Source organism: Desmodus rotundus, chromosome 12, assembly GCF_022682495.2.
Source record: "Desmodus rotundus isolate HL8 chromosome 12, HLdesRot8A.1, whole genome shotgun sequence".
NCBI lineage: Eukaryota > Metazoa > Chordata > Mammalia > Chiroptera > Phyllostomidae > Desmodus > Desmodus rotundus.
The window spans coordinates 78,278,808-78,519,757 of record NC_071398.1 but is presented as its reverse complement, the minus strand read 5'-3'; the positions used below and the strand labels follow the sequence as shown (position 1 = coordinate 78,519,757).

At 49.0% G+C, this 240,950-nt stretch overlaps 12 protein-coding genes across 23 annotated transcripts; 7 read left to right on the top strand and 5 right to left on the bottom strand.

Annotated features, from left to right (window-relative positions):
* The first annotated feature begins 17,760 nt into the window (after positions 1-17,760).
* On the top strand, positions 17,761-36,812 carry LMNA (lamin A/C). 2 transcript variants are annotated; one of them, XM_071220022.1, is made up of 13 exons: positions 17,771-18,359; positions 29,598-29,754; positions 31,079-31,204; positions 31,472-31,642; positions 31,828-31,953; positions 32,733-32,953; positions 33,045-33,267; positions 33,692-33,799; positions 33,895-34,014; positions 34,417-34,506; positions 35,282-35,551; positions 35,843-35,865; positions 36,495-36,812. In XM_071220022.1, the coding sequence occupies exons 1-13, from the start codon at positions 18,004-18,006 to the stop codon at positions 36,598-36,600; spliced, it is 2,097 nt and encodes a 698-aa protein (XP_071076123.1). In that variant the 5' UTR covers positions 17,771-18,003; the 3' UTR covers positions 36,601-36,812. The 2 variants fall into 2 exon arrangements, with proteins under 2 accessions (XP_045060597.2, XP_071076123.1); XM_045204662.2 differs by having other exon boundaries at positions 17,761-18,359; positions 35,843-36,812.
* A 10,569-nt stretch (positions 36,813-47,381) lies between these two features.
* Positions 47,382-68,408, top strand: SEMA4A (semaphorin 4A). 2 transcript variants are annotated; one of them, XM_024571009.4, is made up of 15 exons: positions 47,382-47,589; positions 48,389-48,556; positions 50,266-50,426; positions 51,683-51,742; positions 51,985-52,083; positions 52,316-52,421; positions 53,226-53,342; positions 53,700-53,824; positions 53,987-54,153; positions 55,187-55,340; positions 62,081-62,261; positions 63,931-64,049; positions 64,143-64,300; positions 66,561-66,661; positions 67,051-68,408. In XM_024571009.4, exons 1-15 carry the CDS (start codon positions 47,532-47,534, stop codon positions 67,641-67,643), a joined length of 2,367 nt encoding a protein of 788 aa, XP_024426777.2. In that variant the 5' UTR covers positions 47,382-47,531; the 3' UTR covers positions 67,644-68,408. The 2 variants fall into 2 exon arrangements, with proteins under 2 accessions (XP_024426777.2, XP_045060630.2); XM_045204695.3 differs by lacking the exons at positions 47,382-47,589; positions 48,389-48,556; positions 50,266-50,426; positions 51,683-51,742 and having other exon boundaries at positions 52,270-52,421.
* An 8,595-nt stretch (positions 68,409-77,003) lies between these two features.
* On the top strand, positions 77,004-95,002 carry SLC25A44 (solute carrier family 25 member 44). Of its 3 annotated transcripts, XM_024574173.3 has the most exons (5): positions 77,004-77,153; positions 82,994-83,631; positions 89,290-89,417; positions 91,463-91,563; positions 92,397-92,532. In XM_024574173.3, the coding sequence occupies exons 2-4, from the start codon at positions 83,007-83,009 to the stop codon at positions 91,541-91,543; spliced, it is 834 nt and encodes a 277-aa protein (XP_024429941.1). In that variant the 5' UTR covers positions 77,004-77,153; positions 82,994-83,006; the 3' UTR covers positions 91,544-91,563; positions 92,397-92,532. The 3 variants fall into 3 exon arrangements, with proteins under 3 accessions (XP_024429941.1, XP_024429919.1, XP_045060661.1); XM_024574151.3 differs by lacking the exon at positions 91,463-91,563 and having other exon boundaries at positions 92,397-95,002; XM_045204726.3 differs by lacking the exons at positions 77,004-77,153; positions 91,463-91,563 and adding an exon at positions 81,403-81,500 and having other exon boundaries at positions 92,397-95,002.
* A 183-nt stretch (positions 95,003-95,185) lies between these two features.
* Positions 95,186-115,494, top strand: PMF1 (polyamine modulated factor 1). Of its 2 annotated transcripts, none has more exons than XM_024574195.3 (5): positions 95,186-95,376; positions 112,035-112,140; positions 113,075-113,175; positions 114,556-114,690; positions 115,008-115,494. In XM_024574195.3, the coding sequence occupies exons 1-5, from the start codon at positions 95,216-95,218 to the stop codon at positions 115,045-115,047; spliced, it is 543 nt and encodes a 180-aa protein (XP_024429963.2). In that variant the 5' UTR covers positions 95,186-95,215; the 3' UTR covers positions 115,048-115,494. The 2 variants fall into 2 exon arrangements, with proteins under 2 accessions (XP_024429963.2, XP_024429954.2); XM_024574186.3 differs by having other exon boundaries at positions 114,495-114,690.
* Positions 115,495-115,590: 96 nt separating this feature from the next.
* Positions 115,591-117,948, top strand: BGLAP (bone gamma-carboxyglutamate protein). Its single transcript, XM_024574207.3, has 4 exons — positions 115,591-117,154; positions 117,391-117,429; positions 117,616-117,685; positions 117,810-117,948. Exons 1-4 carry the CDS (start codon positions 117,091-117,093, stop codon positions 117,937-117,939), a joined length of 303 nt encoding a protein of 100 aa, XP_024429975.1. The 5' UTR covers positions 115,591-117,090; the 3' UTR covers positions 117,940-117,948.
* A 119-nt stretch (positions 117,949-118,067) lies between these two features.
* Positions 118,068-122,748, bottom strand: PAQR6 (progestin and adipoQ receptor family member 6). 4 transcript variants are annotated; one of them, XM_053915568.1, is made up of 8 exons: positions 122,650-122,748; positions 121,386-121,461; positions 120,859-120,986; positions 120,572-120,777; positions 120,304-120,430; positions 119,821-119,917; positions 119,476-119,626; positions 118,068-119,132 (listed from the first exon to the last, which is right to left on the bottom strand). In XM_053915568.1, the coding sequence occupies exons 2-8, from the start codon at positions 121,434-121,436 to the stop codon at positions 118,858-118,860; spliced, it is 1,035 nt and encodes a 344-aa protein (XP_053771543.1). In that variant the 5' UTR covers positions 121,437-121,461; positions 122,650-122,748; the 3' UTR covers positions 118,068-118,857. The 4 variants fall into 4 exon arrangements, with proteins under 4 accessions (XP_053771543.1, XP_045060636.2, XP_071075863.1 ...); XM_045204701.2 differs by having other exon boundaries at positions 120,596-120,777; XM_071219762.1 differs by lacking the exon at positions 119,821-119,917 and having other exon boundaries at positions 120,572-120,685.
* A 795-nt stretch (positions 122,749-123,543) lies between these two features.
* SMG5 (SMG5 nonsense mediated mRNA decay factor) lies at positions 123,544-156,653 on the bottom strand. Of its 4 annotated transcripts, none has more exons than XM_024574228.3 (23): positions 156,422-156,653; positions 149,159-149,299; positions 145,250-145,348; positions 144,620-144,743; positions 144,090-144,246; positions 142,056-142,145; positions 141,006-141,095; positions 140,255-140,333; positions 137,978-138,103; positions 137,803-137,871; positions 137,133-137,341; positions 136,358-136,495; positions 135,615-136,202; positions 134,102-134,277; positions 132,936-133,011; positions 132,106-132,281; positions 131,009-131,167; positions 127,594-127,653; positions 127,003-127,162; positions 126,518-126,608; positions 125,608-125,682; positions 125,062-125,200; positions 123,544-124,894 (listed from the first exon to the last, which is right to left on the bottom strand). In XM_024574228.3, the coding sequence occupies exons 4-23, from the start codon at positions 144,716-144,718 to the stop codon at positions 124,811-124,813; spliced, it is 2,841 nt and encodes a 946-aa protein (XP_024429996.2). In that variant the 5' UTR covers positions 144,719-144,743; positions 145,250-145,348; positions 149,159-149,299; positions 156,422-156,653; the 3' UTR covers positions 123,544-124,810. The 4 variants fall into 4 exon arrangements, with proteins under 4 accessions (XP_024429996.2, XP_071076119.1, XP_024429987.2 ...); XM_071220018.1 differs by having other exon boundaries at positions 149,259-149,299; XM_024574219.3 differs by lacking the exon at positions 149,159-149,299.
* Positions 156,654-158,199: 1,546 nt separating this feature from the next.
* TMEM79 (transmembrane protein 79) lies at positions 158,200-163,723 on the top strand. The gene is made up of 4 exons (XM_024574253.3): positions 158,200-158,333; positions 159,012-159,934; positions 160,201-160,414; positions 162,682-163,723. The coding sequence occupies exons 2-4, from the start codon at positions 159,175-159,177 to the stop codon at positions 162,887-162,889; spliced, it is 1,182 nt and encodes a 393-aa protein (XP_024430021.2). The 5' UTR covers positions 158,200-158,333; positions 159,012-159,174; the 3' UTR covers positions 162,890-163,723.
* A 226-nt stretch (positions 163,724-163,949) lies between these two features.
* Positions 163,950-166,879, bottom strand: GLMP (glycosylated lysosomal membrane protein). The gene is made up of 6 exons (XM_024574241.4): positions 166,720-166,879; positions 166,014-166,271; positions 165,621-165,821; positions 165,277-165,495; positions 164,564-164,820; positions 163,950-164,453 (listed from the first exon to the last, which is right to left on the bottom strand). Exons 1-6 carry the CDS (start codon positions 166,834-166,836, stop codon positions 164,288-164,290), a joined length of 1,218 nt encoding a protein of 405 aa, XP_024430009.2. The 5' UTR covers positions 166,837-166,879; the 3' UTR covers positions 163,950-164,287.
* Positions 166,880-172,378: 5,499 nt separating this feature from the next.
* CCT3 (chaperonin containing TCP1 subunit 3) lies at positions 172,379-190,654 on the bottom strand. The gene is made up of 14 exons (XM_024574265.3): positions 190,499-190,654; positions 188,477-188,538; positions 187,744-187,794; positions 187,591-187,653; positions 186,770-186,866; positions 183,027-183,144; positions 181,297-181,483; positions 180,454-180,603; positions 176,740-176,872; positions 176,488-176,569; positions 174,254-174,434; positions 173,432-173,677; positions 173,031-173,162; positions 172,379-172,711 (listed from the first exon to the last, which is right to left on the bottom strand). Exons 1-14 carry the CDS (start codon positions 190,527-190,529, stop codon positions 172,607-172,609), a joined length of 1,638 nt encoding a protein of 545 aa, XP_024430033.2. The 5' UTR covers positions 190,530-190,654; the 3' UTR covers positions 172,379-172,606.
* Positions 190,655-194,031: 3,377 nt separating this feature from the next.
* On the bottom strand, positions 194,032-195,327 carry TSACC (TSSK6 activating cochaperone). Its single transcript, XM_053915898.2, is given in 4 exon segments — positions 194,032-194,102; positions 194,104-194,167; positions 194,170-194,256; positions 195,174-195,327. Coding segments are annotated over 4 exon segments (351 nt in total). The 3' UTR covers positions 194,032-194,056.
* Positions 195,328-229,207: 33,880 nt separating this feature from the next.
* Positions 229,208-240,596, top strand: RHBG (Rh family B glycoprotein). The gene is made up of 10 exons (XM_024571043.4): positions 229,208-229,453; positions 234,723-234,909; positions 235,387-235,537; positions 235,680-235,827; positions 237,459-237,625; positions 237,920-238,057; positions 238,156-238,289; positions 238,783-238,904; positions 239,907-239,980; positions 240,167-240,596. Exons 1-10 carry the CDS (start codon positions 229,267-229,269, stop codon positions 240,233-240,235), a joined length of 1,377 nt encoding a protein of 458 aa, XP_024426811.2. The 5' UTR covers positions 229,208-229,266; the 3' UTR covers positions 240,236-240,596.
* Positions 240,597-240,950: the final 354 nt, after the last annotated feature.

Here is a 240,950-nt window from a genome sequence, read left to right as displayed (position 1 = left end):
CCAGCTTCCCCAGCTTCTGGTAAAGGACCACCATCCACGTGGTTGCTCCGGTCAGGAATCTGGAGCCATCTATGATTCCTGCCTTTTCTGGAACTCCTCCCATCCAGTCCATCAGTCAGTCCTCTCAACTATACCTCAGAGCATTTTCCAAACCCACCAACTTCTCACCGCCACTGCTGCCTTCCTGACCCAAGCCATCATGCCTCCTGCCTGCAGTAGCCCCTAACTGGTCTCCCTCCTCTGCTCTTGTCTCCCCTGCCCGCTGCAATCAACTCTCCACACAGTGGCCAGAGAGGTCACTTTTAAAAATACATGCACGAAACTCTCTTCTTTAAACCCTTGTATTAGCTCCCCATTGCCATTAGATTCACAAGCAAACTCCTCCGTATGGTTTAGAACGCCCTTCATGTTCTGGGATCTGCACACCTGTCCGGCTGACCCTGCCCTCCTCCCACTTTCCACTCCGGCCACATGCATCTTCTTTCAGGGCTTCGAGCACACCATGGGAATAAAGGACATCAGGTCCTGGAACCGGATACAAGAGATAATCAAAGGTGCTAGGGAGGCCATGAGAGTGGGGAGCAGCCTAACCTCCGATCCTCGGGCTCCTGGGAGGGGATCTTGAGCTACAAAGTGCCGTGGAGGCCCTCTGGCCCAAGCCACCCCACATGTGGTGGTGAGCTAGGGGTGCCTTGCACCTGCTGGTGAGAGCTCGTTCAACTTGAAATCAGCCACGGTGAGAGAATTTACACTGTGGAAACTGGCAACTGCCACAAGCCAGGGCTCCCCCCTCCCCCATAGTTATTAAACATGTATAAGCACATCGCTGTTCCACACTCTCCTGCCCCAACTTTACAGAAGAGGAAACTGAGGCCCAAAGATGGAGAGTGACTTGTCCAATATCACACAGTAATTTTCTTCCTTTCACTCATTCAATTAATCTTTCACTCAAAAAATTTTTTGAGTGCCTCCCCTTTGATGGATTTTGGAGGGACTGTCCTGGGGGAGCTTCCAGTATGGTGTAGCATGCAGAACATGTAAACTGGCTTTGACAGCACTGTGGGCTGAGTATTTGCAAAAGGTAAATACGGGGTGCCGCGGCAGGTGCAGGAGGAGCACCAAAGGCCGTCGGCACGGTCAACGGCCTCCCAGAGGACAGACTCCTCAGCTCCCCTCTGAAGGATGACGAGGAGATAGCCAAGAGGAGTGGAGCAGAGAGGGTTCTTGGCAGAAGAAACAGCACCTGCAAAGGCCTAGGGGGCCTGGCAGGAGCAACTGACCTGTGTGTATCTGCTCCTTCTCCCTCTCAAGGGCGTACTGCGTGTAAGACTCCAGTTACCAGTGGTGATTCGGGGTTCGCGTGGTAGAGCTCCCTCCTGAGCCATCAGAAGTCCTGTCAGTGATTCGCACCAGTACCGAGTTCCTGCTGTGAACGAGTTCAGACTAGGTGCTAAAGAGAGGAGGGACACTATATGCCAGGCTGCCTGGTGCCCAGGCTTTCCCAGTACCCCTTATTGCCAGTTTTCTAGAAGTACCTCCGTGTCTTCCAGGTGGGTAACTCTTCTCCCAGGCAGCCTTGGCGGATTATTCAAGGCCTGTTGGCTGGCCCGAGCCCTGACATCAGACCTGTGCGGAGGGACTGTCTACTCCCTGTGCTTCTGTGTCCCACCTTCCTATACTAACCAAGGCTCTTCAGAGCAGGGGCTGTGTCCAGTCTCAGGTTTTTTTTTTTTTTTAATTGACCTCTGACCTCTGACCCTGCTGGCTCCTCTCACCTTCTCCAAACTATTTCTTCCCTGGCGTTTCTTCTACCTCCCTGGGTGCTCCTTTGCAGTCTCCTTGGCCCTTCTCTCCTCTGTCCATGTGGACTGTGGTGCCCATGCCTGTAGTTTATTCTGCAGAGACCACACTGTCTTGTCCCTGTCTGCAGCAGTGTGGGCACCCTCCACACCTGGGCTACAGGGGCGTGGTGGTGCTCTGCCTACTACCTGTGCAAGTTACGCAATGACTCTGGACGTGTTTTCCCATTAATAAAATGAAGATAATAGTAGCAATTACCTCACAGGATTGTTGTCTAATTAGCGGAAGGAGGCATGTAAAGTACTGGTGTAGCACCGACTACACAGAAAGTGCCTAACAGATGTCGTCATCGCTATTCAGGACTTAGTCACCCCTCCCTCAGGGAGGCCTGCTCCAGAGCCAGAGCCTGGGTTAGGTGGTTGGTCGCTCCTCCTGGGCATCCTGGGCTGCCCCTTTTGAGGCACTCACTGTAATTTAATGGCTTGTGCCACGAGAAAGAGGACCGTTTTGGGCACACAGATGGTAAATATCTGTGAGAAGATGAATGAACAAATGGTGTGGATGCCTGTCTCTCCTGAGACGGGCAGAGCCAGGGCCTTCTGCCGCTCAGGGCTAGCCTGGACATGGCCACCAGGAGAAGGTGGGGCTGGTCCCCCCCAGGCCAGCAGATGGCGCCAGCGCCTGTCAGTCTCAGCTGGTGGCCACCTCCCTTGCCCTTGCTGGTCTCACATCCCAGAGCTGAGGAGTCAAGTGGGCGGGAGAGCTGGGCTCCTGAGGCCTGAGGGGGCTCCAGGCCCCAGGCAGCCGGAGCTGATGTGTGCTCAACAATCATGGACAGATGTTTTCCTAGGGAGTGCCCAAGCTAACTTGGCAGGGAAGGGAGTGTGAGGCCTCTGGGGAAAGGCCCTGGCCGAGGGGCTGTGGGGGCACAGATCATGGAGTGGCAGTGAGGCTGACAGAATCTTGGGGACATGAAGTAAGAGACAGTTCAATCAATGAGTCAAAAGCTGAGATCTAGGAACCAGACACAGTGTGGGGGACAGTGTGCAGAAATCAATCAGCGGGAAAGGAAGGGGAGGTTTGGTTTCTATGGCAATGGTAGTGTTTGTGGCAAGCCGGGGACTCCCGCATCCCCAGGGCCTGTGGACCGTGATTCACCACAGGAAAGGGAAGGCTGCTGAGGGACTGGGTGCTGGGGACCGGATGCCCTGGGGCTCCTTCTCTGTGCTCAGCACGTGTTCCTCCAGCCTCAGCCCCTGGGCCTGTGCTCTACCAGATGCTAGGAGGGGCCTGCGCTGTCTGCTCTCGCTGTATTTGCACGTCTCACTTCTTGCTCACAACGGCCTTGTAGAATTACTGTTACCCCCTTTCATAGAAGAGGAAACTGTCGCCCTAGCCCCGGGGTGACACAGATAGGACAGGACATGGATGGCAGAGCCAGGATTAGAACCCAGGCTAGTCTGACTCTAACCATGCTTGTGAGGACCCAGAAAACAGAAAAGTAAGAATAGGGGCGTGGAAGTTAGAGTGTGGTTAAGACTCTGGAGTAGATGGGCAGGGACCATCTCCCTCCCCACCCTCCCTGCTTGCCCTGCCCTGTGTGCCCAGCACTGATGGGGAGGAAGGCTGGCAAAATGCATGGCCTGATATGGACCAGAAACTGAGATCCTCCTTGCCTGTCACTCTCCTCCAGTTCTAGTCCTGGAAGCAGGAGTGTGTGTGTGAGTGTGTGTGTGTGTGTGTGTGCGCGCACACACGCACGTGTGCAGCTGTGAGCGTCACATCTGCCCTGCTCACCCATCCTCCACTCCCCACTCCCAGCCCTTCAAGAGCCTGGGAGTTCCCCATCTACCCCAGTCACCCGCAGGACAGTTTCATTCTTGTTTAGCTGTGGGGCCCCCACAGTTTCAGTATGAAAGAGGTATCCCCATTCCACCCCTGGACCTTGATGGCCTGTAAGAGGGAAACCCAGCCCTTCACCTTCTCTCGCTCTGCAGCAGAGGGATGGAGGTTTGAAGGGCCTTGGAAGTCTTCCAGTTCAGTCTACTTGTTTTGTAGGTAAAGAAGTTGAGGCCCATAAAAGAACGGCAATTTCTCCAAGGTTACCGGGTGAATTAGTGGAAGAGAGAACTAGATCCCTTGTCTCCTGGCTCTTGAATTTGGCACTGGATTCTTGGGAACAGTCAGCAGACGGACAGAGGGAGACAGCAAATTAAATGGGATCACCTAGCACAGTGTAGCAGTAGAAAGAAGGTATGCGATTCCTGTTCCACCTATATCAGGTTACAGCAGGAATAATGGAGGTGAGGTCATCGGAAAGACTTATCACAAACGTGCATCAGGAATACAAGATCTGGGGTCAGAGTGGACTGATTTCAGCAGATCACTTACCCTCTCTGGGCCCCAGTGATAAAGAGGGGTCCCCTACCTCCAGGAGTGTGGGGAGGAGAGATGGGATGATGGGCAACACGTGTGAATTATGGTTTGACGTGAATGTCCTTGTCTAGTGAGACTGGGAGACAGAGCTGCCTCTCAGTGCAAAGGTGGGGGACCAACCGAAGTGCTTGACCCTTGATCCCTGGAAGAGCAAGGAAGGAATTTGAACGTAGGGTCTGGCGTGGTCAGCACAAGCAGCAATTCTCTTCCCTGGGGGTGGGGGAAGACGGGCAGCAGTTTCCTGCAGACCCAGAGGCCAGGGAAGCTGAGCACTAATTAGCTCTGCTCCCTAATTGGATGTAATTGCCTCCTTGTGATCAGCAATTAGGAGGCTGCATCAGCACTGGGCGGGGCACAGCTCTGCGGGGGGGGGGGGGGGGGGGGGGGGCAGAGGGTGTCAAGGCCCCTTCAGGAGGGGGGGCGGCAGGCTGATGGGACTCAGGAGAGGTTGCTGTGCTGCCCGGCCCCTCTCCACGCAGCCCCTCAAGACCCTCCCAGCCTCCCACCTGGACCGTGGTTTCTCTGACCTCAGTTTACCCACTCTCACCAGCCTCTGGGCTTTTCTGCCCAGACTTGTGGGATCTGGGCCTGGCTCCTCCGTGGGCTCCTTCGCCACTTTGGAGTGGACAGCTGTGGGGTCAAGGTTGAGTGAAGGCTTCAAAGCCAGCTCGAGCACTTATTGTTTGTGTGACCTTGGGGACCCACTGTGCCTTGTTTTCTCACTGCAGAATGGAACTGGTAATAACAGTCCCTTCTGTGCAGGGTATGGTGAGGACCAGGTGGGTGACATACCCGCGCTCTTCAGAACGGTGTCTGGCATTGTAAGCTCTCAGCGTGTACTAGCTGTTATTACAGTTCTCACTCCAAACCTCTGCTTCTTCATCTGGAAAATGACAGTCTGAAGTGGTATTTGCTGAAAAACGCCCAGGTCCCACCCTAGACCAATTAATGAATCAAGATATCTGAGACTTTGGGCATTGGCGGTTTGAAAGCTCCCTCCCCCCAAGCTGTTATGATTTCCAATGAGGGTTGAGACCACTGGATATGTGGTCTCCAAGGTTCCCCCCAGCCGTGAGCCCTGAAAGCTCCACTAATCCACCCCCTGGCACAGTGGCTCCCTGTCCCACACCACGTGGCACTCTGCATCGCCCTGAAGGTGCTAGAATTTGAGAGCCCATTACTATGGTATGGCTGGAAGTAGGTCCCTCCTCACTCACCTGAACTGAGTGGGCCCTCCTTTATAAAATTAGAATAATGTACTTGCTATGCTCACTTCCCAGGGCTGCCTGGAGATGTTTCAGTAGTGATAGGACCTGCTCTAAAGGCAGGCAATTGTATTGTTCATTTCCTCAATAAACACTTATTAAGTGCCTAGTATATACCCTATCTCCTTTACACACAGTGACTACTGAGATGTAAGCTCCTGGAGAGATCTGTCCTGAACCGGCAGACAAGTCAAATTCTCGGGCCAACCTGTTTGGCTCCTGCTGGGCATCAAATGAGCCAATGACTGGAAAGAACCGAGAACAGGCCCGGACACAGAGTGAGCCTCTATGAACAGTGGCTGCTGTTACTACAGGCAGTATTGTGACTACGCCCGTGGGTGGGTGTGGGGAGAAGCCTAGTTGCAGGCCACGCAGGGAGCTCTGATGAAGGGAGGCGGTGAGGGGCGCATGGAAGGAAAGTAAGGCTAGAATTGGGCATTAAAGAGTAGGGTGTGTGGGGAAAGTAAAGGGAGAAGTCGAGCACTTTGAGAGTGCTGGTTCGTGATGGAACTATGGTGGGATTGTCAGCTCAAGTGTGAACAGAGCCCCTTCCATGTCCCAGGCACTGTGCTGGGGGCTGGGCATACAGGAGAGGACCAGACCCCCCCACCCCACCCCCAGCATCTACCCTCAAGGATTTTCCCTAATGGGGGAAGACAGGTGTGCAGACAGTGTCACTACCGTATGACAAGAGATGTTGGGGGCTTAGCGGTTACACCTAGCCCCTTCTCACTGGCACTTGTAGCTGGAGAATGAGTATGAGTTGGTCAGAGAGCAAAGCATGTGCCAACTTCGAGCAGGTTACTTTAGGTGGAAGAAGAGAGGCCGGGATTGCTAGAACCTAGAGTGCAAACCATGAGGCTGGAGATACAAGCGGAGGTCATGGAGGGCTTCTAAGCCCGCTCGAGGTGTTTGGACTTTATCCCTAATACGATGGGATGCACGGTTAGTTTGAAGTCTTGTGCGAACGTGTCAAGGTTGACATTTTTGGAAAGATGACTGTGGTCCAGTGAGGAGACAGGATCCGAATGGAGGCAAGCGTGGGGGCAGGGAAGCTGGCTGGGGGAGGCCTGCTTGTTACCCTGGCCAGGGGTGAGGGTGATCAGGACGGGGAACTGGAAGCAGCGCTCAGAATGGAGGCAGATTTGGGGGTAGGATCCACACGACTTGGGGACTCACTGGGCAAAAGGAAATCGGGGCAGAGGAGGATGAGGAAGGAGGGGCAGAGCAGGGCTGTGCGTGCTGAGGGGACATGGAGAGCGTCTGAGGCTTTGGAGGAGGGGTGGCAAGTGCAGAAGCTCAGAGATCAGCCCTGACCTAGGAGTGCTTGGAGTCCTCTTCCAGGAACTCTCTGAAAGGGCCACTCACCCTTGGCCAAGCGCCATGCTCCCCATCTTCGGGACAGGCTGGGAATTCCTGGCTCAGAGACACCATCAGGAGTGGGACCCTCTCCAGCCCAAAGGGAGGATGCTCCGGGACACATGTTTTGGAGGGAAGGAGCAGTGGAGGCAGGTGAGTTCAGGGGGCTCCCCACCCCCACCTCCTAGCCTCTGGTCTCGGTTGTGGCCTTGGGAAAGGTTCCAAAGGGGGCCAGAAGCCAAGTCTCTGGTCCTGGGGTACACAGGGCAATAGGGTATGGTGGTCACACCATAGTTTCGGAGGTGCTGGTGGGAATGAGTCCCTGCCCCGCAAGGTGACAGTAGTGGACAGTCACTGGAGCCTTGTCTGCCCAGCCCAGCACATCTCCATCTCCAGCCCCTCCCTTGGCGCCTACTTGCCTCCTTCAGCAGCTCTTTGCCTTCCCTCGTTGAAGTTGGTTTCTGTGAGAATGTGATTTGAATTAACTCTTGGGAGAAAAATCACAGAAACCAGGAAAGGGGGGCCATGGGGGGGGCAGTGAGTCATGTTTCCATGCTTATTTTTCAAACTTTCCGATGGGACTTTGGAAAACAACACTCTTTTGGTTGCCAGCTTGGGTCTGGCTCTCCCAGGGTCCCTTGTTCTCTTTCTGGAGGTCTTGCCTTAACGGCTGTGTCCTGGCCCACCCTTTGGGTCTGCTTTGTTTCCTGGGGTTCCCCCTCTGGACCAGCTCATGCTATTGTGGGGCCCCAAAAAGCCCCTCCTGGGGCAGAATCTCAGTCTCTCCTTGGCGCCATCTCGCAGTGGCCGCCCTGCACTCACCCTCTCAGGGTGAACCCATGGGGCCTGCAGCCGCTCTGGCTGCCGTGGGAACTTTAAGAACTTCCATGAGCACCAAGGACCTCCTCTTGGCCCCGGCAGCGCCCTCTCTGGGACCTTCCCTCCCATTCCTATACCCCAGTTTCCAGAGGGCCTGTGGCAGAGGGAGCCCCAGGGAGAAGCCCTGCAGAACATAAGCCTCACCCTAGGAGGTAGATAAGAAAGAGAACCACTATCTGTCCATCCGTGTGATGGACACATCTCGGGCCCTGGGAGGGGGTATCATTCTGCATATGGAAACTGAGTATCAGGTGGGGGAATAGATGGGAACCTTGAGGGCGGTGGTGGGATGCGGAGGGCAGCCTTGCCCCTAGCTGCCTCCTCCTTGCAGGCTGTGGGCTTTTCCACCCTCCCCCAAGCTACCATCTGCTTCCTTGGGGGTCCCGGACTAGCTGTCCTTCTCCTCTGCCCCCTCCCAGCTTCTGACTAATCCTTCCTGGCAACAGTGGTGTGTCCTGTCGCTACTGTGCCCATGCCAGCAACAGCCCACATCACATGGGCCACATCTGGCTCCATTTGAGCACACCCTCCCTTCTTTTGTCTCCCCCACCCCTGCCCAGGGGCCAAAGCAGGGAGCGCTGAGAACCCTTCTTTGGGCCCATCAACATCCCCCACCTGTACCTTCACAGCCTCTGATGAAGTCACTCCTCTCCCACTCTTCAGCCCCCTCATCCCCTCTTCCAGTTTGCCTCCCCTGGACATCTTGTCTCCGTTCTTCAGCATCTCCTTCCTCACTGTGTCCTGACTCCTTCCAGCCCCTACTGTACAGCAGGCTGGGAACAGGGCATTTTCTAAGGTTTGAGTCCCCAGAGCTGCCCCAGGGGCGGGGGAAGGCCTGGCAGCCCAGGGATTAAATTCCCCCTAGCCCAGCCCTCTGGCCTGTTGCCAGGTTGGGGTTGGGGGGTGGGTAGAGGTGACCCCAAGATATGTGTGTTCGGAGGGATATAGCAGAGCCTTCAGGCTGGGTGAACAGTGTGGCTCACTCTCTCTAAGCTGTCTTTCGTGAGGGATGGGGTGGAGCCTCAAAGGCCCTCTGGCTACTGGCCTCCCTCCTCCTTCCCCTGCTTAGCAACTGTTGCTGGGTAAATATTTGCCCCACTAGGATCTGGGGCTGGAGCTGTGGCGACAGCCTGGGCAGCTGCCCCTCTCCTCAATTCCTAGGCCTCTCCTCTGCCCTGCTCCCCAAATCCTGGCCCAGCCTCCAGATGTGATTCCCACCCCTCTCACTTCAAAACTCAGTTCTTCCTCCCTCACAGTAGACTTTCCCCCCAGCCGCCTCCTTTTACCTGTTCATCTCTCCCTTCATCCTGCTGACACTCTTTGCTCAGCTCTCTCTGGTCCACCCTCCACCCCTGACCCACGAAGGTGCCTGAGTGAGACCTCACCCATGAACCAGAGGGGTCGCCTGCCTCTCCCGGACCACATCCCACTGGGACTCAGCCTAGCTATCGATCTGGATAATCATTGGTACTCATTGCGCCCCAGGACCTCACCTCTCTGTTCCAAGAGGAAATATGCCCCCACCTAAGCCTTACCTCAGCTCCCTGAAGCTCCAGGAGAGAGGTGAGGGGATGTGGGATGTTTTGATGGACACCCTATCCGTCCAGGAAGCTCTGCTTCAGGAAACCAGCACCATTTTTACCTCCTCTCGGGGTAGGATTGAGGGAAACATGGCCAAGAGGAAACAGATGCCCCCGTGGCCTCTCCATGGGCAGCCTGAGAGCAGACAGCCTCAGCCTGTGCATCCTGTCCCTCCCAGCCAGGTCCCTGCTGCACACCCCCCTCCAGTGGGTCCCCATTACCTGTCAGGGGTGGAGGGCCAAAGTCAGGGGGGCTCTCTGTGTGCCCAGTAAGCTTTAGACTTACTGGGCAAAGATGACTAATGGGGTGCCGCCCCAGGGCAGGCCTTTGGGCTGTCTTGGGGCCAGTGGGACAGAGGATCTGGGGAGCCGGGCTGAGGCAGGTTTGGAAATGAAGGGGTTGGCCAGCACGATGCCCTCAGACTCCTCCTGGCTCGGAAGTTCTGGCTTCTAGGCAATTGATGATGAAACTCTGGCCCAAGATAGTCCCTTCCCCATCCCACAGGCCCTCCCTCCAGAAGCTCCTGACCTGGCAGAGACCCAGCCCATCCCCCCACCCCATCTGGCATCCTCTGCCACTTCTCCAGAAAGTGCCCCTTGCCCCAACTCTGCCCCCCAACAAGGACACCAGCTGATTAACCACCATCCTCTTCGTGAGGGTTCACTTTCCCAGTTGACTTCAGTGGCTTGAGTCCCGGGGAGACTCTGAGGAGCTTGGGGGCTTCGGGGGCTTCAGGCGTTGGGGACAGGGTGAGATGTATTATGAAGCTAACCAAGGTGAAGCTTCGGAGCCCCTCAGTTGCACAGGCCCTTTCCAGACGGTGCGAGGAGCCTGCCTACGTTTCCACATGGTCGTGTATCTGTGTAACATTTGTAAAAAGATATTCTCATATTTTTTAAAGAGAGCCTCCCTACAAAAATTGGACGAACTTGCAGGGAGACCAACTGCTAGGGTTCGCCAGGGACTGTCCCGGTTGTAGCACGCAAACCTAGGGACCTCCTCAGCACTCTGCAAACCCGGGCAGTGGGCCGCACTCGTTCCAGGCCCCACAAACGGTAGGTGAGCACCTGGACGACGGGAGGATGAAAGGGAGTCCCTCTCTGCCTCACTTCCTGCAAGTGTGTAGGGGCGTGGAACTTGGGGGCCCTTTCCTCCAGCTCCTTTCCAAGAGTTGTGGCGTTTCTGTTTGTTTCCTTGGCAACAGGGAGAGGAAATCCCTATTTAGGAGGCCAGGCAGGCCCCAGCAACCACACACACAGACACACACAGACTAGCAGGCAGCCGCCCACACGCAGAAGCCTGCGTCAGCAACCGCGGCAGCGCCGCCCGCCTGCGGCTGGGGCGGGACAACCCCGCCCGGGCCGAGGTTCTGAGCGACTCCCAGCTGCTGCGCCCCGGGATCCGCCTGTCCTCAGGCCCCGCCCCTAACCACGCCTACCTCCCCTCCCCCACCCGCCCCAGGTGAGACAGGGCCAAAGCCGGGGGATGGAAGGGGAGAAGGGGTATCACTGCTGAATTTCCGTCCCACTGGCTGTGGCCTGGTGTGTATTATGGAGGTATTGTGCACTGTGACAGTTCCGAGCCTGCGCCTCAGGGGGCGGGGGGCCGCTGTCTCGGCCCAGCCTACCTAGCGCTGAAAAACAGCAGGTGGGGGAGGTTTGAAACGTTGGGAGGGAGCTCCGGGGCAGACTCCAGGATTCTGCTATTGGATTGGTCTCCTTGAGGTCCAGGCGGAAGAGCGGTGGGGTGTAGTTAATCTGGAGGCCCACATAGAGGTTGGGACTTGCTGCTGTCACTGGTCAGCTACGGGGCCTTGGGCAAATCAGTTAACCTGCCCAAGCCTCAGTCTCCTCATCTGTATGATGGGCGTAATGGTGCTTCCTCTGTGCACCTCATACAGACTTCAGAGGATCAAGGTAGTAATCTTGATTGTGAAAGGGCTGTCACCAAGGAGACCTACCCAACCATTTCCGGTCTGACTGGAGCAGTGAGGGAAGATAGCCAGCTCGGGCTGAGCAGCCGGCCTCTGAGTACTGTAGAGACGTTAGTGCCGGTCCCTTAAGGTGGATCGGCCCCTTCAGATCTGTGCGGAGAGACGTCCTGTGTCTTGTGATAGAGTGAGATGGGGGTTAAAGCACTGTTTGGGGATTCTGAGCGGGCCTGGCTGTGTGACTTTAAGCAAATCTTTCCTCCCCTGGCCTCAGAGGCCCACTTGTAAAGAGAGGGTGGGGCTTATTCCCCCTGGGAGCCGTCTGGGTGGGGGTGGGGGGTAAAATATCACCAGGCAGGAGCCCCCAAACTCCCCTATTAGAGACCCTTTGCCTCTTTAGTACATTGGGCTTTATGAGTGAGATTTCATTCAAATGAGAGGTTCTCTGGGTTTACTAATGGCTGTCAATCACTCCTCCTAAGAGCCTTACTCAATACCAGGGGTGTCCAACCTGCGGCTTGTGGGCCACATGCAGCCCAGGATGGCTATGAGTGCGGCCCAGCACAAAGTCGTAAATTTACTTAAAACATTATGAGTTGTTTCTTTTTGTGTGTGATTACATGTCACAATGTATTTAATGTGTGGCCCAAAACAACTCTTCTTCCAGTGTGGCTCAGAGATGCCAAAAGGTTGGACGTCCTGCAACTAAACTGAGCTAATCCTCTCTGAACCTGCATCATGTCTCCCCCTGAGCCTGGGTGGAAAGAAAGCAGTCTACTCAGCTGTGCTACCTCAGGCCAATTACTCAACCTCGCGGAGTTTTGGGTTCTCGGAACACAAAATGTAGTTACTACCTACCTCATAAGACTGAAGTGATAAATGGGATCACTTTCAGACAGCCCCTAGTCGGGGGTGTCCAACCTTTTGGCATCTCTGGGCCACACTGGAAGAAGAAGAGTTGTCTTGGGCCACACATTAAATACACAAACACTAATGAAAACAAAAAATCTCATAATGTTTTAAGTAAGTTTACAGTTTTGTGTTGGGCCGCATTCACAGCCATCCTGGGCCGTGGGTTGGACACCCTGTGCCGCTGCCTGGGACATGGCAACCAGTTAGAGAACAAGCGCGTTCTTATGTCTCAAGGTTAAAGCAATCACCTATGCGTGAAGCATGAGTGACTCGGCAGTTTAACAGTTGCGCCGTGTTGTATCAGACCACCCTGATCAAAGGGCGGGCGGGACAGGCACCCTTCAAGAACTCGCTGAAGAGGGATTTCCAAACCATGGCCTTGCCTCTCAAAATCGCCCCCCTACCCTAGACCCTCCTCCAAAGAGTGGCCTCTCTCCACCCCTATGGGGAAAAAGAAGTGTCTCCCCAACAGCCTGGGATGCATTTGAATTCTCCCTCCTGCCCCACCTGTCCAGGGTTATAGGCTGTTGAGATCTTGGCATTGAGTCAGGCCAGCCTGTCTTAAAATTCCAGTTCTGCTGCTAACCTGTGATCTTAGACAAGTGGTTCTCAGCTGGGGAAGGTTTTGCCTCACAGGGGTGAGTTGGCAATGTCTGAACATTTTCCATTGTCACAACCTAGGGGCGGAGGTGTTACAGGCATTTAATGGGTAAAGATGTTTCCTCATCTGCAGAATACGGCTTAGTATCTATCTTGTAGAGTTATTGTGTAGGTTCAACAAGGTAATGTGTATACCTAGTGCCTAATAACAGTAGGTCCTTACAAATACTCCCTACACAAACCATCATTAGGCTTTGGAATCCCTCCTGGTTTCATCCTTCTAGGCCCACTCTGTTTGCCTGTTGCCAGGCCAGTGCCTCTGACTCCTTACTTGCTGGTCTCCATGCTTCCCTCCTCTGCATCTTCACCCGCTTTATCCATCAGCCGGATCCTGTCCCTCAGACCCCATGGCAGCACCAGGTCCTGCCTCCTCTCCCACTTCTCCCAGCCTGCACCTCCTCCTGCACTTTCCCACCTCTGCACAGACTTCTGCCCTGCCCTACTCTACCCATCTCCTCCCACACCTCTCTCCACCGTGGCATAAGATAGTGGAGCACATCTCAGATTTGGACCGGGATGCTCTCCAGTTTTGGGAAGGTCAGCCTCACCTGTAAAATAGCAAAATAAACTCTAGCCCATACAGTGGTTTTGTGGACCAAGTTGAGAATGCAGGTGAAAACATACAACTGTAAAAAGTATAAAAGTGTAAGTTACTTCATTTGCTGAGCATTGTCCTGCATTATATTTTTATTTTCATAGTGTTTACCATCTTCTTTTTTTTAAGTGGAAAAATGTTAATTAATGTTAAGTAACAAAATCTGGTAATAGGCACAGTGTATACAGTCTGACAAAATTTTATATGAATAAAATACTACAAAAGATATAATATACCAAAATATTAACAGTTTATTTTTCTTCTTAAAGTGTTATAGTTTATGTTTTACATGTAGGTCTGTGGCTCATTTTGCGTTCTCTTTAGTGTCCGGTGTGAGGTGTGGGTCGGACTCATCTTTTCTCATCAGGGCACAATCACCCCGGGGCCGCTCAGCTGCTTGCGCACCTTTGTCAGTACCCTGTCGGCCACGTTTACGCAGGTCTGTTTCTGGACTCCCTATCCTAATTCGTTACTCTGTTTGCTCACCTTCAGGCCAATACCACACTGTCCTTTTTCTTTTTCTCTTTTTTGTGATTTGAAAACATTTTATTAGCATAATATGAAAATTTTTGTTTTTTAAATTTCTCTAACGAGCTATAATTTTGTCTTTTATTGATTGACTGTCTCCCTCTGCTAGTATGTAGGCTCCATGAGGGCAGAGACTTTGTCTGTTTTATTCACTGCTGTAGCCCTAGCGTCTAGAGCAGTAGGTGTTCAAACACGTGTTGGGTGAGTGAATTCTCTATCTGTGTGTAACGCGCTTCTGTAAAGCCCCTAACTTTGCCTCCTCCAAGAAGCCCCCCTTCAAGTGCTTGTATTGCGATAACTTAATCATTACAGTATCCCCATTTTCTAGGTAAGGAGACTTGCCCAGAGTGAATCACCTGAAAGTGGCAGGGCCAGATGCATTTGTTCATTTTAATTTTTTTTTTTTGTCCTCACCCAAGGACATTTTTTCATTGCTTTTAGAGAGAGAGGAGGGGGAGAGAGAGAAAGAAACAGAGACATCGATTGGTTGTCCTGACCTGGGATCGAACTCAAAACAACGCTCCAACCAACTGAGCCTCAAGGCCAGGGCCATTTGTTTATTTTAAAACACTAGCACCTCCTGTGCTCCAGGCGCTATACCAGGTGCCAGGGACACAGGTAGACAAGCCTTGGTCCTGCCTGTTCCTCACAGCACTTTTGAGGAGAAGGGTCATAGAGGGAAGCCCAGGATGCTATGGGAACAGAGAAGGGCCCCCTCCAAGGTCATTGGTCTTCAAGACAAGTGCCCCTTCAGTGCCCAAACTACCCCTTGGACTCAACCACTATATTCTTTTTTTTTTTTTTAACAGAACATAATTATAGTTTAATACAACCAAAAAAATAAAACACCACTAGTATTTTTATATCACTCATAAGTGCTTCAGCTCCCAGGGTTCTGGGACGCACTCAGAGCTCACCCATTTCAGGGTCCTGCGCTGCCCTTGAACCTCTGTGCTTGGTCCCACCTCTCCCCATTTTCCCTCCCAGTGGGCAGCTCCCTTGAGAGAAAGCACAGTAGCTCAATCCCCGTATCTTTTTTTTTAAAGATTTTATTTATTTTTATTTTCAGATAGAGGGGAAATGACAGAGAAAGAGAGGGGGAGAAACATCAATTTGTTGCCTCGCTCTGACCAGGAATTGAACTGGCAACCTTTCAGTTCACAGGCCAGTACTTAGTCCCCTGAGCTGCCCCAGCCAGGGCTCAATCCCTGTATCTTGATAGCTACTCAGCCCAGATCAGGAAACTTGAGGCCCAGATAATTTGTTAGATCTGTTGACACATAGCAAATGAGAAGCAGGACTGGAACCTGGTCTCCAACCTGTCACAACACTGCCCACCCTAACCCCCAGCAGGCTGTGCTCCTCGGCACCTGGCTGGCCTCCCCTGCTTTCTCCTGTTTCTTCCAAGACTGGGGATCTGTGTGTGCCCTGGCAGGGGGAGAGCAGACTGATAGCACCTGGGGTCCAGAGTGGGGATCGAATATTTAGGATAAAAACCCACTTTGGAGTTCAGATTTAGGATTGAGGTCATTTTAGTGATCGTGAGGCAGGGGGTTCTTTGGAAAGAGCCTAGAATGAAATTTGGGGTGAGGTTCCTCCCTTCTTTCTCCTGCCTCTTTTCCCCAAAGATAGGGAGGTCCAGGATAGGAAGAGTTAAGTGTGGTTTTGCTTCCCCAGTCAGGAGGGGAAGCCAGACAGTTGGGGGGGGACTGGGTGGGGCAGAGGGGGTGCTCAGTGCCAGGGGTTGCTGAGGCAGTGGGAACAGCACAAGCCCCATCCCTCATGTTTCATTGGCTCACCCACCCTTCCTCCATTCCTGGTTTGGGGAACAGAAGAGGGAGAAGCAGAACAAGACTTTTTGTTTTGTCTGGGAAGCCAAGGGTGGGTCCTGTACCCTGGGAGGAGGGGACTGCCCGGAGGGGAAGCCATATCCTGGGTCCCTCACTTGGACGCACCCTGGATGCTCACCACACTGTCCAGCACTCTCCTAGAGGTGGGAGCCAGAGCAGCCCCACCCTCCCACATGACCTCTCTGAGCACTTAGAGTCCTGCAGTAGTCCCACTCCAGCCCCATGTCTGTTGGAGGCCAGCTCTAGAGCCCAGAACAGAGGGCCTGTCCAGCTCTCCTTCCTTTGCATATTACAGAAACCCTGATGTCCTGGAGGTGTAGGAGTTAGCAACATCGTTTCATTTCCTGGGTTCCTCATCAGAATAAACTGTGGGAGGTGCAGGGTCAGGGCACCCATGGGTTCCAAAGCTTTACCACCTCTTAGAGAGGATTAGGTGACTGGTGGGGTTAGGGCCGGGATTAGGGGACAAGAGTGGAAGGACTGATCAAAAGGGTCCTTGGTGCCCTGGCTGGTGTGGCTCAGTGGACTGAGTGCCAGGCCTGCGAACCAAAGGGTCGCCATTCAATTCCCAGTCAGGGCACATGCCTGGGTTGGGGGCCAGGTCTCCAGTGTGTGCGAGGCAACCACACGCTGATGTTTCCTTCTCTTCCTCCCTTCCCCTCTCTCTAAAAATAAATAAATAAAATCTTAAAAAAGAAAAAAAGAGTCCTTGGTGAGGCCCGAGGATGGAGGCTCTAGAGCTGGGGTGGGAAGCCTGGGGACCTGGATGGTCCTGTTTTATTAGAGGGCCTGGCCCTTCCCCAGAGCCAGCTGCAAAGCAGACCTGGCTAAAGAGGAATGTGCTGGCTACTGGTTATGGGGTCTTTGCTGTCACTGCCCCCCATTACCCCTTTCTGGCTGCAGCCAGGATGGAGATCTGTTGTACCACTGGCTGTCCAGCCCCATGCTCTGCTCCCCTTTTCAGGCCCCTTTGGGAACCACAAAAATCTGGGACCTGGTGTCCTGGCAACATGATGAGTGCACACACAGCTTTGGTATCTGTTTTAAATTATCCATTAAAATAAGTACAATGCTGGCAGTGGGGCGGAACCCTGTACAGTCCTACAGTTGATAGGGTGGGGTAAGCAGTAGGAAGGGACTGAAGAGGGGAGGAACCTAGGCAGCCTCTTTTTCCAACTGCTTGGGTCAAAAGGAAGGGGGCAGGGGATGGAGAGAGCAGTGCCTGAGTCCTACTCATGGCCTTCTCTGGGGGCCTGTGGCTTGTTTTTTAGGTCTAAGACCCCAATAGTTGGTTTTGAAGGAAGATTAAGTCTAAAGCCATACCACCCTGAATGTTCCCGATCTCATCTGAAGGAAGATTAATTGGTGCAGAAGCTAGGAAAATAGGGACCCCAAACTCCTGGTCTCCACCCCAAAACTGAGGATGTAAAAGGAACTCAGAATCTAGAACCTTTTGTGCTCCCCTGACTCCCCCGAGGCATACCTCGCCCCCACCCCCCCATCCTGGCTTACTGAGATGTAACTTTGAATGGGCTGCCCACGTGTGTGGGGGGATGGGTGGGTAGGGGTGACTCATTATTGCCATGGGGAGCCAGTGGTGGACTGAGAGTGAGTCACCCCGAAGGGCACTAGCCTCCGTCCCCCTACCGCCTTTCCTGGATCTGCCTGCCTGGCATTCTCACTTGCTTTGCACTTTCCCTCTCCCCACTGCCCTTCACCCACCCACTCTCGCCCCTTGGCTCTGCCCTCTACCCCTGAGGCGTGAGACAGTAGGAGGGCTAAGCGCCCAAGAACAGCGACGCGAGCTTCAGCGAAGCTCCAGGCAGTGTGGGGTGCGCGGGAGAGGGTGGGGCCCGACTCCTCCAAGGCTGGGCGGTCCTCTTCCCTTGCTCACCACTCCCACCCCCACCCCAGTGGGTATGCGACGGCTCCTTTAAGGACAGTGGCCCCTCCTCCCATTCCCAGGACCTATTAGAGCCTTTGCCCGGACTCCGGTGACTCAGTGTTCGCGGGAGTGCCGCAGCCACACCAGCCAACCCCGATCCCAGGTCTGACAGCGCCCAGCCCAGATCTCCACGTCTGCCAGGAGCAAGTCGACAGCCAGCCGGCCGGCGCGCTCCAACTCCGAGCCATCTGTGTCCTTCGGCCCGAGCCCAGCGCCCTTCCCGGGACCCCTGCCCTGCGGGCAGCGCTGCCACCCTGCCGGCCATGGAGACCCCGTCCCAGCGGCGCGCCACCCGCAGCGGGGCGCAGGCCAGCTCCACTCCGCTGTCGCCTACCCGAATCACCCGGCTGCAGGAGAAGGAGGACCTGCAGGAGCTCAACGACCGCTTGGCGGTATACATCGACCGTGTGCGCTCGCTGGAGACGGAGAACGCTGGTCTGCGCCTTCGCATCACCGAGTCTGAGGAGGTGATCAGCCGCGAAGTGTCCGGCATCAAGGCCGCCTATGAGGCCGAGCTCGGTGATGCCCGCAAAACCCTTGACTCGGTGGCCAAGGAGCGCGCCCGCCTGCAGCTGGAGCTGAGCAAAGTGCGCGAGGAGTTTAAGGAGCTTAAAGCGCGGTGAGTGCGCCCAGGTGGCGGCGTGCGGGCAGACTGGTCACACCTGCCCGGCCCCAGGCTTCTGATAACTTTGCCATATAGTCTCCTCCCTCCCCGGAACTGCCCCCAGCGGGTGACTGATAGTGCCAAGGGAAATAATCTGGACAGGACAGATAAGGGAGCGGTCTCTGGGAGAGGGTGGGGTACATAAAGAATGGCGGGGGCTTCAGAGCCAAATAGGGGCAGGTGGCAGGCCCACATTCAGTCAGGGTAAGGTTTGCCGGCCACTTGGAGCCTGGGGGAGGAACTTGAGCGAAGCAGAACTAACCCTGTCTGGTCGAAGAAATCTGGGCACTCCAGGGCGTATTGGAATGGGTGAAAGGGTCCTGTTAGAACTTTTCTTGGCAGGCTTGGCACAGAGCCAGTTTTGCCCAGACTGGCTCTGAACACATGATATTCATTAAGACAGAGCTTCCAAACTGGCAGATGTCCAGTGGTGCTGGAGAGAGGTCACAAGGCAGGGCGACCCTTTGTCCCCTGTCGGGGCCTGTAGCTGGCCCTCCTGGCACAGCCCTTTCTGGGGTTTTAAGACCTGGGAGGCTGACCTCCTCTCCCTGCTTGTCTGGGACCTTCCCCGGGTCTCGACAGGCCCACCATACAGCTCCAGGAGATCTGCTCCTCTTCCCCCGCAACTCCCACAGCCCTTGGCCTGCTTGGCCCAGGAATGCAAGGGAGGGAGGGAGACAGAGGGCAGAGGCTCCACCTCAGGAAGTTGTGTTATACCCAGGTCTGGTGGCCCCCCCAGCCTCCTAGGGGCTCCTCTGCCTGGTGCCTAGCAAGGTTTAGGGCTGTGTGCCTCCCTCCTTGGGGTGAGCCACTTTCATTTTCCCAGCCAAGCCTAGCTGTCTTTGCTCTGGCCAATCCTCTCAGCCACTGCCTTCCCCCCGCCTCCCCGCCCCTTAATAATTTGCTGGAATACAGTGACATTTTTGAAATCCAGCAGTTGGAAGCTCCAGGCCTCTTTTACCTCACCCACCCCTGCCCCACCCCACCACACCCTACTTGACTCCACCCTCTTTTCTAAAAAGACCTTTGGAGCCTGGAAGTTTAGGCCCTCTTTCAGTCCCCCAAGAAGTTGGTTTCCTTCTCTCTCTTGCCCTTTTCTCTATGAAGACCCAAGCCAAAAAGCTCTAAATGTGCTCGAAGATCCCTGGGCATGGGTGGGGGCGGGGTGTAGACTATGGTTTGAGTTCCCCTCTTTCTCATTTCTTAAAAGAAAGATTGATTTGAGAGAGAAAGAAACATCAATTTTGTTGTTCCACTTACTCATGCATTTCTTAGTCGATTCTTGTATATGTCCTGCCAGTGATCAAACCTACAACCTTGGCTTATCAGGACGCTGTTCTAACCAACCGAGCTACGGGGCCAGGGCTGCGCTCTCTCTATCATTACCAAACTCTTGCTCTTAGAGCCTGCCCGCACACATTCTGTATTCTTTCCACCCCTTCACTAGCTCCAGCCCCAGGCATGGTGGGTATGGCAGATCCATCCGCTTGTAAAGAGTAGGTGGAAGTTGTGTGGGCAGATAGGCTGACTTTATTTCTGCTGAAAGGGAGCACTCCTGACTTTTTCACTGGAGATTTGAACAATTTAGTTAGTAGGACTGACGGGAGGCAAGCTAGGAGAACCCCAGAGAATGTTAGTGTTCTAAACTGGTCCACTCAACCACCAAAGCCCCCATGGCAGATCCCTGTGAAGGGCATTCTCTGCAGTTTTCTTTCTGGGTAGACACTGATCAGGACACAGGACAGTGGAGTCTGTGGTCTCATGCTAACCCAGCCACACCAGTCTGTCTCCTCTGTCTGCTGGTGCAGCTGTCCAGGCCTGGAACACCAGAGAGGGGTGTGCACACGTAGGTCAGGGGCGGGGGTGGTGTATGTACTTGTTATATTTAGCCACCTGACTCTCTTCTCCCCCACTGATCCTGGCTGGGGAGGCTGGGCTTCCGGAAAAGGGGGGGTGGGTTTGCACATCTGGGTCCCAGGCTGATGGACATCAGGTTGAGACAAAGAGGGGCTCCGACTGGGGTGACAGTCCTCCTCTATGTCCCTAGTAGGAGGAGCTAGGATTTGTTGCTCCCTTTTTTGTCTACTGTACTCAGGGTGAGGTGAAGAGTAGAATGAAAGATTTGGGAGAGGAGGAAAGGCATTGTCCTAGCTTCTCCCACTAAAGTTGAAAGAGAAGGTGTTGTCTGGTTTAATGTTTAATTAGAGCTCAGAGTTCAGGACCAGGCTTTGGTTTGAGATGCAGAGCCGCCTGTCAGACCTCGTGGCCCAGCCTGGGTACCTCGACCACACCCAGGGGTTTGGGACGCCCTCTTGTTGAACTGGGATATAGGCTCGAAGCAGAAACACTCTCTGTACCCCCAACACACATACACACATTCTTCCTATTCTGGAGCCTAAGTGCAGGGAGAATGAGATTGAAAGCGGCAGGGAAGGCCCGCCTTGGGGTCCAGGTTTGGGCCGGGCCCCACCCCGGGCAGGACAGCTGGGTGGGTGACTCAGATGCTGCCCCTCTCCCTCCCATCCTGGTGGCTTTACAAGAGACAGCAGGTGTCTTAAAGGGAGGAATGGGGGCCTGAATGTCTGTATCTCCATCCCAGACTCCTGCTCCCCACTCACCACAGCACCCTGGGATTCTTTCCTGCCTCCTTCCTTAGGATCTCTGGTGGTGGCCTGGAACCAGGGCTGGGGACAGGCAGTGCGCACAAGTAGTTCTGGAGTTGAGGCCAGAGTTATGGGCTTGGGCTGCAGGACAGTGCCAGGGTCTGTGTCTTCCCATGGGGAACTGGTGGAGGAAGGATGAGTCAGAAGTGGGGAGATCCCTGGCCCACAAAGCAGAAGCGCCTCTTCCCTCCGGACGAGGCCTGTGTACTCGACAACTTCCTGGATTGCCTGCCTCATGCAGCCTCAGTGGGGACAGGCAGGGAGGTGCAGGCCCAGGTTCATCCAAACTCTTATCAGGATAAGAATAGCAAAGGTCAGAGAGGTTCCATGTCACACAGCAAGGGAGTGACAAGTCAGGGCTTGAGCACAGGTCCACTTCTGACTTCCGGTTGAGTGATCATACCATTAAACCTTACTCCTCTAGCTTAGGGAACAGGTTGGAGGCCCAGGAGGGAGAGATGAGGTTATCGAGGCTCACTCCTGCGGTCTGGAGATTCTGCTTTGGGACCAATGATACCTCAATGCTCTGCTATTTTGCCAGGGCCTGTTAACACTTAACAGTAGCCTTTGCCCCAGCCCCAGGACCCTGCCGGGCGGTGGATCAGGAGGCTGGTGATTCCTATCTTGGGACTTGTCATGGGAATTGTCCGCCTGGATCCGAAGGAAGCTGTGCCCTTTGCATGGAGGCCTTTGAGGACACCTGAGCCCCAGTCCTCACTTGAGGAAGCCTACTGATGTTATCTCTGCCCTACCCCCAACTTCCACTGAAGTCTACATTTTTGTTAAATTCATTATTTTTTTTTAGAGAGAGAAACATTTGTTGTTCCACTTATTTATGTATTCATTGGTTGATTCTCGTATGTACCCTGACTGGGATCGAACCCACAAACCTTGGTGCACCTGAATGATGCTCTAACCAGCTACGCTGCCAGGGCTTTAAGATTTTATTTATTTATTTTTAGAGAGAGGGGAAAGGAGGGAGAAAGAGAGGGAGAGAAACATCAGTGTGTGGTTGCCTCTCCAGCGCCCCCTTCTGGGGATCCGGCCCACAACCCAGGCATGTGCCCTGACTGGAAATCTAATCAGTGACTCTTTGGTTTGCAGACCCACTGAGCCACACCAGCCAGGGCCAAGTCCACATTTCTGATTCAAAAGGAAAGAAGAAGGTGCAGCTAAACCCTGGGACTGAGCACCACTTGAGGAGCCTAAGAGAAATAAGAGATATTAATTCCTACTACGGCCCCCGATTGCCTTCCCACAATCAGTGCCTCTGGTTGGCACTCCCCCTGGCCTTTAGGAGTCTGCGACTTACTCTTGTTTGGGCTGTGCCCACTGTCCCCACTCCCAGTCCCATCGTAGTGTTTCAGTAGCTTGGTGTCAGGGCTGAAGCCAGGGACAGCTGGGAAGACAACTGGTGAGAGACACCTTCACCTACCAACTGCTCCCTCTGCTCTCCTTCCCCTCGCCAGCCCCACCCCCCTCAGCCCCTTACCATCTCTAGCAGCTGTAGCAGCCAAGACCAGGTTTGGCTCAGAGGCCCAGACACGAGAGCAGTTCGTCCATTTCCTACTGCCTTGGGCCCCCAGTGGACTGAAGGTGACACAGGCTGAGGGCAAATCTTCCTGGAGCTGTCTTTGGGGAGGTTGCAGAGTCTCATCCTTCACCCCTTAATGGGAGGCATGGTGGTCCACCAACAAAACAACAGATTGAGTGAGGGACTTGAAACAGCCCTGGCCCTTGGTGTCCTTAGTCCTAGGCCTTGCCACTGAATTGCTGTGTGACCTTAGGCAAATCACCTCCCCTCTCTGGATTTCCTTAGCTATTAAAGAAAGTGGTCAGAGTAGGTCTCCAGAGGTCCCTCAGGTTCCAAAGTAATAGTACAATGACCCACAAAGGGAAAAAACGTCCTTCTGAATACCAAGCTATAAACATTAAAATCAATTATAATAAACAAATAAATAAATATAAATATTAAAATCAAATGCCATTAATGTGAATATAATTAATAGCCAGGGCTATTCTCAATAGAAATATTTCCCATAAGCTATGAAATTAAAAGTCCTAACACCCTCTTTCTCTCTCAAAAAAAGTTCGTTAGGAACGATTAATTATGACATCATACCCTTGGCTCATGCTTTGTTTTTACTGCTAGTAGGACAGGGCACTTCACCTTCAAGGCCTCTCCCTTCAGGACTACGGAAAGGGCCGCATCGTGTGGGGGAGAGGGCCAGGCTCATGGACCTGTGTTGGGGGTAGGAGGGAGGCCCTGGGCAGGCAGCACTGTTCCTGCAGAGCTTGCCAGGATTAGATGGCCTGTGCCTGGAGCCAGAGGGAGGTGCGTTGTGGTCTTGAGATGCCCACCTACTATACCCTCCCTGCACCCATTTTTTCTCCCCCAACCCGAGGCTGTGAGGAGGTCTTGGCCCTAAACAATCCTTCAAAGGAGGGGACAGTTTGGGAAGGAGGTGCGGCTGAGGGTGCTCCTCATCCCTTTGTGGGAGAGGAAGCCTGAATCCTGCCTGTGGAAGCCAGGAATAATTCTGGCTGGGATCCCAGGCCCAGCAGAGGAGCTGAGTCACAGTAGAGGGCAGAGTGGAGCATGGACAGGAGACCCCGAGCTTTCCCAGTCAAAGGAAAGGCTGAGGGGTAACTTTTTCGAGAACTACCATGGATGTTCTTGCTGAGGAGCAGCGAGAGGGATGAGTCTGAATCAGATGGGAGACACATGGAGGTGGGCAGGACCTATGAGTTTTTTTCAGGCTGGCTCAGGGGAGCCAGAGACTCCTCATTTTGAGGAGCCCAGTTCTGGGGAGTTGAGAAGAGGCAGTTTGTGATCCCCAGTGCCCTCTTCCTCCCCAGCACTAATGCTGCCACCCCCTGCTGGCTGTGAGAGAGAGCTGCATCTGCCTAGACTGGAGCTGGAATGCAATGTGATCAGAACTCCTAGGTCCTCTGGACCGCCCCCCCATTTCTTGAACTTGGGGTGCGGCTCCCGTGCCCTCCCACTATTGTCAGGGTTAATAACCAGGGGCCTGCTGAGTCACCTTCTTGTGGGGATCTCCTAACTGTCCCTTCCTTTGGCCAGGGGCCTCCCTTCCTCCCACTGCCCAAGATGTTCTATCTCTTCCTAGGCCATCGCTCCTCCCTCCATGCCCCCACTTCTTCCGGTCTGTTCCCAGGCCTCACCCCTGCATTTTTGTGACAACACAGGAGTGATTTCTGTAGAGAAAGGCCAGGAAGAAGGAAAGTGAAGTTTGGCAGGGGACCTTATGCGAGCGGTTGGTCAGGAAGCCAGCCTCCTGCTGTCCAGGACCCCAGTGCCCTGGCCTGTGGCTGTGGGCTTCCCTTGCTGCTGTACAATGCCACGCTGATATACTCAGCAGCTGTGACTCAGGCTGGGCCCCTGCCAGACCCAGTGTCTGAACATGTCAACAGGTCTCCTATCCCCCTTCTCAGCACAAGTTCTCCCATCCCAGCCCTCCCTCTGAAATTAAGACCCGGCTTTGTTCGGAGGGAGGACAGCTGAGAGCCTGGCGGCTCTGGAAGGAGATCTGATGGGCCTCAGATACAGAGCATGTGTAGCCGTGTCACACCCAAGGGAGAGGCACGTGGCAGCAGAGCTGTGCCTGCTGCGGGCGCATGTGCCTGTGTGGGGAGGTCAGGAGTGGGAGGTCCATCCTGGAGGGCCTACCATATGCTTTCTGGGTACAAGACACTTGGAACTCACAAGGTGGAGTTTGAGGAAGCCTCTAGGGGTTTCTACATCCCGGGAACACTTTTCCCCTCCGTTCCTGTCTTTTATGGTCTCCTCTCCAGAGAGGATGGTGCCTTGAGTGCTAGAGTAGGGAAGCCGGATGTCCCACCCACACCCTGCCATTACCTGAAAGTGAGGCCAGACCCACAGGCCAGCCAGGAAACCAAGCAGTGCTGCCTTTTGAAGGTGGAGGATGTCAAACCTCGTGGCTTTGCACACAGTGGAAGTGTGTGACGTTTGATGGCCTGTTTACTAGGCCTCTGTCTCCCTCTCTGACTGGAGTGTCTCCCAGGCTCTCTCCCTTGAGTGTCTCTGCCACGCTCTGTGCCCCCTGCATGCATCACACCACTGTCTGTGTTCTGTCCTGTCTGCTATTAGGGTCCTCAGGTGACCAGGTGGACAGGTTTTTTTTTTGTCTGAGACTGCCCTTCTCCTTTCCCCATGTGTAAAAGTGCAGGAGTTGGTCCCGGAGAAGGTCCCTCTAGCAGTCTTGAGCAAATGAACCTCCTAGTGTCAGGGCATCAGGGGACATACAGAAAAAGCCCCAGAGACTGCAGTGTGCGTGGAAAGAGATAAAACCAGCAGGTAAAACAATAGCTTAACACATTTGGGGTGGGGCTGGGGCCTCAGCCCCACAGGCAAGGCTAAGGCGGGCTGGAGGTGGGGGTGGATTTGGATAGGTGGAGGGAGGAAGGGAAGAGGGATATATTGCAGTGGGAGGAGTTGCTGGAACAAAGGGAGGAGTGGTAGGAGCGGGCAGGCAGGCTTGGGGTGACCCTAGGAGCTGTCCAGGAAGGAAATCAGCCAGCCCACAGGTTTAGACACCTGGGAGGACAGGAGAGAACTGTTCCTAAGCCAGGACCCTCTGCCCAGCAGCTCTGCCCAGCCACAGGGGGCGCCCTTTCCTGTGAGGCAGGAAATGCCCAGGGGACCTTCACTCTCCTACCCCTCTCCCCTCCCCTCCCCACTCCTCCAGGTCTCCATTTGTTCGACCATGGGGAACTCCATTGCCTGGTGAGGCTGAGGGGCTGAAGGGTGGCCTTCAAGGGGCCTGGGGTGGGGCTGAGGGAGCCCTCTTGACCATCTTCCCCTCCTATTTCTTATTTTAGCCCCAGCCCTTGTCTCCCCTTGTCTCTTCCTCAGCCCAGGGGAGGAAATGGGGGCCCTCCCTCAGGGCCTGGCAAGTTGCTCCCAGCAACCAGGCCCAAACCGGCCTGCGGCAGGCCCTGGCTTCCATATCTGGCATCCAAGCTGGGCCCAGGAGGGTGACTCAGCGGGTGACTGGCTTTGTGCCCACCAGCCCCTTTGCCGTGCTGGGCGCCTTTCTTCCCCAAAAGCAGTTCCAGAGCCCCGATCCGCAGAGAGGCCTGGATCTGGGCTTCCGCCCCTGGCCAGCCTCAGCCCAGCAGGCCCCCAGCCTTGGGCCAGGCCAGCCAGCTTCCTGCCACCCTCTCTACCTTTTCTTCTCCTCACTGCTGTGCTGTCCTTCCCTCTACCCCACTCTCTTCCCTCCTGCAGAGACCAGGTTTACCAGCTGTGGAGGAGTTAGCAACAGGATGCCCAGCCCTTCTTGCCTCATGAGGCTCCTGGGATGGAGCCACTCCTGTGCTTGAGGAACCTGGCGGGTGCAAGGGAAGGAGCCACCCCTGTACGGGCATGGCGTGCAGCCTGGGGCAGGACGCAGGCAAAGCCAGGGTCTCCCCTGTGAGCACTAGAGGATTTCCCGACCCCTGCCCGGGTATTGTCTGCCTGAGGATGAGTCACCTGTGGAGCCCCTGGTTCCCACCCTTCCCAGCAACCCTTGCCTGCCCCACCCTGTCCCCCTGCCAACTCAGTGTGGGACAGCAGTCAGCACGTGCCCAGTTCTGCCACTGCCAGCCCACAGTGCACTTGGACACAGGCAGCGCCACTGCTCCAGGGCTGAGCCCCTGGCCAGTGTCTGTTTGGGGTCTGCGCTAGCTCTGAAGACCCCAACTAGCTAGGAAGTAGCTTTGGGGCTGGTGAACAGGCAAGCCTGGGGAGGAGGTAGGAGAGCCGTCTCAGGGAGTGCGTGTGGCTGCCCGGCCGCAGAGCTCCGAGGTCTGAGTCATGGGCCGTGAGTGATAGTGGCTTCTTCCCCACAGATGGGAGCTCCCCGAACCTGGTTGAGAAAACCGCAGAGGCGCTTCCTCACTTCTCTCTCTGCTCATGGCTTCCCAGTCTGCAGGGTGTGTCTTGGTTCTTTAATGGGGTCTGTTTCAGGAGACAATCTAATCCTCCAGGAGGCAAAGGAAAACAGCCCCCTTAGCTTCTTTGGAGCCACTGTACCACCGCAGGTGTTGAAGCAGCGCTGCTACCGGCTGTGCACACACCTGCGGCAGGACCTGGACTCGGTGCTCCGTGCCTCAGTTTCCTCAGTCTCATAGTAACAGCATCTATCTTGCAGGGAAGCTGTGACGATTGAGTTAACAGTGTAATATTGAGAGCTGCACCTGGTGCATAATAAGTGTCTGCCGTTATTGTATCGCTGTTACTATTACCGCCCCACTTTTGGGAGCAGTAGGAAGAGATTAGACTGAAGGGAAAGTTCCTATAGTCATTCACCTGTAAGCTGCCAGAGGGCAGGGACCATGAACCTCTGTTTTCCTAGGTCAGTGACTGCCACGGAAAGGTCATTTCCAAGGGGAATTCCTAGAGCGCCTCTTCTGGGGTCTGAGGCAGCCCGGGAGCAGGACTAGGGAAGAGACACCCTTTCTCTGTCTTCTGAAAGCATTGCCCGTTCCTGCTTCTCCCGGCTCAGGCTGTCTGGGTCGTTCTGCTGGCTCTCCACCCCCTCTAGGCCTATGGCTTAGACAGCAGTGAGGTGGAGGAGGAGTCCTGTGACCCCATCCCTGCTGCTGTTAGCAGTGCTTGACACTGGGCCCTTGATCTTCCTCTGTGCCTCAGTTTCCTTATCTGTAAAAGGAGGGGGTTGAGCTGAACCTGCTCTAAGCTCCATCTAGTTCTCTAAAATTCTGAGAGCCTCCCAGTGCAGCAGCTGTGACTGTTAGCCCGCAGGGCAGAGAGGCCGCTTCTGGGAAGCCCTTGCCAGCCTTGGAGTCGATTCAAGGCTCTCGGAATCTATGTCTGCCACGTCGCTTTACTTTACCAGCGGTTTTTCTTCTTTCTCCCTCCTCCCCCTACAGCTGCCTCAGCTTCGGAAAAGTTCTGAAGTCATGGAAAGTTGGGGCTGTGCTCCCAGCCAGGGGCAGGGCCAGATAGCAGCCAGAACCTGAGCTGGGTTTTGACTTTATTTTTAGCTTTTTTGGGCCGAGACGGAGGAGGGGAGACATCCTCTAGTTCTGGAAGAGCTTCTTTCACAGGAGACAGACACTGTTGCATTAAACAGTTTGTTTTGAGGTGTGGCCAGAGGCCGAGACAGGAGCAAGCATGCAGGCTGGAGGTGCTCATATCCTTCCAGGGCCTGTCTGAGCGTCGCCCTGTCCCCCTCCCAGGAGAGCTCAGTTGAAGGGGAGGTGACTCCTGTTTGAAATATGCTAAGGTCGCAGGAGAACACTGCTTCAGTCTTGGCCTCTCCCTTCTGCTTCACAGTGAATTGTTGGGGCTCTTGCAGCTTAACGTTTTTGCGGCAGGAGAAAATGTTGGCAGGGCCACTCTTTCCCTGTCTAGGATAGAATATTTTCCCCCTGCCCACGTTTGTTTTCTCTTTTCCATCTGCTGTGGTGGGCTCGTGCTGAAGGACAGATGTGTTACAGATGGCAGCTGGGACCAGGCCCTTTGACTCTCCCTCACCCCCTGGGTCTAATCCTTTTTTCTCACCAGACACTGGTGAAGGGATCACAACAGCTGGACAGTTCTTGGATTCCCCAGAGGTTTTTAAGAAAATAGGACCCCTCTATTTCTCCAGCTCACTATCCAGCAAAAATAATCAGGGGCCCAAATAGAGGAGGCAGTGGCAGAGGCAACCTCTGTTTGCTTGGTTCTAGCTAAAGCTTTACCCAGTTTGAGGAGTGGGGTGGTTCAAGGCTGGAGCCCAGATGGGCCTGGAGGCCATATCTGGAGCCAGATGCTGAGGCTTGTGGTTGATGGGTAGGGATCAGCATGCTCTCAGGCTCTGAGGAGGCTGGAACCCCGTGCTCTGCCCAGATCATGGGACCCAGACTGGGTCTGAGAAAGGGAAGGGCTCCTACCACACCTGGGAGACCATCCCAGGTCTCCCTGAGCTCCAACCAGACTTTCTCTCCCCACAGTCCCTAGAGTATAAAAGGGACTAGGGGGAGGTGAGCAACACCTTTGGGGCACAAACTGAGAAACATTAGGGATGTGTAGACCTCAGAGCTGGGAGTCTGGTTGGTTGTCTGGGTCCCAGAAGCGGGGAGAATTGGCTGAATGGAAGGTGGGTGGAGTCAGGGAGCAGAAGGTTCAGGCACTGCGTGGGAAGGGGTGGGAGACAAAGGTGGCCCTGTCTCTGGGAAGGAATGGGAGGGAGAAAGGGAAAAGCATTCATCTCACGGGATCAGCCTTTGCCCTTGGTCCCCGAGCACGTTCCAGAGCACTGAGTCATAGGAAGGGTGGAGAAGCAGGAAAGGGGTTTGGGGGACTTTGGGGGAAGTGGGAGTCCAGCCCCAGAGGCAGGCAGATGCCAACAAACCAAAACCCAGGGTGCCCTCTCCTGGCATTTGGAGGGACAGCAGAGCGAGGTCCCACAGAAGTGACTTCTTTTTCTCCCTGGGGAACGAGGTGCTCCCCAGGGACACAGACCCCTCCTCTAAGCCCGTTCTTCCCTTGCTTCCTTAGCAACTCCAAGAAGGAGGGAGACCTGATGGCTGCGCAGGCCCGGCTCAAGGACCTGGAGGCTCTGCTCAACTCCAAGGAGGCTGCCCTGAGCACTGCGCTCAGTGAGAAGCGCACGATGGAGGGCGAGCTGCACGACCTGCGGGGGCAGGTGGCCAAGGTGAGGCCTGCCCACGGCACCTACCCCCCTCAAAAAAACACACACTCACTCTTCTACCCCAGTTGCTCTCGGGAGGTGCCTGATCTGACCTGTCTGCCAGCCTCGGAGCCATTGCCTATCCTAGCATCATTTCACCCCTCCAGGCCATATTCCATTCTTTGCTGCACATGGTATCTAGCACAGTGAATTTAAAATAACCCACAAGCCATGGCCATTCAATGATTCAATGACTTTTGGTCGACCCTGGATTCTCTCCTCGTTTGGCCCCCCTATAGAGAGCTGCAGCCTCATTGGGAGACAGGGGAGGGGTGTAGACACAGAGCCCAGAGTCGGGCACTGACTGTTAATCACATGTAGGACACTTGTTATTAACAATTGACGTGTATATGTGGTGGTCTTTACTTTCAAAACACTTTGCTGTCTATTCTCTCCTCTAATCTCTTATGTCACAAGCTGAGAAAGAGAATTTAAAAAGCTGGTTTATTCCCAGTTCCACAGCCCATCTGCTCAGAGCAGAGCCAGGACTAGTCAGTCGCCAAGATTCTGTCCTGGGCACTCTGCCCTCCAGGCCCTGCCACCACAATACACCACAGAGGGACCAGGACATACTAACAGGCCCACGACAACACCAAGCCTGAGCCGATCTCCTCTGGGGTCTCTTGCCCCCCACTTTACTCTGTCTCTCGGCCCTTCCCAGCCCTTCCCAGCCCTGAGGCCAGCCCGTGCTTTCTAAGATGAAAATCTAAGAAAGGTGCTTCCCTGCTTAAACTTCAGAGGGTCTTTCTGTGGCAGATAAGGGTGCATCTCTTCGTGATCCAGCCCTGCCTCCGAGCCCAGCCACTTCTGCCATTCTTCCACCCCTGACCCCCACCCTTTAGGCATCAGCAGTACGGACCCTCCTGAAGATCCCGAAGTACACGTGGGCCTGCGTCCCTCTGTGCCTTTGCACGTGCCCTTCTCTGCCCTGCAGTCACAGCAGTGTCCCTGCTCAGGTCCCACTAACCTGTCCCTCATGTCTCCGCCCTTCCCAGACCCTCTTCTACCACCCCAGATTCCTTTTCTCATGTTCCCTCTAGACTTTGGGCGTACTTCTTTTGTAGCGGCTGCTGTGTTATGCCAGAGAGGGGAGTTGCTATCTCTTATTTCTTCACTCGTTACTCCGAGTAAGGAGATATCATTACCTTGGTGAGTCTTCAAGGTGCTCACTCCCCTGGACCTGCTTCACACATATACAGGGATGCATTGGGAGCAGCCCACTTCTCAGCCTCATTCCAGCTCTGCCGTTCTATGACCCTCTCTCTGACCTTTGCCCCCTTCCTCTCAGCTTGAGGCAGCCCTAAGTGAGGCCAAGAAGCAACTTCAGGATGAGATGCTGCGGCGGGTAGATGCTGAGAACAGGCTGCAGACCCTGAAGGAGGAGTTGGACTTCCAGAAGAACATCTACAGTGAGGTGGGCGTTGTGCTCTGCAGGCAAGAGGACCAGGGCGGGCAGTGACAGACACCAGAGTTGGGGCTGGAGCATCAGCTGTGTGCAGGGTCCACCTGCTTGCCTTGCACTAGTGAATACGGGGTGGAGGGGTGGCCAGCATCTAGCTCCCAGGTTAAAGTGGGGCTGACAATGACTCACAGGCTTAGAACTGGGCAGAGAGCTTGGCCACTTGGGTCTTAGCCTTAAGGACCTAGTTCTGATTTTGGTTTCGGCGTCCAACCCTTCCAGGAGCTGCGTGAGACCAAACGCCGCCATGAGACCCGGCTGGTGGAGATTGATAATGGGAAACAGCTCGAGTTTGAGAGCCGGCTGGCAGATGCCCTGCAGGAGCTGAGGGCCCAACATGAGGAGCAGGTGGAACAGTACAAGAAGGAGCTGGAGAAGACCTACTCTGCTAAGGTGCTGCCCCTGCCCCTGCCCCAGCAGCCCTACCCTGCCCATTGTCCACCTGCGCAGGGGTCAGATGGATGGTGGTGGGAGCTCAGGGTGCCCAGGATGTGCGGCTGCAGAGGTGGTACCCTTCTCCGATTCCTCCTCCCTCCCTCCTGTTCTCTGCAGCCCTAACCCTGTGTCCTCCCTTGCAGCTGGATAATGCCAGGCAGTCAGCTGAGAGGAACAGCAACCTAGTGGGGGCCGCCCACGAGGAGCTGCAGCAATCCCGAATTCGCCTCGACAGCTTCTCGGCGCAGCTCAGCCAGCTGCAGAAGCAGGTGATGCCCCCACCTCACCCCTTTCCCTGTCAGCCAATAGTCTGGGTGGGATATAGGGTAGAAGTCCAGGGGGATTTCCTGAGGGGAAGGGAACTGCAGTGACAAAGGGCCTAGGATTTGGAGTCACATGACCTGCGTGCCCTGCCAGGACTACCCCTTATGTCACCTGTAGGACCTGCACTTCTCAGAGCCTCGGTTTCCTACTTGCAAATGGGAACCATTCGGCTCTTCCTAAATGCACAGATCTGCCAGGAGACTTAGTGTGATGTGTTAAAAGCATCATTATTGTTCTTGTGGCTGCACCACTGTGACAGGAAGAAATAGGTTCTAGTCTCAGAATGAGAGATTGCAGTTAGATACTGGGAACGGCTTCCGAGTCACCAGCCCAGGCCCTGTTAGAGCCCATGATAGTTTCTTCTTCTTTTTTTTTTTTTTTAAAAAAAAAAAAGGTTTTTACTTATTTATTTATAGAGAAAGGGAGGGAGAAAGGGAGGGAGAGAAACATCAATGTGTGGTTGCCTCTCGCTCACTCCCAGCTGGGGACCTGGCCCACAACCCAAGCACTTGCCCTGCCAGGGAATCGAACTGGTGACCCTTTGCTTCACAGGCTGGTGCTCAACCCACTGAGCCACACCAGCCAGGGCCCATGATAGTTTCTTATAGGAGCCTGGAGATCCTAAGGAGTGTGGCTGGGCTAAGGGTAGGGGTGTCCCCTACCCCTTACCTCTTCATACTTGGGATCCTTGGGAGCTCACCAGCCCCCCACCTTCCTCACCCAGCTGGCAGCCAAGGAAGCAAAGCTGCGAGACTTGGAGGATTCACTTGCCCGTGAGCGGGACACCAGCCGGCGGCTGCTGGCTGAGAAGGAGCGGGAGATGGCAGATATGCGAGCAAGGATGCAGCAGCAACTGGACGAGTACCAGGAGCTGCTGGACATCAAGCTGGCACTGGACATGGAGATCCACGCCTATCGCAAGCTCCTGGAGGGCGAGGAGGAGAGGTGGGTTGGGGAGGAGTCAGGAGGTGCTCAAAGCCTCTCTGGCCTGTGACAGGCCTTGACTAGGCCCCCAACTTGGTCTCCCCCTCTCCAGGCTACGCCTGTCCCCCAGCCCCAGCTCGCAGCGCAGCCGTGGCCGTGCCTCCTCCCACTCGTCCCAGACACAGGGTGGGGGGAGCATCACCAAGAAACGCAAGTTGGAGTCAGCTGAGAGCCGCAGCAGCTTCTCACAGCATGCTCGCACCAGTGGGCGTGTGGCTGTGGAAGAGGTGGATGAGGAAGGCAAGTTCGTGCGGCTGCGCAACAAGTCCAATGAGGTAGGTGCCCAGGCCAGGTGTGAGGGAACACAGCTGGGTAAGGGAGACACGGGACGGTGAAGGGGTGAAGTTTGGGGAGAGGTGGACCCCGTGAGTGTGCGTGTCTCTCCCACACTCTAGTTCCCATCCTGGCTGCAGGATTCATCATTGTCTGCAAGGCCTTAGGCAAGTTGTTTAACCTGTCAGAGCGTCAGTCTCTTCACCTGTAAGATGGGGGTGAACAGTAGTCCCTAACTCTTTGAGTTATAGAGAAGGTGAAAGTATCGTGTGGCATAGCATAAGTGCCCACAGGTCACAGCTAGTACCCTCGAGGGAGAGGGTAGCGTGCAGGGATGGAGGGAGAGGCCTCCAGTTGTGCCTGCCTGAGCGAGATAAATCCAGGAGCTGGACAAGCATCCCCACCATCCCCTCCCCTCCCTGGCAGGACCAGTCCATGGGCAACTGGCAGATCAAGCGCCAGAATGGAGACGATCCCTTGCTGACCTACCGCTTCCCACCAAAGTTCACCCTAAAGGCTGGGCAGGTGGTGACGGTGAGTGGCAGGGTGTTGGGACTCTGGGGTGGGGCTGGTTGGCCTGAGGACAGGTGCGCTGGAGTGAGTGCCCTTTTCTAACCCTCCCTCTCCAGATCTGGGCCGCAGGAGCTGGGGCCACCCATAGTCCCCCTACCGACTTGGTATGGAAGGCGCAAAACACCTGGGGCTGTGGAAATAGCCTGCGCACGGCTCTCATCAACTCCACTGGGGAGGTGAGTATGCTGAGGCTGGCCTCTTCCCGGGCCAGGCTCCCCTAGGGGCAGCTGCCCCCAACCCAAGGAAGCCTATTCGGGGCCACCTTTCTTTTATCTCTGTGGTGCAGTCCTGGGCCCTAAACTCTCCACCCAGTGGGCAACCCAAAAGATGGTGCCCCACAGCCCGAGTGGTGGAGGTTACGCAGTGAAGATTGAGCCACACTCCTGCCTAGACAGTTTGGCAGTGTTCCTCTGGGGTAGAGACCAGTCCCTTAGCTCCAGCACCACGGAGGACAAGTCAGCAGCAGGCCAGACCACGGGCAGACCACGAGAAAGGTTTTTAGGTGCTCACTGTGGGCAAGTACGCCACACAGACCTTCCCTGACCCTAACGCTTGACTTGGTCCCGGGTCCCTGGCAGGAGGTAGCCATGCGCAAGCTGGTGCGCTCAGTGACTGTGGTCGAGGATGATGACGATGAGGATGGAGATGACCTGATCCATCACCACCACGTGAGTGGTAGCCGCCGCCGCTGAGGCTGAGCCCACACGGGGCACCCAGCCAGGCCTGGGGGCAGCCTCTCCCTGGCCTTTCCATGCCAAAAATCTTTTCATTAAAGAATATTTTGGAACTTTACTTGCTGCCCTGGCTTTTCTTCTCTCTCCTCCCTATACCTTGAACAGGGAACCCAGGTGTCTGGGTGCCCTACTCTGGTAAGGAAGGGAGTGGGGACTCTTTGATGCCATGGAGTATTCCCATGGGAGCAGTGGACAAGGGTCTGGATTTGACTCCTGGGGAGGGAACGGGAGGACAGATGTGGGGCACCCAGCCCTGCCTCTCTCCCTCCCATTTCTGTTGCATGCATTTCCTTTCTTGTCCCTCCCCATTCCTGTTGCATGCATGTCCTCTCTTCCCCATTTTCCTGCAAGAACATTCTCTCTCATTCCCGCCCTCTCCAATTTATTTTGCATGCCTGCTGCCCTGACCAGCTTGCTTGCTCTCTCCTTTCCCTGTTAAGCTTAGAGTAGCCGGAACAGAGTCAAAACCACAACTCCAGTTCCTTGTCCCCAAGTCTTCCTGATTGACCCTTCTCCCTTTTCATGTCTTCCCTCCCCCTCCTCTCAGCCCAGTCTCCCAAGCCCTATTGCCTGCCCTCTGGTCCTTGAGGACAGAACCCCACCTTCCTGCCTGGTGGCTGGGAGCCTGCAGGAGCGTGGAGCTGGGTGTTAGTCCTAAGCAGTCAGTCCCAGACTCGCCGTCCCGCCTGAGCCTTGTCTCCCTCCTCAGGGATCCCACTGCAGCAGCTCGGGGGACCCAGCTGAGTACAACCTGCGCTCTCGCACGGTGCTGTGCGGGACTTGTGGGCAGCCTGCCGATAAGGCGTCTGCCAGCAGCTCGGGAGCCCAGGTGGGCGGATCCATCTCCTCTGGCTCTTCTGCCTCCAGTGTCACAGTCACTCGCAGCTACCGCAGTGTGGGGGGCAGTGGGGGTGGCAGCTTCGGGGACAACCTGGTCACCCGCTCCTACCTTCTGGGCAACTCCAGTCCCCGAACCCAGGTGAGTTGTCCCTTTGCTTCCAAACCCCACAGGCAGAGGACCCTGGTCCTTGAGGGTTAGGACAAGGTGGCCCTGTGAGGGCGAGAGCCTTCTCTTCCGCGGCCCGGGGGAGTGGGAGCCTCCCCACCACCACCCAAGATCTAGACAGTCCATGCTGCATCCTGCCCCTCCTGTCTGAGCCCCAGACTGGAGGGCAGGGGCAGGGCTGAGGGAGGGGGGAGGGTACAGGTGGGGTGGGGTGGGGGGCAGGCAAGGCGGCTCACACCTTTCTCCTTCTCTCTTCTCTCTTAGAACCCCCAGAACTGCAGCATCATGTAATCTGGGACCTGCCAGGCAGAAGTGGGGACGCAGGCCTCCTGCTTTCTCCTCACCTCATGCCCACCCCCTCCCTGCACGACATGGGAGGGGGCTTGAAGCCAAAGAAAAATACCCCTTTGGTTTTTTCTTCTATATTTTTTTTCTAAGAGAAGTTATTTTCTACAGTGTTTTGATACTGAAGGAAAAACACAAGCCAAAAAAAAAAAAAAAAAGGCATCTATCTCAATTTGCTCTTCATTTTCCCTGCTTCCAGGAAACTCCGTATCTGCCTTAAACCAAAGAGGGCTCCTCCAGGAGCCAAGGGTAGGGGTGCTTTTACAGAGCTGAGTTTCTGCTTTTCTGCCCTGCCGCAGCACACCTTCCCCCCCGCCGCCCCCCCCCCCCGCCCCCGTTCCCTCCCCCTTCCCCGTGAACATGGTGCCTGAGAGGCAGGTATGGAGTCTTCTTTGCCACCCTCCCAGGGAAGAGGGCTGAGCCAGGGCCCTGGGCCGGCCCTCATCCTTCCCGTGTACCTGGCTGAGGCTCCTCTGCCTGCCCACTCCCAGTCCCACTCCTGCCCCCAGCACTGGGGTGACTTGATTCTCCCAGGTACCAGCTGCACTTGCTTTTTCTGTATTTTATGTAGACAAGAGATGGGAATGAGGTGGAAGGTAAAAGAAGGGCAAAGAAAGGTTAGTTTGAGCCTGCTTTTACCCAGCTTTAGAGCCAGGTGGTGTCTGCCCAGTCACTGAAGGCCAAAGTCAAGTGGGTGTAGAGGTGGAGGGAGAGGGAGGCTTACTAGAAAGGGTGAGAGCCTGTGGGGACCCACCCCAGAGGTGGAAGGTGAGAAGGGGTGGAGGGTATGTCGCAGTGGTTTTTGGCAAACACTAAGGACCCCCTTGCCTCCCCATTTCCCATCTGCACCCCTTCTCTCCTCCTTGAAGCAATACACTAGTTGTTTCTATCCCTGTCTGCTGTGGTGTCTTTGTTGGTGGGCGTCACCGTGTGTTCTGAGGGGCAGACACACAAATGTCATACAGTCACCAGCATCCTCATGCTCACTGCTGCCTCGCCTTACCCCTGCTCTAGGGGGAGGGACAAGAGGCACCCCAGGCGCACATTTGGATGGTGTACATCAGTGGTGGCTAGTGGGCCCCCCCTCATCCTCCCAGCATTGCCCCAGCACCTCCCACATACTGGGCACCTTGTGTGGACCCAATCTGAAGGTGATGACTTCTTAGAGCTCGTGAAGGCCACAGGACAGGAGTAGGATTGACTGCAAACACGCAGATAATGTCCCTTTGTGCCACACTTTGTGCTCAGCTTGGGAACAGGGATGAATAAAACATGTCCAGCCCTGGCTGGGTGGTTCAGTTAGTTGGAGCATTGGCCCAAAATGCCAAGGTTACAGGTTCAATTCTCAGTCAGGGTATGTACAAGAACCAAGTAATGAATGCATAAATAAGTGAAACAATAGATTGATGTTTTTTTTCTCTCCTTGTCCCACACAAAAAAAATCAATTTAAAAAACATGTTCTTTGCCCTCAGGGAACTTATACTCCAGTGGGAGTCAGAACACATGGGCCACTGTGGAAAAAGGGAGGTGTCAGGCAGAGCCAGGGTCTCAGGAGGGCAGTGGCGTGGGATCTCGGGGCACAAGGAGCCGGGACTGAGGGAAGGGCCCCCGGAAAGGGAAATGAGCTATGGTAACCAAACTTTCTGCAGCCCTTTGTGGACTGCAAAGCACCTCTGCACTGCTTCATTCGGCCCTACTGTTATCTTGAGAGGCAGTCATTGTCCCCTTTGTCCCTGGAAACAGGGACTCAAGAATTAATTTGCCCAAGGCCACATAGATGGGAGACGCAGGATCCCAAAAGTTCTGGCTGCAGACCCCTGCTCCTGACCCCGCCAACAGAAAATAGTGATAATAAAAGATAAGTTTACATTCCCTGGCACAGAGGAGTTGAGGCTGCTTTCAAGTCAGTGAGGAAAAGCATGTCTGGGATTATGGGAAAGCATTGGGAAAAGCAAAATGAATAAAAGGAAAAGAGCCTCTGAGTTCAGGCTGGAAACCTCTCATTCCCCACAGGCTTGGAAAGGGGTTCTGAGAGGGAGGGGTCCCTGCCTGAGGGGGCAGCTTAGAAGAAGGAAACCCCTCTCCCAACCGTGGGAGAAGACCCCAGGTTCCCCACTGGGTCTTGGACGTCAGCGAAGGAATCGCCGTCTGGGGGCGTTCGCATGCACTTCCAGGTCCAGGCACTCCGGGGCGCCAGAGCAACACCCATGGACGGGAAAGGGCCGCTCATCCAGGGCTCTCTCTGGTGAGCCTGGTGGATGGATCCGGCTCTGAATTACAGGGACCTGGGACCACTGACCACTGTGGGCTGGAGAACACCAGAACTAGCAGGCGAGGTCCGGGTTCTTGAGAAGGGCTGTGGGGATAAGGCAAGCCCGCAAAGAGTGCCGCAAGCTGGTCACCACACGCGATGACATAATTCGACCCTCAGTAGGCCACATGTGATTATTTAAACATTTTTTGGTGCTGTAAGAATGTAACATATACTGTGTAGTAAAACTGAAAACACAGGTAAGTACAAAGAAGTAGGGGGAAAATGTCATCCCTTTTCAACCGCCTAGAGGCAACCACTGATGGATTTCCTTCCAGGCGCTTCTTTCCTGAGCACGTGTACTTTACAGAGTTAAGATCTCACTTTGGCTTAAAATTTCATTTTGATTTTTCTCAGTTAACATGCATAAGTACTTTCCCATGTTATTTCAAAGTTTATCAACTTTTTTTTTAGCATTTTTATGTATTTATTTTTAGAGAGAGGGGCAGTGAGGGAGGAGAGAAACACCCATCAGTTGCCTCTCGCACGCCCCCAACTGGACACCTGGCCTGCAACCCAGGCGGGTGCCCTCCCAGCCAGCAACCCCTCCTTTCCCAGGCCGGTGCTCAGTCCACTAAGCCTGCACAGCCAGGGCATACACATTATTTTTAAATAATTGATTTTTTTCTGTTTCATGTATGTAATACTTTGTCATTATAGAGAGGATAGAAAAGGAGCAGGAAAAAAAGTTACCTCGGCGACAGTCATCATGAATGTTATGGTGGGAGGCCGTGAGCATTTCATTTTGTTTTTTCAGTTTTGAAACCTATGCAACATTTACAGTTCTTTGCTGGCTGTTGTAAATAATGCTTCCTGGAATGCACATCTTTGCACGTATCTCTGGGAATTTCCACGAAATAAGTTCCAAAAAGGGGACTGGCTGCCTCAAAGGTATACGTAGTGTAAAGGCCCTTGCTAATATTCCCACGTGCCTTCCAGAGGGATGGGACCCTTGTCACTCTCACCTGTGGCAGAGCTCGCCTGCCCCCACCCTCCTCCCAACACCACAAGTTTTGTCAGTTTTAATCTTTGCCAACTCGATAGGAAAACAATTAATTTTCATTATTGTTTCATATGACATTTCTTTGAAGAGAAGTTGAAAATTTTAAATTAATGTGCATTGGTTATTTGCATTTTCTTCTGATGTAACATGTTTCTATCCCTTCTGCTCATTTTTCATTGTCAAGACTATCTCTTTCATGTTGGTTCTTAAGATCATATGCTTTGAAAATATTTCATAAAGGATATTTACCACATAAACATACTTTTCCGTGGCTGAGTGTTTATACAACACTTCATTTAACCAGTCCCCTCTGCACATTTCATTCATTCCCAGTTTTGTATTGTAGATAATGCTATAGTGAATGCCTTTCCTTTAAATATTTCAGATCATTTCTTAGGATGCAACCCTAATGATTCCCCTGATGACTGGGGAATCCCTTTAAATACATAACCACACACCCTTGGTACTGCCTTCCCTGCTCCTGTCCCTAGCCCAGGGTCCCTTTTCTCCAGGTAGTCTCTCTTCAAACTTCTCCTCCTCATGCTCAGCTGCTGACCTGTTTCCTTCTTCATTGCAAGAAGATTGTCCTTGTCAAGGTCCCCATGCCCTGCACATCGCTCACCCGGTGGTGACTTCTCAGAACTCGTCTTTCTCGACCTTGATTGTCACAGATGATTACTCTACGGCCCTTCTTAGCCCACACCGCTGATTCTCCCTCCTCTCCCTGACCTCTACCAGATGGCGCGCCCCAGGGATCAATTCTTCTCTGTGCGCACTAGGCCCTGAGACACCCCCTCCAGCCCCATGGCTTTAAACATTGTCCACACACTGAAGACTCCCAAGTGTACAATTCAGCCCCCTCCTTTGCCCTGAACCCTAGTCACGAATGCCCATTCAATGGTCTAATGGCCTCTCAAAGTTAACATGTCCGGAACTGATATCCAGGGGTCTTCCCACCCCACAGCTCTACTCCGACCAAGAGTTAAGAAATAGTATCCTCCTCTGCATCCTACGCTCTATTGCTTTCAGCCTCTCTCCCTGCTTTATTTTTTCCAGGACACTTCACACCACTGAATATAGCTCCTTTTTTAATATTTCATTTTTAATAAAGTCTTCTTTTTCCTTCTTTTTTAAAAAAGTTGATCTTGGCGGGGTGAGGGAAGAAACATCAATTTGTTGTTCCACTTATTTATTCATTGGTTGATTTTTTTAAAAAAGATTTTATCTATTTATTTTTAGAGAGAGGAGAAGGGAAGGAAAAAGAGAGGGAGAGAAACATTAATGTGTGGTTGCCTCTCATGCAACCCCTACTGGGGACCTGGCCTGCAACCCAGGCATGTGCCCTGACTAGGAATCAAACCAGTGACCCTTTGGTTTGCAGGCCCGCGCTCAATCCACTGAGCCACACCAGCCAGGGCTCATTGGTTGATTTTTGTATGTGCTCTGACCAGGGCTCAAACTCACAACTTTTGCACATCAGGACAATTCTCTAACCAACTGAGCTACTTGGCCAGGGCTGGACATATTTCATGTGGATATTTGTTCATTTTTTGCTTTGCGTACCAGAGCACAGTCACATGAGGGCAGGTATTTTTCTCTGTTTTATTCATTCTGTGTCCCCAGGACCTGGTGTAACACCCGACAGCACAGTAAGAACTTTGTGAGTATTGTAAATGTATAGACTCAGAAATGGAGTCACTCACTGTGAGCACTTTCACCTGTTGCCAAATTACTTTCACCACCAGTGGGCAGACTATTAGCACAATATAACAAGATGTTTGGTTTTTTTAAATTTTGTTTATTTTCAGAGAGAGATAAGAAGAAGGGAAGGAGAAAGAGGGAGAGAAACATTGGCATGCAGTTGGTTGCCTCTCACAAGCCCCCAACAGGGGACCTGACCTGCAATCCAGGCATGTGCCCTGATTGGGAATCGAACCAGTGACCTTTTAATTCGCAGGTTGACACTCAGTCCACTGAGCCACATCAGCCAGGGCAATATTCCCATTTCAAGTGGGGCAACTGAGACCCAGTAAAGATAGCCTGTTGGTGGTGGAGCCCAGGACTCCTGACTGCCAGAAAATACTTTGGCAACTTAGAATACTGCAGAAAAATCCAGGAGGGCTTTATGGAGGAAGGGGTTCTTTTACAGTGGGCACAGAATAGCAACAATTCTGTTAGGTAAAAATGAGAAGAAATTCTAGGTATTTCCACACTGCTACACTCCAGCCAGGAGATGCAATACACATATAAACTGAAACTTAAGGATAGTCAGGGTCCATGTGGGCTGGGGAAGGGCCTGCACACTGCAGAGGTGGGAGGGGCCAAGAACACCAGCCAAGCAGTCTGAAGTCAATGCCATGGGCACTGGGGAGCCAGGGAAGGGGGGGGGGCGGTCGAGCAAAGGAGTGACACGAGAACTTAAGTTTTACTCTGGGTCACCATCTGTCTGTCTGCCATCTTTTAGTTTCCATTCCTTTGTCCCTCTCTTTATCTGTGTATTTCTCTCAGCTGTCCTCAGCCCTTCCATGGCCAGAAGTAACTAAGTCATTTTTCTTTGCCATGTCACCACCCTGACAACCTACCAGGGAGTAGTCAAGGGCGGGCATGAGCCAGGACCCTGTGTCTCTTAGCGTCCCCAGCACCTCAGTGCCCCTTCTACAGTCCCCGGAGGAATAGAGGAAAACGAGACTTGGAGAGGTCGTTGGGAGCGGAAGGTGCCTTTTGCTCCTACACCCCTGAGTGACTCTGAGGTGCCGGCCTCCCCTCCCCCTCCAGGGCAAGGCCTCAGACTCTTACAATCCTTGGGCCGATTCTCCGGGCTTAGTACCAGTCAGTGCCAGCTGGCAGCTCCTGCTGGAGACTGAGGTGGCATGAATATAGGGGTGGGAGGGGCAAGTGGGCTAGGGCCCAAGGGACCAGGATAGAGGAGGTGGTACTCAGAAGCTGGGTAACCAACATGGGGGGTCACATGGGATGAGTGAAAGTCTAGAGTGAGGAGTCTGAGGCTTCCAGGGGACTAGAGGAGGTGTCAGGCCCCCCACTCTGGCCCTCATGCTCCTGGCAAACCTAATCATACCCCACCACCCACATTCTTCTGCACCCACTCCCTTAAGCTCCCTTTAACTAATTCGTCTTGGGCCCTTTAAAAGCTGCCTGGGAACTGGGGCACTGGAGGGGGCTGGCAGAGCCCCCACTGCTCACCCTGCCATGCTCTCTTCTGCTCCTCCCCCTGCCTGGTACAGACTCTGCGGGAAGTCTGGACGCCTGGGTTAGGGTCTCCACTGCTGGGCTGGGGGTAAGGCTTGAAAGTGGTGGGGAAGGGGGACCGTGGTCACTGGGTTGGGATGGGGGGCATGGGATGCCAGTTTCCTAGCTCTGTGGACCTGGAGTGTCTGTGTGCCAACCTCAGTGGATAACGTAGGGGGCTGGCCTCAGACTGGGGGGAGGGCAGAAGATATTGAGGGGCAGAGCCTAGAAGGGCAGGATGTGCGGGTCTCCTCACCCTCCACTCCCCCATGTCATTTTCCTAGGACCCTCATTTGCTAAACTCCATCAGCCAGGTCCTGTCCCTCTTGTAATAAGAGACATAGGGCCCTGACACCCCACCTTCCCACAGGTGGGGAAACCGAGGCACAGCAAACCGAAGGAAATGGAACTGTGTGTGAGGCAGCAGGAGAAATGGAGATTAGACTGCAGAAAGCGTCTTCCTCCTTTTCCACCTCAGAGAACTGGACACAGGGAACCTGGGTGCCCAGCTTACCCCAGCAAATTTCTAACTGTGCCCGTGGCCACCACCTGGACTAGGTCCCTGCTCCATCATCAGGGCAGTCAAGGCCAGGAGAGACTCCCAGGAGCCCAACTGTGTTACCAGGGATGAAGTGGAGCCAGGGGAAGCTTGTAGGCTTCCTTACTTTACTCCCTCGGATTATTCAGAAATGCAGCCCTTTTCAGTTCTGCCAGAGACTAGGTCCAATTCCCGTAAAAGGGAAGGAAACAGGGGTGAGGGGTGCGAGGACCCAAGGACATCCACTGGGTGTGAAGTCTTCCTTCCTATTACAACACCAGTTTCCTCTAGCCCCTGTCGTCTTGATTCCAAGGGATTTCTTCCCCTCCTACCATGTGGCCCAGGCCTAGGGGAGAAGAACCTGAAGAAACAGGTACCTCCGAGTCCCCAAGGCCTCGGTGCTGAGGGCAGTAAGGATGGAGTCAGGAGTGGTGGGGGATGTGACAGCCGCTCTGCTTAGGGTCCACTTCTGCTTTCAACACATGCCATGTCCTCCTTGCCCCGCCCGAGGCAGAAATGCTCACCCACCACCCCAACCTAGACCTAAAAAGGAACCAAATGGCACTGTGAAACCCTCTGCCTGGGGCTGGAACCAGAACACTCACTTCCTTCTTTCTAAAAAATACTACTACGTTTAGAAATGAGCCAAGCTGCTCCCAGATAGACTGCAAAGACATCATTTTGCCTGTGTGAGTCAGAGTGGGCAAGCCCTCTGCCCCATCACACAGCAAGTAAGAGGCTGTCAGGCCCGGGACCCCGGGCTCTTGCTCTCCTGTCCCATAGTGTCTCTTTCACAGTCTTCCTGCAAGCTGATAGAGGCCAGCCTGCAAGGGGCTTTTCCAACTCCTCTGTTACGGGTAAAGAAGTCCAGTGAAGGCAGGAGAGATGTCTGTTAACTAGGGCTCCTCGGGATCAGCGGTGGGAAAGGACACATGGCCCAGCTCCCGAAGTTCCCACCTGGACCTCTTTGGCCTCTGCTCCTGTGCAGATGGGAAAGGACCCACATCAGGCTTGTCTGTTTTTTTACTCTTATCTCGTCTAGATCTTTGGAAAGTCAATCCTGAAGCCTTCTTACAGCATAAACCTTCCCCTCCTAATAGGTCTCAGGAGGCAGTCAAAGGCTTCCGGAGAAGTCATCTTCCTGGGAAGGTGGCTGACCCGGAACTTGGAGCTGTTCCCCTTCCACAGAGGTCAGGATGATATTACTAGAAGAGGGCTTCTTAGGCTTTCCGACAGAGACGAGACCCTGTGTCTTGGCTCAATTTTCACAGGGTCAGGCTGGCTGGCATCCAGGTATGACCACCCTGCATATATACATTAGGAAGATGGAAAACTAGAGGCACTGACCATAATGGGAATTGACCCCAGCTGACCCTGAACCCAGCTTGGGGACATCTGTGCTGTGGTGCCTGCCTAACAATGGGCAAGGGAGCTGAACAATGACCCCCAGGGGATCATTGTTCACCTCCCCCCACGTCCAGAGCCCTGCCTCCTCCACATGTGGATCCAGAAGCTGCAGAAGGTGGGGTGCAGGGGGACACGGGTAGGAGGAGGAAGAATATGGGGAGATTCTAGTCCCTCCCACTTAGAGATGTGGTCGCCATGGTGACTGAGGACCAGTGAGGTGGGATGGGGTTGGGGATGGGGGGTGGGGGTGTGGCAGGACTAAGCACTGGGAGACAGAGAGCCTGGCATTCCAGGGGGAGGGAGACGCGGCAGCATCCCCGAGCTCCAGGTAAGGAAGCAGGAGGACTGGCAGTTCCGAAAGGAGAGGGCGGGCCATTGTCTGGCTCTGGCTCTGCCCTGAGAAGGGGGCAGGCAGAGGGGTCTGGCCATTGTGTGTGATATTCAGCTCAGCCTTCCAGCACTAGTCAGACTGGAGGGGGAAACCTAGGAGGTGTTGGGTGGGTAAGGGATTGGAGGGGTTGGGCTGGGCGGGTGGCAAGAAAGCTGAGAGATAGCAGGGGGGAAGCAGTGGGGGGATCCTGAGGGCGTAGAGGCTTGGGGACAACCCTAGTGCTTTTCACACAGAAGGCGCTTAAGAAATATAAGTTCCTTTGACTAGCCTGTGATTATAAAATGAGGGCAACGAGGGGCAGGGCAGGTGGGGCTAAGGAAGGGGAAGCAGGAAGCTGATGTTCTCTAGGACTGTGCTCTTCTGGGGCTGCCCCTGAGGCTGGAAGGGAGACGGGGGAGGGGACACTGGGCCTGCTGGGTGAAGCCCGGAGTGGCTTCTCTCCTGGCTCCAGGAGCCCCTCCTTCAGTGAGGTATCCATGCTCCAGGGGTGCAGAAGAGACAGAGCTCTGGGGTGAGCATGGGGTAGGGGTGAAGAGTGACATCGAATCTCCCCTCCCACCCCCACATCTGGATCTCTACCCTGGGCCAGAAACCCCGGCAGGAAGAGTCTACTGTTTGATGTGGTCTAGGGGCTGTGTGGGAGGAGTCCCTAGAAGAGCTGGACACTGGGGTAGGGGGGTGGGGTTGAACTCAGCATTGTTGTCAAGGGGGTCCCCATGCTGGGCTAGAGCTTGCCGCCCCCCTCCCACTTGTTTCCTCCACCCAAGAGGCTGAGTGAGTTTCCTGGACTAAAGCAGGAGTAGGACTCTGGAGAGACAGTGTAGCTAAGGAATTAGTTGTTGTTTTTAAAGATTATTTATTTATTTATTTTTAGAGGGAGGAGAAGGGAGGGAGAAAGAAAGAGAGAGAAACATTGATATGCGAGAGAAACATCAATATGTTGCCTCTTACTTGTCCCCAACCAGGGACCTGGCCTGCAACCCAGGCATGTGCCCTGACCAGGAATCAAACTGGCGACCCAACCCACTGAGCCACACTAGTCAGGGCACTAAGGAATTCGTTTTGAATGAGGCTGGTCTGAGTTGAACTTGGCTTTCAGTTGTGTAACTTCCTGGAATCACCTTCCTCATCTGTAAAATGGGATCTTGGTGGTACCTATCTGCTAAAATTGTTGGGTAGACCGCAACCTGATAATGCAAATGCTTGCTGTTGGCTGGAGGGGCTGGGGTAAAGGAGGCCTAGGACTAGAAGAAGAATTCCTGGGTTTCTGGAGAAGAAGGAACTAGGAGAAGGGAATTAATCTAACTCTTCCAGAGAGGCCAGAACAGGGCATCAGGCTGAGATGGGGGGGCTGGGACCTTCTCTCCCACCTCACCACCCCCCAACAGAACTTCTCCCAGCAACCCAGATAAGCCAGTCTGTTCAAGCAGGGAGGCCCAGGGGCAGGGTAGTTTCCCAACTTGGAGCTAGGGTCTGAGTGGGAGTTTCCCTTGACTCTGAGAATCAGGAAGACTTTCTCTGGGGGCTTGGTTCATAGCCTCTCCCAAGGACCTGGCAACCAGCCTCTGGGAGAGTCTGAGGGAGTCTTTTGCAAGTCTTGACAGAAACAATTGTCAGGAGGGGTCTGGCTGAGACCACGCTTCAGGGAAATTGAGGGAAAATGAGAGCAGAAGGAAAGAAGGCCGAACAGCCTTTGACAAGAAATTCTTCTAAGGAATAGCTCAGGCTGTACCATCACCCTGCAGGCTGATGCTGTGGCGAGAGGGATGGAAGTTACACTACAGGAAGGACTTCCTGACTGTGTGGAATGTGCACTTAAGAAGGAGGTGGGTTATTTATTGGAGTCGATTTGCCCTGGATGGCTGTGCTCTTTAACTAGCAGCCGGCTGTCTGGGGCTGAGTGGGCAGGAACTACTCCCTTTGTAGGTCGAGGAGCCCTTGGTGCTGGATGCATCATTAACCCTGCATTACGAGGCTCCCCCGGAGCTGTCAGGGAGGGGTGAGCAGCTACCATGGCGGGGGGGGCGGGGGTTGGGTGCCTCAGAAGTATGTTCAGAAGTATAAGCTCACATGGGAAATTTTCTGGGCCTCCTACTAGCCTGATGCTGCCCTAGGAGTGATGGAGATTAGACTGCAGGGGAGATTTTCTCATCGAAGCCATAGATAAGAGCCCAATGCAACTGTTTTATTTTTAAAAGACTATGGCTCAGCTGGAAGTGGGAGGTTTGAAGGTTAGATCACTGCAGGGACTTCCCAGGAGGTAGGAGTGGAGAGACCCTACCTTGTGGATAAGTGTAAAAAGGAAAATGAAACAGAGTGTGGCTCTCCTGTCTGGGAAATCTTGAGCAAGAGGAGAAACCACTACTAGGCTGGCTAGACTACATGTGACATAATAGAGGGACAAGAAAATGGCTGCAATGATTTAGAAACCTTCACACCTTTTGAACTCTCTAGATAGGCAGAGGCGAAAGGAGGGGGAAAGAGAGAGAGGTGTGTCTTCTTTTATTCCCCTCCCAATTTACCAACTTCCGCCCAAGCCTGGGATCTGTCACAACTCGAGAGGTGGAAATTCTGGTTTCCCTTGCCCAGAACTCCCAGTGCTAGCTTTGGCAAGATGGGTAGCTGGAGGGTCTCACTCCTGGCCCAGCCGGGCTGAGCCTCTGTCTCCTGCCTCTGGGGCCTGGAACCCCCACTCACCTTCTTGCTCTTGGATGGCACCTCCACCCGAGAGTCCAGACACCTGGGTTCTACACTGTGGCTGGCTCAAGGGTAGGTGAGATAAGACGGGTGGCTAGGGGTCGGCGGTCCTGGGGAGAAGTTTATGCGGAGACCTGAGGAGACAGACAGCAGCAGCAGAGTCCAGGGAGAGGGTGGGCAGCTGGAGAGGCTGGGAGACAGCTAGCCACTGTCTGCACTGGGCCACTTCCCAGGCAATGCTCTCAGCCAGGCTTGGTGGGCTGTACTCTTATTGCCCCCCTACAAGAAGAAGGCTGGGTAGGCCTGAGCATCAAAGATCCAAGCCCAGCTGGGGGTGGGGCAAGGTCAGAGCAGCTGATTCAGACCTATGCCTGCTTGGGTCATCACAGGAGAGGGGTAAACTTGAGAGACAGGGCACCAACAGATCTGAAAGAGCCAGGACAGTCAGGTCTGAGGAATTCATATTTTGAGCATAGGAATATGTTTCCCAGAAAATCTCCTGCCTGGGGCCAGGCAATGGTTTGGGCTCTTGGCGATGGAAAGAAGGCAGACAAAGAGTAGATAGCAAGTAGGACTTCCCTGAGAGTAAGGTGAGAAAAGGCAGAGCTGGGCTATTGGTGAAAAGAGATCAGAAGGGCAGGATGGGGAACAGCCAGACTCTTACCCAGAGGGGAGAGTGAGGCAGCAGGCTGAGGCCTGTGAGGATGATGGAAGTGAGACTCCCCAGAGCCCTCTGGAGAGGAAACTGTACCCTTCCCTAACACTCTCGCCTTTCGTACTTCTGCTGCCTGGGGCTCTCTGATTGGTCCCTAGTGGGGGGATGTGGTAAAGACTGTTAACTCAGAGAGTGCCCCTGTGCCTGTTTTCTCAGAGCCATCTGGTGACAGCCTCTGGCTGAGCATGGCCCTACCAGCCCTGGGCTTGGACCCATGGAGCCTTCTCGGCCTTTTCCTCTTCCAAGTGCTCCTCCTGCTGCTGCCGACAGCGACAACGGGGGGTGGCGGGCAGGGGCCCGTGCCCAGGGTCAGATACTACGCAGGTAAGTGTTTGATGGCCAGGAAGTGCGGGGATGGCGACAGCGAGCTGGAGGGGTGTGGAGGAAGGAGAGAAGAATGAGGAAAGGGGGAGAAAAACAGACTTGGAGAAACAGATATGTTAAGGAAAGATAGACGGCCTTGGAGAGAGACAGACAGACAGACAGAAATAGAAGTTCAGACTGAGACAGAGAGAAGTGAGAGATGAAACCACTTGGGGTGAAGATTAAGGAAAGAGTCAAGAGGGGCCAGGGGCATCACTCCTTCTGGTTCTCCAAAATTGGTGGGTTTTCTTTCTCTCATTAAATGTCACCAACGTCACGCTGGGCACCTCAAACCTGAAACTGCTTTCATGCCCCTAGGTGCCCCCAAAGCCAAGGCCCATGCTAGAAGATCATGTGTGGACCTGGCGACTCAGGACACTCAGGGCTATGACCACAGAGATTATGCTGGACTGTGCTGTCTAGTACCATGGACACCATGGACACCAGGGATATGAGAACTTAGGGTGGCCCAATGGGTTGTAGGCCCCAGGACCCTGTGGGCACAGTTCAGCTGCTTTCTTACTGAGGCTGCGGGACTGCTGGCCCTCTCACCTCCAGGGAGAAGATTCAAGGAAGGACATGGACCCTGTGGGAGTAGTAGGGGCAGGGGATCTGGGGCACTTAGCATCTTTCTGGGGCACTGTGGTAAAGGAAATGCATGTTGCCCATTGATGGAGAGGTCTGCTCCGTGTTGGGTGCTGAGATTACCAACGTAATCAAGACCCAGCTCCTGTGCTCCAGGTGCTCGTAGTCCTGAGGGGAAGCCAATGAGCAATCAGACAGGCATGCTACAGGGTGGTCCTTCCATAACGGAGGGGTTTACACAGTTATGGAGGAGGCCGGCCCTTCCAATGCTTTGCCACACACTCTCCCCCAACTCCTCCTGTTGGTCTTGTCTAACTCTCTGAGACTTCAAAGGTAACAATTAGCTATCAGTCCTCTAACTAGTGCAAACGTGCAAGTGTGCCCATGAGAGAGGGCTTGAGGAGCTCCTTCCCCCTCGCTGATGGCCAGTGGGGCAGGAAAACACACATACCCCATCACCGCACCAAGGTGATGAAGAGGACCTGGACGAGCCACCTAGGCTCATGTGTCCTGTCCAGGTGACATCCAGGCATGCCCATGGGTCCTTTGAAGAAAGATCTTTTCTTTCTGTTCAGCCTATGGCAGTGATTCTAGAGGTGGAAATTTCCTGCCGTAGAGGAGAGGAAGGAAGTGGGGTTGGTGAGGGACCCTACAACCCACAGCTACTCTGACACAGTTTTGCCTGTGTCTAGCTGTCCTGCCTGTGGCTGCCAACACCTTCCTATCTGTCTATAAGCCTTCCGCTCCCCCTGCCAGGGAGGACCACCATTTCTTCCCCTACCGCAACCCCCATGCCTGGAAGAGCATTCCTTGTGCCTCCCTTTATATCCTGTTCCTTCATCTGTCTCTTGGGTATGGTCCACCTTCCCCTGGCCCCAGGCTGTGGCTGCCTCTCTTCTCTTCTGTGGGCTCAACACACAAGGGTGGGAGTGAAGGGGTGCCTTGCTGAAGAAGAATGGGTCCAGCTGCCAGGGCCTGGGGAGCACACTCTGCCAACCCTTTCCCTTTCCCCACTTTTATCTCAGTAATCAGCTGCCTTCCCACCAGCTCCTCCTCACTCACACCTTCTCACCACCTCCCAACAGGGGATGGACGCAGGGCTCTCAGCCTCTTCCACCAGAAGAACCTCCAGGATTTTGACACTCTGCTCTTGAGTGGTGATGGAGGCACTCTCTATGTGGGGGCCCGAGAAGCCATTCTGGCCTTGAATATCCAGGATCCAGGTGTGCCAAAGCTAAAGAGCATGGTGAGGAGGCCAGGGATAAAGGGCACGGGCTGAAAGCAAGGAGGGGGCCAGCAGCATCCTGTGCCTGAGCAGCCTATGGGGGAATAATTGCCCAATTTCTGTTATCTATGCAGTTGACCTTTGAACAACATGGGCTTGGACTAAGTGGGTCCCCTCTTATGCAGATTTTTTTCAATAAATATACAGCTGGCCCTTTGTATCCCAGACTTCCCCATCTGCGAATTCAACCAGCATTTTCAGTCTGTAGTTGGGGACCCTGGATGCAGAAGGAGGACGGTATGCGCTGTCCTGCCCCTCTTTACTGTATGTAGGGACCTGAGCGTCCACGGGAGTCCTGGAGCCAGTGCCCCGTGGATACTAAGGGACAACTATAGTGAAGTTTGGGGGAGTCAAAACTTATATGTGGATTTTTCACTGTGCAGAGGGGTTGGTGCCCCTAACCCCCATGTTGTTCAAGGGTCAACTGCCTTCAGCAATAATCAGCAACTCTTTTTATGTGTATCTGGTTCGTGTCACAGACCAGAAACACTATAGGGGCCTCACTGTTCATTGGTATCTTGATTACTGGTTGAATAATGTTAATTGCTAAAATGGCTGAGATGGAAAACATTGACACATGAGAGAAACATTGACTCAAATTGTATCAATAATGTGATATCCACCCACTGGTAGAAATCACTGAAGCTTCACTAAATTTTAGTCACCCGGCTAATGGCAGCAATGTGAGGGAGAAAGGGAGAAGGAAAAAGGGGAGGGAGGGAGCGTCTCCACAGTCCGTGTTCATCAGTGCGGTCCGTGGGCCCCGCACACATGGATACTAGTTACAGATGCGTGTTCTCTGAGGTGTGGCGCAAGAACCGGTGTTTAACCGGTTCCGTAGGAAACGTGTGGCCTGACAACTGCTGCTCTGTATGCCGCACATTGCCGTAGGTGCTGTATGTATGCCGCCTAGTTGTGCCTCCAGAAGCCTGTGGCATTGACCAAGACCACGTAATTGGTAAATGTCTGAGCCTAGACTGAAACTCAGGTCTGATTCTATAGGCCATGTTCTGGCATGGAGCTGATCCTAATGAATGACAGTATCATCAAAGGCATAGTTTTGGTTACCAACTGATGTTATTATAGCCCATTGGTAGGTCACTAACCACCATGCATGCTGGTGATGTCACACCAGAGCCAAGGAGGGGGTGGCAAGTCAAACCTAGAGCTGAATACCTCATATCCTTTCATTTCCCTCCTCCTACTTCCCCCTTCAGATATTCTGGCCGGCCAGTGACAAAAAAAAGAATGAATGTGCCTTTAAGAAGAGCAATGAGGTAAGCAGAGGTGGGGATATAAGGGCCCTGAGTAGAGAACCCTGGTGTCCCCAGACCATCACCTCCAGTGAGGCAAGCAGCCGCATGATTATTGCCTGCATCATGTTCTATGACGACATATGCAGACAGCCTTGGCATTGCCTAGCTCTTCTCCCCACTAGGAAGTAAGGGAGCATTGGAGTTTGGGGGCACAGGAGTTTGGGGCAAGTGACCTGGAGGCCTGAATTCTCTTTCTCTTTCAGACACAGTGTTTCAACTATATTCGTGTCCTGGTATCTCTCAATGCCACCCACCTCTATGCCTGCGGCACCTTCGCCTTCAGCCCTGCCTGTACCTTCATTGTGAGTTACCTGGCACCCTGCTGTCAGGCCCCCAGCCTCCCTCTTCATGTTGACCCCCAGCCCATCTTCTGCAGCTCTGGAAACCTCTGGTCTTTCAGATGCAGAACCCTTTTGAGCTTCCTGGCCCCAGACCAATTTCCTTCTATGTCCCTTTCCCTTCCTCCCTCAATACCCCTTGTTTTCCAGACATGAGACTCTGGCATTCTAGCCTCCCATCCTCTCCCTGCCATAGGAACTCCAAAACTCCTACCTGTTGCCAATCTTGGAGGACAAGGTTATGGAGGGGAAAGGCCAAAGCCCCTTTGGCCCTTCCCATAAGCACACGGCTGTCTTGGTAGGTAAGTATCAGGTTCCCTGGTCCATCTCAACATCTGCTTTCCCAGGTCACTCTGTGACATATGGGATCTGACAGTTTTCTGAAAGGCAGGGGGACTGAGGGAGGGAAAGCCAGGGGCCTCAGAGCACAAGATCAGAAGGAGAATCAGGCACCCCAACCACCAGCTCCTGCTGAAGCTGCTGCAAAGTAGGTGAAGAGAAATGGCTGTGGAGAGACTCATAGAGTCAGGAGGGTCAGGAAAAGATTCATTCAATTGTTCAACAAAGAGGCACTATGTGAACACTTCCTGAGGCATGCCAGGCATTGTGCTAACAACTCATAGGGGTTACAGAGAAGAAATCACAGCCCTGTGCCCTCCCAGACACAAACCATGACAGACTTGCCATCCAGGCTTCTTGGAGGAGGTGGCCTTTGGCTTTTGAGTGGGGCCTTGAAAGATAGGTAGATGGGCGGGGAAGGTGTTCCAGGAAGAGAAGGGTGGGACCCAAAGTGTGGAAGCAGAAAACACAGCCACCTTCTGGGAACAGTGAGTGATTCTTCTTGGCAAGTGGTTCAGCTGGGTGTGCAGGAGAGTAGCCAGAAAAAGACTGGGAAAGTGCCCAAGCACAGGCCAGGAGGGTTGGCCATTTCCTATGGGCAGAAGGACCTAAAAATGGTGCTCAGTGGGGACTGTGAGCTGGGCTTTGAGGGTCCACAGGAAGATGTAGAACAAATGAGACTGATGTGAATGCTGGCCCCAGACAGGCAGGTCTGAGGGGGCAGGGCACCTTCCAACTGATTAAGTCTACGACTCCTTCCCCATCAGACGGGATGCTCTATTCTGGCACCATGAACAACTTCCTGGGCAGTGAGTCCATCCTGATCCGCACGCTAGGATCCCAGCCTGTCCTCAAGACGGACAATTTCCTCCGCTGGCTGCAATGTAAGAACTTGAGCCCCACCCAGCACAGGTCTGGCCCTCTTCTCTTCCCTCGTGTCCCGGAGACCTGGCAATTCAACTCTCATGTACTGCAGGCAAACTGCGTTCAAGGCAGTGCTGTTAGTTGGTGGGGGTAGAGCAGGGAAGGAGAAAAAGCTCCCGTTCTCATGAAGGTTTCGTCTTACTTAAAGAAGTACCAGTCCCTTTCCCCCCACGGCTACCCTCGATCAGCTGTGGGACCCGACACATTGTGTCTCTTGGCCTCCATAGCCAACTCAAGGGTTTTCACCAAGGGAAACCCAGGGCATCCAGGTGCTCAATCCTTAAGCCTATCTGCCTCCCCCCCAAACCCCGCCGCAGCGGACGCCTCCTTTGTGGCAGCCATCCCTTCTACTCAGGTCGTCTACTTCTTCTTTGAGGAGACAGCCAGCGAATTTGAGTTCTTTGACAAGCTCCACACCTCCAGGGTGGCCAGAGTCTGCAAGGTAGGTCGCCTGTGGGGGGAGGCGGGGGTGACCGTGGAGGAGCCAATAGGGAGATGGCAGAGGCGGGGCTGAGAGCCTAGAGCCCAATGGGAGAGGAAAAGGCGGGTTAGGGGGCGGGGACACCTGGAGTAGAACAAGCCGCTGACTCGGCCTCGTTCCTAGAATGACAAGGGCGGTGAAAAGCTTCTGCAGAAGAAGTGGACCACCTTTCTAAAGGCCCAGTTGCTATGCTCCCAGCGTGGTCAGCTGCCCTTCAACGTCATCCGCCACGCCGTCATGCTGCCGGACTCCACCGATCCCCACGTCTACGCAGTCTTTACCTCTCAGTGGTGAGCCCCTGGGCGGGGACTTGGGGGCTGAAAGCGGGATCTGAGACCAGCACCTGTCGCTGCCCTGGCTCGCCACGGGGGGGGGGGGGGGGGGGGGGTAGGAAATGATGTGAGTGGAGCACAGATCGTCACCACCTCCCAGGAATTTGATTTATGCTCCTCATATAGCTGGGAAAAATAAAGCTCAGAAGTTCTTAATAGTTTATATCCTGCCTGGTTCCAAAAAGGATAGGAGGCAGCTTACAAAACACAACCATTTTTAAAACAAAAAAAAACAAAATAAAATAATACCAATAAAGAAATGGGAATAAAAGAGGTATAAGAGAAGCCAAGGATACTATCAACACATTACAAATGCTTGTCACTTACACAGTCCCTGGATGCCGGCCACTTATTTAGCTCTGAACTTACTTCCTAATGGCCAGAGCAAGGAGGGAAACACCATCAGCATCGTAAGATAAAAAGTATAGTCATTACTTGGAGGCTGAGAAAGGCTAACTGATTTGCTGTGGTCTGGCCCACGGCGTGTTAGACACATGCTGAAAGTGTGTCAGCCCAAAGACCTGGTGTAAGCAGGGTCTGGTATCTACGGTGTCCAGAGCTCAGGTTAAAGAGAACAGGGAAGGCACACCTGTCTCCACAGGCCAGGGCTGAAGGAATTAAAAATACTCTTGTAGTCAGGCTCTGGTTCATTCTCTGAGGACCAGGGATCCATGGGACCTAAAGCAGGAGGGCTTCTTCTGGAGGCTGCCAGGAACTGGTACACTGCCCCTCCCATAGCTATAACCTCGGGGCCTGAGCCCCAGTTAATTCTCTTTTAAATATAATCACACTTCAGACTCTAAGGTGGGCCAGTCCCGGGCCCTCCTAGCCCCAACCACCACAGCTAGAGGAAGGAGAGGCAGCTGGAGGCTGGCCCAGCCCTCCACATTCCTGCCCTCCTGGGGTTTTTCACCAAGGGTGGGCCAGGGCTAGAGGAGTAGCTTCCTGATATAGTGAAGGAGATCACATTGCCCCTGCTGGCTGTCTCCAGGCAGATTGGAGGGACCAGGAGCTCCGCTGTCTGTGCCTTCTCTCTCAAGGACATCAAGCGTGTCTTTGAGGGAAACTACAAGGAGCTGAACAAAGAGACTTCACGGTGGACTACTCGTGGGGTCCCTGATGATATCAGTCCTCGTCCAGGCAGTGTGAGTACCACCCCCCACATTGAGCAAAGCCCTTCCTCCCCCACAGAGACACACACATGATGCATTTATCAAAATACTTATCGTGGCACAATAAATGCCCAGTAATGTTAATGCTCCCCTCCACCACCACCAGTCCCATCTGCTCAGATACACATCTGGTCCAGCTACCCACATTCCACAGGTGTCCGGCCCCATCCTACACATACAGCAGCCCCTTCCACCCCAGCTAAGTACACACAAAACACCTGGGTATCTCACTGTGGAAACAAGGGGGTGTGGGCTGTGCCAAGGACTGTACTGGACATCTTCACCTGCGTTTGTTATTTCACTTTTGTTTTTCGATCAGAGTTGTATATGTACACCGTTTAAAGAACCATACAGATTTACATTGTTGGTTACAATAAGAACAGCCCTATTCCCTACCCTCCACTTTTCCCTTTCTAGAGAGAACCAGCTTCAGTTCTTTTAGCAATCCTAAATAATATACGTTTATTGTTACATCTTTTTATTTATTTATTTAAAAAAAAGATTTTATTTACTTTTAGAGAGAAGGGAAGGGAGGGAGGGAAACATCAATGTGTGGTTGCCACTCATGTACCCCCTAGTAGGGACCTGGCCCACATCCCAGGCATGTGCCCTGACTGGGAATCGAACCAGCAACCTTTTGCTTCATAGTAGGGTCCTCAGTCCACTGAGCCACACCAGCCAGGGCTATTGTTACATCTTGATGTTTCATTTTCAGGCAGTATCTACTGAATTCCCATTCTGGAAGGCAAGGATTTAACTGTGTTCCCCCACCCAGTGGTATGCTAGAGCTGGCTTACAGCAACTAGCAAGAACTCTTTGCACATCTTTCCAAATTCATGTCCAGTAACATTACATTTGTAACTTGAAATTGACCATGTGAGAGCATAAACCATGGAATTCAGCAAACACTGCAAATCAGGGCTTCCTCCAACCCTTCACTCCAAAGCGGCCTTACCAACATACTAGTGCACCCACCCAGCACAGCTTTATAGTAATTTTGTTAGATCAATATTTATATTATGAGTCTTATTATTCACAGATCAGCCAAGTAGTGAAGCCATGATTACTTTTCCTTTTGCATAAATTTTTATTTTCCCTGGGGTTAGTAATTATGTTGATGTTTCTTTGCTCGCTTTGTATTCTAAGCTCTTATCTTTAATTTAACCCTAAATGTTTTCTTTTCTTTTTTAGTGAAAGAGAGCTTATTAGTGAAACAGTGAGACAGAGAGTGGCTACTCCACAGACAGAGCAGCCAACCCCAAACTCTTACCAGATTACCTGAATCTCTTCTAAAGATAATTCCATCTTCCTGGAATCCCTTCCAGTCTCCTGCAGCCTAGATGGGGCTGGGGGCGGGGGTGGGGGGAGGGGCCTCTACATCCGTGCTCAGCTGCCACTGTGGAATCTCCCTTTCTCATCATAATGGGCATTCCCTTTGCCTCTTTCTTGTGCTGATCTCGTGTTTCTTGCACCTCATGACTTCTTCTTTTTTTCTTTTTTTAGTGGAGGATAGCCTCTGTAGATTCCTAGGTAGAGATACTTGGTGGTAAAATCTTTTGAGAACTTGAATGTCTGAAAATGTCTTTATTCTATAATACTTTCACATTTGGGGAAAGTATTATTCTAGACTAGAAATCATCTTCCTTAAAAATGTTTGAAGGCTTGCCCTTACTGGTGTGGTTCAGTGGGTTGGGCATCATCCCACAAACTGAAAGTTCTCCAGTTTGATTCCTGGTCAAGACACATGCCTGGGTTGTAGACCAGGCCCCCCGTGGGGGGCATGTGAGAGGCAACCACACATTGATGTTTCTCTCCCTGTCTTTCTCCCTCCCTTCCCCTCTCTCTACAAATAAATAAATAAAATTTTAAACAAACAAACAAACAAAACTTTGAAGGCATGCTCTATTATCTTCTGGTTTCCGGTGCTGCTGTTGAGAAGTCCAATGCTATTCTGGTCCCTTACTCTTTGGATGTCACCTGGTTTTCTCCCACAGAAGTCTAGGGCCTTTTTTTTTTTTTTTTTTTTTGGTGTCTGGCTGTTCTGAAATTTCACACTATTGCACTTTGGTGAGTCTCTGTTCACTTATTGTGCTGGACATTCAATTTGCCCCTTCAGACTGGAAATTTAGTTCCTTCAGTTCTAAGAAGTTTTCTTGAACTACTTCCTCCTATTTCATCCAACAAATATTTTTTGAGGCCACTTACTGGTCTGGGCACTGAGGATAGAGCAGTGAATAAAACAAGTCCCTTCCCTCATGGAGCGCCATTCTAATGGCAGAATGTTTTTTCTCTTCTTTCTGGACCTCCTGGATGGCCCTCTAACTTTTAAAGCCCTTTCCTATTTTCTAAGGCTTTAATTTTGTTCTACTTCTTGGGAGAGCATCTCAATTTTATCTTCTGATCCTTCTATCAGATTTTTTATTTTGGCTACAATATATAATTTCCTAGATTTTTTGAGCTTTAATGTCTCTTTCATAAAAAGTTTGTATTATGGAGCAGTTCAAAGATGTCCAAAGTAGACAGAATAGTATATTAGACCTCCATACACCCGTCAGTCAGCTTCAACTCATAGCCAATTAAACTTGTTTCACCCACTTTCTCCGTTATTATTTTGAAGCAAATTCTGGACATCGTGTCATTTCACTGTAGTCTCCTGTGGCCACACAGCAAAAACTTGTTCTCTCTTACAGTTCTGGAGGCAGGAGTTCAAAAGCAAAGGGTCAGCAAGGTTTGTTCCTCCTGCAGGCTCTGAGGGAGGATTTGTGTCCTGCCTCTCTCCTACCTCCTGGAGGCAGGCTGCTTGGTGCTCCTTGGTTTGCAGGCTCATCACCCCAGTCTCTGCCTCTGTCAGCACTTCGCCTTCTTCTCTGTGTGTTTCCTCCACATCTCTTATAAGGACCCTTGTCACTTGACTTAGAGCTCATCATAGTCCAGAATGAGGTCATCTTGAGATTTTAAATTACATCTACAAAGACCCTTTTTGCAAATAAAATCATATAGGTTTTATTTTACTCATTTATTTACTTATTTATTTGGCAAAAAGCTTAGACATTTATTTATTTGTTAGTATACAGAGATTTTAGAAATAGGTGATTTGGGGCAGTGTATGAATATTTAAACATGTAATTTTGACACGTATTTTAATTTCACATCTTTATTTGACCTGTGTACTTCTTGGAAGACAACATTTGTTCTCTTGGATAAGAAGCAACCATTTTATCAGATTTTGTAAAAGTTATTGACATGCAAGAGATCAGACCTACAATGTTCTGTGATACCAGTTTACTAGAGCTAGATGACAGAGGACCTGCAGGTTAGGGCTCCTCAGAGAGCTCCACAGCATCGCTGGGTCTGGAGACGTGGACAAACTGGCAATCTTGGTAGACTTCTTGGTGGACCGTGGCTACAGAGATGTCTGCTTCCACCTGCCATCTGACTGTGAATGAGACTGGAGGGAGGAGCAGGGGCAGGCCACCCAGGGCCTGTTGCCATGCTGAAGACTTTCCTTCAGCCTGATACCTCAGGCAGTGGCAACTCAGGCCATCGGCACCACCGTGTACTAAGATGTAACTAGTAGTTACAGGAGCTGATGGTGTCTCTTCTTCATACTTAAATATTGATGACATGATAGAAGCAGAAGCAGAGGTTGTGCGAGGATAAAGAGTGGAACACAGTAAGGTTCTAGGTGTTTCCTTCACTCTAAAGTCGCCTTTGGCCAGCGTGGCCCTCCACTGTGTATGAATGATACCTAGGAATCCCACGGATAGGTCATCTTTAAGCGTGAGCAATGATCACAGTGTTGGAGGAGGACATCGAGAAGACGTGACCTCTGGGTGACCCAAGAGCTGGACCTGGACAATCACATTCACAGGTTTTAGATGGACATGTTTTTTTTTGGGGGGGGGGCAGAGCATCATTCAACCTACTACATCATCCATAAATATTTTAGTATGTATCTCCAAAATAGAGGGCTTTAAAAACTACCCATAGTACCATTATCATAGCAAAAATTAATAACTCCTGAATATAATATGCATTTAATTTTCAAATTTCTAATAACCTCATAAAATATCATAAGAGTTTTTAAAATACAGTTTGTTTACTTGAGTCAAAATCTAAATAAGATCTGTAAATTTGGATTTGTTATTTTTTAATTTTTTTAATATATACATATTTTTAAAGATTTTATTTATTTCTAGAGAGAGGGGAAGGGAGGGAGAAAGAGAGGGAGAGAAACATCAGTGTGTGGTTGCTTCTTGTGTGGTCCCCCCTGGGGACCTGGCTCACAACCCAGGCATGTCCCCTGACTAGGAATCAAACCGGAGACCCCCTGGTTCACAGCCCATGCTCAATCCACTGAGCCACACCAACCAGGGCTTGGATTTGTTATTCTTTTAAGTCTCTTTTAATCTACATGTTTCCTTTCTAGCTTCATTTTTTTCTCTTGAAGTTTATTTGTCATGTAGCGTTTTCCGCAGTCTGGATCTTGATGATTTTGCATCTCAGCGGTGGGATGCGAGCGTTCTCTGTAAACTGGTGACGGGATCTAGGACTTGATCGGATCGCAGTGTGAGCGGGGCGGGGAAGACTGCTTCTTCATGACAGTGTGTTCTTCCCTAAGGACATATGCGAAGTCCCGTTGTCCTCTTGACATAAGATCTCCTCTTTTTGTAGCATTATGCTCTTGTTTCATGGGTACACTGTCTTCACTTATCTTTCTTAGGGTAGTAATGATACTTGGGTGCAAAGTTTTCTTTTCTCCAAATCACTTCTGTGCCTCTTAGATTTTTGTTGTTGTTGTTCATTTTCCCTATTTGTTTGGTTCTCTTTCATGATCATGGATGTACTCACATGTGCGGTAATCCTTGGCTATCTCCTCATATTTAAGAGCAGGGGACCAGGAAGCTGTTCGGAAACTCTGTGCCCATGGCTATGACTTGGCCACTGGAGCTCCATGGTGGCTTTACTGCGGATGGTGTAGCTGGGCTGTTTTGTGGGGGACCTTCAATGTTAGTATCTTTAAGTCTTTCCTCTGGGACCTCTAGTCAGTGTCCCCAGAGCAGACTCTTCCAGTCTTCTGCTTGGAGGGAGATGGTCTGGTTCCTGGTGTCAGAGGTGTCAGAAGAGGACTGGGTATGGGGAAAAGTCTCAGCTTGTACTGTGCCTACCCACCCTTAATCCCCCGCTTTCATGTGGTGTCCCTCCCCAGCTGTGCCTGCTGCCCTCCATCCAGGGAATAAACCTCCAGTCTGAGCCAGGGCATGGAGCGGATAACCACTCAGGTGGATGGGGCTGGGAGGAGATCTGCCTGCTTTTTAAGCGGACTTTCTTTTTCTTTTTCTCTTTTTCAGAGAGAGGGGACGGGAGGGAGAAAGGGAGAGAAACATTGGTGTGTAAAGAGAGACACTGATTGGTTGCCTCTCGCACACTCCCAGCTGAGGACCTGGCCTGCAGCCCAGGCATGTGCCCTGACCAGGAATCAAACCAGCAACCTTCTGGTTTACAGGCCAGCACTCAGTCCTCTGAGCCACACTGGCCAGAGATTATTTTTCGAATAATTCTCTTTATTCAGCTCCCCTTTTACCCCACTTCCAGAGGTGACTCGGGCCACTAATTCATGAACTTTAGAAACTGCCTTGTGAATCAGATAGTTTGGGGCAACTCAGGGCCATCTTAAGAGGACTATTTTTCCTGCTAAGTGTTTTACTATTTGTTCACTTGTTTTCCAGCTTCCAAAATGTGGGGCTTTTGCCTCCTCTCCTGTTCTCCCATCCCTGTAGGTTTGCCTTACAAAAAAAATCCCTTTGGGAGGAAGCAAGAGCAGGTGCATATGCTTATTCTGGCACCAAAAATGAGACATAGATGTTATTACCTCACTTTACAGGTGAAGAAATTGAAGCTCATAGGGGTGGGGTGACTTGTCTGAGGACACAGCTTGTAGGTGACAGTGTTGGGGCTGGCCCTAAGACAGTGTTCTTGGGCCTGAAGGGCAAGGATCCTGACTGAAGATCATAAGACAGGTGTCCCAGGAGCCCCGGCACGCTGGTGTTGGCAGGGCCTTAGAGAACAGCCAGTTCAACCCCTCTTGCTATGTATGAGAAAAGGAAGCCCGGAATGGAGAAGAAGCTCTCCCAGAGTCATGCAGCAAGTTCATGCAAAACCTTGATGAGCAACACTCCCTGCCACACCACTCCTTTATGTGACATCTTTCATTTAATCACTGACTCAGTAAACATTTATTGGGCACCAACTGTGTGCCATGTCCTGGTTAGCGCTAAGCCTGGGGCTACATACATGAGTAAAACAGGGCCCTGGCCTGCAAAGGGCCCTCACCCTGCTTCCTGCTGGCCGCCAGGCATCCTTGATGAAGGCGAGGAGAAGAAGGAAAGTCAGAATAGCTAACATTTATTGAGTCCTTAATTCATGCCAATCACTGTTCTAGTTGTCATGTATTTTACTGTTCACCCTCACAGCAAGCCTATCACGTATTGGTAATATGCCCACTTCACTGTTAAGGAATCTCAGGCACACAGAGGCTGGAAGTCAAAGCCGGGCAGCTCCAGAGTCTGAACTTTAACCACCCTCTGGAGAAGAGGGCTGCCTTCAAGGAGGGAGGCAAAGGAGATCAGCAGAGGGGAAGAAGGCAGGGAAGAGGCAATGGGCAAGCTTACAGGAAGGGGAAAGCTGACCTGGTCTGCCTTCTTCCCCTTCAGTGCTCGGTGGGCCCCTCCTCCGATAAAGCCTTGACCTTCATGAAGGACCACTTCCTGATGGATGAACAGGTGGTGGGAACGCCCCTGCTGGTGAAGTCCGGTGTGGAGTACACACGGCTTGCCGTGGAGGCAATCAAGGGCCTGGATGGGAAGAGCCATGTGGTCATGTACCTGGGTACCAGTGAGTAAAGGACTTCAGGACATCCCTCAGGGAACTAGAGCAGAGGAGGGAAATCTTTGAGTTCATTTACTCATGCATTTATTCAACAAGTGTTTTTGAGCACCTACCATGTGCCTCTGTGCCTGGCACCCTGCTAAGCTCTGAAAATACAGTGGGGAAACAAAACAGCCCGTCACTACCTTTTCTGAGCCTTCAGTCTGGTTGGGAAGACACACAGAAGGACTTTGGTGGCCTTAGCAAGAGCTGTTTATCTTTTGGGGGAAGCCATGTTAGAGAGGTGAAGAGTGAATGTGTAGAGGGGAGCTGGACACAGCAAGTGCAGAGATCATTTCTTCAGGAGGCTTGGCTGAGGAGGGGAAGAGAGGAGGAAGGAGGGTGACCGGAGAACAGTATGGGGTCCAGCTAGTATTCTCTTTTTAAATATGGAAAAGAGTGTCAGGATCCAGTAGAGGGGGAGACGGTGAGAGATGGGCAGGCAAGGGGATGATTGGCAGGTGAAGTTGCAGAGGGAGCAAGACGCCACAGTCCAGGACACAGGTGGAGGGACTGGCTGTGAACAGAGGAGGGCCAGCACCTCTGCAGGGGTGGGAGTCAGGAGTAGAAGAGGGGTAAGACTGGGGAGGGGTATAGCCTGGAGGGTGGGCAGGAAGTAGGAGGAGCTTTTATGTGATGGCTTTTGTGTTCTTTATGAAGTAGGAGAACACAGGTTGTGAGCTGGGAATAGGGGTGGAAAAGGTGGGAGGTTTGAGGAGAGATGGGTGGATGCAATAGTCATGTGGAAAGAAGGAGAGGGCCACAGGAGAATGTAGAAGGTCGCCCAGGGTATATATTGAGCGCCTGATGAGGTGGATGACTTTGAGCTTTAGTGGAAGAAACCTCCCAGGTTCATTCGTTCTTTTAGGACCTGTTACTAGGCACCCTATCAGCCGTGCATTTACAGGGTATGCAGTAGAGAACAAAAGAGACAGAAAACTCGTCCTTGTGGAGTGCAGGGAGATAGACATTACACATACCGAGTCAATAATGTCAGATGTTATGAGATTAGAAAACTAGTTGAACATGAGTGGGGATCAGGAATGCCAGTCAGGGTGGCTGAAAAAAATTTGTAATGTTTTATTTATTTTTAGAGAGAGAGTAAGGGAGGGAAGAAAGAGTGGAAGAGAAATATCGATCAGCTGCCTCTCACATGCCCCCAACTAGGGGGATCTGGCCAGCAACCCAGGCATGCACCCTGACCTTTGCAGGCCGGCGCTCAGTCCACAGAGCCACACCAGCCAGGGTGAAATTTTTAAAAGGGTAGTCAGAATAGAACTCAATGAAATGCTCTGAGTAGAAACACTTGATGGAAGTGAGGGAGGCTGGTGATGGGATTTTCCACAGGAGTACTCACCTTTCCACTGCCCCATGTCCACGGAGAATGTGGACAGCTCGGTCCCTTCAGGGACAGAGTTTTATCAGGTGGTGTAGAGGAAGGACAGAGGGGTGGCTATTTGCGAGAGCACTCCCTCTCCCTGGCACAGAAGAAAACGGTCTGACAGATGTGCATCCAGTGTGTGTGGTACTTCAGAAAGAACTTCCTGACCCCTGGGAGGCCGTGTGGAGTCAGGGAGGCAGAAAGGAGCTGTCTGTGGAAGAGGTGAGGTGATTTCAGCTCTCTGTCTCTCCGCAGCCACAGGGTTCCTGCACAAGGCCGTGGTGAGTGGGGACAGCAGAGCTTATCTGGTAGAGGAGATCCAGCTGTTCCCTGACCCTGAACCTGTTCGAAACCTGGAGCTGGCCCCAACCCAGGTGAGAAGAGACCTTCTAATGGAGCAGGCCTAGGGTGCTGGGTTCTTGCTGGGTGTGGTGGGAGCGCCCCGACACTCTCCATCTCTCTTCCAGGGTGCACTATTTGCAGGATTTTCAGGAGGTGTCTTGAGGATTCCTCGAGCCAACTGTAGTGTCTATGGGAGCTGTGTGGACTGTGTCCTTGCCCGGGACCCGCACTGTGCCTGGGACCCTAAGTCTGGAACCTGCCGCCTCCTGCCCACTTCCATCCCGTGAGTGCCGGTCCTGGATGTTGCCAGGGCCCTTTCTACCTGGCTTCTGCTCCTGTAATTCCTTTCTCTAGGGGCTACTGAAACATTCCTTTCTTTTTTAAAATTTATTTATTATTATTACTATTTTTAAAATATATTTTATTGATTATGCTATTACAGTTGTCCCATTTCCCCCTCTTTATTCACTCTGCCCTGCACACCCCCTCCTACCCGCATTCTTCCCCATTTAGTTCATATCCATGGGTTGTACATATAAGTTCTTTGGCTTCTACATTTCCTATACTAACCTCCTTAACCTCCCCTGTCTATGCTGTACCTACCATTTATACTTCTAATTCCCTGTACCCTTCCCCTCAGTCACCCCCTTCCCTTCCTTGCTGATAACCCTCCATGTGATCTCCATTTCTGTGATTCTGTTCCTGTTCTAGTTGCTTGCTTAGTTTTTTTGTTTGTTTGTTTTTTTCAGGTTCGGTTGTTGATGATTGTGAATTTGTTGCCATTTTACTATTCATATTCTTGATTTTTTTCTTAGATAAGTCCCTCTAACATTTCATATAATAAGGGCTTGGTGATGATGAACTCCTTTAACTTGACCTTATCTGGGAAGCACTTTACCTGCCCTCCCATTCTAAATGATAGCTTTGCTGGATAGAGTGATCTTGGATGTAGGTCCTTGCCTTTCATGACTTTGAATACTTCTTTCCAGCCCCTTCTTGCCTGCAAGAATTCTTTTGAGAAATCAGCTGATAGTCTAGTGGGAACTCCTTTGTAGGTAACTGTCTCCTTTTCTCTTGCTGCTTTTAAGATTCTCTCCTTCTCTTTAATCTTGGCTAATGTAATTATGATGTGCCTTGGTGTGTGCTTCCTTGGTGTGTGCTTTGGGTCTCTCTGAGCTTTCTGGACTTCCGGGAAGTCTACTTCCTTTGTCAGATTGGGGAAGTTCTCCTTCATTATTGTTTCAAATAAATTTTCAGTTTCTTGGTCTTCCTCTTCTCCTTCTGGCACCCCTATGATTTGGATGTTGGAACTTTTAAAGTTGTCCTGTAGGTTCCTAAGCCGCTCCTCATTTTTTTTTGAATTCTTCTTTCTTCATTCTTCTCTGGTTGAATGTTTCTTTCTTCCTTCTGGTCCACACCGTTGATTTGAGTCCCAGTTTCCTTCCCTTCACTCTTGGTTCCCTGTACATTTTCCTTTATTTCACTTTTCATAGCCTTCACTTTTTCCTCTATTTTGCGACCGTACTCAGTCATTTCTGAGCATCCTGATTACTACTGTTTTGAACTCTGCGTCTGATAGGTTGTCTGTCTCTTTATTGCTTAGTTGTATTTTTTCTGGAGCTTTGATCTGTTCTTTCATTTGGGCCATTTTTTTTTTGTCTTGGTGCACCTGCTATGTAGTAAGGGGCGGAACCTTAGGTATTCACCAGGGTGGGGCAATCCACTCCCTGCTCCCTGCATTGTGGGGAAGGGATCCAAGAGGGGACAATGCCTCTCGTTCAGCTCTCTGCCAGCTTTCAGTCACTTCCACTACTACCCACAAGCAAATTGGGCCCTTCTGGTGCTGATTCCCTGGTGGGTGTGTTTGTGTATGATCTAGAACCCTAGGGTCTCTCCAACAAACTCTCCTGTGAAGCTGGGAGTTTATCCTGCTTCCTCGACCCCCACAGGTTTTTTTAGTCAGAGGTTTTGAGGCTTTATTTCCCCACACTGGAACCCTGGGTTGCACGGTCTGTCTTGCTCCCCAGTTGTTCCTCCCAGTTTATCTGCACATGAATGTAGGATCACCTCATCCGCCAGCCACTGCCTTGCCACGAGTCCTCTCCCCCTGACTGTCTGTCTCCACCCCTCCTACTGGTCTGGATGCATGTTTTTTCTTTAACTACTTGGTTGTCAGACTTACATACAGTTGGATTTTCTGTCAGTTCTGGTTGTTTTTTCTTTTTAAATTTGTTGTTGTCCTTCTTTTGGTTGTACGAGGAGGCACACAGTGTGTCTACCTATGCCTCCATCTTGGTCAGAAGTCTGAAACATTCCTTTCAACATCCCTACTCCTTTGGTGAGCTCCTCCACGGATGGGGTTTCACCCAGCACTTTAGAAGCTGGCCCAGCATCCTGGATCTCTCCTCCTCTTTGTTCTACCTGGTGACCCCGTCTCCATTCCCCCTGCCCACTCTGCCCACCTTCTTCCCCACTGCTTCCTCCCTGCTCTTCCCACTTTTGTCTGTTTGAAGGGATGATTTTTTATTTCCTTGCCTTCTCAGGGACTCCTGGGGGCAGGACCTGGAGAAAGGGAACCCACAGTGGGCGTGTGCCAATGGCCCCATTGGCAGGAGCCTCCGGCCTCAGAGCCGCCCCCAAATCAGTGAGTGTGGGACCAAGGGAAGTGCAAAAACTCAGGAGGCTTCTGGGCAGGGGTAGGCATTCTTGCCTCAATTTCTTCCCCCAGCACCTGCCTGGCTTGAAACCTGAACACCCAGAGTTGGGGTGGATTTGGGTCCTGGCTTTCAGGAGAGGGGTAGGAGTTCTAAGGTGGGATTCCAGATTGAGGGTAAAGTTGGTTTTAGTGTCAGAGTTGGAGTCAGATGGGCTGGAAGTTAGTCTGTGGTCCAGAATGGAGATAGAGGAGGGGTCAGAGTTGAGTTTGAGAGTTGAAATGGAGACTGGAGATGTTCACTAGGAGTCTAAATGTAGGGTCCTGCCTTCCTTCTCTCCCACATCCTTTAACCTTTCCCCGTTTTTCTTCATCTACAGTTAAAGAGGTCCTGGCTGTCCCCAACTCTATCCTGGAGCTCCCCTGCCCCCACCTCTCAGCACTGGCCTCTTACCGCTGGAGTCACGGGACAGCAACAGTCCCAGAAGCCTCTTCCATGGTCTGCAATGGCTCCCTCTTGTTGCTACTGCGGGATGGGGTAGGGGGTCTCTACCAGTGCTGGGCTACTGAGAATGGCTTCTCATACCCTGTGGTCTCGTACTGGGTGGACAACCAGGATCATCCCCTGGCCCTTGACCCTGAACTTGCAGGCATTCCCAGAGAGCGAGTGGAGGCCCCGCTGATCAGGATTGGTGGCGGGGCTGCCATGGCTGCCCAGCGGTCCTACTGGCCCCACTTCCTCACCGTCACTGTGCTGCTTGCCTTAGTGCTTTCAGGAGCCCTCATCATCCTCCTCATCTCCCCACTGGGGGCACTCCGAGGCCGGGGCAAGGTCCAGGGCTATGAGACCAAGCCCCCTGGAGAGAAGGCTCCATTGAGCCGGGAGCAGCACCTCCAATTTCCCAAGGAACGCAGGACCTCTGCCAGTGATGTGGATGCTGACAACAACCACCTGGGCACTGAGGTGGCTTAAACTCTGGACACACACTGGGGCTGTGGGGAAGGACATGGCACCTGGCCGTGCTGACTGGGAAGCCTGGAGCACTGCAGACCTGACCAGTGTGGAAGTAGCACAAAAGATCACCTTCCTCCAGTGAGAGTAGCTTCACTGCTACTCTGTGCCACCAATAGCACTCAGCAGGCCTGGGCACAGCGGCTGGCTGCCCTATGGGATGCCCTTCTACCAAGCACATGGGCTCTGAAAGGGAGCTGCTCCAGACCTGGACGGAGGCTATGTATGATAAGACCTAGCGAGGATCCTTCAGTTCTGGCCATTCCTGGACCTCCAGAAACACACTGCTCCAGGAGACCCTAAAACTGAGTGCACCAGGACCCCCATGGTAATAAACACCAAACTTCTAAACAACCATAAGATAGTGCGCTGCTCCTGGAGAGTCCACTCTGATAGCAACTACCACCTTGGACACCAACATTCCCATCTCCCAGGGGTCTTTAGGGCTCTGCAGGGAGCTTCCCTTTTCTGCTTCCATTATCAGCTGTGTACCACTGACTCCCAGGGAGGTTTTCCTGAAGTCTGACCACCTTCCTTTTTGCTTCAGTTGGTGGAGGTTGTGATCCCTTCTGGCCCAACTGGAAGGACAGGGGTAATCTGAGCCTTGTTCATGCCTTTACCCTGGCTGACCCTTTGACCTCTGTCCTCTCCCCTTTCCATTGCTTTGGGAGTCAGAAAACTGTTTGTCACAGATGGTTTATTTTTTATTAAAAAGACAAAGCTTAAGACTGGTGCTGTTTTGTCAGAGCAGAGTTCTCCAGCAGAGGACTGCAAGATTTAAGGGGAGCGGGCATGGAGGACATCGGCGGGAGGAGGGCCAAGTTTGTGAGCTGATTGTTCCCTAGAATTCTTCTGCCCTGCCAGCTCCACCCAGAACCAGCCCGACAGCCCTTTCCTCCACTCTGGCAGTTGCTAGAGAGTGTCTCAGACTTTGCCTTTCAGGCCAGTGCTCTGCGCTGACCAGCTTCAGCTTGTGTCTGCTGGCCAGGCAGCACCTTACCCATCTCTGGGCGATGATTTGGTAGGTGTCCCTGCTGCAGCCCTGCAGTTGCTGTTCCTAGCTCTCCCACATTCCTTGTGATTTCCAACTCTGCCCTCCTTCCCCACTGCAGCTGTTGGTTTCAACTCTTGGTGGACTGAATTTATAGAAAGGCCATGCAACAGCCCCCATCCTGGCCACAGCCTTCCAATATTTGACAAACAGGGCTCTCTCCACCTCCCACCACCTCCCCTCACCCTCCTTTCACACAGGCACACGTCCCTCTCCCAACCACGGCTACCAGCGCCTTTCCCCTTTCTCTGCAATGCTTTCCCAGCATTGCCCCTTGCTTTACCACTCCCTCAGCGTACTCTCCCCTCTCCCACCCTCAGCTGTGCCAGGTGTTCTCTGTAGGAAAAAAACAAAACAATAACCTTCCCCAACTCCAATCATTGAATCTGTGCCCTCCACCCCTACTTGCTCTCTCTTTCCTGGTACCACCAAACACCAGAGACGGTCTGTGCTGGCTGCCTCCCCACCTCACCTCGCCCTACCCCGCTCCCAATGTCACCCTCACCCTCTCTAATCCTCTGTGATCTAACTTCTCCCTCACATCTCTGCTCAAATGACTCTCCACAGTTACCCATAAACCCTAACTGACCTTGACTTCTATGCAGACTTCATACCTCGGCCACCCAAATCTCCTCACAACTCTCTTCTACTATGGTTCTTTCTTTTGTTTTTGTTTTTTTCAATTTTTAATTGTGATAAAAAGCACCTACTATGAAATGTATCCTCCTAACCACTTTAAGTGTACAGTTCAGTAGCGTTAACTACATCCACATTGTTGTCGAATGAATCTCTGGAACTTTTCCATCTTGCAGAGCTGAAAGTCTGCGTCCACCAAACAACAGCTCCCCAGGCCCCTTCCTCCCAGCCCCTGACAACCAACACTCTGCTCTGTCCATGGTTGCACTACTTGAGGTACTCCATATAAGTGCAATCAGACCCTATTTGCCCTTCTGTGACTGGCCTATTTCACTCACCGTAATGTCCTCAAGGTTTATCCACGTCGTAGCATGTGACAGGATTTTGTTGCCTTTTGAGGCTGAATTTGAGGTTTCCCTTGTATATTCACCACAATTTTTAAAATCCATTAATCTGCTGGTGAGCTTTGGGGTTGTTTCAGGTTTTTGCTGCTGTGAATATGCTGCAGTGAACGTGGGTGTGCAGATTTCTCTTCCACACTGTCTGCTATGGCTCCTTTATTGGAGCTATTTGGCTCCTCTAGTTCTTTCTTTCTCCCCTGCTAGATTTTACCCTGAGGCCTGGTCTTCACTTTTCAAGTATCCTTTCCGACTTCCTCTCCAGTGGCTCCCCTGCTGACCTCGAAGCCAAGGGCAGCGGGGCAGCGTGGGGCACTAGACTCAGACAGACAGCCTTCCCAGTCTGTACCTTAACTTCTTCACCTCTTGGAAGGCAGGAATGCACAGGAAGCTCTTTAAAAAAAAGAATTTACCCTGGATGGTGTGGCTCAGCGGACTGTGTGCTGGCTTGCAAACCAAAGGGTTGCTGGTTCAATTCCCAGTCAGGGCACATGCCTGGGTTGCTTGCCAGGTCCCCTGTAGGGGGTGTGTGAGAGGCAACCACATATTGATGTTTCTCTCCCTCTCTCTCTTCCTTCCCCTCTCTCTAAAAGTGAATAAATAAAATCTTTAAAAATCTTTTTACTTTATTTTAGAGAGAGCGGAAGGGAGGGAGAAAGAGAAGGAGGGAGAGAAACATCAACGTGAAGGAGAAACACTGGTTGGTTGTCTTCCGCCTTCTGCAAGTGCCCCGATGGAGACAGATCTTGTAATCCAGGCATGTGCCCTGACTGGTAATTGAACCAGTGACCTTTTGCTTTTCAGGGTGACACCCAACCAGCTGAGCCATGCTGGCCAGGGAAGTAAGCTCTTTCTGATTTAATCATTGTGGATCTCTCACTGCCCAGTGTAGAGCTCTTCCTCTTCTCTGCCTTCTCCCAGCATCGCTCTGGAATGTACTTTTTCCTCATTTCTCTCTCAGATATGATTTAGAGACTGCTTCCTCTGTGGCGTCGTCCCAGCCTGCCCCAGTGCTGACTGATTACTCTTCTCTAACATTTCATTTCCCTAGCACTCACTGTCTGTAGCACTCATGAGGCACTGAGACCCAACCATATATGAATGTAAGACACAGAGTGGATGGCACATGTGAAGAGAGAACCCCTGCCAGACTGTTAGCAATCTGGGGACAGGAGGTATAACAACCTCGTCTCCACAGCCTTCAGTGTGGGGCACTCTGCTGTCGCAGAAGGAGGCCTTAGGAAGTGCTTACCTTTTATGAGAGGAAAACCTTGGTCAGTCTCATGTGACCTCTCTGCGGGCTTTAAAATTGGTGACAATTTTTCCTGGTCACTCTTTTCCTTTGGCCTCTGGTTTCAGTGCTCTTTGCTACCTTCCTACCTTGCTGGCCATTGCTTTTCATTTCTTCCAAGGGCTCCCTGTTCCCCATGCTAGTCAATCACACTGCCCTGAAGCGGGGTGGGGCTCATCCCACATTTCTTCTCTCACCCCCTTCACATTTAGTGGACCACCAGTCCCATCTCCTCCTCCTCCCTCTCCCTGACATTTCTGGGCATCTCTCTTGTCCCATCAGGCTCAGGCCACCTCACTAAGACAACCATAGCCAAACCCCACCGTTCCCACTCCCATTCATGCACCTTCTCTGGTCAGGGCCAAGGGGAGCTTACTGAGAAAACTCCAAATGGCTTTTCATTATTCAAAATAAAAAAGTAAAACCCCTTGGGATAGCATGCCTTGCCTCCATCTCCTCCATACACACCTTGGCAATGCTTGCAGTTCCTGAGCCCCTCTATACAATGTCCTAGAAACCTTACTATGTATCTAGCATTATTCCAGGTCTTGGTTACACAGAGATGAATACCACACGGCCTAAAGGAACTGACAATGAGGTTCCTTTGGGCTTGCTATTTCTGCCACCTAGACCATCATCCTTTGTGGATTCTCCTCTAATCTCCCAATCAGAGTTGGTGCCCTAAGCACACCTCAGTATAACTTTTGTTATACAAGGTTGCTGCTTCGCCGTGTTTTCACGTGCCTAGTGTATGATAAGTACTCCCTCAAAGCTGAAATCCATTCATTTACTCAACAAATATTAACTGACCATCTTCTACGAGACAGGCACTGTTAGGTGCTGAGGGCACATCAGCGAACAAAAAGACACGGTCCTTGCTGCCGTGAGCACGCATGCTAGTGTGGCAGACGGATTATGTGCTGAACTGAGTAAAACAGGCGGGGTGCGTTAGAAGGTGATGTGCTATGGAGAAAAAAATTGAGTTGGAAGATTGAGAGCAGGAGGGGTGCCTACAGTTTGAAACATGGAATTTAGAATAGGTCTCACTGATAAAGCAAAGTTTGAACAATGGACTGAACAAAGAAACAAAATAAATGAAAATATGAGCTATGCGTCTGCCTGCAGCAAGAGTCCCCAGAACCAAGCAGCTGCCAATGCAGAGGCCTTGGGGCAGGAGTGAGAGCGGTAGATGACGTGCGAAAGATGATGGGAGCATGTGGGGTAGTCGTGGGCCATGACAAAGATTTTGGCTTTTACTCTGCATAAATGGAGAACCAGCCATTGGGGGATTTAAACAGAAGAAGGATGTGATCTGACTTAGAGTTTCAAAGTATCACTCTGGCTGCTTTATTGTGATTAGAATGCAGCAGAAGCAAGGGCGAAGCTAAGAAACCAGTGGGAAGCTACTGCAATAATCCAGGTGAGAGATGATGGTGGTGGAGACCAGGGTTGGTGGTATGGAGGGGGTAGGAAGTGGTGAAGCTCTGGACATATATTTTTAAATATTTTATTTATTTTTTAAAAGATTTTATTTATTTATTTTTAGAGAGAAGGGAAGGGAGAAAGAGAGGAGGAGAAACACCGATGTGAGAGAGGTACGTCGATTGGTTGTCTCTCACATGCCCGCAGCCGGGAACCTGGCCCACAACCCAGGCAGGTGCCTGACTGGGAACTGAACTGGCAACCTTTTGGTTCTCAGGCCAGGACTCAATCCACTGAACCACACCAGCCAGGGCAGATTTTATTTATTTTTAGAGAGAAGTAGAGAGGAAGAGAAACATCAATTGGTTGCCTCCTGCACATGCCCTGACTGGGGACCTATCCTGCAACCCAGGCATGTGCCCTGACTAGGAACTGAACCGGTCATCTTTCACTTGTGGGACAACACCCAACCAACTGAGCCACACTGGTCAAGGCTGGACGTATTTTTAAGATAATGTTAATGGTATTTGATGATGGATTCTATGGTATGTGTGAGAAAAAGAGAACAGTCAAAGATGGTTCCCAGATTTTCGGTCTCAACAGAGGGAAGGATAGATTTGCTAGTGACCTGAGATGAGGAAGACAGCAGGTAGCCCACATTTGGGTGAAGAAATAGTTCTATTCTTTACATACTAAGTGTAAGTCAGGGTTCTCCAATATATATCCTTTGAGGAATTGGTTATGCCATTGTGGAGGCTGGCGCACCTGGAATCTGTAGGGCAGGTGTACAGTCTGGAAACTCTGGGGGCAGGAGCTGAGGCTGAAGTCTTTCTCTTTCTTTTTTCTTTTTGGTGGAGAGGGGAAGAGAGGGAGAAACATGGATCCATTGCCTTCTGTACATGCTCTGCCCTAGGAACAACCAGCAACCCAGGCATGTGCCTCAACTGGGAATCAAATAGGAGAACTTTCACTTTGCAGGATGTTGCCCAACCAACTAAGCCACACCAGTAAGGGCTTTTTTTTAGTTTTTTTGTGGGTTTTTGTTAATGAACATTCAGCAATTTCCATCTGAAAACTTTGAGACACTTCCTCATATGGGCTGATTCAGTGTTTCACACAGCCTTATGCATCCCTTAGACCTACACCTTTTTTCTATATCTCTAGGGAACAACATGGGCCTGGTATGTAGTAGATGCTCAATAAGTAATATCTCCCATTTTTTTGTTCAAATATGATACTCCATTTCTTTTCACACACTTCCGCCCCTTCTTGAGAAACCTATCCCCCCCTTTTAAAAAAAGATTTTATTCATTTATTTTTAGAGGGAGGAGAAAGGGGCAGAGAAACATCAATGTAATTTGAAGAAACATCGATTAGATCGGGTTGGCTCTCGCAAGCCCCCAATGGGGGACCTGGTCTGCAACCCAGGCGCATGCCCTGACTAGGAATTGAACCAGCGACCTTTTGGTTTGCAGGCCAGCACTCAATCCACTGAGTCACACTAGCTAGGGCAACCTGTTCCCTTTATTTACTCTCAGGTTGCCAGATCCCACCTAGGTTCTTGAATTTCCCTGTTCTGTGTCTCATGCCCTTCGGTGACCTACGCCCTTGTCTGTGAACCAAGATGACAGCAGCCAATGTGCTGCCCTCGACTGTCATGCTGGGGCGTCCTGACCCCACCCAGGGATCAGATGCCAGCCTGATGGCCCTTGGAGGGTGGCTCCCAGTGCTGGCCCTTTCCTATGCTTTAGATCATACTTCCATCATTTTCCATCCCGGCACCCCATCTCAATTTCTGCCGGTGTTCATTTTGTCACTGTTCAAAATCATCTTTATTTATTTAGTTGTTTAACTTTCTTCCCTCCCCTCCTTCCACCCATCCCCCACTCCGAGAATATAAGTTCCACGAAAGCTGTGGTGTTCTCCCTGGCATCTTGCAGACCCTGGCAAAGAGGCAGTGAGCCCTGGGAACGGCAGCCCCTGGACACTTGAGCCTGGCCTGCCAACCCCCTCCTCCCATGGTCAGGCCCGCGACTGTTCCCCAAGCCAAGACCTTGTGGGCACCGTTTTCAAAGGGCTCCCCTTGGCTTCAGAAGTGTCCTGGGGGCAGAGTGTGCTGACTGGGGAGGAAGATGGGCAAGGTGCCCACCCTCCTGACCCAGGGCTGCTTGAGTCAGATGGGGCTGTCTGTTCCCACAGAACAAGATGTAGGAATTTATCAGAAGGGTGACAGGTCTTAGGTTGGGACTAGAGGCTTGGGGAGGCACCTGGGATGCTGCCAGGGAGAGCTGTTTCCCACGAGCACATTAGATAATGAAAGTTAGGTGAGCTGTGGGGATGGCCTTTTGATGGTGGGCAGCTTCCCACCTGAACTGGTATCTATATCTATCTCAAGGCCCATGCCTTTGGAGCAGGCTCTCTGGTCCCTGGGGCCTTCTGATGAGGGCCATTGCTGCTGCCACGGCATCTGGTCTAGCCTGGTTGAGTGTTGGCAGGAGGAACAGTTTTCCTCAGCCTCTTCCAGGATGTAGCTTTGATGCTGAAGTCTTGATGTAGAATTTCCTCCTCATAGAAAACTTAATTTGCCTAAAGTTCTTTCAACTGATTAGATGAGGCCCACCTGCAATATCAAGGTAATCTCTTTTACTTAAAAGGTGAAAGATTTATTCGATCTGAGGAGAAACCAGAGTATAATCTCTTTTATTTAAAGCGAACTGATTGTAGGTGCTAACCACACCTACAAAACACCTCACAGCAACAGCATTAGTGTTTGAGTGAATAACTAGGTACTACAGCCTAGTAGCCAAATTGACATAAAACTAACCATCACACTAAGTTTGAAATCTCCATTAGGCATTTTGAATATCTAATCTAGTGTTCGGGAGGGATCTATCCTAGATGTATCAATTTTTTTTATTGTAGTAAAATACATGTAACATAAAACTTACCATTAGTGACGTTCAGTCATTCACCATGTTGTGCAATCATCACCATTCTCTACTTCCAGCACATTACTATCACCCAAAAATGAAACTCTGTAGTAATGAAGCAGTCATTCCCCATTCTTCCTTCCCCCAGCCCCTGGCAACCACCACCCTGCTTTATGTCTCCATAGATTTGTCTCTTCTGCACATTTCACTTAAATGGAATTACACAGTATGTGACTTCTATGTCTGGATTATTTCACTTAATATAATGGTTTCAAGATTCATCCATGTTGTAGTATGTATCGACATTTCATTACTTTTTATAGCTGAATAATATTCCATTGTATGAATATACCACGGTTTGTTTCTACTTTTTTGCTACTGTGAATAGGGCTGCTATGAACATTCCTGTACAAGTTTTTTTTTGAACAGTTATTTCCAATTTTTTAGGGTATATATTCAAGTGAAATTGCTCGGTCATATGGTAATTTTGTTTAACTTATTGAGGAAACACCAAACTGTTTTCCACAGCAGGTGCCCCATTGTACATTCCCACCAGCAATGTCTGAGGGTTCCAGTTTCTCCACATCCTTGCTAATGTGTGTTATTATCTGGATTTTTGTTTAATTATTGCCATCCTAGTGTGAAGTAGGATCTCATGGTTTTGATTTGTATTTCCCTAATGCCTAATGATATTGACCACCTTTTCATGGGCTTGTTGGCCATTTGTATATTTTCTTTGGAGAAGTATCTATTCAAATCCTTTGCCCATTTTTAAAATTTTATTTATTTATTTTTAGAGAGAGGGGAAGGGGGGGAGAAAGAGAAGAGAGAAACATCCATCAGCTGCCTCCTGCACACCTCCATCCAGGGCCTGGCCAGCTTCAACCCAGGTGTGTGCTCTGACCAGGAATCAAAACGGTGACCTTTCAGTCTGCAGAATGACACCCAACCCACTGAGCCACGCCAATCAGGGATGCCCATTTTAAAAATTGGGTTGTTTGTCTTCTTGTCGCTGAGTTATAGAAACATCTATGTATTTTGAAATAAATTAACTCTCCACTCCAGGCCTCCCAGTCCCGCATTTAAAGAGCTGTTCCTCTTGTTAAATCCATGCATAGGTAAATAGTTTCAGCGTTGAAGAGACCCTGAATGTCATTTACCTCAACCCCAGGATGTTCCCTATTTCTGCACTTTTTTGTTTCCAAGCTTCTAAATTGATTGTGAACCCTTAGTCCTTCCTGCTGCACATTGGCCTCTACTGTTTTGGTTCCACAGATGAGAAAAGTTACATAAAAGTTAAAGATTAGATTTTAATTTAAGAATTCCAATAGACCACAAACACCAGGTGACACATTTTGATCTGTATCTTCGAGAAGCACCGGATTATTCGATTTAGCGAATTAAGAAATACGCATGCGCCGTACAGCTGAGGGCATCGTGAAGCTAATACAGGCGTGGCTTCTGACCAAATTCAAGATGGCCATCAGGACCGTCCACCCTCGCTCCGGATTCAGAACACCATTGGTGGAGTTTCCCAGCGTTCATTCACGTCTCCCGGAGGGGGCGGGAATGACAGCTACTGAATTTCCGGTTCCTGTAGTACCGGGAGCCGGGTCAAGATGGGGGGAAATGTACCCCGAAGCTGGCAGTCGCCAAGAACCGCGGGTAGAGTGGGAGCTTCCGCCTAGCGGTCCGGGCTTGGAGTTCGCCTCAGACGCGGCGGGACCGCCCTGATCTGAGAAGGTAAGAAACCATCGGTTTGGTGTGCCTACAGTCTAAGATCTCCGAGGATCTGGACCTGTCAAGGAGGCGACGGGTGTCTGCAGTGCCCGGCTGCAGTTCCGTGGGAGCCAGGACAGAAGTGTATAAGGGGGTGCCATGTGCAGTAGGTGGAGAAGATTGTCACGTGGTGTCTGTGATGAGGGATCACATGGGTACCTATTGAAGAGCAAAGGAGGGCTTGATGGGAATCTCACGTAATCCAAGGGAGATCTTCTGGAGGGAGGGGTCGGAGATACCACCAAGGAATTCCTCAAAGGAAATGCATATTCATTAACACAGATGAGCAAGCGTGTAAAGGTATTCACGTTCATGTGGATAGCTCGCAGGATGCAGAGCGTTGATGCAGATGCAGTAGGGAGAACAGAGGAATAGAAGGAGGAAGCAAAGATCTTGTTTCCAGCTGAGTAGTGGGGACCAAACTCCATGGGTGTCTTCTCAGGAGTTACAGAAGGTGATTTAATTTGGTGGGGGTGGTTGCCTGAAAAGATCTGAATGAGTCTAGTAGACATTATTGGCCAAGTTCCAGTGACAAGTCAGGATGGAGTCAGGGTTCCTAACCTAGTCACAGTGGTCCTGGGCTTTTAGAGTAGTGGTTATCATTGTTATAGTACTGACAGTCCTTAATATTTACAGTAGTGTCTCTCAAACTGTGACATACACGTTAATCGCTCCAGATCTTGTTAAAATGTTGGCTGTTAAAACGCAGATCTAGGGTGCATTCTGAGGTTCCGTATTTGTCACAAGCTCCCAGGTGATGTCCATGCTGCTGGTCTGTATACCACTTTGAACAGCTGGGGTTTAGAGCAGCACTGTCCAAAAGAGCTTTCTGCAATGATGGAAATGCTTTGCTGTAGCAAAATGCTATACACATGTTAGTTCATAGGAGTTGCACCACACCACACTGTTACATAATCATGCTTCACATAATGACATGTCAGTCAGTCACGGACTGCATACACAATGGTGGTCCCATAAGGTTATAATGGAGCTGAAAACTTCCTATTGTCTAGTGATGTTGCAGTTATCATAATTTAATGTCGTAGCGTAACACTTTACTCATGGGTTTGTGGTGATGCTGGTATAAAACACCTGCACTGCCAGTTGTATAAAAGTACAGCACATACACTTATGTACAATACATAATAGTTGATAATTGTTACTATTACTGTGTTACTGGTTTACGTATTTACTATGAACATTTTAAATTTTTATTAAATTATTTTTATTTATTTATTTTTAGAAAGAGGAGACGGAGGGGGGAGAAAGAGAGGAAGAGAAATATTGATGTGCGAGAGAAACATCGACTGGCTGCCTCTTGTAGGTACCCTGACCAGGAACCGAACCCACAACCCAGGCATGTGCCTGCACTGAGAATGGAACCAGTGACCCTTTGCTCTGTAGGATAACACCCAGCCAACTGAGCCACACTGGTCAGGGCTAAACATTATTGTAGAGTGTACTCTTTCTACTTAGAAAAAAAAGTTTGCTGCAAAGAGTATGCCATATTACACAGACAGCGGCCTCACCCATCTCATATTTACCAAGTCTCTCGATTGAATCATTTTCTCTTGTGCTTGATTTAATCTCATGTTGTTTTATAAATTTAGTGTAGCCTGAGCGCACAGTGTTTACAAAGTCCACAGCAGTGTGCAGTAATGTCCTAGGCCCTCACACTCACTCACCACGCACTGACTCACCCAGAGCACCTGCCAGTCCTGCAAGCTCCATTCACAGTCAGTGCCCTGTACAGGTGCACCATTTTTTACATTTTATACTGCATTTGCACTGTGCCTTTTCTATGTTTAGATACAGACATACTTACCATTGTGTTACAGTTGCCTACTGTATTCAGTATAGTAATAATGCTGTAAGTGTTTGTAGCCCAGGAGCAATAGGTTGTACCATCCAGCCAGATGTAGTAGGTTATACAGTCTAGGTTTGTGTAAGTGAGCTTTACGATGTTTGAACAAAATCACCTAATGACCCACTTCTCAGAACGTGTCCCTGTTGTTAAGTGGCACATGACTGTATAGCTGTAGCAGGCTTTAGTATCCCCATTGCACAGATGAGGAAACCGAATTTCAGTGAAGTGACTTGGTTCCAGTCCTGCTAGTAAGTAATGGGATCGGAGCTCATACTTGGATCTCCTGATTACTAGTGTCCTTTCCACTGCCTTACCTTGCCTTCCAGGTGACACTGTCTGGTCCTGAACCAGAGTCTTACCTCAGAATCTAGTGAATAGTCTAGTGTGCTTTTCCTGGCACAAGGAAGGTAGAAGTGGAGACAAGGTGCACTGAGCCCATCAGTTTGCCCCTTTCCACTGGTGGGCTTGGTCACGGGGGTTCTGCCTCTGACATCTTGTCTGATAACTTCAGAACATCTTGGGTTATCTGTCGGGTCTCCGTAGGAAGCACTTCAGCCTTTGTACCCGAGCAGTGTTAAAAGATGGGGAAAATTTGGAATTGGAGTTATGTATACAAATAAGGGTCTGGGAAGAGCCCTGATGAAGTTGGGCTGATTGCGTTGGGGGAAGGGAAGCTGAAGGAAGTTTATATGCAGCTATCTGCAAGGAGTATTTTCCAAAGGGTAAAACAAGAAGAACTAGTTTTGATATTTCAACAGGAAGTTTGGAGGTTACATAATCAAGAGTAGGTTGAGATTCCACCTTTTAGGCACAATCCTACTTTTTGAAGGGAAGAGGGGAGGGGATGCAATGCCCCTCTCCTTCAAGTATAGAGGCTTATCTCTCTGAGACATGACTCTTAGTGGCTTCTTCTGTTACCATAGCAATAGTAGAAGTTACCTGCTTCAGCTTTGGAGAGTCCCCACTTCCTTCTTGGAATTTAAAATAGACTGGCACAGCCCTGACCCAGTGGCTCAGCTGCTTGGAGCATCATCCTGTACACCAAAAGGTTGCGGGTTCGATTGCCCAGGTCAGGGCACATACCCAGGTTGCAGGTTTGATGCCTGGTTGGAGTGGTACAGGAGGCAACTGATCAATGCTTCTCTCTCTCTCCTCTTTCCTCTCTCTCTAAAATTAATAAACATATCCTTGGGTGAAGATTTTTAAAAAGATTAAAATAGACTGGCACGTGTCAGAGATGGAGAAAAGCAGGCACTGTGTCCTGCCTTAGGATTTCTCATCAGGATACGTTGATACTGTGTGATTCAGCCTGACGGTGCCCACAAAGCCAGGTCCTGGAACAGAATCTTTTGTTGCTCTGCCTCTCTGCCCTGCTTAGGACACGATTTGCATGAGCCCTATAGGGAGGCCCTCCTCCCTGAGCCCTCCTGTATCTGTCCTGTGACAACAGTGTGACTAGCCTCTCAGCTTGATCACTCCACGAGCACCCTGAGAGAGCAGGAGCAGCTCTTGGTTTCTCTAGACTAGGGCTCTCAAACTCATTTTCACCGGGGGCCACATCAGCCTCACGGTTGCCTTCAGAGGGCCGAATGTAATTTCAACTCCTTAACAGTTAAGGAGTAGTTACATTTATACAGTCCTAAAATTATTTCGGCTCTTTGAAGGCAACCAGGAGACTGATGTGGCCCTGGTTTGGCACCCCTGAGTTTGACACCCCTGCTGTCGACCAACGCTCTGAGAAATCCCCGGGCATCTGCAGGACCAGGAGCTTGTGCCTAACCCTTGGGTGACTGGCAGTCAAGAGCATTCATTCTACCCTCCATGGTGAGAATGACTTGGCTTTAGACCAAACAGTGATTCGTGTTGGAGCTCAGCTTCCAGGGTGGTAGAAGGCATGGTGGAGTGGAGAAGAAACCTTGGCTCATATCCTTTCTCTCCCACCGACCAGCGTGTGACTATATCTGACCCTTTATTTACTCATTTAGCAGAAGTGTCCGACTGTGTGCAGGTTAGGTTGTAAGGGTTGCTTCGGATACTAGGTATTTAGTAAATCCTAGTGTCTTTCTTCAACTCTCAGTGGTAATGGAAACATGACCTTGGGACCCTGGATGACAGGCACCCTGGGGCAAGTGAGACTGTCACCACCTTCTCTTAAACGGCCTCAAAAGAGAAGATTGCCCTGCTGGACTCGGTGGGGAGGAAGGACCACTTTTGCCCACAGCAAAATTTAAGCACAGGACACATCAGTTTTTTGAGTTCTCCTAGAACCCCACCTCTAGCTTACTTTTTACAGCCCAGATTCTCCATTCTGGCCAACCCAGTTGTTCCAAGCTATTCTTTCCGTTTTACTGTCTGTATGTATTCCTCTTTCACTCAGACTGCTTTGTCCTCCTCCAGGAAGCCTGTCTTGGTTACATGTACCTCACCTATGACTCATCCTGAAGGTGAGGTTTTCCCTCGGCTCCCAGGTACTCAGTGTGCACTGCAGGTAGTCTGTACTCTATGAAAGCGATACAGTCCAGCTGAGGGAACACCGAAAGCTAACCTCGCTTCCCCACTGACCTCCGCATTAGCACTGGGACTGCTAGTGTAGACATTTCAGCCCTCTGGAGTTGTCCCTTTGATGGGGCCACCTCCTTTCCCAGCCCTCAGGGATTTCTGTCAAACCCCAGGGAGCCCCCTGACTTTTCACTCCTGGAATTGAACTCACTTTCCCCTTCTGGCTGAAAATGTCCAATACCCCACACAGGAGCATATTACACTGTTTCTAAGAATATGTCCAATATATGATGTCCTCTCATTTGACAGTTATTCAGTTGGAAGGTCCTGACTTTATGCAATTATTACATTATTAAACTCTTTAGTTTTGTTTCTTTAGGCAGTGGGTACACTTAACTAGAGGGTCACATGTGCATTCATTTGCACCGGATTCTTTACCCCTACATCTGACATCCATTTCCCAGAGCGATACTGTATCTCTTGAACACACTGTGAGCTTCTTGAAGGCAGAGCCTATACTGTGAAGAGATTACTCGAATCTCTTCATTATCTGGAACTGATAATGAAGTTCCATAATTTTAATGATTTATATACTTAGGAACCAAAGGGGTCAAACGTTCTTTACCCTGTAGTTCTCAAGACTCTTCAGGGGGTTCTTTTCTTTCTCTAGAGTGAGTTATCTAATAACCAGAGAGGACTCTGACCTTTGCCTTGTCCCTAACATTCTACTCTCATTGGAGGGAGGGGAGGTGTGTGTGGGGGGGATGCCCTGTGGTATGAAAGCCCCACTTAGCTTCTTTACCTCACTTTCTTCTAATGTAAACTGAAGAAAATTTAAGTGTAGTGAGTGCTGGCCAGGAGAGCTCCGAGGGGCCAGCATGGGACCCAGAAATAAAGCCAGGTGAGTCAGCTGGTAAATGTGATAAAAGGGGCACCCTGCCGAGGATGCAAGGCCAGACAAAGGCAGTGCCTCCTCAGTGAGCCTGGAGCATCAAAAATGGAGCTCTTCCCTCCTGCCTTTCGGAACCTCCTAAATGCCACTCAGTGACATCTCATTAGCCCACTGAAAGGACTTGCATCCTGCCAGGTGGTTGGTTTGTCCCCAGCATCCTGAACTCTGCCCAGGTGAGCCAGAGAAGGAGAATGGGACATGACAGAGGCAGAAAGACCAAATAGCTGATACGTGCAGGGTAGGGAGCTGAGGGGGGCGTGAAACCAGGGTTTCTGGAATTGAGGAGCACTGAAAAAGGAGAGAGAACTGGGCCATCTCCCGAGCTGGGAAGGAAGACCCAGAACAAGACTGGGTGAAGTGGAAGCTTTGGGTAGGTGAGTACCCTGGGAGATGAAGCCTGAGAATGAGGTTTCAGAGCCTAGCTGGAAGGGGAGAGTGAAGTTCTGACCTTCTTCCTCACGTCCCCCCACCTGTTCAAATCCCCAGGACTTCAGGCACAATGGAGGACAAACGCAACATCCAGATCATCGAGTGGGAACACCTGGACAAGAAAAAGTTCTATGTGTTTGGCGTGGCAATGACAATGATGATCCGTGTCAGCGTCTATCCGTTCACCCTCATCCGCACTCGGTTGCAGGTTCAGAAAGGCAAGAGCCTCTACCACGGGACCTTTGACGCCTTCATCAAGATCCTGCGAGCAGATGGTGTGACTGGCCTCTACCGGGGGTTCCTGGTCAACACCTTCACCCTCATCTCGGGCCAGTGCTATGTCACCACTTATGAGCTCACACGGAAGTTTGTAGCTGACTACAGCCAGAGCAATACAGTCAAGTCGCTGGTGGCCGGTGGCTCAGCCTCTCTTGTGGCCCAGAGCATCACAGTGCCCATTGATGTGGTCTCCCAGCACCTGATGATGCAGCGTAAGGGTGAGAAAATGGGCCGCTTCCAAGTGCAAGGGAACCCAGAGGGACAAGGGCTAGTCGCCTTTGGCCAAACCAAGGACATCATCAAGCAGATCCTGCGGGCTGATGGTCTTCGAGGCTTCTACCGAGGCTATGTGGCTTCACTGCTTACCTACATCCCAAACAGTGCTGTCTGGTGGCCCTTCTATCACTTCTATGCAGGTAAGCGGGGCCCAGGAGAGTGGGGTGGAGGGTGGGTTTACTAATCTGGCTAAGATACCATTGTTCTATATACGTGATAATAGGAGATTTAATGGGAGAATGGCCCATTCATTCAGAAAACATTTGATTCAAGAGGATTCAAAGATGAATAATACATAGTAACTGCCCTGGCTTCTGTGGCTCAGTGGATTGATCACTGGCCTATGAACCGAAAGGTTTCTGGTTCAATTCCCAATCAGGGCACATGCCTGGGTTACAGGCCAGGTCCCTAGTTGGGGGTTTGCGAGAGGCAACTGATTGATGTTTCTCTCTCTCTTTCTCCCTCCCTTGCCCGCTTTAAATAAATAAAGTCTTTTTAAAAACTGTAAAACAAAACAAAACAAAACATAGTTCTTGCCCTCAAGGAGCTTATATTAGAGTGGGGGGGAATCAGACAAGTAAACTAAATGATTGTAGAACACAGAGTGTGTTCTGAGTACACTGGAGTCAACTGGGGCTAGTGGAATATTGGCAGAGAATTGGAAGATAGGAAAGGACAAAATTAAGGGGTATTTGGCACTTGAAGATAAAATTAATGAATAATAGAAAGTTTTTGGGTTGGATGCCTTTTTCCGGAATTGTTAAATTCAAGATGTGATATAACCATGAACTTCTCCATTCCTATAATGTATTTTTTTACTTTAATTTTTTAATTTTTTATTTTTTTAAAGATTTTATTTGTAGACAGAGGGGAAGTGGGAGAGAAAGAGAAGGAGAGAAACATCAATGTGTGCTTGCCTCTCATGTGCTCCCTACTGGAGACTTGGCCTGCAACCCAGGCATGTGCCCTGACTGGGAATTGAACTAGTGACCCTGTGGTTCGTAGGCCAGCACTCAGTCCACTGAGCCACATCAGCCAGGGCATATTTTTTTACTTTTATTTATTGATTTTTAGAGAGGGGAAGGGAGGGAGAAAGAGAGGGAGAGAAACATCGATTGGTTGTCTCTCTCATACCCCCAACTGGGGACCTGGCCCACAACCCAGGCATGTGCCCTGACTGGGAATCAAACCTGCAACCCCTTGATTCACAGGCCGGCACTCAATCCACCGAGCCACACCAGCCAGGGCTATAATGTAGTTTTGTTCATAACACATTTTACTTCTTTTTAAGTATTTCCCAAAAGTGGGATCACTGTGTCAAAAGATAAGATTTTGGGGGGCCTCGATAAACATATTGCCAGATTGCCTTCTGAAAAGACAGAACACTTTGCCAAGAGCAGGATCAGAGTGTGCCCACTACCCCGTGGCACCCACAGCTTTGGGTAACTACCAAATTCTAGTCAGGGCAGTATAAGCTTGCAGCCTCCCTAATCCTGCTGCCGCCGCCTTCTCACCCTTGTCAGTGGACGTTCTGTCTCATCCCATCTGGGACTTTTCTAACCATATTGTGTAAGAACTTCCTAACCTATTGTCATTGTGTTTCCATGGCACCGTACTCATCTAGTTCTCCTGTTCTACTGATTGCACCTCTTCTTCCTGCTCCTCCCCTTCTCCCCTTCTTTCCTCCCTTCCTCCTTCCTCCTCCTCCTTTTTTGCTAGCTCTGTTTCTTTTTTCTTCTGTTTAATACAATATTTCATCTATTTACTATTTATAGTATTTCAGTAGTTACTCTATTTAACACAATAGAATATTTGGTAAAATTCACATACCTGGACTCTAACTCTGATACTTTGTATCAGATCTTTAGGATTGAATCCTAGCAATCTTTTTATTTTTATTTTTAAGATTTTATTTATTTATTTTGAGAGAAAGGGGAAGGGAGGGGTAAAAAGAGAAACATCAATGTGTGAGAGAAACAGATGGGTTGCCTCTGGTACATCCCCAGCTGGGGACCTGGCCCACAACCCAGGCCTGTGGCCTGACCGGGAACTGGACCTGTGACCTTTCAGTTTGCAGGACGACGCCCACCCCGCTGAGCCACACCAGCCAGGGTGATCCTAGCAATCTTAATGTTAGAAACAACTTTCTAGGAAATATGAGTATTTTCTCTGGAGTCTCTCTTTGCCCTTTTTTCCTCATCCGATTTCATTTACAATTGAGTTGTACTTTTCTAATATGTCCAAAAATCTCTATTTCCATTCCCTGACTAACCTGTACAGAGCTTCCGACAAACATTCTGACGGACCTCAACCTGGACGCGTGTATTTTCATGTGCAACTTTGTTCAATGAACTATTCTTCCTTCCCTTCTGACTTATTTTTATCCGTCAGTAGTCCAAGTCACTGAGACTGAAGCCTGGGGGTTGGGCTTGGCCACTCCCTTTTCCTTGTTACCACATGTAGTCCTTGTGGCCCAGATATCTTTCCCAACGTTCTCTCTATTCCTGCTGCCTTTGCTGGAAACCATGCCACTGCTAACACCCTCCCGGACGGCAGCGTTGGCCTGTTCTAAGTCTGTGCCTTTCTATGCCTCACTCGCCTCTTAAATCAATTGACTTTTTAAACCCTGTTGTGATATTCAATGGATCCACTGCTTGCTGAGTAAAAACCCAAACTTGTCAGCCTGGCTTCAGCCTCCCTTTACAGCGGAACCTCCTGCTGTTCCCCTTTGTATGGTCCCTGCTGCACCCGGGCCAGCTAACACACAGTTCTCCAACCATGCATCATTCCTCCTATCTTTGCTTGTTATGTCACTCTTCTGCCCGGATGCCTTCCAGGGACACTTCCCTGGGTAAAATCGTGACTTAACCGCTTCTTATTGTCTCTCCCATCCTCTCCATGTAGCCCTTAACCCAGAAGTGATCTCTCCTTCCTTTCAGCCTCCATGGTAATTGCTTGTATCTTGCTTCAGGCAGTTACAACATTTGCCTTCATGTTATTTGTGTGTGCCTTATCTCTTCTGCAATGTCGAAAGGTTCTTTTATTTTTTAATGCATATTTTCCCAGCTATTTTGAGATACAACTGACTGGAAATTTTCTTGAAAGGGGGAGGAAACTAACACTTGTTGAATACCCAGTACATGCCGGGCTCTGTGAGCACTGTGTGTCTCAGGGCCCAGGCAGTCGAAGTGCTCAGTAAATATTTGTTGAATGGGTAAATGGGTTCTCGTCACTCTCTTTTGCTTAAAATCTACCAATGCTGACTTATGGGCATGTAGAATAAAATCTAGTGCTTCTCCTTGTCAACACAGGTCTACGTGATCTGGCTCCTGTCTGCGTCTTCAGCCCCATCTTGTGCTTCTCCCCTTCCTCACTCTGGTCCGTCCTCGCCGCCTTTCTCTCAGTTCCTGAAACACACCAAGCTCTGGTGTCACCTCAAAGCTCTTGCAGATGACGTTCTTACTGCTTGGAATACCCTTTCCCCTATTCTTTGTGTGGCTGGTCCTTCTCATGCTCCAGGCCTTAACTTCCATGCCACCTTTGCAAAGTGAACTTCCTTAACTACCCAGTTGGAAAGAGGACTCTTTTCTTCTTCAGCACCTTGTTTCCATAAGAGCACTTGTTATAATTTGCAGTAATTTTATTTCCAACTCCTAGCTCCTTAATTAGACCATGAGTTCCATGAAGGCATTTCTCTGTTCATTTCTGTTTTATGTCTCGTGCTTATTTCAATGCCAGACATCTAGTAAGCATTAAATAAATATTTATCCATATTACTTGTCCAAAGTCATTTAGCCAGGAGGGACTTAAGCCAAGTTAGATAATAGGTGCCCAGTAAACACTTGCTGAATGAATAATGGAGGAAAGACATGGGGCTCTTTCCCCCACCCTCTTGCCTTTGACTTTCCATCTTCTTCCCTAAGCCCCAGGAAAATGGCACGTATACATGACTCGAATTGGAATCTGGGTCCCACTGCAGCTCACAGGCTTGGGGCCAGTGCAGACAGGCCTAAGGAAGCTGGCAGTGCCAGTCCAGAGGCTCCCTTCTAATGGTTATGAAACGCTTTCTTCTCAAGAGAAACAGGACACCCATGAGGTGGAGCCACCGGTTTACTCTGTTTCTGTTTGTATGCTGACCCTGGGGAGGAAAGCGATCAGAAACCAGGTTCTGGTAGGGCTTAAGGAGTTCTGCCTGCTGCCAGGGATTCGAGGCTCTCACTTCTGCCCTGCCAGCACCCACCATCTTACTTGCCCCCTAATATTTAGTTGCCCGGCCACAAATTACCCACATTCGGAGCCTCAGAAAAAATTCTTAAAGGTATTATGATGATGGAATTGTAGAGAGAAAACTAAGAGTGGATCTTTGAAATGGTGAATCTATTTTACATCCAGTCTCACTTAAATGCCAAAGTCTTGCAATGGCTTCGAGGTCCTAAATGACTTACCACTTGGACCTCACCTACTGTCATTTCCCTCATTCTGCTGCAGGCACACTGGCCTTGCTGCCCTTCGAAGACTTCAGGTGTGCTCCTGCCTCAGTGCCTTTACATAGGATGTTACTTCTGCTTGGAGAGTTCTTCCCACAGCGCCATGTGGCTTGCACGCTCCTTTAGGACTCTGCTCAAACGTCACCTTGATGAGGGCTTCCATGACTGCCTTGTTTAGAATGACAACTCCTTCACCCCCTACCCTTGGCATTTCCTATCTTCCTTTCCTGCTTTATTATTACTATTATTTTTTTTTTAGATTTTTAAAATTATTTATTTATTTTTAGAGAGAAGGGAAGGGAGGGAGCGAGGGAGAGAAACATCAATGTGTGGTTGCCTCTTACATGCCCCAAACCAGGGACCTGGCCAGCAACCCTTTGATTCACAGGCCTGTCTTTCCTGCTTTATTTTTATCAATCGCTAGCACACATCACCTTCTCATAAAGCTATGTATTTTGTTTTTTATTTGTTTATTGTCTGTCTCGCCCCATTAAAATGTAACTCTCTTAGGGGCAGGGATTTTGAGGCACTTTTATTCACTGTTATATCCTCAGAACCCAGGGTGACTGGCCCATGGTAGCCACTCAGCATGTCTTTGTGGAGTAAGTGCATGAACTCTCGTCCTTCACCTCCAGAGAGGGTAACGCAAACAATTCAGTTGCAGATAAACTTCCCAGTGGTACTGGACATGGGTGAATCTGGGTATTATTCAATCTTCTTCATTAGCATTTCGGAAAATGAATTTTTCTTTCTTGATATAGGCTGAAGAAAAGTTCTCACTGTAGGATATGACTTTTTTAACTGTAATTGTTGTTATATGTACAAACATTTACATGCTTCAAAATTCAAAAGGGAAGAAGGGGTATACTGTGAAAAGGCCCCTGACCCACCATAGTCAGCATTACCAGTTTTTAATGTATCCTACCAGTTATTCAGTGCATATGATGGAAAATACGTAGTGTGTGCTTTTCTAGCCTATGAGTTGGGTGGAGCAGAGCACAGGCATAACATTTTTATATCAGGAAAGATTTCATTAGACAAAAGGAATAAATAACCAAAAGAAGAAGTTTTGAAATTTCCTTCTCCAGAGGATATAACCAAGATGACTTCTGGAAAGAGCCTGAGATTTATCATTTCTTGTTGGTGCAGAAGGACGCAAAGAGGAAAAAAAAGATGGGAGTTATAGAGGTGGGGCAGGGATCGGTCTGAGGTGGCTAAGGATGGAGGGTTTGGGCCAACTGCTAGAAGCAGTGTGCGGGCAGGTGGGGTGGTGCCTCGTGTCTTAAGGCATTGTCTTGCCCTCCATTCCAGAGCAGCTCTCATACCTCTGTCCTAAGGAGTGCCCTCACATTGTCTTTCAAGCCATCTCAGGGCCGCTGGCTGCAGCTACTGCTTCCATCCTCACCAATCCCATGGATGTCATCCGAACCCGAGTGCAGGTAAGACCAGCCTCCTCCTCCACCCTCCTCCCACATGAGCCACTAGGTGTGTTTAACAATTTTTTTCACCTCCATTTACCCCCCTATCCCCTCTTCCACCTCCACCCACCTCCCTCCCCTCAACAATTACCACACTGTTGTCCATGTCCATAAGTTCTTTTTTTTTCTTTTTTTGCTCAATCCCTCCAATATTTTTTAATTTTATTTATTGATTTTTAGAGAGAGTATTCCTCTCTAAAAATTGATTTTGTGTTCTACTTATTTATGCATTTATGGTTATTTTTTTCTTTTTAAGATTTTATTTATTTATTTTAGAGAGGGAGAAAGAGGAGAGAAACATTGATGTGCTCGAGAAACATCTATAGGTTGCCTCTCATGTGCCCCAACTGGGGACCGAACCCACAACCCAGGCATGCGCCCTGACTGGGAATCAAACCAGCAACCTTGGTGTATCAGGACGGCCCTCTAACCCAGCAGTCCCCAGCCTTTTTGGCACCAGCAGCCATTTTCGTGGAAGACAATTTTTCCACAGACCGGGGTGGAGTAAGGGGAGACAGGAGGCTGAACTCAGGTGGTAATGCAAGTGGTGTCCGCGTACCGGGAGGAGGGAGGTTGAGGACTCCTGCTCTAACCAACTGGGCTACCCAGCCAGGCTCAATCTAGGTATCGTTTTTAAATAATATTTTTATTTTTCAATTATAGTTGATATGCAATAAGGTGCACAACATAATGATTAGTCATTTATATGAATTACTAAGTGATCACCCTGATAATTAATCTAGTGCCCGGCTGACGCCATTCATAGTTATTAGTGTATTCCCTATGCTGTACCTTACATCCCTGGCACTGTTTTTCTAACCAGCAATTGGCATATCTTAATTCCTTCTCCCTTTTTTTTAGAGAGTAAAGATTTTATTCACTCTCCAAGAAAGGAGAGGGGCATGGTGTGGAGAGACACACCAGCCTCCTTCCCCTTTTTCACTCAACCCCCTCCAACCTCCTCTCATCTGCTAACCATCAAAATGTTCTCTGTATCACTGAGTCTGTTTCTGTTTTGTTTGTTCATTTATTTTTTTATATTCCACATATAAGTGAAATCATATGATATTTGTCTTTCTCTGGCTTATTTCATTTAGCTTAATTACCTCTAGGTCCGTCCATGTTGTTGCAAATGGCCAAGTTCAATTCTCTCTTTTTTTTGTTTTTTTATTTTTAATCCTCAATATAGTTATTAATTTGAGAGAGAGAAAGAGAGGTTGATCAGTTGCCTCCCATACATGCCCTGACTAGGGATTGAACCTGCAGCCCTTTGGTGTATGGGACAACGCTCCAACCAACTGAGCCTCCTGGCCGTTCTTTTTTATGGCTGAGTAATATTCCATTGTATATGGAATATTAGATTCCATATCTTAGACTGCTTCCATATTTTGGTTATAGTAAATAATGCTGCAATGAATATAGGGATACATATGTCTTTTTGAACTAGTGTTTTGGGTCCCGTCAAATAAATACCCAGAAATGGAATTGCTGGGTCCTTTTTTGTCTCTTGTTATAGGTTTGTTTTAAAGTCTACTTTGTCTGATGTAAGTGTTGCTACCTCAGCTTCTTTTCCCATTTCCATCTGCATGAAATATCTTTTTCCATCCCTTCACTTTCAGTCTGTGTCTTTCTATCTGAAATGGGTCTCTTGTAGGCAGCATATGTGTGGGTCTTGTTTTCTTATCCATTTAAGCCACCCAATGTCTTTTGATTGGAGCATTTAGTCCATTTACCTTTAAAGTAATTATGTATTTAGTTAGTGCCATTGTATTTACATATTTTTAATCTTTTTTTTCCTTCTTCTTTTTAAAGAAGTCCCTTTAACATTTCTTGTGATATTGGTTTGGTGGTGATGATTTCCTTTAACTTCTTCCTGTCTGGGAAAATCTAGGTACTTTTGTCTCAAGAATGTCCTTCCCCTACCACACACATTTGAAAATCAGTAAATTGGCATCTGATTGGTTTGCAAATAAGGTACATAGGTTCCATCTTTATTCTCTCCTGAGCCTTATCCTAGGTGTTCCACAAGGAGATCCAGGGAAAGGACAGGTCTCTACTGTGAGGTGCTCCCAGGCCGGAGGAGATGAAGTGCATATGAGGGCCAGAGGTATAGCTGTATCCTTGACATGGCCGTGGATAAGTGTGAGGGTTAGAGACGCAGAGGTGGTCGGATGAGAGGACTGATGAGAGGAGTGTGGGAGAGGCATGGCGAGTAGGGAGAGGTTCACAGCCGTGGGTGAGATCACCTTGTGAAGGTCACACAGTACAGCGGGGTGTGTATAACAAGGAGTGTATCTTTCCTGCCTTGAGCGAGGGTCTGAGTGGGCAGCCTCTAAAGGTGTGGTTTGGTGGCAGGGTGTGGGGGTGGGGGGAGGGGGACAGGACTGTGGAGAAAGAAAAGAGATTCCTGCCTTAGCCAGGCTTCCAATGTGATAGGTTAGATAGGTGCCTGGGAGACACCAGAGTCAGAGGGGAGGACTCTAGCCAGGGGGGTTCAGAGGGATTGAGATGGTCAGAGTCAAAATCACAGACAGGCAGAGTTGCAGAGGACCTTAGAGGTGATTTAATCCAGCCTCCCTGAGACCAGAGAGAAGCACCCAGTCCAAAGACTCATAGCTGTGTAGCTCATCTAATGATATTAAGTAATGGCTAATGTTTATTGAACACTTACTGTCTGCCAGGCCCTGTTCTCAACATTTACTAGTATTCTTTTGTATACTGCTCAGAACAACCACATGGCATAGGAACAATTATCACTGTTTTATATTCAAGGAAACTAAGGTGCAAAGAGTTAAGTAAATTACCTGAAGATAATTATGTGTTAGTAAACTGGGGAGCAAAATTCCAACCCAGAATTCAAATTCACCCTAAGGCAGAGGAGGAATGAGCAGAGGAACTTTGACTGCAGACCATGACCCTCCACTGTGTTGACTTTTCTAGGTGGAGGGCAAGAACTCCATCATCCTGACCTTCAGACAGCTGATGGCAGAAGAGGGGCCTTGGGGCCTCATGAAGGGCCTCTCAGCTAGAATCATCTCAGCCACACCCTCTACCATTGTCATTGTGGTGGGCTACGAGAGCCTCAAGAAACTCAGCCTCCGACCTGAGCTGGTGGACTCGAGACACTGGTAACCAGTGATGGGAGAGAAGCCTGCTGTTTCCCACACTACTCTGGGTCCAGGGCAGAGTACGGAGGATAGCACACTCTCCAAGTGCCCCTGACACATACTTAGCCCTGCCCTGGGCCAGGTGCCCTGTCTGGGACAGGGGCAGAGACTCTGAACTGCTCTGCCTGAAGAGGCTCCACACCTGTATCTCCTGCGCCGATTATTTTTAGTTTTCTTGCCAAACTGGGCTCCCTCACCTAGTCCTGGTACTCAATCCTGCCCTAAGGAAACCCTCCCTCTCCGCTAGTCCCACTTCACCCCTCCCCTGCTAACCCTTCTTCTGGCTTCCCCTTCCATCTCTGTCCCTGAGATCCTGGTAAGAGCTGTGCATAGAGCTTACTTACTACTACTGGTTCTTTTACTTGGGGCTTCAGCCCAGATTCCAAGCAGCTGCCACCAACGCTTTCCTGCTTCATCTCTTAGGCTTGCTTATTTTTATTTTGGGACTGATTTGTCCACCAGACTACTATGCTTTTTCCTGCCACTGGGGGCAAGGTGCCAGGCACTTTTGCACAGGGAGGAGAAACAGCAAAAGACCTCAGAGTACTCGTCCTCTCTTTGGAGTTACTAGGTTGGGGAGAAATGTTAATACTTTATTTCATGTGTTTATATTTTTTAACATCTGTGAACCAGGTACTGTCTTTGTCCTGCTAAAGCACCAATGCAGTCCTGTAGTCAGTGCTCACCCCTCCCACAGACAGGTAGAAAAATGTAATGTAACTTTTCCCCCAATCTCAGTTCCCTATCCCTTCCATGTCCCTTCAGTCTCTGTAGCCCCAGGACATATAAGCTGTTGGCTTCCCCTGACCCAAATGACTCATGGTAGGCACAATTCTAAGTAGATCAGGCTGTCTGGGACACACAGAACTTGGAGCACTACCCTGAAAGTCAGGTTGAGAGGGTAGCTGGTTTGGAAAACAGCAAGAGGGTATGTGTGCCCCAGCCCATCTCCCTAGACCAGCTGGGCCAGGCCTAGGAGAGGGCAGTGTAGGTTCTCAGCCCTGAGCAATTATAACATAACTCATATACACCCCAGTCGCTTGGACTCGTGGAAACAGTTGTTGTCTCATAATGGGAATCTCTGATACGTAGAACTGTTTATGTTTTCTTCTCCCCAATGTGAACTCATGCCAGTCACGGTACCCTTTAGAGGGATGCTTGGAAGAGAGTAAAGAGCAGGTCAGGAAATCACCCAATGCCAGGACCACTGCATACCAGCCTGATACTGCCGAGATTATTTGTTGATGCTCTCAGGAGCTAGATGATGAATGCTGCTTCCCTGCCTCATCCTCCCCACCTTGTCTCCCAAGCCTGTGTTGCAGGTGAAGAGAGATGCAGGAAACGGGATGAGAAGAAAGCATATCAAACCCTGCACTTCTACTTGAGACATTTGGCCAGGATGATTCTTCAAACCTTCTTATTGGTCCCACCCCCTGGGAAGGGCCATGGTGCCAATTTGAAAGGTGCTAGCTACCTTCTGAAGCCTTTCTATTTCTTATGGCTGCCCCACATTCTATCACCCTGGCCAGATTCAGATCAGAATCTGAAAACCACATTTTTCTACCTTCACCACCACCATCCATCCTGGTCTTTTATCTTTGAGGGTTATCTTCCCTTTAACTTATCTTTATTTTTATTTGCCTTTTCTTGCACTTTGTCAAGAATTCAATTTCTGTCTACAAATGGTCATCCAAAGGGTTGGGCCCACAGATCATTCTGAATTTTCCTGCCCCGCAGCCGCCCCTTTACCTTAGAACCCCCAATGTAATATTGGCTAGCCTTCTCTCTCTTTAAACTCGACACCTTTGGAGATTGTTTTCCAGCTCCACTCCTTCCCCTTCCTAGAAACTTGTCCCCACTGTGGCAAAGTGGGGAAAGTATGGTCAGGACGTAGTCTCCTGCCTCTCATGCCTTAGGATGTTTCTCCTTTCCAGACTCCTTTCCTTCTATTTTCTTGTACAGTATTTCATAGCCTTTCAGCCATTCTTTTTCTCTCACTGTCACACACACACACACACATGAGTTTCAAAGGATGATGAGCTTATTTTTTTATAATGAAAGGAACCCCTGGCCCCTACTTCCCCATCTAATCGGGTTCAATGAAAACATGACTTGGTGGGAATGGGACAGTGGACTTCCGTTTCCCAGGACCATAGACAGCAGTTTTAATGTACTGGTCCATAGCCAAAACTGGAAGAAACTCGGGAGACCGAGCAAGGCAGGAAACCTGCTACGAGCTGAGGGACAGAGGGACGAAATTACAGGTGCGGTAACATTTGATAAAGTGGACTCTTGTGAATATTAACTGCAAACATTCATTCACTGTTGCACTGTACCAAGTCTGTGAAGTGTAATTAAAAGTTTGTATTAAGCCCCTGAGCGTTGGCTGGCGCTTATTTTGCCGGCTGGCGGACGAATTACTCAAGTGCACCACAGCGCTACTTTTATCGGCGGACAACCGTCAGCCCCCAGCAGCTCGGTGAGAGACAGTCAGCTGCTTCCAATCGGAGGCAGCCGTGCCGAGAGCGGCCAATCGGAGGCCTCGGTGGGTGGGGCAGCCGGGCCTGTTAGATTTGGCGGTTCGACCTCAACATGGCTGAAGCAAGCACTGCCAGCGTAGACAGCAGCTGTGAGGAAAAAGGGCCTGATGGGTCGTCTGCCGAATCCGTGCCCCACGGCACTACCATTTCCAGGCTGAAGCTCCTCGACACCACAGTGGATACTTTTCTCCAGAAGCTAGTCGCCGTCGGGAGGTACGGCGGAGGGAGCGGGGACGAGAACACATCTCGCAGTTGCCAAGAGGACGGAGTTTAGTCCGTCAGTGTAAATCCCGCGATACCGTGGTGGTAAAACGGTAAAAAGGCCCGTCACGTGGGTGCCGGGGTGCGAGGCGGTATTGACTGACAGTCTAATCGGCCACTGTCCGTTCCTCAGCCGGCGCGTCAAGTGACGCGTGCTCACGCAGGTTACGGAGCAAACGGAGCGACCGGTTACTGCGTCCTCCAGCGAGTCTGGTGCTGAGAGGAGGTTCAGGTGGTGGGGAGGGGAGACGCGGGGCTTTGGGGTTAGATCGCGGTTGGAATCGGGCTCAGCGCAGTGTGAGCAGGCCTTAACCGGTCTGCGCCTCGCCCCGGGCCAGTGAAGCGGCAACAACAGGGTCTTTCTCAAAGGGTCTTTTTGGGATCTAAATGAGTAGATGCAGGAAAGGCGTTTAGGCAGTGCCTGCCGCAAAGAAAGCATTAGATTTTAGTTAGTTTGGGAATAATAATGCCTTCACTGGGTGGTTGCGAGGGCTTAGTGCATTACCATAGAAACACTTCTGATTTTTATGTTACGTGGACAGTTTTGGAACAGTATTGGACACTCTAAAGGAAGAGTTTTGCCCATGATCCCACCACCCAGAATGTTAATGCTGAAACACTGTTCCCAGAACTTCAAGGGCTTTGACCACAGCTTGTTTTCCCTCCAGCCCCGTCTGTCCCCACACCTGTTCTTTGACCGCATCGGGACTCCCATTCTCTCCCAGTCTTCCTCCCTCCCTCCTTTCCGGCAGAGGCGTTATGATTATCTCTTCTCTCATTGATTCGCACAGCAATTATTTGAATACCTGCTTCGCCAGGCACTGTGTCAGGTGCTGGAGATAAGACCAAGCAGATGGAGCCGCCACCTTGGAGCTTATATTCAATGGGTAGAGACGTTCAGTAAACAAAATAATAACAGCTCGGTAAGAAAATGAAGAGGTGATGTGGTAAGAGCAGTTTGGAGGAAAGGAAAACACCAGCTAGGATGATTAGGAGAGCTCACTCTGAGGAAGTGATATTAAGCTGAAACTTGAAGAATGAGAGAAAGAACTAGAAAAAAAGCGTATAGGCAAAGTGTACAGCTTGTGCAAAGGCGCAGACCCAGTGAGCACATTCTAGGAACTGGCAGAGGGAGGTCTGCTTGGCTACAACATAGTGAGCAGAGAGTAAAATCAGAGGAAGCTGGACAGCCAGGTGCCAGCCTTATCATGCGGGGTCTAATTTCCGTAGTAATGAATTTGATAAAATAATTGTAATTATTTTTATGGACCATTCATGACACACTATTATACATCCCTTCTTTGATTGGTTGATTTTCCCCTACTCATCCTTGCCCTCCTTGCCCCTCCCCATAGGCCCTGCTTTCTGTTGGCTCTAGTCCACCATTTATTCATTTATTCAGGTACAAATATTTATCAACCATCTACAATGTCCCAGACTCTGTTCTAGGAGCTGGAGATACAACAGTGATCAAGACTGGAAGGTACTGTTCTCATGGAGTAGACATTCTGGTGCCATAAAGAAAAGTAGCCCTGACCAGTGTGACTCAGTGGATCAAGCGTTGGCCTCGAACGAACCAAAGGGTTGCTGGTTTGATTCCCAGTTAGGCCACATGGCTGGGTTGCGGGCTGGGTCCCCGGTTTGGGGTGTGCGAGAGGCAGTGGATAGGTGTTTCTCTTGCATATTGATGTTTCTCTCCCTCTCTTTTTCCCTCCCTTCCCCTCTCTCTAAAAAATAAATAAAATCTTTAAATTTTTTTTTAAAAAAGGACAAGAAATCAAGGTAAAGGAATGGAAAGGAATAGGAGAGGGGTCTGGGTTAGTGTGAGTACAAGGAAGTGACGTTTTAATATGTTTGTTTTCTTGTAAAACATGTTTTGTGTGTGTTTTGAGTTTATATAAATGATAATTGTATTACATATCTTTTTTCACTCAACACCTTTTTTTTCACTGTTCAAGGTTTATTTGGTGTTTTAGTTGGTATGACACTTGGATAGTTGGCTGCATGGTTAACATGTAGACTTTTTTTTACATTATATGTCAGTGTACACTATTCTGATACATAAGTACACTAAATAAGATCCTTTAGAATAGTTATGCACTAGACATGCAATATTGGATTTATATATTGGATCCCAGGATGTGATTGATTGGAGGAAAAAGTTGAACTAGGCATGTTGAGTAAAGGGACCACAAATTATGTAACGCACACTGAACACACATCTAGTTTAAGAGGCACTGTCGCGTCAACACCGTTTTTTTTAAAAAGATCTCACCGTGTCTGGCAAGTGCATGTGGTTCAGAGCTGCTTGTCATTTCATGTAAGCGTCCAGCTCTTACCCATTGTCTTTCATGGACACCTTCTTGCCTCCAACTCCTGCCTCCACAGATTTTGTCAGGGTGAACGTCCTTGTACATCCCCTCCTGGAGTAGTGCTAGAATTTCTGAGTCTATAATGGGAGGGATCACTGGGCCTAAGGGTTCTGTCAGATTGCTTTCCAGAAAAGCTGTTCCTATCTCCTACAGCCTCACCATCACTGGGTGTCCACCATTCTAGTATTTGCTATTCTGAAGTTGTGAAAGGGGTATCTCATTATTGTTTGTGTTTGCATGTTATTGATTTCCTCATAGATTTGAGCATTTCCTCATATACCTGTTTGTTATTTGGCTTCCTCTTCTGCAAACTGCCTACTCATTTCCTCCAGGGTGGTTTTTTCAGAGCCATTTTTTTAATTGGAGGGTTTTATCTTGATTTGATGCAGTTCCTGGTAGAGTGTAGAAATCGATCTATCAGTTTTAGACCAAAGATATCTTTGTCTGTTAATTGCTAACTTTGTCTATAATGCCCTTTGAGAAACAGAAATCTTTTTTTAAATATTTTATTTATTCATTTTTAGAGAGAGGGGAAGGGAGGGAGAAAGTGAGGGAGAGAAACATCAATGTGTGGTTGCTTCTCGCATGCCCCCAACTGGGGACCTGGCCCACCACCTAGGCATGTGCCCTGACTGGGAATTGAACTGGCGATCCCTTGGTTTGTGGGCCCGTGCTTAATCCACTGAGCCACACCAGCCAGGGCAGGAACAGAAATCTTCAATCAAATAAAAAAACAACAGATTATATTACTTTGCAGTTTACCCCAGGAGAATAAAGCAGAGAAATGCAGTAATCCCAGTGGACACCTTCCACAGGCTGTTTGGATCTTTATGACTCTCCTTTCTCAGCCTCCAGACTAACTCAGCAACCCGCAGTCATGATAAATTGTTAAGTACAGCCTAACCTATTTTTTAAACTCTTAATTTTCATGTGATTACATTTCCCCCGCTATGGTTTTGTGCTTTGGGGGTCTTGTTTATAGAGGCTGTGCTCACACCTAGGTCACAAAAAGCAGTCTCCAATGGTTTCTTCTGTTAGCTGTTTTATCATTTTACTCTCTACTTAAAATCTTTCATCTTGGATTAAGGTGAAAGTGGTGATCTTAGCCAGTTTCATTTTTCTTGTTTTCCCAGTCATTGTCAACTAAACAGTTCATTCATCCTCACTGCTTTATGGAGCCCCCTTATCATACGGCAAATCCCTTTGCCTAGTGTGCCCCTCGGCTTCTCTTCTGCACCACCGATGTATTGGCCAGCTTTGTGCCTATGCATATGGGTTCCTAACACCAGGCCTTCATAGGAAACCTTAAGTTTGGTACAAATAAATCCCCTTCTCTTTAAAGATTTTTCCCTGTAAACCTTGATTTTTCCTTGTAAACTTTAAAGTGAATTTTTCTCATTCCTCAAAACATTCAGCTGCTATTTTGGTTGGGATTGTAAAGCATTTATAGATCAGTTTGGGAGAACTGGCTGTCTCTGCAATGTACAATGAAGTTCCAAAGGTCTTTAGAGAACTCTTGCATTCTCTATTAGGTACTGCCTAATACTTTATAGTTTTGTTACTATTGTGAATGCTCTTATTTTCTATTTTCTTTTAAAATTAGTTGCTGATGACTTAGAGAAATTATTGATTTTTGTAAGATTATTTTGTATCTAGCAATCTTGCTCCAGTATTATTAAAGTTTAACCTCCCTCAAAGTACCCAAATCATAGGTGCTCAGCTTGATAACATTTTACAAAATGAGCACACCCATGAAACCAGCACGCCAATCAAGAATCAGAGCCCTACGAGATACTCATGTGCTCCATTCCCGCTTTACCTTGAGGTGAAAGGGCAACCATTTTCCTGACTTCTGTTTCCATGGATTAGTTTTGCCTGTTTTTTTTAACTTTATTAAGTGAAATCATATAGTATGTTATCTTTTTAAAAAAATTCTTTTGGATTTTATTTATTTATTGTTGGAGAGAAGGGAGGGAGAGAGAAAGGGAGAAAAACATCGATGTGTGAGAGAAACATCGACGCGTTGCCTCTTGCACTCCCTTAACTGGGCACCTGCCCGGCAATCCAGGCATGTGCCCTGACTGGGAATCAAACCAGTGACCTTTCAATTCATAGGCCAAGGCTCAATCCACTGAGCCACACCAGCCAGGGTGTCATTTTAGTTTTTTCATTGAGACATAATTTATATATTACAAAATTCACCCTTTAAAGCACATAATTAGTATGTTCACAGAGTTGTGCACCCATCACCACTACCTAATTCCAGAACATTGTCATCACCCCAGAAGGAAATCTTGTATTCACTGGCAGTCACTGGACATTCCTCACCCCCATCTCCCAGTTGGTAGTAACCCCTAATCTATTTTCTGTCTCTATGGATTTGTCTCTTCTGGATACTTCATATAAATGGAACCATACAATATGTGGTATTATCTACCTAGCTTCTTATACTTGGCATAATGATTATTTCATGGTTCATCCATGTTTTAGCATGGATCAGTACTTCACTGTTTTCTGTAATTGAGTAATTTTCCATTGTATGGATAATACCACATTTTTATCCATTCATCATTAGATAGATTTTTGGGGTTGTTTTCACTTTTTTGTCTTTATAATAATGCTGCTATGAACTCTGTGAACCAGTGCTTTCAGTGCTCTTGGGGATATACCTATGAGTGAAATTGTGTTTAATTCTTTGAGGAATATCCAAACTGTTTTCTAAAGCAGCTATACCATTTTACAGTCCCATCAGCAGTTTATGATGGTTCTGATTTGTCCATATCCTCACCAACACTTGTTATTGTCTGTCTTTTATTTTTTTAATCTTTCTTTTTTATTTTTATTTGTTAAAAAATTTTTTTTATCCTCACCTGAGGACATTTTTCATTGCTTTCAGAGAGAGAGGAAGGGAGAGAGAGAAACATTGATGCAAGAGAGAAGCATCTATTGGTGCCTCCTGTATGTGCCCAGACTGGGGATCGTACACACTCGGAACCGCCATTGAACTGCAACCTAGGCATGTGCCCTGAGTGGGAATCGAACCTGCAACCCTTTGGCTATGGGACAATGGTCCATCCAGCTGAGCCACACTCCTCAGAGCTAGTCTGTCTTTTTTTTGAGTGGAAGGAAAAAGAGAGGGAGAGAAAGATGATGTGAGAGAGGAAAAAAAAAATCAATTGTCTCGTGTACCCTGACTGGGGAACAGGACCGAACCTGTGACCTAGACATGTGCCTTGACTGGGAATCTAATCAGCAACTATTTGCTTTGAGCGACGATGTCCAACCAACTGAGCCATACTGGTCAGGGCTTGTCTTTTTTTTTATTATAGTCCATAGCCATCCTACTGGGTATAAAGTGGTGTCTCACAGTGGCTCGTACTTACATTTTCCTAATGACTAATGATGCAGAGCATATTTCATATGCTCATTGACCATTTGTTTATCTTCTTTGGAGAAATGTGTATTCAAATACTTGGCTCATTTTTAATTGGCTTATTTGTCTTTATTGTTAACTTGTAAGAGTTTTAATTTTGAGAAGTCCAAATTAGATTTTATTATTTAGATAAAAATTGCAAAGAATTTTTTCTTTGGTTGCTTGTGCTTTTAGTGTTGTATCTAAGAACTCATCTAATTCAAAGTCACTAAGATTTAAACCTGTGTTTTCTAATATGAGTGTTATAGTTTTAGCTCTTACATTTAGGTGTTTGATTCATTTTGAGTTAGTTTTTGTATATAGTATGGAAAAAGGGTCCAGTGCTGGCTGGGTGGCTCATTTGGTTGGAGCATCATCCCAACATGCCAAGATTGTGGGTTCAGTCCCCTGGTCAGGGCACATAGAGTAATCAACCAATGAGTGCATAAATAAGTGGAACAACAAATTGATGTTTCTCTTTCTCTCTCCCTTCCTCTCTCTCTCTAAAAAAAAATCAATAAATAAAAATTAAAAAAAGAAAAGAAAAAGGGGTCCAACTTCATTCTTTTACATGTGAATGTAGTCACTTAATTTTATGTACTTTGTAATTTTCCTTATGATTTTCTCTTTAACTCAATGGTTATTTAGTAGTATGTTATTTTTTTCTAGACATGTAATTTTTAAAAATTGATCCTTTTGTTGTGATTTCTAATTTTATTGCCTTATGGTCAGATAACACAGTCTGTATGATGTTGATTTTTTTTGGAATTTTGCAGTTTGACACTATAGTGTAAGAATATGGGCAATGTTTGTGAATGTTACATATGTACTTGAAAAGAATGTAGTTGCTGTTTCTTTTTTAAAAATTATTTTTAAAGCTCTATTGTTACAGAACCCAAGTATGTTATCAGTTTCCTACTGTGCATAGCTAGATAATGGGCTTTTTAAAAGATTTTATTTATTTATTTTTAGAGATAGGGGAAGGGAAGGAGAAAGAGAGGGAGGGAAACATTGATGTGCGAGAGATACATCAGTTGGTTGCCTCTTGCATGCCTCTAATTCAGGACCTGGCCCACAACCCAGGTATGTGCCCTGACTGGGAATTGAACCAGTGACCTTTCAGTTTGCAGGCTGGCACTCAATCCACTGAGCCACACCAGCCAGAGTTAAAAAATTTTTTTTTTAATTTTGTTTATAGAGGGGAAGGGAGGAAGAAAGAGAGGGAGAGAAACATCAATAGGGTGCCTCTCATATGCGCCCCAACTGGGGACCGAACCCACAGTCTAGGCATGTGCCCTAACCGTGAATCAAGCTGGTGACCTTTGGCTTTGCAGGATGATGCCCAACGACTGAGCTACACCAGTCAGGGCTGCAATTTCTGTTTCTTGAGTGTAAAATTCTGTACTTACTTCTTAGTTTGAACTTTTAAATATTACTGAAATTTTTTAAATCCTCATTTTTATTTTATTATTTGCTTAATCCTCACTCAAGGATATGTTTACTGATTTAGAGAAAGAAACATTGATGTGAGAGAGAAACATGGATGAGTTGCCTCCCTTACATGCAGGACCAAGCATCAAACCTGCACCCTAGTATGTGCCCTAACCGAGAACAATGCTCCAACTGACTGAGCGCCCCCTGGGCCAGGGCTCATTTTTAAAATCTCGATTGCGTCATCCATTTCTATTTTAAAATCTCTGATCATAGTTGCTTATATTTATTTCTTTTCATAGTCTATCTGTGTTGCATTAAATATGTAGGGGTTATTATTTTTCTTAGGAGCAAGGGAATTTATTATTCTAAGAGAAATGGAAAGCCATTGTTTTATAATGTTGGATAAATGGCCCTCTCTACTTGCTTAAAAACCTTTATGTATTTGCAGTGCACTGAATACAGGGACAGGTCTCTAAAAAGTACTCTGCTGTGCAGAGAATAGATTGTTGACCAGACTATCTAAGGTCTTCCTAGGCTCTAGACTCTGATTTTTGTGAGACCCCAGCACACATCACGTCAAATACATTTGGAGAGCACCCAGTGTCTTGACTGAAGTGGTGGTCGTGCGCGGTCACACACCGTAAAATTGCAAAGGTGCGCGCGCACACGCGTGTCTGTGTGACTGTTGAAATCTGAATGATCCTGGGCTACGCCAAAGTCAGTTTCTTGGTTTGATGTTGTACTCTACTCGTATAAGATGTTAAAACTGGGGAGAGTATAGTTCTTTGCCACTTCATATAATCTCTAATTACATCAGAATAAAAAGTTCTTGTACAAAAGGTATCACAGTAGAAAATGATTGAAAACCACCTAAAATGTTCAATGTTTGAGGAATGGTGGTTACATAAGTATAACAACTTTATCTAATAAAATATTATGTAGGTATTTAAAATTCCTAAAAATTCCATTTTGACTAATACTGGCACATGGAAAAATGATCATGTTATAATGGCAAATTTTAAAATTAGGTTATGGAGAGAAAAACATCCATATCTCATATTAAATATAATTTTTATCTAATATTAAAATTGCATTGACATTTTACATTTTATATTTGTATATTCATTTACAGTAATAATTATTCAATTTGAGCTTTTATTTTTAAAGCCATTTAATTGTTGTAAGTCTAAAGTTTTGTTTGTCCTTGAAAAGCTGGTCAGCCAAAAGTTTTGTGCCTGGGGTACTAACCCCGTGGTGGGGCCACAGAGGCCCAGGTAAGAGACATGGTGCAGCAGGGAGATGTGGGCGGATGTGAGCCGATTGGAGGTAGGATGGTTTGGAGGGGAAGATGAGGGAAAGGGGAACTCCAGGAGGATGCCAACTCTTCATGATGCTGATTGGGTGGGGGATGGTGCCATCTACTGAGATGGGGAAGAAACCATGCCCACCGAGTGTTTAGGGAGAGACAGGTCTGGGGTTAGGAATCAAGACATCTGTTTGAGCAGGTTCCGTTGGAGTTGCAAGGCAGCCACACTTCTGTTTCTTAGCTCCTTGGCTACCTCATCCTTGCAACCACTGGCAAAACCCCAAGTTCAGTGTTCTGTCTGTACTCCTCTGTCCCTACACCCAGCTTGCTGAGCAGCGCTGCTGAGTCTCACCTGTGGTGGAAAATGGTGCTTCCACAAAGTCATGGTCTTGGGCTTCAGCTGGGCCCTCAGTGAACCCATGAGTCTCATAATCCAAGCCAGTTCTGTTTCCCTGCCACCTGTACTCTGTCAGTGAAAATGACTCCAACAGCTAGTTAAAAGTCCTCAATCTCAAAGGCCAAATACTTATACCCAGGGCAGAAGTCTCTAAATAGTAAAAGCTAGTTTATTCACATGTCAGTGATCTGAAGGGGTATTCTAAACCCCAGACTGACTTTCCCCAGAACTTAGTCTATTTTTCACATACATTGTAGCTTGACTAGGAGGACAAATATATGATGCACCTCGGCTTGACAGCGATAATCGACCTCACTGAGCTCTCAGATCCCACAGACCCTGTGCCTTCCATTGGGGCTTCTTCTTGCAGTTGGACCAGCTGAGGCAAAGATCCTGGCATCTGTCCTCTCAGGCTTCAGGACTTAGAAATGTGGCCCTGATGGAGCTTACCATTTGTGACCTCTGCCTTGTCCTTTGAAAGTGAAGGGATCCTTTCTGCTCTCACAGCCTCCTGGACCTTCTGAGAAACCACCATTCTTTTTAGCTAAAGCAAGCAGTGAGGCTCTCCTCTTTCTGTGTTTTGTTACAGATCAGGGCCCTCCAAAAGAGGCTGTTGGTCAGAGGTGGTATTGGCGGGGCCCTAGCTGCAGACCAGTTAGCACTGTTTAGAGGAAAGATAGGTCTGCTATAGGTACCCACAGCCCCCCAGCAGCTGTGCCTCAGGTGGTGTCAGTTTATGGGGCTCAGGGAGCCAGAGGTGATTGACAGTTCTTAGGTTCTTGGATGCCAGACTTTGTCCATACCTGTCCTGGTCCAGAATTCCAGCCTGGAATGTGCTGTGCAGAGTATGATTTGTATAATAAGCTGCTTAAAGCCTACATCTAACAGCAACAGAGGAAAGAGAACTAACTGTTTGTACATGAACTGGTTGGTAGTTTTAAACCAGCGGCAAAACACTATTGGTGTTCACAGGAAACAGTTCTTTACAGGAAAGAGAGAGTGGTTTAATATATAAAATATTCTGGATAAATGCCTCAGAAATACAATATCTCACCCTTTTTGAGTCTGCTGCTGATGTGTGCAGCTGACAGTGATTTGTTTCTGAAGTGTGGGTATGACTCATCAGACTGTGGTTTGCGGCTTCAGCCCCATCAAACTGATTCTGTTCTTCATGTTTCCAGTCCATCCCATACCCCGGTCTCTGCCCCCACTGTTTCTGCTTTGCATGAGTCTGCCATCTTCTCAGCTGTGCCTCTTGAGTCCATTTTCACACAGCAGCCTGAGGGAGCTCTCGAAAGTTCCATTCCTGCTTAAAACCCTTCTAGCTCCTTTCGTCACGACCCAGTCCAGCCTCTGTGTCTGGCCCTTCCCTGCTTGCCTCGCCAACCCACGGGCTATGTGCCATGGAGGCCTAGAGTGCCTGACCCAGAGCCAGATGGCTCCACCATCTATCCCTCAGCTGTGTGGCCTTGGGCAAGCTTTTCTCTGCCTCAGCTTTCTCTTCTGAAAATGGGAATGATGATAGTAGAACCTACCTTGTAATTGTGAGGATTAAATGAGTTCCTCTATGTAGAGTCATTAGAATAGTGCCTGGTTCTACCACAGGGTTGATAGTCATTTCCTGTTTGTACATCTTTACACATGGGCGTGCATATGCACACCACTCTTCAGCTATGCAGCCTGGACCTCTCCTGTCCTCCAGCTGACTCCTACTTCTCTCTTACATTTCCGATGTTTCTTTCTCCAGGGAGTCTTTCCTGAGCCCCCAGCTAGGCCCCCCATGGTATTCCATCCTCATTTTCTGGTAATTGATGCTTTCCTTGCAAACTGTACCAACCCCCTTTGAAGGCAGGAATTGTACTTGGGTTTGTACCACTGAGCTAGGTCAGTGCTCAGTGTTTGTCAAATGAATAAGTGAATATAGTTATCATGATGGTATTTTTTAAAAGATTTTATTTATTTTTAGAGATGGAGAAAGAGAGGGAGAGAAACATCAACGTGTGGTTGCCTTTCACACGACCCCTACTGGGGACCTGTCCTGCAACCCAGGCATGTGCCCTGACTGGGAATCAAACCAGTGACCCTTTGGTTCACAGGCCGGTGCTCAATCCACTGAGCCACACCAGCCAGAGCTTGTGATTGTATTTTTATCTCTATGCTAATATTTATCAAATCCAAAGTTTTTTTCTTCTTTCTTTTTCAGAAAAAGTATCCCAATTTCAAAGTCTCAATAAGTTTCTAGCAGTTTCCAAAGAAGCTTAAATTAGCCCAAGAGCCTTAATAACCTGAAGACATAATTGAGATTAATTTTTAAAAGACCTTTTTAAAAATATTGTATTTATTTTTAGAGGGGAAGGGAGAGAGAAAGAGAGAGAAACATCAATGTGTGGTTGCCTCTGGCATGCCCCTAACTGGGAATCTGGGGCTCAGCCCAGGCATGTGCCCTGACTGGGAATTGAACCAGTGCCCCTTTGGTTAGCAGGCCAGTGCTCAATCCAGTGAGCCACACCAGCCAGGGCTAAAAGACATTTTTTAATACAGTCTTCATCATAAATCACTGACCTCTTATTTTCATCAAGAGACATTTCTATTTCTTTTTTTCCCCCCTTTCTCAGTCCTGGGGCTGCCTAGTGTACACAGAATGAGAAGAAGAGCTGGAAGAAGACCAGAGAAACATTTCTTAATGAAAAGGGCAGGGTTTGGGTGGTGGGTGAGGGGCAGAGAGCATCAATTTCTTTCACAAGGATCCCTGTCTTCTCCATCCCCAGCTAGTCTTGATCTCACTGAAGTGCCAGTCCCTGCCTGCCCTCTGGTGGACAGTCTGTGAAATAGGCCTTCAGTTGGGCAACAAGCAAGTTACTGTGGCAGAGGAAGGCAAGCTGGGGCTCCCTAGCCAAACTACTGCCAAATCGCACGTTTACCTGTCTGTGCCTCTCATCTTTCCATTCTTTGCACAGTCTGTTTGTGTATGTAAACTGACAGACTGCCACATCACCAGGACTTGATTCTGGGCTTAAATATTTTGAAGTAAAATTTTAAAAAGTTAGCCCTGCTGGTGTGGCTCAGTGGATTGAGCACTGGCCTGCTATCTGAAAGGTTGCTGGTTCGATTCCCAGTCAGGGCACATGCCTGGGTTGCCAGCCTGGTCCCCAGTTGGGGGTGTGTGAGAGGCAACCAATTGATGTATTTTTCACATTAATGTTTCTCTCTCTTTTTCCCTTCCTTCCCCTCTGTCTAAAAAGTAAAGAAATAAAATCTTAAAAAAAAGAAAAGTTAAACTTAGCCCTAGCCCATGTGGCTCAGTTGGTTGGAGTGTCCATCCTCCCACACACTGAAAGGTTGCAGGTTTGATTCCCAGTCAGGGCACATACCTAAGTTGCAGGGTTCAATCCCCAGGTGAGGTGCATATGGGAGGCAATCAATCAATATTTCTTTCTCATATTGATGTTTCTCTCTTAAATCAATAAATTATTTTAAATTTAAAGTTAAACGTATATAAAAACTCACTTTATAATGAGCTTTTAAGTACAGTAAATGAAATGCTGGTAAAGTGAGTTTAAAAACAATGAAGCCATCTCAAATATTGCATAATTAATTAAGAGGAAAAATAGTTAAAAATTCAGTTAACGTAATCATTTCTGTTTTGAAACTCGATAAATGCAGTTTTTAAAAGTTACTTTCATTGATGATAAATGTAGCATTTTAATTTTATTTACTTACTTTTAGAGAGGGGGAAGGGAGAAAGAGAGGGAGAGAAACATCAATGCATGAGAGATGCATTGATCGGGTTGCCTCTCACACACCCCTAACTGGGGACCAGGCCTGCAACCCAGGCATGTGCCCTGACCGGGAATCAAACTGACAACCTTTCAGTCTGTAGGCTGGCATTCAGTCCACTGAGCCACACCAGCCAGGGCAAATGTAGCATTTTTAGGGATGGAACACAATTTCATCTTTTCTCTCTATTGGGGGCTAGTCTGTTCTTCCTACAGGTGGGTACTGTTCTGTTAAGACTAGTAATAGTAACTGTGGCTAACATGGAGCATTTCAATATGCTGTGAACTGTATTTATATAGGTAGCCCCATTTAATCCTCATAGTAATTTCATGAGTTATAGACAGTTGTTACCCCATTTGACAAAGAGGAACTGAAGCTTACAGAGGTAAAGAAGTTGTCCAAGGTCATTCAACTGATGAGTGGTAGAGGTAGGGTTTGAACCCAGGCAGTCTGACCTCAGAGCCAGTGTACTTCCCCAGTGCCTAGCTGGGTGACCCCTTATGTACTCCTGGAAGGCCAAGTCTGGAAGACTATTCCAGCAGAGGACGAAGGGGTGCTTGGCAGATAGTCCTCTGAGGATGCTCTTGGGGGAGTATTCCTCTACCCAAGTAACTCAGGCCTTGGTGTACTGGGGGTCCAGGGTAAGGGAGATGGCCGGGAGTGGGACCGGCCTGAGGCCATGCAGCCCAGGCCTCACCTCAGTCCCAGTCGCCTGGTCTACAGCATGTTTTGTGTGCTGTTCTGCATCCAACACTGTTCTGGAAACCCTGGAGATGACAGTGACGTTGTAGATGGCATCCCTATTCACAAGGCTATTGCAGGTTACATGAGAGGATAGATGAGCAGTTCTGGGGTGGGGGTGGATGGTCGTGAATGTTTTCTAAAACGCTTCACTTTTTCTGTGCTTCCCTGATTATATTCTTCCAGGAAGTTCACAGGGGCATTCAAACCATTCCCAAGTCTGAATTGGCTCTCAAAAAAGGAATTGCTGTGGGGCTGGGAGGAGGGGAAATTGAATGAAGGTGGTCAAATGTACAAGCTTCCAGTTATAAGATAAATAAGTTGAAGGGATGTGATTCCCGGCGGGATGACTTTGGTTAACACTGCTGTGTGGTGTATTTGAAAGCTATTAAAATTAGATCCTAAGAGTTCTCATCCTTCCCAATAACACAAACTTTTTTTCTTTTTTCTTTTTTTGTATTTACAAAAGACGATGGGAGTTAGCTAAACTTACTGTGGTAATCATTTCTTAATACATGTAAGTCCGATCATTATGCTGTACACCTTAAACTTACAGTGCTGAATGTCAGTGACATCTCAGTAAAGCTGGAAAAGGAGAGGAATCACTTTCCTTACCGGCGCTGGCCTCCAGTTTGGCTGCCTTCCCTCTTAGTGTTTGCAGTGGCATTCCCCATCGTACATGAATGTGCATGTTTCCGGGGTCTTTCACTTTCACAGAATTCTCAGACCCCAAAGGGGCACTAGAAGAGTTGATGAGCAGCACTGGGGTGCAGAACTTGCCTCGCCTGCCCTGGGCCCTCTCTACCGCTCGCTGCCTGGACTGAGGAGACATGTGTCCAGCTCAGACCCTGGGCCTGCCGAGTGGGCTGGGAGGAGGAGCAGGATCTCCCGTGTCCCAGCCAAACCCGTTTCCAGCCACAATTACCTGGTTTCGATTCCAGCCCCGCTTGGCCAGGCGTCATGTGTCCCCCCACATCCTCCGTGTAGCCGCAGACCGCGTGGCTGGTGGGGCCGGCAGCAAAACAACAGGGCGTCTGGGACTCTGACCGTCATCTGGTCTTTGTATTGTCCTTTTGTGACTAGGTTACTGTCCAACGGGTGCTAACATCGAATGCGTATTGCCGGAAAGGTGAGAGATGTGTCACCTTTCCCCAGAGGTGTGCTACTGGACGCTTACCACCAGCTCTCATGATAAAGCCCCGGCTTCCCGTGTTTGTCAGTGTCTGAGGTGTGAGCACTCCTGACCGTAGGCACACAGTGTGGCTGTGCGCAGAGCTGAGAAGAAGGACAGCAGCACACCCTTCCGTCAGACGGCAGGCGCCAACAACCCCAAGGGCAGAGCAAAATGTGTCAGAATAAGTAGGAAGCTGTATGTTTTGACTAGTTTAGTAGTACCTTTGTTTTTAATGTAATTTATTGTAAGTTTATAAAATTTAACTTTCAATAATTGTTGTATTTAACAACTGGCTCACAGATTTCCTGAAAATGTAACGATTATTTCTGGCAAGCTGCTGTGAGCTGACTCCATCCAGCCCATTACTGCTCTTACTCTTCACCTGTTTCAGAACACATTGTTATGGGGACGGAATTTTTGTGTAGGGTGGGGAGGCCTTAGAGAGCCACGGGAAAGGGAAGACCCAGCAGTAACTCCCTGTGTGGGGAAGAAAGTGGGGGCTACGCACTGGGCTCCAGGTACCTAGCCCCGTTTGTCCGGTGGTCTGCCAGCCTGCTGCACACTGCTGGGCAGTGTCCAGATCCCGGCAAAGCATAGCCGTAAGCTTCGGTGCCTTCGAGGACTCCCCCTTTCTGCAGGTCACTTGAACATTGCCTCATCAGAGAGGTCTTCACTGTGTCCCCAACATATCAAGATGATCCCCATGATACACTCAGTCCTGCAATCCCAGAGGCAGTCTCCACAAGTGGTCACCACCACATTCAAGTGTGGCTTTCGTTGTTTGCTGCCATCTCTCGCAGGGGTGTCCAACCCGTGGGCCACATGTGGCCCAGGATGGCCATGAATGCGGCCCAACACAAAATCGTCAGTTTACTCAACCCCCCCCCCGCTTTTTTTTTTTTGGCTCATCAGTCTTCGTTAGTGTTGTGTATTTAATGTGTAGCCCAAGACAACTCTTCTTCCATTGTGGCCCAGAGACACCAAAAGGTTGGACAGCCCTAGGGGGGATGGAAGCTCCAGGGGCGACACGGCCTAGTGCCTGGTGGGTGACCAGCACCCAGCGGGCACTCAGTCAAAGTCCTGAGAGAGTGGAGAGAAGGGAGAAGATGGATGGGGGAATCCATCTAACTCACTTGATTTCTTTGTCCAAGAGGAACAGCCACTGGGAGTGTCCTGGGTGCCTTTGGATCCAAGGGATGTATCAGTGAGGTGCTCTCAGCTGCCAGGAACAGAGACCTATTTTAAATGACTTGAACCATAAGAGAAATCCATTTCTTCACTAACAGGAAGCCCCAAGATAGGATGGCTTCAGGTGCTGTTTTCAGCAGTTTGACAGTATCTTCAGAGACCCCAGGTCTTCCCTCTTTCTGCTTATCCTCCTTAGGGATAAACTCTGCCCTCGGCCAGACCCCCCACGGTTGTGAGGACTTGGCCTCACCTGGACGTAGTCCCGTCCTATGGGAAGGCATCAGTTCCTTCCTGTGTTGCTCTTTGGGAACGAGGGAAGTTCTCACAGAGGCCACATGCCCTGTCCTAACCCAGCCTTAAAAGGGGGCTGGAATGACCAAGGTTCTCACGGTATGGTACCCAGCCCAGCCCAGCAAAATAGGCATCACTGGGGAGCTTGTTAGACACCGTTGGGGTGAGGCCCAGCAACCGGAGGTTTAAAAAGCCCTCCTGGTGATCTGATGCTCAGTGAAGTTATAGGAACCACAAAATGTGGCAGGACTAATTGTGACACCCTTAGGGGGAAACGCCTGAACTCAGCTGGGACTCTGCCGAGGGGAAGCGGGGAGACTGGTGAAGACCAGCGAGGGTGAGCCATCAGCAGTGACTGACGGGCATTACAGATGGCACTGTTTCTGACCAGGGCGATGAAGACAAGGCCTGGAGTCCTGTGATGACGGGCAGGGGTGCCCAAGCAAAAGTTGATGACTGATGACTGGCCATGTGATTGAACCCCCCCCCCCACCTTTGCCTTCTCTCCTTCCCATCAGCTACCAGAGATTCACTGACTGTTACAAGTGCTTTTACCAGCTGCAACCTGAGATGACACAGCGAATCTATGACAAGTTTATAACTCAGTTGCAGACATCTGTCCGGGTGAGTGGCAAGAAGCCCAGCAGGTACTGTTGGCTTGGGTCCTGTCTCCATGCCGTCACCCCCTTCTATCCTCAGGCCCTATAACTGTCCTTTGTGTGCCAGGCTGCGGTGGCAATTGTCCCTCCCTTCAACAACGTGGCTGTCTTAAATGCCCCTTGTTCTGTATTGTAATTTTGTGTTTATACGTTGTCTGCCCACCAGACCTATGAGTTCATCGAGGGCACATCTGGGTCTTACTCCTCTGTATTTTCAGCACCCGGTGCAGTGCTTGGCCCAGAGGGGAGGAATTAACAGATTGTAGAATCTATCGGAACTGTGCTAGAGGGAATACAGAAAAAGATAGTATTCCCTTCATGATCTCCATTGAGAATTAAACTGCGCTGCTGTTACACTTCAGGATGGGCCCCCTAAGCACCCAAGTGTGGTACCAGCAAGGCTGTGGGGGTAACAGCAAAGCCTCTGGGCTCGGATGATGGGCAGAAGGAAAGGCTTGCTGCAGGCTCTTTTGGAAAATATTTTATTTTTGATTGCTTCAAGCTCTTTTTCTTTTTTTTTTTTTTTAAGATTTTATCTATCTTTACAGAGGGGAGGGGAGGGAGGAAGAGAGGGATAGAAATATTGATGTGAGAGAAACATCGATTAGTTGCCTTTTGTATGCACCCTAACTGGGAATCGAACTGGCGACCTTTCGCTTTGCTGGATGATAACTAACCAGCTGAGTCACACTCGTCAGGGCACTGTAGGCTCTTTTAAATGTCTCCCATTTTATCCTTTATTTTCTTCATGTAAAAGTCACATGTAGAGAAACTGGAATGTTTGTGTAAAGACACAATAGAATTTAGCCCAAATCTTACTAAGTACTGTTAGCAATTTAGCATATTTCCACTATAGGCTTGCCTAGTATCATTATAGCTCTCCCCTCTTTCCTCTTCAGGAGGAGATCTCTGACATCAAAGCAGAGGGGAACCTGGAGGCTGTCTTGAATGCTTTGGATACAATTGTGGAGGAAGGCAAAGACCGAAAGGAGCCTGCCTGGTGAGAAAGGGCCACAGGAGGGCTCACGGAGGAACAGGAAGCATTTTAGGATCTTGAAGGAGCTTTTGTGAGAGACCCATATGCATGAGACTCTGGGCTCACGGAGAGGACCCTGTGACAGGGACAGGTGGAAAGGGCAGGCACCAGATAGCAACCCAAAACAGTGAAACGCATAGCCGTCTTTGGGGGGAGAGAGTGCTGGGGCAGGTGCGTGTTGTCCTGGGTTTGTGACGGGCCAAGAGAAACCTTCCTGGCAGGTTTCAGGATTCATCTAGCCTGTGGGGGAAAGAGGAGGGGAGGAGGAGGAGGCAGAATAGTATGCTTGGAGTCTTATGTCCATTAGGCTGGCCCAGACATCTGGTTTATATTCATTCTTTCATTCAACAAATATTTAGGGAGCACGGACTATACCCAGTACTGTTTTAGATGCCCGAGAGTTAACAGTGAACAAGACACAGAAGACCTGCTCCCCCTGGAGCTGGCATTTCAGTGGGTAGCCCTGCCTCCTGCCTCCTGGAGTACCCTGTGCAGGACAGAGAAGAGGCCCTGAGACAAGAGGAGAGTTGAGGCCACCAAGACCACAAGTGGCCTGAGCTCCTGCCACCCTCTCCTGCCTGAGTAGGAAGCTAGGCCAGAGGGAATAAAAACCTTTTTTGTGCTTTCCATTCTTTTTTTAATGCTTTGTGACCTTAATACTTAAAAGAATTAAGTTTTTAAAGTGAAAAAGAAATTTTAAAAGAACCTACAGTGGCTTCCACCCCAGTGCCTATCAGAACTGACCCATCTCCTCTCTGGACACTCAGAAGCCCCTATAATCTTGCCTCCCCAGACCTGTCTTTCCTTATACTTCCGTGTTAGCTCATACCAGGGCCTCCTCAGGTCTGGGCCCACTCTCAGGCAGCCACTCCTTCAGGGAGGACTCCTCTGCCACCACCACCCCCACACCTCTCCAGCTCATCAATAGGACAGACGCAAAAGCTGAAAAGTCACCTCTAGTCCTGGAGTGTTAGAGACGGGGAGTGTATGTGGACGGGAGGAGGACAGTGTGAGTACGGCCAGGAAGGTGAGGCTACTGGCAGAGTGAGAGTGGGGAGGTGGATTCCTGGGCACTGAAGCTGAGGGACAGGAGGTTAGCGTTTTTATCAGGAGCACAAGCCATGCAGTTGGGTCTTAGGAGGTGAGAGGGACCCAAGGAGAGACCTTGAAAGCCAGTCCAACTTGAGATTGGAGATGGGAATATCACTGATTGGAGTTGCAAATAGAGCCCTCACCCCACACCATCCTCCGCCTCCCATCCCGTGCTCCCTGCCGCCCTCCAGGCGCCCTAGTGGGATACCAGAGAAAGACCTGTGCAGCACCTTGGTGCCCTACTTCCTACAGCAGCGGGACGCCCTGCGGCGCCGTGTGCAGAAACAGGAGGCTGAGAACAGGCAGCTGGCAGATGCTGTCCTGGCCGGGCGCAGGCAGGTGGAGGAGCTGCAGCTGCAGGGCCAGGCCCAGTGGCAGGCCTGGCAGGTGAGTGCCTTGGCCCTGCCACAGCTGAGCAAACAGACCGAGAGAGGTCAGAGGATGAGGGGGACCCTTTGGGGCCCTTATTGGAGATGGGTCCTACTCTGGAAAAGCCCAGCCTAGTTTGCCAAGGAACCCAGCCTGCCATAAGCACCTGCTAAGTGGGGTGGGGGGACTTCTGCACGTGCCCTTCTGAGTCTGCGACGTGAGCCACAGACCCATACCGTTCTGGGGGAACCCTGGCCTGGGGGCAAGGACAGTAGATAGAAAGGGTTTGGATTTTCTCCTCTCCGAATGTGTCTCTTCTCTCCCACTGATGGCAGGCTCTACACCGAGGACAGAAGGAACTGGTGGCCGTGCTGAGGGAGTCTGAGTAAGGGGAAGATGGCCAGGCCCAGGAGCAGAAGGTGGTCAAGGTCATCCTGTGGCAAGCTGCCCCTGAGAACAGCTGAAATGTTGCCCCACCCCTAAGCAGTGATGGAATTTGCTGGGGGACAATGTCTGAGCAGTCCCCACTGCCACTGTGCCTTGGGACTCCTTTGAGGTCACACACACACACACACACACCCCCTTCAGATTCCTCTCTGTTTCCTTATAACCTGAGGATTCTTGGCCAGGCCCCACCTGGGAATCAGTCACCATGCCTTCTCTTCTTTCGGTTCTGGCCAGTACCTACCTCCACCCACCCCACACACCCCTGCCTGTGCCTGAGCCCTCTTTAGGACCTGGCTTGAGGAATCTGTTTTCAATCTCCACTGATTGCCATGTTCTCTCCACATCCGTAAATAAACTTCCTCCACTACACTGTAATCTGTGAGGTTGCTTCCTCTGCCTGGGGCACTCGTGGGCCAAGACCCTTCCTGGCTCCTGAGTTTGGGCTGCTCGAGGCCTCCGTTGCAGCCCACTGAGAGCCGCCTGTCGTGGCTGGGTCGGCAGGTGTGTTTCTGACCACCATGTGCAGAAGGGCAACGAAGGCCCTTGTCACAGAAACCAGGCCTCCTGGGTTCCTTGAGACCAGGACAAGCTTTCAGGGGAGAAGAGCCTACTCTTCTCTTTGCTAGTTTGGGTTAATTCTGAGAAAGGGCCCATGGCAGGCCTCCATGTGCGCCTCTCGTGAGTGCACACACAGAGCACTCCACATAGCGGGGCACTTAGTCCTCGGGTCTCACACCTCACGCAGCCAGGGCCAGCAGAGCACCAGCAGGGGCTCAGCAAGAGCGGGGTGGGTGCTTCCTCCAGACCACAAGGTGAAGAGGAAAGAATGAGCGGGTCAGACTTTTTCCCTGGTGAGGGTCTCACCCTAACTCTGTGGAGAGAGGTATGGTTGGGCCTGTTTGGGAGTACTGGGACACTCAGGAAGGTACCAGGTGGCCCCTGCTTGCACCCCCGCCCCAACCCCTAAATTGAGCCCATGGCCCTTTCTCTGCCCCTGGAGCTGCAGCCGTCAACCTGCCCAGCCACTGGGGACTGGGGTCACCCTACCCTCCTCTCCAGACTGATCTGAGGCAGAGGCAGAGCTCAGGTGTGAGATGGGGTTTTCAGGCTGGATGTTCTGTCCCTTGGAGGACAGGTCTCCCAGGCTTTCCATACTGGGGAGGCTGCAAGGGCAGGAAGAGAGGGTCATGAGCCCAGAGGTGCTCTCCATCTTCCTGCTCCTCAAAGGCACAGGGGAGGGTGTCCCTACCACATCGACTGCCTGGCCTGCCCCAGACAAAGGGTTGTCCTTAATCTCATGCCCAGCCAGCCCTACCTGTGTTGGCTTTTGGCTCTTGGCCCTGTGCTGCCTGACCATTTCTCCTGTCTCAACACAGAGGGCCTGACCAGAGTCAAGCCAGCCCACACCATGCCTGCCTCTGGTGTTTTTCGGGGGTGAATGAGGCCATCGCTGGGCACTCCTCCCTGGGGTTTGGCTCCTGCCCACGGCTGACAGTGGAAATCACAATCTGCAGAACTGTAGCCCAGCTCTGCTCCAATCTATTTTGGATCTCTGGGTCCCCCTATACCCCTCCTGGTCTGTTCAGATGGTGCTTAAACTGAGGCTGAGGTTGGGTCTCCAAGAGGGAGTGAGTAGGGGCTGGGGGACTGTGGGTGGCCCCCTTAGGGAGGGGTAGGGGACACCCAGAGGCTGGCAGTCCCAGTTACCACCCCCCACCCTTCACTCCCAGGGCCTGCCTAGGCTGCCCCAGCTCCAACCACAACATCCTTTGGGGTTTGGCCTATAGATCTTGGGCGGATGACCCCCAAATAGCTCTGGCAGATTCCCCTGTGACCCACCCGCACCATGACCAGGCGTCCCCACCCTGGCCTCCAGGGCACAGCCCAGAGAGTATAAATGGTGCTGGAGGCTGATGGAAACAGGCCAGCTGAGTCCCAGCAGCAGACCGAACGCAGACTCTGCGACACACCATGAAGCCCCTTGCGCTCCTCGCCCTCCTGGCCCTGGCCGCACTCTGCCTCGTTGCCCAGGCAGGTGAGTGTCCCCACTCCACCCCAGCCAGTGAGGAAGGGAGCACCAAGGCCTCGCTTCCCTTCACCCCTCCACTGGCAGTCCCTTTGGTGGTCTAACCACCCTCCCATAGGCTCAGTCCATTTGCCCCCAATCCTGTCTTTGTGGAGGGAGAAGGGAAAAAGCAAGCTGCCAGAGAGGGAGGGGAGGAGGGGGGCCTAGGGGTGAGCAGGGGTGAACCTGGCTTCTTTACTTTGCAGATGCAAAGCCCCGCGGTGCAGAGTCTGGCAGAGGTGCAGGTAGGAGGCAGGCCTGTTGGGGGCTGTGTGCCCCATCACTCAGCTGCCCAGCACTCCCTCACCCCGGTCCCCTCGGTCTCATTCCCCCTACCCTGCTGGCTTCTGCCTGGTGGTCAAGCCAGCCTGCTCTCCACCTCATCCCCCCAAAACTTACAGCCACCTGAGCCCTGCCCCTGTGCTCCACAGCCTTCGTGTCCAAGCAGGAGGGCAGTGAGGTAGTGAAGAGACTCCGGCGCTACCTGGATCACGGGTTGGGGTGAGAGAAAAGAGGTGCCGGGAGGACAGGGTGGGCCCTTGGTGAGGAGTCCGGAGCCCTACGTGCAGTGGGAGGGGAGGGGGCATTTCATGTGGAGGCTGATGCCACTGTGTTGGATTCTCAGAGTCCCAGCCCCCTACCCAGATCCCCTGGAGTCCAAGAGGGAGGTGTGTGAGCTCAACCCGGATTGTGACGAGCTGGCTGACCACATTGGCTTCCAAGAGGCCTACTGGCGTTTCTACGGCACAGCCTAGAGCTTGCACCCCAGCTGGCCGGCTGGCCCCGCAACCCACTTCCCACTCTGGCTCCTTCCCCTCCCCTCGCCCTGACCTCCCTGCCCTACCAGTGTGGGGTCACCATCCACCCAGCTGCTCCAGAATAAACTCCAGAAGAGGAATTGGTGGGTTCTGACTCTTTGTACATCTATGGAGTTGGGGGGTGGAGGTTTATTGGGAGGATGGGGTGTGGCAAGTCCCAAAAAGTGCTTTCCAAAGTCTGTTGATTTTTATTTGTACCTGCCTCAGAAGCACTGAAGGTGGCTTTCTAAAGTCTAACCAGGGTTCCCCTCTAACCCAGCACCCTCCCCTCACCCTAACCCACTGCACCATCCATGATGCACCCAAATAGACCCAGACCCCAAAGGCCTGGGCATCTTGAGTACATGACTGTGGCCCGGATAGACTCGTCGCTACAGGCAAGGAGAGCAGAAGGCACTGCCTGGTTTGGGGGCGGGGGGCAGTAGTGGGCCTCCTGGCCTGGCTGACAAGAGTTCGGGGTAGGCCTAGGCTGGTCATGTTAGTTCTTCCTTGGGCTGGGCAGAGACTTCCAGGAGCACCAGAAATAGAGCCAGATGAAAGGGCCCCAACACCCCCACCCACCCCAGCCTCTACTGGGTTGGGGGGCTGTCCAGCCTGGATACAGTCACCTCTACTCTCAGACCCTCAGCACTTCCTCAAGCCCCATCTAGAGCACCCCCACGGACCCCATCCTCCACAGCCCCACCAGCTCCTCCCCCTCCTCTGCCTTTTACCCTCTGCACTCTCCCCTCAGTCCCTCCTGGTTCCAGGCTCCGATGTGCTCTCCCTTTTTCAGCTCTGGGTCTGGGCTGCTCCCCAACACCAAGGACTGGCCTTTACCTCTCTCCAGGGACAGGCTCAGTGATGAGGCCTCACTCACTGTTGTTTGGCATTCGTACCCCCCTCCAGCGGGCCTCCCTGCAGCAGGGGGCAAGTACTAGGGGCCTGAAATAGGGAGGCTGTGAAGGCAGCAATGATGAGCAGATTCCCAGCCACTGCCAAGCCGAGCGTGGCCACCGTGGCTGCCAGACCCAGGTGGGGGTCCTGCGTGGCCAGCCAGGCTTGGCGAGATCCCATATCAGCCAGCACCGCCTCCAGCTGGAAGTGGGTGCCCAGCACTGCACAGATGTGGAATAGCTGGTGACTGTGACCTGTGGGGAGGGTGGGGAGGTCAGGGCACATCCCCATTCCCAGGGCTGCCCCAATTCACCTTCTGACCCATGGCGAGTCACCCCACCCTCTGGGCCTGCTACTATGCTAAAATTAGGAGTAAGAAAACCTGATTCTTGGAAGGAGTGAGTGAGCTGGTATACATAAAACATAATGCCCTGGCATACATGCTACTAGTTTTGCTGCTATCTGAGAAGTGGGGGTGGGCCTGGACTCTGGGCACCCTCCAGTCCTCTGGCTGTAATACGCCATTTACTCAGTTCACTCTGTGCTCTGGGAAGCTGTCCCCCCTTGCCCCTTCCGGCCAGGTGAGCCCGCTCTCACCGATGTAGTCAAAGCGTCCTGGTGCCAGCCGCTCGGGCAGGTGAGAGGTGAAGAGAAAACCAGTGAGCAGTGCGCACAAGAGGTGGTAGCCATGGTTGGTGCTCAGTGCCTCCTGCCCGCAGCTGTGGCCCCTGTCCCAGCACAGTCCCAGCTGGCAAAGGAAAAGCAGGGCGGAGCGGGAAGGGTTTGTCTGGAATCTAGTGAGAATGGGGGATGGGGAGGGGCACAGCGAGGGTGGGTGCTGGGCCTGGAGGGAAGGATTGAGGTGAAGGATTGAGGCGGCAGGACTGGAGGGCGCACTGTGAGGCCCAGGACAGGAAAATAGGGGGCCCCAGGCCCCCTTACCCGATAGAAGAGTGGGAGGTTGTCAAACAGGAAGGGGTAGGCGAAGGCGCCTGTACGGAGGATCTTACTAAGCCTGGGGCTTTCCAGCTCAGGGAACCTGGGAGGCAGGAAAGAAAAGGTGGTCACCATCCTGGTGGTAGGGTGGGGGGTCAGAGGAAGGCAGGGGCCACTGACCAGCATGGAATGTCAGCTTAGTGACACATGACCCCTCTCTAGGGGTCATTAGCTTAAAGACCCCTCTCTAAATGACCACATCTGCCTCTTAGGTGGCTGGGAGAATTAAAGGAGACAGTGTAGGTATGCTGCTAGCACATAGGCCCTGGCACACAGTCAGTCTCAATAAATAGTCCTGTTGCTCTTAATGTTGTCCCGGAGCACTGAAGCACAGGCACAGGATTGCTGGCCTCCCTGTGTGTCAAGCGTGGTTGTGGGAGCCCTGTTCTGTCCCTCCGTCATCCCCTTCAACACAGACCAAGAACGCACCGGGAGTAGCAGGACAGGCCGGTGCACAGGAAGGAATTGAGCGCGGCGGCAGGCACAAAGAGCCGGTGCAGGCGGCTGTGCAGCCAGGAGGCCGGCATGGAGTAGGCGGCATAGGGGAAGGCGCAGCCTGAGGGGCGCAGGGCAGGTGCTGAGGCCCGAAGGGCGTGCTTCGGCTTGAATGCCCCACCCCCTTCCAGGGCACGTCCCACCCTCCCCTCCCCCGCCCTAGCACCCGCCGTCCCGCGTCCCCGCCTCCCGTGGGGTTCACCTAGGCTGTAGAGGCTGAGCGCACCGTAGTCCAGGAAGTAGCAGATGTGCCGCGCGCGGGGCGACATGGAACTGAAGGTGTGCGCACAACACGAGGCGAAAGGGTACAGACAGGCTGGCAGCAGGAAGACGAGCAGCGGCCAGTGGTAGGGCTCGGCCCAGAAGCCCGGGCCCCCCGCGAGCGCCAGTAGGCGCCACAGGAAATACCTGCGGTGGCACGTGCTCAGGGGGCCGCGGGGGTGTGGGGGGGGTCTCATTTCCCACCACAGCGGGGACAGCCTCCCTCACCAGGTGGGCAGAAAGTGAGTCCAGATATTGACAGTCTCGTTGGTCATCTGGAAGGAGCTGAGGACACAGTCCAAGGCCGAGCTGGTGGGACAGCGGTAGCCAGACATGATGCCGTCTTCCCAGAACACCTGGGGTAGTGGTGGGTGGGAGGGCGGTCACTACGCTGGACCGTCTCTCCCCACGAGAGAGCTGTGGAAGCAGGATTAAAGAGAACCGGCTGGAGGTTGCAATGGCCCCAAAGCCAAACTAAACCTGACTTCCCTCTTGGCACAGGTTCCAATACCCCCAAAGCAGAAGAGAAACAGAAGAGTCAGCAGAAGGGGCGAAGACAGGGCGCTCTGGGGAAGGGGACTGAAGGAGAATTCTGGGCCTAGGGAGTGGGGTCACAAGCCTGTCCTCAGAGAGTCTCACACTGGAATGGGAGAGATAAGAGTTAGCTTGCAGGAGGGACTTCCCCACTGCTAAGAGAAAACCTCAGCCCCAGTCAGTCCCCTGGGGAGTAGGAGTTGGAGAGTGTAGCTCCTCACCCGAGGGACCTGGTGGACACGAAGGAGTTGGGGTAGCTTGAGACTGAGCATGGTGGCTGGGCACCTCCACGTTGACCTAGAGACAGAGTGGGGGTGGGGGGGAAATCAGGTGTCTGCCCCCATCCATCAACTCCTTTTCCCCAGGTCCAGGCTACACCTGGTCACTGAGTGCCCCTGTGGGCTGTGTGCATGGGTGCTGGGGTAGCTGGTAGCTGGCCACCAAGCTGCTTCCCTCAGGCCAGGGGAGGCTGGCCCAGCTTCCCTGACTGCTCCCCGTCCTAGCCTGGGGGCATTCAGTCTCCCCATTGGGTGGCTGGTCAGCCTTATCCCAGCATAGAGTGGAGGAGCTTCTTCCCCAGCAGGAATGCTGCCTCAGTTAGTAACCCCAGACTCTTGGTACAGGTCCCCAGCCCCCCAGTTCTGTCTCAGGAGAAGCCTAACTCATGGAGGTCAGCGCACAGAGACTCCAAGCCCACCCCACCCCATTGAAAGCCCTTGACCCATAGTGTGCAGGCTGAGCACAGAAACTCCTGGCCCCCGGAGGGAGAATTCCTGAAGAGGCCAGATGCCAGGGCCAAGGAACTAGGAAGATGCCTGGCTCTTCTCTGAGGAGTCATGTGCCCTTGGGGATGTTCCGGGTCCCTGACCCTCCTGAGCCCCATGCCCCTCTGCCCCAGACCTGTGTGCTGTCTCCGAGTGGCTCTGCTGCCCTCGCCCACCCCAGGCCACCTCTCTCAGGCACATTCCTTGGCACAAGTGGTGGGGCTGGGCCAGCTAGGCGGGTGGAAACGCCCCAGGAGGGAGAATAGGACACTTGCGCCATCTCCCAGGGCCAAACCTTCACTGCAACCCTAGAGCCTAGCCCCGCCCCTCTTCCTGCTACCAGCTTCACTGGTGTACAGTGGCCTCACACCACCAGTCAGTTGGTCCCCAGTTTGGGGGCTCTGTGCACCTGAGCTGGGCTGGCCACCACACAGCCCTGGTCCCTAGTCCCTGCACCTTGGTCGAGCTGTAAGATAAGAGCCTCAAAGGGAGGAACAGGAGCAGGGTGGTCTGACCCATCCCAAGTGCTGCCCAGAGGGGTGGGAAAGATGCCGCTGCCTGGGGCTCCAGCTCCCCTCAGGATTCCTTCACTTAGCACAAGGTTTAGAGGTCTGTGTAGTGTGTGTTGTAGCCTTGGAGATGGGGGGGTGGGGGACGGGGTGGCTGGAGCCAGTCCTAATTCCCCAGAATGGGTGGCAGAGCCCCAGGTGAGCTTCCTTACCCAGAGCTTGACTGGTGCTCCTAAGCAGGTGGGTCAGCAGGCGTGGGGTACTCCTGCCAGCCAGGCCAAGAGGAGGGAAAGGAGAGTGGCAGGCCAGCAGGCCGGGCCTGGGCGGGGAGTGGGAGACAAAGGGGAGCCAGGAACAATCCCAGCCTTGTGCAGCCTCCAGGGAGCAGGGGAGGGTGGCCCAACCCCATTAGCAGGCAGCTCACTGGGCCTTCTGCACACAGCTGCCCCTCCAGCTGCCTCAAACCCACTGAGATCAGACTGGCCAGAACAGGCTGTGGCCCAGCCAGGATGCAGCTAGGGTATTGCAAGCCCCCTTCAGAACAGGCCCTACCACCATTCTGGTTCAACCAGGAGCTGACAGTGGGCTCTGTCCAGGCTGGGCAGAGAATTCTGAATCCTGGGTTTGAACTTCAGAAACCACCTCACTGTGCTTCACTGCCTCCTAGCACCTGGTACTCAGCAGTGTCCGGAGCAAATGCCTTTAGCAAATATGTTGGTTCAAGCACAAGGGATTTGCCAAGCTTACCCTCCAGAGACACACTTGAGGTGCCAGTCCTTGCAGAGAGATAAGGATTAAGGCTCATCCCTTCCTCCCCCCTGAGGAAGAATTTATCTGATTCAGAGGACCCAGCTGGAGACAGCCAACCAGACCCAGGAAGCACTTCAAAATATTGGTTTCACCCATCACCCTTGCGAAGGCACTAGCTCAATTCACAAGATCAATGAACTTGACAATGTCACAAAACCATCTCTGGAGCTTTTGCTGGAATTGCCAACATCTTGCTTCAATGAGTCCACCTTGAAGAAACCTTTCCAAAATGCCATTTTTTGCATACCATCTCCAACATCCCAATAAAACTACATAAAGGCACCAGGAGACAGGTGTGGGCATCAGGAATCTTTATTTAAAGTGATGCTTTAGTCTCTGTCAGAGATTGGGAATGGGGTGACCCTACTCCCCACCCCAGGTTGTTCCAGACTTGCCATCTTGGAGGAAGGAAGCAGGAACCTGCTTTCCTCTGAGAACAGCCTGGGAAGCTAGGCTAGCCTGGGGGTGAGGGACTGCAGAGCTGAGATTCCTCACCCTCCACCCCCTAGGGGGAGGGGCCAAGACAATCCGGGCTAGGGCTAAAGCCACTCCCAACAGCCCAGTTCTGGCTGCTCCATTCACTGCTCCGAGCTCTTCATGATCTCTGCTCACACAGTCACCTCCACACTCCAACACTAGCTCCATGCTCCGCCCCACCAGGCCTTTGGGCCTGGGGAAGGGCACAGTAGGAAGCCCATCAGGACAAGGACTCCCGACTAAGCAGCTTCAGGAGGCCTCTCCTTTCTCCAATCTGAGGCCAGCACCCCATCCTTACTGGCACCCCACTCTGTCCCAGCACAGCAGCCAAGAGCACAAAGCATGGTGACTGTAGATCTGGTGGGCACAGGAACCCTCACTGGCATAAAGGCCTGACTGCTGGCAGCCACTGGCGGGGCCTGACCCCACCCTGGAAGCTAGACAGAGGGAGACAGGAAGCAGAAGCAGGGCAACTGGGTGTGCAGCCCCAGCTGTGTGAGGTGGGGTACAAGCCCAGGCCCTGCTATGAGTGCAGCCAGCTCCATGCCACTCCTCTCTTGAGTCTCCGAAGTTCCGGAGCTGCCCAGCCTGCACGAGGGGAAATGAGCCAGTGGGTGGTCTTTGAGAAGGGTCTGCAGAGAACCACTCAGATAGCTGTTACCCACTCTTCCCTCAGGCTGGAGGGTCCAAACTCCTACCCCTAACCACCCTGTGTCTTGGGCGAGGAAGAAGGGCCTTTTCTGCCATCCCTTCCCCTTGGACGTCCAGGAATCACTCCAGTGAAATGCAGACACCCATGCCTGCCACCTGCCTCTGGGGACAGCGGGAGGGTTGAGGCAGAAAGGCTGACTAGGGGCCCACAGGCCTCTCCTGCTCCAAGCACTTTCCTGACTTCGTCTTGGCAACAGGGGGACCCCACCCTCCCAGCTGGCTCCTGGGCCCTCCCTCAGCTCTTGTGCAGCTGGGCTTCCTTCCTGAATGCGTGCGTGAGTCTGCGTGTGGTGGGGTGACTACAGGTGGTCCTGGCAGCCAGGGAGGGCAGGAGAGATCTGGAGTCAGCCCCACTGCAGGGCTTGGGGGTCAATCTCAACCAATCTCCTTCCACTGCTTGTAGAAGTCCAGAACATTCTTGATGTCCACACTGGCATGTGCAGCGGCCTGCAGGGCTGCCTGTGGAAGGAGGCAGGACAGATGGGCGAGAGTCCAATCTCCTGAACTACGGGCCAAGTCACTGAGGGGCTGGACGGGCAAAGGGTAGCTGCCTGGGAGATCTGAGGAAGAGTCTGCTCTGGTACCTCCTCCCCATTACAGTCCCCTCACCTCACCCCATAACCCACCTGCATAGGGCCCGAGAGCACGCCGGGGTTGTCCAGTGGAAGGCCTGTGATGATGGTCACCATGCCACTTGGGTCCTCCTCACCTGCCCCCTGGGCCAGAGTCAGCTGTTTGCAGCTGTCCAGGATCTTATAGAGAGCCCTGGTTAAGGAGGAGAGGGAAGGCAGGCCAAGCAAGGCCCAGCATTAGCACAGCCTGAACACAGCATTTCTAGGGCACAGGGAAACTAGGGATGGGGAAGGGGGCAGCAGGGAGCAAAAGAAGGCAGGCAGCCGAGACAGCGGGTCCTGGACGCTGGCACTGGAGGCTGTGCTACAGGGAGTGGGCAGGGGCACATGGAGGACACCAAGCCTGAGTATCTCAAGGCCTCAGGGACTCGGGTGCTGAAGCAGCTTCTTCCTCCAAGGTGAGACTTGCAGGAGGCCCCAGGCTGGTCCAGCCACCTGTTTCAGTGTTCCTTGGCCCTGCCCTGCTCTCTCAGGGGGTGGCACAGAGGAGTGAGGCAGGCAGCCTATCTGAGGTTCTAGGGGTGGGGGCTGAAACTTTACCAGGCATCTGCATCCTGTCTCTTCAGCTTATGTCGCTCAAAGCTCTTCCCTACCTCTTTCTGGCAGCGAATGTACCTGCAAAGGACACAGGAGAGTGGAGGTGGGGGGGGGGGGGGGCAAAGGGAGGGCACCGCATACAAAGCAGACTATTGTGGCTCATAGGCCCGGTTCTATAGCAGTAGGCGGGCCCATCTCTCCCATCGCAGGTCTACTGGGAGTCATTCTGAAGTTTCCTGGCCGGCTGGCTTTTCTTCCTGATAACATCAATTCCTGGGTTCCTCCCAAGGGGAGGAGCTGGGAGGGGAGGGCAGCAGATGCTTTTCAAGTCAGGGCTTCTGGAGACAAGGTCCAAACAAGTAGGCTTTGTGCAGCTTCCTGGGCAGGTGAGGGGAGACGTGGAAGTGGGGTGGGGCATGAGGGGTGTCTGCTAGCAGGGAGGTCAGAAGGAAAGGCCTGTGTGGGGCTGAGCACCGACATGCTTCAGGCTGCTCATTGCGGCTTCAGCGGGAGATGGGAAGCCCCAGGCAGCGCCACGGAAAGCGCTCCCACCCTAACAAACCTGATCACTAGTCCTAACCCCAAAGCAGGAGAAACTCTAGCAAAGGTACCCACAGCCTGCAGCTGGGGGGATTTGCTCCCCTCTCCCCGTGAGGCTGATTTCCTGTTTGCCCCATAGGCAAATGGACAGCAGGTAAGTGCTCCCTTGCAGGGCTCTTGGCTCCTCCGATCACCCTCTATTTCAGCACCTAAGACCTTGACTTATTATGTCTTTGGGTGTCCTCCCCAGCAGTGAGCAAACTGCGAGCAGGGCCTGCAACTGTGTCACAGGTAACGAGTAACACGGAAGCGCTTGCTGTCTGGAGGACAAGTACGGGCTCAGCACAGGTCTGACAGGCCCCCACTCACTCACCTGTTTCCTTTTTTAAACTCTGCCTCTAGGTATCGAATCCCATCCCGGGCCCCTGGGTGTTCCTTCTTCAACAAATCCAGGCCATCGATCACTAGTGGGCAAGGTGGGGACGGGGAAGGACAAAACAGAAGGACTCAAGAGTGCTGTGACATGGGGCTCTGCAGGGAATGTCTGAGTCCCCGTGGGTCCGACAGGACCCCTGAAGTCTTTTCAAAGTATGACCTTCCGCCAGCCATGCACCTGGCAGTTTACCAAGTGCTTTCACTTACACATTCTCAACTGTCTCTCCCAGCTGTCCTGTGAGCCAGGGTTTACCAGGGATCATCATGCCCATTTCACAGACGGAATGACTGGGGTTCAGAAGTGCTAGGACTTGACTAAGGCCACTGCGTATAAAAACTGGACCCCAAGTAAGTCTCTCTCAATCCCAAGCCCAGAGTGTCTTTCAATCACACTTTGTCCTCCCACATCCTCGGTATGCTCACCTGTCCTTGGGATGATGACAATGAAGCGGCCACTGGTGGCCAGCTGGCGGATGATGGGGAGGTGTTGGCAGAGGGCCTGGGTGTCAGGGACGAGGTAGGGTGACATTGCTGACTGGGCCTTGGGCTGCTGTAGGCTTCCTTCCAGCTGAGAGACCTCGAGCTGGTGAGAGAAGGCAGAGTGGGTGGAGTTGTGTGGGACCCACAGCCTGGGCCGGGGCGGCAGTGGGGGTTGGGGGGGGCGTGTGGAAATGGTACTCAAGGGGGCTCTTGGGCTCTTAAGAGATTCCTCTTAATGTCCCAGGGACAGGGGATTCCTTCAACCCATGGCCTTGGAAGAAAAGTAAACAGAAACAAAGGTTAAAGTAGACAGGAAGAGAAGGGAAAGAGACAGAAGTGGAAGCAGCAAGTCATCAAAGCTCTGTGACGAACGGGCTTCAGGAGGTGACCTGGGAGGCCAGGAAGGTACTCTGGGCAAAGTGGGGGCTGCAGGTGAGCAGGGTGGATGCTAAGCTGGAGGATGAGGGTCTGCCAGAGGGCTTTAGGGGACAGCCAGACCAAGAGCAGGAGGAGGGCCTGGGCTCCGGCTCCCACCTGAAGCCGTAGCTGCGCCATGTCCCTCATCAGCCTGTTCCGTCGAGCTTCTTCCTGTGCCTGTGGGGAAAACCAGTGCTGAGCCTGGGGAGCGGGTTGGGGCCGTATCCCTTTCTGCAGAGATCAAGAAGACCAGGAAGTATTCTGAGGCCTGAAGTAGGTATGGCCTCATTCAAAGTCAGGTCTCCATCAATCCTGCTAAGTGAAAAGGCACACGGGAGAAACACATTCCTCTCTCTGTTCTAGTACCCAGGAGTGGGGAGCAGACAGCACAGCACCGGCTGTGCCTCAGGGTCTGAGCTCTGCCCCTCTGCTCTTCTCAATCTGTTCTCCTTCCCCGGGGAAGCCATCCGCACACTCCCCTCGCCTTCTATCGCCGTCCACTTGCCAACTTCTTCCGAATCTGCAGACCTGACCACCCCTGACCCACATATCCAACTGCCTGCTTGGCGGCCTCCTCTACTCCTCAGTACTTACTCCTCTCCCTCTAGCGCTCCCCGACACGGTAAATGAACCACCATCTGCCAGAGTCAGAAAGTGGAGCTGGCTCTGACTTTTCCTTCTCTCTCAGCCCCATCAGTTACCGGCTTCCCAGTCAACTGTGCCTCCCAAAAATCATTCATTCACATCCTTCCACACCCCTCCATCTCCACTGCACGAGCCTCATTTAAGCCAGCACCTCCCACCTGGACTATTGTAACCACCTCCTTACTGTCTCTGCCTCTAACCCAATCCATTTCTCCCACCTATAACCAAGGCATCTTCTAAAGACCACCCGGTGTCCGTCATGGCCCTGACTAAAAATCCTTTGTTGGTTTTCCTTTGTCTTCTGGATGAAGTCCAAATTTCTTAATATGGTCTGAAAGACGAGGCTGTGGATGGGGACTTACCCTAAAAAGATATGGGGAGCCCCTGAAGGCTCTGTGGGGAATGAAGTGGCAGCATCAGAGTGATGCTTTGAAACATGAGTCTAGGATGAGCCAAAGTGAGGGACACTCTGCAGAATAACTGACTGATACTCTTCAGAAGTGGCATGGTTGTGAAAGACAGACAGACAGAAACCGACAGACTGCAGGGGACTAAGACAGAACCACCAATGCAACGTGGGACCCTTGGAGAGAAAATAGACAGTAGTGGAAAACAGTGAAATCTGAATAAACTGTACCTTTAGTGGTATGTACCATTCCTTACTTTCTTAGTGTTGATAATTACACTAAGGTCATGAAAGATCCACCCCACTTCCATCCCCCCGCAGAGTCCTGCATCACAGAATGGTCCTGCCCAACACGCCAAGAATGTCCCCTTCGAGGAATGCTGGCGGAAGAAGGAAAGAAGACTGGAGCCTAAGTGAGAGCCGTTTCCTAACAGGCCCCGCTGGCCAACCACTAAGGGAGTGGAGCGCTGTGGACAAACTACCCCTCTTCTCACTGCAGAAATCAAGCCCAGGAATCTTACTTTTAGGCTAAAGTTCAAGTTGTGAAACTCCACGTTCCAGGGAAGGGAATGTGGGCACTGGGGTCAGTCTCCCCCAGAGAACCAGTGCAGGTGAGTGGGGATCCACCTGGGCCCAGGGAGAGGAGAACTGCATGAATCTCAGGCTCTGCAGGACGTGCTCCTCAGGGGAAACCCAAGGTCCCATCAGGAAAGAGGGGTCCCTAAACCAGACAGCTGCTGGAACCCAGAAAGTAGAAGCGGCTTCTGGTACCCACATGGCCTGTAAAAAAGCTGAGCCCCACATTAGGTTAGAACAAGGACAAGAGCCTGGATTGTCCAATTTCAGAGCCCTGACACTTCCTCATCTATAAAACGAGGGTCCAGCACCCACCTCACAGGACTGCTGTAAGGGTTGAGATGTCACATGCAAACCAGGCTTTGCACACAGAGAGCTCTCAATAAATGACAGGAGATGGCATGGCAATATGATGATGACCACGCTGCTGCTAGGGCATAAACCCCATGGGCGCAAACCTGTGACTCAGGCACAGCAGGAGGCAGCCCCAGCAGGCAATGCGGCCCATACCCACAGGTACTACCTGCCCCCAGGAGGAGTCTTCAAGAATTTCAGGCTATACCCGGCTGGTGTGGCTCAGTGGATTGAGCGCTGCCTGCGAACCAAAGGGTTACCAGTTTGATTCCCAGTCAAGGCACATGCCTGCATTGCAGGCCAGGTCCCCAGTAGGGGGCGCGTGGGAGGCAACCACACATTGATGTTTTTCTCCCTCTTTTTCTCCCTCCCACCCCCTCTGCCTAAAAATAAATAAATAAAAGCCTTAAAGAAAAAATTTCAGGCTGGAAGAAATGTCTGCAAAAACTTTAGTATTTTTTGAAGCTGTATAACTTCCCCATGTCCCTTTTGTTTTCCCCTGTGGAACAGTAATAAAAGCCTTAACAGGAAGGGTTTGTTTTAAACAAAATGTCTTTGCATTTAAGACAGCAAGGAAGGGAGTGTCTGGGGAGCCCGTGCCCCTTCCCACAGACTGTCCACAGAAGACTGTCTGCCCGCAGGGAGAGGACAGTCGGAGAGATGGGGAAGCCTGGGGCTAAAGAAGGAAGAACACGGGGGAGGGGACTAGCTTAGGATGAAGAAGAACGGAGGCATGGTGAGCCACGTGGGCCACGCCTCTTGTGCCAGACACTCCCCCAACCCCCAAATGTGCTGGTGCCACTCAACTCGAGGAGGACGGCACGCCCCAGAGCTGTGCAGGCCCCCTGCGGGACCTACACTCTTGTTCACAGTGTCAGCCGGCATGGGAGAAAGATCTGCCTTGTTCGGGGCTGTAAGCCCAGTGCCTAGAATGCTGACACAGAGTAGACTCTCATAAACATTTATGGAATGAATTACTGAATGGAAAAGAGGGTAGCACAGGCCATTTCCTCCTGTTCGGGGCCTCTGTGGGATGGTGTCAAGTCTGGGATGGGAGGGTTCCTGCACAGTGTCTGATACCAAGGTCCCTCTACTCCCTTCCATTACTCAGTCCTCATCCCTCTGAAAGGGAAGGGAAGGGAGCATTTGCTGTGATAATACGCAAGGTGCCTCACAGGTACTATCATTCTATCATTACGCAACCCCTAAAAGTTAATTCTTTTATTCCCACATAACTGATAAGGCAACAGGTTTAGCAAGGGTAAGTGACTCGCTCAATTAACAGACAAGGAGGTGACAGAGATGGCCCTCAACCTTCAGGCAGCCTGGCAACTGGTGCAGTGCCATGCTGCCTTTGCTCAAAGCCACTCTCATTCCTGTCCATCAACTCATTCCTTAGTTCTCGTCCTTTCCTCCTGTTTCCCTAAGCTTGGTTTCCCCAAACCCCCTCACCATGTTCTTCAGTCACGGGCCACCAGTTTGAGCCTCTTACCCTGGTTCCTCAATGAGCCCAATGGGAGCAGAGTGGACCTGGGGAGGGGACCGACTCACCATGCGGAACTGGGCCTGGGCCTGCTGCAGCAGGCTCTCCTGCTCCGACTGGGCAGTACTAACAAAGATGCCGACCTCCGGGCTGAACTGCAGGATGCTGCCTTGCAGGCGGGCGACAAAGTGGCCAAAGCTGCGGATGCAGCAGATTCGCACGACAGACTGTGAAGAGACACAGGAGCCCAGCCCAGATGAGCAGGACTGCCCGCCAGCGCTCCTGCCCACCAGGGCTCCCACCCTCCTGCCTCCCTGTCATACCAGGCCCCTCAGCCACAGTGCTCCTTGGAGAGACCTGTAGTCTGCAGGGAGAGAGACGAGCACCAAGGCCCAAAGGCTCTAGCTGCCAGGAAAGGAGTAAGAAGGGCAAGGAGACTCACAGGACCAGAGAACCAGGACTGGGGCTGAGACAAGCAAGCCAGGGGCACTGGGGCTGGGACTGAGGAGACCTGGCTTCTACTGCATCTCTCTCCTCCGAGTCTCAGCACCTCAGGTGTACAATGAGGGACTGGACTAGACCAACATTTCCAACTTATATTTTTTGTCAACAGAACCCTTCTTCCCCATCAAACAGAAATCTTATCTAGAACCCAGAAATATTAAAGACTAAAACCAAGCTACTCTGGCCAGACAGGGAGCAAACAAAAGGTGTGTGTTGGGGGGGTGGTGGGGGAGGAAGCCTGGGAGAGCCCTCGACTTAGCTTCCCTCTGCTGCCCCTAGATGGCCCATGTAGTCACACGACGGTGAAGGTCACTGGACTAAGGCAGCACATGCCCTTCCAGCTCTAACTCTCCCTAACTGTTTGATTATCAGCTCAGATGAGCCTGGGCCCACAGTAAAGAAAGCCCGATAAAAGATTTCGAAGCCCTAACAATCCATCTGCTCTGCCCTCTACAAAAGGTGGATGCAGGGAGGAAGGCGCGTTCTACAGCAGGAGACACCACCCACAGCAGGACACCCTGCCAAGGAAAGAAGGCTCCAGCGGTTCAATGACTAAGAAGAGACCACAGCCTGCCCCCTGCCCCCTCCGACTCTCAGTCCCTACTTTGCTGCTGTGTCTGACTAACAGCAGAGCTTGTGGCCTAAGAAATGATGTCCTCACCTCCTCTAAGGTGCTGAGCAGGGGCCGGTCCGTGTCAAAGTTAAAACGTCTGTGAGCAGCCCGGAGGGGAGGCAGGCTGCGAAGGGCCATGTCCTCTGGGAGCAGCAGGGTAGAGGGGAGGTCAGGCAGTTCACAACTTTCAAGAAGATCATGGACCTCGGCAGACAAGGCCAAGCCTGGGGAGAAAGAAGACCCGTGAGACCACCTGCCCTGCCCTTTGAGAATTCTCAAGCTAATGGGACATTCCCCTGCGACAGAATCGGTGGAGATGAAGGGAAGAAAGGGATATGCATGGGGCTGTGCGGCAGAGCAGGTGCGGACAACGGGACAGATCAGACTAAGGCTCCCTGACCACAGGGCAATTACATGAGGGTGAGTGAGAGGAGGGCTCTGGAGGAAGGAATGAACAGCCTTTGGGCGAGCCCAGAGGTAGGAGAAGGTAGAGATTTCCAGTTGGAAGGTGGCAGGAGGGAGTAAGCCAGGCAGATGAGTACCAGAGGTCAAGATCGATTCTCAATGACCAACGCACCAGTGTGACCCCAGCGACTGGGGGGTGGCTTCCAGGCTCCCCTCACTCTGCCCTTGCCCACTCCACTGCTATCCCCAGGGAGCACACTCCCTGGCAGACCAGGCGCTCACCCAGTGGGGCAGTGCTGGGGTGAGAAACCAGAGAGGCCAAGGCCACAATGACTGCTGTGTGTGAGGCAGGCTTGGCGGTGAATCCCATTAACCTCCTTACCCAAAGGGCCAGGTTACCAGGAAGGGGGGATGGGCTTCATGGGACCAATGAGGGAGAGGGGAAAGGAGAGTAATGCCAGGGACTCACTCACCAGACTCCTGGAGTTCGCCAGCAGCTGGCAACAGATTCAGCAACACAGATAAGCGGTTCCACAGACTCTGAGAGCTCTGGGGAGAGAGGGCAGAGGCGGCCCTCAGCCAGGGCAGTGTAGGGGGACAGCAATGAGCAAGAAATGCACTACACTTGGGAGGCCTGAGGGCTGCAGTCACAAGCCCGGAGGGATTTGATAGAAAATGAACAGAGGTCAAGGGGGTCTTGTGGAGGACTTGGAAATAGGGAGCTGGCCCCACGGGGAAGGAAAGGGGCCATGGAACTTTGATGAACTTCACCATCAACTGAAGGCTTCACAAAAAGAGAAGGCACGAGACCACAGGAAGGGCATTCTGGATATTAGTGGTGGGAAAAACCAGAACACTGGAGGTGGCTTCCCTCCATCTTGCACAAACTCTCACCATGCCCGCAAGGGAACATTTCTCAGGGATGTGACACCATATGTCCATCTTACCACACCTCCCTCAATGACTAACAGTGACCGAGTAACTAAGCTGTCATCAGACGTAAGCACACACCCAAGGGGGTGCCTGGCCCTGACCACTCTCTCGTCTAGGGCAACCTGCAGGAAGGGACCTCCACACAGGGTAGGTGTGCTATACATGGTACAGCATCACTGAAAAAAAAAGCCTCAGGGCACCAGAGGCTCAAGACTGAGACTCGGAACCTGAGAAGGGAGCCATCACCCCAGCCAGCTTCCTGGGCTGTCAGTCTCCGACACCATTAGCTGTGACTGCAGGACTAAGCTATTCCCTAGGCTGTTCCCCTTGCCCAGAGCACCTTCACAGCCCTTGTCTGAAAATCCCATCATTCCCTAGATCCCATCTCCTCCTGTCACCACTTAGTATGCTCTCCTTTCAGCAGAGACTCTGCACATACACTCTCATCAACACTAATCTTAATGCAGGCACCACACCCGACACTCTCTCACTTTCCCATCCACACAATTTGTATTCCAGGACACAGCCTCTTCCAGGACAAAGGTCAGGCCTAATCTTCCTGTAGAAAGTGTAAGAGCCTGGCACAGAGTTGGCACTTGGCAACAATTCTTATCTTCATCAGACCGTCAATGGGAATCCTAGGTCCCATCCTGGCCAACGCCCGCCCCCAGCTTTGAGACCTGACTAGGGCGGTGGAGCAACAGACCTGCGCGCACACGACGATGAGGTCGGGGTTGGTCCGCAGCCAGTCCAGGAAGACCTTCACGGCGGGAAGCAGGCCTTCAGCCATCAGGACTTGCAGCTTCTCCTGGATGCTGCGCTCATTCCGACAGGAGCGCCCACTGGACTCACTGCCCTCTGACTCAGAACCCTCCTCAGAGGCTGGGGGTGGGTGAAGAGAACTGGGATGAACTAACAGGCATTCAGCAACAGGTTTCAGCTCTGTGGGGGTGGCATGCCCCACCCTCTCTGGATCCTTCTGAAGAATTTTGGTATGAAAGATAGGGAATTTACTTACAGACCTCTGCCTAATTTTCCCAGGCCTACTAACTTTTAACTGGGTGCTTTTAAACCAAGAGCCTGGTACACTTTAAAATATGATTCTTTTTCATTCAAGTTAATTTGTGAGGCTGGTCTACAGTCACACTCAACTGGTATTTATGAAGTGCTACTCTGCGCTAGAAGGCAGGGCAGAGATAAGGGATCTGTAGGGAGGGAGAAAAGGGCACAGAATTAAAAAAACTACTTCCAGCTCCTAGCTCTTCAACGTTGCAGGTCAGAACACTGAGCAGGTTGTTCCCCCTGAGCACCAGCCTCCACATTTCTCTTATTCAGCCAGTATGTCCTAAGCCCACCCGTATGCCAGGTACTGTGTTAGACACTGAGGATAACACATGGACCATCCTGCCCTCAAGAGGCTCACAGGCTAGTCGGACAGACAGACAAGTCAACAGACCATTTCACTTGAGTGGGACAGGGCTGGAAGCTGAGGAAGTGCAGAGGCTGTAGGAGCCCAGAGGAAGAAAATCTAACCTAACCTTGGCAGTCCCAGACCACATGACTTTTAAGCTAAAATCTACACAGCCAGTAAGAATTAGTCAAGCGACAGGGACAAGAGATGAAAAATATACTCCAGACCAAGGGAGCACCATGCACAGCAGCTTAGAGGGAAAGGACAGCATTAAGATCAGGGATGGTAACTACTCCACCATCAGATTGCTGTGGAAGTTAAGGAAGACAACGCCCCAAAAAAGTCCAGCCTAGTGCTTGGCAGAAAGTAGACTCAAGCAGTGCTCACTGCTGATGCTGACTGGGCGGCCCCTCTGCAGGGAAGACTCTCAGGAGATAATCTCGCTCTAATCCACCTGCCCTGGTGGTGCTGGTTTTCCTAACTTCCAGGAGACGTGGTGAGACCTGGGATGGTGCCAGGGGAAAAAACTGTAGATGCACTTGTCACATGGAGAGGAAAGCCCCAAATCCACAAGACAGGGTGAAGGCAGAGAGAAATAAAACCATTAAGTAGGCTGGGAGTTGGGAATGAGAAAGTGAGCAGAAGGAGGGTTGTCAGGAAAAAAACTACTGGCCATGCAGAGGGCCAAAGGTCAGGCAGCGAGGGCCAGGGTGAGAGGTGCTCACATAGTGAGGTGGCCTCTCTCGGGTAAGTGCTGATGGCATGGAGGTGGGGACCAGAGCAGGATGATCAACAGAGGCTCAAATACCTGGCTCTGAGGGCTTATCCACATCTCCATTGACACAGGGCCTGTGGCTGGCCAAGGCGTGAGGTTCAGTGGTGGGGTGGAGGAGCAGGTTGCTGAAGGTGGGGGCCAGTCGGAAGCAGCGCTTGGTCTGGAACATCTGGGTGGACATGGCTTGTAGATTGCTTGCAAGGCTAGCCTCACTGGGGCCCAGAGGGCCATTGAGGGACTCAGGAGCCTCTGACCTGGTCCGAGGAGGTTCCAGGGCTGGAGACCGTGTCCCCTCCTCATCCTCCATATCTTCCAGGTCTGATCGGGACTCTTGGCTGTTCATTTCTGAGTCTGTCTCAGCATCAAAGGCTGTTCCCCCACCTTCAAGGCTCTTGTCAGAACCACTGTCCGAGCCCTCACTAGCCCGGGCTGAGTCGTGGCTTGAGTCAGATTCAAAACCTTCACTCAGGTCACTGTCATCACCAACTTTAGGCAGGTGGCGACGGCGGCGGCGGAGGCAGGAGAGGCGGGAGAACTTCCGGCTCTTTCGGACCTCGCCTACTTGAGGTTCTGTAGGAGGAAGCTCCTCCTTCTCCAAGGGTTCCTTGGACTCTGGTTCATCTGTGGAAAGAGGATGGTCAGGTGGGGCCTAGGGAGAAATTGGAGGCTAGAAGCAGGAAGGTACCCTTAGACACTGCCACCCTGTCACGCCCGCGCTCCCCCTTCCTTGATCTGCATGCTCACATTTCCAGCCACATCCTCCCCCATTCTTGCACCTGTGCCATCGCTCTGGAATGCCGGGACGGGATTCTCCCCCTCTTCCAGCTCAGCCTGCAGCCTTATGTTGACATGATTGACGAGGTGGGAGAACAGGGCCAGGGTGAAGGCAATGGCCGCACTGTACTGCTTGGATCCTAAAGCCAGGAAAAGCCAGGTAGGTATTAGGGGTCTGGGGCCCAGGACCCTGAGGAGGAGGAGGCACCAGTAATTCCAATCCCATCTCTCCTATTTTCAACCCTTCCAAGGATCGAACTTCCTTCCTCTCAAAGTTTCTTCTAAAGTAAAAAAAAATTCCCCAGGTCCCTGCGCTGTTATTCTGTAATCCAGAGTGTGCCGGCTCACGCAGTGCTTCCTCATGTAAGCGTACCCTCTCGTCCTAACTCATCCTCCCGGCTTTGATGCCTTCACACAGCCTTCTCAAACCCCGGGCACCTTCACATCCAGTCCTGCCACTCCCTTCTTTCCTTCCAACCTTGCTCTATACACATCTCTGCCAGGGAAGTTTACAGAACTGACCGTGTGTCTGCCTGGGTCCTGGCCAAGGGTATGTGTGTTTGTAGGAGGGAGCGAGGAGAAAGGGAATATGCTTTCTTCATTGCCTTGTTCGTTTTTCAGCAGCCCATTTAGGGCAAGGCACCCTGTTCCATACTTTCCCACAGCCAAGCAATGACACAGTAGCTAAGGAGCTGCTTGTGGAAGGAAGTTTATGAATAAGAAGCTGCAGAAAAGGGTAGCCAGTGGGGGAGAAAAGAGGAACCCAGGAAGAGTTACCTGCTCTCTTCAAGCTGTGCACACCCATAAGGCAGATGACGATCATTTGAAAGATGAGAAGATCCGGGAGGAAAGCATATCCACTCTCATACTCCTCCTCATCCTCACTGGCCAGGCTGAGGTTGGGTGAGGAGGGAAGGTAGAAGAGACAGAGGTTGAAGTCCTCCAAGACGGATTGGCAAAGTGATGTCAGCTCCGAGTCCACAGAGCTATGGAAGGCAGGAGTAACAGGGGAGGTTAGTGATGGAGGCTAGGGAGGCAAAAAGAACTGGGAACAGAAGATTCAGAAAAAGACTAAGGGGTCCTGCAGGGAAGACTTCAGAGAGCACAGCAGGGGGACTTGGTGCTGGGCTGGTCTCTAAAAAGACAAAATACAGGAAGGGCAGGCACTAAGAGGAAGGGGTATGAGTGGGCTTTCCATTCGGGTGTTCCTTCAACATCTAGTTAAGAGCCCATTTTGTGCTAGAGGAAGAGCTGCCCAGGAGAAGAATGGGCACAGAACCCTTGGTCAAAACAGTTAGGGATGCCAAGAAAAGGCTAACTAGCTAGAAAATTTCCATCTGAGCAGAATTCGGCAGCCTATCCCCTCTTCTCCAAGCATCCTCCGTAAAGGAGCTCTCACGGATGGGCTCACAGGACACAGTTTCTGCTTAGGCTCTCTTCAACTCACCTGCTTTGGGGCTGCAGGAGGCTTTGCAGATACATGAAGTTTACCAGCAACCTCTTAATGTCTTTACATCTGAAATGAGAGGAGCCCAGCGTAAAGGGTGAGTGGCTCCGCAGTCCCTATGGTTCTACTGCAGCAGATGCAGAAAGAGCCTCTCCCTCCCACAGGCCTCACTCACCGTTTCTTGCTGGGAGATAGTTTCCGAGTCTCACACTTCTTCAGCTGGTGATACATTTTAGCCGCCTTGTCATACAGCCTCTTGAGGTTCCCATAGGCCCCCTCAAAGGACACTTCCGACTGGATGCTGAAGGAGACACAGAGCAAGCTACTGAGTCTTGGCAGGGACACGGTGAGGAGAGGGGGGATCTCAGCCAGGGCTTTATGGAACAATGCTTCTGGTAAATGCGGGCTGCCCCAGCCACTCCTTCCATATACACTAAGGGTGAAAGCTGTTTCTCCTGATCACACACACACACGTACACACAATGGCTTCAGACTAACCAGAGTAAAGATGGTACCTACATCTCCTCTGTATCTAGAAGAGAGACAATTAATCCTACTCTATGTCACAAACGTAACTTAGTTACCATCCCTGAAATACATTATCCTTCATCTTTTCTAAAGCACTGAGCACTTAACAGGCAGCATTTAACAAGCATTTACTATGTGCAGGATATTTACATGCGCCATTTCGGTGAGCCTCATAAAGCTCATTCAAATGCATATATATCCTGAGCACCATCACACTACTGCCAGGCATCGTACCCTAAATCTGTCCACATATCCAGGTGAGGAAATGAGGCCTGAGAGAACAAGGGCTGTTGCCAAGGTCATACAGCTAAATACACGGTGGAGCTGAGTCCCCAACCCACGTCTGTCTCACTGCAGTCTATGACCTTAATGGTGTGCTATACTTTTAAATATTTTGTAAAAAACCTTTTAATTATAAAAAACGAGGTCTAGTAAGTAAGAAATATATGTTTGTGGTGAATTAAATTTGATACTACTTCTATTGAGAAGTGGGTTTTATGTCTCCTCAGCTCCTTAAACCTCGGCGGGGCCGTGGGGTGAGGGTTTGCGGGGGAAGGAAAGGGCTACAACGCTGCTCTAATAGAATACTGTGGAAGTAACTCTGTCAGTCTCCAGGGCCAGGCCTTAAGAGACTGGTAGATTCTTCTTCCAAGACCCTTGGGTCATTATTTACTGTTGAAGCCTGGAACCACGACAGAAGAAGTCCATCCACTCTGAGAAAGAAACCACATGGAGAGACTGAGACCACGAGGAAGGGGAGAGGGGTCCCGCTGGGCCAGCCCTTCAGATGTGTGAGGCCTCCAGGTCAGCTGAATGCCAACGAGGAACCCTACACAGTGACACCAGGAGACTTGCCCAACTTGCCAAAGCCCCAGACCATGAGATATAATTGTGTCAGCAGAGCAGGGTAGGGCCTGTGTGGACACCTTCCACACCTGGGTGTGCTTGACTCTCTTTGGAAGTGACTCACCCTAAATCATGATCGTGAGTGTGATGAGGATCAAGACAATCCTATTTAGGGATAAATACGGTGGCAGAGGAGGCCGGTCTGTACTGAAAAGGAGGTGGGGCACTGCAAGAGCATATACTTTGTTGGTACAGGGAATAGGTTTCCTTGACCAAGTGAACCCAGGATCGTACACATGGAGTTGTAAGGCAGAATTAAGTATTTTTCTTTCCATTTTAGTATTTAACTACCTAAGCTATGAAAACCACCTTATTCCCTTACTTTGAAGCCCAGTTCACTATATAACCTCTTCTAGAATAACTGGGTCCACAAGTAGACTCCAGCCCTGACTGGGTGGCAACAGTGAGTTTCCTAGCTTCCTGGCAGTTTACTTCTCACCAGAATGTAGTCGATGGCATTCTGGTTACCTACCAGTCTCACGTGTGCTTGGTGATGGTGACTCAGTAGCGTAATCTACTTTGGGTGCCCCATAAAAATGTTTACCTGACACTAAAACACTGTACATCAACTGTAACTGAACACTAAAAAATTATTTTTAAAAATGTTTCTTATCATAAGAGCTGATTGCCAGATCCAAGGAAGCTGGTCCCCCACACTATTATCCCTGTCACCTCCAAACATTGAAGCTCTACAATTCTGAGGTCCTTGTCAGAGGCTACTTTGGTAACATTTTATCGACTTTGTCGAATTTATTTCCTCCTTTAAGACAACAATCCTGTATTTTGCATACGATAACCAACAGTTATATTAGCTGCCCAAGTGCCTACGAATCCAGGTGGGTGTGTGAAAAGCAGCAGAACTGTGTCAGGGTGCCCCGAGAGGAGGGAGCCCTCAATCTCAGCATTCCCCTATGCATTTCAGCCAGGAGCTAGAGAAGGGAGGGTGAGAAGAGAGAAAACAAAGCAGGAATTGGCACGGACAGGAAAACAGGGCTGGGAAGAAGCGGCAAATACTCACCAGCGCAGGTAGCAATACATGGCTTCCATGTTATAGTACCTGCTGCCTGCAAGCGTGCCCAGCTGGTTGAAGGGCATTCCTGGGGAGAGAGAGAAGTCACACAGTCTGTAGCCACAATACTCACCCAAAGCTGCCAGGCCCAACCAAAGCTAAGCATTAGAGAGAACTCGTGGGGAGAAGAGTTGGGTCTGTAGGTGTCTAGGCTTAATTTTATTCCTCTGGGGATTACTGATTATAGACTCAGTCTATTCCTGCCTGGCCTGCCAAGGATTTCATCACTGATGGGTGCCATTCCTTCAGAAGCAGCTGGGACTCTTCCACAACTGACAGAACTCCATGGGGCCCTCTCCTCTAACCCAGCTCAGTTTCTCACCTCGGAGATCTCCTTCTGCTAATCCCTCTCTCTCCCTGTAATGGAACCTAATCCCTTCTCTCACTGTGTGCCCTGGGGGGGGCAGGTGAAGTACAGTCTCCTCTTTCTACACAGATCTCAGGGACGGGGGAGCCATCTTCTCTCCTTTTCTTCTGCCTCCCTCCTTCTTAGTTCAAGACTTTCCCATTTCTCTTCCCCTTCTACCGTCTTATTAGTGCGCATTACGAGGAGGAGAATTCATAACCAAGGTGAAGTACAAGAGAACTGAGTGAGGGGAAGACCCAGGGAAAAGTGAGTACGGCCTGCCTGCCATCTCAACATTGTCCTCTTCTTGGGAAATGATGCTGGGCTGGGAGGCCCAAGCAAGGGTCCACTTACCAATCTGGGGAGCTACTGACAGGGCTTGGTAGTAAAATCTCTCGGCTAGCAGCTCAGTGTCTACACCAGCTAATTCATTCTGATATCGTGCTGCAGGAGAAAGAGGAGGAGAGAAATGCAATGGTTCTGTGTTTCAGAAAACCCACCCCTCATCTGGGAGCCCACTCTGAGAAGCTGCAGTAAGGTGCTGGGAGGAAGACACCGAAATTAGGAGGCCGGCTGTGTGGGCCTCCAACAGGCTTAAACATGCATGACTATGAGCAAATTGTTCAACTCTCTCCTCCTTGCTGGTAAGTTCTATGTAAGTTCTATTCTATGTAAAGCATATCTAGTGTTGGTAAAGTAAACAAGCTCTTTTCATAATTTCTTCCCAATGAAGAGAAGCAGCAGCATATACAATTACTTGGAAACACCTCTGATACTTGGTTCTAGAATGCAACTGCTCAATTCTAGAGAAGACATTACTAACGACACTCGTCAGTCTAATGAGAAATGGCTGATTCTCTCTGTGCAACCTGCCTCTGAGGGTTCAAGGCGTGGGCTCGGGGCAGGAAGAGAAGGAGCCTCAGGTCGATAAAAGATAATGCACCCAACAGCCACACACCAGCAGCATAATGAGGACCCTCTGTCTATTAGGACTGGAGACCCAGGGATCAGAGAGGGAGTACTTTTCCATTCTGAGAAACCTCTGTCAGTCAGGTAAGTCCTCCCTGAGGCCTGACTTCAATTCCTCTAGGAGTCCATGGAGAGGAAAAAAACCCAAAAGAGAAATTAAAATCTTCCTAATGCACTTCTGAAACTGAGTTATCACCCTGACTTTCTCAAAGCTCAAAGACGTTTTTCTTCTTCCCATATTCGCTGATTTTCTCTGACTTAAAGAAGAGCAGTGAAAAGAAGCGAACATTGTAAGCAGACGAAAAGGAAAATGTTATCAGAGGCCAAAATAATCCTCCTGCTCTCAAACCACATAACGGGTGGTACCAACAACTGAAGCAGCTTGAGCCTGTCCTGTAGCCTAAAACAGAGAAAATGAAAGGTTCGTATTCTTACACAAATCCCCCAGGTACACTAGACATCGATGGCATGCCATCTGTGCCCAATCCATCTCCTTCCCTGAGGCAGACACTGGCTTCTTGCATCCTGAGAGAGAAAGAGAAAGAGATTTATGAGCCCATTCCTCTTCCCCTACCTACGAGGAAATACTTTCCCAAGAGGAGAAAAGAATTCAAGAATCCAGGGCTCGTCTTGGAACACTATCTTAAGGTACAGAGGACACTCATACAGGACATAGGCAGAGACACACAGGTTTGCAGGTAGGATTTATTCATCGGACAAGAACTGGAAGAGAAGGACTAGGGTCCTCAACCTAGGATAGCCCCCTGGAGGAATTTCATGTGAAAGGTCACCTAGACCTTCTAGAAAGCCTAGGAAGGCTTCTAGAAAGGAAGGGGTGAGGCTCAAGTATGAGGACAGTTGTGGGTGCCTTGGGTAGAAGATAAAGGTAAAAGGTTTGGGTAAAGAACAGAAACTTGCCCAGGAAGAATGGAATGTGGGCCCTGGGTGGTGTGGGTCAGTGGACTGAGCGCTGGCCTGCGAACCCAAAGGTCGCCGGTTCCATTCCTAGTCAGGGCACATGCCTGAGTTGCGGAACAGGTCCCCAGTAGGGGGCACTTGAGAGACAACCACACATTGATGTTTCTCTCCTTCTCTATCTCCCTCTCTTCCCCTCTCTCTGAAAATAAATAAATAAAATCTTTTTTAAAAAAGAATGGAATGTGAATGAGGCCAAGGTAAATGGTCCTGGCTCCTGCCTAGGAGAATAGGACCACAGAGGAGGAGGCAGCAGATTGGACAGTCTGAGCACGAAGGAGACAAGGTGAGTTTGCCTTTGCCTGAGGATGGCGGTGGCTGGGCTTCCACCTCCTTGTAACTCCAGCTCAGAGAGCCTGAGCGCGTTGGGAGGCAGTCTCCTATGTGCTAGGTACTGGTCTAAGTGTCTCACAGTATCAACTTAGCTGAGCTTCACAGCAGCCCCACGAGGTAGTTACTCCTCTGAATCCCATTGTACAGCTAAAGAAACCACAGTCAAACAAACCACAGTCAAACCGTGGGAGAGTGGCAGAGCCGGGATTCAAAGGGAAGTCTGGCTCTACAGACCACCCTTTCTTCCTCCTACTTCACCTTGCAGCCACTCTCCTGGGTTTGCAGCTCCCATTCTGAAAAGCCCTTCCTAATGTTTCTAGAGAGACATTTCTTAGTTGGCTGAATGGAGAAAATATCAATAAATGGGAAAAAACTAACATGGTTTGGGGAACCAACCTTTTCAAGTAAAGGTTCTTAATCTTTTTTTTTTTAGGCTACAAACCCTCTGGCCATCTGGTATAAAGCCTATGCATGCTGTCTCAAATGAATGTTGTTTTATTTTTAAATGATGGTTTTAAATGCACAAAATATAGTGCTGGGCTTCTGACCAGAAAATGCTTCCATGTGGCAGCACAAACAAAACCTCCACCTCTGGCACGCAATGTCCATGTCCTGGTCGGGCAGGGGCTTTGGAGAAAGAGGGGCGGAGCACTAAAGGGAGGCTGAATTGGAGAGAAAACTACCAACTATAAAAAAGGGAGGTAAACTATAGCTGCCAGTACCTGAGATGGCTGAAAAAGAGATTTGCATTATGTTGAAAGAATGTCCATAATATTCCCAACATTTCTAAAAATTTCAATACTTTCATCAAACCCTAGGAAATGATCTCTGAAGTTAAGAGAAACAGTGACAACGAAATTCAACTGGGAGAAGAAACCAAACGCAATTAATACCATCTTCTAGTGCCAGACTTACTCCCGATCATTCCATCCCTCCTCCTGACTCCACATCAGTCTATAATCTCAGACCACCAGAAGGCTCTCTTTTTTCTTAAGATCTTCACCCTAATCCATATACTTGTTTGGATAAATCCAAACTTCATGCACCAATTGTAGGTCTTGCCAGAACCCTCTCTGCCTGGCCGGGTCACAAGCTACAAGAAGACCAGAGGTGGAGGCATATGAACATGCCCCTTAAGCTCACCTTTCAGATTTCACTAACCTATGAGGGGGTCGGTGACATGGGTCCAGTCGATGCAGCACTGCAGTTCAAGCTGGTAGTGGGACTGGATGTAGAGAAGGAGATGCTGGTAGAAGCCAATACCAGCGACCAGGTGTGTCCTGTAGGCACACTCCAAGGTGCTCCGGCTGTGGATATGCTAGGGATTTGGAAAGGGAAGTGACTGCCTAAGCAACAAGCTCAGAGTACTGCTTCTCCCTCCCTAACCTTTTTCATCTCACTGAGGAAATAAACTTCTCTTCTTGGCTCTGGAATTTAATCCACAACTCCTCTTAATTATGAACTATCCCCACATCTTTAAATCTACTTTGTCCTAGGTCTCCCCTTCTGGTATCAGGCTCCCAACGTTCCCCAGTCCTAATTCTATCTAATGCCCTCCCTCCCTTCTGCCATCCCTTCTTTGGCTCCCCTATCTCCAGCTATGCTCTGGCCCACTTTCCTAGCTGTCTTTTCCTTCCTTAGCTTCCCCTCTTTAAAAAAATTTCCTCCCAAGACCTAGGATCTTCCATTACCTTTTTGTTAGTCTTGATAAGCTGGATAACTTCGTAGTATACCTTTCTCCATAGCAGCTCCTCAGCCTTCCTTCCATAGTCCACTGGGTGCAGGAACATAAGCTTGACACAGAGTTCACGCAGCCTGGAAGGGTGCAGAGGACCATGAGAGACTCCCCATTCCTTGATGAACACAAGAAATGAAAGCAAGGAGCTATCTGCCAATACCCTACTAACAAAGCTCTGGGCCTCCCAAGAGACATCCGGGCACAGTCAGTATGACCCAGGACAACATCTGTGCTAGAAGGCAGCAGGAGCCCCAAAAGACAGACAGGAGCAGTAAGAACTTCACCTTCGCTTTCTTTCCCTACATCCTTCTCTCCTTTTTATCCCCTCTTTTTTTCCTTTTGTTGTGTAGTATGGCCAATTCCCCTAACTCACATGCCACACTATGGCATCAGTCTATCAGATGTAGAAGCTGCAGACAGATTGAAAGATCGCCACCTCCTCTCTGAGGACCAGAGACTCCACAGCCCATCACTGTACCACAAGGACAGGAGGTAAGAGAGAACAGGAATCTACACGTGATGGCTTCCAGTCAAGAGAGGTAGAGAAACTGTAAGGATCCATGATTTAGTGTCTCCAGCTTACTTGTTCCTCAGGCTAATGTTCTCTGGTTTGAACACTTCTTGATAAGCGGTTTTGTTGCAAAGGATGAGGTCAAGTCGATGCACAGCCTCCACCACAGCCCTGCAGGGAAATACAGGCAAACAGCCCCTGAGCCATGGAAATGATCCACCTAGCATGCTAAGGCACTGACCCTAAAGGAAGAGCTAAAAAATTAGGGGTGGGGAAACAAGAAAGATGCAGGATGAGCTCTTTAAAAAAAAAAAAACAAAAACAAGATCATCAGTCTCCACCCTGATACAGTAGCCCCCTGCTCAGGGAATATTTGGCAATGACAGAGACATTTCTGATTGTCACAACTCATTTAGAGAGTGCTAGACACCCCACAATACACGAGACAATCCACCACAATAACTACCCCACCCAAAATGTAAACAGTGTCAAGGAAGAGAAACCCCGTACATAGGAAGGTAGACCCTCCCAAGGGAAAGAGCATAGACTGTGATCCCAGGCAGAAAATCTAGGGTGTGAACCTTGGCTATGCCCTACTAACTCTAACCCCAGGCAGTAAATTACCTAACCGCTTCAAGCCTCAGTTACCACAGCCATGAAAAAAGGGCCCTGGCTGGTGTGGTTCAGTGGATTGAGCACCAGCCTGCGAACCACAGCCAAGAAAATGGAGAAAATAATAGCAGCTACCACAAAGGACTGTTGTCAGGGTTAAATAAAATAATTTTTATATAGCACTGGTACATAGTGGACATTCAATAAATAACGATGGAATGAATGAATTATTATAATATAAGGATGTATTATCTCTGACAGAAAGGAAAGGTATTCCTGATATACAATTCTGCTTTGGAATAGTGAGGTATGGGAAAATAGGGTGGGGGCTTCCTGAGCTTCCTTATCATAAGGTCTCCTGGATTCTGCTGAAGGACTTGTTTAATACAGAGAGTGTAGACTCTGGAACCAAACTGCCTGGGTTGAAATCCTGGCTCTAATTCTTCCCAGCTATGTGGTCCTGTGCAAAATACCTAACTTCCTTATTTCTCAGTTCTCCCATCTATAAAATGGGAATAACATTATCACCTACTTTGTGAGGATTAAATAATACAAAAAGCATTCATAACAGTGCCTCACATGTATTAAGTGCTCAGTATGTATGAGTTTCCATCCTTCTTGTTAAAAGACTGAGACTCCAGCCAGTAACAGAAAAGGCCAAGGAAACTCCATGGATGGCTAATAAATGCCAGATGTAGGTCATCTCTGGAAGGGTAAAACCCAGAGGATGACAGACAGCAGCTGGGGGAACAGATGAACTGGCTGTAACTCTGAACACAAAAGCAACCAAAAACCAAGGAGTGATCATTCTCAAAACAATCCAAGATTGTTTCAGAATACTGAAACCTGTGCTCCTGGGCTGGGGAAGGTGGGCCACAGCAGGTGAGCACCCTGTGGTGCCTCAGGTGGTACACTGCTAAAAGTTGCCCTTTACAGGACAAAGTGACCACTAGAACTCAGATGAGTGGGTAGGAGGGTAATCAAGGCGTTCTCACAAGCAATCTTGAGAGCTCAGCATTTCTCCAAACACCTTCTGGGCTGCCTAGACATGGCAGCCAAGCACTTCTCCTCAGCCTGGCCCTTGATGCCAGGAGCAGGTAGCATCAGGCAGCTATCAGTGATTTACTCTATACCAGCTTATTCCCCAGGGCAGGGCTTTCAATAACTTCAGCCCACAGTAGGTGAAAGGAGTGTGTATACATGGATATGTATTTTTATGGACAGGCTCCAGAGTTCTCCTTAGATCCTCAATACAAAAAAGTTAATAACCACTACTCTAAGACATTCTAATTGCAAATTCTTTTTTTAAAAAACATTTTATTTATTGCACCTGGCTGGTGTGGCTCACTAGATTGAGTGTGGGCTTGTGAACCAAAGGGTTCCATTCCCAGTTGGGGCAAGTGCCTGGGTTGCAGGCCAGGTTAACGGTAGGAAGCACATGAGAGGCAACCAACCACACATTGATGTTCCCTTCCCTCTCTTTCTCCCTCCCTTTCCCTCTCTAAAAATAAATAAATAAAATATTTAAATATTTCCTATGTCTCCTTTCCTTGCCATTTCTTCCACTAGTGCTCTTAATAAGCCACTCATCACTTTAATAAAATAAGTAAAGATTTTATTTATTTATTTTTAGAGTGGAAGGGAGAGAGAATGAGAGGTAGAGTAACACCAACGTGTGACAGAAACATCAATGGGTTGCCTCTTGGCCCACAACCTAGGCGTGTTCCCTGACTGGGACTCGAACTGGTGACCTTTTGGTTCACAGGCCTGTGCTCAATCCACTGAGACACACCAGTCAGGGATAATTGCAAATTCTTAAGCCTGAGAGAACTCAGGACATCATTCTCTATTCCGGATCAGATCATAAGCTCCTGCACTAAACTGTAATCTCCTTTAGAACAAAACCACAAAAACTGTCCTGTCTCATTCACTACTGTAATCCCAGGACATGCAGAATGTTAAAGAAAAGAAAAATATTCCCTGGCCAGGTAGCTCAGTTGGTTAGAGTGTCATCCAGATACTCCAAGGTCACGGGTTTGATCCCCGGTCCAGGCATATATGAGAATTAACCAATGAATGCATAAGTGGAACAACAAATCATAGTTTCTCTCCTTTCCTCTAAAATATACATATGCATATATATTTTAAGTTAACTGGCATAATTAATTAATTGGTGCTTACATCCCTTCCAACATCTCTTCTCCAGCTGCTTTTTCTTCTGAGGGGCTTAAAACATTTCAGAATTTCAGCCCTGGATGGTGTGGCTCAGTGGGTTGAGCACTGGCCTGCAAACCAAAAGGTTCAATTCCTGGTCAGGGCACATGCCTGGGTTGCAGGTTAGTTTTCCAGTTAGGGGTGTGTGAGAGGCAACCTAGTGATGTTTCTCTCCCTCTCTTTCTAAAAATAAATAAATAAAATCTAAAATTTTTTTTTTCCAGAATTTCATTTCTGAAAACAGTTTCACTGTGGGAATGTCCCAAATTTACTAAAGCTCAGACTGACAGTTTTGTAGTCTAAGAACAAATTTATCTTTGTCAAAGAAATCACACCTTCCTTTCTATAATAAAGAATAAAAAGAGCCGCGACTGGTGTGGTTCGGTTGGATGGGCATCAACCTGCAAAGTGAACAGTTGCCGGTCCAATTCCCCATCAGGGCACATGCCAGGGTTGAGGGTTCAGTTCCCAGTCAGGGTGCATACAAAAGGCAACCAACTGATGTTTCTCTCCCTCTCTTTGTTCCTCCCTTCCTCTCTCTAAAAATATATAAATAAAATATTTTTTTTAAAAAAGAACAAAAACAGAGACCTTCTGCCTGAGATTTCCACCGTGCTCAAAGCCAACAGCACACAACTACAGGCAGAGACACCCATGTTAACCACACATGCAAACACGTCAGCTTCAATTACGCAGTCCTGTGAAAACTGTGACTCAAGGAAGAGCTACATTTGGCAATGATTAGAAAGATGACCACAGCCTTTACCAAAAGCTGGAGACAAGGAACCCTGAAGACACTGCCCATGCTGTCTGACGGGCAGCACTGACACTTGACAGCGTGACAAGGCACATGTCCCACCCCCAGCCACCTCTTCACCACTGGGGTGGCCCAGTGGAAGCCCAGGAGCCGCTGGATTGGATCGCTTTTCTATTTTGGGAAAAGCCTATACTCCCCAGTCTTCTGACTTATGAATCCAGAGAAGGCAGGGTGCCTACTCAAAGGAGAAAGGACAACATGCTCTTCACTCTTTCACTGCCAGGATGGGGCCCGGGGCTCACTGGGCAGTCTTCTCATGCGAACAGTTCTGTTCCGTAGAGCCTGAGCTCAATGAAAACCGTAAGCCCTACTCCCTATTAGAAAGTAGAAAACTCAACTTGATCTCTATGCTTCATTCTATTTTGTTCCAGTTCTACAGCCCATGTTCCAGCTGCTCCAAAAAATCCTTGACCCAGGGTGGGAAGAGTTCATACTGGCCTGTTCCCAACAGAGGGCTGAAGATGTTGGAGTGAGTGGCTCTGTGGAAATCAGAAACCAAGGATGTAAGTTGCCTGGCAAAAGACTGTAGTCAGGAGGTCGGAAGGCAGGAATCAGGAGTCCCAGGTGCCTTTAAATGGGCTCCCATGACCTAAGAACACTCAGGACTCAAAGCCCTTCATAGCCCTTCCAGTCCAACACAGTCTTCCCGCCTTTCTTTTCATTCAGATTCCCAAAAACTAGAGCCAGAAGGGGCTTCAGGGTGTATGAAATCCAAATCTCTCCTTTTAAGGATGATGACGCTCCTGCCCAAGGTCACAGAGTGAGAGGTGGCAAGGCAAGGCCCTGAACCTGGCTCTCTTGATTTCAGTTCAGAGCTCTTCCCAGAAGTCCTACAAGGTTCTTAATGTTATATGCGAGAGCGAGATCTCTCGTTCTAGGAACTGACGGACTCAGACTCTTAAGAGATTTATAGATGGTTTATTGGCTAAACAAAGTTTTTACCTGCGCAGGGGCGAACTCTCCTATGAGAGCCGCGCCAAACGCTCACAGGCTAGCTCTTTTATACAGTGAGAAGCAAGCAAGCAAGTTACAAAAGCAGGTGTTGCTGTTATCTCTGCATAGCTCTGAGCTCTGGAGGAGTTTTGCTCTGGGTTCAGGAGGAACTATCTGTCTGTCTCCTGTTGATAAGCTTATTTCGGATGACGACTTGTCTCTCTTCCTTATCTATTCTAGTGACCTTCAAGGTTTTCTGTTTAGCAATGCTTATAATTGTCTAGCCCTTTTTCCTAGCTCTCAACATTCCCCCATTTCCTTGTCGGCACTTATGAGTCAAATCCTTGAATCATACTAATGACGATGGGGCTACAAGTTAAACAGGAGTATAATTAATAAAGGCCTACTAATAGAGGAAATCAGGGTAGTCAGCTATGGGGACATCTTATAGATTCCTGTGTACTACGTTGGTTTTTCTAGCTTTTCCTGTTCTTTCAGTCTCTTGGTTAAGACCTTAATACTATCTCTAATTATCCCTGAATGATTAGTATAAGAGCAATAAGTTTCTTCTAATGCTGCGCATAATTCTTCTCCTTAAGAACAATAAATCTAATCCTCTCCGATTTTGGAGAGCTACCTCTGCCAATGAATCTACCTGTCTTTCTAAATAAGCTACTTGATCTCGCAGCAGAGATATGTCCTTAGAGAAAATCTGCAAAAGCTGTCTCAACTCTAACTCTCCCTGAATGAGGGCTGCAGCACTCAGTGCGGTGGACCCTAAGATCCTTACAGTGGCTACTATGGGTATAAGGGGAACTCTCTTCTCTCTAGTCCTGGAGGGGAGAACAAAATCTGGGTTTCCTGCATAGATACACTTGGGGAATTATGTACCTAGTTATATAAAACTCTGGATAAGAAATTGGTGGCAAACAATGGTACACCTTGAGTTCTGGATCCTATTATAAATCCTTTCTTGGGGCCCTCCTCTTGGCTGCACCCTGCTTCAATCCTTCCTTTCAGATATATTACCCCTTTATAATTATATAAAGGACAATGGACGAAGGTCTCATCTTCTTGTAACTGCTTCCGGCTGGACATGGACGTTGTCCTACCTAACCTTGGGTCGGGGTGCCCTGAAAGGGGGTGCAGCATGGAGGGAGTCCTTTCCTGTAAGGGGAAGGACCTTACAGAATCTAAGTCAGTTGGCTGTCACTGCGAAGTTGTAGGCTCGGTGTCCAAAGGCTGGCATTACTGGACAGTTGGCATCCTCGTCATATTCTGGAGGTGACAGATTTGGCAAGAGATTTGGAAGGCACAATTAAATCATAATTACTGAATAACAAAGGCAGGCACCTAGGTAAAGAATGGCTCATCTGGAGGAAGGTGTATGAGACATGCTACACCTATCTAAAACCCTGTGGCTCACTATACTTCGCTTGGGCTGAGGGGAATATATCAGGATTTCCCTCCTTTTAGATCTCTGGGCCCTTTCTGTTTTGGCTATTAGGACAGAAAAGGGAAGATAAACTCTGAATTGAAGCCTACAGACCGCCCGAACCCTTCACTAACTAAACTACCTAGTTTAACTAAACTAGTTGAGTCTTAGGGGGAAATGATGAAGGTGGGCTCTTTAAGTGAGGCCTATACTGCAACCAATTGCTCAGGTAATAAGGCCATAGTCCTACGCCTAATGAAAACAGAAGGAGGAACACACAGGTTAATTTATACAACTACTCCTAAGCTAGTCTCTATGCTGGTGAGACTGTCTTTTGGGAAGACATTTAGTTGCAAGGCCCTTGCTGCAATGACATCTAACAATGGCAATTTGACAGGTCCTTCGTGCCTATAAATTGAACATCTTTGATGATATTACAAACCCAGTTTTAACTTTCAAATGAAAACAGACTTTTAAGACAGTTAGCTGCATGATTCTAATATCTAATACTGAGCATTGTGATTTTCCTTAGACCATGATTTCTCTCCCTAAGATTACCCTCATCATTATTAAAGAGACTACTTTGAGTCTAACTTTTAATTCTGCCTGTTTGTTTGCATAAACATACTAAGAGCAGCCTGGATTGCCTATGATCTTTAAGTTCTCTCCGCTGGAACTCACTCAGGGAACCTTTAGACTGACTTTAGTCTGCCCCTCAGGGCACAGAAGCAGAGCCATACATCTGCCACCTGGCTTCGCCTGTACTAGTCGTTTTACTTAAATCCTTGAGGCTTCCGTTGTGCCTACAGGTTCCTTTTAGCTATCTTTTAGGAAAGCAACCTTCGTTCCTTCCCTGGAAAGACTGCTATGAACCGCACAATTAACCAAGGTACCAGGCTTCTTCTCGTGGGCTTTTGCTAGCTTCGCAAGTCAATCCCAGTTCCTCAGGGCTTCCTGGTGACAACTAGAACCCAGACATGCCTCCTTCAGGCGTGACATTCTAGTCAAAGTATCGGTTAACAAACTACTATTAATGACTGGTCTTAATGGATTTATGCAGAGAAACCTTATGTTATTACTCACTCCTTCAGAATGCTAAATTCTGGAGGGATCAGATAGGGAGAAAAATACTAAGTGCAAAGGAAAATCCTTTCCCTTCTGATATCCTTTTATACACCTTCTTCATTTATATATCTTGTACTTTCCCTTGTTTAGTTTCCTACAGAGTGTGAAGTTTTACTATCCCTGGAATCCTTAATTTTCTTTTCAGAGAAGATACAGAACAAAATCTAAAACACAGACAGAGTTCTATAAGAACAGTACACAGGTAGAGGCATCCTCTTGCACCAGTGCGTCTACTGGGGCCTCCGCAGAGACATGCCATTCAGGTCCGGTCTCTTGGCAGAGACATGCTCCTTTGCCTCAGGCTGAAACACACATCAGGCCTAAATGACCCTTCCTGGGTCCCGAGTGGCAAAGGCATTCTCTTTAACCGGTTACAGGCGACCTTCGCTAGGTCTTCAGGTGACCCTAACTAGGTCTTCAGATACAGGGGGTTTCTGATCAGAAACGGAAGCAAAATGAAACTACATTCCTATAAAACTAGAAAACAAGTAGTTGAGGTTTCCTTTCCTCTAGGTTTAAAACTTTTACAACCTTTCTACATATTTTTGCCTATCTAGATTTAACTACAGTTTACCTTTAATCCCTGCTCCTTTCCCACCCTGGGAAGGACTGTACTTAAACTCAGTGGTTAAACTTAATCCGTGGTAGCTAAAAGTCCCTACCAGTACAGGCATCTTCTACTCAAACTCCCTAGATATGCAGGGACATCCTGCAGCTTTCTGAAGATTAGACCTTGCAAATGCCCTATCAACTCCGCCCTCTGGGCTGAAGTTCCTTTTGGCAGGGCTTGCTGCCAAATGACTTCAGTTTCTGTGGTTACCGCAGCCCCCGCGTACAGCTGCCCTTCCCTGGGAAACTACTGCTATCCGAGAACAGAATGAGCTCTGGTTTTTCGTATGCCTCATCCCGCAAGTCTGGGCACACGCCTGTGACCCGCTCTAATATTTCATGGCAGCTATGCATGATGGTTGGATCAGGGGCTGGCAGCAGGGTGGCTGGACTCAGGGCTGCGCTTCTCAGGAACTGGACTGCTGGGGGATTCAGCAACTGCACCTGGTACTGAGTTAGCCGTGCATTAGACAACCAGCGATCAGGAGGGGATTTCAGAATTCTCTCTATATGATGCTCCCCAATTATCTGCAAATTCTGTCCAAGGGTGAGCTTGCTGGCCTCCTTCACTAGCATGGCTGTGGCAACTAGAGCTCATAAGCAGCCTGGCCACCCTGAGGCTACTGGGTCCAATCTCTTGGACAAATAGGCTACAGGCCTTCCCCAGGGTCCTAAAGCCTGGCTCAGCACTCCCTTTGCAATGCCTCCGTTTTCTGCCATGAACAGCTGGAACAGCTTTCCTAAATTTGGCAAAGCCAATGTAGGTGCAGATACCAAAGCTGCCTTAAGCGCCTCAAAGGCTCGGTTCTCTTTTTCAGTTCAAGTTATATTTCCCTCTTTTCCCCTCGTAAGTTCATGGAGAGGCTTAGCCAATTCTGCAAACCCTAGAATCTAGAGGTGGCAATATCCTACTGCTCCCAAGAACTCCTACACCTGCCTCTAGCAATCTTTCTAGGAAAGCAGCGGGAGATTCCTCCCTCCCCTGGATCACTTCACTAATCTTCCTAAAATTGGTGGGCTTCCTAGCGGCTGCCTTTAATCCCCTCAACAGAGCCCTGCGACACTGAAGGAGCGCGTCCCTTCCCCCGCTCGTGTTAGGGTCTCAGTCAGGGGGCTGACTGGGCAGGATATCCTCCACCTCCCTCCTTCCCACCGCAGTCTCTCCCTCTTCCCCTATAACTGCCTTGGCGGCCCCTGAGAGTATTCTATCCCTCTCCTCTGAGGTAAAGAGGGTCTGTAGGATCTGCTGGCAATCATCCCAAGTGGGCTGGTGCATTCTAAAAATGGTCTCTAGGAGGGAGATTAAACCCTGAGGTTTCTCAGAAAACGGGGGGGGGGGGGGGTTCTGATGTTTCCAATTATATAGATTACTAGTGGAGAAAGGAAGATATATCACCCGAGGGGTTGCTCCGGCAGGGGTACCCGGTCCGGGCGGTGCCTCATAGAGTGGCAGAAGTGCCGGAGGTGCTGGGGATACTGGAGCCTCCTCCCCTTATCTAGTTCCCCCTCGGGTGTGAGGAGGGCTCGAGAGTGTCCCCCCCTCCTCCGGCTGGGTAGAATGCGGCACTTCCCTCCTAGGGTAGGGAGGGAGCGCATTCTAGGAGTCTAACATGTCCTCCCCAGGTCCTGGTAGTGGGGGGGGGTAGAGTTTAGGCACCCCCCACCCTCTCGGCGAGGAGGGCTCCGGGAATTTCTTTTGTTTCCTCTTCCTACGGCTAACAGAACTGTTCTTCTACGGGAGGCACTCCTTCTTAGACATTTCTGAATATAGCCTGGCTTGTCTGGGGCTATGTCTACCCACACATCGATGTAAACTATCTGATCGGGGTGTGGGGCTCTATAAACTGTGGCCCGAACTGCAAACAATACCGGGAGGTCAAAAGTCCCCTCTGCAGGCCATCCGACACCAAAAGTCGGCCACTCTAGCTGGCAAAGAGTCTGCAGGAACTCCGGATAGAGCTGCATGCTCCCGTAGCCGCGTGCATGGCGCTGGAAATCAGAAAAGTTATTCAAGATGCAATCAAGCAGGGAGTTTGGGGTGGACTCCCGCTGGCCCATTTTCATAAGGCTTAGTTTCATATAACTGAGACAAACACAAAACAAAACAAACAGAAATGACAATTTACTTGCACTTCGTCCGCCTGGCCTCTCCTCTCGCGAGGACTTAGGTCTGTCTTAGCTAAGGCTGCCCGCGTAGAGTCCGGGTTAAACTCCCAGCCGTTATGCCATATGACAGACTAAGGAACCGCAGGTTGGGACCCACGCACGCTCCGTAGGCTGTTGCCCGTGGAGCCACACACTCTGTCCTCATACAATCAAACATAATGTTCACACTCCTATTTAGACATACCGCGGTTGTCACACTCACACATCGCAGCGCAGCGCAGCGCAAAACGAAACTAGTTCTAGATGCGACGGCGCGCAAAATGAAACTGTTACCAGATGCGACAAAAAACCCTTGTCGCGGGGAGCCGAGCTCCCCCTCCCCGGGGAGCCAAGCTCCCCCTCCCGAGGGCGTCCCCTCGTTACAGACTCCCGAGGGCGTCCCCTCCTTGGGAGCCCCCTGGGTGGAATTCCAGTGGCGTCCCACCTACTACCTCAGGGCCCAGACCCCCTGGCCAGGTGTTATACCGGACGGACCATCTCCCGGCCCAAATCCAAACCGGTCTAGACCTCTAAAACTCAGAATGAGGATCCTCGTTGTCGCTTACCCAGTCTCCCTTTCAGTTCCCAGATGGAGGATCTCGCTGGGGCCTCCAAATGTTATATGCGAGAGCGAGATCTCTCGTTCCAGGAACTGACGGACTCAGACTCTTAAGAGATTTATAGATGGTTTATTGGCCAAACAAAGTTTTTACCTGCGCAGGGGCGAACTCTCCTATGAGAGCCGCGCCAAACGCTCACAGGCTAGCTCTTTTATACAGTGAGAAGCAAGCAAGCAAGTTACAAAAGCAGGTGTTGCTGTTATCTCTGCATAGCTCTGAGCTCTGGAGGAGTTTTGCTCTGGGTTCAGGAGGAACTATCTGTCTGTCTCCTGTTGATAAGCTTATTTCGGATGACGACTTGTCTCTCTTCCTTATCCATTCTAGTGACCTTCAAGGTTTTCTGTTTAGCAATGCTTATAATTGTCTAGCCCTTTTTCCTAGCTCTCAACACTTAACACTATTCCCCTTCTGGTTTTTATCCATCTCTGACCCCCCACCCTTTACCTTCTCAACCTCTCAGTTCCCGCCTTAGCCCGAATTCGCAAAGCTCGGCACCCGCCCCGAGCTCACTACGCACCCCGGAGGAGATTCTCCCACGTGCTTCCATCCAAACCTCCCACCCACCCAATTCCTTCCTTCAGCTACATCCCGGGTTACAGGACCCCGCCCCCTGTTCCCTCCAAAATTGCACCGTCCACCTCCGCGCGCACCCAGGCACCGCCCGCCCAGAGGCCCCACCCCTCGCTGCCCCTTACTTCCCTCCGCTGCTGCACTCACGCACTGGCCCCTCTCACCGGTAAAGCCGCTTAGTGTGGAGGATTTTTGCTTCGGGTTCGCTGCTCTCCCCTGTGGCGGGGCCTTGGCTCATGGTGCCAGGACCCGGGGATGGCTCCCGGTCACAGGCCTCCACCACCCACCGCTACCGCCACCACGGCCGCCTCCGACCGCAGCCGCAGTCGCCACCACGGCCGGCCTCGCTCGGCCGCCATCGCTGTGAGGCGGCTGCCGCCGACAGCTCCTCCTCCGCGTACCAAATCTCGCGATAGCAGCCGCACAGTAGTGAACCAGTGGCCTGCTGCCACCAGATCTCGCGAAACTCACTTTCCCTCCCGGGAAGTTGCCCGAACTAACTCTGGGCAGCATATCCTCTTTCCGGCTTTTTCAAGCCGGTAAGAAAAACTTTATTGACAAAGCTACCAGAGAACGGACAGTGGACCCAGCCAAGGGGCTGAAGCCGGATGGGGTAGATGGGCTCATGCTGGGAGCTAGGATCCTAACTTTGCTTTGTCCTGTGGTGGCTATTGAATCTATCATTCTGCTCCTCCCAAGTCTCTTTCAGATTATTGGTTAGAGTGATTCCAAGTCTCCTTTTTTTCCATTATTTAAACAAACAAACAAGCAAAATGTACGTGAAAGTTTTCTTGTAAAGGGCTGAACATGAGTAAGACCTTCCAAGACATGCCTTGTACAACAAGTGCCTCAGCCCTTCAGCCCTCCCTCCCAAAGATTCACAGTCTAGCAAACACTTATTGAACACCTTCTGTTTTCCAGACAGAATGCTGGGTTCTGGAGACACAAAGATGAGCAACCCAGACATTCTCCCGCCCTCACAAACCTCAAATGACTTTAGAGGTAGGGTCCCGCAGTAATGAGCAGCCACTCCCTCACGGTTCCACCCCCTGGTCCTCCCACTGGAAAGATCACCTTGGATTCCTATTCCTTTCTTGGCCTTAAACCTAAGCTAAAAAGCAAGGAGTTTGGGGGCCCTGTGTACCTGTTGTAATGGGAACATAAATCCCCCTTCCACTACTATGCTCCTGGTTCTAGCTACCAACCTAATTTCTATTCCTCAAACAGCCTAAGTCTTTCTTATTCACTGGTCTTTCCCTTTCTGTTCCTCTGCCTGAACCTCATTTCCCTTCAGGTCTCAGCTCAAATGGCACCTTGGCAAAGAGGTTTTTCCTACTGAAATAGTCTTATTGATTTAAGATTTATTTATTTTTATAGAGGGGGAGGGAAGGAGAGAGAGAGAGAGAGAGAGAGAAACATCAATGTGTGGTGGCCTCTCATGCGGCCCCCACTGGGTTGACCTTGCCCACAACCCAGGCACGTGCCCCAACTGGGAATCGAACCAGTGACCCTTTGGTTCGCAGGCTGACAATCCACTGAGCCACACAAGCCAGGGCTAGTCTTACTGATTTAGTTGCTTTCTTATGTTATGTCAGTAGAACAGACTCTCAAGAGCTGAGTCCTTGCCTGTCATCTTGTTCTCTCCCCTGTCTGTGCCTAGAATAGTGCCTAGCTAAAAATAGGTGCTCAATAAATATTGAATGAGTAAGTGTAGAAATTCCACCTCTTTTCTGGGGATTCCAACCTACTCCAAATACCCTTTGATGTACAAACACGATGGTCCCCCTCTGCTTTTCCTGAGCTGGGAGCTCCTATACATCCCACTTGCCTAATACACACACTTACTTCTATGCCCAGCTGCACCTCCACTTTCAGAAAGGATGACGTCTAATGCTTTTTCTGTCGGCAGATTCAGTAGGGCAGGGCCTGCCCCTTTAATCTGGGCCCCACCTGCTCTGGTCAGACTGGTTTGGAGACACAGGTAAAGCGAAAGAAAGGAATACTCGCAGAGCCAGCAGGGAGCTGGGCAGCTCCTTCGCAGAAGCTGGGGACCCTCCACCTCTCTCCAGATGGAAAGTAAGTGAGGGTCATGGGTCCAAGTGGCAAGGGGTAGGAGACCTTTGAGGAGGTGGAGGGAGGGGGTCAGCCCCATCAAGAAGCAGTGAGATGAGGAATGGCAGGGCAAGGAGAAAGACGGGAACAGAGGCATAGGAAAACAGCCATGATCGGACCTAGAAGTCAGAAAGCACAGACTTAGGCCCTCTGGAGATGGATGAGGTGAGCTAGTGAGTTTGGAGATTGCCCAGTACCCAGACTGGAGACTAAAGAATAGGGTACACTTCTATTGCCAGTTACGTGGGACAGATTTGTCAGCAAATCACTGGTATCAGTTGCCAGGAGAGTTCCAAGTGAGGATCTGCAGGGAGAAGGGGAGGTTTGAAGGTGAAGGGGGCAGCCTCTCTGTCCACAAGGAGATCCTGAGTGGGAAAGGAGCTCTTAACAAAATTCTAGACACCTCCTCTTCCTCCCATTCCTGCATTAGGGTGGCAATGACCCTAGGGGTTTTGGTGGAGGTGGGTAGAAGGCATGGGTGGGGACTGGCTGAGGCCATAGCTGCCAGGACCTATGCCCCCTGACGCACCCTATCCTGCCGGATTGCATTTGATGTTGAAGGGGTGTCTCCATTTCAGCTGCTCACTTCCCTCCTGCCTCCTTCTCTTTCAACGCCTTCCTCCGTACCACGTTCTCCCTAAGGTCCCAGAAGGGGCTAAATCCCATGAGGCCAGCTGCCCTGGAGAGTTCCAGTTCTACCAACCCATCCGAAGGGCCAGAGGACAGGAGCTTCCGACAGAGCTTTCCTCTGCTAACCTCCGCAGTGACATGACCTCACCGTAGCCTCTAGAACTGAGGTCCCAGGATGACAGAACCCGAGACCCTGGCCCTGCTGGAAGTGAAGGGGCCTGAAGCCCCAGAGAAGAGCTCACCCCAGGCTTTGGTCCCCAATGGCCAGCAGCCAGAAGGGGAGAGTGGGGCCAAATCCCCCGGTGCTGAGTCCTCTAGAGTGGGGTCTTCAGCTGGGTCTCCCACAGCTGGAGAGGGGGCTGCGGATGGTCTAGACAGCACAGTAAGTGAGGCTGCCACCTTGCCCTGGGGGGCTGGCCCCCAGCTCAGTGCCCCATTCCCAGACCCCCCTGGCTGGCGGGACATCGAGCCTGAGCCCCTGCAATCAGAGCCACTCAGTAAGCTAGAGGAGTTGCCTGAAGATGATGCCAACCTGCTGCCTGAAAAGGTGGTCCGGGCCTTTGTGCCCATTGACCTGCAGTGCATTGAGCGGCGGCCTCAGGAGGACCTCGTTGTGCACTGTGAGGCAGGTGAGGACGAGTGCCGCCAGACCTTCCTGCCCACACGCAGCACCCAACCCGAGCCCTCTGAGCGCAAGTGGGCCGAGGCTGTGGTAAGGCCACCAGGCCACGCCTGTAGCAGCTGCGGGAGCTGTGGGGGTCATGAGGGGTTGAGGGCGGTGGCCTCAGTGGGAGCCGCCCTCATCCTCTTCCCCTGCCTGCTGTACGGTGCATACACCTTCCTGCCCTTCGATGCCCCTCGGCTGCCCACGATGAGTTCCCGCCTCATCTATACGCTACGCTGCGGGGTCTTCGCCACCTTCCCCATCGTGCTGGGTGAGCTGGGGCCCTGTGAGAAGGGGGCATCTGAAAACTGGCCTTGAGGTCAGAGCCAACCTGGCTTGGGGAGGAGAGTTTCCCTTCACTCAACCTGGACCTTCAGGGCCTCAAACATCCTGCCACCCTGTGTGCCTGTCCCCTCCCAGGACCCACTGTGGAGAGCCCATGCCCATGAGCTCTCCACTATAAACCCTGCCCTTGCTTCCTGCCTGTGGCTCTATTCTGACCTTGTTCCATTCTCCACCCTCCCACCCCCAACCCAGGGATCCTGGTGTATGGGCTGAGCCTGTTGTGTTTTTCTGCGCTGCGACCCTTTGGGGAGCCACGGCGTGAGGTGGAGATCCACCGGCAGTATGTGGCCCAGTCAGTGCAGCTCTTCATCCTCTACTTCTTCAACCTGGCTGTGCTTTCCACCTACCTGTCCCAAGATACCCTCAAACTGCTCCCTCTGCTCACTGGCCTCTTTGCAGTCTCCCGGTGAGTTGGGGATGGGGGTGGGGCACAGGGAAGGTAATGGTGCTAGAGGGACCCAGGTCTGAATGTCTGGGGAGCCAGGGACAGGGAGCTGGCTCTCTGGATCCTGCATCAGCCCAAATGTGTTTCCTGGAAAGGTGAGTTCACTTTCTCCCTTGCACCTTACCTTACCTAGTGGCAGGTGATCAGCTTGTATGTCTTCCTACTGGAAGTTGATTTCAGACACTTATACCATTTAGAACTGAAAGGGTTTTCAGGTGTCATGCAGACCAGCCTCTCACCGATTGCAGCCACTCCCCTGTGACAGTCTGATCAGTTAGCCATTGGCCTCTAGATGAACACCCCCTATCCCCAAGTGTTCAGTTCTTCTATAAGGCAGTCTGTTTCATTTTTCAAGGGTCCTCATTACTACAGTTCCTTATATTGTGCTAAAAATTGCTGCCCCGATTGATCTCTGGAATTGCCTAGGACAAATTTGGACATCTGACAACAGCTCTTAATTCCCCCATTCCAACAGCCTGCTCCCCTAGTGTTCACTCTGCTAAGTGGCCCTGATCCCTTCACTGTCTTGGGTCCTTCGGGCAGGGAATTCTCCTGCTGGTCAAGGGTATTGTCCTTCTGTTCGTACAAACCAAATCCACATTAGCTCCCATGGCAGCCGCATTACTCTCCTTTCATTTAGAATTTAGTCACCTGAAATCCTTAGGGGTGCTTTTATGTGAACTACAGTTAACCCAGAAGGTACTTTTTAATTTTTGAAGCCAAATAAATTCAGGTCTTTACATTTTTTCTGTAATATGTTTCCTTTTGTCATTTTTGATGTATGCCAGGTAGCTTTAACTGCTAAAACATTCTTCCCATCAAGCTAAAATTTGTCTTCTTGTTACTTCTGGTTTGGGTTTGCAGCTGGCACTCAGTCCACTGAGCCACATCAGCCAGGGCCTGTCTTCCTGTTACTTCTGGTTGTAGTCTAGTAGTCATCTGCCCCTCCCCCCAACCAGCCAGCCCCGCATTAGATGTTTCCTGAGATAAATGTTCCAGCTCACCTCCCACCTCCCTGTAGGGGGATGCTGGTCTCAGACACAAGTTGGCTTAAACAGTAAGAATCATCAGGGAGCTAAAGAAGACTCAGCGATTGTTTGGTCCATCTGTCCCATTTCATAGAGAGGGAATCACAACAGGTCGAGGGAGAAGAGTCGTTCAGGTCAGCCAGCAGAAGAGGCAGGACTAGAATCCAGTCCTTTTCCTCCCTTATCCAAGATCCTCTCTTCTCTACCATGGGCGAGTTACTTAAGCATTTCATGTCCCGGTTTCATCATCCGTATCATCTATAAAGTGGAGTTGTTGTGATGATTAAATGAGTTAATTCATGTAGAGTGTGTACAGTAGCCTGGCACTGGGTAAGGGTTTGCTAAATGTGAACTGTTATTATCTCTACTGCACCATAAGAACACACTGCCTTCTGGTACAGTAGAGAAACAGTAGTTACTCTTCCCTGTTTAACAGGTGAAAACATACAGGCACATCAATTCTGTAACAAGTTGTCCTTCATATTTTAAGAGGAAGCTGCTGCCCTCCCCCTCCCGGTATATGTTTTTAGTGGATCTTCTAAGAGGGGAGCCGCAGTTATGGCTTATTTATCCCTCTGGGCTTTAAATCCTCTTGAAGCTACCTTTCTTACTCTCTTCTTTTCTTCTGCCTTTCTGAAATGGAAGGAGAGGGGGTGATGAACAGGGTTGGGTTCAAATCACAGTTTTGCTATTTCCCAGATGGGTGACCTTGAATCAGTCTTACTTGACCCCTTTGGAATCTTAGTTTCATCATCTGCAAAAGGGGAAATAAGTACAATGGAATGTGCTGCAACTGTAAAAGAATGAGGAAGGTGTTTATATACTGATAAAAATAATCTCTAAGGTATATAAAATGGGAAAAAAGTCAATGTGCAGAACAGGGGGGAGGGAGGAAAACAAATCTTTTTGCTCATATACACATAAAAAATCACTTCTTATACAAAAACCCGTAGTATTGGGTGACGGAGATGGGAGTAGGAGTGGAATAGAGGGAAGAGAGCAAGCAGGGAGGCTGGGGGTCAGCAGAAGGAGGGAAGACATTTGACTATAAGCATTGGTACCTTTGAATTTTGAACGACGTAAAAGGATCAGTAGTATCTACTAGCGCCCATCTACCTCGCAGGCTCTCTGTTCTTCCCACCTTAGCCTACTTCTAGTTAGCTACCCTGGGGGTAGCCTGACCTTTTCTCACCCTGGCAGGCTGATATACTGGCTGACCTTCGCCGTGGGCCGCTCCTTCCGAGGCTTTGGCTACGGCCTGACGTTCCTGCCCCTGCTGTCCATGCTAGTGTGGAACCTCTACTACATGTTTGTGGTGGAGCCTGAGCGCATGTTCACTGCCACCGAGAGCCGCCTGGACTACCCTGACTACGCCCGCTCGGACTACAGGCCCCGTCCCTGGGGCTGAGCAGCTATCCTCTTGTCCCCAGCCTGGGTACCTGCATGGGATGAACTCCACTGACTTGACAGGGTCCCATCCAATGAGTTTGGACTGCGCCCACCTCTCTTCCCCAGTCCACTTCACTTTCTGGGCCTGGGATAGTCATGACGGGGGTGGGGGGGGAGGTGGACCAGATGTTTTCTTACAGGGAAAGAGGTGGACAGCCATGTTCCTTAATGGTGCTGAGGGCACAGGGCCAGGACCAGGAGAAGCATGGTTCCTTCCTAAGCAGCCTCCCACCACAGCCACTAGGGTCCACCCCTGCTGGACTCGGCTCCACTCTCTGGCCTCCTGTGAGGCAGTGGGCGGAGCCACAGCCAAAACTCTAACCATTTCTGTGCCAGTTGTCTAAGCAGAGGGCCTCACAGAGACTGGAAATATTGGTCATGCCTAAAGGTAAAGGCTGGACATCAGGTCAAATAGGACTCTCATGCTCCATAAAACCATCCTGGGGGGTTGGGTTGAGGACCCTCTACGACTGGCCCTCACAGGTCCTTTAGCCTCGGCCAAGACTACTGTAACTGCCCCACCCCCGAGCTGCTGCTTCCTTCCCTCCAACCAATTAGGCCCCGTAAAGTCCCACCTCCAAACTGCCCAGAAGAGAGGAGCGGACAGGAAAACCCAAGAGGGGTGTGTGTGTGTGTGTGTGTGTGTGTGTGTGTGTGTCTGTATTCATATATGTGGTGGCCAGGGAGGGGTTGAGAGGCACATGGCTGGTGTTAGCCCCATGTGGGGGCCGTGTGTGGGTGGGTGTGACAATAAATGACTACCACAGTCTTACTTGGTTTCTTCATGTTTGCACCCTAGTCTCAAGTGTCCCTTCCTTGTTTGATTCTTACTGCCCCAGAAGCCTCCCTGCTGCACATGGTGGAGAGTGGCTGGCAGGAACCTTGGTCTCATGTCAAGAGAGAGGACTAGACCTGGTGAGAAAATGGGGCCACACGCAGAAACCTGCCTTCCACACCCATCTCTTAGCCCTCTCATTCCCTGGAACCAACCCAATAACACTCACACACACAGAGACAAGCCCTGTGGAAAAAGTAAGTCTATTTCATGCCTGCAAGGCAGCAACCATCAGAAAGCCTTTCATTTCGGTCTGAGTCCCATCCTAGAGAAGTAGGGGCTGGAGGGGCAGGGAGGCAACTCTAAGGGCACCCTCTCTCCAGCAATAACCCTGTCCCTGGTCCCTCTCCAGAGTATGAAGGAAGCCCCACCCGGTGGCTCCCAGGACTTGAGGCTAGTCTCTGAGTTTCTGCAGTAAAGCAAGATGGGAGAAGCTGACCGGGAACATTGACTCTCAAACCTGCAGAGGTTTGAGGCACAGCACACAGGTCCAGTAGTGGCCTTCCCTTTAAAGAGTGGGCTTCAATTTATGGGCTGGTATTCTGAGTACCTCTTGGGGCCCAGCAACAGAAACAGACCTCCGGCCAGCAGCATGAGCCCTGGAGCACCCAGGGCCACCACCATGATTCCTAGGACTAGCGGGGACAAGGCGTCCACTGGAGGGGTACCCACACCCAGGAGCATCGACCTAGAGAGAGCAAAGAAAGAGAAGTAAGCAGGCTTAGGAGGGAAGGCTGAGAGGCCCAGCCCTCCTCCCCTTCAACCTCCTGAACCCTTGGCCCGGGACCCGACTCTTACCAGCTGAGGTAGTATTGGTCCCAATAACCAGGGCCTGTAGAAGCCCCAAAGGTCAGATTGAAGACACAGAAGTTGTTCTGGGACCCAAAGAAGGCTCGGACAATGGGTGACTGGGGCACAAGGTATGCCAAGGTGGGATAAACAGGGGAAGCTTGGCAGGGAAGGGCTGATTCTCGGCTCCCTTGCTTCTGGGAGAAAGCCACTGGTCGCCACTGCACAAATCCTGATGGGAGGGAGCCCCATAGCAGCTGGTCCAGCTAGGGAGGAAGGCACACAAGGCAAGGTAAGGAGGACCACCCTGTGCCTGACCCTTCTGTAACCCACCCTTTCTCAGACTCTACCTGTCACCAGTTGTCCTGAGTCCTAGGCCTGGTCTAGAGCTCAAAGGCTGTTGTGCCCAAACCTCAACCTTTCCTCTGTAGAGAGGGGAGTTGGACAGGGTGAACACTCGTGCTTTTCCAGCCCTGTCTCTGCAGGCCTGCACTCACTTCCTCCTCTGGGCCCCTAGGCCCCTGCACATCCCCCTTGTCAGAGCGCTGAGTCCCACTGCACTGCCTGCCTTCTGTCTGGGCCAAATTCATTAGCACGGTGCCTACCACTTAAAAGGGCTAAATAAAGTGTTGCTAAATGGTAAGTGGCTAAATGATTGTCTGAGGTGCTAACTGGGGTTCCACCTACATTCCCCCCACCCATCTCTCCGCTGGAAGCCTGACCTGGAAGACAGCAGGTGCATATTCATCGTTGATGGAGTGCTGCTCCCTCAGTGAGGGACAGTCAGGGCCCTGGCCCAAGGTGGCCACTTCCAGCCCAAAAAGGGAGCGGTTTCCTCGGGGAGAGGCCCCAATGAGGGCCACCTCTAGCTGGCACGTGTCCATCGTGTGCAGGAGGCGAGGGGGTTGGGCAGGCCGGCCAGATCTGGAGAAGGCTTGCACCTAGGATAGATAAGGCATGGGGGGCGTAGGAAGCAGATGGTTGCCTGTGCTTAAACGCCACCCCCATCATTAACTCCCACCCTCATAGACCAGCGTTTTCAGTTTGTCTACTCCCACACCCTTACCCTGAAGGCCAGGCTGCCATTGGCAAAAGCCCCGGTGGGGTCATGATTGGGGTGGCCTCGAAATGTGGCGCTCAGGGTGGCAGGATCCAATGAGTCAGTGATGTTGTTCCAGGAGAACTCAGCCAAGAGGTATGGGGGGTATGGTTTTCCTGGAGGCTTTGCTTCTGCGTCAGAAGAGTTGGTGCTGTCGAACTCAAACAGCTGGCGGGTGGATGGGGTGGGAAGGGGCTTGCCTGAGTCCGGCTCTCTCCTGAAGCAAGCCCCCCACCCAGCATTCACTGGAACCCACGCCCGGACTCTCACACCTGATTCTACTTCACCCACCCAGGCTTCCATTCCTCCAGTTTGATGAACCTTCACCTCTTCCCCTTGGTTCTCCCCCAACCTCCTCACCCTGGTAAAGACAAGGGCAGAAGAAAACTGGATGCTGTCCTTGGGGAGCACCATCAGGCCCCCGTCAGGCTCAGGGGACAGCAGGCGGCTCCAGTTGACACTCAGGATGCTGTGGGGAGTATTGGTGGCCACCAGCAGCACTGCTGGAGGCCCGAGGCTGCTCCACACATAGTGCAGCGTGGAGTTGGTGCCCACTGCCCGGATATGAAGCAGGTTCTGGGGAGGGCCCACATTGCTAGGGATGACCACCAGAGACACCTGGAACACGGCGTAGTGGAGAGTGAAGAAAACAGGATTAGGGAGAGAAACAGGGCAAAGGGAAACTTGTGGGGGGAGGCAGGGAACTCGGGAAATGCTGGGGACAGGGTGGGGCCTAGACAAGAGAAATTCGTGTGGGGGCTAAGGCAATCTTGGTGCAAGGGCAGAGGTGGGTGAAGGAGAGAGGAAGAACCAGAACTGCCTGGACTCGGGTTAAGAGATCAGGACATAGAGCTAAGAGAAGGAAAAAACTAGTATTGTTGCACCTGGGTCACTCAGGGCTGAGTCAGGGTCCAGACTTCCCAGAAGACAGGAAGCCCTCATACCCACCCCCAGATGAAGAACTCTTCTCTATGCATCCAGTCCCTGTCCCCCGCCCACTGCCCTCGATTCCAAATGAGTTTCGAGCGTAGCATTTCCTGAAACCTCTACTGCTCAAGCCCCTTACCTGACGGGTCTCTTCCCCCAGCAGGCCGAATGGAGCTGCAGACAAAAGACTCAGGAGGAGAATGGGGCTGGGGTCACAGCGGCCCCAACCCCAGCGGGGTTCCTCACAGCTACACATGCAGCCCCAGCTTCAGAGGTCGGAAGACACCAGAGTCATGTGACTTACATTCAGCAGATCTCTTTAAAGGGCGGGACCATTACGCCAGTTCTTAAAGAGACAGCCTCACTCAACCCAGATTTAGGCTTCAGTGAGAACAGAATCAGAAAGGTTAGAAGTTTGTCATTCCCAACCTGGCTGGCAAGAAAGACATCCCAGACTAGATAGACAAGTAGACATGCTCCCACCCTCTGCTACCCAACTCGTCCCACGGAACAGTTACCTATAAGTGGGCATGATGTCTAAAGATCCCAATGGGATCCCCCAAAATGACTCTGGTAGGGAAAGCACAGAGAGGAATTTGAAGGAATTCTGTGGGGGAGACAGCACACTCTAGAAGGTTCTATATGCCAATTATTATTTACTGAGCCCCCAGGTAGAGCTGAAGAAAAAGGATACCTCTGAAAATAGGATATGAGAACAGAACATGTTATTTGTCAAAGAGAGCTCATGTACGGCTTAATGAACACTTTGTTCTTGTTTTTTTTTTTTTCTCAATCTTAAAATTATTTTTACTAATAACAAATGCACAGGGTACAAAGTCCTCAAGGTGTCACAGGGTATCTATCACCTCTGTTCTGCAGCAACCTGACTCCCTCCTGAGACAATCACCATTACCAGTTTGTGTCCTTCCAGAGATATTCCATGCGCTCTCAAGTATGTGATACCTATTGCATACATAGGGTAAACATCATAAAAGGGCATCCATTGGTCTGCAGTTGGCTCTTTCACCTGAATATCGAACACTCTTCTACATCAATGCACTGGAGCTGCCTCACTCTCCAATAGAAGTCTTCCATTGCAGGGGAATGCTCCATGGATATTATTTAGCCAGAGCCTTCCTAGTTCCAACATTTCACTGCGGTGAACAATGCTGAAAGGAATATCCCACTATGTACAGCATTTCCTATGTATTTCAATCCAAATCCATAGGATAAACACCCAGGAGTGGAATTGCCAGGTCAAACTGCCCTACGGGGCTTATCAATTGCTTCTCAAAGCATGTGTTGAGACCCATTCCCCTATACCCTTGCCAAAGGGTAAGTATTTATAAGTATTTATAAAACTTAATTTCCATATCCCTGCAAATAAGGTTAAGCTTCTCTTCATGTTTTAGTTATTTATTTTTGCTTTTCTGGAGCCATTTATACCCTTTGCTTATTTTTCTTTTCTTTTTTTTAAAGTATATTTTAGTAATTATACTATTACAGTTGTCCCATTTTTTCTCTTCCTTTTATCCCCTTTGCCCTGCACCCATCCTCCATCCCTCCCTCCAACATTTCTCCACTTAGTTCATGTCCATGGGTCCTACATGTAAGTTCTTTGGCTTCTCCATTTCTTGCACTATTCTTACCCTCCTCCTACTTTTAAAAAGATTTTATTTAGAGAGGGGAAGGGAGGGAGAGGGGGAGAGAAACATTAATGTGTGGTTGCCTCTTGTGCACCCCCTACTGGTGACCTGGCCTGCAACCCAGGCACCTGCCCTAGATTGCGAATAGAACCAGCGATCCTTTGGTTCACAGCGGGCACTCAATCCACAAGCCACACCAGCCGGGGCAACCCCCTGTCTATTTTGTACCTACCATTTATACTTATTACCTGTACCCTTTCCTCCATTCTTCCCCCACCCCTTCACTGCTGATAACCCTCCATGTGATCTCCATTTCTGTGATTCTGTTCCTGTTCTAGTTGTTTGCTTAGTTTTTGTTTTAGGTTCAGTTGTTGATAGTTGTGAGTTTGTCATTTTACTGTTCAGATTTTTGATCTTCTTTTTCTTAGATAAGTCCCTTTAACATTTGATATAATAAGGGCTTGGGGGTGATGAACTCCTTTAACTTGACCTTATCTGGGAAGCACTTTATGTGTCCTTCCATTCTAATTGATACCTATGCTGGATACAGTAATCTTGCGTGCAGGTTCTTGCCTTCCATGACTTTGAATACTTCCTTCCAGCCCCTTCTTGCCTGCAAGGTTTCCTTTGAGAAATCAGCTGATAGTCTTATGGGAACTACTTTGTAGGTAGCTCTCCTTTTTTCTTGCTGCTTTTAAAATTCTCTCCTTAACTTTAATCTTGGCTAATGTAATTATATGATGTGCCTTAGTGTGTGCTTCCTTGGGTCCAATTTCTTTGGGACTCTGAGCTTCCTGGACTTCCTGGAAGTCTATCTCCTTCTCTAGATTGGGGAAGTTCTCCTTCATCATTTTTTCAAATAAGTTTTCCCTTTATAGCTCTTCCTCTTCTCTTCCTGGCACCCCTATGATTCAGATGTTGGAATGTTCAAAGTTGTCCCGGACATTCTGCAGCCTCTCCTCAGTTTTTTGAATTCTTGTTTCTTCATTCTGTTCCAGGTGAATGTTTATTTCTTCCTTTTGTTCCATATTCTTGATTTGAGTCCCAGTTTCCTTTCCTTCACAGTTGGCTCCCTGTATATTCTTATTTCACTTTGCATAGCCTTCACTTCTTCATTTTGTGTCCGTACTCAGTCTTTTCTGTGAGCATCCTGATTACCAGTGTTTTGAACTCTGCATCTGATAGGTTGGCTATCTCCTTGTAGCCCAGTTCTGCTGGAGTTTTTCTAATTTTTTGGAAACTGATTTATTTTTAAGGAGGGGAAGGGAGAAAGAGAGGGAGAAACATCCATGTGTGGTTGACTCTCACTCACCCCCTACTGGGAACCTGACCTGCAACCCACACATGTGCCACAGCATAGACTGGGAATCAAACCCACATTTAGGTTCCCAGGCCAGCACTAAACCCACTGTGCCACAACTAGCCAGGTTTTTCTGGAGTTTTGATCTGTTCTTTCATTTGGGTCATATTTCTTTGTCTTGGAGCACCGGTTACATTGTAAGGGACAGAGCCTTAGGTATTCACCAGGGTGGGGCAACCCACATCACATTGTGGCATTGTATGTGGGGGGGAGGTCAGAGAGGGAACAATGCCACTTGCTGGGCTCTTGCCCCACTTTCAGTCACTTCCTCCACTACCCACAAATGAATTGTGCCCTTCTAGTGCTGATTCCCAGGTGGGTGGGTTTGCGTACCTTCTAAGACCCTGTGGGTTCCTCCAAGGGACTCACCTGTGAGACCAGGAGTTTCTCCCCCTGCCTCAATCCCCACAGGTTTTCATAGTAGCCAGAGGTTCTGAGGCTTTATTTCTCCTCGCTGGAACCCTGGACGGCATGGTCTCACTCCCCAGTTGTTCCTCCCAGTTTATCTGCACACAAATGTGGGACCACCTTGCCCGCCTGCCTGGTCTGCCAGCTGCAGCCTTGCTGGACATCCTCTCTGCCCCAGCTGCCTCTCTGTTCCTCCTACCAGTCTGGATGAATGTTTCTTCTTTAACTCCTTGGTTGTTGAGCTTCCATACTGTTCAGTTTTCTGGCAGTTCTGGTTGGTTTTATTTTTTATAAATTTGTGTTGTCCTCCTTTCAGTAGTGCGAGGAAGCAAAGTGTATCTACCTACGCTACCTACGCTTCCATCTAGGCCAGAAGTGCACTCTTGCCTATTTTTCTATAGGCCCTATCTTTTCAACTGCCAAGTCCTAAATGTTGCTTCAGGAAATCACCTCACACTGTTGAAACATCCTCCCTCCCCCATTTAGTCTTTTGCCATGCAAACTTTTTAATGTAGTTGCATTTATTATTCTCCCATGATGTATTTGAAAATTATATTCTTCTAGTACTTATGGTTTCACTTTTTTGCTTTTTAAAGGTAGTATTTTAAATTTTTAATTTATTTTTTGAGAGAGGGAGAGAAACAATGATCAGTTGCCTCTTGTATGTACCCTGAGAGGGGACCAAACCCAGGCATGTATCCTGACTGGGAACCGAACCAGTGACCTTTCGCTTTGTGGACTGACGCCCAACTGAGCCGCATCGGTCAGGGTACAAGCACTGTTTCTTCCAAGATCTTTTTTACTTATTTCAGAATTAACCTAAGGTTTTAAAACTCAAGGGAATTATTAACATCACAAAAGGCAAGGACTTCAACAAAAGGTAGGTAGGCTTATCTTAGAGCCCCTTACAGAAAAGGAAAGGCTGAGGACTTTTGACTAGGATGAGCAGGAAGCTAAAAACTAGGTATGAACACAGCAAAATGTCTCCAGAGGCCCTGTCACAAGGCCTTTTCCACCTTACACCTCAATCCAGCCAGCATATCCAGCTCTAATGGCATGGCTTCTACAGCCAGACTGCCTACAAAGAAAGTCTAGGTCTCTACTTAACCACTTTGTCACCCTTGGACAAGCTTCTTTATCTATGCGTTAGATTCCCCATCATAAAATGGGAGTATATGCCCTGACTGGTGTGGCTCAGTGAGTTGGGCGCCATCTCACAAACTGAAAGGTACCTGGTTGGGGGAGTGCAAGAGGCAACTAATATTGCTTTCCCTCTTTCTCCCTCCCTTCCCCTCTAAAATAAATAAAACCTTAAAAAAAAACTAAATTAAATTAAAAGAGCCCTGGCTGGTATAGCTCAGTGGATTGAATGCTGGCCTGTAAATCAAAGGTTGCCAGTTTGATTCCCAGTCAGGGCACATGCCTGGGTCGCAGGCCAGGTTCCCAGTTGGGAGTGTGCAAGAGGCAACTGATCAATGTATCTCTTGAACACAGATGTTTCTCTCCCTCGCTCCCTCCCTTCCTATTTCTCTAACAAATTCAAGATCTTTAAAAAAACATTAAATGGGGGATATTACCTATCTTATAGGGTTGGTGTGAAGATTCATTACTATACGTAAAGTGACTAAAACATGTCTATTACACAGTAGGCACTATTATTCTACCTACTCTTCAACTTAATACAACTAAGTCTTGTGGACAGGAAGGAGATAAAGGCTCATTGTATGTACCACAAGGAGAAAGGGTGAAAGGCCCAACGGCCAGGAGAAAGGACACTGACGACATTAAAGGCTAGCCCCACCTAGCCTCCCAAATCCCAGGGCCACTACTGAAGTTTTTTCCTTGATAAAAACAGTGGAAAATGAATTTTAAATTATTTTGTGTCTGCTAGCAGGGACAGCAGAAGTCCTACTGTGAGAAAGCATGCCCTGGCAATAAGCCAAAATACAGACTAGAACATTAGGAGGCAGAGAAAAAGAATTCCAGGTAAGATAGGATGGGTCCTGTAAGCTACAGGCTACAATATGATAAACAGGTGTTCTATGTGCTTTAGGACACATGCCTGAACCCTAGCATGAATTGGGTGTTGCTCTACACCACCACCACAGATGGGAACAGTGATGGTTTGGCCAGGTTCCCCCTGTTGTTTGAGTGGTAAATGCAAGGTGATTCTTCTTTAAGCTTTACAGTATTATCCTTTGAACTCCAAAAGTCTTCAATCTGCATCTACTAAGAAGTCTAAAGAATATTGCTTCAAGAAGGCAAATAAACACTTAATGACCCTATTCCCATCTCCCTTACTCCCCAGTAAGGTGTTCTGCCTCCTCCCTCTCTGTCAGGAGGCAGAGATATGACCCAAGGTTGAAAAACACAGAACAACGGGGTCTCAAATGACTTAGATTTAATCATAGGAAGCAAACTAAATGGAAAGCTTACAACAGAGAAGAATTACATGTCAGTGCCTTCTGCAAACTGAGCTGGGACAGAAAGGGACTGGGGCTGCCCCTCAACTTGATCTCTTCCAAACAAAGACACCCACAGTGTCCCGGCAGTCTGGCTCAGCGAAGGGGAAGACTGGTGGCTCTGTGTGTTGAGGTCATGTTGCCCATTACTCACTCCTGGCCAGCATCAGGAGCCCCACCTTGCCGGCCCTGGTCATCACCCTTCTTTTTGTGGCCTGAAACGATGTCATCAATCCGCAACAGCAGAACTGCCGTCTAGGAGAAAAACCACCATCCCAAAGAGGTCAGCAGAAGGAAGGGACATTTGGGGTTTTTTTAGACATTATTACCTAGTGCCTCCTACATAATTACCATTTTATCTGAAAGCTACCTTTTCAGAGTCTTGAATGTTAAACACAGTTCTCCCTAAGCAAGGAATTCAACTTGTGCTGTTACCTTGCTTTTTATATGAGCTGAAGTAGGGAAATGGAATTCCTTGGGAGATCTCCTTCTATATCCCCTCCCTTCCAGGTGGGACCAAACACACTAGTTAGCTGGGAATAAACAGCACAGCATTTGCCTTAGGGTGCCTCACCTCCACTGCTGTCTTGTATGTTTGCAGTTTCACAGCCAATGGCTCCCAGATGCCCAGTTCTTTCATGTCCACCAAAGTACCTGTCTCACCATTTACACCCCAGGTCTCAGAGTTCTCCTGGGTATGCTTGGCCTATAGTTGGAACAAGCATAAACAGTTGAAGGGGAAAATACTGGGAACAAGTAGGCTGGCAGGAAACATTAGGTTAAAAAAAATAAACCAAAAACACTGGATTAGTAAGTAACACTTAAGAGAAAATGGCAACAAACAAGTCAAAAATTAGGAGATATTAAAGAAACAAGCTATGAAGGAAAATGTGAATAGAGAAATGTCAACCATCCTCTTAAAGCAAACTTGGCTTTCCCCACCCCATCAAGAGAATAGCATGGAAAGGAACTCACTCGAAGGGAGGTAAGTAGACGAATGGTGCTGGCTCCACAGTTCTGGATAAGGGTACGAGGGATGACCTCTAGGGCCTGGGCAACAGCCCTGTATGGCCATTGCTCCACACCAGTCATGGCCTTGGATTTTTCTGTCAAGGCATGGGCCACGGCCATCTCACAGGCCCCACCCCCTGGCACCAGCTGAGGGTCCAGGAGAACATTGCGGCACACTTGCATGGCGTCCTGGAGGTTGCGTTCTACTTCCTTGGGAAAGCAAATAGATAATATGAGGCAAAAGCTAGATGAATTAGGGACAAACCAGAGGTATCAAAGGACTTCCTGACTGCTAAGTTCAGTAAACCACCAAGTAAAGCAACTAAGAAAGGTCCTTGGAATCCCTACAGGGCAAGGCAGAGGCTATTTGCCTTGGACAAACACAATAACTACAACTGCAAAAGGGCTGGCAGGTGGGGAAGAGGTGTCACTCTGTGAATTTAGGTTTCTTACTAGCTATGTGCCTTTGGGTAAGTCACTTAACCTCATTGAAGAAAAAAAAGGTATTTATGATTTCCACTTAAATAAGGAAGCAGTGGTTGCCAGGGGCTGGGAAATGAAGTCACTGTTCACTAAACATTGTCTTGGTTGTGTAAGAAGTTCTGGAGATCTGTTGTACAAGAATGTGAATGACTTAAAAAGCAAGCAGGAGAAACAGGTACGTGTGGCTACAGATAAAAATCAAACAGCTATTACATGGACAGCAGGGTGATTTAAGCCCTCTGAGAAACTCAAGAAATGGAATGACCTAGAGTTCAGTCAGTCACACTTCCAAGGCTGACTCACCGAGAGGATCTCTTTGCTGGCCCCCCGGAGGAGGATGGTACAGGCCTTGGGGTCTTTACACTCAGTGATAAATGTAAAGTACTCATCTCCAATTTTCTTGATTTCTAACAGGCCTGCTCCTGTGCCAACATCATCTTCTCTCAGTTCCTCTGGTCGGCTGATTATCCGGGCCCCACAGGCTCTATTGATTAGATGAGAGAGGAGGAGGAACCAGATGATCTCAGATACTGACTCATCTCCCTAGTCCCTAGGGTCTGTGACTGGGGATAGGGAAATGTGGATGCTAGAAACATTGCTACCTAACTAAACAGGTCTTGGCTGCCTGGTGAAATAGATTTTCAAACATGTACAGGTGAAGTTTCCTTAAACTAATATGGCTTTATTTATTTTTTTTTAAGATTTTATTTATTCATTTTGAGAGAGGGAAAGGAAGGGAGAAAGCGAAGGAGAAAAACATCAATGTGTGGTTGCCTATTGTGTGCCCCCAACCGGGGACCTTGCTCGCAACCCAGGCATGTATCCTGATTGGGAATCGAACTGGCAACCATTTGGTTTGCAGGCTGGTGCTCGATCCACTGAGACACACCAGCCAGGGCTAATATGGCTTCATACATAAAACTGCACATACTTAACGCAACAACTATAACCAGGTAAGTTTAATTCATAGTAATATTTTGTGGATACTAAAATTTGAACAAATGAGTTCTTATACATGTCTAACACATATATACCACATAATGGTTATTTGCAGATAAAATTAATCCTGTACTACCAAGTTAGATTTCAAGGCCAAAAATAGGACTCTACTAAAGACAATGCAGCCCCGGGCAGGTAGCTCAGTTGGTTACGGCCTTGTCTCGATAAGGCTGCAGATGGACCTCTGGTCAGGGCACATACAAGAGGCAACCAATGCGTGCATGGAAGGGTAAAACAACAAACTGACGTGTCTCTCTCTCTCTCTCCCCGCCTCTCCCTCAAACCAAAAAATGACAATGCAAAGGCAACCACGGAGGAAGGTGAGTAAGTACATATGAGGTGGACCCAAAACCCCCCCCCCCCAGAACTCACTTACAAAAAATTGGGTATTTATTCTTACATGTTTAAACTTCAGTCACTTTCAAAGTACTCTACATCTGATGCAATATACTTATTGAGACCTTTTTTCCAGTGCTCAAAACAGTTTTTGATATCATCGATTTTAATGCTTTTTAGTGCTTCTGTTGTTTGGTTCACCTCTTCCACATTGGCAAAGATTTCCCTTTGAGGACTTTTTTCATCCAGGGAAATGGAAGTCGTTCACAGCGATATTGGGTGAACAGGGAGGGCGGGACACAGGGGTCATGCCATTTTGGTAAAAAAATTGCTGAACATTCTGCACAGTGTGTGCAGGCGTGCTCGTAAATCACTCATCACGAAATGGGCAAACGTGTTGAAAGAGTCTTCAAAAAAATTCACTGAAGTGGGAACACAGACTTTCACAACAATGCCAGCTGGTGCACTGATACAGATGGGTTCCTAGAACATGCATCTAGCGGGGGAAGCCTACACTACAAGGGGTCTGCCCTCCAGAAGATAATTCTGTTTTTATTCTTTGGGTCCCCCCTCGTAAGTATACGTCTGACTCAATTTTAACAAATGCAGCACTAATTTCTTATTTGTCACTCTTTCCCCCACTCACAGGCATGTAGAGTCAACTAAGAATATGCACACATGCCCAGAGCCATTTCAGAGCAAGAAGTGTAAAATTTGATTTGGATCTCTGATATATTCTGTGATGTTGGGGCAGACTTATTTTTTTTAGTAAATTAGCATTAAAAATGATTGGTATCTGAGCACAGGCATCAGGGCAGAAGAAGTGAGTGCCATCTGAAGTTGCATTAACAGCAGCTAAGGGGCCAATCAAGGAAACTGATGGTTCTGCTATATTCTGAACTGGTTAAAAATAGGCTACTCTGTAATAGATCCCCACCAAGGTAGTGACCACAGAAGTCTTAAGTATAAGCTGGTTACGACTGGTTAGGAGCAGTACAGAAAAAACTCCTGCAGGAGACAATATTTGGAATACATAAGGACTTCTGAAGATGACAGACAGCTAAAGTCAGATTACTCCCACCTGCAACTGATATGGCTGACTGTATCCTATTTTAGACCTTTTCAGATAATAGTGATGCATTATGGAGCTACAAAACAGAAACACATGCAAAGGAAGAACTTATTTTACCTGGCCTACTTACCTAGCAATGCGATTATTATCTGTCTTCCGGACTCTACGGATGGCTGTGATATTGGCCCGCATGAGGTAGTGCTGAGCTAAATCTGCAAACCCAAGAATAGAGGCGTCAGGCTGGAAACCAGAACTCCTGAGTTTTAAACTGGTTTTATCCTTAAATCCTCAAAGCACCCTAACCATCACATTTATTATGTTTACTCTATGCCAACTTGGGGGAAATAAAAGCACCCACTTTCTTCTAAAAAGTGAGTCCTACCTGAGATGCCCTTTTCTGTGATGACCACATCGGGCTTCAAATGAATAATGTCTTCACAGAGCTGCTGGATGTACTCTTCCTCCATTTGGAGGATTCGGGTGAAATCTTCCTCTCGTGTGATCTCAATGTCAGTCTGTGTAGTAAAGAAAAATCACTCCAATTTTCAAATCTTAAGACAAATGGCTTCTTACACCTACCTAACATGTATATACTCCGTAATGGTCATTTCTAGATAGACTTCATTCTGTACTAGCTAGTTAGATTTCAAAGCTAATAGTAAAACTCTATACTAAAGGTGATGCAAAGGCAGGCAAGGAGAAAGGTAAATTAAATAAGTAAGTATGTGTATGACCCAATTTTAATAAATGCAGGACTAATTTCTTATGCATTTCTTCCACTCATGGGCATGTAGAGTCAACTAAGTATAGGCACATGTGCCCAGAGCCATGTCAGAGAAATAAGTGTAAAATTTGATTTGGATCTCTGATATATTCTGTGATGTTGGGGCAGACTTATCTTTTTTCATAAATTAGCATTAAAATGACTGTTATCAGGACTTCTGGCCTAGATGGAAGCGTAGGTAGCGTAGGTAGATACACTTTGCTTCCTCGCACTACTGAAAGGAGGACAACACAAATTTGAAAAAAATAAAACCAACCAGAACTGCCAGAAAACTGAACAGTATGGAAGCTCAACAACCAAGGAGTTAAAGAAGAAACATTCATCCAGACTGGTAGGAGGAACAGAGAGGCAGCTGGGGCAGAGAGGATGTCCAGCAAGGCTGCAGCTGGCAGACCAGGCAGGCGGGCAAGGTGGTCCCACATTTGTGTGCAGATAAACTGGGAGGAACAACTGGGGAGTGAGACCATGCCGTCCAGGGTTCCAGCGAGGAGAAATAAAGCCTCAGAACCTCTGGCTACTATGAAAACCTGTGGGGATTGAGGCAGGGGGAGAAACTCCTGGTCTCACAGGTGAGTCCCTTGGAGGAACCCACAGGGTCTTAGAAGGTACACAAACCCACCCACCTGGGAATCAGCACTAGAAGGGCACAATTCATTTGTGGGTAGTGGAGGAAGTGACTGAAAGTGGGGCAAGAGCCCAGCAAGTGGCATTGTTCCCTCTCTGACCTCCCCCCCACATACAATGCCACAATGTGATGTGGGTTGCCCCACCCTGGTGAATACCTAAGGCTCTGTCCCTTACAATGTAACCGGTGCTCCAAGACAAAGAAATATGACCCAAATGAAAGAACAGATCAAAACTCCAGAAAAACCTGGCTAGTTGTGGCACAGTGGGTTTAGTGCTGGCCTGGGAACCTAAATGTGGGTTTGATTCCCAGTCTATGCTGTGGCACATGTGTGGGTTGCAGGTCAGGTTCCCAGTAGGGGGTGAGTGAGAGTCAACCACACATGGATGTTTCTCCCTCTCTTTCTCCCTTCCCCTCCTTAAAAATAAATCAGTTTCCAAAAAATTAGAAAAACTCCAGCAGAACTGGGCTACAAGGAGATAGCCAACCTATCAGATGCAGAGTTCAAAACACTGGTAATCAGGATGCTCACAGAAAAGACTGAGTACGGACACAAAATGAAGAAGTGAAGGCTATGCAAAGTGAAATAAGAATATACAGGGAGCCAACTGTGAAGGAAAGGAAACTGGGACTCAAATCAAGAATATGGAACAAAAGGAAGAAATAAACATTCACCTGGAACAGAATGAAGAAACAAGAATTCAAAAAACTGAGGAGAGGCTGCAGAATGTCCGGGACAACTTTGAACATTCCAACATCTGAATCATAGGGGTGCCAGGAAGAGAAGAGGAAGAGCTATAAAGGGAAAACTTATTTGAAAAAATGATGAAGGAGAACTTCCCCAATCTAGAGAAGGAGATAGACTTCCAGGAAGTCCAGGAAGCTCAGAGTCCCAAAGAAATTGGACCCAAGGAAGCACACACTAAGGCACATCATATAATTACATTAGCCAAGATTAAAGTTAAGGAGAGAATTTTAAAAGCAGCAAGAAAAAAGGAGAGCTACCTACAAAGTAGTTCCCATAAGACTATCAGCTGATTTCTCAAAGGAAACCTTGCAGGCAAGAAGGGGCTGGAAGGAAGTATTCAAAGTCATGGAAGGCAAGAACCTGCACGCAAGATTACTGTATCCAGCATAGGTATCAATTAGAATGGAAGGACAGATAAAGTGCTTCCCAGATAAGGTCAAGTTAAAGGAGTTCATCACCCCCAAGCCCTTATTATATCAAATGTTAAAGGGACTTATCTAAGAAAAAGATGATCATCAAAATTATGAAGAGTAAAATGACAACAAACTATCAAAGACTGAACCTATTAAAAAAAAAAACTGAAACAAACAAAGCAAACAACTACTAGAACATTAACAGAATCATAGAAATGGAGATTACATGGAGGGTTATCAGTGGGGATGTGGCAGAACGGGGGAAAAGGTACAGGTAATAAGAAGCATAATTGGTAGGTACAAACTAGACGGGGAGGTTAAGAATAGCACATGAAATGGAGAAGCCAAAGAACTTACATGAATGACCCATGGACATAAACTAAGAGGGAGAGAATGCTCGTGGGAGGGGGTGGAGGGGGATAAAGGGGAGAAAAAAAAATGGGACAACTGTAATACATAATCAGTATAATATATATTTTAAAAAGATATTCAATAAAATAAATAAAATAAAGTAAAAATGTCTGTGGTAAAAAAAAATGATGGGTATCCGAGCACAGGCATCAGTGTAGAAGTAGTGAGTGTAATCTAAAGTTGCATTAACAGCAGCAGAGGAATCAATCAGCTACTACATTCCCTCTCATGTATCCCAGAAAGTATGAATTAGAATAATGTTAAAGCCATGACCTTACATCTTCATAAGCCAATTTAGCTCTAGCAATCATCTAGTTGAACACCATTTAATTTTAAAGCAACTGGTATTCAAAGTCAAGGCAGTTAGTGGAGAGTGTGACCTAACACCTCTGACCACTCAGTTCAATGTTACCTGTATTTTGTTCAGTGTCATTAATTTGAATCTGAACTCTTCCCACAAATGAATTGATTCTTATTTGCAATCCCTAATTAATAAACTCTAATTACTTTGTTTTACACAAGGGCGAGTGCATTGTGAGGTTCCTGCCCTCTGGAAATTATTCTTTAGCACTTCAAAGCTAAATCAGCTCCATGGCAGTGCAGATACCAAACAGAGTTGATATCAAATCCTCATTTGGCCTGTGTTCCTTACCCAATTAATCTAACTTCTCTGAGCTTTAGATTCCTCATCTGTAAAATGCAAGTCGAAACCAACTGTTTATAAAGGGTTGTTGTTAAGATTCAGAAAGTGTATGCAAAGGTTAGTAATTGACACCTAGTAGGCATGTAATAAACATACCTTTTATTTCCCTTGTACATACTAAAATAGGTTCTTACATCAATTTTATTTATCTTTTTTATCCTCACCCAAGGACATTTTTTCATTGCTTTTAGAAAGAGGGAGAGAGAGTGAAAAACATTGATGCAAGAGAGAAGCATCAATCAGTTGCCTTCCTATACATGCCTGGAGTAGGGATCTAATCAGCAACTCAGGTATGTGCCCTGACTGGGAATCCAACCCATTACCTTTTGGTTAGGGATGATGCTCTAACCAACTGAGCCACACAGGCCAGGGCTCTTACATCAATTTTAAGGAACAGAACCAGGAACCTTACCTGGCTTTCTCCTTTCTTGTACTCCAGAGAAGAATCCAGCAGCACAATGCGAGGGTTCTTGATATAGCGCCGCATTCGCGGATGGGTCACATCTTTGTTAATCATGACTCCACGCAAAACACATGAGTCTTCAATAATACCCCCAGGTATCTGAGCAAAAGAGCCACTTTAATCCATAACGAGGAGGAGACAATTTCTCACCTCTCTTCCCAAATATTCATCTTTCCCAAAGGACGATTATTTTGGGTTTCTAAAGTATCTTTCTTCCATGAAACTCAAAAACAAATACTGTTGCACATTTTTTTCCCTCTAGGAAGTACATCCATCTTAGACCATGACACCTAATTTGAAGATCAGCTGAGGCTCACAGAAACTTGGCAACCGACAAGGATTTAATTAAAGGGGCTCAGATCTCTTCTACTTCCTGATAGTCCCACAGATTTTGAGGCATGGGGCTCCATCTACTGGCCACAAGAAATTAATGCTACTTTTTCATTTTAAATTAGTAGGGAAATAGAGAAAGCTTTCTGGGGTTTGTTAACAGTATAACATAGAGACGTTGCTTATATCCCAAGTGGCTGATATGTACACAAATGCACAAAAATGGACACACCAATAAACCATTCCCTAGCCCCTAATAAACCTTGTGTAGGGACAGCAGTGAAAATAATAATTTCACGAATATCCCTTTTCTAAGCTTTTGTTTTCCAGACAGCAAATATTCTTCTTCCTAGTTCTAACTACAAAGATATCTTGCTCTGATTTAAACCTACTTCCTGCACAAGTGGAATGACTCATGCTAGGAAACAATCCGTCTCCAAAGTACTGACCAGAAGAGTTTACCTTTTCTACCCTTGCATATTTCTTGATGTCAATCTCCTTCCGACCATTCTCCTCAAACTGTACAGTTTTGACAGCATCCAGGGCAATGTTGCAAGCCAACGAAGACCACCGACTGATTGCTTTGGTCGTAATGGAACTGTTGATAATGTTCAGCATCATATCTCGGTTATTAGTGTCAACGGGGGTACTGGAAAAGAGAAAAATGGATAATATGCTCAACAGGGGTCTTGGATATTTAAGAAGTCTCTCATCTATATCTCAGTGACTATAATAATAGGCTAATAGGCAGAATTAGGGGAATCTGTTTCTCTGTAGTAAACTAAATGTGACATCAAGTAATCTTGTCCAACCCTCTGCCTTTTCAAAGATTGTAACTAACCCATCCCTAGAAGATATATAAAACCCCTGAGTAATCTGTTCCCATGTCTGACAACTCTTCCATACTTACATATGTATCTTACAGTAAAATAATTTGTTCTTAACCTTCTGCTTCAACCAAGTAAATTCTAAAACTTTTACAACGTAAGTCAAGACACATTTGGTCTTTGAAGCCTGACCGCTAGGAAATTCTGAGAGTTCCTCTTAATAATCAGCATTGGTCTGCACTATCCATTTGAACACCTGATTCTACTCTACCTAGCACCTTCATATGTGGTGCACCACACAGTGTTTACTGGTTTTGTGTGTTTGCCTCCCCTAACAGAAGTATGCATTTGTACACAGTAAGACTATTTAGAACCATAAAAAGAATTTGTAGTAGTCCTTGAATACCATCTTGTCCAAATTTTCACGTATTGCCAAACTTTTATAAAACAGGGTAAGGCATATACTATACAAACACTAAATACTACTGAATATACATTTTAGGGAAAAAAGCAACAGCTTCAGAAGTATTACCTAAGATATGCATGCAGTTATTGCAGAAAAACTTTCTAACGGATTGATTCCAAATACTCAAATCCTTTGGGTACCTCTACATTCTTATGGAGTTGATGATCATATACTCTATTAACAGCAGGCAGTACAATACAAAGCTCACTAAATTACTATGTACTCAATGACCCTGCCATATAAAAGGGTAGAACATTATAGGCTTTATTTTTGTATTTCGCATGTCATGATTTAATTAGCATTCCCTGAAGTTAGAAGTCATTCATTTCTATATTCCTTTCATTACCCTATTAGCACTCAGAAACAGAGACTAACAGAAAGTTCTTCAATTACTACATGGATTCAAATATCATTGTCACAGTCTTTTTTATTTTAATGGAAACCTGCTGGCTACCATCCTTTACAGTGCTTTATTAGAGTACTGGCTGAATTAGTTATAATCACATATGGTAAGATATTTTAAATCCCAAATAATTCATTATTTAACTCCTTATTTTCTTAACAAGAAGCTAAGTTCTTGGAAGGTAGGTCTATTGTACTTATACACTGCCCGTGGCAGCACCTTACATGTAAACCAGAAGACAGCATGTAACCAAAATGTTATAAAGAATTAAACCTAGCTCCTTTTGTCTGCTTTATACTCCCTGCTATTTTCTTTCACTTCCCTCATCCTTTTCTTCATTTTGCTCTCCCCTTTGTTCTCTTTCTCACAAAAAGACACAAGGGTATAAAACGCCATGTGTGTGGTATACCTGGACTTGCTTTACCTACCTAGGAACAGATCACTCTCCCAGGCCTCCCATATTTGATACTACCCACTTCTGGTCCTCCCTCAGTACCTAATTTTATTAAGGGTGCTGATCATATCATCCAATGCCTTTCGGTAGGCACTGATCACCACCGTTGGATGCATCTGCTGCTCTAGGAAGTGCTCAGCCACAGACAGCATCTCCCCAGCTGAAAAAGGATACAAATACCATGTTTTAAAAAGGACCTGGATATAAAGGCAACTTCATTATGCTTCTAAAGATAGCTTACCTTCCTTCCTAAAACAGGCAATTTGGCTGTTAATACTATTCCAAATTTTACACTTTGTACAAGGCACCTCATAAAGAAAATAACTTCATCGTACATATTTTAAATAATCAAAGATTGATCCTAGGGTTTAGTCTCTTGATTTGACTAAATATTTGTTACCAGTGTTTTAAACAAAAGAAAAATGTATTTCCAAAGACTGGAAAACAGAAAAATACTTAACATAAAATTGACTTATTGTCTCACCACCTAGGATGCAAATTGCTGGTAGTAGAAACAAAACACACTGCCCTGGCTGGTGTGGCTCAGTGGACTGAGTGCTGGCCTTCGAAACAGAAGATCACCAGTTCAATTCCCAGTCAGGGCACATGCCTGGGTTGTGGGCCAGGTCCCCAGTGGGGGGCACACAGGAGGCAACCACACATTGATGTTTTCTCTCCCTCTTTCTCTCTCCCTTTCCCCCTCTCTAAAAATAAATAAAATATAAAAAAAACACAACAAAAACAACAAACCCCCCAAAACCCAACAAAAACAAACAAACAAAAAACCACAAAAACACATAAACCTTACACCTGGAAGAACACCCACAAAAATGTACAGAATTTACCTGCTGGAAAAGGAATTATTGGTAAAATGTTCCTCTCTTTTTAAATTTGTCTTTACTTTGTAATTAATTCACACAGAAAATAATACACAAACACAAAAACCTTGTTACTAAAAGTAAACATAACAAGACCTGACCAGGTGGCTCTGCTGTTCAGAGCAGTCATCCTGTACACCAAAATGTTGCAGGTTCAATCCCCGGTTGGGGCACTTATAGAAGGCAACCTACCCATGTTTCTCTCTCACACTGATGTTTTTTTTTTTCTTCTCCTCCTTCCTCTAATACTCAATGAAAACATATCCTCAGGTGAAGATTAAATTGCTTATACTATCTGCCACTAATTTTTAAAACTTACTCAAATGTGCTGAAGTTCACATGTATACTCAGTATGTGCTCAAATGTTTGAATTCAATGTTTTATACCAATTCCTAAGTGACCACCAGGTATAGTAAAAGATAATCAAATACTTAACAAGACGCTCAAATAAGTTAACTTCGAAAGCATAAGCCCTATTACATAGAACAGTAACACAGAAGATGTCTATAGTGACAGCAAAAAAAAAATTTTTTTAAAGCAACCCGTATCTGAGATACGTACACTTAAGGATATTTACACTACTTAGTATCTCCAGGAGATTCAATTAAAATTATCAGCTAGAAAATTTTGCCTGATATCTAAAGCTCATCTTCTACCCAAAATAGTGAGAAAGCACCTGAAGACTCCCCCGTGTTTCATCTTTCCAGTTTTCCTTCAAAGTACAGAACTGATCATATATATTGGGTTGGCCAAAAAGTTAATTTACTTTTTTTGCATACAATGGCTCTAGTAGTGCTTAGTTATTTTTAACTTCATTGAAAACAACTTTGTTAGATTATATTGTGACAGCTGTCATACCAGCATGCATTAAAAAAAAAAAATCAAAATTGGTATTTGTGTAGCCATTTTAATACTGAAGATGGAAGAAAATATGCAACATTTTTGGTATATTATGCTTTATTATTTCAAGAAAGGTAAAAATACAACTGAAACACAAGAAAAGATTTGTGCAGGGTATGGAGAAGGTGCTGTGACTGATCGAACTTATCGGAAGTTGTTTGTGAAATTTCTTGGTACTATTGACATTTTGGCCAAACAATTCTTTGCTGTGGGGCTATCTTATGCATTGTAGATGTTTAGCAGCGCCCTTGGCCTCTACCCACTAGGAACCAATAGTGGGAGATAGACAAAGTACTGAAAATACCCAAATCAATGAAGTTATTGGTGAAAATGAAAAATGTGTCTTTTATTTTGTGGAAAAAACTAAATGGACTTTTTGGCCAACCCAATCCTCAAAAGAACTGAATCTGAAGATGAGATTAGTTGGGGATGACACAAGAAAACGTCCCACCCAACTCACCATCCTCAATATGCAGTACAGAAGCATTCTAGAAATAATTTAAACTGTTACTTTTTAAAAAGTCCACGTAGTAATTTTAAGAACTCTACTTTTAAGGCATGTGGACCACCACTATAAATTGGCACCTCTAAAAATACAGTTCTTTTCTCATTTCCTAACAATGTGTTGCTGCAATCAGATTTTAAAAAATGAATGCTCTCTCCTGACTCATGCGGCTCAGTTGGTTGGTACTGTCCCAAGAAGCAAAAGGTTGCTGATTCATTACCCAGTAAGGGCACATGCCTGGGCTGCATGCGGCCCCTGGCTGCGGGCACATGCCAGAGGCAACTGATTGATGCTTCTCTCACACACCAATGTTTCTCTCCCTTTCTCCCTTCCTTCCTAAAAAATAAAAATCTTAAAACAAATAAACAAAAAAACCCTAACCCTTCTGTTATAAACATTTCACCAACTTAAAAATTTATACAACAAATAAAAGCAGTATGTCAAGTCTTCAGAAGTGGTCCTTTATGATCCTAATAAACATGGAAAGATTAGTCGTTAAAACTTGAACCAAGACTCATTCTCAAATTTCGTGCGTCAATTTGACTACTTGTTAAAACCTGTTAATATCAAAGTAGGTATCTACATCAATTTCATGGTCACTCCCAGACACGTGCTGAGATGACAAATTTGACCCTCCAATGAATACTTTCCCAGGTGAAGTTGAAAAATAAGACAACATTCTGCCTTGAGTTCTGATTGTAAGCAAGTATCCTTCACATGGTATATTTAGTACTACATTTTTCACATTTTTGTACATTGTTTGTGATTTCACTGTTAAAATGGCCCCCAAGCATACCACTCAAATGCTGTCTAGTTTTTAAATGCAAGAACACTGTGATGTGCCTTATAAAAAAAACATGTTGCCCAGGCCAGGTGGCTCAGTTGGTTGGAGCGTCATCCCATACACCAAAAGGTTGTGGGTTCAATCCCTGGTTGGGATGCGTATGGGAGGCAACCAATCAATGTTTCTCTCTCCCTTCCTCTCCCTAAAATCAATGAAAAAAAAAGAGAAAAGAAAAAACATATTAGCTTTGTTTAGCCGTGAGTTCAATGTTTAGCCGTGAGTTCAATGTTTAGCCGTGAGTTCAATGTCAGTAAATTAACAAAACAAAAAAAACCCAAACCACATAAAATAAGGTATGTATTCAGTTGATGAATGTGACCAAAGCTCACAGGAACCTAATCCTGTATCTCCCCTAGGACCGATGGCTTAGTATTCACTAATTCAGTTTGTGGTGACTTAATAGAATATAACTTACTGTGACTAATGAGAATTGACTGTATTTTATTCAACCAAATTTACATAGTTCATGCTACACTACTGATGAATATTTTATACTCAAGTGGAGAGAATACATAGATAATCAGCAACAAGTTACTTAAATATTTGTAATTAAATTTGTAACAGTTTTCTTCTTAAAACATGACACAGATGTTGTTTCTGGCAAAAATCCTCCCATTTCAATCCAATTTTCCTCATCAACCTCTCATTTTCCTCTTACCAAGAATAATTACTGATGTGGTCCCATCTCCAACCTCTTCATCCTGTGTCCGGCTAATTTCAATCATGGACTTGGCTGCTGGATGCTGAACTTGAATCTGAAAAGAAAATGTAGTCAGCCACTAGAATCAACATTATTCAAAGACCCTTTAATTCATTCTGCTTGGACCTAATGCTTAAGCTTCTTGCTTCCATACTAACTTCATTTTCCTTGTTTTACTGTAATTTGAAAGGTTAAAAGTGACCCCTCAAATATTTAAGCAAACGACCTTTCCAAGTCCCTTTCTTTTTAAGGGAAAATTGAACTGTTAGAAGTTTTTTGAGAACAGAACATTATCTTTCAGCTTATTTTCTGGGAGCACCACTGTTGTGGTTGAATTGTGTACTCCAAAAGGACATGGTCATGTCTTACCCTCTGGAAACTGTAAATGTGACTATATTTGGAAATAATGTCATTGTAAATGTAAATAAGATACGGTCATGTGAACATTAGTGCAGGCTAATCCATCCACTGGTGTTATTATAATGAGACAAAGAGATGGCCATATGACAACTGAGGAGGAGACTGAGTTTACAAGCCAAGGATGTGGTCAACCATCAGAAGCTAGAAAAGGCAGAGGAGGATTCTTCCCTAGAGCCTTCAGAAGAAGCATGACACCTTGATTTCAGATGTCTAGCCTCTAGTCCATGAGAGAATAAATTTCTGTTGTTTAAAGTTTGTGGTAATTTGTTCCAGCAGCCCTAAGAAACCAATCATCATCTACATACATCTTTATGGGTACTTTATATAAAAATGTTAGAAAGCATAATAAAAAGTCACACCTCTCGAAGAATGGCATTGCCATCATTAGTCATCACAATGCCTCCCATTGGGTCCAAAAGCATCTAGGACAAAAGTAAAAGTTGTATTTCAGTGTTCCAGGTAACAGAAAGGGAAAATCTGTAGTCGGAAGTTTCAACAAGAAATAAACCTACCTTCATCATGGACTTGGGTCCCAAACATGTTCGGATGATGTCTGCAATAGTCTGTTGGGCAAAAAATAAAAAACATGTAAGCACAAATCAGAGGGCGAGTGTGTATGCTAGGAAAAGGGGCATCAGTAACCCACAGAGCCAGTGTTTTAGCAAAGTCACCTCTGAAGTAGGGTGGGGAGCTGCTTTAGACTCTGCACACCGTATGGCTAGATTCTGTTTGTTTTCCCCTTTGGGAATGGTTTCAGGGTAGATATAGAAAGAAGTGACTTTTCACAAGAAAAAAGGGATATACCTTCCAGAACTTCAGATTCCCAGTAGTCCAGAAAAATAGAAATCTATGTCCTAGTATTTCTTTCCATGACAGTGGCCTTCACACCATGCTAAATCAGATCTAGAGCTATTTCATTCAAAAGCTACTGAATACCTATCTGGGATCTACAGCAGCACTAAGAATACAACAAGGAATTAATACAGAGTTTCCCCTCAAGTAACTCAGTTTAGTATGAGAGACAAACACAAATAAAATATAAAACAATATATAGCAATGAAATTATGCGTAAGTTATTATGAGAAGGCCTAATTCAGAGGAGAGCTTCCTTCTCCCTACCACCTTCAAGGAAATGTCCAGAAAGAAGGGAATCAACTTTTCCTTTGCCTAACTACAAACAGATACAGAAATAATAGGGAAGGCAGCTGGAGGGAAATACTATAAACCACTTCAAAGGTATGCTACCTTGGCAGCACTGATGTTTCCAGATTGAACTTTTCTTCCGGATTCACGCTTTGTGTTCTGGCCTAAAATAAGTAAAAACAAAAGTCAACAGCCCAGGATTGTCACATTGTAGATAAGCTGTTTATCCCCCAACCTTCAGAAATAAAAACACACAGGTTTCAACAGTATATACGCCGATGAAAGCTTCTCAAAATTATATACTTTAAATACGTGCAGCTTGTTATATGTCAATTATACTTCAAAAAACTGTTAAAAAAATAAACATATGTACTTACGGCTACTTACTTTTTTATTTAGTTCAACTCCTGGTATACTAAGAAACAACCCATAATGCTTCAACTTTGGAATCTTGCTCCTCACTTTCTCTCTAACCAAACATGCTGGTATTTACAGCAAGGATTCATAACCTGAGATTCACAAATGGGCCTCAGTGGGAAAGTGAAATCCCTGGTATGAGAAAATGGGAGTGACTTGCATTTTTGTCTGTGAAATGGTTCTATAGCTATCATTAGATTCTAAAAAGGCTGGTGACCCCCAAAAAGGAACCAATCACTGCTTTATGTAAAAAGAGAAAGAGCATGGGGGTTCATATTTTCCTACTTGTATAAGGAGAATCATACTCTTGGTAATTAATGATAGTGCCGCCCCACCCCCCAGCGTGCTGTGGAACACAAGTCTTCAAAAAGTATCCCAGTTTGCAAGATACAGTCACTCCAGGCTTGGATATATCCACCAGCAGTAAGAGCTGTGTACATATTTTAACAGGGAGTCCAACAGGTTCCAGCTACTAATCCCACGGATTAATGCAGACCTGAAAAGGCTTTTACAATGCACCACTCACCCCAGGGCCCTCTCAATGGAGACAAGCGAGTGGTTACAGCTAAACCAACACATGCTCACTTCTCTCCTCTCCCCAAATTATACATTTCCTACAATTTAAACCTGTCAAATTTTCAAATCAGTCCCATCAAATCTAAACATTCACAACCCTCAGGATTTAGATTTCTATTTCCGGCAGTGGTAAGTAAAATCCTGCATGAACTGTTCCGATGGATTCTTCAAAAACAATAGTCCCCCCACCCCACCCCCCGCCCCGGGTTAAGTGAATTTTTTCTGAAAAGTTATTTTCCAGGTACGGACAAAATGGATAAAATCTCTGAACGGCATTCAGTCTACAGAAGATGGCAAGCAAGGGGAAACGGCCAGTTGGCTATCTCAGGTGGTCTTGCAGATGTCACAGCGAAGTTACACACAGAATGGAAGCACACCAGGGGAAGACAATGAACGAGGTACTTAACAGTCAGGAATTTGGAATGTTCCTGAAGACAATGAGTCAATCAATTTGGGAAAACTCGGGTTGGTTACTGGGAAAGATTACAACTCAGGTGACACTGAGGGAGTAATTACATCTCAGACAGCGAGGGAAGCGGAGTTACTTCAGGTACAGACAAGGGTTGCTGAGGGGATAATCAAGAGGGCTGTTATTGAAAAGGAAAGTGACCAAAGATACCGCTTGCTGTGCGCCACTCTGGCTACCTTCTCATTCATTTGACCCTCACGATTCCAAGGGGAAATGCTGTTCACCGCAGTAACGGATGGAAAGGCGCAATTTGGCCGCGGCCCTAGCGGCTACTAAGGGATGGACCGAGGTTATACAGCTAGGCCAAAATAAACTACAAACCAAGCCAAACCCCTTACTCATTTACCTACACACTGAAAATCACGCAAGAAGGGTGCAGAGCAAGAGGGAGCGAAGAACGAAGGCCTACTACTGCAAGGGGCTTCCCGAGACGAGTCGCCGGAAAGACAAGCGCTCAGAGAGGGGAAGGTCAGATTGTGTTTGTCGGGGCAGGAATGAGTTAAAGATGACAGGAAAGCGGGAGAAGGGGCATCCGCCCCAAGTGAGGATGACTGGAAGGCTCAGTGGCCGTTCCACGGCGGCACTGGAATGGGACAATCCTGGAAAGTGTGGACCGAGCTGGGAGAATAGGGGGTCCCTCCCCCGGCTTTCTCACAACTCACTGAGCACGAGCACGGGACGATGGCCCATCATGGCGGCGCGTCGCAGAAGAAAATGCCCAGAGCGGAGAGGCAGAAGCTTCTGGAGAGAACTTGAGAGAAGCCCAGAAAACGTTGCCTCCTCAAGCCTTACACCGAAACACGCTGCCTTCCGGGTGGCCGCCAATCACCGCGCCCACCTCATTGACCGGCAGGAAAATAGGCCAATTGACATTCTTAGCCCCGCCCTCTACGCAACAACGGCAACTCAAGCTAGATAGAGAGAGCGCGATGAAGCCCGCGGCAGAGCACTGGCGCTTGCGCAATGAGGTGGCCGCGCCCCGCCGCGTGCGGCTAGATCCTCGGCGCAGGCGCCAAGGAGAGCTCGGGCAGTTGGCCCACACGCCACTGCGCAAGTGTGTGAGCTTCTGCGTGGGTGCTGGGGTTGAGGCTTTCAATTAATACCGCAGGTGAGGTCGTTACAGGAGCTTGCGCCTCAGCTCCTTTCGGACAGCGAAGGACAAGAAAGTCGTGACGGTTTTTTCTCTTTTGTTCCAGCTTTAACAACGGGGATGAAGGAAGACCTGGCACGTTGGCTGCAGGATGAAATGGGGGTTGTAATCCTGTCGGGCAGGGCTGGGTGGTGACCGGCTTTTCTTGTGGGCATGCTGGGAGTTGTGGTTTATTGCCTCTGGATTGTTGATAACAGGACAAAAAGCCCTTTTTAGGCCCTCTTCACCAGAGCTCGCTGTCCTTCCTTGTCCCTGTCAGGCGTAACTAACGGTTGTTTTTCTGAGCCTCTGTTCTCAGTATGGTATAATTACTGAAAGCTCCCTAAAGGCGCAGATGTTCTGAAAATGTGTAAAACAGGACTTGCCATATCGCAATGAGTGGACCCTGAACCTAAGATAACATCCAAACAGACTGACGCCTGCACAAAACCAGCTATTTTGTGATAGCGCTGATTACTTGACTGCAACTCCCTCGCTCTTTATAACTCAGTAGAAGCTCACAGCTGCAGGCTGGTGTACTTCTCCACACTTGGCCCCTTTCCTCTCTTGGATTAAAACTTTGCGTATTTTTTTCTTTTTGTGAACTCTTTCGTAGCCGGTGTCTCCAGCCACCCTAACAGTTGCAAATGGCAGGATGTCCTCCTTTCTCATGGCTGAATAATATTCCATTGTGCACATATACTAAATCCTTTTTTTAAAAAAAGATTTTAGAGAGTGGGGGAGGGAGAAAGAAAGGTAGAGAAACATCAAGTGTGAAAGAAAAACATTGATCGGCTGCCTTTTGCACACACCCCACCTGGGGACGGACGGGCAACCCAGGCATGTCCCCTGACGGGGAATGGAACCAGCAATCTTTCGCTTTTCAGGACGACACCCAACCAACTGAGCCAAGCAAGCCAGGGCTATACTACATCTTTTTTTTATCCATTCATCCTTTGATGGGCATTTAGGTTGCATTTATATCTTGGTTATTGCAAATAATGCTGCAATAAACAAGGGAGTGTATGTATCTTTTTGAAATCCTGTTTTCATTTCCTTTGGATATATATACTCAGTAGTGGAATTGGTGGATTGTATGGCACATCAATTTTTAATTTTTTGAGGAACCTCTGTACTGTTTTCCATTGTGGTTGGACCAATTTACACTCCTACCAACAGTGTGTAAGTGTTCTCTTTTTACCACATCCTCGTCGGCACCTGTTGTCTGGTCTTCTTGATGATAGCCATTCTAATGAAAAGGGGGCTTTTAAATTTGAAGTGGTGTGAATGGAGAGGTCACTGGCTAAGGGAAGAGTGGACCCCATTCAAATTTTATTCAAAACTTGCATTTTTATGAGAATGATGGGATGATGAAACTAAAACTTGCGGACATAATTTACCGTTCCCCTTGCGTTCAATTACAGTTCGGTCTAAACTTATCCACCATATCAGGAGCTTTCTCTTTCTAAAGTTGTTTTAATTACCTCCTCTTTCTCCATGAATAATAGGTGAAGTGGGTTTTTTTCTGAATGCCAAACCCCAATACCTCAAACTTCACATCAGCTTTATTCTTGCTGTATCCTTTTTGAGCATACGAAATAATCATACAGAATAAAAAGTTTCTCTGAAAAGTTGAAGCCAATGTGAAGTCCTCTTTTCACTCACTGCTTTCTTGTTTCCTCCTCATCTCTGTATTCAAACCCAACTCTTTTATCTTCTCTACATTCCACAGGAAAATAAGGCCTCTGTGGAAAGAGGACCCAGTCTTGAGAGTAATTTGGCAGTACATCTGTAAGAGAAAGCAGTGACCTAACGTGGCTTACATGGCTAAGCCAATCTCAGTTTTACCCTTCTCTAATACTGAAAAACTTGTGGCTGGACTTGAATTCTCATTAAAGCTAAACTGACTTCCCAACTTGGAAATTTCAGGATGCTGTCTCTTGGTGTTTCAAGCTCAAAACTAGTACTTCTGTGATTATAGCTCAGATTTACCCATTGCCTGTCTTCATTTCTAAACCCTTTATCCAGACCTTGGTAGTCTCACATCAGATTACTCTTATTAATTTATACAGGTCTCTTAACTACCATTTTCCCTCCACCCTAAAATGTTTTTCCCATGGTGTTTCTAGTGGCTTATATGTGCCTTAATGCCATCTGAAAGCGTCCAATGGCTCTCCAGTGCTTCAGATAAAATCAGCTTCTAAGGGTGTGATTAGAACAATTCCCCAGAGAAAGCTGCCTTGTCTGTTCTCAGCTGCTCCACATTCTACCTCACATCCTATATTCTGGAGGGAAAACCTCTTCTAATTTCTGATGACTTTTTATCCTACTTCTGTCTAGGTCTTTGTCCAAGCTTCCAACCTGCATGAAACTGCGTTACTCCATCTGTCCGTGTGGCACCGTAAGGCCACTTCCTCTAGCAAGATTACATACAACATTGGGCCAGTTGTATCCTAGTAACTTCTTTAAAAAAAATGTATTGATTGATTTTAGAGAGATAAACGAAGCGGGGTGGGGAGACAGCGAGAAATATCGATATGTTGTCCCATTTATTCATGTATTCATTGGTTGATTCTCATACATGCCCTGACTGGAGATCAAACCCGCAACCTTGGTGTATAGGGATGACACTCCAACCAGCGGGGGCATGTACCCTAGTAACTTTCATCATTTAGCCTCTGTTACTGTAATCCCTTAATGTACCCCCTTAGAGTACCATGAAATTTTGAAATGAATTACCTCTCATCTGCCTTGTTATACAGTAAATCTCTCCAAACTGTCTCTTTTGTAATGTGTATCTCCAAGTGCCTTGTACAGTGCTTTTCACTCAGTGAGCATTTACTATGAACTTGTGAACTAACTAACCACATGTAGAATATACAGGGTGAGGCAAAAGTAGGTTTTCGGTTGTGAATACACAAGACAGTTTATTCTTATATTATTTATTAATTATCGTATTATTTTCCCTACAAACAACTGTTAACCTACTTTTGCCCCACCCTGTATATGTCCAGATTCCACCAAGGGCATACTTGGAAGAAAGAAGAAAAAAACATACACAATAACTTTGTTCCATAATTCATTTACTGATTTAGGGCAGGTGATTTAACACCAGATTGTGAGAAAAGGCCGGGAGAGGAGTCCTTGCTTTCCCTCCCAGGAGCCAGTTGCGCCATGGATGCTTGTAAATTTTCCAAAATACCATCTGTTGTTGGACAAGCTGGGTCTGAAGCTCGAAATTGGCATACATACGTTTTAGGAGTTCTAGGCATTCCTTGGGCTTGTGGTCAGCTCCTGAAGGTAGAGCAATGGAGGTGCAAAAGAGACAAGAGAGATTTTATAATTGCGAGAAGGGCTCTAATAAGGCACAAATCAACCCAGACACACCTTTGCTCAACTGTCACCTTCTCAGTGATGCCTACCTGGCCACCCTATTTTAATTTGAAACCAGTCGCTGGAATTTATTACCTTTCTCCCTTGCTTTAGTTGTTACTTCATAGAAGAGTGCCTGGCAGGTATATATTCAACAAATATTTGATGAGTGAATGAAGTGGTCTGGAAGTGAGGCCTAAATTCCCTTTCAAGAGCTCAGGGGATGCCTCAGCCTTCCTCTCTTACCTGACAATGTCTCATTAGCAGTGACCTGAAGTTCTCACTGTTATCTAACTTCAACCAATGTTGCTGCACCTGTCCATTTTCTTCCTAATGTTTTAACTACACTATATGCAGCCAGCTCCTCTTGTTTGAATATTTATTTGTCTTGACTTCTCTATTAAACTCTGAGGTCCTCAAAAACATGGACCACGACTCTATAGTGTCCTGTTAGGCTCTCCACAGGTATGATAAATACCCACTGATTTTACCATGGGAGGATGAATAACTGAAATTCAAAGAACCTGAGCTAATAGTTACTATTTCCTTCCCTGGCCACTTTTAAACTAACCTTACTAGTAAGCAATAAAATTTTCACTTCGGTCCTGTCTAGTCTAGTAAAGGTGCTAATGAGCAAGGAAATAACACAATCAGAATCAGGAAGAATATGAAATCAGTAGAATTGAATAATCAATAAGCTACCAATAAAAAACCTAAAAGTGCCTTGACCCAGAGTTGGCACCAGGTTAATAGGAGAAAGCTCAGGACACCTCCTTCATTCACAGCTCCCCGGCCCCCAGCTGAGTCCATTTGGGAAACCCTCCCTGCATCCTTACCTGAGGGCAGCTTGGTTGCCTGGATGTTCAGGAAAATAGCTGGTGGGGAACTTGCTTGAAGAATAACAAAGCTGGGGGAGGGTTTGGCTTGACAAAGAGGTACAGCATTACCTTCCTCTTTGGAAAAAAGTTGGAGGCAACTACCAGAGTTCATTCCTACGAAGGATGGCCTTCCTAATTAGATCCCTGCAGATGGTCTATGAATGTGGCCATGCCCAGAGTAGCTTCAAAAAAAGTTCTATAAAACACACCAAAAAACACCATTGTAGGCCTAAGAGAAACCAAGCAGGGATGGGATAAACGAAATCTAATTTCCTTGCCTTTTACAAGCTCTTATCTTTATGTGCTACACGCTCACCAGTGTGCTAGTTGCTAAGACAAATGCAAGACATGTAAGACACAATTTCTTAGGTGCTTAACATCAAGTTAGGGAAAAAATCAGATGTTGAGGAAATGGTGGTATAACAACCCAAGGACATAAACAATGAGTCTGACACTCTGGTGTGAAAATTAGGCGTTTTTTAAATTATACTAAGCATGTAAGTAAATGTAAAAATGCATGTTTTTGAAAAGGAAAAAGATCAATATGAGTACAATAGAGACGACTCCAGGCAGGTGGAGGATATTTATTGGACCTTGAGAACAGGAAGCTTTTAATGAGTGGACCAGATATTTCAAGTGGGAGAAAAAAGGATAGCAAGAACAAAGTCAAGAAAGAAAGAATATCACTGGAATAACAAACACTGGGAAACTGGCCGGAATTAGGGTTAGGGAGAGTGGAAAAGCAGGATGGGTCACAGAAGGCCCTTTACAATAGCAAATCTGAGACTTTAGGCTTTCCATTAAATCAGGAGTGTCGAACTCATTTTCACGGGGGACTACCTCAGCCTCGTGGTTGCCTTGAAAGGGCCGAATGTAATTTTAGGATTGTATAAATGTAACTACTCCTTAACAGTTAAGCAAGAGCTCAGCGCTGCTGCCAGGTATAAACAAGGTGCTGGGCTGGATAGAAAAAGGTGGAGGGTCAGATTCAGCCCAAGGGACTTGTGTTTGCCACCTGTGTCTTAAATACAGTGGAAAGCCCCCGAACCTTTTAGGTTAGAAAATATGATTAAAATTGTATTTAAGTTAATTTATAGGTTTTAAAATGAGTTGGACATTGGAAGAAGTTCTTAAATGGGAAAATAGATAACCTTAGGCAAAAATAGACAATGTAGAAGGAAAAATTGATTTGTAGGAAGATAATGAGTCCTATCGGAGGCATATATTATTTTTGTCTACTGAGTGACTCTTCCTCTAGGCAACTATTCTTTACCTAGATTCCAGGCCATACTAGTGGGACTGCATCAGGACCCTCTCCCCAACAGGAAAGTGCATTTGACCTAGTCATGATATCCTGTCCCCATTGTCAACTGTCATTGATCCAAGGTGTAAGCACATGAGGCAACTTGGGCCAGAGTCATTCTCTGGAATGGATGCATGGATTCTGTGTCAAAAAGCTTGCTTTATTTTGACTGGCTATGCTGAGAAGATATAAAGTTGGGGCCAATGAAAGCTATTGAATTTGGCCAGTGTGTTATGGTAAGCAGATACAAGGAAGGGGAGAGATGGATAAATAGATACCTAACCTACAGGCACTGAATCCCTAGTTCCAGTCCCTGAAGCCCTGGTTCTTGTAGCTCTACTTCCTATTCTGTGACCATCTCAGCATTCCTCCCAAATGCGCAATCCTCTGAATTTCCTTTTTTACTCAAGGGAGTCTGATTTGGGGTTCTGTCATATTAACATAAATCACATTTTGGATATATTGAATCTGAGTTGAGAATAGACAATCCAAATAGCAAAACAGCCAGAGAGGTGTCACTGAGCTCAGGTGAAATGCCATACTGCTGGGCCAGCCACAAAGAGGTGATGAAGAAGGTGCAAAAATAAATGGCTCAGTTGTTTGGAACGTTGTCTCATATGTCAAAAGACTGTGGGTTTGATTCCCCATCAGGGTACATACCTAGGCTGTGGGTTCAATACCCAGTCAGGGCACAGAGCAGGAGGCAACTGACGCAAAAAAAACTAAGTGAGAAAACTGAAACTTTGTGAATCTTCTCCTCAGGAATTTGCATGATAAAAGTAAGTGGTGAAGACTTCTGGCCGAGATGGAGGCATAGGTAGCTACACTTTGCCTCCTGGCATAACCAAAAGAAGGACAAAACAAATTAAAAAACAAAAAATAACCAGAACTGGCAGAAAATCGAACTGTATGGAAGTCCGACAACCAAGGAGTTAAAGAAGAAATATTCATTCAGGCTGGCAGGAGGGGTGAAGGTGGGCAGCTAGAGTGAAGAGGACAGCTGGACAACTGGGTGGGTAAGGCAGTGGCTGGCAGATGGAGCAGTCTCACATTTGTGTGCAGATAAACCTGGAGTAACAAATGGAGAGCAAGACAGACTGGGCAACAGGGTTCCAGCACTGGGAAAGAAAGCCTCAAAACCTCTGGCTGTAAAAACCTGTGGGATTGCAGCAGTGGTAGAAACTCCCAGCCTCACAGGAGAGTTCATTGGAGAGACCCACAGGGTCCTAGAACATACACAAACCCACCCACCTGGGACCCAGCACCAGAAGGGCCCAATTTGCTTGTGGGTAGTGGGGGAAGTGACTGAGAGCCCAATGAGAGCCCAACAAGTGGCATTGTTCCCTCTGGGACCCCACATACAGCACCACAACGCAGCCAAGTGGGTTGCCTCACTCTGGCAAACACCTAAGGACCCACCCCTTACAACATAATAGGTGTGCCAAGACAAAAAATATGGCCCAAATGAAAGAACAGACCAAAGCTACAAAAATAGAACTAAGCAATGAAGAGATAGCCAACCTATCAGATGCAGAGTTCACAACAATGGTAATCAGGATGCTCACAGAAATGGTTGAGCATGGTTGCAAAATAGAGGAAAAAGTGAAGGATATGCAAAGTGAAATAAAGGAAAATGTACAGGGAACCAAGAATGATGGGAAGGAAACCAGGACTCAAATCAAAGATTTGGAGAAAAAGGAAGAAATAAACATTCAACCAGAACAGAATGAAGAAACAAGAATTCAAAAAAATGAGGAGAGGCTGTGGAACCTCTGGGACAACTTTAAATGTTCCAACATCCGAATCATGGGGGTGGCAGAAGGAGAAGAGGAAGAGCAAGAAATGGAAAACTTATCTGAAAAAATAATGAAGGAGAACTTCCCCAATCTGGCAAAGGAAATACATTCCCAGGAAGTCCAGGAAGCTCACAGAGTCCCAAAGATGTTGGACCCAAGGAAGCACACACCAAGGCACATCATAATTACATTAGCCAAAATTAAAGATAAGGAGAGAATCTTAAAAGCAGCAAGAGAAAAGGAGACAGTTACCTACAAGGGAGTTCCCATAAGACTATCAGCTGATTTCTCAGAGGAAACCTCACAGGCAAGAAGGGACTGGAAAGAAATATTCCAAGCCATGAAAGGCAAGGACCTACATGCAAGATTACTCTATCCAGCAAAGCTATCATTTAGAATGGAAGGGCAGACAAAGTGCTTCCCAGATAAGGTCAAATTAAAGGAGTTCATCATCACCAAGCCCTTATTATGTGAAATGTTAAAGGGACTTATCTAAGAAAAAGAAGATGATCAAAAATATGAACAGTAAAATGACAACAAACTCACAACTATCAACAACTGAACCTAAAAAACAAAAGCAAACTAAGCAAACAACTAGAACAGAACAGAATCACAAAATGGAGATCACATGGAGGGTTATCAGTGGGGAGGGAGAGAGGGGAGAATGGGGGAAGTGGTACAGGGAATAAGAAGCATAAATGGTAGGTACAAACTAGACAGGGAGAGGTTAAGAATAGTATAGGAAATGTAGACGCCAAAGAACTTATATGTATAACCTATGGACATGAACTAAGGGAGGGGGGAATGCTAGTGGGAGAGCAGGTGCAGGGTGGAGAGAAATTAAGGGGAGGGGAAAAATGGGACAACTGTAATAGCATAATCAATAAAATACATGTAAAAAAAGAACTTATCAAAATTTGTGAATTTTTGTGTAGCCATTTAAATATTGAAGATGGAAGAAAATAAGCAACATTTTCAGCATACTATGCTTTATTATTTCATGAAAGGTAAAATGAAACTGAAACACAAAAAAGAGATTTGCACAGTGTCTGGAGAAGATGCTGTGACTTACTGAATGTGTCAACAGAGGTTTGCAAAGTTTCATGCTGGAGATTTCTCGCTGGACGATGTTCCACGGTCTGGTAGACCAATTGAAGTTGATAGCGATCAAATTGAGACATTAACTGAGAGCAATCAACATTATACCATGCGGGAGATAAATGACATACTCAAAATATCCAAATCAATAAAGTTATTGGTGAAAATGAAAAATGTGTCTTTTACTTTACAGAAAAACTAAATGGACTTTTTGTCCAATCCAATCCAATACTAAGACATTATTTGCTTTCCATCTCATTCTTTCATGAGTTTCATGAGTAGATTTTTCCAGAGGCTACTTGGCATGTGCTATCACAACAGATCAGATGCGAAAGCAGATATGAGAATCCACTTATTTCCTATTAAGCCTGACATTAAAGAGATTCTCACTAATCTTGTTTTGAATATATTAAAAAAATAATTCCTTAACGTGTTGTACGTGGCTATTGGTTTTAAATGAATATATGAATATTTTTAAATGTCCTAACTTCTAATAAAGTAAATATTGAGAGATTAACCCCACATAAATAAAAGCTCTTTGGGGTCCCCAACTTTAAGAGTGGGATCCTGAGACCAAAATGTGTGAAAAGCATTATTGTAGTTTAGTGTGGAGGAAGAGGGGACATTGTAGGAGGCAGGAGAAGCCTTACAGATAAGATAGCATTTGAGCAGGGAGCTAAAGATAGAGAGGGAATGGGCCATATGGGAACGGGACATTCCAGGCCAAGGGGGCAGAAAGTGGGAAGGCTATGAGGCATGCCTAGAACTCTGGGAGAACAAAAGTCAAGATGGTTGCAGCGGTATGACTTCAAGGAAGAGTGGAAGGATATGAGATCAGAGAGGAGGTGTGGGTCCTAGATGATGTGTGGGATTTTGCAGGATATTTTAAGGAATTTGCCTTTTACTCTGAGTGAAATGGGAAACCACTGGATCACTGGGGGAGTATGAGGAGTGATTGGAAATACTTTTTGACAGGATGACTCCAGCTGTTATGTTGAGAGTAGATTGTACAGAGGCAAAGGAAGGAGGAGGAGACTATTTTAATCCAGGCAAGAGATGCTGGTGGCTTGGACCAAGGTGGTAGCCATGGAGGTGGTAAAAACTGTTTGGGGTCTGAATATATTTCAAAGGTGTAGCTCTCAGGATTTGTTGATGGATGTATATGGTGTGTGAGAGACAGAAAATTCAAGGATGACTCCAGATTTTTGACCTGAATACCTTGAATAACAGACTTTTCATTTATTAGATGGAGAAGCCTTAAGGGGAAAGGCATAGGGGTGGGATACAGAGGCTAGGTTTGGACTCTATTAGGTTTATGATGTCTGTTAGATGTATAATTAAAAAGCCCAGGAAGCAGTTAGATACACAGCTTGAATTCAGTGGGCAGGCCTGGGAAGGAGATAAAAATGTGGCAGACTTCTATACTCATGATATAGAAGTCACAAAACTGGAGGAGATCACCTAGGGAGTGAGGTTTTGAGCCCCACTCGGAGTTCCATGAGAGGAAGAGGTACTCTCAGATTCTCCTCTGCCTACCTTTGACTGGAAAGGCTAGGGTAGCATTAGATGAAAATATGTTCAAGAATGAAAGAGCCAAATAACTTTCCTTTCACTGTTAGGGTATAACTTGGTTATTGAAAAAAAGTTACTTTAATTATTTTCCCAAAATTTCCACCAACAATTTCTTCCCAATTATTTCTTATCTCTGATTTTCTAATCTTTCTTCTTCCTGGTCCCTGGCCAACCAGTCAAGCCATTCACCACTGCTGTCCAGGACTCTCTCTATAATGCCTCGGTACTCATCATTAATGTGTTCCAGAATTTGTGACGAGTGCCAACATCGAAGAACACCAGACAATTTTTTTCACAAGATATACTGTCATTAGAAATAAGTTGTGAAAGTTCCCCAGAAATTTCACATTTTACTGGGCTAATGTTAAGTAATGAGTGTGTTTTGTAATATAGAGCCTTCAAACTACATAGACATGGATTAAAAAAAAGCAATTAACTACATAAAAATAAAATTTAACTTCACTCTACCTGTGCTGAGAGGAGTTCCTGGCACAATGGGATGGTGGTGAGGTAGAGAAGGAGGAGGAGTTAATTGGTGGAAGAGGAGTCTTCTTTCAAGACAATTTCAGGTGATTTCTCAGGGGTTTCTTCCGTTTTCTGTCTCTTGGCTTCCCTGAACACTATTGGAGACTCAGATTTAGGGAGTTTCACTAAAAACCTATCAAGAGAAACCTGTTTCAGTCCTTGTTTCAAAATGTTTCTCAAGTGTGACATTGTCTGTGCATGAAACAGGTCCATATTTTGGCTTGCTAGAGCTTTGTCTGGGTTTTACTTTTCCATGACGTTTTCAACTTCAACCCATTTACACCACATTTCTTTTATCAGTGCAGCAGATGCTTCCTCCCTTCCCTCCTTTTCACCTGAAGAAGTTTCCTCAGCCACAATCTGTTGCTGCTCCTCTTGAAGTTCCTGCGGCTCCTCAGTGCTGAGCTCTGCTCTGTGCTCCTCCGCTAACTCTTTGACTTCATCATGGACCTCCATGCCCAGGGACTTGCCCCCAGACGCAATATGCTCCACTAGTGAGCTACCAGGCTCATCCTCAAAGCCTTCAACGTCCCCTGGAGATACAGCTTCTGGCCACAATTTCTTCCAGGCAGAGTTCATGGTCTTGTAAGAGACTTCATGCCAGTCCTCATCTATGAGAGTGACACAGTGGAGGCTATTAAAATGGTCTTTCCAGAACTCTCTGAGGGTCAACTGTGTATCCAAGGTTACTTCAAAACACCTCTGGGAAAGGACTTTCATATAGAGGTTTTTGAAGTTGGAAATGACTTGCTGGTCCCTGGGCTGGAGCAGAAGAGTTGTGTTAGGGGTCAAGAACTTCACAGTTATGAAACCGAGCTCCTCCAGTAGGTCGTCCTCCAAGCCTGGAGGGCGAGCAGGAGCATTATCCATAACTAACAAAGCCCTCAGAGGCAGTTCGTTTCCCTGCAAATATTTTTTCACACGGGGGCCAAAAACTTCGTTCATCTACTCTAGAAAGAACTGCCTTGTTACTCAAGCTTTAGTACCGGCCCTCCACATCACACTTAACTTGCTTTTTATCACATTCTGTCTCGTGAAAACTCATAGGTTTTCACTGTGATACACTAGTAGAGGCTTAAGTTTTCAATCCCCACTAGCAGTCCCACACAACAGAGGTAGCCTGTCCTTCATCGGCCTGTGCCCTGGCAATGCCTTCTTCTCTTGAGAGATGTAGGTTCTGTTAGGCATTTTCTTCCAGAAAAAAAGGCTCATTGCAGTTAAACACTTAATAAAACCCTCAGCCTCCGACAAAGCTTTCAGCAGCTTCTTTGTTGGCGCTGGCTGCCTCTCCATGCCTCACCACACTATGAATGCTAGTTTTCTTTTTTACATTTATTGAATCATCCATAACTGGCTCTAAACACTCACCACTTGCTCCAGGCTTGCCTTTTAACAGATCAGCATGCAATTGCCTAGCTTTCTCGCAAATTACCTCCTCAGAAATGCTGTCTGTTTTTCATTAATCCAGATGTAAAGCAATTTTTCAACTTCTTCCAACGTCTGTGAACATTGCTTACTCAGACTTTACACCTTTAGCAATACTTGCTGCTTTAATTGCTTTCTTATTTCTCACTATTGTCAAGATGGTCATTCTCAGCATCTTGGATGTAACAGTGATATCACTCACACCTACACCCTCTCAATACTTAGCTATAATCTCTCTTTTCTTTTCAATCATGATTATTAACTGCCTTTTAGGGTCAGTGTTATCACTCTTAACCTTTTTGTGACCCATGATTAGCGCTTAAAATGCACAAAAGTACAAGACAGTAACAACAAACCTGTTCACAACCTACTGTGAGACTGACGCTTCGACCTCTGTTTCATCACGAGAGCAGGGTGCCGAGTGGTGAGCAAGCGGCAAGTGATGAAGCATTTTCTCTTGCGGGGGGGGGGGGGGGGGGTGTGTGTGTCATGATTCATACAAGTTCTAGCAAGTGCCACGAGTCCTGAGCAGGCTCCGAGCGCTGAAACATTTTTTTTTTCTCATAAAAATGCATGGAGTACCAGGTTTGACGAGGTCTGAAGCTGACAAGCATCGAGGTATAACTGTACATTCCTACTTCAGGCAGTTCTGCCATACAAAGTGACCCACTGGGTGTGATGCTCACGGCTCCACCCCAGGAGAGTTTCCCCTTCACTGCTATCCTTTGGGGCCACCCGGAGCAAGGAAAGCTGTTACACTGCTGTGGTGCATTGACGATGAACACCAATCTAACATGCTGACCCACTTGTGGGCCAGACTGAGGGGGTGTTTTTCACCTTTGATTTACAGAGATTTTGGAACATCCATCTAAATAAATAAAATAGCATATAAACTCCCATTTATCGTAACTCAGGCTCACACGGCCATGCCTGTCCCATTCATTTTCCCCTCTCCTGCTATTTTAAACAAGTTCCAGACATTGTATATTTTCACTGTAAATGTTTTAGTATGGATTGCTAAATGATAAAAAATATTTTTGAAAAATAAAGACATCATTATTACACCTGAAAATAACAATAATATCTTAATATAAAATACGTGGGAGTATATTCCAAACCAGGCCTGAATTTTTGCTTTTCTGTCAGTCGGTCTGGGAAAGTTACCCCTGAGACCACAGATGTGAGTTGAGGGAGAAGCATTGGTGCAAAGGACATAGATGACATGGGAGTCTGGATAACCATGTCATGTGATTAGCATGTCTTTTGGATCTGCTGAGACCTAGTCCCAAATATGCCACTTCCCCATGTACAGAGGGTCACTGCTGTGCCCTTACTGTCCTGTAGCTCAGAGGATCTGATAATACCCAGGCAACATGAATAGCTCTTGATAAATGTCCCGTAATCAGGTGCTAGGTCTGTGCTCAAGCCTTGCAGCCCATTTTTCAAATAATGAGTTCTTCTCTGCCACAGTAGGCAGATAGTTGCTCTGGAATCCTAAGAGTCAGTACTGCAGCTCTCCTGCTGGGGCTTTCTAGAAACCATACAACATCCTTATGCACCACAGATACCTTTGGACTCATGGCATTTTGGGCGTGTCATGTGGTGTTAGTGGCAAGACAGCTTGAATCATAGCCTGGACCTGCTTTAGACTTCCTTCTATCAACATAAGAAACATCCAAACCTGTAGAAAATTTTTATAAATTTATTTGAGCCAAACTGATGGCAATTGCCAAGCAGAAAAATCTCAATGGAGAATGGTAGTTTTATAGGTTATTTTGTAGATTAGAATCAAAGGAGGACATGTAAGGAGTTACATGAAACTCATTGGTGGTAGATTAGGGAGGCGAAAGGAAGCAAGGCAGGGAAATGTCTGAGGTTGGATAAAGGGTAAAACAGAGATACATGCTCCTTTTACATTGCTGCGTATAGGCTAGTTAACAATGCACATAGAGATGATATGCAGGGAACAAGGTAACAATGAGGCATTCTGTGGTCTCTTGCTCTGGTACAGTGAAATTACTTTGACATTCCAACTTAGATGCAAAAAGATGATAGACAGGCTTACTTATGGTCAAGTGGATCTTAGTCAAGGAAGCTACAGGCCTAGGATGTGACCATCCACTATGATTGGCTTTTAGTTATGAATTTTGATGTTCAGACCATCCTATGTGGTTACTTCAGGTCTCTGAGTTTGTAAGGCTCATCAAGCAGGACTCCCCTGAGTGTGTCAGGTTTAGTATGTGACTGCTTTTTTGTCCATACATCTTGCTTTGAAACCCACTCAATACTGATAGGCTTCCAAGTCACCTAATAAACGCTTTGGAGCAACATTCCCAAGTGTGATACATGCTGCCTCCAAAATCTAAAGAGTTCTGCCAACCACTATTCCTCTTAGTGGTAGGGGACACAAAATACAGCTCTTTGTGCTTTACAGAAATGTCCTGGCATGCCTCAGATTATTGGATCTCCACAAATTTCCTCATTGTGTCAGGAGCCTGAAACTTCTACTCCTGCTAAACTACTTGCCACTTCCTGATCATCAAGTCCAATGAGTAAGGCATCAATATAGTGGACTAGCATGTTGCTGGGCAGGATGTCAAGGCAACTGAGTTCCCTGCAGACTCTACTGGGTTAGAGAGCAGGAGAGTTAACACGACATTATGACAAGACAGTGATTGTGTGCTGCTGTTCTTCCCATACAAAGGCAAGTTTCTCTGAACTATCCTAACCAATGAGGTAGACCAATATTTGTTATCAACAGTCACATATCAAGTGCTAGAAGCTGGCCAGTAAAAATGCCACATTCAGTATGGCAGCTATGATTGGGGCTACCATGTGGTTAAATTTATGCTAACTTATTATCCTCTACTGTGCTGCAGGAGTCAGGGGAGAAGGGTTGCTTCTGCTGACCTGGAATATTCAGATAAATCTGAAGGTTCAAATGAATTGAATAGTATATGCACCCCTATATATCCATCACTTGGTCCCAACAAAACTACCATTCCTATATCCTTTAAGTATTTGATGATGGTGTTAATCTCTGCACTTTTTCCCAGGATAAATACTGCTTTCGATTTACTATCTTGTCCAGGGATGAATGAATTCAGTCTCTGGAACTTCCTCTTGGCCCTTCCTATCATAATGTCTCTTACTCCAGCTACTAAGTATATTTATCCCAATTATACCCTCAGCAACTGGTGAAAAAAAAAAACAGAAGTGGGTTCATCAATCCTTGGACCCACTGTATGACAGGCTTGGCCAGAATTGTACTTACCACGTAGCATCCATAAGCTCCCATTCTAACCAGACAACCATGAGTGACATTTCAGGTCCTTTAGTATCCCTGTTATTAGCTCAAACCTCATATACAATAGATTTTATAAGGTCTGGGTATTTTTCCCTTTTTTAGTGCAATTATCCTGAAAAAAATGGATGTAGGTCCTTTTGGATGTAAATGAAGGAATATTTGTCAGAAATACCTGGAATGGTGTTGCACGGTTTTTCCCCTTCAACTGATGGACTCTGGATCCACGAAATGTTAAATCTGCAAATTAGGCAAGGGACTGTGATTTTCCATTGTGATGACTTCTGCTTACAGCCTGTAATTTTTTTCTTTCAATCCTACGATTAACATTTTTTTATCTCTCTTGCCCCTTGAAATATCTTATGTTATTAGTCATCACCAGATGCTGAGCACTCTAGGAGTATATAGTCAGGTAGTGGGTCCTCTGAGTCTCACATAATAAATCCATTCTAAAACTCCCACCTCCTTGAGCTTTCTCAGCCCTTCAATATTGTGTCAAGACAGTTCTGGCATTTCCACCTCAACTACTGCAGTCTACCACTGAGTTTAAGCTTCAAGGAGGCATCTCCTGATTAGTACTGTCTCTGGATGTCCTTTCTACAGCACTGAACCTCAAGACAGAGATGAATGCTTCATGCCGGTAAATTCTCCTCTATCCTGCCACACGTCCCAGTTTCCTCTTCACCCCAGATTTACTCCATGTATTCTTCCAGTTGCAGCTGAATCATATTAGTTAGGTCATGCAATTCTTACCATGTAAATTATTTCCTCCTAGAGCAAGAAATAACCGCGTGTCTCTCTGCTTGAGCTATATTGAGGCCCACCCTTGGTTATCTCCCTGGAGATAAAAAAGGGGTGGCAGGAGTGGTAGTTGGTAAGGACAGGGATGTATTTTGAGATATATTTCTCATGTGAGTTTTTTGCAGAGTTTCCATGCAAGGAGAGGCTGCTTTCCTCTAGCAAGGGGAGAAGAATTGCTTCTGCTGATCTGGAAGATTCAGATAAATCTGGGGGTCAAAATTCTCAGCTTTATGCATCCAAATGTCTCATTCCAGGTCTTTGAGTCTTGTTCTTTTCCTACCAGGGTCCTGACTTTGCTACAGGAAACCTGTTGACACTACATTCAGCTCCCTTTGCAGTTCTGCCACCCTCAGTTAGGTCCCATATGATTTTCAGCACTGTCTTAAACATTGCCAAAAAGGCTCTGACACTCACAGTAGGCCTTGAGTTGATAGTCAGCTGACCTGAAGCCTTTAATTTTTTTCAAGGCTTCTAAAGCACTAACAAAGGCCAGCCAATCTTCATAATTACAACTGCCCCCACCATTCAAGGGTCATAGCTATCAAATACCCCAACACTTCACTCTTTACTATAGTCCAATTCACCACAGGTGAGAATCTTAGTTATTTGATTCTATCATTCACCAGGAATTACCAGCAATGGAGTCTCTCTCTCTCTCTCTCTTTTTTCCCCCCATCCTGACAGTCTTCCTTCTAGTCTGAAACCAATTATTTTAGCCAGGGACTCCAAAAAGCAAAGTCTGAGTCAAATGTTTGCATGCAGGTGGTTTATTCGGAAATGTGATGCAGAGAGCAGGTATGCAGAGCAAGTAGAGCGGAACAGGGAAGAAGGAGAAGGTGATATAAAGATGTATCATTCAGTTGGCTACCACTAGAGGTGACTGGCGCTCAGTCCCACAGGACCTTCTGAGAAGGCTTGTGAAATGGATCTTAGAACCACCAACCAAGGGGGAATGAAAAGGGGAAAGTTCATCTATTGATTCCTGACCCCCATTGGAGAAGAGTGGCCCCACTATTGTTAACTCCCTGTCTTAGTCAGTCCAGGCTGCTATAACAAAGTGCCATACAACTATAAATAACAGAAATTTATTTTTCACAGTTCTGGAGGCTAGAAGTCTGAGACGAGGGTGCCACTTTGTTGGGCTCTGGTGAAGGCCCTCTTCCAGTTGCAGACTGCTGACTTCTTGTATTCACACATGGTGAAAGGAGGGTGAGAGAGATTTCTGGGGTCCCTTTTATGAAAGTACTAAACCCATTCAGGAGGGTCCTGTCCTCATGACCTAATTGCCTCGCTAAAGCCCCACCTCCTAATACCATCATACTGGGGGGGCCACAAACATTCAGTCCATAACACCCCCATGGTTCCAGGTTACACATGCATGAGTCTTTGTATGTTCTGGCAAAGAAGCCCTAGGGCAAGAAATTGGAAATGCATAGTACAGATTCCAAGATGAGTCACTGTCAGGTTGTATCTGCACTGTGCCAGTTAAAACTTGTATGAAATTGCCACCAGGGCACTGGTGGATGAAGAGGTAGGGCCCAGAGAATTTACAGAATATATCTGCTGCAACATGTGACAGTGCCTTTGGGACATCTTCATGACAGTGTCTCAGAGAGGGTTGCAGAGGGGCTTGGAAGAAGGAAGATGGTTGGTATGCCTGGTCAGCACGCCCCCAGTGTCCTTCTTCTATCATCTTTCCCCTCACGGTGAGGCTGAGAAATCAGTAATTACTGTTCCTCTTCCTTCTCACTAGAATGTGTGTCTTAGAGTTCTAGGTTTTGCCATTCCTTCCTCTCTAATTGCTCTGAACTAAGAGAAAGACCTGGAGAAAAATCACTGAGAGGAGCCTGGGTCACAAGGATACTAAAGGATACGAATCAATAGCCAGATGAAGAGATACATAGGATGAGGTCCCGATCAAAGGAGCTTCTGATCTGGTGGAGTTTGGGGCCCAGCATGGGTGGCACATGGAAGCTCTCTGAAAACTGATCAAGGAGTTGTCCTTCTGGGTATTTATGCAGGCTTTGTTATATAGTCGAGATTGACTAAGCCATCGGTGACTAGTAATTGAACTCAACTGCCAGTCCCTCTCTCTTCCCAGAGGTTGGAATAGGGGAACTGACAGTTTCAAACCCCTAATTATATGGTTGGTTTTTCTGGTAACTGGCCCCTACACTTGGATGGGCACCTCAGAGTCACCATCATTGACATAGCAAAAGATACTTAGGTCTTTCTCAACACTTAGGAATTTCCAAGGATTTGCAGAGCTGTGAGCCAGAAACTGTTGATGAAGACCAAATACATTATAAATCACAATATTGCAGTGTACACCCGAATTAATTTTAGACTGTAATAAAGAACAACAAAAAAATTAAAAAGCATTTATTTGAGCAAAAAGCTGCATCCTTGGAGACACAGATTCAAGTAGCAACTTAAATTGTGCTCCCCCAAGACAAAGGAATTTTGTGCCACCTTTTATAGGGAATTTTCCCACCCACTGTTCCCATTTTGGTCTGTTTCATGTAAATGAAGTTTCCAAATTGCACAGTTCTGATTGGCTTAAATCATGTAGTTCTGATTGGTAGATATAGATGCAAATGAGGACAATTTGCATAGTTCTAATTGTATGGGGCAGGTCTCAGTCCATTGGTCAAAACACAAAACCAGGTCTTCCCTGCAGCGGTTGACTCAGATGCCCTAAACAAACAGGGCATATCGCAGAAAGCCGAGTTGTCTGAGTTTCTTCCTGACCCCATCAGCAAATGGTTCTTATTTATAACATTTGGGCCTTTGGTTGACCATGGGAAGTCCCTCTCAGCATTTTGGGTTGGCCAAAAAGTATGTTTAGTTTTTTCCATAACATGTCTCTAGTAGTGCTTAGTTGTCTTTAACTTCATTTGAAACGATTTTATTAGACTGTATTGTGATAGCTATCATACCATTGTGCATTTAAGAAAAACATCAAAATTGGTGAATTTTCGTGCAGCCATTTTAATATTGAAGATGGAAAAAATATGTAACATTTTTGGCACATTATGCTTCATTCTCTCAAGGAAGGTAAAAATGCAACTGAAAAGCAAAGAAAGATTTGTGCAGGGGATGGAGAAGGTAATGTGACTAATCAAACATGTCAAAAGTAGTTTGCGAAGTTTCTTGGTACTATTGACATTTTAGCCAAATAATCTTTGCTGTGGGGCTGTCTTATACCTTGGAAGATGTTTAGCAGCACCCCTGGCCTCTACCACTAGAAGCCAATAGTGGGAGATAGCCGACATAATCAAAGTATCCAAACCAATAGTTACTGGTGAAAATGAAAAATATGTCTTTTATTTTGTGGAAAAACCATAATGGACTTTTTGGCCAACCCAATAAATTCCTTATTGGGGTTTCACATCAAAAGAATCTTTTTTTCTTGGGGTTTAGAGAAAGCAGGTCCTTCCTTCCTTGCACTAAAGCCTAATTTCCAGTGATAGGATGAAAACCAAGGGGATAATAAAGTCCCACAGTTAAAGACACCATAAAGCAGACAGTAGGGACAAAAGGACCCAGGCAGTAGATTTCATGAGTCAGGCAGGTGACAGGTGCACCCAACCCAAGGACCACTATTTGGTGTCCAACAGAATATTACTTAAAAAGTCTGAAGTTGAGTAGTTATTTTATTTTAATTTTTAATGAAGTGTGACACTATAATAAAGTGCAACCACTCTGTGATTTCAGGTTTGACTGGTTGGTCCTGTGGGCAGGTTTAATCATGAACAAACGTCTTTGCTCAAGAGGGTAGGTGACGATGGACCTTTGTTTCCCTGAGGTTCTGAGACTCTTAGAGCTAGAGAAGGTCTCAAAAGTTCCTCAAACTTTGGCATGCCTCAGACGCACCCAGAGGGCTTGTTCAGTTGCAGACTGCTGGGCCTGAAACCAAGGGTCCTTATAACTTTGATTAAATTTAGCTTTAAATTCTAGCTCTAGAAATCATCTCTCTTTATCTATGTATATACCTCTCAGAGACCTAGCCTTTCCCCCAGGTAATCAGCAACCCCCAAGGCAGCAGAGAACAGTATCTGAGACCTGACGAATGGTCACACAACCTGGACCTCTGACAGGCTAAAGATAATATCTCAACCTAAGTTATTTCAGCTCCTGAGCCCAAAGGTAGAATGACCTCCCTGCTACTTTCCTATGAAACCAGACAGAGGGACACTGGAACAGACTTCAGAGCTGTCCTCAAGACCTGAAGAAATGATTTATCCTTCTTACCTCATCAGTTGTTGATAGTTGTAAGTTTGTTGTCATTTTACTGTTCATATTTTTGATCTTTTTTTTTCTTAGATAAATCCCTTTAACATTTCATATAATAAGAGCTTGGTGATGATGAACTCCTTTAACTGGACCTTATCTGAGAAGCACTTTGTCTGCCCTTCCATTCTAAATGATAGCTTTGCTGGAGAGAGTAATCTTGTATGTAGGTCCTTGCCTTTCATGGCTTGGAATACTTCTTTCCAGCCCCTTCTTGCCTGTGAGGTTTCCTTTGAGAAATCAGCTGACAGTCTTATGGGAACTCCTTTGTAGGCAACTGTCTCCTTTTCTCTTGCTGCTTTTAAGATTTTTCTTCTGCCCCGGTGGCTGTAGCTCAGTGGATTGAGTGCTGGCCTGCAAACTGAAAGATCACAAGTCCAATTCCTGGTCAGGGCACATGCCTGGGTTGTGGGCCAGGAGGTGTGTGAGAGGCAACCTATCAGTGTCTCTATCGCACATTGATGTTTCTCTTTTTCTCCCTCCCTTCTCTAAAAATAAATACATACAATCTTAAAAAAAAAAAAGGATTCTCTCCTTATCTTTAATCTTGGCTAATATAATTATGATGTGCCTTGGTGTGTGCTTCCTTGGGTCCAACTTCTTTGGGACTCTGTGAGCTTCCTGGACTTCCTGGGAGTGTATTTACTTTGCCAGATTGGGAACGTTCTCCTTCACTATGTTTTCAGATAAGTTTTCCATTTCTTGCTCTTCCTCTTCTCCTTCTGGCACCCCTATGATTAGGATGCTGGAACGTTTAAAGTTATCCCGGAGATTCTGCAGCTTCCCTTATTTTTTTGAATTCTTGTTTCTTCATTCTTTTCTGGTTGAATGTTTGTTTCTTCCTTTTGCTCCAAATCTTTGATTTGAGTCCTGGTTTCCTTCCCATCACTCTTGGTTCCCTGTATGTTTTTCTTTATTTCACTTTGCATAGCTTTCACTTTTTCCTCTATTTTGTGACCATGCTCAACCATTTCTGTGAGCATCCTGATTACCATTGTTTTGAACTCTGCATCTGATAGGTTGGCTATCTCTTCACTGCTTAATTCTATTTTTGTAGCTTTGATCTGTTCTTTCATTTGGGCCATATTTTTTTTTGTCTTGGCATACCTGTTACGTTGTAAGGGGTGGAGCCTTAGCTACTGGCCAGGACAGGGCAACCCACTTGCTGTGTTGTGGCGCTGTATGTGGGGGAGAGGTCTGAGAGGGCAATGCCACTTGCCTGGCTCTTGTCCAGCTTTCAGTCACTTCCCCTGCTGCCCACAAACAAATTGGGCCCTTCTGGTGCTGATTCCCAGGTGGGTGGGTTTGTGTACATTCTAGGACCCTGTGGGTCTCTCCAACGAACTCTCCTGTGAGGCTGGGAGTTTCTCCTGCCACCCCAACCCCCACAGATTTTTGTAGCCAGAGGTTTTGAGGCTTTGTATCCCCACACTGGAACCCTGGGTTGCGCAGTCTGTCTGCTCCCCAGTTATTCCTTCCGGGTTATCCACATGCAAATGCAGGACCGCCAGCCACTGCCTCCCCTGCCCCGTCCTCCAGCTGCCTCCTTGCCAGGCATCCTCTCTACCCCAGCTGCCCATTTCTGTCCCTCCTACCAGTCTGGATGAATGTTTCTTTTTTCCCTCCTTGGTTGTCAGACTTCCATACAGTTCAATTTTCTGGCAACTCTGGTTATTTTTTGTTTTTAAATTTGTTGTTATCCTTCTTTTGGTTATGGGAGGAAGTGAAGCGTTTCTACCTACGCCTCCATTTTGGCTGGAAGTTCCATTGGTTGATTCTTGTATGTGCCCTGACCAGAGATCAAACCCACAACCTTGGTATATTGGAACGATGCTCTAACCAACTGAGCTACCTGGCCAGGGCCTGTTCACTGCAATTCTTGGTGTTTAGTGTTTGGCTCTGCTAACGCCAGGTAACAGGCCCTATTAGCATATGGCGACGAGCTGGGAGTGGGTCTGCCTCAGGCCAGCCTGTAGTATGTGGATTCTTGAGTTTGTGTATAAGGAAGATCTCACAGCACAAGTCCAGGTGATTTTGAGAACATGTTTATTAAAGCTGGGGACAGTGAAACAAAGGAAAGACTTAGGGTCAAAGATGCAACAGGAGAGAGCCTAGGTAGTGCTCTGCTTTGCCTCCCTAGAAAAGTTGTAGGAAAGAAGTGAGCCAAGGCAGGACTGCTGTTAGTTCACTGGGAAGTAAAAGTCACAGTGACAGAAGTGAGTCAAGGCTCTTGGATCACTGGAAAGTCAGAGAAAAAGGGGCCTTGGAGACAGAGTCAGAGGGTAAGCCCGAGATGAGCTGCAGCTGCTCCCTGCTCCCCTGGTTGCAAGTCTAATGGGGACCATTAGAGTTTAGGATGAAGTAAAAAGTTTTTGCCCAAGAAGGGGCATAGTCATGCTCTAGAGCAGTGGTCCCCAACCTTTTTGGCACCAGGGACCAGTTTCATGGAAGACAACTTTTCCACAGACTGGGGTGGGGGTGGGGGATGCCTTTTTAGCCTGCCACCAAATGCAGCTTAATTGTCGCTTGCCACTCACTGATAGGGTTTTGTTATGCGTCTGCAAGCAATTGATTCATTATGGTCTCTGTGCAGTCAAACCTCTCTGCTAATGATAGTCTGTATTTGCCGCCACTCCCCAGCGGTAGCATCCCTGCCTCAGCTCCACCTCCAATCATCAGGCATTAGATTCTCATAAGGAGCATGTAACCTAGATCCCTCGCATGTGCAGTTCGCAGTAGAGTTCATGCTCCTATGAGAATCTAAAGCCACAGCTGATCTGACAGGAGGCAGAGCTCAGACGGTATTGCAAGTGATGAGGAGCAGCTGTAAATACAGATGAAGCTTCACTTGCTCGCCTGCTGCTCCCCTCCTGCTGTGTGGCCCAGTTCCTATAGGCCATGTACCGATATCGGTCTATGGTCTGGGATTTGGGGGCCCCTGCTGTAGAGTGAGCCCACACTAGTATCATTTGTCTTGAAGGTTTTATCTTTCTTCTTCAGGGCGAGAATCTTAAGGGAGGGTTTCAGCAGAATATGCATCCGCTTTCCAGGTGTGTTTTTTAATATGCTGATGTATCCAATACTCGTATAGAGGAGTTTGGGATTATTCTCCAGTCAGCTTTACTGCTTTACTTTAATCTTGGGTTTCCCTGGCTTTAGTGAGATTTTTGTTGTTTCCCTGACTTCATCATCCTTGGGTTCAGCTGACACAAATGGTATTAGCGTATTTGGGTCTTTGTTCTTTATCTCCCCAACCAGGGTGATTTAAGCTATGTATTCTCTGGCTAGGGAAGAGAGGCGTAAACCATTTGCTTTCAAGTGTCCTTAGTTGGGGAAAATAAGGTCTTGCAATTCACTAGCTGGCTGTAAATTGTTAAAATTATTTGGCCTTGTTTAATTATCTTGTCTCAATTTTCCCATTTTACTTGCCCAGGAATTTTCCCAGCTTCTTACAATCCTGCCTCAGGCCTACTCGCAGAGTCTCTGATTCGGTAGCTCTGGAGTGGGGCCTAACTGCTCTCTTTTCTAAGAAGCTCCCAGGTGGTGTGGTTGATGCTGCTAGATCAGTGATCCTCAACTCTGGCTGCAGATTAAAATTGTCTGGAGAGCTTAAAAACAATACTGATGATAGAACTCCACCCAAACCAAGCATTGGTAATTTTCCCAAGTTTCTCCCCCAATCCAGGTGACTCTGATAGACAGTCAGGATTGAAGACATGGATCCAGGAAGGGGTGTCCAACCTTTAGGCATCTCTGAGCCACACTGGAAGAAGAGTTGTCTAGGGCCACACACTAAATACATTGTGACACATAATCACACACAAAAAAACCTCATAATGTTTTAAGTAACTTTATGATTTTGTATTGGGTCACATTCACAGCCATCCGGGGGCTGCCTGCAGCCTGCAGGCTACAGGGTGGACACCCCTCACAGAATCTCTGCTAGGCCAGCTCAGTCCATTTGGGGAGTGGGTACTGCCATGTGGGGTCTATCAAGGTCTTCTACTGAGCTGTTTCAGGCTTCCCCCACTGGTTCTGGTGAGTGTGCTGTAGGCCACCTGCCCCTCTTGGGTCCCAGATTCCCCTGCCAGGAATCACCCAGCTCCCCATCCAGGCTCAGGGAAGGCCAATACCCCCCCAGGGTAGCAGGGTGGAGTGCTAGAGGGCTCTTCTTATCCCTAAATCCAGGTCTGACTTCTATGGCTTTCTCTAAGCCTTTAGTAAGTCAACCCCATGGTGAAGACAGGGACCAATTGTACCCCCGTCTCCCAATCTAAGACCTCCATTCTCTAGGTAAAGTAGCCCTAGTTTTTTTTATACCCTCCTATGTTTTTCATTTGAACCTGTCTCTCTGTTTTTTGTCCACCTCAGATATGGCACTTTGACCTAAATCCAGAGCATTGGGTATGTTCAGAGCTTGGGAAAATAGAATTTGGAAGGGGAGAGTCAGAACGCTGGAGGGGTTCTCTGGGCACACTCCAGGAAGCATCTTCCCTATCTCAGCCTATCTTCCCCCTTCCCGGCACAGGACCTACTGGGTTTTTTCATCTTCTGGCGTTTGCAAACCACTTGGCAGGATTTCCGTGCACAGTCTAATCACTGGTTTCAAGTAGTGACACATTTTATTTTATTTTTTTAAAGATTTTTATTTATTTATGTGGGAGAGGAGGATTGAGCAGGGCAGGGGAGAAGAATGGGGGGAGAAGGGGAACAACTGTAATTGAACAACAATAAAAAAATTTTATTTTTTAAACATTGTATTTATTTATTTTTAGAGATGGGGGAAGGGAAGGAGAAAGAGAGGTAGAGAAACATCAGTGTGTGGTTGCTTCTCATGTGGCCCCTAACAAGGGACTTGGCCCAAAACCCAGGCATGTACCCTGAGTGGGAATCGAACCAGCAACCCTTGGTTCACAGGCCCACGCTCAATCCACTGAACGACACCAGCCAGGGCCAATAAAAACTGTTTTTAAAAAAGATGGAATCATTTAGCCCTGGCTGGTGTGGCTCAGTGGATTGAGCTCTGGCCTGCAAACCAAGGGTTGCTGGTTCGATTCCCAGTTGGGGCACATTCCTGGGTTGCCAGCCAGGTGAGGTACCCAGTGGGGAGTGCGCAAGAGGCAACCACACATTGATGTTTCTCTCCCTCTCTTTCTCCCTCCCTTTCCCTCTGTCTAAAATAAATAAATAAATAAAGTCTTTTTTGAAAACAAAGATTTCGTTTAGCCCCAGATGGTATGGGTTTGGGTCCCCCAGCTGGGGCTGTGTGAGAGGCAACCAGTCGATGTATCTCTCACACATTGATGTTTCTCTCCCTCTCTTTCTCCCTCCCTTCCCCTCTCTCTATAAATGAATAAATAAACCAATCCAGGAAAGCAAACAACCCAATTAAAAAATGGCAAAGGACTTGAACAGATACTTCTCTGAGGAGGACATACAAAGTATCCAGAGACATATGAAAGGATGTTCAGCATCACTAGCCCTCAGAGAGATACAAATTAAAACCACAATGAGCCCTGGCTGGTGTGGCTCAGTGGACTGAGCACAGGCCTGCGAACCAAACAGTTGCTGGTTTGATTCCCAGTCAGGGCACATGCCTGGGTTGCAGGCCAGGTCCCTAGTAGGGGCGTGCCAGAGGCCACCACACATTGATGTTTCTCTCCCTCTCTCTCTTTCTCCCTCCCTTCCCTTCTGTCTAAAAGTAAATAAATAAGATCTTAAAAAAAAACCCACAATGAGATACCAGTTCATACCAATCAGAATGGCCATCGTAAACAAATCAACAAACAACAAGTGTTGGAGAGGATGTGGAGAAAAGGGAACCCTAGAGCACTCTTGGCAGGAATGCAGACTGGTGTAGCCACTGTGGAAAACAGTATGGAATTTCCTCAGAAAACTAAAAATAGAACTGCCTTTTGACCCGGCAATTCCACTGCTGGGATTATACCCTAAGAGCCCTGGAAACACCAGTCCAAAAGAACCTATGAACCCCAATGCTCATAGCAGCACAATTTACAATAGCCTAGTGCTGGAAGCAACCTAAGTGCCCATCAGTAAGTGAGTAGATCAAAATACCATGGTAAGGGGAGAAAAGGCATACAACTGTAATTGAATAACAATAAAAAATAAATTAAAAAAATTAAAAAAAAATACCATGGTACATTCACACAATGGAATGAATATTACACAGCAGAAAGAAAGAAGACGCTCCTATCCTCTGCAACAGCATGGATACAACTGGAGAGCATTATGCTAAGTGAAATAAGCCAGGCAGTGAAAGACAAATACCATATGACCTCACCTATAAGTGGAACCTAATCAACAAAACAAACAAGCAAGCAAAATATAACCAGAGACACTAAAATTAAGAATAATCTGATGGTAACCAGAGAGGAGATGGGAGGGGACAATGGAGGGGGGAGGGAGAAGGGTTTTCAGGAACATGTATAAAGGACACCTGGACAAAACCAAAGGTGGGTAGGATCAAGGTTGGGAAATGGGAATGGCTGGGGTGGGGGTAGTGGTGGGGGGGGGGAAGAAAATAAATCTAAATAAATAAATAAAATCTTTTTAAAAAGATTTCATTTATTTAGGGAAGGAAGGGAGAAAGAGAGGGAGAGAAACATTGAATGTGAGAACATCAATTGCCTTTCGCATGCACCCCAACTGGGACCAAACCCACAACCCAGGCATGTGCCCTGACTGGGAATTGAACCAGCAACCTTTCACTTTGCAGGACGATGTCCACCCCACTTAGCCACACCAGTCAGGGCAAGTAGTGATACATTTTAAAACAGTATAATTAAAAGTAGTTTAAATGTTTCACATTAATGAAAAATCAGGGTGATTGTTTTTTCTCTTCCTAACAGTTTTTCCCATCGCAATACAACTAATGCATAGAATAGTGCCTGGCGCATAGCTGGTTCTCAATAGATATTTGCTGCATATTTATTTTTTTTTATCTTCACCAGAGAATTTTTTTTCCTTCCTTCCTTCCTCCCTTCCTTCTCTCTCTCTCTTTCTCTTTGTCTTTTGAAGAGAGAGAAAGAGAGAGAAAGGGAGAGAGGAAGGGAAAGAGAAACACCTATATGAGAGAAAAGTATGCATTGGTTGCTCCCCATATGTGTGCAGACCCAGATGGTAGCGCCTGGACTGGGCCTAACCGCAACCTGGGCATGTGGCCTGACCAGGAGGCAAACCCCCAACCTTTAGGTTATAGGACGATGCTCCAACCAAATCACACTGGCCAGGGCTAGCTGCATATTTAAATGCTAATAAAATGAAATACTCAAACAGATAAATATTTACTGAGTGAATAAGTAGGAAGGATAACTTTGTTTCCAAGTGATCTGGCTGAGAAGAAAGGAAGGTGAAGACCACACTGAGAACCTGTCACGGAGCCCAGCCCAGCCAAAGGTGTGAATGCTCCGGGTTCCTCTGCGGAGCCTGGGATGGGGTGCCCCCGGGGCCCCCCTCCACGTACTATCCTGAGCTGCAAGCCCAGGTTGAAAGTGCTGGTGTTGGGGGAAGGGGAAGCCAGTGGGTTAACTTCATTCCAACACCCATGGCCCACTGCCTCCCGGCAGAGGGTCTACAGAGAAAGCAGGAGGAAGAGGAAGCCAGAAGCCAGGGTAGACGAGAACCTCCTGGGTGGAGATCTGCATAGGACTCTCCACAATGCTGGGGACCGTATGGAGTGAAAGTCCTGTCCCCTTTCAGCCACACATTTTGTTCAGAATTGGGAGTGGGGACCATGCTATGCCCAGTAGAAGAGTCACTCCCAAGCTGATGCTTCTGGAGAAGGGGATGGAGGTATGAATTCCAACAGAGTGTCCAGTGCTGTAATTTGGGGAAAACACAGCAAGGAGCCCAAAGACAGGGACTCACACTTGAGATGGGCCTTACCGCGGAGTCCTGTTTTAGTGAAAGAAAGGGTGGACAGGTGACCGACCAACTTGAGTCCAGAGTCTGGGAAGTGAATCTGGGAGCCTAGAGGGAGAAACTGGCTGATGTGGGTGGGGGTCTTGCTCCCTGCTGGAGAAGAGGCTGTGCGTGCCTCTCTGGCTCTGCCTGGACCATATACGAGCTCCTCAGCAATGGGATGTCAAAGGTGTTAGATAGAACTAGGGTCTCAAGGTCGGGACTCTTCTTACTAAATGTTATTCTTGTTAAATGATCAAATGTGGCACATTGTTTTGCAGACCAGCTATAAACAGGATGAGCTTGACAGGAACTCAACAGGATAAATATAGCCAACTGCAAAGAAGAAAGCAAGTGTAATTGACCAATAGTGTATTTAACCATTGGCTAAACCTTCTGGAGACAGAGCTTTGAATATAAATCCTGTCTCCTTTACTTGCTGCAAGTAAATAAATCATATCTCCTTCCAATAGAGCACCCCCAAGTGGTGAGCGCCTTGCGTTTGGTATCAAAGGGACACTTCAGGCGGCTCATTCAAGGGCAGGGAACCGACTAAACAGCTGTAAATTCCCTCCAGTTGCTTCTTCCATTCTTCATTGATTCATTGCACAAGCATTCACTGAGCATCATCTGGTACTGTGCTAGGTACTAGACGAAGGGAAATTAGATAGGGCCCTGCCTTTGAGGGGTTCACAGCCTACCCAGAAAGATATATAAACAATTCATTACAATACTATATCATAATGTAGTAGTAATAGCTCTGTTTATTGTTTATTCTGTGCTGGGTACTTCACTACATCATCTTAGAGTCACACCACCTGGACAACCTGGTACTGGCATCCCCTTTTTTTAACAAATAGAGAAATTAAGGCTCAGAGAGATTAACTAGTTCAAGGTCATTCATTTTGTTGGGGGCAGAGCTAGGAGTCAAATCCATGTTTGTTTAGCTCCAAACCCATGACCTTTCTATTCTCCCATAGGCTCCTACCTAAGGAGCCTAAGCCTGGGTAGGGGCGGAAGGAGTGGTTGTGAGAGAAGATTCCCCTGAGGATGAGAAGACTTGGGGAAGGTGCGGGGTGGGGGGGAGGAGGTGCAGAGGCATCAGAAGCCAGGTGCCCTGTGTTCCAGGAACAGCGAGGAGCCTCACCCATCTAGGGACTGACTGGGCCCTGGAATCCATGGCAGTGGGCTCACCCAGACCTGTGGAGCCCTCCCCACCCCCTTGCAGCTGGCACAGCAGGGCAGCACACTCTTCTTTCTCTCTGAGAGGTGAGCCTGCTGTTTCTTGGGTTTCCTGTTTCCTGCCTCCTCACTCTCTCCGCTGGACTCTGTTTTCCCAAAGCCACCAAGGGACTCATTTATCCTCACGATTTCTTTCCATTCTAAAGTTGTTTCCTCTTTAGGTGCTGGCATATATGCTTCAAGAAATAGAAATCACACTACATCTTACGGCATGGTGCATCATAAGCACCCTTTAAGACCGGGGAGAAGCTGTGGGAGATTTAAGCCATTGCTACTTTATTCTGAAATTCATCACTAGGAGTTAAAGATCTGGGGCCGTGACTCATGCTGCAACATGTAAACTGCTCGAAATATGTTTTCCTCCATCCTTTCTGCTGACTAGTCTTCATTGCTCTCATTTGTTCTCTATGTAGGTTCGTGAACGATGGTTTCAATAAATTCTGGCATTTACTGCTCAAAAGCATTCCTCTGCTCCTCTCCTCGTGATGGCAGAGAACACAGGCACCAGTACACCATGCTGCACTTCTCATTCTCACTTTTGTTTGCATCTGATTTCTTTCAGGACGAGTTGCATTTCCTTTAGCCTGTTAGTTAGTGGCTAAAACATCTCCTGTTATTAAAAAAGAAAAGAAAGCATTTCCTTGGCCCCTATTCCCCTCCATCTACTGCCCCATATTTCTGTTCCCCGTGGAGCAGAACAACTCAGCAGAAAGGATTGTGTTCACCATTCCCCTCCTCTCTTGAACCTTGTGTGAGGCTTTTATGACAGCCAGCCAACTGTGACAGTTTGTGCCAAGGTCTCCAGACCCACCTGTTTGTCAAAGCCAATGGACAGTTCTCGGTCTTCTCTGCATGCCTGGTCATTCCCTTCCACAAAGACGCGTTTCACACGGGCTTCTGTGACCCCGCCCTCTCCTGCTTCCCCTCAGTCTCACAGGTAGTATCTTCTTGGTCTCCTGCACTGGGCACTCCTCTCTCCCTGATCTAGGTGTTGGGGTGTCCCCTTTTTTCTTCTCTACCTCTACTCACTTTTGAGTTGATCTCATCTATGACTAAATGACAACTCTACACTGACAACTCCCAGATTTTTGTCCTGAGACCAGGTCTCTCTCCGGAACTCCAGATTTGCTCATCAAACTGCCTATTCGACATCTCCATGTGGACGTCTACTTGACATCTCAAATACACGAGGTCTGTCTGGAAAACATCTAGCCATTATTAAGATACGAGAACAGTTTGTGTGACATACATGTAAACTGGCAGCCAAGGAGAGTGGGCTGGAATGAGCATGCATGAACAATGACAACTTCACTGTACTGGTCAGAGGCCGTTGAATGATCACGTGTACTGTGTGGCTGTCACATTCAAAATGACTGAGAGACTAGAGCAATGAATCTGCATCAAATTTTGCATTAAGCTTGAACATTCCTTTGTGGAAACTATTCGGATGATTCAGAAGGCTGCAGCTATGGGCAACCGGTGACTGGCAGCTTCATCCCAACAATGTGCCTGTTCGTGCATCACATCTCATGCAGAGTTTTTTGGCAAAATATCAAATCACCCAGGTGACTCAGCTCCCCTGCAGCCCAGATTTGAACCCTGTGACTTCTGGCTTTTCCCAAAACTGAAATCGCCTTTGAAAGGGAAGAGGTGTCAGGCCGTCAATGAGATTCAGGAAAATACAGCGTGGCAGCTGATGGCGATTGGGAGAACTGTGTGAGGTCCCAAGGTGCCTACTTTGGAGGGGACTGAGGCATCACTGTCCTATATACAATGTTTCTTGTATCTTGTATCTTCTTTAATAAATGTCTCTATTTTTCATATTACATGGCTGGCTACCTTCTGGACAGACCTTGTGTACCCTGAAATGGAACTGCTAACTGCCTGGGCCTGCCCTACTCCATGCTCCCAGCTTGGCCTACGCCAACACCATTCCGCTGGCAGCTCTGGTGAAAACCTGGGCACAATCCTTGACTTCTGTATTAGTTAGTCAGCTTGGGCGGCTATAACAAAACAACATAGACGGGGTGGCTTAAACAAAAGAAATTTATTTTCTCATTATTTTGGAGGCTGGAAGTGCCAGCGTGGTTGGGTTCTGGTGAGGGGTCTCTCCCTGGCTTGCAGATGGCTGCCTTCTCGCTGTGTCTTGTGGCAGAGAGGGTCAGGGAGCTCTCTGGTGCCTCTTCGTAGAAAGGCACTGATCCCACCATGAAGGCACCACCCTCATGACCTCATCTGAACCTAATTATCTCCCAAAGGCCCCATCCCCAAACACCATCACTGTGGGGCAGGGATTCAGCGTATGAATCTGAGGGGGACACTGTTCAGCCTATCACAGCTCCTTTCTCTCTTACTCTCATACCAGACCCTTCAGGAAACCCTGCTGCTTCTACCATCCGGCACGTCCAGAACCTGACTGCCTGCCACCTTCCCTGCTGTGGCCACTACCACAGCTCTTGCCTGGATTGTTGCAGCGGGCTCCGAACTGGTCACCTGCTTCCACTTACCCCTACAGACCATGCACCCCAGGCAGCCGGAGGGATCCTTTAAAACAATTAATAAGATAAGATTATTCCTCTGCTTTCGACCCCTTACTTGTACCCCATAATCCTTACAATAAAGTGCAAACCCCTTACCAGGGCCTTAAGTCCTACATGTGCTCACCTCACTCTAGCCAGACTGCCCTCTCCCTCGTCAGGGTCAGCTTATTGCTGTTCCCTCTGCCTCAGAGTCTGTGAGATCCCTCCTCACCCCTCCCCATCTCTCCTGAGGCCTTCCCTAGCAATGCAGTCCAACCGCAGCCCTGCCACTCTGTCCTCTCACTCAGCTTTGTTTTCTATAAACCTTTTAATGACATACTATATACCTAGTGCTGTGTTTACTGTGTGCTTCCCACACTAGTGGCTCCCTGAGAGCAAGGACAATGTCTATTTGTTCACCCCTGTGTCCTCACAGGGTTGAAAGTAGGGTCTGCTAGACCTTGCAATGGATGGCTCAATAAATAGCTATGAAATGAAGGGCTGAATAGGTAAGACTTTGCTTAAAACATTAGGATCTCACGTTCTTCTGTGTCTCAGGAGCTGGCAGGGCTGCAGAGGGGAGACCTGGAGCAGATAGTCCACGTCCCTAAGTGAGCGCTAGAGGGAGCCAAGTTCTCCTGTGTCACAGTCTAGTCTGATCCCTTTCTGCATCCAGGAGCTAGTTAGAGCCACCTCCTCTGGTCAGACCTAAGGACCCTTCTCACCACCTTCATCCCAGCTCCTCCCACCCTGCTGTGCTGGGTCCCTCACAAGGCCCTGGGCAGAAAAGACGTGCCTTCAACCTTTACAATTGTTCTGTCCCTGGTCATATGTAAAAAACATTTCTGCTCAGCTGCTCCCTTTCCAGAGAAAAGAAGTGTTCATCAAAAAGTGCCACTTATGGCCCTGGCTGGTGTGGCTCAGTGGACTGAGTGCCAGCCTAAGAACCAAAGTGTTGTTGGTTCGACTCCCAGTCAGGGCACATGCCTGGGTTGCGGGCCAAGTCCCCAGTGTGGGACGTGCAAGAGAGAACCACACATCAATGTTTCTCTCCCTCTTGTTCTCCCTCCCTTCCCCTCTCTTTAAAAACAAATAAATAAAATCTTTTTAAAAGTATCACTTATGTTTGGGGAAGGCAGAAAGGGAGCAGTGGTCCAACCCCAGGATGCCTGGACGACAGCTTCTGGCAGAGGAAAGCAGTAGGACATGCGGCAGCCTTCCTGGCCAGTCTGGGACACAGTGCAGTTTTGGTTGGCTCAGCGGTGGTGGCCGAATCCTTGGGAGAACTGAAGACAAGGAGCTGGGTGGGCACGTGGCTTCCCATTTGTCCACTCCCTTTGCCCGCAGTCACATCCATGTGGCCCATTCCTAGAAGCAAGCCCGCCACACCTGGGATTCCCTCCTGGCCTTTTCTCTTAAGGGGCCCGGTAAGGCACTTGAGAGTTAACTGAGCACACCTCGTTTTATATCCCAAACTGGGGTCTGAGGGCCAGTTTTCCTATGTCTCTAGCAGTTAACAAAAGTTCTCCTAAGGCCAGAGGCAGGAGAACTAGAAGAGAAAGAAAGAAATGGCCATAGCAGTTATTTACACATTTCCTCATTGTAATGGTGAGTTTCACCCCTGGAGATGCACGGCACGTGACAAGCCTTGTGGACATTAACCCTAACAACAGCTCCGTGGGGTGAGTACCACTTTTACGTCCATGTCACAGAGGAGAAACTGGTTCACAGCGTGGTAAGTAACGTGTCCAAAACCTTTTGGGACAGAGCCGGGACTCTGACCTGTTGCCCTCCCATTTTAAGGCCTTGCTCTTACCTTCTGCATTTTGCTGTCAGCCACGGGAGCTGTCAGTCTTCAGGATCTGAGACTGCATCTCATTCGCTCTGCCATCCTGAGAGCGGGTGCGGTTCCGTTTCATTTGCTGGTGACAGACGGAGCATGGAGGACACTCCCCTAGAATCTGGCACAACCCCTGGCACGTAGCAGGAACGCAAACAAAGTATGTTCAATGAACGGGAAAAGATTTTGGTTTGCGATCATTGCCATCTGACACACTTTTTTTTCAAGGTGCTGTCATTTTTATTTACATAAGTAAACAGATTCTGACAGTCTTTTATGTGGAGGCTAATATGGTGAACCCGGGGGGGAGCTGTATTTAATTTTTCCTGGGCCATGTATGGAAATACAATAATATTTTGCGTAGTGCCGCAGCAGCTGTGGTGATTCAGGAGAAATCAAGATCTGGGGTTTGTCCACTCCCAGAAAATGGGCAGAGCCTCCTTTCTATCTTCACACCAGAGTGTCAGACAAAAAGGAATCCCCCTTCTCCGTCCCAGTTGTGAAATTAGGCCAGGTCTCAATGTAAGCACCACTTCCTCTGAGAAGCCTTCCCAAACCACCCCCAGCGTGGGTTAAGGGCCCATGGGATCTGTCTCCCCCGTTACAGTCCTCTGCAGAGTGATTCCCTGCCTATTCATTTGCATCCCTGCCCCTGAGATGAAGACCCACCTACCCAGGACTGGGGCTTTGTGTTGTTCCATTGGATTTCCAACACCTGGCACACAGTAGGTGCTCAATATATACATGCTTGTTGAAGGAAGGCTCCGCCTTTCCCAATCTCTTCTGTTCCAGAGCTGCTATGTCACTGCAGCTGCTGGTCTGATGGCCATTGTTGGAGTTTATCCTAAGCCCCTGTCCCCTGCTGCTCACCCCCTCTATTTGATGACAGGAAAATAGAGACTGTGTCTGCTCCCTCCATCTGTCCTTGTCATCAGAGTCATGTGCCCATAGTGTGTTCCAGTTAGTGACCCATTTGTCCTGTCTGCTCAGCCAATCAGAACAGTAATAATCACGACATCTGTTGAATGCTTACAAAACGCCAGCACTCTTACATCAATTATTTGTAATCCTCATAACAATTCCACAACGGGAATATTATTACTCGTGTGGATAAGGAAACAGACTCAGAGGTCTCAATAGCTTGCCCAAGGTCATCCAGTAAAAATGTGGTAAATGAATGAATGAATGAATGAATGAACAAATGAACAAATGTCTTAACAACTCTGGTGCTTGGCTACTTCTCTCTTTTTCCCCATAACACTGGAGATAGTTCATTGGAACTAAAGGAGCCAGGTGGCTTTGGGGATTTCTAAACCAAAAAAGCAGGGAGTAGGGAGGAGATGACCCTGACAAAGGGCAGTGCTAAGCAACTCCGAGTTACTCAGTAACCTAGGCCCTGGTCCCCATGGGTGCCCTGGCCAGGCTGGGCCATGGCAGCCAGCAGACACTGGTTCCCCTTGGCTACCCTTCAGGTGCCCAGCTGGTCATAGCTGGAAACTGGAGATAGAAGGTCAAAGATTGGACAAACCCCAGGCCAGGCAGGATGAAAGCGGGCGGCAGAGTCAGGGGCCCCTCAGAGGAGGGCTGAGGTGGAGGAAGGAGTAAGATGAGGCCCCCAATTCCATTAGAGCTTCCAAGGCCAGAGGAGGCAGAGGGGACACCCAGAGCCTGACACCACTGGGAGAGCCACAAGAAAACCATGGGCTGGGCCTCTCACATTCGGTGGTGGGCCGGGAGAGCCATCACAGGTGGAGGCCTGCCAGGGGACCCTCAGAAGGGAAGCATTGTCAGGGTCTTGCTCTCTGCTGCGCCAAAGGGTGATACTAGCTGGTACTCACTAGGTGTTAAAATATCAAGACCCTCCCATACAAGCTGGTGAGGAGCTGTTGCCCAGAGGTCTCCAAGTGTACCTTCTAGAGGCTAGCCAGCCATCCTGGGCTTTCCAAGGGCTTTTTTAGACCCCTCCACAATCCACCAGGTAAAGTGTTAACACTGCCAGGGCAGGGGGGCCTCCAGGACCCAACCCTGTTCCTGGTGTTGACTAGAACCCCAGGAGTTGGCCTAGGATTGGCACTGGATGAATAGTTGTTGATTGAATGGATGAGCAACAGAGGAGAGGGAAAATCAGAGATCCTGAGGAATTTAGACTAAGAGAGTCAACAGGTAAGACAGAGATGGAGGAGTCTGGAATCAAAGAGAAAACTCCCAGAGGATGCTTGCTCTCCCTGGTTCTACAGCTCTTGAAGGCTCTTCCCCTCACAGGGCCTATCCAGACCCTTGCCTGGGCAACCCAGAGCAACCCACATGCCCAAACAGGGCTCAGAAAGCAGGATGTGTCTCTGGAGTAGGAAGGCTGACACACTGGGAGGATACCCAGATGCTGAATTATACAAGAATTATTATCCAAAGACTGTTGACCAGACATCTACTTTCCACACCACTCCACGGAAGGAACTAGAAAACAGCCTTCCTGCTGACCAAGTAGGGAGCCTCTGGGCCAGGGGCCAGGGGCCACTGAGGGCCAGAGAACCTGCCTGGCCTGCTGAGAGCAGTGCTACCAGAAGCTGCTACCCAGGGGCTGACCCCACCCCCACCCCATGCCTGACTGGCTGGGCACTTAGGTCAGGAAGTTGGACACCCAGAATGCAACTGTCTCCCAGCCCACACTGGCCTGGAGGCTCAAGCCCAGGGGGAGTGGGGAAGAGGAGGTGAACTCGGAAAGGACAGAAGGAAAAGCAAGGAGGGGGATCAGGGCCTTCATTGTCACCTCTATCCTTAACCATTCCTGAGAAGGGGCAAGTTCTTTCCTAGGAGGACCCCCACTCTGCATCTGCTCTGGGAAGTGGCTGGCTCCTCTGAACCTGGACACACCTTCTGGCAATGGCAATTCTTCCTTCAGGCAGGGGCCTTGAACATCTTTGCGAATGCCTGCAAGCCCCTCCAACGTTACAGCCCCTCAGACGTTGGGGTGGCGTTGCAGGCAGAGGGTCTCCCTTCCCACAGCCCCTCTGAGACTGGCCTTCAGCTTTTCTTCTTTGAAGGCCCTCGTGGCCTGTAGGTGTCAGAACCCACAGCACCAGGTTGCCCACCTGTGTAGTGCCCTCCAGTGGCCCAGCGCCCACGGGTTAGAGGCCGTGTGCCTTAGTGGGGCCTGCAAGGCCTTTCTAGACTCCCCACCCCTGGCCTCCTGGCCTACACACACTGGACACTCACACAGCCAGATTCTGTCTATGCTGGACCTTTTCTTGAAATGTCCCTCTTCTTTCTTCACTTGCCCAATTTCAGGGTTGTCCTTTTAGACTGCCTGTGGGCATTACCTCACAGGAAGCAATTCTGCATCTGCGTGCCCTCCCTCATCCCCACTTCTGGTGGTTCTGCAGCCTCTCCTCCGGGGTCCCCACGGCCTCTGTGCTTTCCAGGGTCACACACTTACCCCAGTGGCAATTAAATTCCATCCTAAGTATCTGTCTCCCAACTGGACCAGGCTTCTTGGGGAAGGGGTCATCTGGTTCATCTCTGAAGCCTGGCTCACAGTGTCTCCTCACTGTCTACCAGGTCCCCAGGGGATGCAAATCTTGCTTGTGTAGCAAGGGACTCTTGACTCCTAAGTAAGAAGACCCTCTTTCCATCTGGCTTCCCTTCTTTACAGCTGCTAAGGCAGCCCGAACCCTCTCATACTCACACTGGGCTTTGCAGTGAAGCCCTTCCCAGCCTGCTGCACTGTGGTGGGGTGCAGAATGGGGATGGGACGCTGGGGAGGGTTGGGTGGGGTAAGCAACTGGGCTGCTGAGGCTCAGACGTCCCCAGTTGGATTAATCATCAATGCCTGGAGAGCCATCTCTTTACTTCCATTCTCCATCATGATTTTCCAGTTTGGAAAACATTGAGTAACCCCCTCAACTCTCTCTTGTGTTGACCCTGGAGGGGCCAGGCCTTTAAGGGGTTACTCCTTGGGAAACACTCTCTAACACCGTTTTTGTTTTGTTCTGTTTTGTTTTTGAAGGGGCAGGTCCCCTCCCTGCCTCTCCCACACTGGGTCCACAGCTGTGTCTCCAGCAGGCAGAATACGAGTGCTTTCCCAGGGTCATTTCCAAGGAGCTGGACCGACCAGAATAGCGCCAGGGTCAGCGGGGCAAAGGGACACAGGATCTGGGGTTCAGAACGCCCCCATCCCTCCCAGCCCTTGCGCTATCTCAGGCCTGGGGTTCAGGGCCCCGCCGCCCTTCCTCCTCCCCGACAGGAGCTGGGTGCGGCCCACCGCGAAGCCTCTTCTTGGGAGAGGCCTCCACGTGGGCGGACTCCTCGGTGGGCGGGGTCTGGCTCCAGTGAAACCTGTCCCGCCGGCTCGGGGCTGTCTGTTGGTGCCCTGCACCCAGAGCCTGAGCCAGAGCGGAGACTCGTAGCCTCTGTCCCATGGCAGGGTCCCCGCGCCGCGCCGCGGGCCGGAGACTGCAGCTCCCCATGCTGTGCCTCCTCCTCCAGGGCGCCACCGCCATCCTCTTTGCTGTTTTTGTCCGCTACAACGACGAAACCGACGCTGCCCTCTGGCACGGGGGCAACCACAGTAATGCGGACAATGAATTTTACTTTCGCTACCCAAGTGAGTTCGGGTGAGGGAGTGCGGGGAGCAAGGGCACCAAAGAGGGGGCATTTAGGTGCCCTGACCTACCCCTAGGCGGCTAACCCTCTCGCTCTGGGATGAATGTGCCCCAGATTTATAACGACACCCTCTCACTAGTGTCTGCCACGCTTCAGGTATTATGCTGAGGGCAGCATGCGCATCATCTCATTTAGTGTATGAATTAGACAGAGGTAGGGAAACAGGCTCAGAGAGGTTAAGTGCTGGTGCAAGGGCACGCTGTCAGAATCGAGGGAGCTGGGTTCCAGCTGGGACCTGGGCATCCCAAGCTCCTTACACCACAGTTCACCTGCCGGCTGACAAGGCGCAGGAAGGGGAGGGTTAATCCCCTGACCCCAGCAGGGGACAGAGCCTCTCAAGGTTGGGGGACCCAGCCTTGTGCCTCTGGCCCTGGGCAGCTGGAAACAAGGATACCAGATCTCTCAGACTTCATCACAAATGCTTGGGTAGTTCTTCTCTAAGTCTCAGTTTCACCATCTGGGCAATGGGGAGAAGGATGCCTCAGTTTGAAGGATATACATTCAAACAAGGCTCAGAGTGTGAGCCTCCTATTAAAATCACAGGCTGTCATTACCCTACTTTCTGTATGCAGAGCTGGCAGCAGGGTGTCCCCACCTGACCCTGTCCCAGCTGCAGCATGACAAAATGAAGCTCACAATGCTGAAGACCTAGAGGGTGAGGTGGAAGATTGAAACTGGGCTTAGAGCACCAGACCCCAGACATCCCAGGCAGAAGGGATGACAGCCCCTCCCTCACCCCAGCCCTGGCTGGACAAGGTGAGCTGTGGAAGCTGGATCAAAGCCAGGGCCATAGGGCTGGCATGGCAGACTCTTGGGGTCATGCGTTTGTCCAGAGAGATAGGGAGCTGGAAGGGAACAGTCCACAGGCTGAGAGAGGTCAGCTCTTGTTCAAGGGTCTTACTTGGCTGCCTGCCATGAGCCCCTATTTGCTTTTTCCATGAGCCTCACCGAAGGCCTCCAAACCCTGCTTTTTTTCAAAGTCCTCCCTGAAAACTGCCAGCTTCTCACCCCTCTGCTGGAGGGGTGGACTCTCCTTGGAAACAGCTCCTCCACCCTGTATTGCAGTAAGGGATATGGCAGTGGGAGTCTTCCCTCTTTTTCTGCCCTAGGTTGCCACCCCTATGGACTTGGGACCCTGGTGTGGGGGAAGGTTGGGGAGGCGGGAATGTGAGGTCCCTGGAGCCTGCGGCTTTGATGAGCCGGGTCTTCACCTGTTCTCGTGTCCAGGGGAAGAGATCAGGGTCAAAGTGGGTGTAGCCGCCGCCCTTTGATTTGGGAGATGAAAGGGAGCTCTGCAGCTATAGCAGCGGGCAACCAGCCAGTGCCAAGACCTGGCTGCTTTGAGGGTCTGTCTATGAGGACTGTGGGAAGGGCCCTCAGAGCCCGTCTGGCCCACTCTACTGAGATGTGGCGAAAGAGCCAGAGAGAATATGTGACTACCCAAGATGACACAGCAAGTTAGCCAGGCTAGAACCAGGTCTCTTGGTTCCCTGTCTGCAGCCTTTCCCCCACATTATAAGCTTGTTACCCATTAGGCGAGTAATGGGGAAAAGAAAGAAGGAAAAACCTAGGGTTATAGGGGCCACCAAAGCAAACATGAGAAAGGGTTCTAAGAAAAAAAGTATAGACAGGTCCTTTTTAATACATCTCTGAGAACTTGCTCCTTGGGAGAGGGATTTAGAATAGATGGAATCAGGATCTTCCTGCAAGAGGTGGCAGAGGGAGATGTGACCAGTACCAGAGTGGTTCGTGTGACTGCTTCTAGAAGAATACGGCCCCATCTGCCCCCTTAAAGGCAAGAGGGGACAGAGTAGGAGGAATGGTTTCCCCAGCTCGCCACTCACTTTCCTGCTCCTCCTATTTTATATCCCCACTTTTCAGATGAGGAAACTGAGGCTCAGAGAGGTTAAGTGGCTTGTCCAATGTCACACAGCCAGAAGGAGGGAACTGTCAGCTTGAACTGTTCCCTTGCCCCATAGTCTCAATCTTGTTCAGGAGTCATCTAGTGGGGTTGGGGGGGCGGACAGTGAGGGAGGGATGGAAGGCAATAGGTGGCTCTAGAGGGCTTTCATCTTCTCTCTGACCAGGCTCCATCCTGCACCCACAGCGATGCCCTGAAGGGACTGGTGTGGGGTCATCTTGGGGAATGTTCCCCAGTGAAGGAGATTTCTTGATGTTTAGACTCCAGTTGAAAGGCCAAGAGATTGAGGTTTTGGGGGATTTTTTTGTTTGCTTTTAATCCTCACCTGAGGACATATTTACTGATTTTTAGAGAGAAGGGAAGGGAGGGAGGGAGAGGAACATCGATGTGAGAGAGGGACATTGATTGGTTAACTCTCATACGTGCCCTGACCAGGGGCCAAACCCTCAACCTAGGCATGTGCCCTGACCAGGAATCGAACCAGCCACCTTTCGGTCTGAGCCACACCAGCCAGGGTAAGGGATTGAGTTTTGATTCCAAACAAACCTGGGGTGGGAGATGTAAATATTATTGCCATTTAAAACAAGTCCTGGAGCAGTTTCAGCGTGTCATGGGCACAGAGCCCTGTGACCCAGCCGCTCCGTTATCCTGCTGTCCTTGGGCAAAAGAACAGACATGGCATCCTCTTTACTGTTTGCACAAGAGAAAAAAGGCCAGGCAGTGAGACCTAGAAGAACCTTAGACTGTGGGCTGAGTTCAAACGATGTCTCTCTTTTTCGACTGGGTTTTAAGATCTAGGAGAGAAGAGAAACCTGGCTGGTTTGGGTAGCGGGCAGGGTTGGAGGAGTGGCAGTGTTGGGGATGTTTAGGGAGGCCAGGGGTCTCTTTAGCCTCAGTTCCCTTGGTCACTGGGGCTGGCAGCTGAGCTGCAGACTTCCAGTCCCAGCATATACCCAACCCTCTACCAGGGCCTTGCAAACTCATTTCTTATCAGCCCATATACAGCACAAAAAAAGCATAAACGTTTGCTCCTCTCAAAGTTAGTGATTACATTCTGAAGTTCAATAATAAACTTTTGGCTTGTTGATGCTTCTTCAGATTAAACAAAAAAGGTGACCAGGATTTTGTTTGCTTTATGATCTGCCTCTTTCTATAAGAGACCTAAGGTCATTTACAACAAAAGGTGTGTATCAGAAAAGAAAGCCAGCCCTGGCTGGTGTGGCTCAGTGGATTGAGCACAGGCCTTTGAGCCAAAAGGTTGCTGGTTTGATCCCTAGTCAGGGAACATATCTGGGTTGTGGGCCAGGTCCCCAGTTAGGGGTGTGCGAGAGGCAGCCTGACACTGATTCTTCTCTCTCTTTCTCCTTCCCATTCCCTCTGTCTAAAAATAAATAAAATCTTTTAAAAAAATAAAAATTATTTTAAAGAAAGGAAATAAAAGCAGCCCTAACTGGTGTGGCTCAGTGGATTGGGTGTCGTTCTGTAAACCAAAATGCAAACCAAATTCTCTGGTTCGAATCCCAGGGGTCCATGCCTGGGTTGCCGGCTAGGTCCCCACTGGGGCATGTGAGAGGCAACTGATCTATGTTTCCCTCCTTTTTCTCCCTCCCTCCCCCCCTCTCTAAAAATAAGTAAATAAAATCTTAAAAAAGAAAAAGATAAAGAAGCAGAACACAAATGACGAACCCCTTAAGGGTCTCCAGTTGTGGCAGGTGGGATTCCAGTACAGCTCTGAGCTTTCGGGCAGCCGAGGAAACGGGAAATGGGATCAGTTAGTTCTGTGTTCTCTTCAGAACCCAGGGAGCCCCACATATGCGATGCTTCGATTGTTGATGTCTGCCCTCCGTGCCGTGAGCGCGGGGACTGCGGCTGCTTGATGACAGCTACGCTCCCGAGCCCGATGCGCCTGTAAACATCTGTCACACGAGCGCAGGAAAGCGGGCTGGTTCCTCGTGGAAAGTGACATTTCCTAGCATTATGTTCTAAGAAAAGTTTCTCGAGTGCAGCTATAAAAGGGAAATTTAGGGTCATGGTTGACCCTGTTTCTCAGTAACTTACTTATAACAAATGCAATAGCTTATAAAAAATACTCTTGCTGTAGTGTTTTCAATTAAAGCCAAAGATACAGAGCATAATGTTACTGTGTCAAAGACCCAGGGCAAAGGAAACAGGCCCACATGCATGCCCAGTATCACACTGGGTTGTGTTTCAAACCCTGTTTACAAGTAGATAGGGGAAGGTACAGAACTAATACTCCAGCAAATTATTTGTGTTTATCTTATTGTCATCGTTACTGTATGTTATTTCTATTGGCTTAGGTTTTTTATTTTATTTTATTTGTTTATTTATTTTTAGACAGGGGGAGGGAGGGAGAAAGAGAGGGAGAGAAATATCAATGTGTGACTGCCTTTCGCGTGCCCGCTACTGGGAACCTAGCCTGCAACCCAGACTGGGAATCGAACTAGCAACCCTTTGGTTTGCAGGCCGGCATTCAATCCACCGAGCCACACTAGCCAGGGTGGCTTAGTTCTTTTTTTTACACCTAGTGGTGCAGAATAGAAAGCAAACAGAAAAAGCCCCAAATCTCCCTGCCCAGAAACCCCATTAAAGGTAAAAAAAAAATCAAGTAATTCATTTAGAAACATAAAAAATTCAAACTATAGAAAGAAACAAACTAAAAAGTGAAATCCTTCCCAGCGTCACCATGTTGCATAAGCCCAGGGGGCATCATTTGCACAGGAGTTGGGTGCCAGTATCCCTGCCCCTCCTTTCATTTTCTTTGCCCTGAGGTAATCTCTGTTAATAATTTAAAGCTATTTTGTGAATTTTTTAAAATTTAAAATTCTCAAAATGGAGAGGTATAGGTTCTGAAGTATGAGGGATGGTGGTTAGACATCAAGAAGAACTTTCCAGCAGAAAGGGAAAATTGAAGAGAAGCCTGCAGGGGAAGAGAATTTTGAGCATGATGGGGCAGGGATTGCAGCAGGAGAGACACAGGTTAGATTTTTTTGGCAGGTGGTTGCAAGAGCCCAGAGGTAGGGCAAATAGGGGTGCAGAGAAGAGAGCAGAAAAAGGCTCTACTTCCTTGCTCTGCCATGGGGACATCAGGGATGGTCTGGTTCCCACTGCTTCAAGTTGGCCAGCTAGGCACAGGCGGTCCAGGCTGGGTCTACCCTACCTAGCCTGGGGAGTGTGATAGCTCGGCTCCAGCCTCAAGAGCTTGGGGCCCCGGCAGGATGGCTGCTGGGTTTGTGGGTTGTGGCTAGAGCAGCCCCAAATGCCCCCTCAGGCTTCCAGGACGTGCACACCATGGTGTTCGTGGGCTTCGGCTTCCTCATGGCCTTCCTGCAGCGTTACGGCTTCAGCAGCGTGGGCTTCACCTTCCTCCTGGCTGCCTTTGCCCTGCAGTGGTCCACGCTCATCCAGGGCTTCCTGCACTCCTTCCACGGCGGCCACATCCATGTCGGCGTGGAGAGGTGGGCAGCAGCTGCCTTCCCTGCTCTCCCTGGGTCTGCCTGGGAGGTGCCTGCCCACAGGATAAGCCCTGTCCTTTGAGTTGCTTTATCACACAAGGTTCTGACCCCATCAGTTGATTTCTCTTAGGTGCCCTGCCTGTTGCCTGATTTCTTCCCCCAACCTCGATGCACACACCCAGCCATACCACCCCATTTTTTTAGCCCCTTATGACCCAAGAGCTGTTGGGAGGATAGAGAGCTTCATGGAAAAGGGGAGGGTTCAGAAGAGCTCCTAGTTCTAGATCTGGTTCTCCCACCCATTGGCTCTGTTCACTGAGTCCCAGAACCTACCACCGGGAGACTGGGTTTCCTTATCCACAGAGAGGTGAGGTGATCCCTTCCCACCTACCAGAGAAGAGCTTAGTAGGCTCATTTCCTCCTCCCCTGAGCCCCTACCCCAGGACTCCCCCTCTCACCCTCTGCCTCCCAACCTTCCAGCATGATCAATGCTGACTTCTGCGCGGGGGCGGTGCTTATCTCGTTTGGTGCTGTACTGGGCAAGACTGGGCCAGCCCAGCTGCTGCTCATGGCCCTGTTGGAGGTGGCACTGTTTGGCATCAACGAGTTTGTGCTCCTCAGTCTCCTGGGGGTGAGTCTGACGGGGGATGGAGCGAGGGCTGGGAGACGCCAGGGCAGGGGCTCTGAGGAGGAGGGGCGAGGTAGGGGGAGATGGCAGGGAAGGGGGGCAAGGGGAGCAGGGCTTCCCCTTCACCTCAGCTCTGCTCCTTCAGGTAAAGGATGCAGGAGGCTCCATGACCATCCACACCTTCGGTGCCTACTTTGGACTGGTCCTCTCACGGGTCCTTTATAGGCCCCAGCTGGAGAAGAGCAAGCACCGCCAGGGTTCCATCTACCATTCGGACCTCTTTGCTATGATTGGTGAGGCCTGCCAAGGTGGGGCGGGGTAGGAGCCAGTTCCAGGCACCCCTGATCTGGGCCAGAGAGGTCTCAGGGTGCTGCTTGTAGTCTGTGGGGTTCTGGCTGAGAACTCCCTTCCTACTTGGATTCTTCTGTGGAGTCTGGGGACCTGTGTTCCTCCTTCTCAACAGCTTGAACAGCTGTTAGAACTCAGCCCTGGGGTATGCACAGGCCCTGAGACCCATTCCCAGAAGCCTTTCAAAAATGTTGGCACCGATCCTTGCTTACAACCCTTGAGGGCCCACCGCTCACACGTTAGAAAGCAGACCTGTCAGCCTGGCATGTGGCCCTTGGCCCTCCTGCTCCCTCCCCGTTCAGCCTCTCTCTCACTAGGCTCCTCCCATCTCTTAACCCCAGGCTTGTCCCTAGTGCTTCCTCCCAACTCCTAAGGACGGTTCCTCCCAGAAGCTTTTCCCAGAAGCCCCTACCCTGGGGTGTGGGGCTGGAAGCCATGGGCCACCCTGGGAGAGTGGGGCCTGACCTGTAAACACCAGTTGCCACCGCCTGTTTCTCCCACCCTGACCTCTGCTGCTCTCTCTGCCTTCATAATGGAGCCAGGAAAGGAAGTCAATTTATTTAATTTTTTGGGGGGTAGTATTGAAAAGTGACTGAAATGCTTATTCTTACCCTAAAAAGAGGGGCTGGTTTTGTATTTCTTGCTCGGGTGTATTGTGAAATAGAGTACGTGGAACCCTGGGGCAGCTGAGGCCTCCTTGCTCTTTGAGACCCAGATAAGCTTGGCTTGGAGTCCAAAGGCTTCCCCAAGACTTCCACTCCCAGAAGCCTCCATTCTCAGCTCTCCTCTGCCTTCCAGTCCCTTCTAGACAGGGCACCTCACCTTTCCTTGGGTCCTCTCCAAACCGTCCCTCAGAGCTCCGATGTGTGATGTGTGAGTGCGGCGGTTTTCCCGCAGACTGTGGGGCTGCAGGGAGAAGTTACAGGGTGCTCCCAGGGACTGCAGTCCCCGCAGCCTCCTTGCCATGCTAACCCCTAGAGGGTCCCAGCCTTCCCTCACTTTGTCCCTTGGCTTCTCCTCGTTCTCCCACCACGACCGACCTGGGAACCTCTGACGTGGGCAGGCAGGGCACATGGAGCTCCAGCCCTGACCCCAGAGTGGACAGGCCCTGCCCGCCGACGCTCAGCAGACAGAGGCCTCTGCTGCACACCGCAGGGCCCGCCCTCTCTAACAGGACGTCGAGGTCATAAACAAATTATTTTCCTGACATTCATATCAAGTTCCCCGTTTAGTGCCTGAAATGTAGTACACTTTGTCTTTTTTCTTTTCTTTACTGATACTAAAAAAAAAAAAATCTCAACCCTCTGCGGTTTTCAATCAAGGGCTCCCTTTTGTGCCAGAACCCTTCCATAGCTACTGTTTGCGGAGCCTTCGGTGCCTACTAGAGCGTGGTCTGTGTACGTCAGGGCGTCACCTCGTTTAGTCCTCCCTCTGTGAGGCAGGTATTATTATCCCCGCTCTACAGGTGAGGAAACCGAGGCTGCTGAGAGGAAGTGACTTACCTGCAGTTACACAGCTTGAACCTTCTGGGGAGCCATTTACTTCCTCTCACTCTGCCTGCCTGCCCACCACTTAGGGACCATCTTCCTGTGGATCTTCTGGCCTAGTTTCAACTCTGCACCCACTACGCTGGGGGATGGGCAGCATCGGACAGTCCTCAACACTTACTACTCCCTGACCGCGAGCACCCTCAGCACCTTTGCCTTGTCATCCCTTGTCGGGGACAGTGGGCGGCTGGACATGGTATGGGGAGGAGGCCCTGGGAGAACTGGGAGGGGGAGGAGAGGTCTGATACCCTGCAAGTCCAGTTCTCCAGGGGCACAGGTAAGGAAGGGCACAGGTACAGGGTGTCGCAACTGCCCTGGAGGCGGTGGGGTCAGAGTGTGAGATGAAGATACAGTAGCAGGAGAGTTAGAGGTTGGATGGTGGAGGGACTTCCGGAAGCAGTAGGCGCCGCTGTACTGGATGGGCTTGGACTGGATGTGGGCTGACAATTTGAAGGGGCCTCTAATGCCTCGCCCTTCCCTGCTCCCTTAGGTCCACGTCCAGAATGCTGCCCTGGCTGGAGGGGTTGTGGTGGGGACATCAAGTGAAATGATGCTGACACCCTTCGGAGCTCTAGCAGCTGGGTTCCTGGCTGGAACTGTCTCCACGCTGGGATACAAGTTCTTCACGGTACAGACGCCTCTCCAACCCTAGGCAGGACGGGGGTCTCCAACAGGTCCGGGCTCAGAGGGGTGCACGAGACTCATTATTCGTGTCCTGTCCTCCAGCCGACCCTTGAGTCAAAATTCAAAATTCAAGACACATGTGGCGTTCATAATCTTCATGGGGTGCCTGGAGTCCTGGGAGCCCTACTGGGGGTCCTCGTGGCTGGGCTGGCCACCCATGAAGCTTACGGAAATGGGTGAGTTCCCCCCATCAATCCACACTGAAGTCATCATCCTCCTGAAATGACCTCCCTCACTCTTTCCACACTTCGTGCACCACCACCAACAAAAACGCAGTGCATACTTTCACTTACTCATCCACATTTTGAGAGCTGAGGAAACTAGAGTGAGCAAGACCAATGAGGGGACTGCCTTCCTGGTCCTCAGCCACGTTTAGCAGATCATCGGACAAATGATTTCAGTAGTGTTACTAAAGGGCCAATAAGACATAATGACCCTTAGGAGTGATTTTTGCATATCAGGGCTCAAGGGGGAGGGCAGGCAAAATGACCCTCACGCTAAGTCTTGAAAGGTGTGTAGGTATCTGCTACAGCACGAGGGTGGGAGGGTATTTCAGGCTCCCGGGGAGAAGACTCAGCCTGACAGGCTCCTGAGGCGCTTTTGGCCTCTGCACGAAGCCATGCCGTGACACACTGACCGGCCCTGTCTCCCCACAACCTCTCTTCGCAGCCTCCACAGTGTGTTTCCACTCGTAGCTGAGGGCCAGCGCAGTGCCACATCTCAGGCCGTTTACCAGCTCTTTGGCTTATTTGTCACACTGACGTTTGCCTCTGTGGGCGGGGGCCTTGGAGGTGAGTGACCTTGGCTGGGGTAGGGGGTTGGCAGGAGCTCCAGGGAGGGCAGAAGGCAGAGAAAGGCAGCTCTCTGGAGGAAGGGCCATTGGATCCCATCCCCCTGACATTCATTTACTCAGATATTTATTGAGCACCTACTCTGTGCCAAATGCAGGGTGGGGTTATAGAGTTGAGGGGTAAACTCCTGTAGTTAAGGAGGAACAAGTGGGCACATGCTTCCTCTTGGTGTCAAGGGAAGGTAGAGCAGTGGCTATGGACTGTAGGGTTCCTCTACTTGGGTTTTGTGGCTTCCCTGTGCTGCTCCCTCTACCCACTAGAGGGCAGTCCAACCTCAGGCTGAGTTCCCGGATCTATCTTGGTCCAGGGCAGGGTCGGGGAGCCAAGAAATTGGCTTGGCTCACCACTAGACTGCAGCACAAAAGCTTTCCACAGAGGCTGACTGCCCAATGATGCGGGGTCAGACAGTCCTTCCTGATCTCTTGCCTGAGTCCTTTTGGCCTTCAAAATAAAACTTATGATTCAGTGTCTTCACCCTCCTGGCTCTCAACTCAAGATTTTCCTTCTCAGAGAAAGTTCAATTCATTCATTCATCTAATTATTTATTTAATAAACACTTTCTGCTCCCCTCCTGGACAGGAGGGGAGCAGAAAGCTCAGCAGCTGTGGTTCATGACAGAATCACTGTTTGGTTCATTACCAATTGTGCAAAACTTAAATAAATTACTTCTCTGAACGTTCATTCCTTCTCCATCATATTAGGGATCACATTCATCTTCAGGGTCACTGATTGCTCAGGAAGGCAGTGCTTGTCAAGCCCTTTGTACAAGGCCTGGCATACAGTAGGTGCCCGATAAATACAGCTGTGACTCGCCTGGGCTAGGCACCACGCTGACCCCAGGCCTCCCAGCTCAGCTCCTCTGTGCCTTGTGGCACTGGGTGGCGACCTCTGCCATGGAAACAGCAAAAAGCCTCACACATCCTTCCCCTCCACCCCCATCAGGGCTCCTACTGAAGCTGCCCTTCCTGGATGCGCCCCCAGACTCCCAGTGTTACGAGGACCAGATTTACTGGGAGGTAAGACAGAGCGGCCGCCCCTCAGGCCCACAGGGCCCTGTCGCCCTCCCCTGCCTCACCTCCTATGATCCAGCCTGCCTCTTTCCTTCCTCGCCTCCTCACTCTCCTCTGGGGTGTACCCCTGAGCTGTGGCATCCAGCCACCTGGAGTTACCCCTTCACCCAGTCCCCAACCCCTGCCCTCCAGGTGCCTGGGGAGCATGAGGATGAAGCCCAGGGACCTCTGAGACAGGAGGAACCAGACACTCAGGCCTAACTTGCTTCCCTTGAGAGGATGCTCTCCGTTTAGAAGATAATAATTGGCTACAACTGGGAAGTTATTTTGTAGCTCTCATCCTTCCCGAAGGAAAGAAGTCACAAGCTAGAGGAGCCTCCTTTCCGTAGGCAGCACTAGGGGAAGGGCTGTAGAAGGCCTGGGAGATGGTGGAGGATCAGGGCTGTAACTGGTTGTGGTGGGGGAAGAACCCCCAGCAGCCTCACCACCACCATCACCCTCCACCCCACAACCTGCAAATGAGGCACCAAGGGACTGCTGATCCACTGGTCTGACATCGCACAGTTAAACAGTGGGAGCCAGAGCCTGGCTCTCCGAGGGCGATAAACACCATCATCATCAAGGACTCTGACTCCTTGTTTTGTGCACTGGGAATTTGGGAAGTTCCTTTTCCCCTCTCCCGGGTAGAACCTTGGGGTGGGAAACATCCCACCTCTCTGGGTCCGTGGAACTCCCTCTAGGATGCTGTCTTCTACCAGGTGGGTTCCCAGCCTGGGCTTGACTGCCTGAAGATACAGGGAGCTCACTCCCTCTCAGGAAGCTTTTGTCTGTTATAGGACAGCTCAGGCTGCTGGAGAGTTCTAATATTTCAGAACTGCCTCCACTTTGACCCTCAACTTGGGAGGCTTCAGAGCAGAGTAGGAAGGAGGCAGCCGCAGGGCCTAAGAGAGGAATAGAGTTCTTCGCCACTAACTTC

Coding starts and splice junctions, on each gene's coding strand:
- LMNA (XM_071220022.1), top strand. CDS start 18,004: ATGGAGACCCCGTCCCAGCGGCGCGCCACCCGCAGCGGGGCGCAGGCC. Junction 29,755..31,078: donor TGCGGGGGCAGGTGGCCAAG/GTGAGGCCTGCC, acceptor CCTTCCTCTCAG/CTTGAGGCAGCCCTAAGTGA. Junction 31,643..31,827: donor AGAAGACCTACTCTGCTAAG/GTGCTGCCCCTG, acceptor CCTCCCTTGCAG/CTGGATAATGCCAGGCAGTC.
- SEMA4A (XM_024571009.4), top strand. CDS start 47,532: ATGGCACCTCCACCCGAGAGTCCAGACACCTGGGTTCTACACTGTGGC. Junction 50,427..51,682: donor TGCCAAAGCTAAAGAGCATG/GTGAGGAGGCCA, acceptor TTCCCCCTTCAG/ATATTCTGGCCGGCCAGTGA. Junction 64,301..66,560: donor CTCCTGCCCACTTCCATCCC/GTGAGTGCCGGT, acceptor TTGCCTTCTCAG/GGACTCCTGGGGGCAGGACC.
- SLC25A44 (XM_024574151.3), top strand. CDS start 83,007: ATGGAGGACAAACGCAACATCCAGATCATCGAGTGGGAACACCTGGAC. Junction 83,632..89,289: donor CTTCTATCACTTCTATGCAG/GTAAGCGGGGCC, acceptor CCTCCATTCCAG/AGCAGCTCTCATACCTCTGT. Junction 89,418..92,396: donor TCATCCGAACCCGAGTGCAG/GTAAGACCAGCC, acceptor TGACTTTTCTAG/GTGGAGGGCAAGAACTCCAT.
- PMF1 (XM_024574186.3), top strand. CDS start 95,216: ATGGCTGAAGCAAGCACTGCCAGCGTAGACAGCAGCTGTGAGGAAAAA. Junction 95,377..112,034: donor AAGCTAGTCGCCGTCGGGAG/GTACGGCGGAGG, acceptor CCTTCCCATCAG/CTACCAGAGATTCACTGACT. Junction 113,176..114,494: donor GACCGAAAGGAGCCTGCCTG/GTGAGAAAGGGC, acceptor GCCGCCCTCCAG/GCGCCCTAGTGGGATACCAG.
- BGLAP (XM_024574207.3), top strand. CDS start 117,091: ATGAAGCCCCTTGCGCTCCTCGCCCTCCTGGCCCTGGCCGCACTCTGC. Junction 117,155..117,390: donor CTGCCTCGTTGCCCAGGCAG/GTGAGTGTCCCC, acceptor TTTACTTTGCAG/ATGCAAAGCCCCGCGGTGCA. Junction 117,686..117,809: donor TACCTGGATCACGGGTTGGG/GTGAGAGAAAAG, acceptor TTGGATTCTCAG/AGTCCCAGCCCCCTACCCAG.
- PAQR6 (XM_053915568.1), bottom strand. CDS start 121,436: ATGCTCAGTCTCAAGCTACCCCAACTCCTTCGTGTCCACCAGGTCCCT. Junction 120,778..120,858: donor ACTCACTTTCTGCCCACCTG/GTGAGGGAGGCT, acceptor GTGCCACCGCAG/GTATTTCCTGTGGCGCCTAC. Junction 120,431..120,571: donor GCTCAGCCTCTACAGCCTAG/GTGAACCCCACG, acceptor TGCGCCCCTCAG/GCTGCGCCTTCCCCTATGCC.
- SMG5 (XM_024574219.3), bottom strand. CDS start 156,495: ATGAGCCAAGGCCCCGCCACAGGGGAGAGCAGCGAACCCGAAGCAAAA. Junction 141,096..142,055: donor AGTGTACCTGGGGGATTTGT/GTAAGAATACGA, acceptor TTTCTCCTGCAG/CACGATATCAGAATGAATTA. Junction 126,609..127,002: donor TGTCATCATCCCAAGGACAG/GTGAGCATACCG, acceptor CTTGCCCACTAG/TGATCGATGGCCTGGATTTG.
- TMEM79 (XM_024574253.3), top strand. CDS start 159,175: ATGACAGAACCCGAGACCCTGGCCCTGCTGGAAGTGAAGGGGCCTGAA. Junction 159,935..160,200: donor CACCTTCCCCATCGTGCTGG/GTGAGCTGGGGC, acceptor CCCCCAACCCAG/GGATCCTGGTGTATGGGCTG. Junction 160,415..162,681: donor GGCCTCTTTGCAGTCTCCCG/GTGAGTTGGGGA, acceptor TCACCCTGGCAG/GCTGATATACTGGCTGACCT.
- GLMP (XM_024574241.4), bottom strand. CDS start 166,836: ATGTGTAGCTGTGAGGAACCCCGCTGGGGTTGGGGCCGCTGTGACCCC. Junction 166,272..166,719: donor TGGGGGAAGAGACCCGTCAG/GTAAGGGGCTTG, acceptor GCCGTGTTCCAG/GTGTCTCTGGTGGTCATCCC. Junction 164,454..164,563: donor GACCAATACTACCTCAGCTG/GTAAGAGTCGGG, acceptor TGCTCTCTCTAG/GTCGATGCTCCTGGGTGTGG.
- CCT3 (XM_024574265.3), bottom strand. CDS start 190,529: ATGATGGGCCATCGTCCCGTGCTCGTGCTCA. Junction 173,678..174,253: donor CCAGCAAAGAGATCCTCTCG/GTGAGTCAGCCT, acceptor TGCTTTCCCAAG/GAAGTAGAACGCAACCTCCA. Junction 172,712..173,030: donor CATACAAGACAGCAGTGGAG/GTGAGGCACCCT, acceptor TTTTTCTCCTAG/ACGGCAGTTCTGCTGTTGCG.
- RHBG (XM_024571043.4), top strand. CDS start 229,267: ATGGCAGGGTCCCCGCGCCGCGCCGCGGGCCGGAGACTGCAGCTCCCC. Junction 237,626..237,919: donor ACAGTGGGCGGCTGGACATG/GTATGGGGAGGA, acceptor CTGCTCCCTTAG/GTCCACGTCCAGAATGCTGC. Junction 238,290..238,782: donor CATGAAGCTTACGGAAATGG/GTGAGTTCCCCC, acceptor CTCTCTTCGCAG/CCTCCACAGTGTGTTTCCAC.